At 42.0% G+C, this 288,358-nt stretch overlaps 1 protein-coding gene across 1 annotated transcript; it reads right to left on the bottom strand.

Moving 5' to 3' along the window:
• Positions 1–238,972: 238,972 nt before the first annotated feature.
• On the bottom strand, positions 238,973–245,136 carry LOC135330578 (transmembrane protein 18-like). Its single transcript, XM_064524490.1, has 7 exons — positions 245,129–245,136; positions 244,503–244,556; positions 244,020–244,167; positions 243,580–243,700; positions 241,014–241,068; positions 240,068–240,161; positions 238,973–239,945 (listed from the first exon to the last, which is right to left on the bottom strand). The coding sequence occupies exons 1-7, from the start codon at positions 245,134–245,136 to the stop codon at positions 239,859–239,861; spliced, it is 567 nt and encodes a 188-aa protein (XP_064380560.1). The 3' UTR covers positions 238,973–239,858.
• Between the last annotated feature and the right edge of the window lie 43,222 nt (positions 245,137–288,358).

Here is a 288,358-nt window from a genome sequence, read left to right as displayed (position 1 = left end):
GGCCTTTTTTTCATCTTGAAAGACTGCAGTTGCATGATTTTCTCCAATGTAGCCTGTTCAAAGACAGCATCATTGTGGCTGTGAAGTGACAATCTGGAGGCAGCCATCCTTCTCCAACATTTAAAATATCTCATCTCTTCCTCAGGTGTGGAAGAAGGATAACAAACATTAATTGTTAGGCATGTGTTTCACACATTAAATGTAAGAGATCATTTTTGCTGATATGTGACTTCTATGGGGAAAAGTACAAACACTTCAGATGCAGAAAAATTTCTGATGAAAAGAGTCTTCTTTTAATATTTCATATTATGTTGTTAGTTTCTACAGCTTTCTCTCACTCTACATTTATGTAGTTGGACAGCTACTGAATCTGGCCATACTGTCTTTAACTGGACATTGCATGAGTGTGAATAAGAATTTTAGAATGTTTGCTTTTCCTAAACTTTAGGGATTTGGGCCACACTACCCTTACATTTCTTTGTTATTATTTTCAGCCTTTTATCTGTAAATTTTTGTTTGTTTGTTTCTTGTAAGCATAACCACTCAGGAGCATGTGGCACTGTTTTCTATACTCAGTCTATTTATATCCCACTTTCATGGTGAAATGATGGAAGAATCTGCATGCTGCTCTGTTTTGGGGTTTGTTTACTGCATTAATTTCTTTTAATAAAATAACACTGTTTTAGTGAGAGTGGCAGTCAGAATAACAGATAGGCATCGACAGACTTAAATTCAATTCCTGACTTTGACACTTCTTGGTAATTAATAATAACTAATACTAATAAAACTTAAAATGGCCACTGTGAATTTTGCCATATAGAGCCACTAGCTATTAGAGAGGTGTTAAGCAAAAAGACTTTTATAAGAGAAAACACCTTCTCAGTGCCAACTGAAATGCAAAAAGCTAAATTTCTACTTTTTTAGAAGCTAAGGATTTCAGCAAAAGATACTTTAAGATTTTCAGTATCTGAATGTGGTATGTGAAACAGTCTGTCCTTTAGATTTATCTCAAAGTTATACGGTATTTCCTTAATAAAAGCCTAGATGGTTGTCTGACAGCAGCTGTTTTATCCAAAGTTTACTAACATGTTGTTACAGACAGATACACTTGATCAGCTTTATATCTTCCCAGGTCCTAACTCAGTCTTCCGCCCTGTTTCTACATATTTTGATGACTGCCTTCAAAGTTTCTTGTGTTTCTTACAGCATTTTCTAGTGGCTTATCTACATTACTCTATGGCTCTCTTGCTAGAATTTCTACTTCTATTTAGGCTTAAGTTTTATGGATTATGGGTGGATATGAATGAAAATTCCTAAGAAAGTACTCTCTGAATCTTTATCTCTTTGAAATTTAAGAAATGAAGGGCTTTAGTACTGTAGCTTTTATATACCCTCATATTTTCAAATAATGATCAAGTTGCTCATACAATTGGGTTATTAGCAGAAACTGTGGAGCTAAAAATAAATGAAGCTATTAAGCATAAACCTGGATTGCATTTTGTGTTTGTTTTAGCTGAACATTTTGCTTCCCATGCTGTCACTTTGCTTTATTTTGTATTAAACTTGGAGTAGTAGAGTAAGATAACTGAAGTGACATAGAAATGATGCTTCTAGAGAAATTTTCTTACTAATTTGCCAGCAGAAGCAACTCCCAGCTGTATCCATCAGGTTTGTAATAATACATGCAGAGAAAAAGGAGAGGGGGGAGGTGGGATGGTTTTAGTATTGATCCGGTCTCTTTCTTACTCTGTTCTTCATGAAGTCATACAAATAGTTACACTGGCACTATGAAGAGGACAGAATAGGGTAAAACAAGCAGCTGAAGGAGAAACAAGAGAGTGGAATGCAGGTATGAGATAATTTAATTGGCTTTGCTGCAGGGAGAAAAGTCTGTGGAATTACAGTCTGTCACACTCAGCATGCTTTATTTGTATGGAAGTAACAGATCAAAGAAAGAGGTGGAGGAGTTTTGCTGGAAAACAGGAGCAGCTTGAATTACTGAAAGCTATATGCAATATCACTGTACTACTGTCGTCTCTTGAGTGCAGCATGTCTAGTAGGGCTGGTCACTGTGGTAGGCTGGAGAACAGGGTGTATGTGTACTTGTGAGCAAGTGTTTTATAATTTCAGTGTAATTGTGGTAAGGCATAATTCAAGTGAGATGCATTTCACCCAATTTAGCCATGTTAAATTCTATCGCCTAAGTATATGGATGAGAGGCAACAAACAGAAGTTAGAATGTGGTAAATTACAATCAGATATTAGAATTTTTATTTTTTTTATTTTTATTTTTTTTGCCATGGGGGCAATCAAATACTGACACAGGTGCCAGGATCAAAAACTGCCACAGTGCGCCTGTGGACTCTTCATCCTGGGAAGTGTCCAAGACTTGACAGCACAAGATGTCTGAGCAACATGATCCCATTAGACCTGCAGTGAGCAGGGAGTTGGACTAGATGACCGCCAGGGCCCCTCCAAGCTAAATTATTCTATGATTCGATAAGCAAGGCATGCTAAACTCAGGAACAACTTTGTTTTATCATAAGTAAATGCACAAGATAGGTGAGGTGAATCACTCTCTGGAGATATTTATTTCTCTCCGTTGACTCCAACATGAGTCCAGGGATTAAGCACATTTGCAGATGAGCAACTATTAGATGTTGCAGTCAGATGAGATCAATCTCACTTATTAAGTCCCAATCCCATAAAGATTTTAAGCATGTGAATAGTTCCACAGAACAGTTGGAATGTTGGTTTGCCTTACATTATCGACATGCAGAGCATAATCACATTAACTCAACTTAAAAAAATACAAGAAAATATTACTAAATATGAATTGAAAATGACAAAGAAAAAAGCAGACAAGATTGATTTCATTCATCTTATTGAATGAACTGGCAAAGTAAATACAAGCAAAGGTAAGAAAAAAAGGAACCCTTCAGCTGTATTTTTAAGAAGTCTTAATGCAAGTATTTATATTTTCTTTTAGTCACTTGGATGATACAGAGGCATGTTATTTTCTAATTGGTCTTTCAGCACAATGGGAGTGTGTAGGAGATGTGAAAATTTTAAATAATAAGCCATCCTACTGCATTCCTTGTAGGAAGACTAGATTTATCTTAATGATGCCTTTACAGATGACTTGACAGGACAATAGCTTCAATCTCTTATATATAACATATAGGTGTCTCTAGTTATTTCCTGACACACAAGATGGCTAACAAAATCTACATATAGATAACAATTATTGGACTGCCTTGCCATTGTAATGCTCGTTCATGTTCAGGTTCAATTTCCTCTCAGGCCCTGTAAGCCTTTCAGTAAGAGGACAGTCTACAGCCCACAACAACTGAATTGTATTCATCAGTGTCATGAATACAGAGAATATCAGGTACATTTTGTTTAAATTATACGCAAATGATTACTTCTTCAAGATTTTCAGCTCTCCACATGATTTAAATATATAGTTTATACGGCATATGAAATTCAGATGTGTTTGGGAGGGAAGAACAGATGTTCATGTGCATGACACACTTAGCAATGTTTCTTTGAAGTCTGCAAACCGTCTGGTTTCAGAAGGAAGACCAATATAGCTTGCTCTTATATTTTTATTATTATTATTATTATTATTAATAAGCTAACATAGTGCAAATCAGACTTTTTCCATAACACACCTCTGAAAACAGTCATTTCTTGAACAAATAGGTATTTTAAAAAACAAAAGCAATAAAGCTCAGTAATGAGCACTACGACTACTCACTTCAACATACTCAGCTCACTTGACTTATTTCTTTCCTACTTTGATGCCCAAGTTAGTGGAAAGCAAGCAGGTCTGCCACTGAAACCCAAGGCTATTTATCCAGAGGCATTTATTGAAGACATCTGGGGGCAGAGTCTTGCTGAAATAATCCTAGTGGATTAGAATTTAGTATGTTGTCAGCAAGCAGAAGAAAAGGCAAAATAAGTCTCACCACCTCCAGAAAGAAAAAGAAGTAATAATTCTTTGAGCTCAGTGGTAATATTAATATGAACACTCTTCTGACAGTATTAATCTCTTTATTTTGGGGGGTGGGGATAGGAAGATTTCTTTTGCCTTTTCTTCTGCTTCCTAACAATTTGCCTTTCTGTGATCTAGGATTCTGTACTCTAAGGGATGCTATTTAGTAGAAGAAGCACAAATGAAGAGATGTGCAACATGTAACCATTGGGGATGAGGGGAAGTTCTTCCTGAATACATGGATTCTGAAAAGAATGAGGATGCTTCATTTTTGCTTGTGGCACACTTAATTGCAGTATAGATTTTAAAGCTAGAATTCAGCTAACCATTGTGAGGGTGAAGATTCAAAAAATAAGCCAGTTTACTTCTCTTGCTATGCTGCCGAACAAATTAAAGGCATGTATATGAGCTGTAAAGAGCATGTAAATACACTGCTCTACACTGCAAAGAAACAGCAATTTCCTTAATTTTCATGTCATTGATTTTTTGATACATTTTTAGACTACAAATATCTGGCATCCTAAAGGATGTCTAACTTTTGGCTTAGACATTCTACTTCACTTGCTGCATAAGGAACAGGTACTAAAATGCTGAGAATCAGTACTCAGCGCTGATCTCTAATTCTGTGTGGCACAGTTCCTGTCTAGCTTTTCTTTCCTGCCTATATCTTGATTTTTCCCTGAGTTAGCAGCTCATTTTAGTCAAGGGTATGTCTGTCTCTCACTGTGGAGAGATCTGCAGAATGCCTAGCCACTTCTTGGATATCTCTTTGTTTCTATTCTGCTGAGCAGACTTTATTCTGTAGCCTGCATTTACTTGATTCCTGACAATTGATTTCCAAAATATCTTGCTGCTTGAACAGAACTGTGACAAACTTTAATCTTCCTGAAGGATCAAACTGCCCTGTTACAACATTTACAATCCCTGATGTCATCTCCCTGCACTTTGTACTGTTAGGCTGCATCCCATTTCCATTAGTTCCATCTTTTTATAAGAATATAGTGCTCCTTTTCTGTACCGATGATGCTGATTCTGTGTCACCAGTGAGCTTGATTAGTGTAGTTCTATGTTCTGCATGAACAGCAGCCAAGTTAGTTCTTAAGGCACTCTATTAATAGTATCTCTCCAAATCAATAGTTTCTTTTTCACTACAAATTACTCTCATCTTTTCCGTTTACCAGATGTTACTGTCTGCCATAGTTTCCTGCCCTACTGCCCCCTTTTCTTGAATTAGATTCCAGTTTGGCTGTGGTATTTTTCATTTACATACTCACTCTTTGCTCAATTCCTTCACCTTCCTTATCTCAAAATGGTTTGCTTAATTTCTTACTGTCCTATTTATTTACCTAATTAAAGGCATTTTGTTAACCCACTGAAGTGTTAAAATGGGAAACAGAAGACTTAAGAAAAATTATCTATCTTAAAAACCCAGTGAGCCAATTCTAAAAACAAAACAAAACAAAAAACACAATACACTGCAATAATTATAATGACCAGCATATCAAGAAATAGAAAATAACACCAAAACCTAATTAAGCTGTTTTTGTAATTGGGATCATAGCTACACAGACTCATAGCCACTGTGCCTACGTTACTTCCAGTCCACACATTTCTTGAATTTAGCTTCCATCTGCTTCCAAATGAGTTTGGTTTTTTTTTCTTCAGACTCTAAACTCATAATGTTTGAGAGGTTATAGATACACAATATTCACTTCTTAAGGCTCTGGTCAATGCAGCAAATAAAGGTGACTATGTAGTACTGTCCGTATCTGCTAAAAATACTAAAAATACTTATCTACACATTTTTCTAAATAAGGTTTTAGACATTCTCTAAGAAAACTGAAAGGCTATAGATTAATAGAACTATTTTCTCCCTCTTTTATATAATTACAAATTTGTGAACTGCATACTTTGGGTAAGAAAGACATTGATCTCAGTATTTCACTGCCAAACTTCTATTACAATTAGTGACCAACTCGATCCCTAATGTTTCCATCAACAAGTAGCAATTAACAGTATTCGCAAGAACAGAATTTTCACAGTACATATTACTGTAAAATTTACACAGAAAACAGGACATTTAAGACACTTATGGGTTGATGAGAACTTTAGGATGATAAAAGCAGTGGTGCCTTATTATAAAAACAAGCAAATAAAAAAGTTATTGATTTAGTAAGTTACCAAAAGGAGTACACCAATCTACATGCATTCAGATAAACTTCAATCATATCAACAATCCGAAATATACTAATTAGGGGTGACTTGGGTAGTTACTATTTCTTGCCCATACTCACACTCTCTGAAGACATAGCTGGAAAAATCCTGCACCGAGAAGAGAAGAGATCTACTACATTTCTTACCTCTTCTTTAGGTATCCTGGGACTGTTTTTCTTCTGTTTTTGTTTTGTAATGGGGCAAACACACTTCATGGACTTGCCCTTTGCAGTATTTCTGATTATTCCTCTTTGAGTATAAAAAAGGAAAAAAGTCCTTCCTATTCTCTCTGGTTTCTGTTAATACCTATGGTGCTAACAAAATCTAATATATGTGAAAAAAGGTACTCTTTGGCACTAAGTAAAAAGACTTAAGACTTCATGAGAAAAATCAAACGAAAAATCAAGTGAAATGAAAAGTCAAAGGTAAGTCCTTTTCCTTATAGTGAAGAATAGAATAACAATCAAACATACAGGTTTTCCTGGCCATCTGATGACATAAGAGCTAAAAGTATGCATTTTCGTGCCAAAGTTACTGGAAAGCTCAGAGGAAGTACCAAGCTATTTAAAATGTGTAGTTTAACCACAAAGGAAATGATATAACCTAATCTGATTAGCTTAGATTAGAACTGATCTAATATCACACTAAAGTTATATTATAGTCTAACAGACAACTCTAGCTTATAAAATGTTTCTAATCCAAAAAAGGGTCAAAGACATTCAGCAAGATGCTTACATGCTATATGCTGACATACTCAGTGGTTTTTAAAGGCAACAAAAAGATACCCTTCAGTAACATATCAGACTCTGTTTGACCTTATGACAAGCAATCTCTTTTTTGTTCATAAGGTTGTCTGAAGGCTGGAGATTATTTACAACACTGGAGAAGGAAAGCTGAAAATTATGATGGCCAAGGAAAGAAAAGTGAATGAGGTCATCCAAACTGGCTGGCAGCAGCTTTCCACCTCAGAACAACAAGAATAGTTGGGCTTACACTGTACAAAACCATGTATTAAAACAAGCCACAGCAATTAAGCAATTGATTTTAATAACAAAAGAATGCTAAGTCTGCTGTGGCTATCTGCAAGAATCTCAGAGGTGAAAAAGACGGTTTTCCATTTGGGAAAGAAGGACTGAAGAATGCAGTGTGTGTTACATGGCTGAGTGGACAGACAGCAAGATACTCATACAGGCTTTAATAACCTTTCCCAAACCATAACATTTTGCACAGTTGCAAGTAAATTCCTAAAGCAAGCAGTACATAGACCATTCTGATACAGAGAATGATGCAGATCACTCTTTCTAAGTTTAATTGATGTAAAGAGCAGGGAAAAAGGCCCTTCACACAGGTCACCCAGTAGAAGAGAAAGCACACAGCTGCGTATGTGATACTACAGAAAACAGTTCCAATAGTTCTCAATGATATGGACTTAAAAACAAGAGTGGCTGTTCCAGTGCCAGTGCACCTTCTTAAGATCAACTGAGATAATCCTATATATTATCCCAAGGATAATATATAAAGTAGTATATAAAAAGAAATATATAAAGAAGCATTACAGCAAAACAAAGCCATGACAGAGAACAGGAGGGATTCAGAAAGTAGCAAGGATGACATATAGATTCATAAACTCATTTAATACTGAAAAAGTAGGCATGCTGTTTACCTAATGTATGCAGACAGACTCTAAATAAATATTCAGAGAATGGCAAAAAAAGCAAATTGGTCAGCTAGACCCATGATACATTCAAGGAAATTGGCACAGACTCATTCAAATGAATTTAGATTGATGGCTGAAATGTGAAAGGGAGTCAAGATATGCAGATATGGTTGAAAGAAGGGATTTTATCCAGACTGATGTTACCATTTATACTTATAGTTGTTTATAGGTTTCATTTCATGCAAGGCAGACATTTGATTATATAAAGTAAGTACTGAAGACAAATGCTGGAATTTATGCTTACACAAACATGGAGAAATGTAAAAGAAAGTAATATGTGGGATAATAGTAAGAATATAAGCATGTATTTCAGAGGAGGAGAGAATAGGTAAGAGCAGTCTGGTACCCCTCATATAAGAATACAACATTGGTAAGAACATGGGACTGGCCTCATCAGCAATTACTCCCAAGGTGGTATTCCTTTAATGCTCACATGGATATTCCTGCAGGATTACCAAAAATAAAAAGCAGCAGGGTGCATATCAGTAGAAGTATCATGTGATAGTGATAGGCTCTAAGGAATGATTCCAACTTCCTGTATTGTTTAAAAGAAAAGGCAAAAGAACAGTAATAGTGGAATGCTGTGTACAGAAAGTATATATTGGAGTCAGATGCATCACAAGAGACTGTATCTATCTGAGGCTGAGGCTGAAAGCACTAGAATTCTAATTCCTTACATGAAAAATACTTAGAAGGTGTTTTATTTCAAGGCAATCTCAAAATGCATATATTGCTGACATTTTCTGAATTGGAATCCATTCGGATTGCTCCAATTAATGGACAGAGTGCACAGAATAGGAGTGAAACTGCTTCTAACTAGCAGGGTAGTAACTGAACTCAGTCGTTTAAATGTTTTGATTTCTTTCCACTTATCCTTTAAGTGCAATAACATTGATCATTAGAGTTGATGCCTAAATATGCATGCAGAGATTTGTTCATTTAACCCACAGGAGAACTTCTAAGCCTTGTTGTGATATATTTATTTTGGAATGTATAGAGGCCTGTTATGGATTTGGAAGAATGACCATGTGAACTTCACAGCTGAAGGAGGGAGAAAGAAAGCGGTGGAGGAAGTGATGAGAGACTTAGCAAAGAATAGAATTAAGAGCTAACACAAAGACTGGGGAAGAACCTAAAACTCTCCAGGACAGATTACTATTATTTGATTTGTGATGCTTTAACGCAAAGTCTGGGAGAGGAGCTGCCACCTGATTCAGGTGACAGTATACACTTTTGCTTTCACATCTTTTTGTTAGTCCAGCAAAATCAGCTCTTCTATCCTATTCCACAGATGCTTTATAAACCATTGCTTAGGTCTCTGAGATGCAAGATTTTATGATTGAAAATACTACTTTTTGTACCCTGTACTTTATAAAACTCTGTTACAGTCAATATGAGTTTCTATATGACAATGGTATGTAGCATAGTCACAAGGACAGATTACTATTATTTGATTTGTGATGCTTTAACGCAAAGTCTGGGAGAGGAGCTGCCACCTGATTCAGGTGACAGTATACACTTTTGCTTTCACATCTTTTTGTTAGTCCAGCAAAATCAGCTCTTCTATCCTATTCCACAGATGCTTTATAAACCATTGCTTAGGTCTCTGAGATGCAAGATTTTATGATTGAAAATACTACTTTTTGTACCCTGTACTTTATAAAACTCTGTTACAGTCAATATGAGTTTCTATATGACAATGGTATGTAGCATAGTCACAAGAATTGTGAGATATCTCATTATTTTTTTAAAAAAGGTGTTAACTGACAATATCAAAACTTGGGAATATGGAATATAGGAGTATTCTCTTATAGAGCTATGGAGTGAAATGTAATACCTTAAAAACTAATTCAAGTAAAGCCAAGCTTAACCTCTGAACTATCTGCTGATGGTAACCGAACTCCCAAGATAAAATGGATTATGGAAACATATTTTATGGAGCTATGTTTACTATACTTTTTACTTTGTCATTGGTAATCACCAAGCATGCCATTAACCTCAAGGGAAGATGACCGGCATATATATATATCTTTTATGATAAAAACTAAAGATTTTCATAACGCAAAGAATTCTTGCACAGCCAATGCTCCAGAGCAAAATATTAGGTCCAGCTAACTAACCCAGTGCTTCCCTTTTTAGATTACAAACCTTAATTTATCTGTTCCAGCTTTGTACCTCGAGATGTGAGCCATCGACAGAGGAACTGATAAGGTGTCTAGCCAGCGCTTCTTGTATTTTGGTTCATTAGCTATGGGTGAAGAAGGTGATGATGGAGCCTGTACAAAACAAATGAGAATCAGTAAGCACAGTCTATCAGACAATATAGTGCATAAAGCAAGAATATGCATTTCTGGCTGTGCTTGTGTTGGAAGTGAATAATATACAGCAATAGAACTATTCAAGAAACTCAGGATCTAGTAGAAAAATGTTAAAAAGTATTTGTGTAAAAAAGAACACTGGACATCTTCATACTATACTTGTGATTTGATTTCAGTATTTCAGTAATTTTAATTTTAGTATATATATGTAAAGACTACAGTAGTCATGCAGAATACTGGTTTCTTATTTACGCATTGTGACTTTTATCCATAGCATTATTTAATAACAGATTGCAAATCCTGAGTTTCATATGATCACTAACCATCTACGGACTGATGAATTTAAAAATTTTATCTTTGAAGTTTTCCTCCAAGTATTTCTTCTAGTAAAGATTGCTGGCATTATTTAAGCAGTAAAAGATGTCCAGATCTCAGAACAGTGAAAATAAATATGTACCTGTATGACCTACTTAGTTCATGTTATGAGAACAAACAAAATAATATAACATTAAATTAAATGTGTGCAAATGCCATTGCAAATGAAGTTAGGGGAATTAGACTGGACATACTGTCATTGATAAAAGGGTCTAGCCAAACCTAAAGTAGAGATTATATGGAGATTGTTCAGCCTCCTAATATATATTGCCTCTTATGTATCACACCTAATTATTTAATTAGTTCCTGAAGGCACCACAGAATGAAACATGATTAAAAGAAAGTATTTTTTAGATTGTTAAAGGTGTAACAGAACCACTAACACTAATATATATATGCAGTGGTATATATATGTATATATATGTAGTTTGTTCTTTATGACATAATGTCCAGAGGTTTATACCATTTGTAAAAACAGAGGTTTACACCAGTGAAAGTACAGAAATATGCCCAAATTTAGAAGGAAATGGTGGCAATTGGTTTTGGTTGCAATTCAATTGATTTGAAAATTGTGTTTACAGGCAAAAATCAATTAAATTAGAAACAGCTGAGTAACTGCTGGAGTTCATTGTTCAGAATACCACTCAGGATTTATGATCATGATTATGTACTGCAAAATGGGAATTATTAAATGGGAACAATAGAACAGCAAGGAGCTTCTTACAGAGTGCATAAAAATGATAACTTGGAAAGTTTTCACTGGTACTTTTATCTCCTCACTATCATGACATCTGAGCATTGCACTCTTTTATAAAGATAGGAATACTATTTACAGAGAAGCAGCTGAGACAGATTCACAGACACAGCTATTAAGGTCAAAACTAGGCATTTATGTTCTCTAACTCTGAACCAAAATTACTTATCCCAGGTTGTAAAGAGAATTTTCTAGTACAGAATGTAGTTGAAAGCTGGCTATTTTAAAAAAAGGTCACAAATATGCACTGAGTAGTACGTACAAAAGCAGATAAACTACAGGATGACCTGGCTTCAGCTCTGTTAAGCCCTGGTGTTCAAAGGCCATAAAACTTAACTCAAAATAAAGCATATTCTGAGAATTGTTTTATTTCTAGTTCTTTTTCTTGCTCATAAGGTTTTAGGGTTAACATTTTTTCCTAAAGCTCTTATAGTCAGCAAGGGCTGATCTTTCTATTTATTTCTTTAAATAAATCAGAATAGTGAGTTTCATATTCTAACAGGACCACTGAGAATTAGTGACTGAAGAACGCATTCTAGTAAATGAAAAATTCGTAATGAAATTGCCAGAATTGGTAATACTAAAATATATCTTAGGCTTCAAACTGTTTGGGGAAAAGAATTTCATTTAGAGTATTTGCAAAGTACCTAGGAAAATCCAGCTTTCATCTGATTGAGATCTCCTGGTGTTGTTGCAGTATGAATATTTAATAATAAAGTTCATAGACTAATTCTAGTCCGTACAATTAGCCTCAAAAGGCTAAGGTGTCTCCAGAGCTTTGTATAAATTTTATAAGATCATAGTGAAGAATCTGTTGCATATTTTTGAATTCTGTACAAATGATTTTGTGACATAACCTCATGCAATCCGAAGTTGAAAATGATCAACATAATTTAGAGTGCCTATCTGGAAACTGAAATGTCTAAGCATAAACCTGAAGGTAGTTTATTACAGTCAAACATAAATGCTTGAATACAATCACTGAATTTATATCCAGGAATCAGAAAGTAAAGAAGTACCACAATTTCTGAAGCATCCTCACCTATTTTTCCATTCCCCTCCACTCTCTAGATATGGATCAGATCTAGATAATCTAAACTTAAAAGCCTGTCTGTAATGACAAGGAATAGGGAAAGGATACAAAGGGGTCAAGCTGGTGACATTCTCAAATGTCTACTTCGTACTAAAACATATTCTACTACCCAGTTTATGTTGGAGCACAGAGTAGAGCCTGACCCCTCCTTCTTAAGAGAAAAAGAGAGCATACACATGGCCATAGGCCACCATGCAAAAAGTAAACTCTGTCATAGGACCAACACTTCATTTTGTTCAGCTTGTCCTGTAACCTATTACACTTCAATTTGACACTCATCCTTTGATTTTATCCCTTCAAAATTAGTGAACACATAGATAAACATAACAAACTGGGGAAGAATCAAGTCAACACAACTTTTGCAAACAGAGGTCACGTCTCACAAATCTTTCAGAGTTGTCCAAAGCAGTCAACTAATATGAGAGAACCACTTGGTAAGGCACACTTGGATTTCCAAAAATCATTTGTCCCACACAAAGATTCTTAGCTAATTTGCTATGAAATAAGGCAAGATAAATACAGATAAATAATTACCTAAAATATAGCAAAATATAGCAATCAAAACACAGCAATTAATAACCATTTTTCACTGTGGAGGGGCATTTTCAGGCTCCCACAGACAACTGTGGCCCAACCTATGCATATTGATGAATGAACTGGACAAGGTGGTGAATGCTGGACTGACCAAGTTTACTAAGCATACCAAGTAATGAAGAACAATAAAAAGAAAATCAAAATGAAAATAAAGAATCTCATGATATTTAATATTTCTCCAGTCAAGAGATAAAATGACAGACAAAATTATTGTAAACAAATACTTGAGAAAAGACAACATTAACTTTCCATATGCTGTGGTAGGATATGAACAGGTGATTACTGCTCAGCAAAAAGATCTTGCTCTTGTGGGAAAAACAAATGTTGAAAGGTATGGAATGGCTTCCATGAAAATGAGTAAGTAAACAAAGATTCATTAGACTAGAAAAGAAACTGCTGAGGGGGGTGTATGGCAAAGATTTATAAAGCCACAAAAAATGCAAAGAAAGTGACTAGGAAACAATAGTTCACTGAGTCTTTTAATATAAGAAGCAGAGATATCAAATAGAGGTAAAATGCAACAGGGTAAAAACAAAAAAAGGATGTATGTCTCCACATAACATAGAGTGAGGCTGTGAAACTTTCATCCACAAAGTTGTAGGTGCTAAAAGTTTATATGTGATCAAGAAATACAAATATATGGAATCAAAATCCAAATAGGGCTGCTAAATGCAAAGATACAAACTCCGGCTCAGGAAGTCCCTATGCCAGAAATCACTGGAGGTGTAGAGAATATACCATAGAAATAACGCTATATATTTCCTCTGGTCTTGTATTTTGTCAAGAGCATGTTTTGAGGACAAAGTCCAGTGTGCCGAGCTGGCTGCCCTTCAAGCCTTCTGTCTACTAAACAGCTGCTGCTCATGTTGCAACTCTCCACATCACCCTTCCAAAGCACTAAAAAAAATAGCTGTTTAGGGATCACCTCTGCAATCACATCTTTTATCCTCTGGTCCATTTCACACCTTTGACTTTCTGCTGAGACCACCAACAATGTTGCCAATTAATGCCATTTTGTTTGTAACACCTGTCCATTAGGAAATGGATTGAGCAGAAAAATCTCATTTTTGACAGAACACTGAACAAGAATCAGTTTGTAATGACACATAATCACTACCCACCTGGGACAGATGTGAGCTGCTGACCTGGAGGAGGGAACGATTCTGTATCCCATTAGCAATCACTGACCTATGAAGGACAATTTAGATGAGAGCTTTGTTGGTTTTTTAAACATATTCTATAACAACTCATTATGGGTCAACCAAGAAGTCTTTCCATAAATAGAATAAAACATCCTCTGTTAAGTGGGAGCCTTAATTAGATATGTCTCTATAATCAACCTTCCACTATCAGAACATAGGAAGGGAGAAAACAGGATTGCAGCTGGCTGTGGCTGTCAACTTTTCATCTTGTTGTGATATACGATTTGCAGAGAGTGGGCAATCAGTTGTTTTACCTTGCTTTTTTTAAACTGCCACTGATTCTAAATCTCTACAGGGGAAATATCACGTTATTCGAGGAAAGTATTTCTGAATCTTCCCTAGTAATTTAATTTGCAATTTCTCTTACGGCTGCCCCTTGAAACGGTGATTTTCTAGGTTGACACAGCTCTTTCTTTAAACACAGGCTTCAGACAGGTTGAAGCTGAGTTAAGCCAGTTTTGGGAGCAGAAAATACTCAGGGTCATGCTACTCAGCGTGCTTAAGCTTGCACTTAAATATGCTCTTTACTTCATACTGCAAATATAATCTGTTTTGCAGGAAGGCAGGTCTTGCAAAGTCTTTATAGTGGATGAAGATGAAGGAATACACCTGGAATAGCAAGGTATCTATTGCAAGCATTGTCATAGCACAACTGGGCAAAAAAACAGAGGCAACAATTATTGGTAGGGTTTATTCTTAGAAGACTAAACTGACTAGCATCAAGTATTTGTTCCCTTTAAAGAAGCTATCTTTCTTTCTTTACTACCATGATGCCTTGCTCTGCTGTCACCACCTTTAAGAAAGAAAGTGAGGGCAGAACCTTTTTTTTAGCAATATCTGAGCTTTCAATGGTCTCTTGCAGTGTATGACAGTAAAGATGATAGGACAAGTCAAGGATTCAAGGCTTTCTCATTCCAAGCAATGCAATCTTACTTTTGGTGGCAAATTTTAATTGAAAAAAGGTTCTAGGAACCTCACTTCCACTTTCTGGAATGCTTCCATTTCCAGATATTCCTGATAACTGAATGCCCATCAACCTCCTGTTTTGATAGGCTCTGGCAAACTGGAGATATTTGAAGCAATTTCTGCTGCTGTTGCAGAATCCTACTGGAAGGATGTGGGCAAGAAATAGCTAGGAAGATGTGATTCTTTTGGGGGTGCTCTGAGTTCCTTATCACTTCTTCTCAACCTGCTAATGTGTTTGGCTGGTACTGGTTTGTTCCTCCTATCAATGATGTTTCTCCACTGAGGATGGTAAAGGCATAAACCGATTTCCCAAAATGTGCCTTTTGGATATACCCAGCATTTACTACTCAGTAAATATTTGAATGGAATACAAAACAAAACATTAGCAATGAAAGCAATGTTCAAAAATAAAATTACAGGTTTAAAAATTTAATAAGTTGGGTTTAAAAAAATCATGTGTAAGAAGATTTGTTTTACATAATGTGGCCAGTTATTAATGTAACCGGTGGAAATGATTTCACAAAAGGCTTGTGTTCTGTAAGATTTCAATCTTCTATCAAAATCCCTTGATTTTTGCAATTACTTGCTAACTTGCATGTTTGCAGGTTTCAAAAGACTGGCAAGATATACACTTACAACTTTCAAGGAAACTTGGATCAAATACATATGGGCAGCTAAATTCTTATATTGAAACTTAACTTTCAATGAAGTTATTGTTTTGGTGAAGACTGACAGGTAAAACTATCTACAAGAAAATGATTAAGAATCAAGTGGGATACCCACTAGGAAAAATTACAGCCTAATTTTTGTGACTTCCTCTTGCCTTCTGTAAGATCTTTATCGATAATTCAGAATTCATCCATTTTTTGTTTTAGAGAATTTATCTTTCAAAGCATATTATTAAACTCTTGAACTTGTTCTGTAAAAGTGTTTTTTCTATCAAGAACATGCATATGGAAGAGCATGACTAATACCAGATTACTGCCTGCTGTTGACACTGGATAAAATAAGAGGTTATGAGGATGATATTATTTATCTTCTAAGGCATTTTTTTGCTATTTACTGTTTAGTAAGCATTATTGAAAAGTTCTGAGCAGAAAAACAAATCTTTCTCTATAAAATATGTATATGAAAATGTTAGCGACATTAATACAACATTTGATAATACAACATTTGAAATTTATAAACTGAAACTATACTGAAACTATAAACTTAACCCTGAGGCTGAAGTGCCGAAAAGTGCCCTTATGTTCAATACTTTCATTTTCTAAAGCTATAACTGAAAACATTGGACAATCACTTTTGATGGATTTAGTAAAACTTTGAGTGTAGTAAATTTAACTTTCTTGCATCTTTACATCTCTACAAACCTCCATTACCAGATATATTACAGCATACTCAAAAGAAAGCTTTCAATGTAACAAGCTTTTCAAAGTAGGATGATTTGTCTTACAGTTAATCTGGAGGAGGGGCTTTAGCATTTTATAATTTCCAATGAGATTGTACAAGTCTTCGAATATGCTCAAATACATTAGTTCTGATTAGTAAAACTGTGTTCAGGGGGTTGTTCAATGTAGACCGATAACTAAAATTGGAAGTGGAGTGGCAGAACTTGAGAAGTTGGAAAGCTCATCCTGTGTAGTCTAAAAGCCTCAGATCCAGCCAACACCCTGTGAAGCTGCACCACTCTAAATGAGGCTATAATTTCATGTAATTTTCACTTTCTAAGGCCTGCATATTCTAGCATCATTGCCAAAACAATGCAGCACTTCCACCCTCTGCACAAACACCATTTGTACAATTACGTGAAGAAGTTCTTGCCAGCTCAGTTTTAACCTAGATCAATTCCCCAATCTAGTTCACTGCAGAAGCATGAAAAGGTACACAGGAGGCATAGATGAGAATTACTAGTTTAGGGGAAGGTAGAATTTCTTTCACTACTATTGCTGGCTAATGCAAACTTAAACGTACACAAAGCTATGGCCTTAGCATGCAGTGTCATGATCAGCTTAAGCTGATATAAAATCATGCTGGTGCTGATGGCAGTTATTCTAACCTTCTGGTCTTTGTCTCAGGCATGTTTCCTTGTTACATTTCTTGCAACAGCACCAGAAACCACACAACTCACAATGAATTGAATGAACTCTCTCTCTTCAGCTGTCAGTCAGGTCAGTGACTGAAATACGTGTATATACATATATATGTATATATGTATACCCATATATATAGGTAGGATTAGTTTCCAGTGGAACAGTGAACTGATCTGATCAATGTATGGCTGAACATTACTGATTCTTGGGAGAGAGAGGAAGCAGAGGCTGGGGACAAGTCGGAGAAGAAATTAAGACTGTTCCATCTAGCAGTAGCGGAGTCTTACATTAGCTTACATTAATCATGGAACAGCAAAATTACAAATGTTCAACGAGGAGCAGGGACATGACTTGAAACTCTTGTGATGCCCAGCTAATGAAACACACTTTTGAGATAGCTGCTGTAAACAGGAGTCAATCAGAGTGTTAGACTAGTCTCAAAATTCATTTAATGATGATATCAAAATACCTATGCATTCCTTTGATGCAGCATCAATTCAGCAGAGGGTTGGTGTTTATTTATTTTTAATGGAATGCTTAGATGCAAGTGCACAATTCTGTGGTAAAGCATGCATCACCAAATCATTTAGTAGATAGAGGCTTCTATACAGGAAACAAGGTCTTCCAGATGAAATAACAATTTGGAAAAGTAATTTGAGGTCTTTAAAATTCAGTGAAAGCAGCAACTTTTAATTACACAGCTCTATTCTACATTATTTTAATCGGCAGACACTGTTTAATTAAATTGGAAGAATGTGAAACAGCATGTGAAACAAGATATTGCCCCCTCTCTTTCTGTCACAGAAAAAAACATTTTGATTTGATTCTAAGGCTATCTCACCTGTATGCGTTTGAAATTTAATGGCTGCTCTCACAGACTTTTAATGTTTTTTTAATTTAATGGTTGCTCTTGCAGACACTGAACACCTATATGCGGTGTTTACATGAGTCTGTATATCAGTATGTGTTAGTGGCTTACGCTGCCCTGTTCACTGCAGTAGCTATGCATTTAAATCAGTTGGATTAGTAATTCTGCTACTAGTGAGGCACAAACTAAAAACCTTTCAATTATATGAATTTCTCCAGAAGTGATTTACAATGGAAATATTAATGAATATTTCATTATATTTGTGCTGCCAGGTACTATTACATTATTTTTTTTAATGACTCAGTAAAGTAAAAGCCTAAGATATTTTTTGAGAATAGACTATTTGACAGAATCTTGCACCTTTTTCTTTAGTTTCCCTCAGGCTAGTATCTAATTGGTTCCTGACTAACCTCAATGACCTTGCCTGGAATGCCTTTCTAGATATATTCTTTGGGGGGGGGGGAGGGGGAGGAAGGGGGGAGATAGGGACGGTCATGGGGAGACAGAGTAATTTATATTTAATTTCAGCACAAAAAGCAGAAAGTAATTGTGCCGCTCCTCAAATTATAACTGCACTCAGAAATCAAAACATTATGTTGTAGGTATATAAGGAATAGAACAGTAAAGAAAAAAATGTTGAGATTAATATGAAATTATACTATAAATGTGAGTATATCCAAACTTCAGCTATTGCAGACAATTTTGCAGACAATACAAGGGTAAAGAAAATAAGCCGAGTGATATGAGAAAGGATAAAAAAACCCTAAGTAATAAACTAAGCTTTATTTATCTTCTAAGCCATTTCCTTTGTGCTACTGATGAAAAATAAAATGAAATAAAATTGTAAGAAATATGAAAACAACTTATTCACAACAAGAAAGAGCTGTTTATGGGAAAAATTTGTAGAAATAATAAATGAAACCAGAATAGCTACAAAATGCAACTCAAGTTATTGTTTTCCGCTTGGCATTTTAGTTCCGTAGTTTCACTGCTGCACTTTTTTGTTATGCTTATGGCTAGAAGTCTCAACAAAGACTACACAAAGCCAGAACCTTTCATCTGACCTTTCTTGGTCTGATTTCTTTTCCAATGGGAACAGAAGAAGACCAGTCCTACTTAAAAAATGTAAACCTTCCTCTTGGACAGTATGTGAACATTGGATCAATTTTCAGAGTTTTAACTGAATTTTTTCTACTAGTATTAGATATCATAAAATAATAAATATTGCTCAGTGTTTACTTATTTAGCAGCTAATAAGACCTTTGCAATTCCGTATTTCCATTCACCAGACGTTGCTAAGGCTCTAAGTTTAAAAAAAAATCATAAAATATATTTGAATTAAACTTCAATGGTAAATTAAAAAGTGTTTAATTTCTGTGCAGAAGAAATGACAAACAACCATCAGTTTCAACACCAGAAGAAATATGTCTGGTGAAAGAATTAACAGAATTGACTATGGGGATCAATGCAACTAAAAGATAAGACTTTTAAAGATACAATTTACTCATTTCAATAATGTCAGAGTGAAAGTCCCAATCAACTCTAATCCGAATTAGAGACATACAGTGTTTTGAACAACTAAATCTAAACTAAACAATTTTCTTACTCAATATCAAAATAATTTCATATACAATTCTATATTAGTAGAGTAAGAAGGCATTAATTAATTGTCATTTTCCAGCCTATTTTTCTACTGCTACTATTCCTGAAAGGTGTAATCAGAACAGAAAATTCAAGATTATTTTTCCCTGTATGCAGAAAAGAGACAGCCATTTCAAATTTATTCATGAAGTAAAAGGAGTGCACTTATTTGCAGTGTATTTATCTCATTTCATATAGGCCCACAGCCCAGCAGCAGTCCAAAATATTTAAGTGTACCTAGCTATGCTCATCTATTGTAACACTTTTCTTTTCTGTTCAGCAGATATTGATGACTACTTTCATGACAGGAACCAGCACTGTCCTTCTAAGTAAGGGGACTATTCTTTGTATTTGTTACATTTTATACACATACATTACTAAATGATGCAGTGTAAATTGAAAGTCAATTTAAAGCTTCAAGATCTATACCTATAATGCTTTCATTCTCAGTGAGAAAATCATGGACTTTCAGATCAAGGAATGGCTGAGTCTACTGGCATCACATGCTAAACCATTCTAATAGAAAAAGTATTGATCTGAAATCTTGAAACTTCTCCAAAGTGAGCTACAGGATGGTAAAAATGGAGAATAAAATAAAACTTCAGAATGATAAATAGTGTGTTTATACTGAATTGGAAGATGCCATATAAGCAATCAAAAAATAAAACCATTGAAGCTTTTAGATGTAGGGCAGCAACTGGATCTCAACTCAATAGCCCGATCACTTACTAAAAGTATCCGTCAGCATAGCTTTTACTCTCTGCATGGGGGTGTCCATCCCCTTTCTTGGAGCCTTTTCCTTTTTTGCCTTTTACGGGCTTGACTGAGCCATACCTTTATCTCTCTCTGAAAACAGGATCTTGCATAGCAAATTAAACATTTAGCATCTTACAGGTCCCATCAGCTGGGTATTTGTATTTTTAATTTTTTATAAGCTGTAGCAGGTGATGAAGTAGACAATGTCTTTCTTAATGCAAAACATTTTAATTTAATAGATGAAACAAAGTAACTAAGGAAAAAAGATTTTAAAGCAATTTAGAAAATCCTAAATGCTTATTTAGTTTCATCTAACCAACCAAAGTCATCATACACTTTATAAAAATGTAATTAGCATTCTTAAATTACATGAACACACAGAAAATCATGGTCTACTTTGGTCTCAGTTCACTTATCAGAATACCACTTTTAGACCATTTACCTTATCTCGAGGAAGCTGGATTTTCAAACAAATGAAAAATGACCACATTCTCCCCATGTGCCTGGCAACTATCCTACTGAATAATAATAATTCAATGGTATTTTTATTGTACCTTCATTGTATGTCTTTATTAAAAGTTATTTCAGACTTTTTCTTTCTCTTGAGTGGGCCGGCCTGGAAATCTAGGGCATCTGGACAGCAAGAAAAATATCCATATTGTATTTTCCCCATTGTTTTGTAGTTAGAATCATGGAGGTACATGACCTGTAATCACCGGCCTTGAGGCCAGCTCCTCCTTTAGCACTAAGGACTAGGTGCTTCTAGATGCTAGAGCTGATGGTAGCACAAGCTACCCCTTCCTCTATCCACAGTAGTTGGCTAGATAAAATATAGACTGTTTTGCTTTATTTCACTTCTAGGCCATAGTGTCTGGTGCTTAGGCATAGCTTCCCATGTGAGTTTATGTCAAACTTCAGAAAAAGAGAGTAAGTTCTGTATAAAAACAAATTCGTTCCTAAGTATTCTCCTTTCTTTGCTTTCTGTTTTTCTGCCTGTATTTCAAGCTTACTCAGTCTTTTGTGTGCTACCTTGTAAACTGCAACTCTAAATTAATCTTTTACAAATTTAAGTATCTCCAGCCACTTATTTATACTTTTATAATGTGTAGAATTCAAAATGTGTAATTCCCAAAGTACAGTCATAATGATTTTTGTAAGTTATTATGGAACACTCATGTTGGTACTTAAAAGGCATTAATTTACTAAAACATGCTAATGCAATCACATGCAATCCTCTGACCATAGCCCTCTTCTTATAACATATGCTCTTTGCAAAATGGATTGCTTGCAGAGCACCTGGTACACAGGCATTCTTCAGGCACTGCAGAGTGATGGACCCTGATGACTGACTGGGGTTCCTTGGTAAGACAATAACACAACCGAAAGGAAATAATTAACTGCAAACAAATAAGCATGAAACTTTCTGAACCTAGACTCAGTTTGGACCCTGGGCCCTAAGTTACAGGTATCACAGCATAGATGAATCTCAGAATTTCGATCAGACGAAAACCAGCCTTAAGGACTAGTTTAGAGAGACAATGCTCAGAAAAGTGCAAAGTTGTGGGAGAAGTCTACGGCAGGGAACAGACACTGATACCTTTTGCTGAGTCAAAAAAAAAAAAAAAAAAAAAAAAAGGAAAAATAGAAGCAGCAGCCTGCAGTCCATTCTCTGGATATACTTTCTGTAAAATGGGCACCCAGTCAACAAGAGAAAATTAACTGTCCTACTTTCCCATATCTTCTTAATTTTATTAAGGAGAAAAAAACCCAACCCTCTTCCCACAAGAATCAAGGTCTTCTTGTCCTAATTTATACTAGTAGATGCCATGGCTACATCCCTACAAACCAAATATTGTGGATCCAGGGAGGGGTAGATTGTGCTACCATCAGCCCTAGCATCTAGAAGCACCTAGTCCTGTTCCCTTCACTCCTCCCCCAAGGCTGGAGCCATATGGAAGAGCATTTGGGGTCTCAGACCAAAGACTTACTGATTCAGCTACTGCTTTATCTTCTGTGAATCATTTCACAGGCTGGACTAGCTCTTCCTGATGGTTTCTGCTGGAGTAGGTCCAGCTGCTACCGCTGTTCCCCCTGAAGATAGCACTGTTAGCACCCTCGCACCTTCCAGTCCTACAAAATTATGCTGGGGCATGATAGATGAGGGATCTTTCCTCATCTATCTGTGCTCGAGGAACATGATCTCAATAGCATAAGCAGTCTGCTGTTGGAGGATTCACGGTGAGAGTTTGGAGGCAACCCATGAGAAGGTGAGGCAGCTGTTTCTGTAGAGGCAAAGACAGCAAATTCATCAATCTCTACTTCTGTTTAGAGGTACACAATATATTGGTAGCCAGACCCAATCTGCCAAACACCCAGTGCTACTTACAGCACAAAGTTTGCAACTTTTTATGTGGATGCATAAAGTGAATTCAGCGGGCACAGCTAAACTAGTAAGGAAAATAGTGTCAGTGCCTGTTCTTTGGCACTGAAACCAACTAGCATTGTCTGGCCATATGTATTTCTCTTAACCTCCAAAACAGGGTGGCTGGCCCATGTTAACTTCTGATCCAGGCCTGGTAGTTGTTTCAGAAAGAAATATTTGGTTTGGGCCAAGCTATGCCAAGTATCCTCTGATATTTTAACAATATTGCTGATCAAATTCCTGTGCCAAAGAATATTTGCTGACACCATGCTATTATGGACAATCAGAACACTCTAGTATGGTCCAGAAGTTCCAGGCAGCTGTGAAAGAGACAGAGATCTCTACCAATACTGGCATATCACCACTGGGTAGGACCTACCCCAAATGAAGAAACAAGCAGTCCTTGTCTCATTCTTAAGTGCCAATTAGTCAATACCCTTGCCTAAGCCCATGCCAAATCCTATATTATTGTTCATTACCCATGAAATGGGGAAGCAACCAGACAAAAGTGTTGAGAACTGTAGGCAGGTATTTCCCTGTTGTGACATCTTGTGCCTTTGCTAGCCCACTGCATGAGGTAGTGTAGGGAAGGAAGAACTCTGAAAAATAATCAGGGGAGGCAAATGTTATTCATGAGGATGTACTTACAAGAAATATTACAGTAATAACACCGGTTAATGGGAAGAGACAATATGATTGCATTCAAAAGGAAAACACCACAGTACTAAAACTGCCAATGCAGCAGCTAGTCTGATTGAATGCTTGGAGGTAGGGGACTATATGCCTGAGTCTTCTGGGATGCCAGGAAAGGCCAAGATACTTCAGTTATGCATGTATACACTTCAATCTTGCAAGCAGTGTGAGTTGGGATGTACTTTATTACTTAGTATAATTGTTAATTAGCCTGTTATACGTGTCACTGATGCTTCATGACTGGAATTCCCCTTTGTGCACAGGCTTCTGAAATTTCTTCCCAACATTGGGTGCTTTGTCCCACTTCTGCTCATCTCTATAATGTCAGTGTGTACCCCTAAAGCAATCTATTTTCCATGAGACTTTAGTTTCTTCCCAATCACCACTAAAATGAGTACTTGTATCAAGTCCAAAGATCATCTTGTTCATTCTAAATACCACTTTTTAGTGCTACAATAAAAAGATTTTAAAAAAGCCAAACCAAAAAACTAAAAGCAGAGACTGTGTTCTTGAACCTGCCCCTTAATACCTTATCACTGTGGCAGGCACCAGTGAAAGAATCCAGTGTCTCTACCTTTACCACCAGCGTCCTTGTAGTAGTCCTTTGGATCACACACTACAATTCATAATCTTGATTTAGCTGTTTACAAATGACATCTTCATCTCCCAGGACGTGAACAGGAAGAAGTATGTTCAAACTATGCTGGAGGATGACTTTTCAGAAGCCTCCTCTTGAAGCAGATCACTGAATATGATCATGGTGCCAAAGGAAATAAAGCAAGCCAGAAGAATGACTCAGTAATCCTGCGGCAGGCATTCTCCCACTCATTAACTATTTCGTATGACATTAACAATGCTAAGCATAAAATACAACCCAACATGAACTGAGACTACCCAAACCTCATTGCTGAGCGCCTTTTGAACAGAATTGATGGAGTACCTCTCACCCGACTTACGCACATAGAAAATAGGGAACTCTTTATGGAGATAGAAGATGCAGGTGTGATTCCCTAAAGGTTAGATAGCTCCTCAAAACCTAACTTCCTGCCTTTTGGATTAGATAAGTACTCTTAATCACTAGGCTATTGTATTAATAGCTTCAGAAGCTACTGTATTGTATACAAAACCCAAACCTGTTAGTTTATGAGTTCTCTGAACCCTAAACAGATCTTAGGAGTGAGGTTTCCTCTTTCAAATAAATGAAAAATCTTACATAGGAAAGAAGCACTGAAAAAACAAGTATCAACGCAGCTCTGGATGTATGCAGTACCAGAAATTTAAACTTATCTACATTCATCAGAAAAAAAAGAAAAAAGAAAAAAGAAACCCACAGACTCTAAAGAACTTCAGTTCAAGGCTTTTTATTTTTTATTTTTAATTAAATAGATCACTCGCACATATTCCTAAATTCTATATGAATTTTACTTTAGCTGTTTATGTCGTATGTTTGTGTGCATGCATGTGCACTCAGGCACTGTGTAATTCAATGAACATGAGATAAGAAATATTAACCTCCTCATAGGCAGCAGATAAAGGCATCATTGACGTATTCCATCTACAAATAGTGGCTACTGACAAACAAGGGATTCCTACAGCTGCAAGCTTAGGAACATTAACAGACTTCTTTCTGAAGCATTTCTTCTCAACTACAAAGTCACATACCATATTCAAATAAGGAAATCTTTATTCTGGGTGAGAAAACTCAACTGTTATTTCAGGGAAATGCAACTTAGATAAAAATAAGAAATAAAACATCCTCCATTCTTTCAGGAGCTTTGGCAGTAGCCTACCTAATCTGATACCATATAGAATCAGTCCCTTCCTAAACTACTTGACCCATTTATCAAACCTCACTCTGATTTTGATAGCAGGCTGTGGTTGTAGAAATGTCTCTTTGCAGATCTGTCTCCAGGTCCATTGAGATCTCTTTCCCTTCTGGAGCTTCTTTCAGCCATATGGCCTACAGTTGTTCCAAAATGTTTTGTTTAGTGATTCTCATTGAATTCCCATGCACAGTGCAAAGAGTAGCTTTACAAATTTTTCTATCATTCCTCACCACTGAGAATAGCTGAGTTACACTGACAGTTCTTGAGTGTTCCTTGGTACTGAAAAACAACCCTTAAGGGATGTAACTTACAGTTTTGTGAGGAATAGCTTTCAGAAGGTTTAGAGTTTTGTATGTGCAATAACAATACAAGCAGCAGGAGGGCAGTTCACCAATATAAAACAGATCTGACTCAGTGCTTTACTGAGATTCTGTCTGTTATTATTTTAGAGATTCAGCCTGACTATATTAATCAGCACTAAGAAATGGACTGCAAGATCATGTAGCTGCACTTTATCTTGACCTAGAGAGATCACCTCCAGGTAATAAAAACTAGTTTAGTTTCTTTGCCCATATAATTTCTGCCTTGCTGATAAGACTGTCAAAACCCATGTCATTTATGATTGCTACAGATGCTATTCTGAGATACACTTGTCAGTGAATCAACTGATACTGCCAATAAACACACAACAGGTGGTAAGAACTTTTACCTATACTGCCTTTTACTGCATGTCAGAAAAGCAGTGCACATGGGCAGAATATGAACTGGCTTTATTTTGGGTGAGAAAACCGAACCATTATTTCAAGAAAATGCAACATACATAAAAACAAGAAATAAAACATCCTCCATTCTCTTAGGAGCCAGTAGTCTACCTAATCTCATAGTGTGTAAAATCATTCCCTGCATACAGTCAATCTGATAAATGAACTAAACCAATTTAAAACTAAACAATGTTAAATGCAGGAGAAAACATTGTCATGGTTTGTGCTTCAAAACCACATGAAATAATCAGAACAATAAATGAAAAAAATAAACATAGTATTGACCCCCATTTTTCTTTAAATCAGTGAGAATGGTGTGTGTCCATTCCCTTTAAAAAACAAAATTCAAAAAATTCTTCATAATTATAGGATTAAGGTAGTAATCCCTGTCTAATGCCTTGCATCTAATGCCAGCACACGGAACAGATGCAATGAGAACATATTACTGCTAGGAGCCATTCAGATACTCTCAGACAAGAGCTGGTGATGTGTCAGTAGCATCCAAAATCCATAGGTTCTCTCTGCTCTGTGCACTGCCTACTCCCATCTCAGCCATCTCCTCTCCTCTGTGCATGCCAACACATTAGTCTGAGGATGTAAGTACAAGTGATTCTTAAACTATGGTAGAGTATGAATTGGAGGAGAAAGTATAAGAAATACTGTCAGAATCAATACTTTAGCCCAACCAGATTACATGTGTTGGTAAAAACATTCTGGAAATTCAGCTAGCAACTTCTGGCTTATCTCTTGCCTAGATTCCAATAGGTAATATGAAGTAGCAATTGATAAGTATTTTCTAATCTGGGGTACGGCTGCAAGCATCTAAGCACTGAAAACGCTATGGAAGGTATTATATACAAAATAACATGCTTCAGAAGAAGAAAGTAATTCCCTATTTTAATTTTTTTCGGCAAAACAGAACAACCCTACTGACCTCCCAACACAAACCTTTTCAATGAAGAGATAAGAGAGTTTGAGATGCTACCGTTTAATTAGGAGAAGAGAGACGCTCTTAACATCTTAATTCTATAAAGCAATATAGAAAACATTTTAATAATTTTTGTTTTAAGCAAACTGAATGCTCTGTGAAATTACTGGCCTTAGAAATATCAGATAATCTTCCCAATCTTTAGATCCTTTTTTACTGTACTATACCTCCTTAGAACTCACTTGAAGACCTTAGTCCCCTTCTTGAATATTATAATGACCGTGAATATGCCAGAAAGAGTCAGTATACGGTACTAGCACTAGTTATCTTAATTCCATTCTTTAACTTCAGGATTCCTCTAAACTTAACAAAAACTTACATACTGTTAACACTTCTCAAAAATCGACATGAGTGAGCCTCAGAAAAAAAAGGAGATACCTATCTATCACATTCATACTTTTACTTCATGAATAACAGTTTGGCTTCTCTTAAGGAACTTCACCGGATTCAAAAGCTATGCACAAGCTACAAGTGCATTCCATAGCATGCTGTACAATCCTGGACAATCTTTTCTAGAGAAGGGGACTTTTCATAGTGGTGCAGCTCCCCTGTAATCCGCACATACTGGTTTTCACATGAAAACCATGATACAGCAGTGTGTGCCTTATTCTCATCCCAGCCTGCAGCTGACATCTTTGTAGGTCAACTTTTTAACTTCGTATATCTTTGTATTTTTTTTTTTATTCCTCTCCTTTTTGCTTCAACATTTACATTTAGTCTTATTAGGTACAAAGATTTATATTAGGGTTATTTATTATCTCTATCCCTCTAACATCTAGCAGTATAAGCTTGGAGTTAGCATGTGTACAATATGTGCACTCAGACTTGAAGGTAGGAAGTGCATCTTGGTCCTACAGATACAATCTAAAAGAATCTTCAGAAAAGAAGAAAAATCTGCAACCAATGTTTAAGTACATTTCTTACATTTTAAGACACTATTCATCAGATTTGGGGGAAGTTTCTTTCTTTCAAAGAAAGTTTCTTTCTTTTAAACTTCCCCCAAATCTGATGAATACTGTCTTAAAATGACATACAGGATAAGCTGAAATTTGAATGGGGTTATCACCACTGCTTTCTCTGTTCCTCCCATTATTGCCCCAGCATTTAGACACAGTCTAAATATAATGATAAATCTTATTTTTATGTACTAGTGATATTTCTGTAACACTTGAGAACTCCTAACACAAAACAGGTACACTGTGCTAAGCAATACAGCCCACAGCAACAATAACTACATAACTATATATATACGCATGAATGTAGGTGTATATACATGTAGTGAGAACACCTGCTGAAGATCTGGTGAGGAATCAGTGACTGGCAGCGTACATAGTAGCAGGCCCATTGTGTGAAACTATGCACTGACCAAATTCCCATCAAGGTCAGGCATGCATATTCCATTTTGTCAACAACGTCTAGCTGCTTTCCAGACAGTAGCTACTCAGGTTAGCACAGCTGAGATGAGGAAACACTTCTAGTAGATTTAAGGGGTCCTTAGGAACAACAAGTTGACTCCCACCTGGGCGTCTGACCTGTGTGTCCTACCCGTGCCTCCAGCAGCCTCCCATTGGCAACCCCTCCTTGTGGTTCCTGGGGCTCCCCATGCAGTCTGTAGAGTAAGTCCTTTGTTAAACTTATCCTGCTTAACCCCTTATGAACCTTGAGTGTCTCTCTCCGCTGGTATGTGACCCTCTCTTGTCCACCTTGTGGTCACAATACACACATAAATTATATATAATATTATACATATATATATACATGGGTGCACATGTGCACATACACATACATATATATATGTGTGTGTATATATATACACGCACACATATAACCTGCAAAACTTGAGTCCTTTTTAATCGTACTGAAGGCAAAGGGTATCAAAGATTTTAAATACCTGAGCAGGAACATGACACTCACCTCACATAATCTAATTTTTCAATGTTGCTCTTACAATCAATTAAAATAGATTCTTTACTACAGTAATTCAATCCTTGTTCCTGCAATGCTAAAAAGCTGAGAATTTTTGTACTGTTTAGAAGTATTATCAAAGTACCTAAACCCTTTAGGACCACCTACAATACCAGTGGATCAGGGACTATAACGAAGTCATACTCCATAAAGATCATACCTTTGTGCATAAATAAATAAAGTTACAAATACACACACATGTACATGTACATACATACATATATAAATACATATATATATATATATAAGACTATTCAATGTATTTGCCTTCCCTGAGAGACTGTAATTGTGCACACCCACAGGACTGTTGAGTACCTGTGGTAGCATACCTAAGAAGGTGATGTATGTTTTTTATATGTTTAACATTAATTCTTAAATAGTGAAGCTCTTTTAATTTTTTATTTGCATTCTATTCAATTTTTATGGCAAGTAGCCCAGTGTACAGTTCACAGAAAGAAAAAATTCATCATATGTTCATTGGTGAAACTGATAAAGTTCGTATTCTGGGAAGAGCAGTTGGGCTCCACTGAAGAGAATGGACATAACCTACCAAGATTTGGCATTTTTGCCTTATTTTCTGCTTAAAAAAATTTTTTTTTCTAAGGAATGTAAAAACTATAGTAAATGATAAAGGAGACTGGACTCTGGAACAGTACGTTTGTGCCACAAGTGCATGTATCCTACTGTGAAGAACAGTCACAAAAAGGTACCTAAAAAGAAACTATAAATAATGTGAACAGCCAAAATAAAACTCTTAATGTTCACATGCCTGACAGACCTGGCTAAAGCACTGTGTCTTTACAGTGAAAAAATAAACTGCTATGGTACAAAGCTAGAGAAAAAACAGTATGGACACAATATTCTCCATGTTATCAAAAAATCAAAGTAGAAAGACTTACCACTTCTTCATGGGTAGCACTTTCTACATTAATACCATTAACCTAAAAGCAGATATGATAGAGAGAAAACGATTTGCAATGTGTAAGCTGGCTAAAGAAATAAACATAAAGCCAAGTATGAAACAAACGTGTCTGCAGAACAAGCAAATGTTTACTGACCTGTATTATTGCATCTCCTATGAATAACATTCCTGTTTGGTCAGCTGTGGGATTACAAAAAGAGTACATTTGAATTGAAAAAGGTAGTGAAAAATAATGCTATATTGCCTTTCAGCACTTGGTTTAGCGTACTGTTTATAACAGTCACCTGAAACTGCTTTGCTTGTGAAAAATACCAGTGGCAATCAGTTACCATCCTGTAAAGCTAATAGATTCCTTCCAATTTTAAGCAAATTAAGAGTTACTTTCCATGCACAAAGAACTTTTTTAATATGGAGCACAAGTGTAATTTCTCACTAATGAAGGATTTCATTAAATTATGTGGAAAGCGTATTTCACACTTTTCATTAGTCTTCTACAAAAGGAAAATAGGAATTTTGAAAACTGCTTAGCAGCTCCTTTCCCCCCAAACAAATTTACAGGGACTGCTATAATTAAAGAGGCTGTGCCTAGAATATAATACCACTCTTTAATATGAAGTTTGAGTTAGCTTTGTTCCTGAGAGTAACATAATACATTATTTCCGTGTGTGATTTGCATGTGTCCTGCCTTGCAGAATTAATGGGAACACTGTAATGAAACTGTAAGGAAAAATAATTCTGTATAGGTACAAACAATGACATTTCTGGAGGTGTACTCACTGATTTTTAAATTCCGTAATTTTTAGTGGAATTTGAGGACATTTACCTCTTGGAATTTAGTACTTAATTAAAAGCAAGGCTCTGATCCTACCAAGATTGATGTGGTTAACTTAAGTATATGAACAATCACATATACGATTGTGTAGGATAGGATAGTGAACAGGATTGAAATTCTAGCTGAGGTATGAGGATAAAGTCAAAGGGTGCAGGAGGCATGCCGTGCCCACTGTATGAGCTTGAGCAGTGAACAGAGAAATACTGTATGTGTTTGTATGAACAATAATGAAGCACAACAGAAATGGGTCAGCAGCTCAAGCAGCTGTTGTTGACACTCCTTATACCTATGCTATATGGGTTTCAGAAGTTTTGTTTCAGACTAGTTAGTCTGGTCTCCCAGACTGAATGGTCCCACAGCCCAGGTGAGGCAAAGCTGCCTAAGGAAAGCTATTGCACAAACCTTCACTTTCTGGGATGTTGGCCCCTAAGCAGCCCATCCAGAGACGCACCAGCATCCTGTTGTTTGTGCCACACAGTGACATACTCCTGATGCCAGTAGTAGCTACAATGGGCTACATCGGCAGAAGTAGGCCTTACTTACAAGTGATACAATGGTACCTGCTATTTGAACCTCCTTACAGTGAAGCAGAACTTCAACTTCAGTTGAACAAAGGTGTAATACCAACAGAGTAAGATTTCAACCTTCTCCAGGAGGACACCCTTAATGAAGCAGTCCTGGCCCTCTTGGATATTATTTGGTCTGTGTGGGGGTGATGGCAGGACCCACGCTCCAAATCACTGCAGCAAAGCAGCTGTAATCATACATACTTCAATGGCTGCCACTCAACTAACCTACAGGCCTCCAATATGATGAGGATGTCATGCAGCAGGCAGTGTTGTTTCCTTGAGGGCCTCTCTTCTTGGCTTGTCTGGGAGACCAAAGCAGCTGATGTCACCACTGGAAAGATTTTAACTGGAAATGGTGACACTTGACAAAAGAAGTACAATAAAAGAGAGGTGGGGGCACAAGGAGTTTGAAAAAAGTTCTGAAAACAACAGAACGGCCAGCAAGAAGGGAAAGCCTACTGAGCCAGGAGAGGTTTGGGTGGAAGATGAGTTGCTGCTGGAAGAGTGAATCATGAAGAGCCAGAGGCTGGTAGTTGTAACCGTCCTCCTAGTTGTTGACCTAGCCATGACCCACTACCTAATTCTGGTGCAGCACAGCCGTATAATCTTGACTCAGACTTCTGTGAAAACTGCTACATTTTGAGAAAGAGCTATAATAAAATATGCAGATAAGCATCATGCAGATAAGAAAGTCAAAATTGCAGACACAGGTAAGATTGTTCTGACGGGGCTAGTTTGCAGCTGAAGATGGAAGAGGAAAAACACTGACATGAAAAGGTAGAAAATCTCAAGAGAGAAAAGCAGGGAACTGGAAGATGGTAATTCAGCAACACTGAAGATCAAATCTCTTCCAGGGAACAATGGAGGCTGAACCTTCCCCACCTGGCTGATGACTTCCAGGCCAGCAAAGACTCACTAGGTGTCCCCCAGGGGTAATGAGTACTGCAATACCAATGTATCGTGTGTATTAGCCAATATATATTACAGCTTAAGAGCACAAAGCATTTATATTCTTGCAGAGTCTCTGCACAGTTGTGTGTGCCCAGACAAAGTAACTGAGAGAAGGTGGGTTACAGGATTGATACCAAATGTTCTGTGATCTGAAACAAAACATTGAAAATAAGGACAATCAGGAGATTTGCTCCAAAAATGCAATATTGCTCCAAACCAAAACAATAATGTAGAAACCTCCATGGTTGCTGTAATGGCACTAGCTGTCATCATGGCCAGTGATGGTAGTCTGGCAAACCATCTTTGAAAGTCTCTTATTTTGATATCAGCCAATGGTCTATAATTTAAAATCAAAGATGGCTTCTAACAAAAGTATTTTGCCCAAATCAAATTGCAAAGACGTGCGAAAAGATGCAGAACTCATATTATAGGTTACAAGTATATTACAAATTGATGTTATCGGAAAGACTAAACAGATACTACCCCTTTAAAACAAATAATTTTGCGACCTAGGTGAATGCCAGCTCTAAGGGAATTACTCAGTTTCTCGCAAAAATGTATAAATCTACAAAAAAAACTGACAAGAAGCTGTGGTTCAGGGAATTAACCTAGTTGCTACTAAAATAAGAGAGAAAAAGAGAGAAAAAGACAGTTCTGTTTCTCTAGGACATATTTTAAATATTGAAGACAAGTGGATATATCATTTAAAACTTCACTGGTGTTTTCACTGGAATTATATGCTCTCTACACAACAAAAACATTTCTAACTTCAAGTAAAATGTTCCAATTTATGTGGAGTCAAGTTTCACTTGAAATAATATATAATTTTGGTACCAATACCAATAATTTCAGTGATCTTGAACTGAACATGGCCAAAAAAAAAAAAAAAACTTTCAAAAGAAAATAAGCACAAAGTAGTTACAAGCAGAAATGTACCAGGCTTTAAAAGAACATTAAATGTATGCTGCAGCAATTAGTGTTAAAACACTTTTAATCTTCATCTTAATTATCCTTTTTTTAAAAAAAAAGCTTTAAAAGTACACTGATAAAATTCACAAATGATACTGCAGTAGGAAGAAAGCATCTGGGAAGTCCAAAGGGAATGAAGTAGATGAAATGATATGAAATTAATCAAATAAAAATTTCTTACTTTTAAGAATGTATCAGACTTGAGACACTTTCCTGAAAGCAAGTTGCCCATCATTGAAGTCACTCAAAAATTCAGAAAGAGTCATGGACTATGTGAAATTATTTTGCACTTGATGAGAAGAAAAAGGAAGTAGAAGTAATTTTTTCTAGCTTTACCTTGTTTGTGTTTCATATTCATTAGGGCTGGAGGAGAGCTGTATTAAATTTTCTAAACTTTGTAAGGTTGTGAAGCTGTAAATTTTACAGAACAGATGCTAGGGAAATCCTGACTTACCACATGTTAATTCATGCACAAATCATAGTTCCTAATACAGATTCGATTCTTCAAATAGTTTATTGTGCATATTTTCCTACATTTATCAAAATAAATATTTCCATTTAATTTTTCAAAAATTGTTAAATTCCTGAATTACATAGGAAATATACAAAGCAGTAAGTTCTCTGACACTGTATTAGTTTTGCACAAAAACATGATCAGTTTTAAGTATATGATTAGCTTCATTGACTTTACGGACCTCTCAACTCATAGGCTTAACTTTAAATATAGACATAAGTATTCACTGCATGAGGAAAATGAAAATCATTAATTAAGAAACCAGATGAAATAAAACAAAGACTGGAGAAACTGGTAACCAGAGTACAAGAGACTCCTTAAAGCTGTACAGATGTGTTTTTCCCTCCTCTCCCATGAACTAGTCGAAGTGTCCATCATGACTGTAAAGAGACACTTGGTGCCATTTGTTTTATTACTATATTTTAAGGACAAACAATTTGACATTTCTAATCAATATTTGAAAGTGGAACTCTCTTACTTCAGACATTGAAAAATACCTTGTTGGAAAAGCTTTTTAAGTGCACACATTCTTTACAGTACTATGTTAAATTCCATTTCTTTGTTTAAAGCAAAAAAAAGGTCCAAATTTCTATTCTTGAATATGAGGTTCCCTCAGCTTAGTCTTCCTCCTTTTCATATGTGTCCAGTTTATCATATAAAGAAAAGCTTTTAACTCACTCAATAACAAAATGTGTTTCAAAACACCATGTCATTATTCTAAAGCACGAGGTTGCCCACACTGTAGTAAGTAAACTACTGGTAGTACATGGGAAATTTTAGGACTTGTTTCCTCACTTCTCTCAGTGCCTGTGGAGCAGGCAGAAAAAGATGGCTTCATGTTATTGAAGTACTGTGTCTGCCTACACACCCACTTAGGAATTCACTTGTAGACCCTACATGTACACAAGCCTGAAGTCTGACACACTGCAGAAATCAACTCAATGTGAGACATGCACAGGAGAAGTGAGGTGAGACAAGTACTGGACACAGGAGCAGGTCAAGTCAGGATGTAGCACGGAGACCTTTGGAGACACCTTTGGAGAGACGATAATAGGTCCTACGTGAATGAAGGAGTGGGATATTCAGCAGTGATACAGAAAATGCCACTACCCTCCTCAACATCCCTGAATGCCTTAGTGGCAGAATGAATCTCCTGCTGACTCACAGCAGATTAGTGATTAGTTACTTTATGTGAGTAGGTTGACGAACTGTTAAAAAGCTAATGCCATCTTGCCAAACAATATTTTAGCTGGTACTCTTATAGCTGCATATGCTCTTGCTTCTACAAAGTTAATTCCAGATAAAACTGTTTTGGCCTGGAAGACCAGAAGTATTTTGAACTTGGACTATGTAAAAAACAGCATGAACTATAACAGTGTGCAGATAACATAATGACACCTACCCACCATCCAAGTATCTGTGCAAGAGCTGATCACTCTTAGATGGAGTCCTCCTCGCAATTTGGCATAGGTCACAGTCACATGCATGCAACTGACACCAGGAATTGTCTACAACACCTTTGTCATAGATACGTGCTAGCAATTGTAAACTTCAGATTTTCTTCAATAAAAGAAATACTAATAAAGTGAGTCTTTTTCTGTTCTACTCATTGGGCAGGCAGGGTCTGCACATAATAGAAGGCGGTGTTTTTCTTGTAACACTAGGAAAGTTGGTAAAGTCAGGTCATGGGAGTGGGATCATAGTTGTCTAGAAACTAAATATATGTGCATGGGTCAACATTCAACTACTAATGTTGCTGCTTTTAGCAGTAGTAATCTGGGAAATTTTAGGAAACCATGATTTATACCAAAAAAATTGGCACTTCTTTGTTTGCAAGTGAAAGGTATTATTTTGTTAGTAATTAAACATGTGCAATTATTACGACAGAAGAATCTGTGGGAGCATACCAAAAATGTTAAATCATTTGAAGAAATTAATGCAATTAATTAAGTGTGATTTAGTGTCACTCCGTGGTGATCAGAAAGCCAAGAGCACAGATGTAGGCTTTGTAGTCTAACTATGGATTGCTTGATTTTACTTTCTGTTTCCCTCCTCCTCTCCGCTGGCACATAATTCAAAATAGAGTTGTATAGCTCTTATTTACTCTCTCAAGATTACTGCAGAGCTAAGAAGCTACACAAACAGAAGGTAAACATACAAAGGCAACTAGAGGGCAAATATAGGAATCTGTAAAAGCATGAGAAAGACTTACTTGACATAATGTTGCCAAGAAAAAGGGGAGAATACTATATCTAAACACAGCAAGTTCTGACTTCACATTACTATAAAATAAATCTGGGTAGTAAGCCTTTTGCCTTATCACAATAGCCCGTAATTGCATCAGATTCCAAAAGCTAAGCAGGATTAGGCTGGCTGAATACTTGGATGAGAATCCCATAAAATAACTGCTGCTGCAAAAGATGATGCTTTTTGAGTCAGTAAGTTTTGCTCAAGCCATGAATTCATTGTTAAACTAATGCCTTACCATGAGGGTAAGAGAAAGTACACTTCCAGAAGAAACTATGCTATTTGATATAAGACTATTGAACACTGGAGTTTATTTGCTCCCAATAGATTATGTGGAATTTGAGATGATTTATCTCTTTTTACACTGATAGAAATATTTGTCTCAATATTCTACCCAAATTCCATGCTAGCTAGTGACCTTAATTTCTGCCTTTATTTCACTGAGAATACCAATATTGTGATTTTCTCCATTTCTTGTAAACTACTGCTAAATAAGTTGATATTTTTTACTGAAAAGGAAACAGCTGTTGCTCTAAGAGAGATATTTACCTCAGAAGAATTACACTTATTTCTTGAGTACTGCTGTTACTATCAAAGGAACATTTGCAAAGGTGCATACAGGAATATATGTAGTATTCTAATAATGAGCATATTTGTTCAAACACAACTAATTTAACATGGCATTAACATATTAAGGAAGTATTTGTTGTAAATAAAGATATCCTGGATGAAAACAGGATTTAGTATAAACTATAGTTTGATTTCCAGACGTTGATTCTTCTCAGAATTATTCTTCATACTTTATGCTACCCATATCATTTTCTGGATCTTTTTTGCTGTGAGAAACCTAAGCACTGTTTTTCTAATTCCCGGTTCCTAGAATGCAATGGGAGCTACAGTGAGATGGGAACTATATTCACAAAAAAAAAAAAAAGACCTCATGAGGAGCAAAGAGAATCTCACATTGAGAGCAGACAGATTTTCATAGCAGTTTTTGAAGACTTACACAGCAATTAAGAATAATAATCCTCCCAAATCAAACATGGATATCTCATCCAGAAAAATGTAACTGAGTCAGGTTCCACTGGGGGTGGGGATGTGAAGAAATGGTGGACACTTCTAACCATATATACTTCAGATTGTTAGTGTCATATTTACTATGGTCCTGTAACAAAAATGATTTTCTCTGTTCCAGTATTATTACCATTTTTCTTCCCTATTCTGCTTTATTCATTTCTAGCTCTGTTTATCTCTGTGATTTTCCATCTCTTTTTCTACTCATTTTCAGTGTGAGAATCCCTCACAGGCTGTTCTCTCATCCCATTCTCCACTCCATTCCCTGGAATGATCAGCAAGCTTGTAGTCAGTTCTGATACTTAAGACCATCTAAACTATTTTATGAGATCTTTTACAGAAATAGGCAGCTTAAGGGGAGATTTTACAGTTAGCTCATGATTTCAAAGCCTGCTTTATTGCTGTGAATTGCTAGAAATTTCTTTTTTCAAATGAAAAGTTGTTTTAATTCTAAAAAAATCAGAAAACGTCACACAGGCAAACGTAACAGGGATGAATCTGTTTTGCAGATGGCTTTGCTTTTGACACTGGCTTTGCTTCTTCACTATTTCCCTTCAGATATTACAAGCAAAAAAGCAAGTTTTCAGAATAAATTGTTTATTAGAACATTCTACTAATAAAAGTGCTTTCCCCTATATGGCTGGCACTGAGTCCAACTTGAAAGGAAAACTACTGCAACAACAAATTCATAATATTTTTCACTGCAGACTATATCAATGGAACAAATGTTGTTTTCTTATAAACAAATATTGTTTTACATTTTATATAAGCCAAAAAATAAACGGAGGCAAATGGGTAAGTGCAATTAGCAACCGCAAAAGCATAGCAACTGGCATCAAGGAAAAGCATAAACAGGAGAAAATTCTTTCCTTAACTTTTAAAAAAATTAAAAACCCAAACCTTTTCCTGCCCTGCTGTGACTTTTAGAAGGCAGATGATATTATAACTGTCCTCTGCATCTCTTGCCAATTTCAAAAAATACCATTTTGATACTAATTGCCTAATAACTCTGAGAGCCTATATTACTGCCAGAATTTGCCATTTTTTTTCTGATCTGGTGGGGGCAATAAGCTCTATGCATTTCAAAACATAGAAGACATGTGGAAAAGTCCTGGGGATGACTCCTTTTTTTTTCATTAAATGTGCTTTGTATATCAAAAGATATAACAGGAAAAGCTTTACAGTTCAGTTAAATTTCTGCCCGTCTATCTTTTAGCACTGACTAAAAGAAAAATTAGTGAAGGCTTTTGTATGACTTTCTCATTGCAAGCAGGTTTGTGACATCAGCTGCATTGACAGTTTATCAGATGATCTGTGTGAAGTGTCAACACACACTGTGATAAAATAGACTAACTTTCGACCTACTTTAGGAAATTAGGAGAAAAATGCAAATAACTTGAATTTCCTGCAGAAGTCCAGGTATTTGTATGTCTCGTTATCATAATCTTAAGCCAAACTGCTAAAAATGTGATTCTTTCAGTGATTTCCAAGCAAATAATATTCAGTGTGAAGTCAATTAAGAAAAACTGAGACACATGAAGTTACCTTTTTAGTTAAGGGAAGGGGTTTAACGTAGCACAGATTATCTTGTATTTGTTGCCAGCAAAGAGAGCCCGTATGAATGTTATCATGGGTCAGCTGATGAACAGTAAATTCTCATCTCATTGTAATTCATGTGCCTCACCCAATAGTGTTGAGTGGTATAACTTGTGAATGTGTGATTATGTGAATAAATTTGTACTAGAGGAAAACATTTTCAGTTTTATGCACACTTAGTAAATCAGTTCTTCCTCATCTGACTTTGTCTTTATAGAAAAATATCTATACTAGAAGTTAAGACACATAAAATTGGAACTTTAGTCATGGAAGTACTTAAAACTTCACTTTTTCAAGGAAACACATGGCACCTAAGATGGTGTAATGAGAAACACAGCATCTTTTTTTTTAATATATCTTTAGAAAATTTGAAAATGCTACATTACTACTGTTATTTATTATTTGAGATACATTCCTAACTATAGCCAATAAGTTCATTACTTTTGAAAATAAAAGTAAAAATACTCATCTATTGTATAAGGACAGAAGTAAGTAGCAATAAGTAAGTAGCAAAAGCAACAGTTACAGTTGTGAGCAAGCTATGTTTATTGTTAAACAATATAAAAAAGTTCTACCAGGCAAGAATAATTAGGACCCCATTAAAAGTCAGTGCAAACTTAGTTAAATTGATAAAAATGCAGCATTTCTAGGATACGGTTAATAGTATCAGAAAGTCTTTACATGTTACTCAATATAAACCTGATAATATTTTAAGAATGAGTACAGTATTTTTCAGTTGAAAATAGTTGCACACATTTTAAAATTAATTAATCACTTGGTGAATAAATTGAGGAATGCAGTAAAATGTAAAGGAAGATGAATCTGCTCACATAATTGCAATATTCTAAGGTGTAAGGTTAGCTCTAATAGACGTATGATTAATATCACAGGTAAAAAGCCTACTGAGCTGAATAGCATAATATAAAGTCAGACAAGTTATGAATATGTAACATTTTATATAGAAATAAATTAAACGCAAATCTGGTATCTTCAATCTTTTCTTCCAAAATAGGTAACTCAGTTTCCATTACATACCATTATAGAATGCAAAAAACGTTGTAACAGCTGTAGATATGAAAATTGGAATACTTACTTGACAAACTGAGGTGATGCCAGAAATAGCAGAAGTATATACATTAAATGAGTTATAAGGAAAGAAGAGATATATTTCCTAAAATAGCCTAAAAAGTCTTTAATTCATAAATCAGTACAAAGAAGATAAGAACAGTGAAAAGATCAAAAATAGAACTCTTCTGAAATTGCCAAAGGATGTTATTAAATTTCTCATATTATTCCATATGACACTATCTCCCAGCAGAAGGATCACTACATTTGCTCTTTCCATCAAATATACTGTATGATTCTTGGTTGTGCTTCTGCCCCAAAATATCTGCATGAATTTTCTTCTGAATTTAATCGGTATCTTTCAGTGCACTGTGAGTCTGTATTACAGACCAGAGGATGCTTTCTGTCCAGCTGCTTGCTTCTTCAGCTTCCACACTAAAGCACCATGGTAAAAGCAAGCTCCAAACCCAAAGTCCAAAACACCATCCATCTTCAGAAAGATTTCAGGTGGTTCTCTCCTGAACAAATGATCTGAGTGAACACGTATGGTCTAGGTCTCTAATTTGCCTGCATGGAATAATTATAATTTTTTTCTTCTACCTGGACTGTAATGGTAATAAATTCAAATAGTATCTTCTATTTAATTAGATTTCTGAAATTCATGAAGGAACTACGTTCAACCAGAGGTAGGTAGAAGAAAGAATAGGAATTGTTCATATCAGTGGTATCCTAAGGCAGTAGTATATTCACTGAAATGTTACATGGAAGAGATGATAATTAAAACAGTATACTGTATTTTGATACCTTTCTCTATTAAGATTAAAGTATGTGAATGATAACTGTAATACTACAAGTTCACTGAAATTACAGATTATGGTTTTCAGATTTAATATCGATCTTTTGTTTCATAAACTGCAAAATGCACCTTCCAAAGTGAATATTGATCATGAAATACATACAGAACTAAAGTACAGTATCCAGAAACATCTTTACAGAATCACAGAATGGTTCAGGTTGGAAGGGACCTCTGGAGATCATCCTGCTCACGCAAGATCACCTGGAGCACATTGCCCAGGATCCTGTCCAGATGGCTTCTGTATGTCTCCAAGGATAGAAACTCCACAACCTCTCTGAGCAACCTGTGCCAGTGCTCTGTCACCCTCACAGTAAAAAAGGTTTCCTCCTATTCAGATGGAACTGCCTGTGTTTCAGTTGTCTTTCATCCTGTCACTGGGCACCACTGAAAACAGTCTGGCCCCATCCTCTTGACACTCTTCCTTCAGATATTTATACACATTGATAAGATCCCCCCTCAGCCTTCTCTTTCCCAGGCTGAACAGTCCCAGTATATGAGAGATGCTCCAGTCCCCTCATCAGGGGATTTAGTAAGCCTTTGCTGGACTCACTCCAGTAACTCCATGTCTCTCTTGTACTGGGGAGCCTAGCACTGGACACAGTACTCCAGGTGTGGCCTCCCCAGGGCTGAGTAGAGGGGGAAGATCACTTCCCTTGACCTGCTGGCAATGCTCTTCCTAATGCAACCCAGGATACCATTTGCCTTGGCCACAAGGGCACATTGCTGCCTCATGGTTAACTTCTTCTCCACCAAGACTCCCAGGTCCTTCTCCGCAGAGCTGCTTTCCAGCAGGTCAGTCCCCAACCTGTACTGATGCATGGGGTTATTCCTCCCTAGGTGCAGGACCCTGCACTTCCCTTTATTGAACTTCAGGAGATTCCCTCTACCCATCACTCCAGCCTGTCCAGGTCCCTCTGAATGGCAGCACAGCCCTCAGGTGTCATTCACACACACACACACGTATATAAATATACACATATATAAAGCCTCATTTCAGGAAAGTAAGTAAGTAAGTGACTGTGCAAGTCTGGAACTGGGCAGCTAGTTCACTCTTTCTGTTTTTTTAGCCAAATCAAATAAATGAAAAAAATTTTTATATCAGCCTAAAATGTGAATACTTTGGTTTTCTCTCTAAAAATGTGTTTTGAATTCATCAAGCTCTTAAATCCTATAAAAAGAAAATTAAAGCAAGTTCCACAACAAAACATAATTTTCAAGTGAAACATACAAATATTTCATTCCAATTTTTCTTTTCCTGCGGAATCATTTATAAATAATTTTAAAGCATACAAATATTTCCAATATCTTCTTAAAAACATTTCTCAGATCTGATTTTAAGTAGATGCCTGTTCACTTAAGCAAACAACTAAAAATTAAGCTTGTGCATCCTTCTACTCAAAGAATTCTTTAGTTACCTCAGTAAGTCCCTTGTTTCAGCATTTAACCCTCAAAACAAATCCAATTATCATATATTACTCTAAAGCCTCAACTGTAGAATTAATTTATCCATACACTTTTCACTAAACATATAGTGACTCCATATCATTGCAACTTCAGTATGTGCTTAATTATTATTTTGAATAAAAATATATTCTTCAATCAGAGATCAAACTACTTGCCTCTTCTTGTTGATTGCTATAAAACTGTTCATAGAGATGTTCTTTCTATCAACAGGTAATGAGGCCCCTGTTGGTGCCTGACTAGTCTCAAAGATGCAATACTGAAAAAGAAAAAAATCCTAAATGCTAAGAATGTTCTACTCGGTCCTGTCAAACCAAACGTAGTGCTGGAGGCGTGGATCTAAGAGCGAGAACACTGAGTAGATGTTATCTTCAGATACCTTTAGCTTTCCAGTAATAAAGAAAAATAACATGGGCAAAATAATTAAAAATAAATAGAAGAGAATAAGAATAATCCTGCAAAAATATTAAGTCAAATATGTGACACTAGGAAACAGTGTACAGATATTAAATAGCGTGCAAGTTCTAATGTCTTATGTTCAAGTAAGGCCTTTCTTCTGTTCAATGAAGGACTCATGTTCAACCTCCACCTTCATCAGTGCAAGGTGTAACACAAGCTTTTGATCCACTCTGACTTCCTTATGCACACAAGCACCTCCATCTGGGCTTAACTCGTCCTTAAACTTGACCTTGTTGGCCCACTGGAGTCAAGCTCCTGGCTTCTGGCCACCGACCCATTCAGACTAGCCTTGGTTACCTCAGCTGTACTACCTTTGTGAATGACTGGGGTCAACTCTGAAAAAATACTTAGGGAGGAAGTAGCACATGTGCTTCCATATTAAACCATCTTTGTTTGGCATCTATGTGTAAACAAACTAGTCACCATGTCCATGTCCACCAGACACAAAAATATGACTTTGTTTTTGATCAACTAAAACCTTTATTTCACCTTGCAAGGTGCTGCCTATCTTTGTGTAGTTCATTATTCCCACCTACGTGCAGTGGTTCCACTGAACTGACCCTTTCTTTTTCACAGTTCTACAATTTTTCAAGATCGTTCCAAATTCTAACAATACCCTGCAAAGGAGGTTTCTTTTGCAAATACTTGTCAATGTAATAATTAACTGGGTTGGATTATACTGATTTATATCTGGTGTTATCACAATAAAAATCAACATTACAAATCACTCTCTGTTTGCTACTAGGCACAATAAGTCATACCATATGGCAATGAATTACTGTGTCAGGAAAAATATGCTCGGTTCATATTATTTTATCCTCTGGGTTATTAAAGTTAAGTGTATCAGTAGATTTCCTATAACATAGTTGTGTTTTTATGATTAATGTTAAATGCTATGTTTATGACACAGTTGTGTTTCTGCTGTAAAAAGTGTATTTTCTAAAGCTAATATTGACCAGTAAAATTTCAAGTACAGGTCTTAAAGACTTGAAAAGATTATAGATTTTAAATTAAGCACAAAGACATATGGAGCACTTGGACATTTATAGAAAGGCTTAAAGAAAGTGTGATGCTGAAGGAATGATCCATAAATGTATTTTAATTCTGTGTTCAAAGAACCTTTAATTTTCTCAAGAAAAAACAATGTATACTATAGTACTATATATATGAAAATATGATATCTGAACAAGCATATAAAATGTCTTTGATTTTTTTTTTTTTAATTTTTAAAAGTTATTTCTCAAAGGTACCCTAGAATCTGGGTGATCAAGTTCAGTTCTGAGGTATGATTCAAGACTGACTTCACAGGCACTCATTTAATTCCCTTACCATAAAGGTCTTTAACACTGAGAGCAGAACACTTTTATATTGTGAATTCTGCACACAGATTTTTAATGTTTTTTTTTTTCTATTACTGAAGCACTATTCTTCCTAGATGGAAATTTTTACATCCTTTTGCTTTGACAAATGTTTTTGTGAGAAAACTATATGAAGAGATTTGAGATGCAAATTTTTACAGCTGAATTATTTTCTCTAGCTGATCATTTTTCAATTGCAAATACCAATGTTTTCTAATCCATATCTTCAGGCCTATGTGAATTTTCTTGCAGGATATGCTTCTCATGATTATTTTCTTGCATTTTCTGATGAAGTGCATAAAGAAGATAAACATTTATCAGTATTTTTCTATAGTAACCTATCATATGTTTAATACTATATTGAATTTGACATTTCATTCATGTGTACCTCTCAGTGCCTGACACCATAATAATGGAACATGTATCTTTACTTCATCTGTTGACAGTAATTAATAGTTGAGCAGGACTTTTTTTAGCAACATGCTGAACAATACTGCATATAATGTCGATTCTCAGCACCTACAACAGTAACTACTGAACATTTAAGGTAAAATATTTTTCTTTTTATTCTGTATATCAGAATCTCATATGAGATTACTCTTACATGTAAATTTCTGATTGGGCATTTTATGATTTCACTAATTCAGATAAATGTGAATTTTGATGTTCAACAGTTAAGCCCATACCCAACACGTTATTTATTTTTTCTAACACTCAACTTAGCAGACTTGTGACAATATTGACTTGGGGGAAAGGGCAACAGTAAGTCATACATTTCAGTTTGACTTTAAGAGGGTAAAAACTAAAGCATATAGTTAAAACTTAAGAATACTTCCTTGCATTTTTAAAGTTTATTTTTTCTGTTCCCATGAATATTATACTACTCCAGTCTGTGCTAAAATGGAAAAGTATTCTATCATGACATATGATAACTGATTTAATCAAAGGTGTGTATGATTCAATCTCAGACTATATAATTCAGCTTTAGTGAAGTATGTGCTGTTTCAGATTATTTCATTGATTCTTCATTTTGAATTGAATCAAAACTTTTAATCAAAATAATCATGTGTACTGAGAAAGCTCGGATCCAATCTGATTGAGAATACATGGATATCTACGTTTAAAATCATTGACTCATTCCCAAGAGCCATTTTTCTATGACATAAATCCTACTCGCTTATTTAATTTTTTTTCTTTCCCTGCACCTATACTTATCCCCTCTAAAAAAATTATCCCAATATAACTCATTGTACAGAAATGATGAAATAAATTATTTCAGAGTTTAGATTACTTGAGCATTATTTGGCAAGAAATGTACATATGCTGCAAGGACAGCTTTGCCTTTTTATAATAAAAAAACAAGCAAGATATTGTCTATTGGCATTTTCTCCATTCAACTATAACTAATACACATATTTTATACAGTTGACAGACAAATTTCAACTGATAATACCGATTATTCAGTTCAGAGCCCTACAAAGCACTCTACTCGCATAATAGTTTGTTATAATTTTGATATTTATATTTTCAGAGCTTATAGCATAGGTCATTATGTAGCTCCAAATACTCCTATTAAAACATACTTTGACATAAGTTATTACACATGTATCTTTTTTTTTTTTTTCCTAGTAACAGCCTTTTAAATTAGAGCTACATTTAAAAAATGCAAAGGAACCCTCTACATGTAAAGATGTTCAAATTGCTAAGTCAAATACCAAAAGCTGGACAGTGTCATTATCAAGATCTTTTAAACAAACTCATCTCAACTGTATGCATAAATCTGTCTTATGAAACAGTATTGCTATTACGTAATCATATATCGTTCGCTATGATCATGACTAATGGTCATACAAGACCAAATCCTACCTCTGATTTTCACTGAAAGATTTTTGTTAGTGATTTTCAATTTTCCAAAAACTGAAGAGTGTATAATAGCAGAAGAATAGAAGAAAGCTAAAATTGGGTCAATATTTAAAACATTTATAAATTCATTATATCACAGGGGCTTAAAGGTCAGATGATCATAATCTGTCAACCAACCACCTGTTCCATTATAGAATAGCAATCAACCCAGCTCATAAAAATTTAAAGGAGAATAATTTTATGGAAAACAGAGCTTTTCAAATTAAATTAATATTTGTTATGCAGTTTCCAGTCTTAGTGACAGGTACCAGTGCTGTAATAACCCACATAAGGCACCAATCTGACACCACAAAAATATTTAATGAAAAAAATAAAACTACGCAAAATAATATGGCATATTTTAAATGCATTTAAACTGGCTAACTAAAAGATTCCAAATCAAAATTTAATTAAGATAAAGCCATCATTAAGTGGGTATGCTTCTGGTAGGGTAGTGACAGTCCCTGGATTATTAAAAAAGTTCAAAAAATTAGTGATCTGAAAGAAAATCTAAATTAATTGCAATAATGTTTGTAGGTGACACAAAGTGAGAAGTAATGATCACCAGGACAGATTCTGAGTACATAGTTATTTTGATGATTTGTTAAATTGGAAGTAAGTTACAATACATATTTTAATACAAGCAAATAAAAGATAAATTCTTCTTGTAACAAGGAAAACAAATTCCATAAATAAATAGAGCAGAGCACTCTATCTGGAAAAAGGTGATTTTCCAAAAAAAGTGAGTTCTACTGAGTATGAGAAAAATCTGTGTTCCTAAATAAAACCACAGCCAAAAGCACTAGTGTAATCCTACGTCATTAGGTGACTATTAAGCAGGAATATGGACACTTAAATTATTTCTGTATCTGGCAGTGGTGCAAACACTTGAACAAATACAGCAAGTTCTGATAAGCTCATTTTGAAAATGATAACACACAAACTGGAGAGGCAGCAAAGAAGAGCCACAAGAATGCCAAACAGCTTGAGAGGTTTGTCTTGTAGTGAAATAGATACCAGGACTTGAACCTATTTAGCTTTTTTAAGCATATTTCAGGGATGATCAAGCACAGTTTTAAGCAACTTCCTTGGCAGAAGAGTGAATCTTACAGACAAATATAGTGCAAATTTCAGTGACATGAAGTTGAAAATAGACACATTCAGACTACAGACACAACATTTTAAACCTTGCTACCAGGGTAAACCATAATTGGAATTTAAAAGAGTGAACATTTTTTAACAATAATATGGCCTTTAGACCTTAAAATGAAATGATATTTCTTTTTTTATCTTTCTTTAAACCATGATCTATCATGTTATTTCATGAACACAGATTTAATTCAGTTCTAAATGCAGAATTATTACAATCCTCATGGGCTTTTTATGGTACTATCCGCTACAATATCTGGGTTCACCCATAGAAATAAAATTAGTTAAATCTATCACAAGTAGCCTCATCCTACAGAGTAAGAAGGGAGGCACCTAAAGATTAAAGTACAATTTATTCTGTATTACTAATGCAAAATGCCTAAATATATTTTTTTCTAAGTATTTAATATTTGTATGAACTTTATCTGTTTAAAGAAGATATGAAGGCAGAATTCATGCAAGATGATGAGAGTTATGCAATTTACCATGTTAGTATCATATGTCTGAGTTCCTTCCGCACGGGAAAGACAGCATATATACATGGTTCATTACAGAGACTTTCGGGAACATCATATAGCAGGATCCCCAAGTCTAGTCTCATGACAGGATGCACAGGTTAGTGATGCAGGATGTAACTCCACTGGTAGTTCTCCCAGTGGAGGATGGTCATGTATTTTCTTGCTGTGAGAATCTTTCTTAAAACTGAGATCCTAGATAGTTGAAACAGTGGTAAATGACCATCAGGCAAATAGACAGGTTTTTGACACCAGGGAGAAGACTCCAGAAAGTCTAGTCAGTCAAGTGCAAGGTGATACATCTCACAGGAATCTTGCTCAGCCCAGAAAAAAACAGGAAGGAGTCTGCAGGTTTGATATACATGAGTACCAACAACATAAGGAAATTCAGGAAATAAGCTCTAGAGATAAAAACTAGATTGCAAGGAAGTAAGTTGGAGACCTGCACTTCTATAGTAAGATTCCCCAAAATGCTTCCAATACTCCCCACAGGACTGAGGAGACAGACAAAGCTCTAATATCTGCCTGAAAAGATAACTCAAGAAATATGGATTCAGATTCATCAGAAACTGAAGGAATTTTTGAAATAAAGGGAGCCTGTTCAGGAGGCACACACTTCATCTGGCCTGTAAATAAGCCAAAGCTGCTGGTACTTAAAATTCAGGAAGGCTGTAAGTGAAATTTTAAACTGTAGGGCTGGGAAAGAAGTACAGATGAACATTATTGTGGACTATGCTTGTATTATGGATATAAGCAGAGAAATGCTGTATGCTCAAGTGAAGGGTTTTTGGAGAGGTAGAAGACGACTGTAATGCCAGGATGAAAACTATACATGATTATACATACATATAGTAAAGGTAAAATAGTCTGCATGAACAGCAGAGTAGAGGGTCTGTGAGAAAAAAGAGCTTAGACTCAAAGAAAACTAATAAACCAACTACCTCATCAAATAAAACAGAATCTCTGTGGATTCCAAGCTAAATACAAGCAAGACTGTATATTACAACGATACGAGTCAACTAGGTTGACAACAGTAACCGAGATATGCAAAGAGGTGATGAAAATGAGAAATATAACACTGATGACAGATTTAAATTAACCTCATGTAGATCAGACAAATATCACACCAGAATATAACACAGTCAATAAAATGTAGGTGTCTATCAGTGACTGCTTCATGGAGCAGCTGCTTATGGAGCTCAAAGATTAGATGCAACACTTGCTCCTGTCTTGAATACCACAAAGGATCTACTCTGTAGCAGCAACCACTGTGTACTTCAGATTCAACATCTGCAAGAGCAGCAAGTTCAAAAATTCCACTGCAATTTTGATCCCAAAAGAGGAATTATGCAAAAGTAAGGAAGTTTGGTAAAAAGGAATATAAAGTTGAATATTAAATCTTCATAGGCGGTGTGAAGACTACTTAAGGTTACCACGCTGGAAATGCAGAGCCACTGAATGTGGCTTAACAAAGCTTAACAAAGACAAAATGAAAGCAGCATGGCTAAATAGCAGGATAAGAGAGGTTATCAGATGTAAGGAGTGGATATCATATTGAAATGAAGACAAGAGAAAGGAACATAAGCAAATGAAATATAAAAACAGAATTAGACATTGGAAGTAAAGAGAGTTCAAAAAAAAACTGACAAAAAGAAACAAAGAATCAAAGAATCAAAGAATCAAAAACAATCAAAAATAATAATAAATATTCAAATATATCAGGAGCAGGAGGTCTGCCAAAGAAACTGCAGGGCCAATTTATGATGAAGATATAAAGGAGTACTAAGAGAAAATAAAGCTGTTAGAGGGAAGATAAATGAACACTTTTCATTAGGGCTTACTGTGAAAGAAAATAGAAATGTTCCTCCAATACTCCTTGTAGCACAAATGATATATGGATCTGTATGATTCTGAAATAACTTTAGGAGCAAATTGACTAAATAACATAGCAAATCACCAGGGTCAGATAGTGAGATTATCTTCACTGCTTATACCTGAGACAAGAAGGATGAGTGGACTTGGAATATCTGCAGAAGGATCTCATGAAATAGTAATTATAAAATAGCAGATAAAAGACAATAGTAGATAAGTGTTAACGAGAGAGACTTTTTTTCCCCCACATATATTACTTTTATATAAAGTTAGGATTATTTCTAAATCAGTTATTTCTATAATGGAGTCAAACCTCGGGGTTAAAATAGATAGTTCCACAACAACATCAGTTCAGTCTTCAGCAGTGGTCAAAAACACAGATCAAATTTTAGGAAGTCTAAGCAAAAGAATAGAGATAAAATATATAAATAAATATATGTGTGAGTGTGTGTGTGTATACAGGTATGTATATATACAGGTATACATATATGTAAATTATACCACTGTAAAATTCCAAAGTTCACCTATCCTTGAATTATGTATACCAATTTGGTCCCCTCATATGTAAAACTTCTGGAAAAGGTTTAGAGAAGGCCAATAAGGATGATGGAAGGACGAAAGAGCTTCTGTACAAAGAATAACAGAATAGCCTGTAACTCCTCAGCCAGGAAGAGAGATGGACTGGGGATCAGGAGAGTCTTAAAAAAACACAAGTGGCATGGAAGACAGTGAATAGGAACCAGTCTTTATCATCTTCTGCAATACATGAATTAGGAGGCATCAAATGATACTGTTAGGAGCTAGGCTCAGATTGAGCAAAAACGGGTGATTCTTTGTGCAATGAGTAGCAGATCTATAGCGTCTGATGAGAAAAAAATTTTGGATGCTGAAAATCTAGACTGGACATGGAAAATAATTCTGTTAAGAGCTAATACAAACTACATTTTGCTTCGGAAAACCCTGAATAACTTCAGGCAGGGAAAGTGTTAAGAAAAGCATCATATATTCCTGCCCTATCCTTATCCTTTCCTAGGGATACATTAATGGCTCCTTTTGAAAAAAGGATACTAGACTCAGTAGATCTTAGGTCTGAATCAGTACTTATGCAGACAAAATTTCACAGCAATGAAACTTGGACAGAAAATTATACTAGTTTTGTATGCAGTTATGAAACAAAATTCTAATACAAGAACTTCATGCCAAAACCAAACTCTAATATTTGTAAAAAACCAAATCTTCTGAAGACATAAATGATAACTTTATGCATGATGAAAACCTAATGTTTTTGTATAATTCAAATATAGAGACAGCTTATTTTACCTCTTAGTTGCCTGTATGTTATGTATAATTTTTCTATTCAGATTAATTTATTTATGGTTTGAGGCTAAAGTGAGGCAGACATCTGTAGCTGTCTTAAGAAACAACCACAAAAATATAGCGCTACAGTTGACTGTATGATAACTATGTAATATTATTTCTGTATAGGCAAGGAAAACTCTTTAGAAAGTGTTACAAATTATCAATCTGAATCTGAACAGAAAATCTGAAATTAATACTATTTTGTTTTTAACTAGTGTTTTGTTTTACTAATTATATCCTTTAATAATTTTTTATTCATTAAAGCCATTCATTCTGAAGGTTTCCAAAGTACTCGATGTGTACACTATAAAGATCACTTACTCAAATTGTGCTACAAAGCAGAAGTAATTCTGTACCTCTTACAGCAGATAGCATAACAGGCTTTTGGGTCTCTTGTTTCTAGGAGATTAGAGGAAGAATAAGTGGACTGCATGGAACTTCAAGGTGCATTTGAGTAGACAGAATGTAATTATTAAAACTGTAATTGTTCAGGATACCAATATGAAACATTCCTACCTTTGTGGGACCTTTTATTGTTGCAAGTAGACAAGGATTCAATTGTCCATTTTTCCAAGTGATACTGGCTGTGTAATACCTATCATTAAGAATTGGGTTAACATTTTGGGAATGATATTAGCTAGCTTCTAAGCTTTAAGAAACAGATTAAATTGACCAGTATCAAAAGTACCAACATAGAAAGAGAAAACAGATTTACCTAAGTGCATGGTGGGCAGAAGCAGTTTTGTGACTGTATAGCCTAGCTGTTTCATTTTGACTTAGTTTACTGTGGAGAAATGTATATTTTGGAAACAGGCTTTTTCTTTGAAAAGTTAATTTTAAAAAAGAGTAGGCCAGTAACATTCTCATTGTTATAAAGTTTTAGCATTGTATGGTCAATACTTCGTCACAAAATTTTATAAAATTAGATGTTCAGTTTTTCCCCTAAATTTACAATCAAGGAATCTTTTAGAGGGAAGCGCAGAAATACACACTCACTGCCAAAGCCCAAATAGGACTATAATTTTCTTAATATTACAGAATAATGGAATTTGCAAGATTAAGATTACTTCTAACACTTTTTACAAAGCCCTATAATAATAACAAGAGGTTTCAAGGACCAACATATCTATCATTTCATAAAAAAGTACTGCTACACAGAACTGGAAATTTAAGATGACAGGCAAAAGCCTGTAACAGATGGGTAAGACAAACAAATGGAGAAGTTGAAACAAAGCCTAACTCTGGGCGTAAATCCCACTGCAAAATGATGGGTTCCAATCTTGATATCTCTACTAAATCTGCTATCTGTTTCTGGAAAAACTGAAATCATTGAAAGGTCATAAAATGAAAAGTTAGAAAATGTAGGTGCATAAGATGAATTCTTCCTGTGAATTCTATTTAAGGTTTGAATAGAAATAAAATTCCTAAACACTGTCTCTTTGGTCCAAGAAACCAAAGTCGACTCACAAGAATTAGCATACAGGGATTGTGTGCAGATATGAATGTTGTCTGTGAGTTCATTTCAATTTTTGCGCTTTTGTTCTTGCTGCCAATTAGATATCCAGTGTTAAAATGCTATTTCCTGGAATTTTATAGGTGCATGGTAGAGAGAACTATAGGATGGACAGGACCCTCTGTGAAAATGAGTCCAGCCACCTGTTAGGGCAGACAGTCAGAGCACAGAACACAACCAAAAGGGTAAATAAAAAAAGCATCTTATTGGTAAAGCCAGTATTTAATTAAAAAAAAAAAGTCCTTTAAATGCCTTTAAATGAAAATGTAGCTTATGGGGGGGGGGGGAGGGAGGGGGAAGGAGTAATCCAGAAATCCAGTTGTACATGCCTGAATAAAACCTTTGTCTTGTTCCAAAGCATGGAAACACTGGAGTTCATGGTTGTTGACCATGAACAGGCTTAGATATGTTCAAAGACAATGCAACTGCATTTAAGGAAGCACTTTGCTTTTCATGAAAGACTAACATCAGCAGTCATCACGACAGAAGCAAAAGCAATTTCTAGGCAAAAAAAACCCTTGTAGCTGCAAAAGTGGAAGGGTGGAGTTAAACTAAATTTTGTGGTTAGAAGTAATATTTAGAAGTGATCAACTTGTTTGTTCCTCAGTCACTATCATGCTCATGGAACAACATTTGTTCTGAAGGGAGGCCAGAGCACAACCAGTGGGTTTATATCTTGTCACAGTATGTAGCTCAGAGACAAGGGCTTTATTTCAGAACAAGATCTTGTTCTGTGCACAAGGGCAAACAATTGCAATGCATAAAAAAGCTGTTCACGATGTGAATAAGCAGAAAGGATTTTGCCCTAACCTAAGATGCTGACAGGCACAGACCACAGATGAAATCAGACTTGGGCAGGATGCAGTTCAGTACTTATGTCGCTTTCAACAACCTGTAGCTCTCCAAAGCTTTAAGCATGAAAGCAGTACCAAAAATATAGTTGTTAATTAAGCCTGCATATTTTTGCTTAGATGTAGTCCCAAAAGGTTTTAGAAGCCCTGGGAGAGAGAATTTCAGGGAGAGACAATTTCAGGAGAGCTCTACATTGAAATAGCACATATAACTAAACAGATTGGGGAGCTTAAAAGATCTCAGTCATCAATATTGAAACAGACAGCAGCAAGGCAAAAACTTTAAAGAACTCCAAGAATGGTGCGAGAATATGTTGAAAAACAAATGCAATGCAAGCTTGAAAACATAGACACCAAATAGAAGAGCAAGAGATCAGTAACTAGAGAAGAGACTAGTTGGTAACTGGAGGCATAAAGTGGAGGTTGTAACAGTTTCCACTGCTACTGAAACTATCCTTTAATACTATATATTTTTCAAAAAGTTTTTAATCCACTTCTGAAATCTTTCTGTCAGGAAAAACATGAATTACCCTCCTCATTTTAAGTGTATTTCCCTACAAATAAATCATAAACTCTGGCTCACAGACCTAACTCCTGAGAATGATATAGCTGAAAACAACCAACAGCTTTAATAAAGTTTCTCAAAGAACATCGAGACCTGCCTTATGATACTTTTTAAATGTAATTTGGAGAACTATGTGGTCAAACACCTGTCTTTTAGTTATGAGAAAGCTCTTGACATAGGTGACCTATTATGTTCTTTTAAAACACAATGGTTTGATAGAAAAGTTTATCTCTGCATGTGGATGGATACAAATATATAAAAGACTTTTCTAGAGATGTGAATGGAGCTTAAGGGCCAATGTCAGAAGCCGATTATAGTTCTAATTTTTGGTGCTGCTTGCTGTCTGTCACTGAACAATCACAGAATTCAGTTTAGTGTTTTGTAGCAGGATTTTACATCCACCCATCAATGTCTACCCATTTTGTCATCATTACCACATTGTCAACATCCAGCACTGGCAGTCGAGGAAGGGGATCCTTCATTATGAAGAGTATTCTATTTCTGCGTTAATGAACAAGGGGAGAGATTTCATGAGGAGGCACTTTAAGCTTTCCACACAATTTGATATAAAGGGATATATCTGGGAGAAGATTCAGTATGTATATATATATATATACTGTGTATATATATAGTACATATATATATATACTGTGTGTGTGTATATATATATATATTCAGCATATATATATGTAATGATCCTAGGTGGCTATAAAAGTAATATACACAAACATAAACACTTGGAAATTTGAGTTCTTTCTAAAAAAGTACGCTCATACAGCAAAGAAAGGCCTTCTAGAAAAGGAGAAATAATTATTTAAACAATTGCTCATCATGCATTGTGGAAAAAATAATAGGCATTTTACTATCTATTTTGTATCCAAGATAAATCATAACAAGGCTAGGAGATGCTAGCCGGCAGTCATGACTATTTGGCAGTTGGCACCGGTTGTACTATAGTTAGAAAGAAGCAGACAAGAATAAGGGAGTAATTTTAGGGTAAACAACCTGGTAATCACACTGAAAGCTGTGAACATGCCATTGCCACAGCATGCAGAACCTTCCAGAGGGGCAGGCTGTGTGTGCCCCCTTCCCCAGCAACAGCCAATCGCCAGGTGACACAGGAATTTGAGCCAATCAGAACCAGGCATTTTCACCCATAGCCGAGAGAGGTTGCCGCGTGGACCCAGCAAAGCGCCCATGGAGGTTGCCGGAGTGCCCAAGGGCACTGGCCCCCCGTGTCCTCCAGGGCCACCTGGTCTGCACCGCCAGGGCACAGGCAGGTCATAGGAGAAATGTCAACATCTGGCCTGCCCAAACTCTTCCTGCCACCTCCTCCATTGTAAGGCTGCTGTGTCACTTGTCCATATATCTGTGATTAAACGTGCTTTGGTACCTGAGACCATCTAGCCTCCACATTGCCAGCTCCATCTCAAACCATAACACACTATTAACTTAAGCAAGGTAAGTGGCTAAACAGCAAGCTAGGAAAATGCAAGCAAGGAAATCATTCACTGCTGCATTGTTCATAGTAGTTCAAAGTCTTTGTTGTTTTTATTAGATAAAGAAACTTTATTCCCAGTTCTGTGGCTGTAATCTCCTCTACTGGAAAGAATAACCTCAAAAGGCCATCTTAGATGTTGGAAATAAGGCACCAAATTTTCTCCAAGTGACATGGCAGGGTGACGATACAAAACAAAAGCCAGCCTTAAACAATAATGCAGAATTTACCAGCCAATCCCTTGGGAAATATTCAGGGGAAAGGAAGAAGTGGAACAAAAAGGTACAATAAGAAGAGCTAAAACAAGTCTGTAACCTGTCCCACATGGGTGCAAGGAAAGAAATAGCATGATACAAAAAGGGATAAGAAGATGAAGATACTTAAGATATCAGCCAAATCTTATCTTTTCTTATTGCTGAAGCTGCCACAGGAAGTTATAAGATAAAAAATGATTGAAGAGACAGATGCTGTGAGAATGTAAAATGTAAACGTAAAATGTATCACCAAATGCAGACATCCAGGGCAGAACAAGAATATGTAAAATCCTTTGGTGGGGAGATCACTGCAGATAAGGATTTTCTCAGCTACACCCCTCCACCTGTTCAATCCCAGAGCTTCCTCAGCATATTGCTCTGCATATATTTAATATTCTGCCATATATTGAGATTTCCACCTACACTCACATAACCCTCACTGCTCGCTGATGAGCAGCACACTTCCACTTCCTACTGGATGCAGTCTGCCCTTTGCCCAACACTCTTGCTAGAAATAAGGATTTTAAACTACAGAAGGGACTGCATTTGCCAAAATTCTATCAAGGTGGAAGTCAGAAGAAAAACTATGCCTGGGAGAAAGAGTGTACATGACAGCTGTAACTAGAGATGGTACTGGATTATGATTTATCACTGACTAGTATAGGCACCCATGATAAGGCTAGTAGACTTCACATATCATTCAGCATTTCAGAAGAACTGCAATGCCAATATCTAGGACTGGATTAGAGAGGTTCCTTGTTGCAGTACTTTGTAGTCTGGGATCAAAAAACAAATTATTAAATTTAATGAATTAATTAAATGCCAAGAAACACTGAATTTTGATTGCTTCCTTACTGACTCCTGTTACTACTTACATATGTCCCACAGCCTTTATGAAAGACCATGAGTATCACAAATCTTAAGAAAACAGTGAAGGTTTCACCTAAATTTCACAGCCACTTAAGACTGAATCTGCCATATTCATGTATTTCTAAGGGTTGTTAATACGGCTCTCTCGGGAACTGTAACCACCAGCACCTTACCCTTAACTAGGTAAACTGTTATATAATGCAATGAAAAATAATGTAAAGGCTCTTCCATGCATTGGAGGAGGGTGGAAATCAAAGACCGGTTTTACAACAGAATGTGTTATACTGTTGGTTGTAACATGTTTAGCCTTCAGCAGAAGCTTTTTGCTCAAAGGCTGTCTGTATAAATTTTAGCCCTAAATCCATGTGATTTTTAAAATACTGTTTTATAGTCTTAGAAATAGTTTTATAGTCTTAAAAAGACACTGTAACTTGTCAGGAAGTGGAATAAATTAAGCAGAAAATGGAAATACAGGTCAAGAAACCTCAATAGAGAGAAAAGCATGCAGTAATCCTCTATGGCAACATGTGATGCTTCATTCTCCAGTGCCATGAAAAGGAGGTAAGCTGTAATAAAAGACAGGTAAACAGAAAGCAAGAGAGTACTGTGAATATAAGAGATAGTTGGAACTTTTAACACAGGTTTTTTGTTTGTTTGTTTGTTTTTTTGTACAGGATGTCATCTTTACCCCAAAGCAACAGGAAAAAAAATGCAGCTATAAAAATTGACTGAGGCATGCCAGGACCAGTAGAGGTTTGTACAGAGGCAAAGCAGATCTTTTCACATGCAAGCTGAGATCTGGGACAGCTGTAGATGATCCTTGCTAAGTGTAATAAGGTGTTTTTATCAGTTTATGTTGTTATAACTATTTCCATTACTGCAGATCAAAGTCTTAGTTCATTTTTGATAGAGTAAAACGAAGTCACTCATTCTATTTTTAAAGCCTGCCAACCTAAAGGAAGATTATAAAGAAAACTGAACCAGACTGTTCTCAGAGGTGCACAATAAAAAGAGGAGAGGCAACAGTCACCACTGGCAGCAAAGGAAATTCCAGTTGAGTATAATGGGAAATAATTTCACAGTGAAAGTGGTTAAGTACTAGAACAGGCTGCCCTGGTGAGAGATGGTGGAATCTCCATCCTTGGAGATATTATAAACTTGAGTGGACAAGGCCCCAAGCAACCTGAACAAACTTGGAAGCTATCCTTGCTTCCAGTGGGAGGTTGCACTAGATGACTCCACCCCTATCTCAGTGGGAGGTTGAACTGGATGACTCCACAGATCCCTTTCAATCTAAATTATCTTGTGATCTATTCTAATAAGGATGAGTCTGAGAAACCACAGTGTAGTTCATTCTCCAGGGTGTGGTGATCATATTACAGATTTCTCAGTGACAATATTGGTATAAGTATTGGTAAAAGTTCACAAGAATCTCCAGGAACTCCCTCACTGAGTTGTAAGATTAATTTGGGACAGGAGCTATCTTTGGTGATAAGAGAAGATTTGAGACTTGGACTGATCCCAGACTGTGAGAGCAACAATATAGATAAAGGCTGTGCAGATCATCTACAAATCTGGATTTTCAGAGTTGCTAATTGTTATTACATATATGGCCCCAGTGGCAATATATAGTTATATTTCTTTCTTTTTCCATTAAGAATAAGCTGATTTCTTTCAAGTAAAAAGACATGCTATAACAAGAGTTACAGCTAAATCCTTCCAGAACACAGCTGTTCTTTAGCTGAATAATTTCAATGGCATTCGCTGTTACATGTTGGCAGGTGTGAAGGCAAAGACGAACAATAGAGGCTGTATCCACCGGTGTCCTGTTCTATCACTAAAGATGCTTATGTTTCCACACAGTCAGATATTCTGCATCTAGCTATCGAAGATTTTTAACTGTTGCACAATCTTTTGCAATATATACAGTAGCAATTTACCAATCCTGACAGTTTGTCATGGCCCCATGTACAATAACAGATTAATTTAAATTTTAATAAAGGATGCATATATCTGTCTGCCTGTTTGCCTGGTTAGCAACACAGAATTACTGATACTGTATTGCTCTCTTTTCTACCTTGTTGGTAAGGGCACTTAACCTCAGCTAGATTCTGACCATATCTCAGGGAGATTTTTTTTTCAGGGATATCTACAGTGTCCCTTTTATTATTCTCCTCTGTACATTTATTACTATTTTTGTCAATGCTAGTTACTTTTTTGCCTTTAATAATAAACCAAAGTTATTTTCTGTTTGTCATGCTGATGAATACTCATATTTATTATTTATTTTGTGATATAAACTTCTAACTGTTCTCAAAGTGACAGCAACAGGAGCTTATGATCTTTAATAATATATCCTAAAGCATTATTTGATATCTGTCTTCTAAATATCTAGGCCAGCTTCCCAGAGTATGGAAAATAAATAACAAAAGGCTAAATAATGTATTTCCTCCATACAAAAAAATCTAATTTTCAAAAAGAAAAGTCTTTCTTTAATCACCAGCTTGATATTTCCAGATAAATAGAAATGTTAGTTATTAGCTCTTATGGCAGAATGGGCACTGGGCAAACAGTAATATTAGTAGTTACCTAGACAGAAATGTACTTGGGGTATAAAGAAACTTTTAATGCAGACCTATTCTCTAGAGGTTTGCTAAAAGAACGTGCTTTTCTGTCCTTATTAGCATCTGAGTTATAAAGAAAAAAAGTCATAGCAGTCTCATCAGAGATTTAAACAGTACATTCAGATGCTTGTTTCTTTCTTTTTTTTTTTTTTTTTTTGGATCAACAAAACAACCAGTCTTGCTATTTTTTGTCCCTATTCACCTACCTTATCTCGATGTGGCAAACTCCAGCTAAGACAAGACCTGTGAAACTGGATTGTGTGCCCAGAATGTGAAGCTTTTGTTATTCTAATTATATTAGTCTCCCAAAAGCCTCTGAAGAGTCTTCTTCCAATTAACAAGCCAAGAGCCTGCATCAGAAACCTATTTGTTCCACCACTGATCAAGTCAGAGACAATTCAGCTCTGTGGGAGGGACTGATCAATAGTGATAAAAAGCTAAATGCATTTTTTTTTCTTACTTTGCAAGTGGACTTCGCAGGGAATAGACACAGAAAGGTAATAGAAAGGAAAAGAAAAAATGTTTATGAAAAGTGGAGAGGCATAAAACTGGGCTGACAGCAGGAGAAGTAAGATAGCACTTACTAGATAGTAAGATAGTGAGGCACTAGCAATATATGGGAAACTAATTTTAACAAGTGGACAAGCAAAAAATTACAGAAATATCACATCTTAGTAAAGCACATCATATTATGAAAGTATAGAAACAAATGCCGTCCTGTTTCTCCTTTAACTGATAATGGATTCTTTCCCTAGCTACCATACAACCAATTTGCTTCTGTGGGTATTGTTAAACTATTCATCCTGAAAAAAAAATTACCTGTTTTTCTGTCAGTATTTTCAAATTTTGCTTCTATGAATGATTCTCCCATACATTCTCCTTTTTCCTACCAATGAGAACCCTGTGAAGTAAGTCACAAAGACTTGTTTGGAGTGCTTGGACTTTCCAAGTCTGAATGACTGAAACATTTTGTTGGAAGGAACACATATTTAATAACATATATAGAGAGATAATCAAATAATATATAATCAAACACTGAGAACATATTATTTCCCACAGTGGTTCCACTTCTGGAAGGATTTTTTTACATATTTAAAAGCCATCTTTTCTGTTGTGTAGAATCTGGTATCGAAATGCAAAGACAACTCTTTCTTTACCTATTTCTTCTATACATACCTTGAATTCCACAAACCACATTCCTCTCCCTTATTATTTTACATCCAAGTCAAATGTCTAGTGAAATGGGCTAGTGAAATGGGATGAACTGCCATCAAATTACAGAAAACCAGCTCTACATTTTCTCATGAACAGGTGAACAGCTTTCTCAGTGTTTAAAAATGTATGGCAGAGACAAAATACGAAACAAGTAAAGGTCAAGATGATGCTAGTAGAAGTAATTTACTCTTAGTAGTAAGTAATTTACTCTTAGTAGTATTTTACAGTGAGAGGACCTGCCTTTTATCTGTACAATCAATGTGAGATGCTTATGGAGCAATCTGTGTTGCTGAAAGTCCAACCCACCCCAGTGGCTTGTGTAGTCCTCTGTATTGCACAAGCTCAATGAACTGGTCGGCCCCATGGAGGCTGGAAGTATATGAGAAAGAACTGATAGCGGAGCAGAACAGGTAACATGGAATGCTTTCCACAAAACTGGCTAGAGAATTAAGTACTGTCACAAGTAGATACAGAACTTTCAATATTTTCCCATTCACATATTCCACCTACGAAAAGCAACTCTAAAAGCAGAAGTTTTTTTCCTCCTACATATCTGAGATGATTACATAAAGAAAGCAAATGAGTTATTTCTATTTTTGTTATAAAGGAAATAGTGTGATGAATGGCTGTGTGCAAAATACAGATTAACTATGAATAATAAATAATAAAGGCAAAGTGTAGAAAGGAAGAGAATAAATCAGTAAGACAATGTGATTGTCTATAACTGCTATAGAAATGCCTTTCAGGTTACAATTTTCTATTAATATATTGAATTCTACATAGTCATATAGAGGACAAGCAAAATTATTTTCTTGAAACACTTAAAACATTTAGCTCTTCTGAATTTTTCTTCAAAATTTTAGAGTTAGCAAAGAGAGTGCTAGAGGACTTCCAGCTATTTCACCCTGATTTCAAATTCTGCCTTTGAGTTCCTACATACTGGTAATTTATATTCTGTAAAAACTAAAATGCTCATCTTTACATTACACTCAATTGGCATTTATTTTAAAAACTAATGCTCCAAAAGTTTCTATTTGGTCCAAAGTAAACCAAAGCAAATATTGCCACGAAGCCTTGATTTAATCCATTTTTCTCATTTGAGTTTGACAACAGAAACTCATGCAGATTGAAGATAACACTTTCAAGAAGGGACAACTTGAGGAGATCTTGAAAGGCCCATAGAAAAGCAACAGGTAAGAGCTTTGTAATTTACATTTTAGAGTCTTCAGCAACAAAACCTACAAAAAACTTGAGGAAAACTTAAGGATAACTTAGGATTAATGTAAACAATCAATAAATATTGTAATAGTAATAATATTGTAATATTGTAATAAAATCATAAACAAATGATAAAGATTAAGATTTTCAAAACAATTCAGTTTTTCAATTTATAATTTCTATTATATAAATTCAATGCATTTGTTTAAAAAAAACCCCCACCAATTATAGCAATATGGAGAAAAATAGTGAGGAAAATATTCTCCTGTCCATTAAAGGAAACAAGGAAAAAGTTCAGCCGTAACATCAAAATAACATGTGAAGACGAGAATTAAATGAATTTAGAAAAGTACAAAGCTATAGGCTCTACCACAGTATAGGCAACTGGACAGGTTGAGGAAGACCCAGTTGTTTGTGTACGATCACCTGATGTTTCAGTGTTTTCCTGGAAAGGTCAGCTTGGCAGAATTACCATGTTGCCTACAAACAGTGCAATGAGGAAGAATTCCTTCTTAATGAACTTCGTATCTAGAGCCACATAGTACTTTGCAACTCAAACCTAGATTGCCATCTGAACTGTATATGAAACTCCCTCACTTCTACACATTAATGCTACTTCTACATACTGGAAAAGCTGTTTACTTTCTGACGTAGTCCCAGGCTATGCCCTTATCTCTAGGCTTACCTACTTTTAATTGTTACTCGTCATGAAATACAACCTAGGATCTTCAGCTCATTTCGTACACAGTGGCTACATGTCAGAGCTCTGGTACTCTACATTGACTCTTACTTTCCAGAACTTTTTTCAAAATCCTACTTCTTATCTTAAAATTCCAAGTATTATCAGAGCCTGTTTTCCTGTCCTGTCTTCTTCCAAGAAATGCTACTTAGGGGACACATAAAATGTAGCAGTAAAGTGCATCAGGCTTGCTTTTTTGCTCAATGAGAGATGATCAATACAGATACAGATTTGATACTTTTTTTTTTTCTCAGATGCAACTAGCCTGTGTTAATTCAGTCAAGAACTATCTCAGAATTAAATAGGATGAATTTCTGTTTTTTCAATGAAAGAAAATTTATACAAAAGGCATCTAGATGCCACCAAGACCAGAGCCATCATGTAGGCTTATATGTACAGACACCATGAATTGCAGCCATAAAACATTTTACTATGACTTTTGTAACCACAGTTTGCATACAACTTCTCAGTGCTACCAATAATGTCTGTAGTTAAAGTCTGCACCTTTTCATGTTTCTCAGTGAAGTGGAAAGTATACACAAGCTGACGATTTTTGGCTCAGGCTTATATTTATTTCAGCAAACCAACCGGAATGTGACACGCCTTTCACTTCACTAAGTGTTCTTCCACTAGCTGCCCACTGATGCAGTCTTTTTGCACATTTTTAAAAGCAAGTCATGTTCCATTGAATTACACAGACAAGGTTTGAAACCAGTATATAGTTTCTAACTTCTAAAAGCTGTTTGTTTTTGTGTGATATTAAACAAAAAATACAGATATTTACTGTAGCAGAAATTTATGTATGTGTTACATAAGCAGGCTCTCACTCTCGCTCTCATATGCACACACATGTATACGTGCGTGCGTGTGTGTATGCATATACAGATACCCCTATATACTTTTTGGCTCTTAATCCTCAACAGGATATCATAAACTTACATGATAACTCCTAGTGCTAGATTTTATGTTCAGATGAAATGTGCCATATAACAAATAGACAAAAGACTCCCTTTTTGCCCTCTCTCTGAGGAGGCTGCCATGCATTGTTCTAGCGAATACCAGCATGGTTCATGAAATTTATTTTACTCAGTAAATTTGGGATATCTACACTTAGATTTAAGAGGAACACTTTCATATGAGGAAATAAAAGATGCTATTTGAAGATGTCCAAAACACAGATGCCATTGTTGTACTCATTATGCAAAATGTCTCTAGATTTTCTAGCAACAATATTAAATGGTGATACAGAAGACTTTTCTATAGCTTACGGACACCACATGCTTATCATACTAGTAGACATTAAAATGAATACCTACTTCACACCATCTAACTTTCAGTGTGATCTAAGATGACAAACAGCAATACCATATTTGCTTTCAGAATCAATAAAATAAATCTAGATTTCTCTCAGCCTTTCAATTATGCCTTTTTAGATCATTATAAATGGCTGTGAATTAGAATTCAGAACATTCACCTGTTCCTTCTTTGTATTAAAGAGGTGTTACAAGTAACTCCACATTCATTAGGCAAATTCCAGTATGGACAAAGTGCTTCTTCAAACAAGACTATTTTAATGGCAATTTAGTTTTTGCATGTACTTGTATATACAACATTTAATCTATGCTGGATTTGTCTTGATTTCTTTTTTAAAAAGTTTCTTTATAAAGTAACTGTTCCAGTAACTGGTATCAGAAAGTGAGATTTGAAGAGTAGAAGCATCTCCTAAAAATGACATAGTAATGTTAGAGACCATACACCAAATTTGTATGTGCTTTGTAATAAAAGAATGCACAAAGTGCCTAGAGAGTTGCATCTCAATAGGACTTAGGTGCTTATAGTGAGAAGTAAAGGAATATGTGTTTAAATTCATTTGGGCAGATAAGGAAATTAAATGTTGGTTGCCGTACCAATACATACCGTACTGATAAGTTTTCTAGACATTGGCCTCAGGAAAAGAAAAGGGGTACGTGTATGTATGTGTGTGCAGAGAGAGGAAAAGAAAACAGAGCACAGTAGCATACACATCACATTAGTCGCGACATTTAAGAAAGCTTAGTCACTATTCTGTCTTTGAAAGAAGAAACACTGAGGCTTACTTTCTTGAGCAAGCTCAAAAACTGTCAATACCACACAGAAGAAAACAGCACTTTCTAGATGGAGCTAGAACTGTAGATACATCCTTTTATCAAACTTCTATTGTTCACTACTCAGGGCAGGTCCTTTCTGTCAGTGTACTTGCTTTAGAGTGCTCCCTGTTCAGTGTAGTATTTTGGGACCCTACTCAAACTATCATAATTCTTTCAGTGCACTGTATCTGCAGCCTAAACGTCACAGCTTTGAATTCTGTTTCAGAGTAGATATCTATGGGCCAAACTTTGGTCTTAATGGCATAAGCATTTGTCTTCAGTACTTTAATGTTGAAAAAGCTTGCAAAAAATAAGGCAGACATAAATGTAAGAGTGTTATTGAGGTGTATTCCGTCTTCTTTTACAGAAACTGTTTACTTGTTTACATATAATTGTTTTTCAAATGTAATACTGAATTAGAGCAATAGTTTTCAGGCTTTTTATGCTAGTGAATATTTGACATAAAAAAAAAAGTTTAAAACTCTTTTACAGAGATTTAGATTGCAGAAGTTCTCAGTAACTCAAAACTTCTCTCTCTTCCTTCCCTCTGCCTAAATGGCTTTTATCATTTGTCGTCACTATTTTGGCCAACTGAATAGAGGCGTCAGTGTCTTTAGACCTGCATGAAAATTTATTCTAAGGAGTTTCCCTTGCTGTATCTAAAAAATACTCTGCTCTAGTCCACTGAGTCACACTGATCCTCCAGCAGAAATTACCATTTGCTAGTTCTTAGGCTTAATAAATATATTTACAGCTTCAATAGCACAGCAGTTTAATTTTCAACTGCTAAAAATACATTTCTAAATAAGCTTTCCTCATTTGTAAAAAAAATTCTTTTAGCATCATACTTGAACTTAAATTTAACTTTTTAAAGTGAAATAAATAAAAATATTTTATCAATAATCCTTATATCTCAGAAACAGTGATTAAATTCTTTAATCCAATTATGAAGGTTTTCCTGAAAACTTAACTCTGTTGAAATTTCATATCTGGGGTTTACTGATGTTTGGGAGGACATGTGAGAAGTGAGGTCACTAATTTTTATCCTATGTCACTTTAAATTAAGCAGAAATAGAACTTTAGGTTCGCTGTCTGCCCCACAGTGCTCTCACCACTAAGTTAAGGAAGACTTAAATTTACTCTCTCATAACTGTTCTGATATATTTTATACACAACTTCCACTATTGCGATCAAAAGACAAAGGAAGGCATTTTCTTGGAACAGGAGAGAATTCAAATTTGAAATGACCTTGACTAATACAAAAGAGATTTAAAAAAATGGGATGAAGCACCACAGAAGAAAGTGGAAGGTACTACACTCTAGGAATAATAATCAATTGCATGTAATTGGGAAAACTTGTACCACTCCTTCAAGAAAGGAAACAGGCAATATTAGTGTACTATCTTGTTGCAATAAAGGCAAACACAGATCATTTCTGTGGCTCTACTTTTGGTTCTCTCCAACTGATTTGCTTCCCTCCCCGCAACAAAAAACAGTGCCCAAAAGTGAACATAGCACTCTGGCTTTGTAGTACAAAATGTTCCCTCACAGTGCTGAATACAAGGGAAGATTATTTCATGTCCGTGAAGTAATCCATTACCACAGGTTGCACTTAATGCATCCCAGTAAATTTTCTTTTTATACATTATGACAGTGCTGATTCATGGCCGCACTAGAGAAAAGAGATAATGAACTGAAAAGAGTCAAGAACAAAAAATTAAAAATTACCAGAGATCTGTAATTCTGCATGAATTAGGGTTGTTTACCTTAAAGACAGAACAGCAGGGGAGATGATGACAGTTTTAAAGTCATATTACAAAGACAAACGGAACAATCCAATAAGGAAAAAAAAAACCTCCTCTCTTTAGCATACTCCTACTGCAAATAAACTGAAGTCCTCAGATTGCTGGGACAGATTATGGATTTTCATCTCTGAGGGATTCTGAGAAAAAACTGAACATCTGTCTGAATTGTAGAGGTACTAATCCTCTTACATGGCAAAAATCCTGGACAGAATGATTTCTTTCAGATCTGTTTGTCTATGAAACTAATGTTTAGAGTTATGACTTCTTGCATATGACTGGAATCGTGCATTCTTGAAGAATTCTGACTGGCTTTAAAAGGGTATCTACATTGAAAAACTTGTTGCTGTTACAGGAGAGACATGAAAAATAACTAGAAGACCTAAAGGAGTTTTTCATTTAAGGACCTAAAAATGGATTTGTGGCATTCAAAATAGAATAGGTTAATATTAATAATTTTCACACCAATTAATCTGAAGGAAGACTGTACCCTAAAGAGAACTGTAACTTTGTCTTTCATGACTAGAAGATAATTCCAGGTTTAAGAGGCTTTGAGTGAGAACATAAATACAGGCTTTTTGATGGACCAACATGGAATAAAAGGATAAGGACAGCAGATATGTAGGGATTATAATGATAATGAAGTCCCTAAACAGATTGTTTGGATAGATTATGGTTCCCTAATACTAGGGGTTTCTGAGAACAAGTTACAAAACCATCTGTAAAAATGCTAACCACTGGATGCCCAAACAGTATGGATTTTTCCCATATCTCAAAGAGTAACTCAAAACTGCTGTAGATCAGGAGGTAAAATGCTGTTTTACAATCACAGAATCATTCAGGTTGAAAGGGAACTTGGGAGGTTTGAAGCTCAATCTCCTGTTCAGATCAGAGTCAGCTCTGAGATCAGACCAGGCTGAAAACTTCTCTAAGGATGGAAACTACACAACCTCTCTGGGCAACCCACTCCACTGCTTGGCTGTCCTCCTGGGGAAAAAGCTTCCCCTTGTATCAGGTCTGAACCTCTCTTTTCAATTTTTGCGTGTTGTCTCTCATACTCCCATCATGCACAACTGTGAAGAGCCTGGCTCTGTCTTCTTGATACTCTCTCATAGGTACAGGGGGGGCTGCTATTAGCTGCCTTGAAGCCATCTCTTCTACAGTCTGAACCAGACATGAGATTAAAATTCAAAGTTGTTCCAAAACACGGGTGCTCTGTCAGAGAGTACCAGTGGGTTCTGATGGAGGTCTTCTTCTGAGCTCCTATCCCCTCCCAGTCAACGACTTAATCAGGCTGTGCTTTTAACAGGAAATACTGAAGACGGGGAAAACAGGAGGGAGCTCAAATTTCCAGACACCGTTCTGCTCTAAATTCCTATTGCTCACCATCACCAGTGCCACAACTGTCCAGTTTCCATGTACAGAGGAGCACAGCAGTGCCTTTACATGCTAGGCCCAAGGATATCACCAGGGGCCCTTACTGCTTACCCAACCGCAGAGTCCAAAGGCCAGGGCTGTGCTGGACACTCTTACACACTCTACCTTGTGCTTTGGTCTGAGGACCATGCCCAGGGCCTCTCCCCGCACACACACATAGCTCACTGCCAGCTGCTTCTGCTTCCGCTCTAAGTGAGCACAGCAACTGCAGTGGTGACCGCAGCACCAGCGTCTTGCGCTACCCCTTGCACAAGAGGTGGCTGCCTGCCCCAGCAGTTCAGTCCTTTGGCCTTCGCCTGTGGCTGAGGCAAGACTACTCCCTTCCCCTAGAGCTGCTCTCAGTTTGAATCTATGTACCCCTTCCACCCTCCATGCAGAAGCTGCCCCTTTTCCCAGCCAGCCCCCTTTACTTTGCCTTTACATCCATGAAGAACAGCAAGGTAGCACTGAAAGCCCATGGGTTTACAGCCTGCTGCATAGACAGAGGAAGAGCACCGTCAATGCAACTTCCAGAAGAGGGTACACCGAAAGTGAGTTGTAACAGGCAGCCGTGATGTAAGAACTTATTTGACTGAATAAGGTGGAACTGCCCACAGCACAGCCTTGCCCCAAAACTGCAACCTATATAGAAATGCAAACTCCCATGTAGCTCAATGATACAGTGTGTGGGTGTGCACTGTGAGCTATAGCTTAGAAACTGCACCCATTAGGATAATAAATATTCTGAAAAGTAGAATGACATTCTACTGGAATAAATCCTGAGAGAAAAATACAGCAATATGGTGTTTGAAAGAACAACACAGATTTGTAATAGAAAATGTATTTTCCTCTATGTGATGATGCAAAACTCAGAACTATAACTGTTTTGCACAGATAAAAGCATTTAATAGCATAAAAAAGATGAGGAATTTAAAATGCTAATTCTGTCAATGACTTTTACAAGAGCACCACATTTATGTAAACTTCAGCATAACTGAGTTCTGCATATGTTGAAATGTTTTGTTAGAACAAGGGTGATGTGAGCACTAAGCACCTACTTGCCTGAGCCACAGAAAATGTTGAGTCCCTGATAATCATCTAGGAAAATAAGTAACAAATGCATCATTCGTATGTCATTCATATGACACATGTGGCCAGCCACAGAGCATACAGCGTTTATTAATACATTAATCTGGCAAATATTGTCACTGATAAGCTTTCATCACTAAACTAGGCAATGCTGCACAGGAATTCAGGAGAGGCTTTGCTTCACTTAATCATTGATTTTAATTTTACCTTTTAAGTACAGTGTTCTTCACACACACACGCAGTTGTGAAACTGAATTTAATTATTAAAATGGGTAATGAGAAGGTTTGGTTAAACATTACTTGCACTGTAAACGCAAGCAGAACAAACACTATAAATAATATTTGCAATATAAGTATTCTTGCTTTCTTCAATTAGAAACTTTACTTAAACTTAGCAGAACATATCAAACGTAGCAGCTCTAAGTGCAAGCAAATAGAATGACAGAAAAAATAGTGTAGATGATGTTTTAAACACATTGCTTGTTTTTATTTTGCTTTACAATTTCCTAATAAAATTACTGGAAGAATAGATCTATACAACCTAGAAAGAAAATTAAATATTTTGAACTAGCCTTAAACTTGAACTGGAGAGGACTTTAGAATGCATCCTGTCAGCAAAAGCAAAAATCTGAAATCATATTTGTATTACCTAATTCTACTAATTCCCTCCTTCCCCCAAACTACAGTGAAGCAAGAGTCTACTTTGTCATTACCATGAAGTAGACTGAAGGGTAGTATTATTTTCATTTCTGAAAAACTAACCAACATAAAATAAACTGTGAATTTTATTCCAGTCTGAAAGCAACTGCCAATGTTAATCTTTGATAGCAGATTATTTTTATTATCACAAAGTCAACAGTAAGTTTTAATCTAGAATAATATACAACCAAACTGACTTAACAGCTGCCTTACTTCTATCTAAGATGTATTTGGAATGTATCTTCTTTCAGCCTCTATTTAAAACAAACAAAACCTCAAGCCAAACCCACCAAAAATTAATCAAAAGGAGAAAAACGCTTGGTAGCCTAATCAGTAAGGAGCTAATAAGAGTATTTATTCTTCACTTATTTCCCTTTCTTAATCCTCTTGAGCAGTTAAAGTATGAGACTAGATTATGTATTTTGATTATAGACTGTTACGCCGTTTCATAGAGTTCACAATCACCACTGTCAGTCAGTGGCGAAGAACAGAAATTCCTGACAGCCTGTTTTTAAACGGGTGATTCATATTCATGCTAAAGCCAGTGGAATTTGTCTGATGGGCATTAATGATTCCAGGGTAAGTCAATTAAGACTAAAGGTACTCAGTCACAATATATTGTAAATTTTCAATGCAAGATATTTAATAGGTAGATATATGATTATTATAAGAATCAGAATTAGAAACAAAAATGTTCAAGAACAGATATTTAATAAAAAATTCATTGTTTTTCCCCCAAATACAGATTATAATATATGACTATATGAATTATAATATATGAAATATGCATCTTAAAAATTACTATTTTTCATAAAGATTTTTCTTATTTTTGCATATCTGCATTTATCAGTGCTTATTGTGGATTAACATTTCACTACATCCAGTTAAAACGCATATTAATGTTAAAAGTTTTTAGAATATTTTAATTGCAGCATTGTGATATTATTTTCCAGCACTTCAGGACACAAGATTTTTTCTAAATATTTAACTAGCACATAGAAATCTACAAAAAAGACTAAAAGCTCAAGCCAACAGCTGTTTGAAAAGATGCTCAAAAGCCGTAATTTTAAAATCTATTTTACTGCTTACATCACAGCCTGTCCACCAAAAGCTCTCCTCAAAATAGCCTTAGGGGTGGAAGTTGGGATTTTCTGTTAATGACATTAGTCCTGCAAGAGAAGTGATTAACAGCTGGCTTTCAATCTGTGTGATCTTAAACATTACAAAGTAAGCAGTAATGTCTTGTTTAATTATTGCAAGCACAGTGTGTCAGCAGCTAATTAGATATGATTGATTACTGTCATCCTCATGCACCTCTCAAAAGATCAGAAATATCTGAATCCTGTAATGCGTGTTTAGAAAGTGAACTTTCAGAACATCAATTTGGATAAAAATTGCCTGTTAAAAATACAAATTCTAATCAGTGCTAAATAATAATGCCACACAGTTGAATATATTAGAACACAGTCCCTATTCCAGAAAATAGTCAAGGCATAAACTTTTAGAAAAAACATGCCTACTTTTATTTTGATTTAAAAGATATCTTTAAGTAAATTGATTGTTTATTGCTATACCTCATTTTTTCAGGGAACTGATCAGTAGGACAGAACTAACTAGCCTAAGAATATAAAGACACTCCTACGCTTACAGCAGGCAGTTACCAGTTAAACAAGAAGGAAAAAATTTCACACTCGGAACTTGAAATACTTAGCAATAGACCAAAAGGTCCTCAAGAACTTTCTCTTTGGAGATTATTTAAGAAACAGCTAAGAGATTGCTTGAAAATTGATTTGATCATTTCTACTATTGGTACCGTTCAGCCTACCCTGATAGGTAGGCTGTTCCTTTTGATATATCAACATGTAAACAAAGAACATATTCCCTTAATATGTACAACTGGGAGTACAATTCATCCAGAGAGACTCGCTGTATTTTCTTAATTTGGAATAACCAAGTATGACTATACATAAAGGTATCATGTTTTTGTAATGAAATAGCTGGCCTTGTTTCATTTGTCAAATCTTCCCACTCCTGCTATCCTTCCCCTTTACTCTGATACAACTGTACCACATTCATTCTTTTTCTAGCCTTCCCATCAAGTTTTTTTCCATTCTTCTAAACTGTGTTGAGTTGTTCTGCCAGAACCAGCGAAGCAAAGCTATATCCAACTGCTTAATTTCTAAATAAGGTGCATGCAAATATTTCTGGCTTCTTTCTAAGTTTAAAATGACAAAATTAAATTCTATAGTTTCATCATCCTCCTGTGAATACTGCTATGGCAAAGATATTCATATCATTATTACAGTAAGAATTTCCCATACTATGTTGTCTTCTACTACTATTGGACTTTCACAGTAAGATTTAAGTAAAGATTAATAACACAAATACAATGGGAGTTAAAAAACAGCTCCTGAGCATTAAACCAAGTCCAGGAAAAAAACTTCTATTTTCATCTGTAGTTATTGTTTTTACAGGCCACTTCCTCAGCTAAATCCAGATGTTGGAAATTAAAATCCTTTTAAGCCATGCATTTGGCTACTAGCCTGGAAAGTAAGGAGACAGTCCAGCTACATGTTTCATCCAAAGGCTTAATGGCATATTTAAGCTGATCCTCTGTTACACTTTCTTCTTCTTCTTTTAGACTTGGTTGCAAATTTCAAATATAAGTGTGATGATCAGTAACTTTTTCATACTTTCTATATCTGACAGACAGAATACTAATTAAATGTGTCAAATGGGTTGAAATACTGAGAGTACTCCAGATAAATCTGGGAGGGGATGTATGAAGACTTATCAGTACGAAAGCAAACATTTTAAGTCCTGAAATTAAGAAAAAACAGGATTAGAGACATTAAAGAGGATAAAGGCATGAACTACTTAAAAAGAAAAGAAAGAAAAAAAACCCTCTATTTTGAAATTATGGGCCTCTCTAGGAAACACAGTGGAATTGGCAGTAAATGGCTAAGTAGGATAGGAGCCAGGAAAAAGCTGAGAAGTTTCTAAGAAGTTATACCTCTTAGCAATCTCATATTCAAGAGCAGAGATGACAGCAGTGCCTAGACAGCCAATATTAAATAGTGGAGAAGAGTAATTTAAAAACTGATCATGCTAGGTCATGCTAGGAAAAAGATAAGAGAAGCAGTTTGTTTATGCCTAAAATACATAGAAAAACAAAATTTCCTGTAACAAGAGTTTCATAGTTTCATTCTGTTCTTAAGAGAGTTTTCTTAGGAATAATGTAAATATAAAAAATTCCAAAATGTGTATTTGCATATAGAATTTGTAAACAGTTGATTACTATGTTGTAAGCTTCACAAAGAATGGCCTTTTTCAGAAATGTGTCGTTTGAACCGATGAGTTTCTGAACTTGCTGGGACTGCTACACAGTATTTAAGTATTAAATCATTGTATGAGTTAATGGTAAGCACAGATAAAGATGGACTAGTCCCAACTGAGTCTTTTGCAACAAAGAAGTCTTTAAACAAGCAACTATTGTAACTGATTTAACAGTGGTTTAATGTAAGTCATTTCCATATTCTTTAGCAATTAAGCTTGAACCAAAAAATAGCACTGAGAATAAGCTTTGTAAAAAAAAAGTGTGTTCAAAAAATGAAGAAGCTGGTAAAATATTTGAAAATATCAGAGATGGGAAAACAAAAATTCTCAGCGCAGACTAGAAAAAAAGAGTACTGGAGCTTACCTTTGGGGACAGAAATAAACAGAAAAATGAATAAATTACCATGTTCAAGTTAAACAAGCATCCTTCAGGAACTAGAAGCTTACCCAAATAAAATCAAACAAAACAAGTTGGAAATCTAAGGGAAACTAAAGGTTTTCTGGAATACCCGGGAATAGATAAAAAAATGCAGATAATGTGAGTTTTGAAAACTAAGTTATTTATTTGAATCATATTTCTTCAGAAAAGATGAAGAAAATCTGTTCTAAGTGACTTTTTACGGGCAACAAAAACGTAGTCAGAGGTGGCAAGTATATGCACTTTTAAAAGCAATAAATAATCTGGGGTGAATAAATATTTGTACAGAACTCGAAGGGACTTCTTATATTTTTAAAGCGTACACTGTCTCATTAGTATCAAGATGACTGAGCAAGAAGACTAATCCTAAAAAAATATTCCAGGAATGGTGCTAAGTCTGATTCTGGCAGTTGAATATAAAAATTATTTCACATCTCTTTCTCAACTTCAAGAACTGGCTGATCTATAGCCAGTCCAGTCAACTGATTCTGATACACAGCTAGTGTAACCATTTGGCTTATGCTTATTCAGACACATTTATACATATATACACATGTACCAACTGACAAAAATAAAACTGTTAGGAACCAATCAAATAAATCTGCAAGCAATATTAGATACAAAAGCATTTGAAGCTAAACTGTTTGACAAAAGATTTTGACCTTTCAAGGGTTTTGACAAAGCCCTTCCTAACAGATATGCTTCAGAGTATAATAAATTTACAGTGGAAGTTGCTTTTTATTCATAAATGTCCCTCCAATATCATCTTATACTTACAATTATTAGCCATAGGACACTGGACTAGCACAATTTTCCATTGATACATCATGGAAAACCTTCACTCCAGGATTCTGTGAGTAAGGGAGTATAGCTACATCACATACTGCAGTTCAACACATGTATCAGGGAAGAGAACAAATAACAACCCACGTTCAAACACAATTTTGTAAAAACATCTGCAAAAACTCACATAAGTTGATTCAGAATTGTGTTTAGAATTGTATTTATAAACAGACTTCTCTTCAAATGGCAGATCTAGCCTAAGCTGTATACCTTGTGGACAGGAATTCTGGGATTCAGTTTTGGGAGGGAAAAAAAGACACAAGAAAGGAAAATATTAAAGCTCTGAGAATATGATTTTTTTAAAATTTTTGTTACTCTTGAGCAAGTCAAACTATCTTTGTTATTTTGTCATATTTTTAAGAGTTGAATCGTATCAACTGCAGGAAGTGTTTTCAATCTTTAGGTGCCTTAAAAATCCTAGGGTAACTAAATGCATCAACACCTTTTTTTTCATTTTTCTCTTTTTTTTTTTTTTTTTTTTTTTTTAAACAAAGTCACCAGAAAGTGTCATGTTTACAAGAATACTTTTGGAAGATTATAGAAAAGTCAGGCTTCCAGTCAGTCCTAAGAAAGCTGGCAAAGCAAAAACATGATGGAGAAGATATTACAGCATGTCACTGCAAAAATACTCAGCATTATTCAGCATGAAGACAGTCCACCTATGTAGATGACAGATTTCATTGAAGAGTAGTGTGCATGTGCTATAAAAACCTCTGAGAATTAATTTCCAAAATGCACTTTCCTTAAGCATTCCCTGAATCAAGCTTATCATGTATGACTCTTGCCAATGGTGCACAGGCAAGAAAAGGGCCCACAGAATAAACTGAGGGTTTGTTGTTGGCCTTTGGGCCTTTTTTCCTCCTAACAACCTTGGCAGACCACTACAGACAACCAATGTTGCCTATATGTTCTACTTTCCACTGCCTCCCAAAACACAAAAAAACTTGGAATTGAACATTCATTTAGTCAGCAGTTTGCTTTAAGTTATCGCTCTTTTAAAGCACTATGCAGTTGGAAGTAACAGTTATTTCAGCTGTTTCCTGAACACAGTCATATCACAGTCACACTTAAGTTACTGAAAGTTTTCCCAGTTACCTTAATTAAAGTGTTTTACAGGGTTTTGATAACAGCATCAGCAGTACAATAAAATCATATGAGTACTGTAGCAGAACTACTGCAGAACTACTGCCAGATTCTCCTAATGACATTTCACAGTGGAGATGTCAAAGGTGATAATGTCTATGTATGTACAAATATTTTGATGATGGGGGCCTGAATACAAAAGCCTCTGTTGTGCATATATATTTGAAGCACATTTATGAAAGGCCTTTGCTGGAAAAAGCTATATACTCTTGATTAAAATATTGACAGTTTCATATATTTATGCAAGTATAAGAGTCAGATTTGCAGGGCAAAAGACAAGAGTGTGTTCTTCGTGAAGGAAATCGGGAGAGTAGAGGTATGGATGCGGAGAGAGGGCTATTTTCTTGGCATAACATAGCATTTTGAGAAGAGCAAAAAGAGGAGAATATAGACTTTAAAATAAGAACAGAAGAAATAACAAGAGGAATTAACAGTAACAGCAGTGAAAAAGATAAAAAAGCAAAGAAAAGGAATAGGGAGAGAAAAATGAAAAAAAGATAATTTAAAAAACATATGCTTAAAGAAAGAGTAGTTGCCCATCAACAAACATGTCCTTCTCTTGCAGCACAGAGATACTAACCATGAGAACTTGATGTAACAACTATGCACAGAGTTGATATAAAAATCTATGTGAAAAAATGGAAACTGAGAATTTACAAAAGTTGCACTTAGTGATAATACTATCCAAAACAATTGTAAGGATAGATAAAAAATAAGGCCACAAAACACACCTATTAAGCACACCGGATCCTGCCCAAGGTATATCATTGCTTCTTCCAGTGTCAGAAAGTTCATTTGGATGACCATTAATGTAAATCGTGCCACCACTTTCTACAACTTCCTTTTCAACATGTGCCGAGACACGCATGCACAAAAGCTATCCTAAGGATCACTGCTATAGTTTATCATTAATTATTTAACCCCATTTATCTCTGACATGATTACATTATTAAGTATGTGCTTTTTACACCCCTTTTACACACTAAGCCGTACTTTCAATTACCACTATTCTACACCATAGAAAAGTAATACTTTTCTATACACATATTAAGAATTGACACAGTGAGAATATTACTCCCTCAGCCTTTCCGTAAACATTTATTTCTGTTTTGACTTGTTAGTTGCAGATCTAAGTATTATTACACCTGAAAAATTTCTGTGCTTTTCTTTTTGCTGATTTTTGCCTTAGCACATAAGGCACTGAAGATTTTCTGATTAGGGAGGTCAGTGCAGGGCACCTCCCATGCTCCTGCTTAGATTTTCTGCATTTCATAAATGTCAAAGGCCTACTTTTGGCTTCATTATCTTCTTTTGCTTTTCATGCTCTAGGGACTTTTTTTTTTTTTTTTTCTAATTCAGACAATTCTTACTGATTTTAATGGGCCATTAAAAATCCCAGGAATAATCTTAAATAAACTCTCTCCTTTACTTGTACCTAAAACCAATCTATCATTTTCCTCTTACAAAAAAGAAATAGCATTCTGGCACAAATGAATGCATGTTCCACAAAATCCTAGGGATGTAATTTTATTCCCAATGAAGTCAACGAAAAATTCTCAGTCAAGTCAGGCTTTCATTGTAAAAATAATTAATTTAAATTGCATCACAAATGCCAGCTTTCAAATTGTCATATTTATAGCACAGTTATTGCAATAACTATAAAAATTCATGCAGAAGGACATCTTTCAGGATTATATCAATTTTCTTAACTGAAATCAATCTGAACCACTTACTCAACTGATATTAAGACTCTAACTTATGCTGGTTTTCATACTTCATTAACAATTCTTTCATGTTCCTGAACAAGTAATGGGTATATTACCAAACTATAAAGATGATTTCATCAAGTGGCTCAGAACATCTAGTATCAATTCCTGAATCCAAAGAAAGAAAAAGATAGATACTAATTTCTGGCTAGTTGAAGAGACATTATATACAGTAAATAGCAAAATTTTAACCTACATGAAACCTATGAATGAAAAAATGCAAGTGCAATCTCATCATTTAGAATTGAAAATAATAATATAAAGAATCCAAGTTGTATTATTTTAAATTTGACTATTTTCAAGTCAATCTCAGAATATCAAGGACCTAAAAATAAATATTAAGTACTTCAGGTTAGAAGTATTAAAACAATTGTTGAAAAAAGAACAAAGAAACAAGCAGAAAAAGCACCTGCTGTAACTGTGTAAAAAAGGTGAACTGTAAATATAAGACTGTATCAGACAGTACAGAAATATTTTTAAAAATAACATGATAAATGGAATAAATTTCAACTTCAATTTCAATTGAGATTCAATTGAGATGTTCAAAGCAAAGTTTTGACAGAGAAACAAGAAAGAAAAGACTTTAAACATACTGAATAATCTACTTTAAAATATGCAGACAATGTCGGTAACCCTCTTCATTATCTATTTTTCTAGTTCTGTTATTTTGGGGGAATGACCAATTAATAAAATGAATGCAATGCACTTTTTTGAGATCTGATTACAGGAAACATGGAATTGATAATCATGTTCACCTTCCTGCTATCACAAGCACCTATTTTTCTGAGACTGTTAACTTAATGGAAAACACTTACAGGAAACCTCTCACACAGAATCACAGAACTGTTGAGTTATTCACTGCTATGGCTGAAAGGTAAATCAAGTAAAATGACGCAGTCGAATTAATAAATCCAGAACGTGATGTATTAAATTGAAACAGCCACATGAAAGGCTGTGAAAAATGTATTTATTCTCTTAGATGTTTTCTGCTCTAGTTTAAACAATAATCTACAAAATAACATTGGTATAGATATCATGTAAATATACGGGCAACAAAGTGGGGAATAGAGTATAACGTTTTGAGGTCTGATCCTTTATTTAATGTGTAACTTAAAGATTAGCTATTGCAAGATGGTAAGCTACACAGGCTAGTTTACCCTGCTGATTTTTTTTCTTTTTTACCAAAAGCACCATGCTGCTACCATTACACTATATCAGTCACTTTAGTCCTTTGTGTATGGACAGCTGTCCAATTGTATTATGCAAGACAAGAATTCCCATGTTTGAAAACAGTCCTGCTATGCTTTAAATTTCAGTTTCCACATTCTTAATTTGAAGACAATACACGCTTTAGAGAAATGTTTTTAATTCTTTTGAAATTACTGCAAAACCCACCAGAAATAATACAGCTGTAAAGATGTTTTTGTTCTTATTTTATTTCTAAAAGTTACTTCTAAATTCATAAATTGACTGCCAGTCTGTAAGTGAAAGGCATTTTTCCTCCATGTTATACTACTAAACAACTGCACAGAAATCTTGCTTTCTTCCAAGAGTCATAAAATTGGCTTCCATCAGACAGAAGATAATGGATATGATGGATAATCGGCATGCTCTGATTGGCTCCATCTATTCTCCTCGGAGCTGAAGAATTAACCAACCTGCAAAACAGCTGCCTAAAGAGTCTTTTACAGTAAGTAATAGTTAAGATTGTCAGGTAAGATAATGGAAACAGCAGTTGACAACCAGATATTATTGAACTTCAGAGTAGATTGAACCCAGTAGTCCATCCCTGAAGATCCTGAGGACTCTGGGTCAGTTCTGAGCAGCCTAACTCCATTCCCCTACCCCATCAGCAGGAAAAGAATGCTCTAGACTACCTCCAGATTTTTCATAGAGTGTATGCAATTAACTGATTGAAAAACAATTTAAGGAGTCAGGTATGTAATAGAAATCTGTTCAAGTTAAAATTGAATAAAATTCTGGGGGGTGCAAAGAAAAACAGCCTATGTGGAAGATGAAGGGGACTCAGATTCCCAAGCAGTTCCTCTGACCCACATGACTGACAAACTAAGAATAGACATTTTGATTTTTGGTGCTGGGTCTCCCTGTGGAGAGTATTCTCTCACTCGCTAAAATTCAGGTTTTAGAAACTGGCTTGAGGGAGAACCTAGAACAGCTTATTTACAGTTAGGCAGCAGCTTCAAAACAGCTGACTAATAAAATTGTAGGTTCCAAGACTACAAAGAGAACCCAAGCTGCACCAAAATAGCATTCATAACGTCAGTGGCATTTACCTGGTGAACTATCTGCCCATCTAACAGAAATTTATTTACATTTTTTAAGAAGGTCTTTCAGCACCTATGAGTACATTTGACTGAAGGTGGGAACAATGATAAGAAAGAGCTAGAAATTATTTTAAAAAATCAGAGCACATTTTCATTAGTATATGTCCTATAAAATACAGCCCTTAGTTAAACAAAACATTATTGAAATTGTAATTACAAGATTAGTTTTTCATTTTCCATTAAATGCGTTCCACATATCTTAGAACTGGAATGATTAATGGTTTCTGAACAGCTTCAGTGCCCTTACAGTCAAAAGTAATACGAACAGAATCTTTCAAAGTCCAGCAAGTAAAAAAGGGATTAATAATCATCCTGCCAAGTGGATTTAGTTATTGTATGTTGCACCGTAATAACTGTAACCTTAATTATAGACCAAAAGCTCTTTATATTCTTTCTGTACAGAAGGCACAAAGACAACATAGACCAAATTCATCCCATCAAATTTTAGACACTTTGCTGAAACACCTCAGTTAAGGACATAGTTATAGTAAACTCCCTGAGATTTCAGTTCCAAAGGGGTCTTAGAGATTAATTACCCTCAGAAGGTGACTCTCATTCAGCTAAAGACAGAGCCCAAGCCAGTAATCCAACAGCAAAATGTTTTAATGGAAATGTTGGTGAAATACATTCCAAATATAAAGGGGTTGAATTTCAGGAAAGTTCATATTTCTATTAAGGTGACTTTATTTTTTCTTAACACGCCTGTTCAAATATAAAAACTTGAAAAATATAGCTTGAAAATATACTATTTGAGGTAAACAGAAGCTGATATGATCTGATGAAAGGCAAGAGCCAACCTCATTATGAAGGCAAGAGGAAACTGGCAAGACAGGAACAGGCACTGAACAGAGAGAAAAGTGGTCTGTGTTTGACATAATACAAAAAGGAAGAAACAGCAAAGATGGCAAAAAGAAAGAAGACAGCAACAAAATCTTGCAGCCTGTTCATCAGTCACAAGCCCCCTTAGCTCATCCAATAATATCATTTTGTCCTTTTCACTCTCATCCATCTAACTTGGCTCTGTCAAGGTTGAATATTTCTAATAGTCAAGATCAGGTAAATAAAGCAACAAATGCTTTTCACTTCCTTCTGATATTTTTAAATCACACCTTAATTTTGTTTAAGATCTCTTATGAGAAGGAATAATGAGGGCATCGAGAAGAGGACACTTAACAATGTGATATATACTATGTAGCCAAATCTTTATGGGTTAAAACAGGAGTTGCTGGCCCTATCAAAACTTCAGTTAAACCAATATAACTATGCTAGTTCTGCCAGCAGCACATTTTATTCAATCATATTTATTCAGTGATAACCCTCTCATTCAGGAAAATATCCCTGAACAACTTTAGCTGGAAGCTGGAATAGGTGAAATGCAAGTGAAGACTTGAAGATACAACCCTATCCCAGCTGTGACATCCATGCTATCACTAGAATGACAAACCTACATTCTTACCTCATACAGCATCCAAATTTTTAACTATAAAAGTTAATGATGAGATTATAAACATTCAGTAAGTTTCATATACATACCACTGTCTACTGGCTACCACATTATGTTGCTTAAATTTTTAGCAATAAAGGTTTATCTACACTTGAAATGTGGACATCTGTAGAGCTTCTCAAAACCTAGCTATGAATTAGTGAGTGCAGGTATCAGAGGTTGTCTAGTGTAGCACCTTTACACTTCTGTAGAAATATATACAACACATACTCTCTTCAAGCCACTCTTGTTCACATAACTCAGAATGTAGTTTCAATACTTACTTAAAAAAAATACTACTACTTATAAACTTGTATATCAGAATGCTCCTTTGAGAGCTAGATTAGGTTAGTAAACTGGGTGTTTAGTTCTGTGACACTCTGTCTTTGGTGGATAAACTTAATTCAGAAATTCTCGCTCATGGAAATTTTTGTTGGCCCTTCACCACACTTGCTTATAGAGTTTTTTTTTTCTTAATCTGATTAACATTAGAGAGAAACAATCAGAATAATCAAATACGCTTAGAAAAGAACTAGTTAATCTAAAAGCCTGACAATCAGATGTTAATTTATGAACTACAGCTTTACATACCTCTTGATGCTCTCAGCTCTACTGTTAGCACCTGTTTCTATTGTTTGAAAGAAACGAGATCTTTATAAAACACTATACAATACTAATTTTGGTACTGAATTTACTTATGTGACTTCCAACAAATTTAATAACATCCAAAGATGGAGAAATGATACAGGTAAATGGTATAAGCTGTTCGAAATAAAAATCGATATTCACTGAGAGAGAAATTTTTTCTTAGATGGAATTTGCTTTGATTCGATACTCAGAAAAGCAGCAAGTTTCTGGCTTGACAAACTCCCATAATTCATCCTTTCCTGCTTTCACTAACATCTCTTTACCAAAGCCTTTCTTTCCTTTGAAAAGAGGCTTCTGCACAGCTACTTGCATATTCTCCAACCTAAGTTACCTCAGTTTCTTTTTTTTAATCACAAAATATCACTGTGATATTATGTCGAGGGACTTTGCTTTTTAGACAATCTTCTTTGCACAGTGTCTATACAGCATGTTGTCTAAGAAAGGATATAGTTATTGGCCTTTCAACATTTCCATATCTATAACTTAGTCCACTTCATGTTAAACTAGAGATAACTCATATTTCAGAAGTGCAAAAAGTAAAGTTTTTTTATTAGGACATTAGTTTTGGAAATTGTGTCTTGTCTACACCTGAAAAACATGTAAAAATAAATGGAAAGAAATAAAAGTTTGACATTCTTCTGAATATTTACATCTGTGCATGAATAATTCCAAAATAAAAGCATTCTGATTATAGTTTAAATTGCTTCAGTTATTCATATAATTGGCACTGAATTCCAAAATTAGAGTGCCAAAGTAGAGTATAAGCAGACACACTCCTAATTTAAAAAAATATATATTCACTGTAATGCTGATTTTCTAGCACCATTTCCCCTGCAGTACTCATACCGCCTCAAGTTGGATACTTTCTTACTGCTTTTTTTTTTCTTTGTTTTTTCTGGGGGAGAGAATATTCTTTTGGGTTATTTTTTGATATCTGGATTCTTCCTTTTCCTTAGACCCTTTCTATAGTCTTGTTCTCATAAATTTTGAGATGGGGAGTAATCTGGCAAGGAATAAAGTAACCTGTGAGAGAGAGGGGGGGGAAAAAAAAAGAAAAAGACACCTAAGTCCCTACTAAAACAACACCACAGCCTACAACCAGTGCATACTCATTTCCTGACAGTCAAAGAGGTTGGAAGAAACAGTCTGTATGGGACTAACACCCCAATTTATTAATTTTTATTTCTGTTCTATGTAAAGATAGAAAATGTGCAAGTCTATCATAAGAAAAGTCCTTAAAAGTAACATGGGAGACATTTTCTTAGTACTTACAGCTAACATTTGCATTTGTCTAACTGTAGTTCAGTACAAGGTGGATAGAAAGAAAGTAATGGGCTAAAAATACTGATTCATACTGATGTGCATTAAACACCATTCGGGTATTAGCTAACACATTTTTATTCAAACACTGCATAAAGTGAACTGTGTGTACACACGTATTCCCAGTGGAGTTAACTGTACTTATTCTTACCCTATGCTTGTGTGTCGGAGCTCTGCTGGATTAGGGCACGCAGCTGCCCTCGCTCCAGAACTGACAACCTGTTCGGAAAGTATTAATGGTACAGCGATGGGGTGCCCACTCCGAGAAAGAGTAACTCATGCAAGTTGCCAAATCCACCCTCACAGCACAGAGAAGTACCGAGCCTATCTGCTTGGAATCAGTCATTTTAAGCTGATTTTATTTCAAAGACACTTGCATGAGAAAAAAAATAAATGATTGTAATGAGTAACATATACATAGACATGAATTGTATCCTCTTGAACTACATGATTTGGAATCTGCATTTCATTAGTGCCAAAACACGTCTTAAAGCTGACATTTGAAAGACTACAAATTTAGAAAACTGAAAAAATATATTCCTTGGTGTTCTATATTCTGCTTGCAGATTTTTAAAGAGGTTGTGAAAGACCAGCAGTAGCATTAGGCCTTTACATTTGTATTTTCTTCACATTTTCTGTTTTAGGATAACATTATTACTGCTTTCCAAAATGAGACATGAGTAACAGTATATTTGATGAAACAAATGGACAGGTTCATTACTGGACAGGTTAACTTCATTACTTGTCTGATGTATTATTATGCATGACACCTCCCTGCTATCTGGTAGAAAGGCCAACAACAGCTGAGACACACAACACTAATATCTGCAAGCAGTACAGTCAAAATTTATGACAGTGAAATTAACAAATCTCTGCTAATTTCATTAATCTTCTATTATATCTGTTCTGTCTGGATCCACTTGGCTAGTTACGCTAGTTTTATGTGTGTTTATGACAGAAACCCATAGCAGTAAAGAACCAACTATGAACTGTTATTCTGTAACAAACAACTGGCTCTTGTTTGTATAATAAAATGTAAATATTCATTATTTAACATTCATCTGTGTAACTTATAAGAAGTTTATCATTACACATATAATGAACACTTTTGTACCTTTGCTATAGTTGAAAGTCTGTAAACAAAACAAAAATTTAGGTCAGCAAACTGCCTGATTTTTCTAAAATGTGTCTGGTTACCAACTAAAAAGTCACTTTATTAATTCAAAATTATTGTAAAAATTAATTATTAATGAATAATTTAATATTACAGGCTCCGCAATTATATTTTGTTCCTTTCTGAAAACATCAGAATCCAATGTGGGATGCTAAACTATTTATGGAAAAAAAAGAGAAGTTATGACTTGTTCTTGTACAAAATACCAATTAGATATTAGTTTATTGAATTTCTCTTCTCAATGTTCCAAAACTACAGTACTTAAAAAAATCATTATCAGAATAATGTAAATGTGGTCAAAACTCCCCTGCATAGGCAAATCCTACCCACCTAGATAAAAGTGAGGTACCTTTCAAGTACTTCCTCTTTGTCTTCAGAAGCACAAAGTACTGATAGCACAGGTTTCATGGAGGCATATAACAACAATTAAAGAACAGAGAGATTATCCTATACGCAATTCCTTCTGTATGACCCAGAGAATAGACCACATGGATAGAAATACAGAAAATACAGCTCAAACTAAGGGTAGCTTCTAACATTTCAGTATATCCTTCGTTTTGGTGTCAACTTTGAGTGACATACAGGGCATTTAAATTATACTCCAATATGCAATTCCTCCATGTATGAAGGCATTTCTATATTTAGTCCCACTGTCTGTCAACACCGCTGTAACTACTTTTACACAGCACTCAAGTAGCCAAGAAGATAGCTAGTAGCAACAACCTAAAAATGAGTTGTTCACACACTGCAACTCTTTGTGGCAAAGCAGGGAAGACAAGATAGACTCTGCACATAAATTCACAAACAGAAATGAATGGTTGCAGAATGGAAGCAGAAAGCCACCTCAAATCACCAACATGATGTATCGCTCAAGAGCTATTTCATCCTCTGTCTCTGCCCCTATATAACCACTTCTCAGCAGCGTATCAGTGTAGTTGCTGTCCCATACATATGCTTCATTCCTCTGACAAAACTTTATAGGTTTTCATGAGGGACTGAACCAAAGCCCAGCTCTGATGTGCAAAAAGATAGTAAAGACTCTGTGTACGTGCTTCCTGGACACCTGACTATTTCACAGCAGTGTCATGGATTTATTTCAGTAGTGTTAACTATAACATAAGAGTGAGTCAGTGGAGTGGGTGAGACTGGAAGTCAGATTGAGAATGTGTTGACAGATGCTCTTTTAATCATTTTAGGGTTTTAATTTAAAAACAAAGTCAATGTTACAAACTTCATGTTACACTAACCTCAATAAGGTCGGGTTTCACGATCAAATACAAATCCTTCCAGATTCACCACACATAGGCAAATTTGTCAAATTCTAATCACAGTAATTATTTTGGACCTAATGAGACTCTGCAGATACATAATGAACAAAATGCAGAGCTGCCACTATCCTGAAAAATACAATTCAAATGTGTTTACAGTGGGTGGGAAAATAAGGCCTTATTTTTACAGAAAAATTAAAAGAGAAAAAAGTGACTTGTCAGCTACTCAAGCATGGATCAAGACTGGATTCAGAAAGTACTTCAGTGCACACCGGGATTTAACAAGAGTACCGCCGAAGCATAGCCCGACAGACATCATTGGACTACTCATCCGAAGCATAGCCCGACAGACATCATTGGACTACTCATCCATGTAGGCACTGCAACTTTCCAGGCAAGACGCGGCAGGAGCAGCGCGCGAGGCGCAATGCGGGCTGATGCCGCTGTGGGCTGCCCCGTGGCACGGCAGCCTCCGTGCGGTGCCCACTGGGGAGCACCCACAGAGGCCGCGGCAGGACCCGCACCATAGGGGCCGGTCGGCCAAGCAGTGCACAGGAGCCATGGGCACCGCAGAGCCGGGCGCCCACTGCTCCCACCGCAGGCACATGCGTGTGGCAGCACATCGCGGGTGTTTGGAAATCCGTAGGTATCTACTAACGTTTTGGTACGTGTCTACCAGCGTGGTTTATCTGTCATATTGCTGATATTGATCCTGAACAGACAGTTTACTCATTGCAAGTTAATTACATATTGCTAAAAATAAAAAACAGTTTCAATCCTGGTTTGATTTTAATGATGTGTGCAAGCAGTTTTTCTCTGCAACAACTCTCCTAGGAGTGGAAGAAATAAAGCTCAGTCTCTTCCAGCACAGACATGCTGATACTGAAAGGGTAAATTGGCCAAAAATGAGTTCCCCTTGTCTCTTTGCTCAAACACGCAGAAGCAAACTATGCCTAGGAATGAACAGGATTTATACTACACAACAAACCCTGTAAAAGCACATGAACAAGTTAATTGACAGCAAACTATGTCAGGGTGTTTAGAGCAAATGTTCCATAAATCTGCATGTAACTCCAGGGGTTGTCCATAAAGCTGCAATCTAACAGAGAAAAAAAAATAATTGAATAGGAGAGGGGAAAGACTGTGAAAGGATGACCAATGAGAAAATGTGGAAAAAATAGCAGATCGTTACCACAATAATGTTTCACTTCCTAACATTAGTTATTTGTTTTTACAGAAATACATCAATTTATCATTCTAGCTGCTTCTTATAATGCATATTTTACATTTAGACATTACTGTAACTGAGTTTATATGGTTTAACGGAAATTCAATTATACAAAGGAAAATTCTTACAACAGCAATATTCTCTAGGTAGATGATCACGTAAAAAAAAAGAAAAGGATTTCTGTTGACTACTATAAATTTTTTCTTAGTTGTTAGAAAATGCTTTCTTTTACATTTAATTGCTACTCAGCCAAGATTTTCTTTAACCCCAAAGAGAAGAGTATTTATGAAAATGAGAGGAGGGGCAATAGCACTGTTTCACTGGTGAATTAGGCATACTCAGGGGCTATGGCAGTATCACTAATGTCCGAAGCAAGCCTAAAGAACTGCCTTTACAAAACTTTATAATAAGTTCAGAAATGAATGAGGGCACAGGCAAGAGAGGTTGAGAGCACAAAAAAATGAAAAAGATGACTAACATAAGGAAGAACATAAGATTAAAGGCCATCTTGTCTGACTAAGTATTGAATATATAACAAAAAAAAGATTTCTAACAAATAGAAAAAGCTATACAGGAATTATCAGAAAACAGACTTTATTAAGTACCAAAATTTGATTAAAAATAAGAAACTATAATGAAGACAGGCTTTAAAAATTACGACAACACCCAGTCAGATAGCATTATAACATAAGGTAAGACACCTCAAGGCCACTGATGTCAACTTTTAACAAATCGTGCAATAGCAGGAAAATTCCAAAAGACTTTAAACAAAGCACATCATTGCCACCCTTAGAGAGGCAAGGGGGATACCCTAGGTAACTCTAAACTGATTAGCAAAATGTTATATACAGTTAAAATAATTATTGTAATCTGATACTAACACATTGGAAAAGAAAAAATGACAGTTGCCAAGGTTAAAGGAAAATAGACTTCTCGAAAGAACCCTGTCATTCTTAGAGGAATTACATATTAGCTTGAAAAAATAGTAGTCAATGGCATTTACTTACACTGCATATGACAGTTCACTTAAACTCTGTAGTGGCCTGATAAAATCAGTGATTCAAAGCACAGCAAAGCTGCCGCTGCTGGTTTTATAGAGACTTGCATCCAACAACCTCCTAAATAGTCCTTTTCTCACGTTCTCAGCTCACAGTTTTCTCCCTTCGCAGTAACTCCCGGCCCTCCTTACGTCCCACTCACACTACTAAATTTGGGCTGAAGAAGTGGCTGAACCCACCAGTCAATGCAACAGTGCATCTGCCAAAATAAGTACCAACCAGTCGGACCGTCAGGCTGAACATAAAGGCACTTTACTTCCCCTAGTAAGGCACTAATTTGGTTTCTCTCCTCTAACAAGTTAAATCTTCACATACTTTCTTAGAATTTATTACTTTGTAGAGCTCTCTTCTTTTGGCTGTAGTTGTTCAAAATTAACTATTAGATTAAAAAAATCATAAAGGAAAACCAAAGGGGAGAGGAAAGGAAGATGAATGGGCAGACTGTACTGAAAACTGGCAAGTTTACATACACCTCATACTTAGATTAAAAGTAAACACTGCCAAAAGAGCTTGTAAGAAATGGAGAACATAATTAGTTAAATGATTAATAAGTAAAAGTCATTATTGGGGAATTATAATTGAATGGTGTGATTTTTAAAGAGTTTTGAGGAGATACAGTTATATATCCAAGAAAACGTATTGTATAATGGAGAAAGTACTTTGGAAGAAGCAAATTACAATGCATATACAATATCCAATGCAACACTCCTAAAAGTAATCTTTGATATAATGAGCAACAGCAGTAAAGTATATAATATCCATGAGCAGCACTTGCAAAGCCTAAAATACTCCATTAATTTGTGGTATGAAAAAAGGATATTAAAAAAACTAGAAAAAGCAGGAAAAAGTCATACAAATGGCCTTCCTTCAAGAACTTAAGAATGGGAGAAACATTTTATGAGAGATTTCTGGAGTTTAATCGATTAATCAAAATAAGTTTAGAGATCTCTTAACTATTTTGCCTAAGTATCTTCAGGGGTGAGAGGAATAGCAAAAAAAATGGCTGGAAGTCAAAGGCAAGGAAGATAAAGAACATTTAACAACAACATAAGAGCTCAAACATGCAAACACCAAGTGAGTTTGTTTCAGTTCATTTAAGTTATTTATAAAATACTATTTTAATACACCAGCAAGGCTGTGGTTCAGACAGACAAGATGATAGATATATTGGTTATATAGATCATTCATGGGAGTACATGAACTAGATCACTATAATGTACTGCAATCCAGATTTATGATGGCTCCTCATAGGCAGAATTTAATGCAGACTATTTCACCTTGATACCATTATGGTATTCTAATAATATGCTTAAATAACATGCTATTTCTGCTTAAGTCACTACAGTGACTTTATTTAAAAGCCATACTCTCTCAAGTGTAACTCATCATCTTTCAGTTGTACTTCGTTCTAAAGCATCTTGCTGATTTCTTTATAGAGCGAAAACATCAGCAAAGTTGTGTTGCTCCAGGAACATTATTAATTCTTTGTAACCTCACACTGGTTATATGAAATATGTAAAACAGAAGCTCATGAGCTACCCTAATACGTATCTTAAATAAATACTCCAACACCATTCAACACTCAATAATTCGTTACCACTAAAAGCTTTGATTTAATATACTTGAGAGATGGTGTTCAGGCAAAGATTCAGCATATAGTTCTACTTTTTCTCTGACCTAATATGTAAAGGCTTTTATCTCTTGTAAAATTCCTGGGAGATCAAAGTTCCTGGAATTCCAGTTCAAAGTCCCAGTATAACATATTCATATTAAGAGGATGTGATAAATAGCCAGGACTTCTAAAATAGATGTCCCTTATTTTTTCTGTATTTCTGTTGGTCCTTCCTCCACTCCCAATGCTCACTTCAAAAATTACAAACTTCTGATTTGATGCCCAGAAATTTTCCAGAAACCTGCTAATTTGATTTTGTTACTGTTTTTACCTTTTACTTTGCAAAGCTCTGCAGATTTGCTCTCTTTATCTAGCTATTCAAAACTGACTCAAGGAATGAAAGGTGCAGCTAAAAAAGATGGTTTCATCAAGAAAGAAAAAATACAAAATTTCAGAAATCTGTGCATGATAAAGGTGATTTCACCATGAATGCAAAAAACACCACATTTATAAAGTGATCACTGAGTAAAAGTGAAAGCACCAGGCATAAACAGGAACAATAAACAGCAACAAAAGAATGTTAAAAAGAGGAAACTTAATTATGATTGACAATAAGCCTATGGATTGTAACATTGCATCAGCGAGCATATTATAAAAATCTTGTGCACAAGATTAAAAATACTAGGAAAGACTGAATGCTCTATGAGGTCCGCAGTATCCATTGCACGAAGATTCTGGTTGATACAGCATGGCTCATATTAAAAATATAGTCTAAGTAGTAGAAAAAAAATGCATGCTTTGAAATGAGTAATGAATAGACTTTATGGATTGTCCAAACAAGCATTTTGATGGTATGTCTAACTTCCCCAAGCTTAATTAATCCACCAGCTAGAATCAGAGAGGATTTTTTTCATATTGCCTCAAATTATCTCTTTCCAAAATAATACGGTAAGAGGAAAGGCTAGAAAAGACAAATTGTTTCTTAATTGGACCAAATATTTTCATCATGTTTTAAGATTCACTCTGATACAAAGTCTGAGAACATCATAAATCGAGTCAGTTAAGAAGTATACAGCTTCACTTCCTTGCTTAGCACTATTTAAAACTGTACAAAGATATCTAGCAAGGATTAACTCAGTTTGATTCCATGTGCTCAGCTCTACCTACACATAATACTGATAAAGCAGAACCATTATTTTGCTCTTGGGAGTCAAACCCAGTCTTATTTCAAAAGATTTGTCTGCTCTCACTTTGGGCTTGCATTTTGGCGACTGCAAACACAGGCTCTGAACTTTCAGAAACACCTGCTACTTTAACTGGATTAGAGACTTAAAATAGATACTCTTCTATAATGTAGGCATGTCCTATCTGATAAGCACTGGGAAAGTGACTGCCGTCTTTTAAGATCTAAACAACGGTGAACACTAGAAAGGAATAGAAGAAACCACCTCAAGTGAGATGAGGAAACAGTGGTCTCCCTTGGGAAATTTGAACTCTCTTCCTGTAACACAGGTGGTCTAATTGTTTTTTTAATGAAGACTTTATGCTTGCACTTTCTTTAGATGACTCTAGATATGCAATGATACAGATCTGGGATACTACGCTGTCTAATGCTATATGAAAAAGAACGCAGAGTTAAAAAAAATTGAAAGCTCAGGAATAGGATATTTATGCATTTATGACTGAAAAAGTGTTGTCTTAGACTGTCAATATTCCAGCAATATTTCAATAAATAACCCTACGGAGTGCTTTACCATTGCTACATTTTACATTTTGTGAATTGCTTACGCAAACATCAGATATATCGTTTTCAGCATAAATTCCACTTTTCCTTATTTTCTATCTGTTCCTTTTTCTTCAATATACCTATATTGTTTCTATAATAGTAATGAGAAAATAAGATAATATTTTTCAAACTATCTACTAACTTTTATTTATTCCTTTCTGTCCAGCTCTGTAATGAAGAATAAACTTGTGCGCAAGTTTTCAAACTGAATACATCTAGAATTTGAAGGAAAGTCCTCACCAGAGAATGTCAGTTATAATATATGTCAAACTTCGACAAGGTTGACAACTGTCATTTTCAATAAGGGGTATTTAAAATGTATATTACTTGTACCAGGTATTGAAAACGCAAGCTGCATTTTTAGAAACTAAAACGGAAATAAAGTTTGAATTTTTAAATGATAGCTAAAGTGCAGTACTGTGGCCAAAAATGCATATTCAGAGGATGAAGAAAAGTAGCAAGTGACAGACCGACACACACTTCCCAATTTGTCACTGAATTGAGCATTACTATGATTTTTATATATACACTTTTATAAAGTATAAAGAGGATATGCAAAAATATATATTCAGAATACTATGCTTCTACAGCACGACCAAAATATGCCACAAGTCCCCCCAGATCACATTAAATACTCCAATGTATTTATAGAAGTTACGTTTATCCTGACGGATGCATTATAGTGAATAGGGACTAAGGAAACTTGCATCTGGGCAGGACAACAAAAGACAAAAATATGAGTTACACCCTTGGAAAGCTAATGTCAAGCACAGTTCATTTTCAGATGTTCCTAGATCGCATCCATTGGCTTCATGGCACCTCAAACTCTGGAAATTTTTAGTTAAAAAAAAGGCTTTCTTCACTGACCAACTTCATGTGTAGTTAAGCATAATCTCAGATCTATCACTGCTCAGAAAAAAAGAGCTATGTAGTTTGGATGTTGTACTTTATTCAGTCTATTCTGTTATTACAGCTACGTAACTAGTAGTTGCTTTCACATGGTGTACGCTGGTTCAACCGACTACGATATTATGAACAACTTCAGAAGAGACAGGTCAGACAGAGTTACCTGTTACCAAAAGCAACATTAAGAGTTTGCGGCACTGAAGAAATTTAGTCTGGATGCTCCCATAATCCTTCATCTGGCCAGACCAAAGTTTGGAAACTACTACTGTAAGAATTAGGCTCGAAGCTTCCTCTTCTTTAGTACTGCATTACAGTGGGACTCGATTCTTCACAAGGGCATCCTGGCAGTGCTGAAACACAGGCCTTCATAACATTTTTAAAAGTAATTATCCACTGTACCAGTGTACAAAAAATTCAGCATACTGCCTTTTCATAGTACTGGATAGACGTGACTCAGTATGATGTGTGATAAGACTGAGCTCACACGATACTCAAGTGCATGAATAGATGGTATTATCTGTATGATTGTTTAAAAACAGACTTCTAGATTGAAAATGAATTATCCTTTTAAGTCACAAAAGTATACATATGGAAAAGCTTGCCTCTATTACTCTTGTACACTGATCTTGAGTATACCTCCATTACTAAACTATCAAATAGATTCAAAAGCATTAAAAAAATAATTTTCATAGAAATAAGGTATTTTATTAATAATATAAATAGGAAATATAATAAAAACTTAGATAAACACTGAAAGGAGAATAATGTACTTCTCTGTAAAGCGCACTAAATCTGGCCAAAACACCCTTACTCAAATATATCGCAAAGGATCTAAAAGACCATATTAAATATTTGATATAAGCCAATAATGAAAAAACTCTTCAATTTGCAATATAGATCTGTGTGTTTTTATGATGCTAGGAACAAAAAGACTGCAAACCTGGTACCAGCAGACTCTTTATATTATAAATTTTTCAGGAACTGATGAGACTAATGAGTTCTAAGGTCCAATATATTTTTTTAAGTGTAGGTAATGCTGCAAGCTTCAGAATAAGGTGAGAATCTTTAATTATATTAGATTGTACCGCAAGGTTTGCATTTGCAAAATGTAGTATCACCTAAACTTAAAACAAGCTATCATTAGCACTAATAATACACAAATGCAGTAATATAAGGCTGCACATACAGAAAAGTTGATCTAATGTGATCACTGTATACTCTACTGAAAAAAAGATTATTTTTATCCTCTGTGATTGTGTGTTTTACAGTAATGCCTGAAATTACAGTTCAAAATGTTACTGTGACAGAGTCCACATAAATGCATAGATAATTATTTCTGCCCTGGAAAACATGCTGCTGCAACAGCAGTAAAGCTGAAAGAAAACAAAACACAAACCAGGACTAATTAACAAATTATTAATTTTCTGTCAAAAGCTTCAAGTACATCTCTTAAATTATGCTACCTCTTCCAACCACATCTCCAATCTCACATTGGAACAAGGACATGAGAAGTCTTTAATTTATTCATCCATATAGCCAAATGAAAACCAGTCAGAATCTTCTGAGAAACAAGACTTCTGGACTGAAGTATTAAAAATTATAACTTGCAAATTATAAATTGTAAAGTCTCACTCTACCACTACGACATTAGATAACCCGTCTATCTCAACTGCTTCATACCTGAACAGAAAAAAAAAGAATTTCTTTTTATTACTTTACAATTCTTCCTTTCCAGTCATGATCTGAGAGCTGCTATTCTCAGAATGTGAAAACACACAAAAAGGCTAGATAAGACTCTACAGTTTAGCAGCTCCTCCATAGTAGTTTGCTCACTGATATACTATTATCCCCAAGTAAATATAATATATTTATACGTATAAATACAATATGTTATGAAAAGAGGCCCATTCATCTGTCCATTCATCATGATGTAAAAGGATGAAGAGGACGAGTTACTGTTGAATAATTCATCCCTTCTAAGAACAAATAGGGTTTGCACCTTCAAGATAAAAAAAGGCATATTCCATTGTAAACACCTGGTTGAATAACAGTTATTACTTCAGTAGGAAATAATATTGAAAACCGACAGCATTTCTCAGTTAACAGTTATTTAGTATGAGAATCACAGATGCTGATTTCACTTAATTTTATTTCAAGCTCTTATGATCCCAGCTGTAACTACTCTGTTGAAGTACCTACAGCAAAATTTAAAGATAACCGATGAACAAGACAGCTTTTTGCTTAGAATGTACATCTCTGCAAATGATAATTGAAAGACCTACTTTTGTCATACAGGTGTGAATGCAGGTGTACGCACTCTAAAGCCCCTCTCCTGAAGTGTATGTTCATATGGCCTCCAAAAGGGTACCTAGCCAAGGCAGGAGTGTGTTATTCCACACTGGCTGGATCTGCCAGCAAATTCCCTGGTTTGGACCTAATAATGCAGGGCTCTATCCCCCTAATTAGCACCAAGAGAGAAGCAGCAATGATCTGCCTGACGGACGAGACTGAGAGCAGCCAGGGAGCTCCCTAACAGGCAGGAAATCAGCACACGTCAGACTGGAGGTGAAAACAGGTAGAGGTTCTGCACCACCAATTTCTATAAAAACATTTATATAACTGTAAAGCTTTTATAAGAATTACTTCTAGTTGTACAATCCAACAATACAGAATGTGAGGTTTTTCTGAATACGCATGATAAATAACCCTATGCTCCCTATCCATAAGAAAGCTGCCCAAAAAATAGCTTTGACTTTTCTTTTGGTAACTGCCTATTGCAAACCTTCATTAAAAAAAAAATACAATATAAAAACAAAATTTCACTTTATAACTTTATCTTAAAATTTCTTTGCATTTCACTAAATACTTCTTACCAATCCTTAAAGCAAATAATGTGTAGAATTTTTTTGCCTGCACAGAGTGCGCTAAGGGTTCTGTATGCAGCAAGTCATTTGGCTGTTAAGAAATTACTATTTTTTTTTTTTTTAAACTCTGTTACCTTCCACTTTCAGTGTGAAATCCTAGCACTGCTATTGTCAATGGCAAAACTCTCATTAAGCTAGGAATTTTGCATTTAGTGCTTACTTTGTTGGCTTTTTCATTATTACTGTTCTTACGTGATATAGATTGTGTTGCTGCCTGTTTTTATAAGGATTCTGACAATCTGTGTGCACTTAACAGGTTTTCTTTTTTCCTATTACAATGAGGTTATAGTGTTAGGAAAGTCCCAAACCATTCTTAACATACAGTAAGAATCAAAATTAAAGATACTGGAAAAGTAAACTTATAAAGGCTTGCATATGCCTGGGTAATACTTAATTTAAAAAATATTTTTGTATTTTACTTATAGGTGGAATCCTTAGACATGATGGGTGTCTGTTTTGGCATTTCTAAAAGAACTAGTAAGGGCCGGATATTTTACAAGACTACCCAGAGTTAATACACATATCGATCTTTCTATTTACGTATTATTTATGTACATATTTATGTGTGTATGCATATACTTCCTCAATAGAATACCTTTTCTGAAGACATTGAAGTGAATTAGTGAAAAACTTTCCACTGGAGGGTGATCTTTCTACCTGTCTATCTGTAGCAGATGTCAGCCTTTTGAAGTTCAGAACTTCTTCAATTTTGAATAAAGATGCAACAGAGAAGTTAAATAGGAGTTGTGGTGGAATGTATATACAAAAAGAAATCTTGTGAAAGTTGTGAATAGTTGGTATGCCAAAAGCATTGAATCAAGAAGCTATTTCTCTTTCTCCTATTATCTTCTATTTCCTTCTCTGTTTTCCTGTCTTCCTTCATAATTGCCCTCTTTCAACTTTACATAGTCCTATTCTGTTCTCATTTTACACTTTTGTTTGCTTGCTGGTTTTGTCCCTGTCAGACACAATATGACTGACATACTTCTAGAGATGAATATCATCCATTCTATTTCATGCAATCTTTTTGTTTTTCTTGTCTTTCACTCCTAGTTTTCTGTATTTCTACTATTTCTCAGTTTTCATACTCTTATATTGTATGACCCCTACTTTCTCTCAGAATCTCTCTCAGATTCACAACCTTTTTTGGTCCAATATGTCATTTCTGCTATCTTTTGACTTGATCTTTTTTCTTGTTTGCTTTCGCTATTTCACACAAAATAACACATTCCGTTAAAATTACTAGTCATTAGCCTTATCTGCAAACTGCAGTCAATAAAATCCTGACTTTTCCTTTTTGTTAAGAAGTGTGGAACAGAAATCGGGGGGGGGGGGGGGAACTGTTGGAAGGGATTTTTGAGGAGAGTCATAGTAAAAGACCAAATCTGAAGAATATCTTTGAAAAAGTCCATGCCACAACCCTTCCTCATTTTCTTAGCTGAACATGACTTCGTTTCCAGTGCACTATTTATTTCTGCACTGACAACTGAATAAAAGAAAACTGCTTTGGTGTCAGTATATCTCCAAGTCTGTATTCTAGCACACCTGTCATTGTATTTATGATCTTATACCATTCTTGATCAGGCAAGAGGAAGAGTTATTAATCTCTTTCCCAGATAACTTAAAATATTTTTCATCTAATTGTATTTCTTTACTAAAGAAAAAATTCTGGTGTGTTTGAGAGGAAGAAACAAACAAAATTCAAGGGAGAAATACTGGAACTGCAGTACAGATGACACCTTCAAGGGACTGTATTAAGAGTATTAAGAGTCATCTGTACCTGGAGTTCTTTTGGAAAAGCTGTTCATGACTGGCCTCATTTATATACAGTATAGCTGCTCCTTCTAGACAGTAACATTTTTTTTTTTTTTTTTTTACAATGATGTCATTTGTCAATCATCACATTCTGTCCAACAGGGGAAAACCAACCATATAAAACAAACAAAAAGAAATTACCAAGTGAATAGGATAATATGAGGCTATCTAAAGTGAAACCATTAAAAACGAATTCAGCAAATGAAAATTAAAAAGTAGAACTTAAAACATAGAAAATAGCCGCTTTTTGAAATAGCAGCATCCTTTCCCAGTTCAGCACAGTATACACACAGTCACATGGCCAGTAATCTGTTACAAAGAAAATTCTGTCCTACTTTAGTCCATAATAATTTCTCTGTATAAAAAGATTATTAGGCCCAGATCTCTATTTCTGTCTTGGGACGTTTAACTTAGTGAAGCTAACTGAGATTTAGGTAGTAGCTGGAGAGTAAACAGCTAATGATTTCATTTGTACAATTACAGGCACTGCTAAGTGTTCACAAAGTGTTTATCTAAAGACTTGGCAAACAATACGAAATATGAAGGATTATATTTCTATATTCAGATACTCTCAGTAGAGAACATAGGAACTCTAAAAAAGCAGTGCTGCTTCTTAAAGGAGCAAGGATAAGGAGGTAATTAGGTAGGACACTATTTGGTTTTTAATTTAGAGGTAGGTGTTGGGTATCCCAGTGAACTCAGTAGATTATTGTTTCCTGAAGGAAATGTGGCTCTTAACAATAATATATATAGCTAGTACTTTCTACAAAATTGCACATTCACACACACACACACAAAAGCTGTCAGAAAATTCTCATTTAGAAGAGAGGAAAGAGCTGTTTTGACAGGGTTTTTCTGTAATGTCTGACTAATTTACACAGGAGAGAGTGGCACTAAGCAGTGATTCAAGTCGTGTTCCAAAGATCTGCAAGGAATTTCATCTTTTTTTAAATATACAGAACATATTTTTTCCCCAAATACTTTCTGTAACTGGTTTGTATTTTAAAATACCATTTAAAGAACAGACCGTCTTTTCCTTTGTGGAAATGACTTTGCACTTAATTGTATTGGAGGAGATCAGGTTCACACACAGGTTCAGCAGAGGCCACCAGCATGCCGAGGTTGGAAGAGTTGGGCTTGTGCACCCTGGAGGAGAGGTGGTTTTGGGCAGCCCTCCCACCCCCACCCAGTGCCTACAGGGGTGGTATCAAGAAAATGGACTTAGGCTCTTCGCAGTGTTGCATGGCAGGAGAACGAGAAAAAACAGGTAGAAATTGGAACAAGACTGGACATAAAGCAGAATTCTTTCTGCATGAGGACAACCAAGCAGTGGAGTAGGTTGCCCAGGGAGCTTGTGCAGTCTCCATGCTTGGAGGTTTTCAAGAACCAATGGGTAAAGTCCTGAGCCGCCTGGTCTGATCTATTAGCTGACCCTGCTTTGAGCAGGAGGTTAGACTAGAGACCTGCTGAGGTCTCTTCCAACCTGAATTATCCTATTAACCTATGAAAATTTTAAGAAAGCACTATTCCAGATTTGTGAACATGCAGAATTCCCAGAGCTGAAAGCACTAGTAAAGCAAAAGCACTGCTTCACTGTCCTCTGTCACACTGTGTGTAAGCAGCCCTTAATCCTGCTGTGAGCATCACTGGTAAGTCTTCCCCTTCCTGTTGCCTCTAAAGAGTGAGGTTCAAACCACAGGTTTCATTTTCTTCTTTAACTCAAGTGACAATGGCCTTACTGGATCTATGGCAGGCAACAGAAACAGGCAGCTGCCTAAGGACTGCATCTGCTAATAACTGTTTTCCTTTGTACTACAGCACTACAGAGAAGCACGGTTCACTTCGCAGACAAAAAGCTGGTCTACATCATTTTTCAGGGCCTTTACAAATACTGAATCAGTACACACACTTTTACAATTATTTTTCCCCTTTTGAAAGACATATTTCACTAAGTTCTAGCATGCAGTTTTCTGTAATTCCTGTAGGAAGCAAGCACAAGGCTCTATTCAGCAGTAATTACCCATCTACAACCCACTCTGCTTAAAACCAAACTACACAGATTCACCACTGGATGTGCTCACTCTAATATAGTGATATTATCAGCTCACCCCAGCTACTACAACAGCTTTTAGTTTCTGAAGAGCCATTATGTCCTCATTTTTTATCCAAGCCCAACATCTAATTATAGAGAACTATTACTTCCCACATCAAACCTTCTGCTGAGCAAAAAAGCCATAGTACTTAGCTGTCTCTCATGAGACAAGCTCTTCTTTACCATAAGAATTACAGTGGCTTATCCTGTACCTATTTTATTTTGAATTCTTCTTTCCAAAATATATGGTTAAAATAGCACAGTATTCCTGGTATGTAGTTTGTACAATGGCATTTATGCTCTCCAATCTCTACTGCACATAATTCATCTGATACAGTCAAAAGCTGTATTTGCCTTTTCCTGGACAAATTCTACTACTGTCTCTCAATCATCTTACAACTGTTAATGTAACTAAATCTTTCTCCACCCCTGCCTTTGCAATGTCTGAGTTCCAATCTTATAGCAGAAGAGTGTGTGTGTGCGTGTGTGCATGTGCGTGTATTCCATGACTTATCAAGGCTGTTTATGATATTCTTATCCTTGCGGGTATAGATTTATTACCATTTAACTGTCAATCATCAGTAACTTTGTTGATTTCATTGGCAGATTCCAAAGTTCTCCTCCCTAATTCATTAAGGAATGCAGTAGTTTCAAGATCAATATTAAAAATACACTGCATCAGCAGAGTACTTAACCTTTCAGCCCACTCATGTCTTCTGCACATCTAGTGTCTTAGCATTCTTACAATTCTTTTAAATTGCAAATCCAGTTACAAACTTTTCCACATTTTTTCATTTTTCCATATGGCATATTACCAAAAGTACTCTTTGAGGGCCAACACACAAGCTCCATAAGTCTATCAATACAAGTGCTTTGACAGAAAGTGGGTACCAATACATTAACCTACATAATCCAAACCTCTTATACATAAATCTGTAGCATGTATATGCAAACAGGCTTATTCTATTGTGTATGCTTCTAAACAAGAGCAGTTAATATAGTTATTCCTATGCCTATATTAATTCCTATACCTGAATAAAATGTACAGAAGCAATTGAACTGATCTCCCATTTGAGCAGATACCAGACTGGTGAGCCACAGTGCCTAAAGCCTACTTCTCTGGCAAGGCATTTGGCAGTATATATATGTGTGTGTGTATATATGTACATAGATGTACATACATACGTATATATTTTAAATGGGATTTGACATTTTATAATGAATTTTATAATATAAAATATTATAAATTTTATAATAAATTTACATTTCTATTTTTTAAAAATCCCTCTGAACTATTGTTTTCTGGGTAGGTCAGAAAAATACTGACAAGTACAAAAATACAGAATTAAAGTCTGAAAATTAAATTTATAGCAAGCTGAAAACACTCTTAAGCTGGAAAATAACTTTAACTTGCTACATTTAGCAAACAAAATGGGTGGCTTTAATGTAAATGCTTATTCAGAGCAAATGTACTGAAGCAAAACAGAATCCAAGCCCATCAAAATTTTGTAACTTCTCCTTTTAACCTCTTAACTCATCTTTGCCATTTAGATTGTTTTTCTTTCCTACATACATCTCTGAACTGCCTCAAGCTGAATTTTCAACCATTTGAAACTATCAGTTTTAAATTCATCACTTGCCTCTAATTAACCATTCCAGCTTTGGGGTCTTGGCCTCACAATTTATACAGCCACTGAAACAAAAGCCAAAGAAATTCTTTGGTGACTCTCTTTGTATTCCACTGACTGGGAATCCATTTATAACCGGACTTCTTCTGAGCCTGCTCTGACTGTGTGCACTGTCTTTGTCAGGCAGGTAACATACCAAACAAAGCTTTTAGACTAGAACAATCCACAAATTGTACATTTATACAGAAGAAGGGATATAATGTTGTTACAATGTTGTGAGGGATATCTCAGTCAGACTATAAGACTCAGAATCTAACTACTCAAAAGTTCCTTGGAAATAACGCTTGTGGAAAGGGTGATAAAAGCACATACTATAAAAGGGCCTGTGATGGATTATGAGGGGGTGGATTTCATTTTTATATATCTAAGTATATACATATATGAAGCCACTGACAATTTTGTAATGACAATCTGTCACTTCCTTAAATGTGTGCTATGTCTCACTTAAGTCTAATCTTCTTAGTCCATTGATATAAGCTATGGTAAAATAAGAACAAATCTTTCAGACTTACTATGATGAAACATGAAGAACTTAAAAAAAAAAAGATGAAGACAGTCAATTATTCTTTGCAAGGTCCATTACATTAGCAAACAATAAGATACTCAGTTTGTTGATACTGGAGTGTCTTATGATAAAAAGATTAATATGTTCAGCATTCCTAATACTGCTGTAGCTTTTTTTTATTTTTCCCAATAATCCTACATATATTGGCACTGACTGATAAAAAGTCAGTAATTGTATAGCGACATGTATTTTCTCATTGTCTCAAATAAGTTAGAATGTTTTTTGCTTTGAGCTCAGATATCCATACAATTTACCACTGTGCATTAGCCAAAACAGTTAAATAAAGCATGTTAATCAGCTAACATGGTTGAATCTGACAAAGTAACTTACTGATGTATCTGAGACTTTTATAAGGTGTCTATAATGCTGAATCAGTAGAACTACCCAAATGCACAGAACTTGCCAGATCAGAAGTTTATTTGCTAATTATGGACTAAAATGTACCTAACCACATTAACTTATGAACACTTATCATCACCAGGTCAAAAGCCATAAATTATCAGGATTTTGCTGTCCAGTTTCTGGTATTTCATTTTGTTCATCCAAGTGAAGACAAATGATTTTAGAGGTTTTCTCCCATTCTGAACATTTTTTTAGTTATACCTGCTTGGAAAGCTTTGTTCCAACACAAAAATTAATGGGCCAGTGAGAACTAAAATTCATGGAACAAAATGCTTATTATTCTTTTCTAATCCCAGTGCCTAACAGAGGAGAAAATCAACTGTATTTCACTAACAGGTGTCGTTATTTAAACAGTTATTTTATATATAATAATATTTTCTGTAACATTTTCAGAAACTTACAGCTGATTAACTTGTTTGGAGTCAATAGTTTCCACTTATTAAGAGAGAATAGCAGTGGAATAGAAAAGAAAAACCACTGTAATTAACACGTAAAATCACAGTATCACATAAGGGTTGAGGTTGCAAGGGACCTCTGGAGATCATCTGGTCCAACCCCCCCTGCTCGAGCAGGGTCACCTAGAGCACGTTGCAAAGGATCGCATCCAGCTGGGTTTTGCATATCTCCACAGAAGAAAACTCCACCACCTCTCTGGGCAACACAGAGCAAATCACTAAAAACTTAATTGTTACACTAGACACTTGTCGCAGCCCCAAGAGTGTCGATCAGGACGACCTCCCTCCCCTTGGGGCCAAACGACCAAGTTCGTGATGCCCTTGGACTGAACTAAGGTGAAACGACACCAACCAACCAGTTTTAAGATTTATTAAGGCAAAATGGAATCAACTAACTAGACACATCCCGCATCACACGTTTAGGAAAAAGAGAGGAAAGGGGGAAGACAGAGAGAAAGATAGATATCACCACCCGTGGATCCAGCGGCGTCCCGTTGGTCCTCTTCTCCTGGGAGTCTCGGTGGCGGGGGGGGGGGGGGGGGGGGGGCGGCAGCGGCAGGAAACACCCATCTGGTTCCGCTGACTCCGCTCGAGTTTCTCAGTCGTCGCAAACAATCACCCCCCCCAAGCAGTCTGCAGTTTTTATAGGTTCTTGCCCGGCCTCTGGGAGGTGCTTCCTCGCTTCCCATGCAGATTAACCGTCATGCGCAGTCTGCCCTCTCGGAACCTTCCAGAAACGGGCTGGGGCATCTGGGGGTCTCCTGCTCATGCGCAGATGGCAAATGAGTACGTGCGGTTCGTGCCCTAGAGACGCCCTTCTGCCCTTTTCGCACCCTTTTTACCCCGTGCAGGTGCACGAGGTTGTTTACTTCGCAGACGGCTCCCGGGGGCGCCAGCGCGGCATTGCCCGACACACCTTGGCAGCGGCAGCTTTGCAGCAGCAGCAGCAGCAGCAGCAGCAATGTCGAGACAAAACCGCATGTAGAGGACCGGTCCTCTACAACACTGAGAAACTATACTGAAAGATTCTGCTCTCTGATCACAAACTGAATGTGTCCGTTTCACTAAAGGGCTAATTTTAACACAAGTCACAGCCTAGTCCTGAGGTATGCACTGGTTTAGGAGTTTCTGGGAATAAAGGCATGCCTTTTTCCATGTGAAGCTGATTGGATGTAGATACCTCCACATATTCATATCTACACAAGATGTAAATACAACAACAGGGCATATAAACTGTTCCTTTTCCAAGGTTTGACCCTCTCCCTGAAGCTGATGTGCCACAGTTTACCCATCCTTGCAAAGCGGAACTATGTTGACTCTATATCCCCATTCATATCCCTTTTGAAAGAAAATGAGCAAGACCAATGTAAAGCAAGGTAATCCAATCTCTGGAAAATACAGATCAATTCAAAACACAGTTGAGTGTACTATGAATTTAGCAGGACATTTAAGAAGCCCAGTTCCATTTAATGTCTCTGTTTATGAAGTTTGCCTCTAATGCAGACAGTACAATAGGAACCATGACAACTGCTCAACTACAGCAAAACAGGTAAGAGCATGAATTTTAAATACTCAAATTGTATGCAGCTTATACTTTTACTTCCAAATATATAAATCATAAAATCATGTAACTTCACACAATATATGTTTTCCTGTAGTTTCCATTAATACTAAAGACTCAGGCAGTTTTCTACAGCTTTTGAGGCAGACACAAGAAACAAAGTGCCAATGAACTCATGAAAATCTTCACTGTGAGGTATGCTAAACAAGTTTTATAAATTAGGTTCTTCACTTTACCAATATCAGGCACTGCACAGCCAAGAACATCCCAGTCGACAATCGGCTAAGAAGCTGGTTTCCTTCCACCAGCAGAAGCCCGCAGTTCAGGCAGCAGACCATGCCCTGCCTTTCCTCTGCCCTGGTCACTTGCTTTAGAAGTTGAAATCAATAAGGGAGTCACAGCAGTCGCCACCTCCAGTGGGCTCTGGGACTGGGGAATCCCTCCTGCCCAGGCGCTGGAGCCCAGCCTGGTGTGCCCGGGACCTGGGGCGGGGGTCTCTCCGTCCCAGACCGATGGGTGCAGCAGGGCTCTCCCGTTTGCAGGTTCAACCAGTAGCGAGGCAAATAAAACACACAGATCTGAGGGATTTTCAGTGCCAGAGGTACCATCATCTTCAAATGAAACAGAAGAAGTTCTCACAACACTGAGAACTGTTTTTCAATAGATTATTTTCCTGTGTTGTTAGTGATCAGTTGTTTAAATGAATTTTATCTTGAATTCATCTTTAAACCTTTTGAGACTTAAAAATGAAGATTTTGTTCTTTTTTTATGTGGGAGAAGGACAAAAAGGCAACAGTTGTCTTTCCCTATTTTTAAAATTAAATTACTCAGTGTCAGAAACATTTCTAATGTTGATTATTTATCTCTGAATAGTGCTGCGTAAGTATATAATTGATACAAACAAAAAAATCCATGAGTTTTATAAAACTCATGGAAATAGTTTTTCAGCATAATGAAGGATTGGAAGCAATCCTCATGATTACATACTATCAGACATGAAACATTTCCTCACTAGATACACACTTGAAGCAGGAATGGTGTACTGTAAATAATTTATTTTAAAAGTACATGCACTCTACCCTAAAAGCTTTCAGCCTAAGTATACCAACACAGTAATGTAAGTAGACAAAAGGTACAACATAGTATACACACTGATTTAGCATTTAACTCTTGTCTAGCAATTATACATATAAATTTGTGCTATATACAAACACCTGTGGCTATAACTCAATACAAATCTATATCAAAACACACATACCTCTGAATATGCAAATTATACTTAAAAAGAGGAGAACCCACTTTTACAATCCCAAAATCAGTACAGAATCAAAGCCTATGTACTCTTAAAACACCATATGGATAGACCTGTACACAAATATACATTGAAGGAAGGAAGAATAATTCTTCACTAAATTCTTCGCTTAAGAGGCCTTAGGTATTTCAATGCTCAAAATGATTTTATTCAATACTTCTCAGTGAAGCTGAATTACAAATGACCAGTAAGAAATAGAAATGTATGACTACAACCTACCTCCTGAGTCTGCTTATGACCTTTGCTTTTTAATTTACAGTACTTTGAATACAAAATATCCTGAGTTATTCTATTTCTAAATACTCTTACCTATTTCCACTTTCCTCACTTAACATTTCTACTCCATCTGAAGGAGTGTCTTATGCAAGTTATCAAACTCAGTTTTCACTCACATTGTCATAAAAATCTACAGCATAATCTTTGAGTACAAGAATGTGCATCTGCCATCATTTCACCACTAAAAATTTCCATTATGCATCATCCATTATGTTACTAGGCAGAATTTGGAGGGTAAATCAATACATGACACACTACTAATAACACATCTATAGCACAAGAACTTTAATGGCTAGCAGTTAGGCAGAGTATCAGGTATATTTTTATACTTGCGAATGGAAATCAAACTTCTGTTAAAGGAAGTTGGTATTTCGTATTAAGTAGTCATTGCTTGTGCTTCTTTCTGAAGCAACATAAATGACTATTCTATTGCTAGTGATAAAAGAAATGGTCTTTATTAGCAGAACATCGTCATAATTTATGAGGTGTTTTCTGTTCCAGGCATAGTGTTTCCTCTAATTACACATAAGACAATTAGGATATTTTTACAAGTGCAAGTGTTAATTTTTCTGCTCATTTTCCAAGCTGGCTAGACAGCAGCCAACTCCAGTTCAGGTGACATTTGCCTGCTTTACTAAAGTGCTGTACTCACACAACCTTTCAGCAAACTGGAAACTATTCTTTGCTAATGAAGTGACTGCTTCCATACTGAAGATAGTCTGTCTCTTGCTGGCACAGACTGCAGATAATAGGAGCATACATCTATACCCATCTGCTAAATGTAGCTTCCTAACAAAGAAAATCATTGCCCTGTGTTCACAAAGCAAGTGGCTTGGAGAGCTTGGATTTTAACTTATGTGTCACCTTTCAATTTTATTTATTTTTCTTCTTAACACTGCATTCCCTCATGGAGACCAATATGCAAGTTTTCTCCTAGACTTTGTGTTTGATAACAATATTATGAAGGAAGGAGAAAAAAAGAATCAGCTATTGATCAGAAGGTAAACCAAACACATCTACGTTCTATACTGCAACCTGCTGAGCTAGCAAGACATACGCAACAACAACAAAAAAAATCACTGCAACAGCTTTTTCAGTTCTGTCCACTTACTCTCACAGTACCGATTCATCTGTTAAGACACCCAGAGCCAATAAGAACAACAAGTAAAATACACTTTATGGATAAATTTGATTGCTTTTATTCCAATGCTTCCTTTTGTGTACTCCTGTAAGGAAAAGCTTATTTCCTATAAAGTTGATGGAGTTCTCTGCATTCACGTGCTTCACCTTTCTGTCATTTATTCCAATGAGCCTATGAGCTCTAAAGATGAAGAACTGGGTAGCTGATAGAATAGTAGGGCAATTCTGATGTACAGGGTTTCTATTTCTGTTTAGGGGAGCAGAGTCTTGCTTTGTAAATTGTATCATGAACCTTTATGTATCCCTTTAATTTACTGAGGGAATAATTCTTGAGAATCCTCTTCTCCAGGGTGGTGGAGATACCACCCTCGGTGGGGGAAAGGAGGGAATTAATTTCAGATCATTTCTAACCCAAGTATAGATACAACATACATGTATACGGCAGTGTCAATAAGCAAAAGGGATGAGTTTTTCAACTACATTTTCTGAGTCAGGATAATGTAATGTAATCTAAATACCGTGTCAAGAAATCTATCTAGAATATCTGACTCTTATAGCTGTCTTCATCTATACTTATCCAAGGCTAGAAAACTCCTAATGAACACTATTTTGGATGTGCTAGCTTGCATTATTATGGGATTTTTTTAGTTATGATAAATGCAATTATGACTAACACATAGGTTACAATGATGTAATCCTATCAATAATCTTTTGCACTCTTTTTCCTTGTCCAGCTAGAGCTTAGATTTTGCAGGTGACCAAATAAGTTTATTTCCTTTATAAAGATTTGGAAAGAAAAATTTCATAATAAACAAAGTGACTATATTACAACTGGGAAGTACAGAGGAAATGATCTAGGCAAGGATGGCACCTTCTTCTGGCCCCACTGACAATGCATAGGTTCAGGACAATTTTTAAAGGCACTAATTAAAGGCCAGGGTAAACAGAAAATATGATAAAATACATTATAGCAAAAGTACCTTATACCAAGCTAACTTGATATCTACCATATCATTCTAGGTGAGAAGTATTTGGCATATCCAGTCTGCCTAGACATCAGTAAAACTATATATACATATATATATATGTATATATATATATAAAGTAGGAGACAAGCAAACAGAGAATATAATGACATACTGCACTGCATAGAGAAGGTATCAAACTAGAGGAAGGTTACTTGTAGAATTCCCCACAGGAGAGTTTTTTGGCCAAACCTATCTAACACTGAATTTATCATTTATAAATGTGGGAGTATTCATATAAAGATATAATAATATCTTTAAGTAAGAACTGATACAGCACAAAGGTGGGAGGTACTGCCAGTACAAGAAAGGCTTCAAATACAAACAGCAATGACTACATTTCCTTAAGAAAATAGTTAAAAATTGTTAATATATTCAAGACTACAAATGCCAAGACTAGAAACATTATGAATCAGGTTTTCTTAGCCGGAAAAGAAGGAATGCTGCACAGAGTTGCTCTGAGCCATCAGCATAACACAACCAGAGGATAGGCAAATGACAAGTTAGTTATTTTCCATAGAGGTAGAGTTGCATCAGTGATATGGAGCACACCAAGGGAATTTCAAACTGAAATACTACATACAGTTCCAGTCATTTGTGTTCTAGAAGAGTAAATTAAAGATATGAAGTTATAAGGAAAGAGAATATTTTTAGAGGCTAAAAAAACCAATTTGTTCAGCACAGCACAACAAGGGAGAGGAAGAGAATATGATTGCTGTCAAACACTTCTCAGGTTGAGGGAACATCCAAGAAGTTGGAAAGCTAGTCAAGTTGAAGGCAGCAATCTCAGCGGAACAAACAGATTATACAAAATAGCATAACTGTATTATAAAATATGATAATCAGAGAAGTGAAATTTAATAGCAGGGTTTTTTGGGGGGGGAATCACTGGGGGAAATAAAAAAAAATGCTTTTAAAATAGAGTTTGATATGTTTATTTAGAAGTTTATATAACATAAGTAGCAGCAATAGAAGAGGACTCAGTAATCAGGAAGTTTTTTTCTGTTCTATGTTCCTACCTATTAGAATGTAAATGTTTTTGTAATTATTGTCAACTTCCATTAAAAAAAGGCTTTATAAGCCCCAGTAGAGAATTGTTCTGCCTCTAGTGCACAGAAATATCTCACCAATTCCACTATCTGCCTGAGAGGACAGGAGTCAGCTGGGCAGAACAGCATAAGACTATGGACTTCAGTGGATTAGCTTCAGTATTTATCCTACCAAAACTTGTTTGCTGAGTTCTTCAGTTTCAGCATTATTTTCTCATATGAGTAGTGAGAATTGATTTCAGAGGGAAAATATAGGAATATATATTCCTACTTTCATCAGCTTTTCTGATGGAAATGCAATCACAATACAACATTCTTAAGAAATCACTATTTAACATAAAGAAAGAACATCTGTTAATAGACAGAAGTTTCATTTTTGACACAATTTTTTGATAATGAAATGTTAATGGAATATTATATAGAGGCAAAGATTAGGCATAACAGCAAGCAACACTAATTTTAAAAAGAATTAAAGATTTTATGGAATAGTTGAGAACTATTTACTAGAGATTTATAAACAAGTATAATTTATTAGCCTTTATTATGAACTTAAAATAAGAAAAATAGAGAAAAAGTTTGAAATCATATTTATAGAAGCTAGAACTGAAATAAAGCAAATATACTCCATGCTTCATTCATGGATATTTAAGGTATTTCCCAATCATCAATATTTAAATTTCTAATTAATAAAATATCACAAATTACTTTAAGTATTACTTCAATTATTTATTTTTTATATATTGTAGCACTTTAAAACATCTGATCTTATATACATACTTTTCAAAGGCTAGTCTTGGAGATAACATAGACCTTCTAAAGTGTACCATGCCTCTCTTGCTTGCTAATTGACTTGTATGTATGATCTTATATAGGACAGAGGCATCTTATCACTGATTCTTATTCATGCATACTACAAACAGCAAAATATTTCACGTCCACACTCAACCTAAAAAATTTAGAAAATTACAGTAAAGTCAAAGACATGAAAAACAAAACCCCACTTGACCTCAAGAGAACAAGGATTTTGTTCAAACTTTAGCAAGGCCTATAGAGCAACATCATTAAAATTTCTTAATTGATTTTTTCTATAATAAAAAAATATATATAAAAAGTGTATGAAAGTAATCCCATTAAATTAGATCTGGGCAACTGACAGATTCACTACTAGCAAATAGAAAGACTAAAGCTCTTTGTTCTACAAAAATTGTTTTACATTTCTCTTTTGCTTGGGGACATACTACTGAATTGATATGAAACTATAAAAAACAAAAAATAAAGTTATTTTTGATCAATTTTATTTTATTCTTATTGTGGTTCTCACAGTGGAGATAACAGGACTGAGAGCCTGAAACCACTGAGAATGCTAAAAAGCTAAAACGCTAAAATGCTCCGGTATGCTTCCTTTTTTTGTTTAAATTTTGTCAGGAGCTCTTTGTTTGTCCATGCAGGCATCCTGCTGCCTTTGCTTGACCCCCTGAATGTGAGAGTGGACACTTCTTGAGCTTGGAGGAGGTGATTCTTGAAAATCAACCATTTCTCCTGGACCCCTCTTCTCTCCAGAGCCATAATGCATGGGATTCTTTCAAGCACACGCCTAAAGAGGCCAAAGTCTGCTCCTTCTTCATTACCTTACATGTTCATTACCTTCTTATTGTAATCCCAGATCCTTCTTCAATACCTCATTATTTCTCTCCTTAACTTCATCATCTTCTGCCATTTCACTCAGGATAAGAGATGGTTTGGAAAAATGCATGTGGGTTGTTCTGCCAGGTGTTCTCAAGCAACATGAAAAAAATTCTCAAGCTCTTCCTGCCTTTCTAGCAGCAATTAACTTGATTCTCCCTCCTTTGGCAGTCACCAATCTTCACTTACCCGATGAGAACTTTACCCTCTTTCAGACCTCTACCTTCTTCAAATTTGTGTTTAACTGGACACTGATTTCCAGAAGCCTTTGGGCAGAGCAGGAAGAAGTGGCAGACAGTGGAAGAGCAGGTGGAGCGGAGTAAGGAGTAGGAGTAAGGAGTAGGAGAGACAGCATCACCACAAATCTGGCTTCCTTACTTGTAAACTATGCTTATTTTCTCCTTTATCATTTAAGGATTTGGGGCAATATTGGAAGCAATGCCTATAATCATATGCTAAATGAATGTCAGCAGAAGAGCTGACACAAACTACCTCCTCTGCCTCCAGAAAACAGGGCAAATGGGACCTATTTGCTTGTGTATTGGAGTTACTCCTTTTCTGTGTCAACAAAGTCAAAGCCATCATCTATGCAAAGAAAAAGATCTTTAATTTTCTGGATATCTACTGTTCTCAGAGTGGTATCATGACTGATATTTACAGATTGCCACAATAATTTTTATGCAAAAAGATTTGGAGTAGAAACTTCTGAGAAACTGTGGCAAAGAGTTGTCCAGAGAAATCAAAGAACAAAAATCATCTAAGAAAATTTCTTAGAGAGGAGAAATTTCCTATAGCATCAGAGTTTTACCTTGTTCAGAGACGGTAACAGACTTATTTTGCCTTTTTGAATTTAATTCTCATTTGAAATTTCATTTCGCAGTAATTCAAATATTTCAAATGTGAACTCCCATCTTTTTTTTCTGGTAAAGTCCATATTCATTCACTGATATGAATATATTATGATACTATCATGTTATCATATTATTATATTACTGATAATTGTTAATTTACAAGTCAAAATCTCCATTAACAAACTTTCTCTCTATTGAAAAGCTACAGAAAAGAACTATGAAATAAAAAGACATGTTGCATAACTTGAACATAAGAAATTTCTGTATCACTTCTGTCTGATAAAATATCCAATATAATATTAAAAGACATTTCAGGTGTAAAAATCTTGGCCAACTTGAAAGATAACTCATATTATTATTTAACAAGATGAAAGATGAGAGTAATTTGACAAGTACTTTGGTCAGATTGATTATCAAATATTTAGGTTATAAATAAATGTGTAATAACTTCTACAATTACTACAGCTACTTAACAGACTATCACTTCAATATGTGAAAAGAAGGATAAAATTTTCTTTCCCTGTTTAGCCATAGGTATATATATTTGTGCTCACATAAAGACATTTTAAATGCTCTCTGTTTATGACATATGAATATTCATATTCAAATGACAGGGATGCAGGTAGAGAAATGTGTAAAGAAATAGGAGGCTGAAAGATTATGGAAGGAGATCGTATATAGAGGTATAAATATACTGAAAGTGCTATGCTTCCATTAGCAAATGCTGTCTACTGAGCCTATAGTATTTATTTCTACAAGAGGAAAAAAGCTTCAGGTCCTGAAGTTAATAAACACAGATGCACACTGAACCATTAAAGCCTTCCCTTGATAAGTTCCTTTGAGGAGAAAAGGGGGAAATAGCCAGAAACTTAAAATCATGGCCTACATAAACTCGACTTAATTTCTTGTAAGGTACAGAAAAAAAAACCCTAAAAAGATAAAAGAACTCAAAGAATAAAAGATAGTAAAAACTAAAATATAGTAAATATAAACAAATTACAATAATTAAAGATGTATAATATATATAAAATACAGTATTTATAATATAAATGTTTTTGCCTGGCTATGAAACTAAACATAAAACAATTGGAAAAAAAATAATTATTCAGGTAAATTCAATTAATTCAATTAGTTAGACAATCCATAAAGTGCTTATATGACTTGCGTATGGTCCTCTTTCTCAAACATAATTTTTTTAGAAAACTTATTTAATTACACTTCACTCCAAAATACTTTAATTAAACCTGACATAGACACCAGCTCAAAATCTTTACCAGCTAATTCATAATTGAAACGATCATTTACTTTACAGTACAATAATCTCCCAACATTATACTGAAAAGGTGTTGGAGATGGTGCAAATTCAACTTTATGTTGATTTTCTCTGCCAAAAATATGGAAGTGATAAAGACACAACAATTAAACAAATGATTGCCTTATAAAAAGCCCCTGGATCCATTTTGAACAGAAATGAATAAAAGCAGTTTTGCCAAAAAGTGGCTGGTATTAGTTTCTATATTTGCTCTTTCTTGAGGTTATATATATATATTAAGCTGGAAAAGAACTGATGTGCCATATCCTCCAATTTTATGCTTATATTGAAATTAATGTATGTGAAATGTTTTTGACTGCATTATCTGAAGCGTTATATCACTTTCTCTTAACAATACCACTGGACGCAAAACTTCAGATCACTCTCTGGCCCCTATTTTCTGAGCATCTTCTATACCATAAGCCATATAAGATAAACCACACCGGCCTCATTTTGGAAGCTTTTTTGAACTTCTGATTATATATATGTGTGTGTGTGTGCGCGTGTGTGTGCACAAATATAGACATACATATATGTATGTATATATGTATACACATATATAATGTGTATACACACACACATACACATATATAAAAAAAACAGTGCATCCACATCTTCAGTCACATGTGTAATTCTAGCCTCCGAATCTCAGGGAAGGCACAGTGGCGTTAAAGAAGGTATAGAGCTAAAACAGCCTAGGGAATAGAGCAGCTGCCTTTCAAAACATATTGAAGAATTTGGAACTCTTGAAAAGCGGAAAGCTTGGGAGAATATGAGCAAGGTTTACAAGATCATGAAGGCAGTGAATACAAAACCTTCTTCCCCCCCAAAGGATTTTCACAAGGGTCATTCAACCAACTTTGTACACTTATGGGTAAAGTAAGAAGAAGTAGGAAACACTCTGTATGTGCAATCCCATTATCTATGGGATAGCTAGGCCACCTCACAGAGAAATCTACATATCGCATCCTGATCTCAGTATATTCTCCAGACTATCCTATCTGATTACCTTTTAGTCTCAGGGAAATATTCTGTCTAGGGCTTTATCCTAGGGCATTACTGAAACAGGAGACACAAGGAGAGTCTGCTTCTTGTCCAATCTCTGCAAAGAGGAAGGCTTGAGAAAGCTTATGTAGTCACTACATCTTGAATTGCTTCAAAATCTAATTTTACGACATTCAAAAGCTTCCTGACAGTGGAAAATAGCAAAGGTGGCAGTTTCTTTGCTGTGGGTTGAGAAAAATTCAAAGTTGATGGGATCAATATAACACATAAAAGGCAAAGAAAGCAAAATATTTGGAAGAAATGAAAAAGTTCTTCCTGTGCTCCAAAGTGTTTGGTAAGGGAAATAGCTCCATTAAAAACATGAGACTTCATATTGACGGTTTTTCTGGAAAAGCCAAGTAAAAATCTATGAGAGCTGACTAACCTAAAAACAATCCACAGATGCCATTGAAAATAAGCAACAATGCAAGACCAATATTATCATCAGTGGTGAAGAATATCATTTTTCAAGTCATCTTTACTATGTGAGATAAAATGTGTAAGGTATATAGTTTTCTGCAATAGTCACTTTGAGAAATAAATATCTCTCTAGACTGAAGATGACTTTAAACAGGAAAAAGATTGCTGAACTTTTTGCATGATACCGTTAGGAAAGAACAGATTCAGCAGTGAAGACGCTCATTAAAGACAGTTTATGCTAATGCATTATTATTTCAGCACCACTGCACGACAGAGACAATGAATAAAAAATTGCTATCTATCTGTGGTCCATTCCTTCCTTAAAATTCATTTTTACTGTTTGGGTTTGTGCTTAGGAGACACATTGTAATGACAAACTATCAATCATTTTTCAGCTTGAGGTAATATGATTACTTAGATTTTTATTCCTATTTGTAGTCTAGTTCAGAATGTCTCTACAGGAACTGCAGGTTGTGGTTATTATGTGATTAGTAATTAGTATGCAATCAAAATATTCTTCCTTTTCTAAAATCAAAGAGCAATTTAGATTTTTTTTAAATGTTCAAAGCACAAATTACTCTCTTCCTCCAGTGAATGTTCCAGCCCTGGAAGATATTGTTAACATCCCCAGATATTCCATTCAAAAGATAAAGATGTTAGGCAGTCATTATATTCTCCCTGAAGTTTCAACTGACAAGTTGCATACTATGTGTGCTGCATATTATGTATGTTACCCTCCTAAAAAAATATTTATGACATCATTAACTCAGAATAACACACATAATACTTCTTTTCTGATTACTGAAAAGCACACTATGTACAACATGTATAAAAGTAGCTATAAAATACATATGGTACAAGCAGTTTTTACTCACACTAGCATTCAACCTGTATTAGCAAGGAGTGATATTGTCTTCCCCCACTGAGCTAACTACTGTAGTAAAGGCCAGTAAGAATTAGGCACCGACTAAACCTAAAGATGAATCAGAGAAAGGTTAGCACAAAAGCGATTGCCAAGCTCCACTCTGTTATTATTAATGCAAAGCTGTAAGGGTAATAAAGAAGCTTCTCAGTATCCAGTAGCAGCACCCATCCTGGCCCAATATGAGAATTTCGTTATGAGCATACAGAAGAGCACACTGGGATGCCCATAAGGAAGATTACAGTGTATAATAAGCATTTTCACTACACTTGACTTCATTAAAGAGACACTAATCGTGCCACGCAGAAATTACCTGCAAGGATTTCCATCTCTCCTTGCAAGTGAACTATTAGCAAGCAAACCATTGCCACATGATCTATCTTCACTTGAATGTATGTGATCGTCTCTCCTTTCTAGTCCTTATGTTGCCACTTATAATCAACCAAAGAAATGAGGAAAATTACTAACAGATTACAAAAACCCTACGTCTTATTTATGGTGTCAAATATCCACAGTCACTAACATCCCAACAATAGTTGGGATAGTCTACTCTTCAATGCAGGCATTTATCGCCTTTATTGAATAGAAAGCTGTGATCCTACTAAGAGATATGACAAAACAAGGAAAGCACTTCGGGTTAAAATTTTGTGAGTATGACCTCTTTGTTAAACCAGCGGCTTTAGGTGAACTCTCCCACTCATTCTCTATCTCCTCCCCCTCTTTTTTTTTAAAAAAATCTGATTAGCATCTTCCCTCTTTTCTTGTTCAAATTCCCTCCCTCCTTACTATGTCTTCCATTTCCACTTCCACGTCCTGCCAAGTTCTTGTCCACTCCACTGCATGCTTTCTTACATCTTTGACTACCAGTTACATGTCGTCCCCCTGCAGAGTCCTCCTGGACAATCCAGTACGGATTCACCCCTCTATCTACTAGTTGTTTTAATACTACAGTCACTTGCTTTGTTCAGGCTCACCTGCAGAGCCCTTGGTTAGCTCTGAGGCAGCTTGCTCCAGAACTGAAACAGCTTGTTTCACCCCTGCAGACCGACCGCCCTGCCACGAGGGCAGAAGTCACAGAAAAGATCAGAGTTTGAACAACCCAGTACTATGTTCTGCTCCAGTGTCTGTTTTTCAGTGGAATTATCACAAATTATCATTATTTATACTATCTTTAGGTAGCAAGATAGAAAATACAGGCAAATTAAGACCACATCCATGTGTGTGCAAAAGGCAAAGACTCTGAAGCAGGTAAAGCTTTCGCATCAAGATTTTCCACATTTATGTGTCTATTCATTCTATGTTATTTTCATTAATTAACTGTATAGAGCCCAAAGCTTTGCAGAGCATACACCAGCCACAAAACTACAGTAAAAACAAGACACTCCAAACAAAACAAACAAACAAAAAGAATCCCCATTCAGATTTACAATGAATAGAAATAGAAATCAGGAAATGGAATTGTTACATATATCCAGTACAGTTTTCTTGACATGAAGAATTATTAATAGAAGTTGAACTTGCATATTTTCCTCCTGCTTTCCCCATTCTGATTACCTAAACTGAAAAGCAATCTAGCTTTTGCAAACATTCTTCTCTCCCTTCTCTCCCAAATCTTGAGAGACCTTGACGTATGGCTGCTGTGCCATCTAGATTTAACAGCTAATCTTCAGGGGCAGGTAACTAGTCCAATCACTCACAATCCACAAAAGAATAGACCAAATATCAAGCTACAGTTTCCTGAAGTAGCAAACAAGACAGTGTCTTAAAAACTTACTGTCCTACATAAATAGCAGTACAGTACAGAACATAATATCAGAGGGATCAATTCTGCATACTTGATTTTGAAGAAAAGGGGCACCTATGCCACTCGGCGTGGTTTGCTGCAGCCTTATATAAATGAATCTAGAGGCAACTGCACCTATGCTATTAGTCATGGAAAACTTTGATGATTCTTCACATTGTTAAATTACATGATCCCTGAACAAGGTTAATTGCCTTTCCAAAATAATTTTCCTTTTTTAAAAAAACAAGTGATAATATATCCATTATATCCAAGTTTTTTTTTTTCTTCAGATAACTTTTTCATCTTGAGAACCATGTATTTTATCACAGAATCTGCTCACCTGTGGACTATCCTCCAGGTTATATTCTTCTTCAAACACAGATACAGTCTTTTAAGACATGGTATCTTACTGATGCTTTTGGAAGTGTAGTTTAAAACAGCCTTAATACATCCTTGTTCACCCACACATTCTCACTTTAGATTTTTTTCACAGGCAAGACAGATTAAATGAAAACCCGCGGTGGATCTGTATAGTGGGGTTTCTTAACAAACAGTGAGATTAGAGCTTTTACCCTATGTGACTATTTCACACCCCCACGCTTGCTCCCCCACCCCAAGGCTGCGTTCACTAGTCCTCGACTTCCCTCCCTGGCAGGGATGTTGCTGCTGGCCTGGGAAGGTTGGCTGGAAAGTCGCAGTGGTTCCTGCCATGCCACTGCTTGCAATCCCCATCTCAGTGGCAATGGTAACTATATATAAACTGCTACATAAATGATTTAGAATTTGCTATTATATTGCACTTTTACAAGGAAAAACTAGGTAAATCATTTCTCCAAAACAACTAAAACATTTTCCCAACAAATTTCTTTCTTCATAAGTGCCTCCTCATTTGTTGAGCGGATTTCATTCCTCAGTCTTTGACTAAGATGCTCAAAGGAAGCTATAAAAAAGGGGACACTGGAGACACTATTATAGGAGATTTGTTAACAAAGCTTGCAATAAGCTTTAGCTAATAGGCAAAACATAATTACATTTTAGGACTAACTTACTGAAATTATGATTATGCCATTCATAAATTCATTAAATATTCTTAAGGTTACCACATGGATGCAGATGAAGGCAAAACAGGTAAATTATTAACAACAACAACAAAAAACTTGGAAAAACATGGTATTGTCATCTCTATGCAACTGCAAGATGGTGAAAAACTAAGAACATACTTCCTTTTAAAAGCTCATCTTTTCTAAGCAATTTTCTTTCAGATATTCCTAGGCAAACAGGACTTCAAGATTTAGCTGTAATTTGTTTGGTGGCAAAGGAAATTTAATAATCCAAACCAATTCTCCCATTCCCTGATTTGCATCAATACAAATCTTTATGGGGCCAGGCTATAAATTTGATTCATGAAAAGACCTGGTCAGCAAGAACGCCTAACTTTGGCCTTGTTGTCAAAGAAAACAGAATGAAAGACTATGCTCTCATGCTCAGTTTCTCCAGGTTTTATGGCTGGGCCTGTACCTACGCAGTCCAGCAGAAAGCAAGCCCAGACTGAGCCCACTCCACTCAAGTATCTCATCGTATAACCATGTTTCCTACTTTCTCTTTCTCCACAGGCAAAGAAAACCTTCCCTCTTCCCCTTCAGAACAACCAATTCTAATAAATGAAATAGTATATGATATAGTATATGATATGCAGGTGAGAAACCAGAATCCTCAGATTCCATGTAATCAGTTCTCAAGAGCAGCTGATCCGAGCATCACCAAATTCATTAGATTAGGTGAATTCTGTGGGACATGCAGAGCAATGTGGTAAATTATGTCACTTCCAAATTACAGCCTAAATTGCCTCCATTCTACACCAGTTTGTTGCACTGAAATCTGAGCAGTTTATATGGACCAAAGAAACATATTATGTATGCAAAGCCAAGAATTTGTTATCCAAATTAATATCTTAGCTAATTAAAAAAAAAGGCCAGATGAAATTATTACAGAAAAAGACAGAAAATAAACAATATCATTACAGAAGAAGTTTCATAATAAAAAAGTTAAAATCCTTATTCACACACTTCCTAGTAGCCTATCCTTTCTTGCTGCAGTGTTAGACCTGTCCTTGCACTGCTTCTCTGAGTTCAAAGCCAATGACTTTAGTCTGGGTGGTGGTGGAGAGTTACAGCAAGTTTTCAGACTCTTGAGTTCCTGCATGATGCTGATAGCGGAACTTTTTTCCTCCTCACTTTAGGATGCACTTAGCGTTATTTTTATCCATTTTCTAATAATGCTTTAAAACTTTTTTCCTTTGATCTGCAGTTCCACACACCATTTAAATCTGTTCTACACAGTAGGTTTTACTATGGTTTATATATGTTGAATGCTTGTTCTTTTTTCCCTTTGTGATCCTAAAACTGATTTTACTTTCTTCCAAAGGGTGCATTCCTTTAATGATCAATAATTGAACACTGGTGGATTGTTTATAGCCCTGGGGTCTGCGGTATCATCCTGTGTGCTCACCCTTTTAATTCCCCTATTGTCATTCCTCGCCTGTGCTCCTCCGTGCTACTTCTTTCTTCCAGGGTCATAGTTCATTTTACACAGAATAACAACTTGTTCTTACGGTGCTATTAATCACAGAAACATAACAAAATTTGATAAAAATTGGCTTCTTACTACACAATCCTACGAAAGTAAGCTAAAGCTTACACAGATTGGGTAATAATTACTTGGTCATTATACAGTTGCTATCACAGTTAAAAAAGGTGTAACAGACCTCCAGGCAAGCCCAAGACAATACATAAAAACTAAAGCACTCTTAGCAACTATCTCCAAATTGAATCTCCAATAGCAGCTTGAGTTAGGAATTACAGATCAGAAACACTCTTTGTGTTTATGTTTAAAAAAAGAATACTTCCACAATCAAAGGTCCTTTCTTACGTTATTTGTGCCACCTCTGCCTTCTGGATTCATTCACTTTTTGCATATATCTATTGGACTATGAACAAACTAACCACATCAAATGTGAAAAGATGGAGATAAAACAAGCGTCAAACAAGCAGAGACATCACATTTCCTAATTAATGGTACTAATTCATTCCATATTTTTACTGGAGAAGACTGACAATAGAAGAGACCTCTGGGGGGGAAAAAAAATCAGTTACAGGACATGCACATCTCCATTATTTCTCAGAAAGAAAATGATAAAGTAATGGAAGAACAGCTTTTTTGCCTTCAACCACTTACGTGGGGAAAGTTAAGAAATATATAATTCACAGCCAATGGTAGACAAGACGAATGACAAATCTCAAGTGAAGATGGACACCTACGCATTCCTCTAAATCCCAAAGTACCTAGAACTGAAAAAAAATCCCCCACACTGTCTCTGCTGAATACCAGTACTGTTTGCTGTGCAGTTTTGTTTTGTTTTTAATCATTCAGTTAAAGGACCAATGATTTTTTTAATGAGTTTTCATTTTAACTAGAGACAAGATTCAACAGAATCCTGGTTCTACACATAGCAAATGTCCAAAAATCTTATTAATTCACTGAGAAGTTGGAATGCAAGGAATGGAAAGTCATCTGCCTCAAAAGAGATTACAGTTCTGGATCATTTAAATACCCACACTCTTTCCATTTTTAAAGCAGCTACATTTTTTTTTGATCTTCAAAGAAAAGTACAAAACAAAGTCATGAACATATCTAACTCCACATACTTTTTAAAAACTATTCAAAAAAGTCAGCTAACACATTTATGAAAGTAAACATAAACTGCAAGTTTATAAACATGCATGAGTGATCAATTACTAAGTCGGTAATCACGCATGCGCAGCTGCTAAATGGATCATATTCCCATGTGAAAATACTGTTCAAGAAAATCATTTTTAAAGGCTGCTCTTAATACAGCAAGTTTTCAAAATGAGAATAAAGTGTTTAAGTAATTTGTTATCTGTTAAAACCACACAATTTGCGAAGGATTAAGTTCTTTCCTTGAGCATAAAATGTAATGTATTTCATTGAATGCCTGTAGCCTTGGTGCATCTCTTACATGACCTTCAACCAACTCTATTAAATGGCCTCTGCATATCTGTGTTTCTAATGCTGGTAACAAGTCTCAGTATCCAATCACAAAATGATAACTAAAACACTGAAAGTACTTTTTTTACTCTCCAGGATGCATCAGGCATAACCAGAGAAGGCAGTACACTTTTATATGTTCTTTCCTCCTTGCCAGAGAAGGCACGTATAGAAATGCGTATTTCCTCAAGAGGCACCAAAAAAACATTGGAAAGGCTACAACAGTACCACTACATAAATGAAAAGCAAATTAAATGTGCTCCAAACATTGAATTCTGCTTAGTTTTAAAATAGAGTTTAAATCACAAGACAACAATGGCCTGCAATAAGATCTTTTTTCTAATTTTTCATTTTTAATTGGTAAGAGTAGAATTTACTTTCCAGCAAGATTCAAAAGTCCCAGGACTTGGGCCATACTAAAAGCTAAATTCACATTGGTGCTAACTGATCAGTATTAGTATTGAAGCTAAGAACTAATTAGTATTGAAGCTAGTTCACTTTTTTCACTAGAAAGCAGCCTTCTCATTTTCAAAGTTTAGGGGTTTGTTTTGAGAGACCAGATTTTTTGTACATGAATTATACTAAAATAGTCACAGTGGCCCTGCTCCTGAATATCAGCTTTCTAAGATGTTTAGTCCAAATGGGTCAAGATAAAAGTGGGCATTTATTAACTACAGAAATATACTATTATTAGGTATTTTAATTTTAATGCATTTTTAGGAAACAAAATACTTTGAAATATGAATATTTCCTTAGAGATGGAACTTTATTTGTATGAAATCGATAATTTAAACAAACGTGTACATGGATTTTCAGACTTAAGATCTGGTGTAGGTGGGTACATTTTCACAGCAATACAAAAAGCATACTTCCAGTTCTGAACACAGAACAAGTACCCCTTTCAAATTTCAAGCCCATCCTTCAAAACACAGAAAACTAAGATTTTTGTTAATGAATTGGTTGCTACATTATTGTTCAAAAATAATGAAAAGCAAATGCCATTTCCTTAAAGATACTTGAGAAATGATTGGTCATTTAAAAATTATATGTCAGACCAGGGTAAATAAACCTGACCAGCATGGAAATTTCAGTTCAAATCATTATAATTTGCAAATTTTAAGAAAATAAGACAGACTTACAATGGAAAGCATCAAACTAGCTTGTCAAGAGGTAGTTCTATCAGTAACTAGGAGTGTATCCCTTAAAACCAGAGCTAGTTAGGGGCATACAGAATGATAGAAACATATTCTGTTGGATGTCTCTTTAGTAAAATTATGAAGCCAACCATCTAGGGCTTCACTTGTTCTTTGAGATTTGACAGACAATAGATTGAGGAACATGCATGAAAGTAATGTTAATCTATATTTGTTCCTTTCAAAGAAAGTGCCCCAAAAACTCATTACTGCCACTTTATCAAAAGTATCTCAAGTAATGAACATGATCTAATAGGTTTTATAATATGGAAGTAAGTATTTCTAAACTCCTGTTATATGGAACTAAGTATTTTTTTAACTCTTGTTAGAGTTACACTTTGTAAGCAAAGAATATAAATAAAAATGACACTGTAGTTTCTTGCTTACTGTCAGGTTGTACCACATTAATGTTGGGTTACTGGTAAAATGATTCTTTCTTACTACAAGCTCTGTGGACTTAGGGTTTGCATGTCAGACTCTGTTCTTTCAAGTTAATATCATTGCTTGTAATTCTGCACAGCAAATTCTTTCCTCCATTGCCCCTGACCAAATCAGTTTGGGCCTTATATCTTAGAATTTAGTTGAGTTTTAAAAGATAATGAAAATATATAGAATTCAAAAATTAATTCTAAAGAATTCTTGTAAAGGTTATAAAGCTCTATCCAAAAATTGATCTCTGTGGGAGCATTTTTAGTAGGTAGTGGATTATATGGATTATCTCAATTTTTTGCACTTCCCAATACTGTCAAAAGTAGCTTATCCAGTGTATGCTGATACCTGGCATCACCTGATTTGTGTTTTAAGAACTCTGAAGAAGCTGAGGCAATGACCATGCTCATTCCAAAGTCAGATGAACATATCTGTATGCCTTCATAAAATCTTCACATAACTCAAACATACTTTCAAAATGCGTGCTTCTGCAAAAGCAGATGTTGTAATCTGCTTTAGAAAACCCTAGATCATTTCTTTGAGGAGACAAATTTCTGGCAGTCATTTTTTTTAAAGATTTCAATGTTTATCGTAATGTTTTGGTACTCATACACATTCTTTTATGAAAAGAAGAAAACAACTTAAACCATCTTGGAAATAGAGGTAAACTTTTCTGACACACTGCATGTTTTCTAAACAGCTTTCCTCTAGATGGATACCAAATTTAAGAAATTTTTCACAGAGTAGTGAGTTTGGAAGGGACATCTGAAAATTGCCTAGTCCAGCCCCCTGCTCAAAGCAGAGTCAACTAGAGCAGGTTGCTCAAAACTGTGTCAAGTCAGGTTTTGAGGATCTCCAAAAATAGAGACTCTACCACCTCTCTGGGCAACCTGTTCCTGTGCTTGGGTTTAGTAGGAGCAATCCTGTGGGAGAACTGGAAAAGCAACTAAGCAGTGTGAAAAGATTGAATCTGTGTGACTAGGTTTGTTTCATTTCTTTCACTGAAGTCAAACACCAGTAATGAATGAGGTGATTTTCTATGCGATGTTTTTGCAGAGAATGGCACTTGCTTGTAGGCTGCTGGCTTGGAATAACACTTGGGACTTCTGTTGGCAAGGGGAGAGGTTTTTGCATGTAATGGGGAAAGTGAAAGTCTGGGAGAATTTCTGTTTAATTAAGACATAGCCCTAGACTCAGTATTTGCTTTGATCTTTTCCCAGCAAGCGTGTGATGCCAAAGTCTATTTCAGTTAGATTGTAACTGTGGAGAGAAAAAAAGCCTCTTAATATTTCCAAGTTTAAAAAAAAAAAAGAAAAAAAAAGAACCAAACAAGGAAAAATAGAAGTATATTTGCTTTTTAGTTTTGAATAAACTCATTTTCTAAGAGGAGCGATGTTTTGCTAATGATAGGTGGACATGCAAGGGGAAAAAAGATCTTGCACTAAGAGTTCAAAAGATAGACTGGTATCAATTTTTTTTTTTTTTTTTTTCTTCCAGATGAAGTAAAAGGTGAAGAGGACAGGAGAAGATGAAAGGAAGAGCAGTATTAGACAGGCCTGGCTTTTTTCCAAATTTGATTTATAAATTCTCAGCTGATGTTTTCTGTATCATGTGATTTCGTATAAGAATGCATGATTATTGACCTGTCTGTTCACATGTCCCTTTTTTAACTACATACCAGTATATTTTTGTGATTGCACTTGCTGAATTCAAGTGGGAACATAAACATAAGCATTAGAAAATTCATGTCTTTATTAATTTGCCCTCTTCTCTTCAGTTTTAATGCTTTGAAGTTTATTGAATCTGCCTTTACAAGGAGTCTGTCTTTTAATAAAGCGTTTATTGAGGGCCTTTAGGAAGATGTATTTCGTAAATGTAAGCAAATATTTAAATTCCAGTAACTTCTTATAGTTTGATATCTGATATGCTTTTTAAGGGGAAAAAAACACTGTAAATGAAATTAAAATCTCTATGGTTATTAAAACGTTATGGTTTTAAAGAGTTTTTAAGGTTTTAAAGTTTTTTTTAAAGAGCAGAACAAAAAAGAGAAAAGCAGAAAAAATATTCTGTGTTGGGGAAAGGCTAAAAATCCAAATTTCCTAGCTTTTTTATCTAAGAGAATTTTATCATAAATTTTACTTTGTGAAGAATTTTTGCAGAGAGGGAAAAATACTCATCAACCCTTATCTTTATTATTGTAGTAAGATCAATGTACAATTTTAGTAGGACATGTACAAACCAAACTTGGTTTATTTTGAAAATCCCCTCCATCAGGAGTTGCACATGGGATTATATGTTATAAAGGCATATGGATTGACAAACAGAAAGTAAACTAACACTGTAGTAAAGAAAAATAATGGCAACAATAAACACAAATAACTGTCAACCAAACTGCTTAAATACTGTGCAGATTCTCACAGCATGTAATTTTTTTTGCCTCATTGACTACATCTGTTGTAGTGAAGTAAACCAGCCTAGGCAATATTTCTGGTCAGTGAATTCAGCCGTCTGCTCTGTCAGTCTGTTAGAATGATCTCGGGCTTGGTTTTGGCATCGGCTCCTGGGCATGGGGATTTTCATATCTTTTTACTTTTTCTCAGAGATATCTTGTGATGTTAGTGAGCCAAATTTTCTTAATTCTGCAATTCCACTGAAGTCAGGAGAAATACATTCATATAAGAGATAAAAAATTGCCTTTACGATACCACTAAGTACATAGTAGATATCATGTAAGAATTTTGACATTTTTGTGATCATTGTCAACATTTAATAAGAATATTGGGAAGATATTAGAGGAATAGTTTTCTAATGCTGAAAACATTTGTTTCTTAAAAGAAGGTAATATTTTTTTTTACCCATGTTGCTATGTCCTTTATCTAACTTTTCTATAATGTAGACACTGAAATTGAATTTAGTATTCAAACATTGAGGAGTGGTCTAACTCATGTCACAGGCAGGAAAGGTACTGTTTCCTGTCCTCCTTGTTATCAGTTATTAAAGGACAGTTTCTTTTTCTCATCAATTTTTTGGAAGGTCGTGCATTGTGGATTATCTACTATCAATCCTAAAACCTTCTCAGAATCATGTCTTTCCAGAATACAATCTGCATCCCATAAATACAATCTACCTTATTATCTTTTGCTCTGTGACCTACCATTTGGCAGTGCATGTCGTGAGATGAGCCCATCTTTGAGGGGGAAGGTGGGAAGATACATATACCATTTATTTGGGTGTGTCTGTCTTTCGAGTCCACACCCTAGTTTTAGTTTTTCCTTTCCCCTTTTCCTTCCCCTTCCTTGATTTTTCCTCTCTTCCTTCCCCTTCTCCTTCCCTGTTTTTTCCTTCCCCTTTTCCTTCCCTGTTTTTTCTTCCATTTTCCTTCCCTGTTTGCTTTTTCTTCCCTTTTTCTTCCCCTCTTCTTTCCTTTTTCTTTCCTTGTTTCTTTTTCCTTCCTTGATTGTTCCTCTTTTCTTTCCTCTTTTCCTCCCCTTTTTCTTTCCTTTTTTTCCCCCTGTTTTGCCCAAATGGGGGGCAGGTTTAGCTGTTTAAAACAAGAATCCAGAATGTTTCCTTGCAGGTTTTATGTCATCTTGGCTCATACAAACAAGTCAGAAGCTCCTGAGTCTTTCACCTCAGCCTGTCCAGTTGTTCAGACTACAAGCACTACAAGCACAGAAGCAGGAAGAGGGAATGGCAGCAGATCCCAGGGGGCTTATGGAGGAGACATGGAAAGCAGGACAGGAGCTCTGCAGGGAGCGTCTGGAGGATGTTTGGAGTGGAGCACCATCGGATAATTGCATAGGCAAGATGGCAGGCTGTTCTCCCAGTGCCTCCTTCTCCAAGCTCACCTGTTCCTGCTCAAGAGCTGCACTTAGAATATCTTTGAAAAATGAAATATCATACCAATATCTGTTGTCCTTGTACCAAGCCAGCCATGTCCTACACTCTTTTCTTCTTTGCCTTTGATATTGTTCTGTCTCTGCAGGGTATGTTCCATTATGAACTGGAGTTTGCTTAGGAGTGATGGTGGTGGTGTGAGCTATCCAAGCTTTCCAAGCTGGGCGAAACAGAATTTATAATAGTCTCAGTTTAAAAAGGCAATTTCTTGGGGAAATGTTATTAGGAACTTTCTTGTTCTTAAACATCAATGAAAAATACACGGAATACAAAATAGAAATAGCTCATGACTTCCCTAATGTGACAAGATCAGTCCAACAACAGGCACGTCCTCTGATCATGAGTTGTTCACACATCAAGAAAGTCAGGTCACAGCTTGCGGTTATTCTGCTATTCTTGTCCTTAACATGCACATTGATTTATGGCTTTGCGTCTTTGAGGGTCTGCTTGGAGTTGGTGAGACTCAAGTTGTTACTTCATTCTTTGAAAGAAACCCTGAAGTTGGTCCCCAGGCATTTCCAACAACCTTTGAACATGGAACCATGATTTCTTAAGCATGTTGTTTTCAAGAGTACTGAGTGGCTGATTGCACCATATCAACGTGCATTGGCCCATTTTTGTTTGGCTTATTGCATTCTGACTGACTCACTCAGAAAGTGTGACCCCAGCCTTGCCAGACAAAGCAGTCTTCGGTGAATTAGGACCAGGTGAAGCCACCCAGTGCAGAAGTTCATCAACAACAATAACCTTGACAAAAAAGCAAAGTACATTACAGTTATAAAAAATGTTAGTAGGAGTTGGGTAGCAAAGTTTGTCTTCCTTTTTTGTCATTATTATTATTATCTACCTCAGACCAGATTAATCTCATCAGCTGGATCTTGACAGATGTAGTCAAGATCTTGTGCAGGTGGTGCTTCTGGCTTAGTTGCACTTAGTGACAGGGTTGGGTGCCCTTTTCTTGCTCTTGAGATGCTTCTGTTTGAAGTAGTAGGTGGCCTCCTTTACCAGGCAGGGCAGGTGAACTGCTGCTTCCTGTGGCTTCTCCCTACAGCAGTTGTGGAATGCTTGGGGAGGGGTTGGTTCTGAGGGCATGAGCTGAGTCTTCTTCAGCAGCATAAGGCAGGGGCTCCAGCATGGAGCAGACAGACCCCAGTGAAGATAATCTTGTTTCTCACGCTGAGAAGGAACTGGGGTACCAAAGGGATGGTGAGCGGGATAGCAGGGAGGAATGGGAGACTTAGACCCACTGTTGCCTTTTCTCCCAGGGGCTCTCCATGCTTTTCCCAAGGAGAGGGCAGGCTGCATTGCTGCTCCAAGGCCAGAGTGCCCCCACTGAGACCCTATCAGCTGTGGCCTCTGCAGTTTGGGCCAAGCCAGCTACCACTAATTTAAACCATCCCTGGACAAGGTTAATTGTTAGAGTGTGTCTGAGAAAGACATACTCAGTGGTGCGTCCTTTACGTGTTCCTGGAGGGTCAACCCCTCAGCAGTGGCACTGATCCTTAGATTTTAGGCCTTGTGATTTCCCCCTTGATTTCTCCAAGTCACTTTCACCTCCTTTTGTGCCTCCAATCTCCTTTCTCTTCTGCGGTCTCTTGATATAATCATGAACATGTCCAGGTGTCTGGCAATGCACTGGACCCTGCTCTCTGCCATGCTAAGCATGTGAGTAGAACTGAGACTCTCCAGGTGCATGTGGCAGGTAGCATGGGTGGCGGGGGGAATGGAAGGATTAATAGTGATCTTCTGTTTCTTCCTTAGGGAGGAAGAAAGCTGTCAAAAGACAGCAAGCTAGCAAGAGGGGCATCCCTCCACCAGAGTCTCAGTCAAGGCAGAGATGGGAGATGAGCATGTATGGCAGGAGGGACACGTATACCCAACTTCTTGGTATCCCCTGCTTTGCAGGGAGCCTGCTCCAGAGTTCTGCTCTGGAGAAAAGGGCTGTTCCTCTCTGCAACTGCTCCAAGGCCTGCTCTTCCTCCGAGTAGTCTGCTATACATGCATAGAAAGTAGTTAACAGTTTGATTAGTGGTTTTCCAATTTTTGAAAGTAGAGGGATAAAGTCTTGCAAAAAGTTCATTCCGAAATTGAATGCAAGTCAGCTTCTCCTGTGGGAATGGGGAGTCTTATAATTAGCTCTACCCATTGATGAGCTGAGCGCCATTCATCTTGACCCTTTTTAAGCATCAGATTTTACTAATGGGGCTTTATCATGATTAATTTAAAACCTGTGTTTTGCATAACGCTGATTACTTCTCCAGTGTACTGTTGTACTTCGACTTCAGTTTGTCCTTGTACCAAAGTGTCATTCATATATGGTATGGCCCCGAGAGTACCATAGGCCATTCTTGTCCAGACTAGCCTTATCTGGGACCTCTACCCACACACCCTATGCCCATGGGCCTGGAAGCTCCACCTAATCTCTAGACTTGGCCCCCAGTCCTGGTCCCAACCATATTATAGGTGGGCCTATGCCCAGCATGGTCCCCTGCTGGTCCTGAGTCATTGACTGGACTTCCCAGGATGACAACTCATCACCTTGCTTTGGTCTCAGGTTGCTGTCAGTCTGACCTACATTATTCTATAATTCTAATTTTGCAGTGATCCAGACTGGGACTGACTGGCTGCAGAGCAGCACTTGTGGACAGCCCCGGGGGCCTGGTCAACAAAGCGATCAATGTGCCCTGACAGCAAAGAATGCCAACAGTCTCCTGAACTGTATTAACAGAATACCCAGCAGGTTAAGGGGGGTGATTTTTCACCTTTATTCAGAAATCATGAGACCACATCTGGAATAGTGCATCCAGCTTCGGGTGCCTCCAATACAAGGAAGATAATAATAACCTAGAACATGTTCAGCAGAGGGCCACCAATGTGTTTAAGAGTTGAAACACTTGCCCTATGGGGAAAGGCTGAGGGAGCTGGGCTTGTTCAGCCTAGAGAATAAATGGCTTCAGAGGGAACTAACAGGAGACCCCCAATGCCTACATGGAGGTTACCAAGGAGATGAAGCCAGGCTCTTCACAGTGGTGCATGGTTGGAGGATGAGAGGTAATGGGCATAAATTGAATGAGAGGTTCAGGCTGGATAAAAGGAAAAGCTTGTTCACCATGAGGACACTCAGGCAGTAGAACAGGTTGCCCAGAGAGGTTGTGCAGCTTCCATCCTTGGAGGTTTTCAAGACTCAGTTGGATAAAGCCTAGAGCAACCTGGTCTGCCCTCACAACTGATGTTGCTTTGAGCAGGAGGTTAGAAATAACTCCTTACATCACTTCCAACCTGAATTATTTTGATTCCATGATTTCACAATAGAGGAAGATCAGCTTCTTAGTTGTGTGAAACAATATTGCATTAGTCTGAAAGTGAAATGAATGTATGGGTTTTTTTTTTTTTCCAGAATCTTATTTCCTTTACTCAGGTTTGTGATTGAACTCCTCTCTTTCATCCAGTTTCTGTCAGGGCATTTTCCTCAATGCAAAAGAGCTTCAGGCCTCTACAGGCCTTCACTATTCCCAGACCTTACAGACACTCTCAAATGCAAATGTCTTTTTGTTCCCTACCTACCAACATGCCTGCCTATTAAATTATTCCACTAAACCCACCAGATATCTCTTCAGCATTCTGTCAAAGCCCTGCTGTGTTCTGGCAAAACAACCATTTTCTACTTCTCTTGGGGTCCTTGTCCAGGTTGGAAGAGGCCAAATTTAGCTGAAAGCAAAGAGCAGCCTTGACCGTGTTAGGTCCTGCTCTTCACTGTTCACTGTAAATGTTTGATTTCCTCTGAAGTTTTCTTCTCTGAGAACTGCTGCATTGATTGCTTTTCATCTCAGAAGTGCCATCTTGTGTCATGACACAGGATGGTATGGAAATTGAGTATCTTTAAATTTCTTCAATGAGTGATTGCATTGTGCCTGGCACATACTTCACAGCTTTTAGGTTGCAACATAGCTGTAGTACTGCAAGGCAACCTTCATGGCTTGATCTCTTTTGGTCCCAGAACTTGATGTCTGCATTGTGTTTTCTGGTACTGTGAGGTACTGTGATGATATCTGCTGTTTCTTGTTCATCATCTTCCTGTAATGAATCAAGAATGAAGGATGGAAAAACAGGGGAGTAGTTCAGCTACAGAGAAGACAGCCAACAGCTAGAAAGCCAGCATCTCCACCTATTGATGATCCTCTAATTATGTGTGGCTGTCACTTTCCGGTGTTTGTCTATTGCATATCCCTAGCTGTCCAAAGCTGTGATAGTATAGCTTGAGTAAATGGCTCAGACCAACAGAGCAAGTTAGTTAAGGTTTGATCTCTAGATATAGAAAGCAATATAGACGCTCTTAAACTTGTGAATTACACATTCACATTTTAATTATCAATTACTACTACTATGTAGTTTAAATGACAACCAAATTCTAAGCACTTATGCAAGGTACATTCAGTTAATGTCAAAAATTGCAAAGCTGTAAACATTTTGGAAGTAAACATCTGTAAACATCTTTTGGAAGATTGGACTGATACTGGCTTTCTTTCAGGCCTCAGGCACCTCTCCTGATCACCATGACCTTTCCAAGAGGCTTGAGACTGACCTTGCAATGACATTGGTCAGCTTCCTCAGCACTCGTGGGTGCATGCAAGCAGGGCCCGTGGACTTGTGGATGTGCCGTTTGCTTCAGTAATCCCTAAGCCGTTCCTCCTGCACCAAGGGAAAGTCTTACTTTCTGCAGACTTTCCCTCTGGTCTCGGGGGCCTGGGACTGCTGAGGGATGATCTTACCAGTAAAATCCTGCTCACTGGGATGGACGGTCCTGGAGCTTGGTAGAGGGGATCCTTGAATATCAACCAGCTTTCTTGCATCCCTCTCCCCTTCTCAGGCCCTATGCCATGGCACGTTTCCTCATAGAGCAACACAGCCTCATGCACCAGCCAGGTGCGAGCTCTTGTTCTGCCACACACATCTCAGCCACTTGATTTAGGAGAGCAATTTGCAGCCAAAGCACTTTGGCATCCACTCAAGAGCCAAGCATCAGTGCAGGCTGAGAAAGACCATCCCGGCAGGTTTCACAAACTTTTGGACTGGCACTCAGATGCAGACTGCACATGTAGGAACTTACATTTCAGTACCTGTGTGCAAGCATTTTCATGAGCCTACCTAATCCTTCTGCATAGTCTTTTGAGTCTTTCTGCAGACTCCTGGGATGGACCTGAGTCAAGCTGGGATTCAGCTGCCTGGAAGTGGGTGTCTACAGGCATTAGGGTATCCCAGGGCACCGCAAGGAATTTTCGAAGGCATCACAAGTGGATGCTGGTGCTAGTGTTTAGGCAACTGAAATCCATTCTCAGACTGGGATTGTAGCTGAGATTCCCACTTCACATGTTGATGCCACCTGTAGACACCTGGAGTGGAGGGGGGGTCACTTAGGTGGGGCTGACCACTAGGCTGACTGCCTGCAGAGGAAGCGTGAAACTTGGGATTTGGGGCATCGTCTGAGCCCTGGTTCTCAAGCGTGCACAGGGCCTGCTGCTTGCCCCCTCCAGAGCTCGAGTCCTCCTGTGCTAGCAACAACAGGCGATGTTGCAGCTGTGTGGGGAGGCCTGTGCACTGGGGGCTTTTCACCAATACAGAGCCAGCTGCTGAAGCTGGGAGCTCCTCCAGCATGAAGCCTCTCTCCGCCCTTGTCCTAGGCACCATTTGCCTCCCTGCAGCCACCACCAGGACACACAAAGGCAGCTCATCTCTGAGCACGTCCCTTCGACCCTCTCCATGGCAGGAGCCAGCGTTGGGCATGTGGGGCTGAGACACGGAGAGCAAAGGGGGCATCATGGGAGCCAGCAGCAGTGTCACTGTGTCATAAGAGGTGCTGGGCGGCCGAGAAGACTGCCCTTTGTGCCCGCAGCCCCCAGCCCGCACCCGCAGCTCTGCCCCATGACCCGGTCGGCGCATCACAATGTGCGGCAGTGACACCCGGGTGGCCACGGTCACCAGCGCCCCGCCTTGCCCCAGTGCGGCGCCGTGCCGGCGCAGGGCAGCAGGGAGACGCAGGCTCCCAGCCCAGCGGCACTGCCAGCACAGGGACACTGCTCCCAGCCTTGCTCAGGCCCGGCCCGTGCCTGGCGCTGCTCGGCGTGGGGCACGGCCACACCATAGCCATCTGCCCAGCTGCAGCACCATGGGCCAGGCCAACTGCTGCGGCGCCTGGGGCACTCGCAGCCCCGCTCCTGGCACGCAGGCACAGCCCGGGGCCCCTGGCTACGTGGCTCCTGGTGCCAGCCTTGGGCTCATGGGCAGGGGAGCTTCCCGGCCCCCGGCGCCGCTTGGCGCCTTTGTGTCACGCAGGAGCCCCCAGCTCCTGCTCAGTGACCAGGCGCAGGTGACCCGGCACCACAGGACGAGGGACAGACACATCCTGCTCTTCCCCAACGCCATCGCCATCGCCAGATTCAAGTAAGATTAGCAACCGCAGCTATCCTTCCTCCTGCTACCACCTCTACCACCAGCCCCAGGGCACTGCTCCTCCCCGGAGCTGCTTCCGCGGGAGCAGAAAGTGCCTCCTGGGGGCTGCCTGCACAGCACCTGGCCATCAGTGGACACGGGCTGGCTCATTTTAACCTTGGCAGGCCCGCACAAGCAAAGCAGCACGTGCTTTCCCAGCAGCCTAAATGCCAACGGAGGTGCCCACAGCTGGGCAGGAGAAGGGATTTTGGCCAAACTCTTTGCATTTGTTCCTTACTGAACAGCATCTCTGCAACAAACAGCAATACTGCCAAATATTGCTGATCTGGATCCTCTAGGAGCCAAATCCCCACGGAGGCTGCCCAGAAGGAGGCCTTCTGCCTATTCTCACTGCGTATGCGATGTGTATTTGCTCCCGACAAGGACTTGTGTCCAAATGACCTGCAGTCTTCTGCATGGGTGTCCCTGCACTGCGGGTAGGAACACCCTTTCCCTGTAATTCAGGGAGGTGTAAGAGGAAAGGGGCAGGCTCCTGGTTTTGCTGTCCTGATTCGCAGCCCCTGATGAAGCGCCTGCTGGCACTGCTGACCAGCGGCGACTTTTTGGAAGTGCCTTCTGTGTGCGCTGGGCCTGAAACTCCTTTCTTCTGCCTGAGCCTTGGGGTGGCTGCCTCGAGGCTCTGCCCCTGGGAAATGGCTCTGCCCTGGAGGGCTGCTGGGGCTGCCCCCATGACACAATCTCCAAGTCAGACTCTGCTCTTGCCCCCGGCAGATGCGGCTCCACCTTCCTCCTGAAGCACCGAGTGCGTCTCGGCGAGCTCTGGGTGCTGTGTCGGAAGCATGAGGTGGCGTGCGAGTGGGAAGATGAGGAGGAGGTTTTTGGCCTGAAATGTGCCAATAGCCTCGTCCTCGTGTGGCCCGGTGACTTCTGCGTGGTCACTTTCCGGTGAGTCTTGGGGACACGTCCAGGACTGTTCTGGGGGGTAAAGAGCACTGTGCTGGCCTTCAGGTCTCTGTGGGCTTGCTGGGGCTCAGCTCAGGCTGTGGGGAGAGAAAGTAGGGGCCCCGCTTGGGTTTCAGATGCACCCACCAGCAGCTCCAGGTGTGCACAAGGCACCTGCCCCTGCCACGTCCCTGCAGCTCTGCTCACCTGGGGGACACCGAGCAGGGGACACCGAGTGGGGGCTTTGGTGTCTGGCCGTGTGGAGCAGGGCCAAGCGGGCAAGATGTGCCTGGGGGCCTCTGCCTCTGCAGAGGAGGGAGGAGGAGCAGCGGGCTCTGAGGCTGTTTCTCCTCTTTGCCGCAGATCGCAGGAGGCGAAGGAGCTGTGGCTCAGTGCCATCCTCAGGTGAGCCCTGCTGGGGAATTCAGCCTGCCAGCAGCTGGCGTCAAGGCTGCAGGCAGTGGAGAGCTCCCAGGGGAGCTGCCCCCAGCAATGCAGCGGTGGAGGTGGGGGAACGGGACACCCTCTGCGCAGGGCAGCTCCTGGGCAGAGCGGCAGGAGGTGCTTCACCTTGTGAGGGCACGTGAACAGCAAGGCCGTGGAGCTGTCACCTCAGCTCCTTGCTTGCATGGATTGGGACCCCAAGCTGCCACTTCCCATTTCCATACGGAGGAGGCCCGGAGGCAGCAGACCCGGGGGTGTTGCAGAGCGGTGCTGCCAGCGAGCGCTGTGGGAAGGTCTGCTGTGTGAGGGTGGTGTGGAGGCGCTGGGCTGGTGTCAGGGGAGCGAGCAGCGAGGGCTGGCTATGACTGAGCTCTGCCTTTGTGCCTGCCCTGTGCCCAGGCAAAGCCAAGGAGCCCAGGAGACCCGCGTCACCCGCCTGGCCTCCCTTCGGCTCCTTGTGAAGGTCATTGGCTCCTACAACCTCGTAAGTGTCCCTGGGGTTTCTGCTCTGCGTAGAGCACCACGGGGCTTTTGGCAGCAGCCCCTGCTACCAGCTGCTCACGTTGGCTCTTTGCTCTCTTGCCTAGCCGGTGCCGCTGAGTGCCCGGACCATGGAGACGTTGATTCCGGCGGAGATCAGGGGCTCGCTCCGCCCCGGCCCTTGCCAGGTGCTGGCGGGAGGTGTCTGAGTTTCAGGAGGGAAGGTGGCGGGGACGGAAGCCCTCAAGACACCAGCTGCCTCACGGGGAGGTCTGGGAGGAGTTGCTTAGTGTGGGGGCAGCGCAGGAGGGCTGCGCCTTCTTGACATCCACCAGCACCCCAAAACTGCCTGGGGGCTGTGGTCTGCAGGGTCAAGTGGGGTGGCCGGCTGCAGCAGCAGCCTGTGCCCCCAGCACCTGTGTTGGGCAGAGAGGCAACGCCATTCCCACACCCAAGCGCCTCCTCCACAGGCGTCTGATGACCTCAGGATTGTCCCTGGAGCTGCTCACACGTTTCTGCGCTGCTGCAGCGACACGCTGGCGGCCCTTGCTGCTGCGGGGTGGCCCTGTAATCTGAACATGTTTCTTGCAGGCTGGCACCAAGCAATGCCCCGTCTTGGTCCCATCAGCTCCTGAGGAGGGACTTTGCCACTCGCCTGGTGAGTTGGAAAGAGAAGCTGAGCAGCTGCCTTCTCACATAGCGCTTGACAGCAGCTCCAAAGCAGGAGCCCCTCCTGCCCCTCTTGCCAGACCTTGGATGGGGCACGCTCAGACTGCGTAGCCAAAACTGCCGCCACTGCAAGCTGTCCAAGCGACGCATCTGCCTTACGATGGTCCCAGAAACCTCTGCCATGCCCAAAACCTCTGCACATGACAAACACCCCGCAGCTCTTTCTGTGCCCTGTGTGCTCCTGCTTTCTCAGAGGAAACAGTCACTAGAAGGTGAAAAAAGCAGGAAAGCTGGTGTGCTCAGAGGGGTGGTCACACTTTTACAGCTGTGGTGGTTCTTCCCTCAGGAAGCCCTTAGCTATCTCCCAGTTTCCCCCGCAGAGTCAGAGTCACTGTTTCAACACACGGCTCTGCTCTGCATTCGGCATCACACGGCACTGCACACAGACAATTTTCCTCTGGCTTTTTTCACCTGCCCTTTGCTTTCCTCTTGCTTGCAGCGGATGGGACTAAGAAAAGGAAGAGGTTGATCCTGTGGCCGTTTGCTCAAAGACGAACCTCGGCCAATGGGGACTGCCCAGGGCAGCCAGACTCTGGCCTCAAGAGCCCCCTCTTTGGGCAGCCTCTGGCAAGTCTTTGTGGGGAAGAGGAGACCCTGCCCCAGCCAGTCCAGGTAAGCCAGCCTGGCTATGCAGTTACCCTGCTCCCGGCTGTGTCACGGCAGCATCGCCAGCACTTGGGCTGTGGCTCTCTGGAGACAAGGGATTTGGGGGGCTGCCCTCCATGCTCACTTCTCACTGGCAAGGCCTGAAGGTCAGGTCTGATTGTGCAAGTCAAAGGGGTCAAGTCTGCGGGTTTGTGCGGCCCACGCAGCTGCTGCGGGAAGTAACTTTGGAGTGGAGACAACCCCAGAGCAGGAAGAGGAGAAGCAGGTCTGCTCCCTAAGGGGCATGTTGGTGGCCTTGCAGAAGTCATTGAAAGGAAGCTCTCAGCAGCATAAACAGATGGCGATTTCTGGGTTTCCCTGAAGAAGGTGCTCAAGAGGGTGGCTTGGGGTTACTTGGCCAAGTTTCTGCCAGTGTAACCTACCGGCAGTGAGAACTAGATGCAAACCCAAGCAAAGCAGAGTGCGCCTCCCAGGCAAAAACTTGCTTCTGTCTCCAGCAAATGCTCCCCTAAGGCTAAAGGGCCTTTCTTCACCCAAGGAACTCTTCTGCCACCCCTATCTGCTTTCTCCTGCAGGATCTCCTGGCCATACTGTACAGAGAAGGGCCTGCCACTGAGGGGATATTTCACAAAGCTGCCAGTGAGACAGAGCGCAGGGACTTGAAGGAGGCCCTCGACAAAGGGGACACCGTTGGCTTGGACAGCAAACCTGTGCACCTCTTGGCGGTAGTCTTGAAGGTGAATTCTTCTGCCTTGCAGCTCTGAGAGGACACTGCGAACCTGCAGGGGCCCACTCAAGTGCCTGGATGGTCCCAGGGGGGACTCAAAGCTGATACCCTAGTGAAGCCAAACGGCATGTTTTTGGACTTGGGAAAGTTTGGCATTTGTGTTTTCCATCTGGTTTTCAGTCCCCCTTGTTCTGCCACTGATTTCCTGCCTGCCCACGGGAAACTCCCTTCCTCCTCCTCCTCCTCCTCCGCCTCCTCCTCCCCAGCACCCTCCTCAGGGAGGAAGACTGAGATTTCTGGGTGGACTCCAGGCTGATAGGCACCAGGGCCTCTTACTGCACTCAAATAGGCATGTTCAAGCAGGGCAGGGACCCGTGCAGCCCACTGCTCTGCCAGTGGCCGTGAGCACCTTTGAGAGCAGGTAGCTCAAAGCAAGCTGCCTCCTTGGGTGCCCAAGTGCTGGGGGTGCTCCCTGTGGGCTCAGGCGTGGTGTCCAAAGCCTCATCTCCATATCCTGGCCTTGCAGGACTTCCTCTGCAATATCCCCTCCCAACTCCTGTCAGCGGCCCTGTACGAGAAGTGGATGCTGGCTCTGGAGAAGCCAAGCAGGGAAGAAAAGATTGAAGAACTGAAAGAGTGAGTGTTGTAGCCAGTCATAGTGTTCTGGAGGGGCTGAGAGAGGCCGGGGCCTTCTCCAAAAATGGGGAGTCGCATGGAAAAACCTGCCATTTCTATCAGCTTGCTAGTACTGATACTTCACAACACAGGCACAGGCTTTCATGGGCCTTTGCAAGGCTTCCTGTGATGTTTCCTGACAACCTTACCTTCATTCACGCTGCCCATCTACTGAAAAGCAGGCACTGTGCTCAAACGCTCGCCTTGCAGTCAAGATCTGGTCATTCCAGATCTTGCACTTAACCACATACCCAGCTACCGCTGGGGGTTTCTTGACAGGACTTGTGTAAAGTAGTGAAAGTAAGCACAGGCGTTGCTCTCTTTGGAGAAGGCACCGTTTGTGGGAGTTTACTTGAGACTTGCTCACGGCAAGAAGCAGTGGCCACTGCCCCCTCAAGTCATGGCTTGTTGTGCTTGTGTTCACACAGGGTGGCTGACCAGCTGCCCCGGCCAAATCGTCTCTTGCTCAAGCCCGTGCTGGCTGTGCTCCATCACATTAGCCAGAACGCAGAGACCAGCAGGATGAACTCCCACAACCTTGCCGTCTGCTTTGGGCCCAACATGCTGAGCCCAGGCACGGACAGCACACTCCCACTGCAAGTCCAGAAAGAGATGAATGACAAGGTATGTTGAACTCACCAGCTAGCTCCCCCCACTGGGGCACAGCTGAGCCATCCCCACAGATCCCATGGCTATTGCAACAGCTAAATGCAGCAGCAGCACCTGGGAGCATGGGGGATGCCCCTCAGCTGGGCTATCTGCAATATGTGACAGGCAGATCTCCTAATGGAGCTGCAGCCACAGAGCTACAGCTTTCACTGGAGAAATGTCAGTCAGGAGCAGCAAGACTCTTGAGCACATTTTCTGCCTCTTGCACTGACACCCATGGTTTTCCGTGTGCAGGTGCTGGTGCTGGTGGAGTTCCTCACTGACAACTGCACAGCAATATTTGGGCGGGACATGGCCTTGGCTTGCAGCCCCTCTGCTGAGGAGTGTCCCGAGCACACCGGCAGCTCCGCAGGTAGGAGGCTGCACTGGGGATTGGCACTGCCCAGGGCTGCTGGTTGCAGGTCTTGAGCTGGCTGTGGGAAGATGTCTGTGGCAATGCAGAGAGGTGTGGAGGGTTCAACACCTTCCAGCAGTGCCTTCCCCCTGCAACACTTTTCCGGAAGTTCAGAATGACCTTCCTCACACCACAAACTGCATCCCAGCTGTTAAACATCTGTAGAGCTCTGCTCTGCAAAGCCTTGCTCACTATGGGCTAGAACTCTCCCCCTGTGCAGGATATTGCCCCCAGGGGTATTTGTGTCTCCTGAACTGCCCCTCACATCCATAGGTGTTAAGGCCGCAGCTTGCCATCTGCCCGGGCTGCGTGGTGCCACTGCAAAAGTCCCCTTTTCTCTTCAGAGGGCCAGTACAAACTAGCTAACTGGCTCTTTGTGCCTACAGGACACCCAGGTGCTGCTCAGGAGGATGCTTCTGCCCACAACAATCCAGAGCCTGAAGCTGGATGCAGCTCCCCAAGCTCTGAGACGCAGCAGCCCAGAGGCAGAAGCCCCAGCGGGAGCAGGACATATGCAACATGTGTCTCTGCCCCTCCACTGCCTCTTTTGAAAACTGACATTAATATAATGCAAAGGAGCATCTCAGAGCCATCCCTGTCCTTCCAGCACCCCTCGGAGGGCAGCAGAAGGCACCAGAAACAGAGCAGAAGTGCAGATAATGTTGCTGTTGAGCAGCAACAGGTGAGCTTGGAGAAGGAGGCACTGGGAGAACAGCCTGCCATCTTGCCTATGCAATTATCCGATGGCGCTCCACTCCAAACATCCTCCAGACGCTCCCTGCAGAGCTCCTGTCCTGCTTTCCATGTCTCCTCCATAAGCCCCCTGGGATCTGCTGCCATTCCCTCTTCCTGCTTCTGTGCTTGTAGTGCTTGTAGTCTGAACAACTGGACAGGCTGAGGTGAAAGACTCAGGAGCTTCTGACTTGTTTGTATGAGCCAAGATGACATAAAACCTGCAAGGAAACATTCTGGATTCTTGTTTTAAACAGCTAAACCTGCCCCCCATTTGGGCAAAACAGGGGGAAAAAAAGGAAAGAAAAAGGGGAGGAAAAGAGGAAAGAAAAGAGGAACAATCAAGGAAGGAAAAAGAAACAAGGAAAGAAAAAGGAAAGAAGAGGGGAAGAAAAAGGGAAGAAAAAGCAAACAGGGAAGGAAAATGGAAGAAAAAACAGGGAAGGAAAAGGGGAAGGAAAAAACAGGGAAGGAGAAGGGGAAGGAAGAGAGGAAAAATCAAGGAAGGGGAAGGAAAAGGGGAAAGGAAAAAGTAAAAATAGGGAAAACGAGCAAAATATAGACAGAAAAAGGAAAGGAAAAAAGGAAAGTAAAAAAGGAAAGAAGCAGGAGACTAAAAAGGAAAGGAAAAAGGAAAGGAAGGCAAGAAAGAAGGAAAGAAAAAAGGGAAAAAAGAAAAAATGGGAAAAGGGAAAAAGGAATGAAAAGAAAGAAAAAAGGAAAAAAGCAAACAGGGAAAGAAAATAAATGAAAGAAAAAGGCAAGGACAAAAGTAAAAAAGGAAAGGAATTAAAAAGCTAGGAAAGAAGAACACAGACATAAAGAAGGAAAAAAAGGAAAATGAAAACAAAAAAGAAAGGAAAAAATAAAAAATGGAGAAAAGGAAAGGAAAGAGAAAACTGAAAGAAATGAAAGAAAAAGATGAAGAAAAAGAAAGAAAGACAGAAAGAAGCAAAAAAGGGAAGCAAAAAAAGAGGAAAACAAGGCAAGAGACCACAAAAGATAAGGGAAAAAATGAAAGCATATAAGGAAAAAAAAGGAAAGAAAAAGAGGAAGGAAGGAAGGAAGGAAGAACAGGAAAAAATGGAAAAATTGAAAAAGAAATGAAAAGAGGAAAGAAGGGAAAAATAAGAGAGTAAAAAGCAGATAAAGGGAAGCAAAGAGGCAAACAAAAAGAAATAAAAGAATTAAAAGCTAGGAAAGACGAACACAAAATAAAGAAGGAAAAAAGGAAAGGAAAGAAAACTAAAGAAAAAATGAAAGGAAACGAAATAAAAATGGAAAAACAAAGAAAATTGAAAAGAAAAATGAAAGAAAAAAGGAAAGGAAAGGAAAAAAGGGAAGGAAAAAGAGGCAAGAAAGGAAAAGGGGAAGCAAAAAGGAAAGCAAAAAAGGAGGGAAACAAGAAACACCCTTAAAAATAAGAGAAAAAAATAAAAGCATATAAAGAAAGAAAAAAATGACAATGAAGGAAAGAAAAAAGGAAAGCACAGAAACAAGGAAAGACAAAAGGAGGAAAGAATAGGGGAAGAATAAGAAAAGAATAAAAGGATGGGAAAAAAGCAAGGAAAGAAAAGTAAGGAGAGAAGAAAGAAAAGAGAAAAATGAGAGAAAGGAAGGCAAATGGGAAGAATACAGGGAAAGAATAGGGAAAGAATAAAGGGATGAAAAAAGCAAATAAAAAGGGGAAAAGGAAAGAAAAACAAAGAAGAAAGAGAGAAAAACAAGGAGAGATAGGAAAACAAGGAAAAGAAAAAGGGGAAGAAAATGGGGAAGAGAAAAAGAGAAAGAGAAAATAGGGAAAACCAGGAAGGAAAAAAACAAGGGAAGAAAAAGGAAAAGAAAAAAGGAAAGAACAAAGGAGAAAGAAAAAGAGAAGAATGAAAACAAAAAAGGAAATAAAAATGAATGAAAAAAGACAACATGAAAAAGAAGGAAAGAAGAAAAAAGGGGAAGGAAAAAGGGGGAAGGAGAAAGTGGGAAGGAAAGGAAAGAAAAGAAAGAAGAAAAAGGAAAGAAGAACTAAAAACAGGAAGGAAAAAGGAAAAAACAATAGGGAAAGAAAGAGGGAAAGAAAAAGAAAAAAGATAAAAAAGAAAAAGAAAAAAGCAACAAAGGAAATACAAATAGAAAAAAAGAAAAATGAAAGAAAAAATAAGAAAAAAAGGAAAGAAAAAAGGAAAGGAAGAAGAAAAAAGAAAAGGAAAAGACAAATAAGGAAAAAGAGGAAAGTAAAATGGGGAAGAAAACAAGGGAAAGGAAAAAAACAGGAAGGGAAAGAGGGAAGAAAAAGGAAAAAGAAACAAGGAAAGAAAACAGAAAAAGGAGAAAGAGAAAAAGGAAAATAAAATACTTTTCTGCAGGACTATTTGACTGCTCCTTGTCTCTCCTTGAAAAACACATGGGCACTACAGGTATTACAGCTCCTTTTATACAATTCTGCAGGCACGGCAGGTCTCTTTGGATGGCCTGGCATAGCTGCATAGCAGGAGGGGAAGTGCCTGAGGAGCGGGACCACTGCTCTTGCTGTTGCCAGAGACTGCAAGCAAGATTTGGGGAAGAAATGCCTCTCTGCCTGGGAATCCAGGGCCACCCCCAGAGAACAGCAGGTACCAGTCAGGTGGGAGAGAAGTTACCAAGAGGTAAGGCTGCTGCAGAAGCAGCTTTCGAGACAGGGAGCACCCAGGCATGGCAGGTGGGATATTTTCCGACTGCAGTTGTTCCCAGGACACCTAGGATTCAAGTGGTTCAGGTTCAAGAAACACCACGACTAAACAAGACCTGAATGTCAACAGGCCTCATAAGAGATTTACCCCTCATCCACAGAGAACTTCTGTCTTCTGCCATCTCTTTCCTTGAAGACTTGCCCTGTCAGTCTGCTTTCTTTTCATGGCGTGAAAAGCCTCTCTGGGCAACCTGTGCCAGTGCTCAGTCACCCCCACAATAAAGAAGTTTTTCCTTGATGGATGGAATTGCCTGTGTTTCAGTTTGTACCCATTGCCCCTCATCCTATCATCGGACACCACTGAAAAGACTCTGGCCCCATCCGCTTTACACTCTCCCTTCAGATATTTATACGCACTGATAAGATCCTTCCAAGCCTTCTCTTCCCCAGGCTGAACAGTCCCAGCTCTCTCAGCCTTTCCTCATACGAGAGATGCTCCCATCCCTTCATCATCTTAGTAGCCCTTCACTGGGCTCATTACAGGAGCTCCACATCTCTCTTGTATTGGGGAGTCCAGGACTGGACCCAGCACTCCAGCTGTGGCCTCCCCTGGGCTGAGGGCAAGGATCACCTGCACGATGTCAGTGCTCCTCCTAATGCAGCCCACAATACCATTGGCCTTTTTTGCCACAAGGGCACCTTGCAGGCTACCAGGACTCCCAGGTCCTTCTCTGCAGAGCTGCTTTCCAGCAGGTTGGCCCCCAGCCTGTGGTGCTACATGGGGCTATTCCTGCCCAGGGGCAGGACTCTGCACTTCCCTTTATTGAACTTCATGAAGTTCCTCTCTGCCCATTTCTCCAGCCTGTCAAGGTCCCTCTGAATGGCAGCACAGCCCTCTGGTGCGTCAGACACTCCTCTCAGTTTTGTATCATCAGCAAACTTGCTGAGGTGCACTCTGTCCCTTCATCCAGGTCATTGATGAACAAGTGGAACAGGATTGGAGCCAGCTTTCAGCCCTGGGGTTCACCACTAGCTACAGGCCTCCACCTAGACTTTGTGCCACTGATCATAAGCCTCAGAGCTCTGCCATTCAGCCACTTGTCAGTCCAGCTCACCATCTGCTCATGCAGCCCCTACTTGCTCAGCTTGCCTGTGAGGATGTCATGAGAGACAGCGTGGAAAGCCTTCCTGAAGTCAAGGGAGACAACAGCCACTGCTCCCCTCCTCCACCCAGCCAGTCATGCTATCGGGGAAAACTATCAGGTTGGTTAAGCATGATTTCCGCTTTGTGAAGCCATGCTGACTGCCCCTGATCACCTTCTTCCCCCTAATGTGCTTAGAAATGGTATCAAGCAGCAGCTGCTCCATCACTGTGCCAGGCATTGAGAGGAGGCTGACCAGGCCTGGAGTTTGCTTCAGTAATCCCTAAGCCGATCCTCCTGCACCAAGGGAAAGCCTTTCTGCAGACTTTCCTCCTGGTCTCTGGGGCCTGGGACTGCTGAGGGCCACTCTTACCAGCAAAGACTGAGGCAAAGAAGGCGTGTAGTACCTCAGCCTTTTCTGTGCCCTTTGGCACCAGAGCCCCTGTCCCTTTTGGCAGCACAACCACATTTCCCCTAGTCTTCCTTTGGTTACAGATGTCTTCAGAGAAGCCCTTCTTGTTGTCCTTCACATCCCTTGCCAGATTCAACCCCAGGTGACCTTCCCAGCCCTAGCCCTGAATGCTCCAACAATGTCCCTATCTTCCTCCCAGGTGACTTGTGCCTCCTTCCACCCTCTGAACACATCCTTCCTGGGCTGCAGTTTGGCCAGGAGCTCCTTGTTCATCCAGGCAGGTCTCCTGCTCCCTTTGCTCAACTTCCTGCTCACTGGGATGGATACTCACTTCTGGAGCTTGGCAATATCAACCAATTGTCTTGCATCCGCCTCCCCTTCTCGGGCCCTATGCCATGGCACGTTTCCTCATGGAGCAACACAGCCTCGTGCACCAGCCAGGTGCGAGCTCTTGTTCTGCCACACACATCTCAGCCACTTGATTTAGGAGAGCAACTTGCAGCCAAAGCACTTTGGCATCCACTCAAGAGCCAAGCATCAGTGCAGGCTGAGAAAGACCATCCCGGCAGGTTTCACAAACTTTTGGACTGGCACTCAGATGCAGACTGCACATGTAGGAACTTACATTTCAGTACCTGTGTGCAAGCATTTTCATGAGCCTACCTAATCCTTCTGCATAGTCTTTTGAGTCTTTCTGCAGACTCCTGGGATGGACCTGAGTCAAGCTGGGATTCAGCTGCCTGGAAGTGGGTGTCTACAGGCATTAGGGTATCCCAGGGCACCGCAAGGAATTTTCGAAGGCTTCACAAGTGGATGCTGGTGCTAGTGTTTAGGCAACTGAAATCCATTCTCAGACTGGGATTGTAGCTGAGATTCCCACTTCACATGTTGATGCCACCTGTAGACACCTGGAGTGGAGGGGGGGTCACTTAGGTGGGGCTGACCACTAGGCTGACTGCCTGCAGAGGAAGCGTGAAACTTGGGATTTGGGGCATCGTCTGAGCCCTGGTTCTCAAGCGTGCACAGGGCCTGCTGCTTGCCCCCTCCAGAGCTCGAGTCCTCCTGTGCTAGCAACAACAGGCGATGTTGCAGCTGTGTGGGGAGGCCTGTGCACTGGGGGCTTTTCACCAATACAGAGCCAGCTGCTGAAGCTGGGAGCTCCTCCAGCATGAAGCCTCTCTCCGCCCTTGTCCTAGGCACCATTTGCCTCCCTGCAGCCACCACCAGGACACACAAAGGCAGCTCATCTCTGAGCACGTCCCTTCGACCCTCTCCATGGCAGGAGCCAGCGTTGGGCATGTGGGGCTGAGACACGGAGAGCAAAGGGGGCATCATGGGAGCCAGCAGCAGTGTCACTGTGTCATAAGAGGTGCTGGGCGGCCGAGAAGACTGCCCTTTGTGCCCGCAGCCCCCAGCCCGCACCCGCAGCTCTGCCCCATGACCCGGTCGGCGCATCACAATGTGCGGCAGTGACACCCGGGTGGCCACGGTCACCAGCGCCCCGCCTTGCCCCAGTGCGGCGCCGTGCCGGCGCAGGGCAGCAGGGAGACGCAGGCTCCCAGCCCAGCGGCACTGCCAGCACAGGGACACTGCTCCCAGCCTTGCTCAGGCCCGGCCCGTGCCTGGCGCTGCTCGGCGTGGGGCACGGCCACACCATAGCCATCTGCCCAGCTGCAGCACCATGGGCCAGGCCAACTGCTGCGGCGCCTGGGGCACTCGCAGCCCCGCTCCTGGCACGCAGGCACAGCCCGGGGCCCCTGGCTACGTGGCTCCTGGTGCCAGCCTTGGGCTCATGGGCAGGGGAGCTTCCCGGCCCCCGGCGCCGCTTGGCGCCTTTGTGTCACGCAGGAGCCCCCAGCTCCTGCTCAGTGACCAGGCGCAGGTGACCCGGCACCACAGGACGAGGGACAGACACATCCTGCTCTTCCCCAACGCCATCGCCATCGCCAGATTCAAGTAAGATTAGCAACCGCAGCTATCCTTCCTCCTGCTACCACCTCTACCACCAGCCCCAGGGCACTGCTCCTCCCCGGAGCTGCTTCCGCGGGAGCAGAAAGTGCCTCCTGGGGGCTGCCTGCACAGCACCTGGCCATCAGTGGACACGGGCTGGCTCATTTTAACCTTGGCAGGCCCGCACAAGCAAAGCAGCACGTGCTTTCCCAGCAGCCTAAATGCCAACGGAGGTGCCCACAGCTGGGCAGGAGAAGGGATTTTGGCCAAACTCTTTGCATTTGTTCCTTACTGAACAGCATCTCTGCAACAAACAGCAATACTGCCAAATATTGCTGATCTGGATCCTCTAGGAGCCAAATCCCCACGGAGGCTGCCCAGAAGGAGGCCTTCTGCCTATTCTCACTGCGTATGCGATGTGTATTTGCTCCCGACAAGGACTTGTGTCCAAATGACCTGCAGTCTTCTGCATGGGTGTCCCTGCACTGCGGGTAGGAACACCCTTTCCCTGTAATTCAGGGAGGTGTAAGAGGAAAGGGGCAGGCTCCTGGTTTTGCTGTCCTGATTCGCAGCCCCTGATGAAGCGCCTGCTGGCACTGCTGACCAGCGGCGACTTTTTGGAAGTGCCTTCTGTGTGCGCTGGGCCTGAAACTCCTTTCTTCTGCCTGAGCCTTGGGGTGGCTGCCTCGAGGCTCTGCCCCTGGGAAATGGCTCTGCCCTGGAGGGCTGCTGGGGCTGCCCCCATGACACAATCTCCAAGTCAGACTCTGCTCTTGCCCCCGGCAGATGCGGCTCCACCTTCCTCCTGAAGCACCGAGTGCGTCTCGGCGAGCTCTGGGTGCTGTGTCGGAAGCATGAGGTGGCGTGCGAGTGGGAAGATGAGGAGGAGGTTTTTGGCCTGAAATGTGCCAATAGCCTCGTCCTCGTGTGGCCCGGTGACTTCTGCGTGGTCACTTTCCGGTGAGTCTTGGGGACACGTCCAGGACTGTTCTGGGGGGTAAAGAGCACTGTGCTGGCCTTCAGGTCTCTGTGGGCTTGCTGGGGCTCAGCTCAGGCTGTGGGGAGAGAAAGTAGGGGCCCCGCTTGGGTTTCAGATGCACCCACCAGCAGCTCCAGGTGTGCACAAGGCACCTGCCCCTGCCACGTCCCTGCAGCTCTGCTCACCTGGGGGACACCGAGCAGGGGACACCGAGTGGGGGCTTTGGTGTCTGGCCGTGTGGAGCAGGGCCAAGCGGGCAAGATGTGCCTGGGGGCCTCTGCCTCTGCAGAGGAGGGAGGAGGAGCAGCGGGCTCTGAGGCTGTTTCTCCTCTTTGCCGCAGATCGCAGGAGGCGAAGGAGCTGTGGCTCAGTGCCATCCTCAGGTGAGCCCTGCTGGGGAATTCAGCCTGCCAGCAGCTGGCGTCAAGGCTGCAGGCAGTGGAGAGCTCCCAGGGGAGCTGCCCCCAGCAATGCAGCGGTGGAGGTGGGGGAACGGGACACCCTCTGCGCAGGGCAGCTCCTGGGCAGAGCGGCAGGAGGTGCTTCACCTTGTGAGGGCACGTGAACAGCAAGGCCGTGGAGCTGTCACCTCAGCTCCTTGCTTGCATGGATTGGGACCCCAAGCTGCCACTTCCCATTTCCATACGGAGGAGGCCCGGAGGCAGCAGACCCGGGGGTGTTGCAGAGCGGTGCTGCCAGCGAGCGCTGTGGGAAGGTCTGCTGTGTGAGGGTGGTGTGGAGGCGCTGGGCTGGTGTCAGGGGAGCGAGCAGCGAGGGCTGGCTATGACTGAGCTCTGCCTTTGTGCCTGCCCTGTGCCCAGGCAAAGCCAAGGAGCCCAGGAGACCCGCGTCACCCGCCTGGCCTCCCTTCGGCTCCTTGTGAAGGTCATTGGCTCCTACAACCTCGTAAGTGTCCCTGGGGTTTCTGCTCTGCGTAGAGCACCACGGGGCTTTTGGCAGCAGCCCCTGCTACCAGCTGCTCACGTTGGCTCTTTGCTCTCTTGCCTAGCCGGTGCCGCTGAGTGCCCGGACCGTGGAGACGTTGATTCCGGCGGAGATCAGGGGCTCGCTCCGCCCCGGCCCTTGCCAGGTGCTGGCGGGAGGTGTCTGAGTTTCAGGAGGGAAGGTGGCAGGGACGGAAGCCCTCAAGACACCAGCTGCCTCACGGGGAGGTCTGGGAGGAGTTGCCTAGTGTGGGGGCAGCGCAGGAGGGCTGCGCCTTCTTGACATCCACCAGCACCCCAAAACTGCCTGGGGGCTGTGGTCTGCAGGGTCAAGTGGGGTGGCCGGCTGCAGCAGCAGCCTGTGCCCCCAGCACCTGTGTTGGGCAGAGAGGCAACGCCATTCCCACACCCAAGCGCCTCCTCCACAGGCGTCTGATGACCTCAGGATTGTCCCTGGAGCTGCTCACACGTTTCTGCGCTGCTGCAGCGACACGCTGGCGGCCCTTGCTGCTGCGGGGTGGCCCTGTAATCTGAACATGTTTCTTGCAGGCTGGCACCAAGCAATGCCCCGTCTTGGTCCCATCAGCTCCTGAGGAGGGACTTTGCCACTCGCCTGGTGAGTTGGAAAGAGAAGCTGAGCAGCTGCCTTCTCACATAGCGCTTGACAGCAGCTCCAAAGCAGGAGCCCCTCCTGCCCCTCTTGCCAGACCTTGGATGGGGCACGCTCAGACTGCGTAGCCAAAACTGCCGCCACTGCAAGCTGTCCAAGCGACGCATCTGCCTTACGATGGTCCCAGAAACCTCTGCCATGCCCAAAACCTCTGCACATGACAAACACCCCGCAGCTCTTTCTGTGCCCTGTGTGCTCCTGCTTTCTCAGAGGAAACAGTCACTAGAAGGTGAAAAAAGCAGGAAAGCTGGTGTGCTCAGAGGGGTGGTCACACTTTTACAGCTGTGGTGGTTCTTCCCTCAGGAAGCCCTTAGCTATCTCCCAGTTTCCCCCGCAGAGTCAGAGTCACTGTTTCAACACACGGCTCTGCTCTGCATTCGGCATCACACGGCACTGCACACAGACAATTTTCCTCTGGCTTTTTTCACCTGCCCTTTGCTTTCCTCTTGCTTGCAGCGGATGGGACTAAGAAAAGGAAGAGGTTGATCCTGTGGCCGTTTGCTCAAAGACGAACCTCGGCCAATGGGGACTGCCCAGGGCAGCCAGACTCTGGCCTCAAGAGCCCCCTCTTTGGGCAGCCTCTGGCAAGTCTTTGTGGGGAAGAGGAGACCCTGCCCCAGCCAGTCCAGGTAAGCCAGCCTGGCTATGCAGTTACCCTGCTCCCGGCTGTGTCACGGCAGCATCGCCAGCACTTGGGCTGTGGCTCTCTGGAGACAAGGGATTTGGGGGGCTGCCCTCCATGCTCACTTCTCACTGGCAAGGCCTGAAGGTCAGGTCTGATTGTGCAAGTCAAAGGGGTCAAGTCTGCGGGTTTGTGCGGCCCACGCAGCTGCTGCGGGAAGTAACTTTGGAGTGGAGACAACCCCAGAGCAGGAAGAGGAGAAGCAGGTCTGCTCCCTAAGGGGCATGTTGGTGGCCTTGCAGAAGTCATTGAAAGGAAGCTCTCAGCAGCATAAACAGATGGCGATTTCTGGGTTTCCCTGAAGAAGGTGCTCAAGAGGGTGGCTTGGGGTTACTTGGCCAAGTTTCTGCCAGTGTAACCTACCGGCAGTGAGAACTAGATGCAAACCCAAGCAAAGCAGAGTGCGCCTCCCAGGCAAAAACTTGCTTCTGTCTCCAGCAAATGCTCCCCTAAGGCTAAAGGGCCTTTCTTCACCCAAGGAACTCTTCTGCCACCCCTATCTGCTTTCTCCTGCAGGATCTCCTGGCCATACTGTACAGAGAAGGGCCTGCCACTGAGGGGATATTTCACAAAGCTGCCAGTGAGACAGAGCGCAGGGACTTGAAGGAGGCCCTCGACAAAGGGGACACCGTTGGCTTGGACAGCAAACCTGTGCACCTCTTGGCGGTAGTCTTGAAGGTGAATTCTTCTGCCTTGCAGCTCTGAGAGGACACTGCGAACCTGCAGGGGCCCACTCAAGTGCCTGGATGGTCCCAGGGGGGACTCAAAGCTGATACCCTAGTGAAGCCAAACGGCATGTTTTTGGACTTGGGAAAGTTTGGCATTTGTGTTTTCCATCTGGTTTTCAGTCCCCCTTGTTCTGCCACTGATTTCCTGCCTGCCCACGGGAAACTCCCTTCCTCCTCCTCCTCCTCCTCCGCCTCCTCCTCCCCAGCACCCTCCTCAGGGAGGAAGACTGAGATTTCTGGGTGGACTCCAGGCTGATAGGCACCAGGGCCTCTTACTGCACTCAAATAGGCATGTTCAAGCAGGGCAGGGACCCGTGCAGCCCACTGCTCTGCCAGTGGCCGTGAGCACCTTTGAGAGCAGGTAGCTCAAAGCAAGCTGCCTCCTTGGGTGCCCAAGTGCTGGGGGTGCTCCCTGTGGGCTCAGGCGTGGTGTCCAAAGCCTCATCTCCATATCCTGGCCTTGCAGGACTTCCTCTGCAATATCCCCTCCCAACTCCTGTCAGCGGCCCTGTACGAGAAGTGGATGCTGGCTCTGGAGAAGCCAAGCAGGGAAGAAAAGATTGAAGAACTGAAAGAGTGAGTGTTGTAGCCAGTCATAGTGTTCTGGAGGGGCTGAGAGAGGCCGGGGCCTTCTCCAAAAATGGGGAGTCGCATGGAAAAACCTGCCATTTCTATCAGCTTGCTAGTACTGATACTTCACAACACAGGCACAGGCTTTCATGGGCCTTTGCAAGGCTTCCTGTGATGTTTCCTGACAACCTTACCTTCATTCACGCTGCCCATCTACTGAAAAGCAGGCACTGTGCTCAAACGCTCGCCTTGCAGTCAAGATCTGGTCATTCCAGATCTTGCACTTAACCACATACCCAGCTACCGCTGGGGGTTTCTTGACAGGACTTGTGTAAAGTAGTGAAAGTAAGCACAGGCGTTGCTCTCTTTGGAGAAGGCACCGTTTGTGGGAGTTTACTTGAGACTTGCTCACGGCAAGAAGCAGTGGCCACTGCCCCCTCAAGTCATGGCTTGTTGTGCTTGTGTTCACACAGGGTGGCTGACCAGCTGCCCCGGCCAAATCGTCTCTTGCTCAAGCCCGTGCTGGCTGTGCTCCATCACATTAGCCAGAACGCAGAGACCAGCAGGATGAACTCCCACAACCTTGCCGTCTGCTTTGGGCCCAACATGCTGAGCCCAGGCACGGACAGCACACTCCCACTGCAAGTCCAGAAAGAGATGAATGACAAGGTATGTTGAACTCACCAGCTAGCTCCCCCCACTGGGGCACAGCTGAGCCATCCCCACAGATCCCATGGCTATTGCAACAGCTAAATGCAGCAGCAGCACCTGGGAGCATGGGGGATGCCCCTCAGCTGGGCTATCTGCAATATGTGACAGGCAGATCTCCTAATGGAGCTGCAGCCACAGAGCTACAGCTTTCACTGGAGAAATGTCAGTCAGGAGCAGCAAGACTCTTGAGCACATTTTCTGCCTCTTGCACTGACACCCATGGTTTTCCGTGTGCAGGTGCTGGTGCTGGTGGAGTTCCTCACTGACAACTGCACAGCAATATTTGGGCGGGACATGGCCTTGGCTTGCAGCCCCTCTGCTGAGGAGTGTCCCGAGCACACCGGCAGCTCCGCAGGTAGGAGGCTGCACTGGGGATTGGCACTGCCCAGGGCTGCTGGTTGCAGGTCTTGAGCTGGCTGTGGGAAGATGTCTGTGGCAATGCAGAGAGGTGTGGAGGGTTCAACACCTTCCAGCAGTGCCTTCCCCCTGCAACACTTTTCCGGAAGTTCAGAATGACCTTCCTCACACCACAAACTGCATCCCAGCTGTTAAACATCTGTAGAGCTCTGCTCTGCAAAGCCTTGCTCACTATGGGCTAGAACTCTCCCCCTGTGCAGGATATTGCCCCCAGGGGTATTTGTGTCTCCTGAACTGCCCCTCACATCCATAGGTGTTAAGGCCGCAGCTTGCCATCTGCCCGGGCTGCGTGGTGCCACTGCAAAAGTCCCCTTTTCTCTTCAGAGGGCCAGTACAAACTAGCTAACTGGCTCTTTGTGCCTACAGGACACCCAGGTGCTGCTCAGGAGGATGCTTCTGCCCACAACAATCCAGAGCCTGAAGCTGGATGCAGCTCCCCAAGCTCTGAGACGCAGCAGCCCAGAGGCAGAAGCCCCAGCGGGAGCAGGACATATGCAACATGTGTCTCTGCCCCTCCACTGCCTCTTTTGAAAACTGACATTAATATAATGCAAAGGAGCATCTCAGAGCCATCCCTGTCCTTCCAGCACCCCTCGGAGGGCAGCAGAAGGCACCAGAAACAGAGCAGAAGTGCAGATAATGTTGCTGTTGAGCAGCAACAGGTGAGCTTGGAGAAGGAGGCACTGGGAGAACAGCCTGCCATCTTGCCTATGCAATTATCCGATGGCGCTCCACTCCAAACATCCTCCAGACGCTCCCTGCAGAGCTCCTGTCCTGCTTTGCATGTCTCCTCCATAAGCCCCCTGGGATCTGCTGCCATTCCCTCTTCCTGCTTCTGTGCTTGTAGTGCTTGTAGTCTGAACAACTGGACAGGCTGAGGTGAAAGACTCAGGAGCTTCTGACTTGTTTGTATGAGCCAAGATGACATAAAACCTGCAAGGAAACATTCTGGATTCTTGTTTTAAACAGCTAAACCTGCCCCCCATTTGGGCAAAACAGGGGGAAAAAAAGGAAAGAAAAAGGGGAGGAAAAGAGGAAAGAAAAGAGGAACAATCAAGGAAGGAAAAAGAAACAAGGAAAGAAAAAGGAAAGAAGAGGGGAAGAAAAAGGGAAGAAAAAGCAAACAGGGAAGGAAAATGGAAGAAAAAACAGGGAAGGAAAAGGGGAAGGAAAAAACAGGGAAGGAGAAGGGGAAGGAAGAGAGGAAAAATCAAGGAAGGGGAAGGAAAAGGGGAAAGGAAAAAGTAAAAATAGGGAAAACGAGCAAAATATAGACAGAAAAAGGAAAGGAAAAAAGGAAAGTAAAAAAGGAAAGAAGCAGGAGACTAAAAAGGAAAGGAAAAAGGAAAGGAAGGCAAGAAAGAAGGAAAGAAAAAAGGGAAAAAAGAAAAAATGGGAAAAGGGAAAAAGGAATGAAAAGAAAGAAAAAAGGAAAAAAGCAAACAGGGAAAGAAAATAAATGAAAGAAAAAGGCAAGGACAAAAGTAAAAAAGGAAAGGAATTAAAAAGCTAGGAAAGAAGAACACAGACATAAAGAAGGAAAAAAAGGAAAATGAAAACAAAAAAGAAAGGAAAAAATAAAAAATGGAGAAAAGGAAAGGAAAGAGAAAACTGAAAGAAATGAAAGAAAAAGATGAAGAAAAAGAAAGAAAGACAGAAAGAAGCAAAAAAGGGAAGCAAAAAAAGAGGAAAACAAGGCAAGAGACCACAAAAGATAAGGGAAAAAATGAAAGCATATAAGGAAAAAAAAGGAAAGAAAAAGAGGAAGGAAGGAAGGAAGGAAGAACAGGAAAAAATGGAAAAATTGAAAAAGAAATGAAAAGAGGAAAGAAGGGAAAAATAAGAGAGTAAAAAGCAGATAAAGGGAAGCAAAGAGGCAAACAAAAAGAAATAAAAGAATTAAAAGCTAGGAAAGACGAACACAAAATAAAGAAGGAAAAAAGGAAAGGAAAGAAAACTAAAGAAAAAATGAAAGGAAACGAAATAAAAATGGAAAAACAAAGAAAATTGAAAAGAAAAATGAAAGAAAAAAGGAAAGGAAAGGAAAAAAGGGAAGGAAAAAGAGGCAAGAAAGGAAAAGGGGAAGCAAAAAGGAAAGCAAAAAAGGAGGGAAACAAGAAACACCCTTAAAAATAAGAGAAAAAAATAAAAGCATATAAAGAAAGAAAAAAATGACAATGAAGGAAAGAAAAAAGGAAAGCACAGAAACAAGGAAAGACAAAAGGAGGAAAGAATAGGGGAAGAATAAGAAAAGAATAAAAGGATGGGAAAAAAGCAAGGAAAGAAAAGTAAGGAGAGAAGAAAGAAAAGAGAAAAATGAGAGAAAGGAAGGCAAATGGGAAGAATACAGGGAAAGAATAGGGAAAGAATAAAGGGATGAAAAAAGCAAATAAAAAGGGGAAAAGGAAAGAAAAACAAAGAAGAAAGAGAGAAAAACAAGGAGAGATAGGAAAACAAGGAAAAGAAAAAGGGGAAGAAAATGGGGAAGAGAAAAAGAGAAAGAGAAAATAGGGAAAACCAGGAAGGAAAAAAACAAGGGAAGAAAAAGGAAAAGAAAAAAGGAAAGAACAAAGGAGAAAGAAAAAGAGAAGAATGAAAACAAAAAAGGAAATAAAAATGAATGAAAAAAGACAACATGAAAAAGAAGGAAAGAAGAAAAAAGGGGAAGGAAAAAGGGGGAAGGAGAAAGTGGGAAGGAAAGGAAAGAAAAGAAAGAAGAAAAAGGAAAGAAGAACTAAAAACAGGAAGGAAAAAGGAAAAAACAATAGGGAAAGAAAGAGGGAAAGAAAAAGAAAAAAGATAAAAAAGAAAAAGAAAAAAGCAACAAAGGAAATACAAATAGAAAAAAGAAAAATGAAAGAAAAAATAAGAAAAAAAGGAAAGAAAAAAGGAAAGGAAGAAGAAAAAAGAAAAGGAAAAGACAAATAAGGAAAAAGAGGAAAGTAAAATGGGGAAGAAAACAAGGGAAAGGAAAAAACAGGAAGGGAAAGAGGGAAGAAAAAGGAAAAAGAAACAAGGAAAGAAAACAGAAAAAGGAGAAAGAGAAAAAGGAAAATAAAATACTTTTCTGCAGGACTATTTGACTGCTCCTTGTCTCTCCTTGAAAAACACATGGGCACTACAGGTATTACAGCTCCTTTTATACAATTCTGCAGGCACGGCAGGTCTCTTTGGATGGCCTGGCATAGCTGCATAGCAGGAGGGGAAGTGCCTGAGGAGCGGGACCACTGCTCTTGCTGTTGCCAGAGACTGCAAGCAAGATTTGGGGAAGAAATGCCTCTCTGCCTGGGAATCCAGGGCCACCCCCAGAGAACAGCAGGTACCAGTCAGGTGGGAGAGAAGTTACCAAGAGGTAAGGCTGCTGCAGAAGCAGCTTTCGAGACAGGGAGCACCCAGGCATGGCAGGTGGGATATTTTCCGACTGCAGTTGTTCCCAGGACACCTAGGATTCAAGTGGTTCAGGTTCAAGAAACACCACGACTAAACAAGACCTGAATGTCAACAGGCCTCATAAGAGATTTACCCCTCATCCACAGAGAACTTCTGTCTTCTGCCATCTCTTTCCTTGAAGACTTGCCCTGTCAGTCTGCTTTCTTTTCATGGCGTGAAAAGCCTCTCTGGGCAACCTGTGCCAGTGCTCAGTCACCCCCACAATAAAGAAGTTTTTCCTTGATGGATGGAATTGCCTGTGTTTCAGTTTGTACCCATTGCCCCTCATCCTATCATCGGACACCACTGAAAAGACTCTGGCCCCATCCGCTTTACACTCTCCCTTCAGATATTTATACGCACTGATAAGATCCTTCCAAGCCTTCTCTTCCCCAGGCTGAACAGTCCCAGCTCTCTCAGCCTTTCCTCATACGAGAGATGCTCCCATCCCTTCATCATCTTAGTAGCCCTTCACTGGGCTCATTACAGGAGCTCCACATCTCTCTTGTACTGGGGAGTCCAGGACTGGACCCAGCACTCCAGCTGTGGCCTCCCCTGGGCTGAGGGCAAGGATCACCTGCACAATGTCAGTGCTCCTCCTAATGCAGCCCACAATACCATTGGCCTTTTTTGCCACAAGGGCACCTTGCAGGCTACCAGGACTCCCAGGTCCTTCTCTGCAGAGCTGCTTTCCAGCAGGTTGGCCCCCAGCCTGTGGTGCTACATGGGGCTATTCCTGCCCAGGGGCAGGACTCTGCACTTCCCTTTATTGAACTTCATGAAGTTCCTCTCTGCCCATTTCTCCAGCCTGTCAAGGTCCCTCTGAATGGCAGCACAGCCCTCTGGTGCGTCAGACACTCCTCTCAGTTTTGTATCATCAGCAAACTTGCTGAGGTGCACTCTGTCCCTTCATCCAGGTCATTGATGAACAAGTGGAACAGGATTGGAGCCAGCTTTCAGCCCTGGGGTTCACCACTAGCTACAGGCCTCCACCTAGACTTTGTGCCACTGATCATAAGCCTCAGAGCTCTGCCATTCAGCCACTTGTCAGTCCAGCTCACCATCTGCTCATGCAGCCCCTACTTGCTCAGCTTGCCTGTGAGGATGTCATGAGAGACAGCGTGGAAAGCCTTCCTGAAGTCAAGGGAGACAACAGCCACTGCTCCCCTCCTCCACCCAGCCAGTCATGCTATCGGGGAAAACTATCAGGTTGGTTAAGCATGATTTCCGCTTTGTGAAGCCATGCTGACTGCCCCTGATCACCTTCTTCCCCCTAATGTGCTTAGAAATGGTATCAAGCAGCAGCTGCTCCATCACTGTGCCAGGCATTGAGAGGAGGCTGACCAGGCCTGGAGTTTGCTTCAGTAATCCCTAAGCCGATCCTCCTGCACCAAGGGAAAGCCTTTCTGCAGACTTTCCTCCTGGTCTCTGGGGCCTGGGACTGCTGAGGGCCACTCTTACCAGCAAAGACTGAGGCAAAGAAGGCGTGTAGTACCTCAGCCTTTTCTGTGCCCTTTGGCACCAGAGCCCCTGTCCCTTTTGGCAGCACAACCACATTTCCCCTAGTCTTCCTTTGGTTACAGATGTCTTCAGAGAAGCCCTTCTTGTTGTCCTTCACATCCCTTGCCAGATTCAACCCCAGGTGACCTTCCCAGCCCTAGCCCTGAATGCTCCAACAATGTCCCTATCTTCCTCCCAGGTGACTTGTGCCTCCTTCCACCCTCTGAACACATCCTTCCTGGGCTGCAGTTTGGCCAGGAGCTCCTTGTTCATCCAGGCAGGTCTCCTGCTCCCTTTGCTCAACTTCCTGCTCACTGGGATGGATACTCACTTCTGGAGCTTGGCAATATCAACCAATTGTCTTGCATCCGCCTCCCCTTCTCGGGCCCTATGCCATGGCACGTTTCCTCATGGAGCAACACAGCCTCGTGCACCAGCCAGGTGCGAGCTCTTGTTCTGCCACACACATCTCAGCCACTTGATTTAGGAGAGCAACTTGCAGCCAAAGCACTTTGGCATCCACTCAAGAGCCAAGCATCAGTGCAGGCTGAGAAAGACCATCCCGGCAGGTTTCACAAACTTTTGGACTGGCACTCAGATGCAGACTGCACATGTAGGAACTTACATTTCAGTACCTGTGTGCAAGCATTTTCATGAGCCTACCTAATCCTTCTGCATAGTCTTTTGAGTCTTTCTGCAGACTCCTGGGATGGACCTGAGTCAAGCTGGGATTCAGCTGCCTGGAAGTGGGTGTCTACAGGCATTAGGGTATCCCAGGGCACCGCAAGGAATTTTCGAAGGCATCACAAGTGGATGCTGGTGCTAGTGTTTAGGCAACTGAAATCCATTCTCAGACTGGGATTGTAGCTGAGATTCCCACTTCACATGTTGATGCCACCTGTAGACACCTGGAGTGGAGGGGGGGTCACTTAGGTGGGGCTGACCACTAGGCTGACTGCCTGCAGAGGAAGCGTGAAACTTGGGATTTGGGGCATCGTCTGAGCCCTGGTTCTCAAGCGTGCACAGGGCCTGCTGCTTGCCCCCTCCAGAGCTCGAGTCCTCCTGTGCTAGCAACAACAGGCGATGTTGCAGCTGTGTGGGGAGGCCTGTGCACTGGGGGCTTTTCACCAATACAGAGCCAGCTGCTGAAGCTGGGAGCTCCTCCAGCATGAAGCCTCTCTCCGCCCTTGTCCTAGGCACCATTTGCCTCCCTGCAGCCACCACCAGGACACACAAAGGCAGCTCATCTCTGAGCACGTCCCTTCGACCCTCTCCATGGCAGGAGCCAGCGTTGGGCATGTGGGGCTGAGACACGGAGAGCAAAGGGGGCATCATGGGAGCCAGCAGCAGTGTCACTGTGTCATAAGAGGTGCTGGGCGGCCGAGAAGACTGCCCTTTGTGCCCGCAGCCCCCAGCCCGCACCCGCAGCTCTGCCCCATGACCCGGTCGGCGCATCACAATGTGCGGCAGTGACACCCGGGTGGCCACGGTCACCAGCGCCCCGCCTTGCCCCAGTGCGGCGCCGTGCCGGCGCAGGGCAGCAGGGAGACGCAGGCTCCCAGCCCAGCGGCACTGCCAGCACAGGGACACTGCTCCCAGCCTTGCTCAGGCCCGGCCCGTGCCTGGCGCTGCTCGGCGTGGGGCACGGCCACACCATAGCCATCTGCCCAGCTGCAGCACCATGGGCCAGGCCAACTGCTGCGGCGCCTGGGGCACTCGCAGCCCCGCTCCTGGCACGCAGGCACAGCCCGGGGCCCCTGGCTACGTGGCTCCTGGTGCCAGCCTTGGGCTCATGGGCAGGGGAGCTTCCCGGCCCCCGGCGCCGCTTGGCGCCTTTGTGTCACGCAGGAGCCCCCAGCTCCTGCTCAGTGACCAGGCGCAGGTGACCCGGCACCACAGGACGAGGGACAGACACATCCTGCTCTTCCCCAACGCCATCGCCATCGCCAGATTCAAGTAAGATTAGCAACCGCAGCTATCCTTCCTCCTGCTACCACCTCTACCACCAGCCCCAGGGCACTGCTCCTCCCCGGAGCTGCTTCCGCGGGAGCAGAAAGTGCCTCCTGGGGGCTGCCTGCACAGCACCTGGCCATCAGTGGACACGGGCTGGCTCATTTTAACCTTGGCAGGCCCGCACAAGCAAAGCAGCACGTGCTTTCCCAGCAGCCTAAATGCCAACGGAGGTGCCCACAGCTGGGCAGGAGAAGGGATTTTGGCCAAACTCTTTGCATTTGTTCCTTACTGAACAGCATCTCTGCAACAAACAGCAATACTGCCAAATATTGCTGATCTGGATCCTCTAGGAGCCAAATCCCCACGGAGGCTGCCCAGAAGGAGGCCTTCTGCCTATTCTCACTGCGTATGCGATGTGTATTTGCTCCCGACAAGGACTTGTGTCCAAATGACCTGCAGTCTTCTGCATGGGTGTCCCTGCACTGCGGGTAGGAACACCCTTTCCCTGTAATTCAGGGAGGTGTAAGAGGAAAGGGGCAGGCTCCTGGTTTTGCTGTCCTGATTCGCAGCCCCTGATGAAGCGCCTGCTGGCACTGCTGACCAGCGGCGACTTTTTGGAAGTGCCTTCTGTGTGCGCTGGGCCTGAAACTCCTTTCTTCTGCCTGAGCCTTGGGGTGGCTGCCTCGAGGCTCTGCCCCTGGGAAATGGCTCTGCCCTGGAGGGCTGCTGGGGCTGCCCCCATGACACAATCTCCAAGTCAGACTCTGCTCTTGCCCCCGGCAGATGCGGCTCCACCTTCCTCCTGAAGCACCGAGTGCGTCTCGGCGAGCTCTGGGTGCTGTGTCGGAAGCATGAGGTGGCGTGCGAGTGGGAAGATGAGGAGGAGGTTTTTGGCCTGAAATGTGCCAATAGCCTCGTCCTCGTGTGGCCCGGTGACTTCTGCGTGGTCACTTTCCGGTGAGTCTTGGGGACACGTCCAGGACTGTTCTGGGGGGTAAAGAGCACTGTGCTGGCCTTCAGGTCTCTGTGGGCTTGCTGGGGCTCAGCTCAGGCTGTGGGGAGAGAAAGTAGGGGCCCCGCTTGGGTTTCAGATGCACCCACCAGCAGCTCCAGGTGTGCACAAGGCACCTGCCCCTGCCACGTCCCTGCAGCTCTGCTCACCTGGGGGACACCGAGCAGGGGACACCGAGTGGGGGCTTTGGTGTCTGGCCGTGTGGAGCAGGGCCAAGCGGGCAAGATGTGCCTGGGGGCCTCTGCCTCTGCAGAGGAGGGAGGAGGAGCAGCGGGCTCTGAGGCTGTTTCTCCTCTTTGCCGCAGATCGCAGGAGGCGAAGGAGCTGTGGCTCAGTGCCATCCTCAGGTGAGCCCTGCTGGGGAATTCAGCCTGCCAGCAGCTGGCGTCAAGGCTGCAGGCAGTGGAGAGCTCCCAGGGGAGCTGCCCCCAGCAATGCAGCGGTGGAGGTGGGGGAACGGGACACCCTCTGCGCAGGGCAGCTCCTGGGCAGAGCGGCAGGAGGTGCTTCACCTTGTGAGGGCACGTGAACAGCAAGGCCGTGGAGCTGTCACCTCAGCTCCTTGCTTGCATGGATTGGGACCCCAAGCTGCCACTTCCCATTTCCATACGGAGGAGGCCCGGAGGCAGCAGACCCGGGGGTGTTGCAGAGCGGTGCTGCCAGCGAGCGCTGTGGGAAGGTCTGCTGTGTGAGGGTGGTGTGGAGGCGCTGGGCTGGTGTCAGGGGAGCGAGCAGCGAGGGCTGGCTATGACTGAGCTCTGCCTTTGTGCCTGCCCTGTGCCCAGGCAAAGCCAAGGAGCCCAGGAGACCCGCGTCACCCGCCTGGCCTCCCTTCGGCTCCTTGTGAAGGTCATTGGCTCCTACAACCTCGTAAGTGTCCCTGGGGTTTCTGCTCTGCGTAGAGCACCACGGGGCTTTTGGCAGCAGCCCCTGCTACCAGCTGCTCACGTTGGCTCTTTGCTCTCTTGCCTAGCCGGTGCCGCTGAGTGCCCGGACCGTGGAGACGTTGATTCCGGCGGAGATCAGGGGCTCGCTCCGCCCCGGCCCTTGCCAGGTGCTGGCGGGAGGTGTCTGAGTTTCAGGAGGGAAGGTGGCGGGGACGGAAGCCCTCAAGACACCAGCTGCCTCACGGGGAGGTCTGGGAGGAGTTGCTTAGTGTGGGGGCAGCGCAGGAGGGCTGCGCCTTCTTGACATCCACCAGCACCCCAAAACTGCCTGGGGGCTGTGGTCTGCAGGGTCAAGTGGGGTGGCCGGCTGCAGCAGCAGCCTGTGCCCCCAGCACCTGTGTTGGGCAGAGAGGCAACGCCATTCCCACACCCAAGCGCCTCCTCCACAGGCGTCTGATGACCTCAGGATTGTCCCTGGAGCTGCTCACACGTTTCTGCGCTGCTGCAGCGACACGCTGGCGGCCCTTGCTGCTGCGGGGTGGCCCTGTAATCTGAACATGTTTCTTGCAGGCTGGCACCAAGCAATGCCCCGTCTTGGTCCCATCAGCTCCTGAGGAGGGACTTTGCCACTCGCCTGGTGAGTTGGAAAGAGAAGCTGAGCAGCTGCCTTCTCACATAGCGCTTGACAGCAGCTCCAAAGCAGGAGCCCCTCCTGCCCCTCTTGCCAGACCTTGGATGGGGCACGCTCAGACTGCGTAGCCAAAACTGCCGCCACTGCAAGCTGTCCAAGCGACGCATCTGCCTTACGATGGTCCCAGAAACCTCTGCCATGCCCAAAACCTCTGCACATGACAAACACCCCGCAGCTCTTTCTGTGCCCTGTGTGCTCCTGCTTTCTCAGAGGAAACAGTCACTAGAAGGTGAAAAAAGCAGGAAAGCTGGTGTGCTCAGAGGGGTGGTCACACTTTTACAGCTGTGGTGGTTCTTCCCTCAGGAAGCCCTTAGCTATCTCCCAGTTTCCCCCGCAGAGTCAGAGTCACTGTTTCAACACACGGCTCTGCTCTGCATTCGGCATCACACGGCACTGCACACAGACAATTTTCCTCTGGCTTTTTTCACCTGCCCTTTGCTTTCCTCTTGCTTGCAGCGGATGGGACTAAGAAAAGGAAGAGGTTGATCCTGTGGCCGTTTGCTCAAAGACGAACCTCGGCCAATGGGGACTGCCCAGGGCAGCCAGACTCTGGCCTCAAGAGCCCCCTCTTTGGGCAGCCTCTGGCAAGTCTTTGTGGGGAAGAGGAGACCCTGCCCCAGCCAGTCCAGGTAAGCCAGCCTGGCTATGCAGTTACCCTGCTCCCGGCTGTGTCACGGCAGCATCGCCAGCACTTGGGCTGTGGCTCTCTGGAGACAAGGGATTTGGGGGGCTGCCCTCCATGCTCACTTCTCACTGGCAAGGCCTGAAGGTCAGGTCTGATTGTGCAAGTCAAAGGGGTCAAGTCTGCGGGTTTGTGCGGCCCACGCAGCTGCTGCGGGAAGTAACTTTGGAGTGGAGACAACCCCAGAGCAGGAAGAGGAGAAGCAGGTCTGCTCCCTAAGGGGCATGTTGGTGGCCTTGCAGAAGTCATTGAAAGGAAGCTCTCAGCAGCATAAACAGATGGCGATTTCTGGGTTTCCCTGAAGAAGGTGCTCAAGAGGGTGGCTTGGGGTTACTTGGCCAAGTTTCTGCCAGTGTAACCTACCGGCAGTGAGAACTAGATGCAAACCCAAGCAAAGCAGAGTGCGCCTCCCAGGCAAAAACTTGCTTCTGTCTCCAGCAAATGCTCCCCTGAGGCTAAAGGGCCTTTCTTCACCCAAGGAACTCTTCTGCCACCCCTATCTGCTTTCTCCTGCAGGATCTCCTGGCCATACTGTACAGAGAAGGGCCTGCCACTGAGGGGATATTTCACAAAGCTGCCAGTGAGACAGAGCGCAGGGACTTGAAGGAGGCCCTCGACAAAGGGGACACCGTTGGCTTGGACAGCAAACCTGTGCACCTCTTGGCGGTAGTCTTGAAGGTGAATTCTTCTGCCTTGCAGCTCTGAGAGGACACTGCGAACCTGCAGGGGCCCACTCAAGTGCCTGGATGGTCCCAGGGGGGACTCAAAGCTGATACCCTAGTGAAGCCAAACGGCATGTTTTTGGACTTGGGAAAGTTTGGCATTTGTGTTTTCCATCTGGTTTTCAGTCCCCCTTGTTCTGCCACTGATTTCCTGCCTGCCCACGGGAAACTCCCTTCCTCCTCCTCCTCCTCCTCCGCCTCCTCCTCCCCAGCACCCTCCTCAGGGAGGAAGACTGAGATTTCTGGGTGGACTCCAGGCTGATAGGCACCAGGGCCTCTTACTGCACTCAAATAGGCATGTTCAAGCAGGGCAGGGACCCGTGCAGCCCACTGCTCTGCCAGTGGCCGTGAGCACCTTTGAGAGCAGGTAGCTCAAAGCAAGCTGCCTCCTTGGGTGCCCAAGTGCTGGGGGTGCTCCCTGTGGGCTCAGGCGTGGTGTCCAAAGCCTCATCTCCATATCCTGGCCTTGCAGGACTTCCTCTGCAATATCCCCTCCCAACTCCTGTCAGCGGCCCTGTACGAGAAGTGGATGCTGGCTCTGGAGAAGCCAAGCAGGGAAGAAAAGATTGAAGAACTGAAAGAGTGAGTGTTGTAGCCAGTCATAGTGTTCTGGAGGGGCTGAGAGAGGCCGGGGCCTTCTCCAAAAATGGGGAGTCGCATGGAAAAACCTGCCATTTCTATCAGCTTGCTAGTACTGATACTTCACAACACAGGCACAGGCTTTCATGGGCCTTTGCAAGGCTTCCTGTGATGTTTCCTGACAACCTTACCTTCATTCACGCTGCCCATCTACTGAAAAGCAGGCACTGTGCTCAAACGCTCGCCTTGCAGTCAAGATCTGGTCATTCCAGATCTTGCACTTAACCACATACCCAGCTACCGCTGGGGGTTTCTTGACAGGACTTGTGTAAAGTAGTGAAAGTAAGCACAGGCGTTGCTCTCTTTGGAGAAGGCACCGTTTGTGGGAGTTTACTTGAGACTTGCTCACGGCAAGAAGCAGTGGCCACTGCCCCCTCAAGTCATGGCTTGTTGTGCTTGTGTTCACACAGGGTGGCTGACCAGCTGCCCCGGCCAAATCGTCTCTTGCTCAAGCCCGTGCTGGCTGTGCTCCATCACATTAGCCAGAACGCAGAGACCAGCAGGATGAACTCCCACAACCTTGCCGTCTGCTTTGGGCCCAACATGCTGAGCCCAGGCACGGACAGCACACTCCCACTGCAAGTCCAGAAAGAGATGAATGACAAGGTATGTTGAACTCACCAGCTAGCTCCCCCCACTGGGGCACAGCTGAGCCATCCCCACAGATCCCATGGCTATTGCAACAGCTAAATGCAGCAGCAGCACCTGGGAGCATGGGGGATGCCCCTCAGCTGGGCTATCTGCAATATGTGACAGGCAGATCTCCTAATGGAGCTGCAGCCACAGAGCTACAGCTTTCACTGGAGAAATGTCAGTCAGGAGCAGCAAGACTCTTGAGCACATTTTCTGCCTCTTGCACTGACACCCATGGTTTTCCGTGTGCAGGTGCTGGTGGAGTTCCTCATTGACAACTGCACAGCAATATTTGGGCGGGACATGGCTTTGGCTTGCAGCCCCTCTGCTGAGGAGTGTCCCGAGCACACCGGCAGCTCCGCAGGTAGGAGGCTGCACTGGGGATTGGCACTGCCCAGGGCTGCTGGTTGCAGGTCTTGAGCTGGCTGTGGGAAGATGTCTGTGGCAATGCAGAGAGGTGTGGAGGGTTCAACACCTTCCAGCAGTGCCTTCCCCCTGCAACACTTTTCCGGAAGTTCAGAATGACCTTCCTCACACCACAAACTGCATCCCAGCTGTTAAACATCTGTAGAGCTCTGCTCTGCAAAGCCTTGCTCACTATGGGCTAGAACTCTCCCCCTGTGCAGGATATTGCCCCCAGGGGTATTTGTGTCTCCTGAACTGCCCCTCACATCCATAGGTGTTAAGGCCGCAGCTTGCCATCTGCCCGGGCTGCGTGGTGCCACTGCAAAAGTCCCCTTTTCTCTTCAGAGGGCCAGTACAAACTAGCTAACTGGCTCTTTGTGCCTACAGGTCACCCAGGTGCTGCTCAGGAGGATGCTTCTGCCCACAACAATCCAGAGCCTGAAGCTGGATGCAGCTCCCCAAGCTCTGAGACGCAGCAGCCCAGAGGCAGAAGCCCCAGCGGGAGCAGGACATATGCAACATGTGTCTCTGCCCCTCCACTGCCTCTTTTGAAAACTGACATTAATATAATGCAAAGGAGCATCTCAGAGCCATCCCTGTCCTTCCAGCACCCCTCGGAGGGCAGCAGAAGGCACCAGAAACGGAGCAGAAGTGCAGATAATGTTGCTGTTGAGCAGCAACAGGTGAGCTTGGAGAAGGAGGCACTGGGAGAACAGCCTGCCATCTTGCCTATGCAATTATCCGATGGCGCTCCACTCCAAACATCCTCCAGACGCTCCCTGCAGAGCTCCTGTCCTGCTTTGCATGTCTCCTCCATAAGCCCCCTGGGATCTGCTGCCATTCCCTCTTCCTGCTTCTGTGCTTGTAGTGCTTGTAGTCTGAACAACTGGACAGGCTGAGGTGAAAGACTCAGGAGCTTCTGACTTGTTTGTATGAGCCAAGATGACATAAAACCTGCAAGGAAACATTCTGGATTCTTGTTTTAAACAGCTAAACCTGCCCCCCATTTGGGCAAAACAGGGGGAAAAAAAAGGAAAGAAAAAGGGGAGGAAAAGAGGAAAGAAAAGAGGAACAATCAAGGAAGGAAAAAGAAACAAGGAAAGAAAAAGGAAAGAAGAGGGGAAGAAAAAGGGAAGAAAAAGCAAACAGGGAAGGAAAATGGAAGAAAAAACAGGGAAGGAAAAGGGGAAGGAAAAAACAGGGAAGGAGAAGGGGAAGGAAGAGAGGAAAAATCAAGGAAGGGGAAGGAAAAGGGGAAAGGAAAAACTAAAAATAGGGAAAACGAGCAAAATATAGACAGAAAAAGGAAAGGAAAAAAGGAAAGTAAAAAAGGAAAGAAGCAGGAGACTAAAAAGGAAAGGAAAAAGGAAAGGAAGGCAAGAAAGAAGGAAAGAAAAAAGGGAAAAAAGAAAAAATGGGAAAAGGGAAAAAAGGAATGAAAAGAAAGAAAAAAGGAAAAAAGCAAACAGGGAAAGAAAATAAATGAAAGAAAAAGGCAAGGACAAAAGTAAAAAAGGAAAGGAATTAAAAAGCTAGGAAAGAAGAACACAGACATAAAGAAGGAAAAAAAGGAAAATGAAAACAAAAAAGAAAGGAAAAAATAAAAAATGGAGAAAAGGAAAGGAAAGAGAAAACTGAAAGAAATGAAAGAAAAAGATGAAGAAAAAGAAAGAAAGACAGAAAAGCAAAAAAGGGAAGCAAAAAAAAGAGGAAAACAAGGCAAGAGACCACAAAAAGTAAGGGAATAAATGAAAGCATATAAGGAAAAAAAGGAAAGAAAAAGAGGAAGGAAGGAAGGGAGGAAGAACAGGAAAAAATGGAAAAATTGAAAAAGAAATGAAAAGAGGAAAGAAGGGAAAAATAAGAGAGTAAAAAGCAGATAAAGGGAAGCAAAGAGGCAAACAAAAAGAAATAAAAGAATTAAAAGCTAGGAAAGACGAACACAAAATAAAGAAGGAAAAAAGGAAAGGAAAGAAAACTAAAGAAAAAATGAAAGGAAACGAAATAAAAATGGAAAAACAAAGAAAATTGAAAAGAAAAATGAAAGAAAAAAGGAAAGGAAAGGAAAAAAGGGAAGGAAAAAGAGGCAAGAAAGGAAAAGGGGAAGCAAAAAGGAAAGCAAAAAAGGAGGGAAACAAGAAACACCCTTAAAAATAAGAGAAAAAAATAAAAGCATATAAAGAAAGAAAAAAATGACAATGAAGGAAAGAAAAAAGGAAAGCACAGAAACAAGGAAAGACAAAAGGAGGAAAGAATAGGGGAAGAATAAGAAAAGAATAAAAGGATGGGAAAAAAGCAAGGAAAGAAAAGTAAGGAGAGAAGAAAGAAAAGAGAAAAATGAGAGAAAGGAAGGCAAATGGGAAGAATACAGGGAAAGAATAGGGAAAGAATAAAGGGATGAAAAAAGCAAATAAAAAGGGGAAAAGGAAAGAAAAACAAAGAAGAAAGAGAGAAAAACAAGGAGAGATAGGAAAACAAGGAAAAGAAAAAGGGGAAGAAAATGGGGAAGAGAAAAAGAGAAAGAGAAAATAGGGAAAACCAGGAAGGAAAAAAACAAGGGAAGAAAAAGGAAAAGAAAAAAGGAAAGAACAAAGGAGAAAGAAAAAGAGAAGAATGAAAACAAAAAAGGAAATAAAAATGAATGAAAAAAGACAACATGAAAAAGAAGGAAAGAAGAAAAAAGGGGAAGGAAAAAGGGGGAAGGAGAAAGTGGGAAGGAAAGGAAAGAAAAGAAAGAAGAAAAAGGAAAGAAGAACTAAAAACAGGAAGGAAAAAGGAAAAAACAATAGGGAAAGAAAGAGGGAAAGAAAAAGAAAAAAGATAAAAAAGAAAAAGAAAAAAGCAACAAAGGAAATACAAATAGAAAAAAGAAAAATGAAAGAAAAAATAAGAAAAAAAGGAAAGAAAAAAGGAAAGGAAGAAGAAAAAAGAAAAGGAAAAGACAAATAAGGAAAAAGAGGAAAGTAAAATGGGGAAGAAAACAAGGGAAAGGAAAAAACAGGAAGGGAAAGAGGGAAGAAAAAGGAAAAAGAAACAAGGAAAGAAAACAGAAAAAGGAGAAAGAGAAAAAGGAAAATAAAATACTTTTCTGCAGGACTATTTGACTGCTCCTTGTCTCTCCTTGAAAAACACATGGGCACTACAGGTATTACAGCTCCTTTTATACAATTCTGCAGGCACGGCAGGTCTCTTTGGATGGCCTGGCATAGCTGCATAGCAGGAGGGGAAGTGCCTGAGGAGCGGGACCACTGCTCTTGCTGTTGCCAGAGACTGCAAGCAAGATTTGGGGAAGAAATGCCTCTCTGCCTGGGAATCCAGGGCCACCCCCAGAGAACAGCAGGTACCAGTCAGGTGGGAGAGAAGTTACCAAGAGGTAAGGCTGCTGCAGAAGCAGCTTTCGAGACAGGGAGCACCCAGGCATGGCAGGTGGGATATTTTCCGACTGCAGTTGTTCCCAGGACACCTAGGATTCAAGTGGTTCAGGTTCAAGAAACACCACGACTAAACAAGACCTGAATGTCAACAGGCCTCATAAGAGATTTACCCCTCATCCACAGAGAACTTCTGTCTTCTGCCATCTCTTTCCTTGAAGACTTGCCCTGTCAGTCTGCTTTCTTTTCATGGCGTGAAAAGCCTCTCTGGGCAACCTGTGCCAGTGCTCAGTCACCCCCACAATAAAGAAGTTTTTCCTTGATGGATGGAATTGCCTGTGTTTCAGTTTGTACCCATTGCCCCTCATCCTATCATCGGACACCACTGAAAAGACTCTGGCCCCATCCGCTTTACACTCTCCCTTCAGATATTTATACGCACTGATAAGATCCTTCCAAGCCTTCTCTTCCCCAGGCTGAACAGTCCCAGCTCTCTCAGCCTTTCCTCATACGAGAGATGCTCCCATCCCTTCATCATCTTAGTAGCCCTTCACTGGGCTCATTACAGGAGCTCCACATCTCTCTTGTACTGGGGAGTCCAGGACTGGACCCAGCACTCCAGCTGTGGCCTCCCCTGGGCTGAGGGCAAGGATCACCTGCACGATGTCAGTGCTCCTCCTAATGCAGCCCACAATACCATTGGCCTTTTTTGCCACAAGGGCACCTTGCAGGCTACCAGGACTCCCAGGTCCTTCTCTGCAGAGCTGCTTTCCAGCAGGTTGGCCCCCAGCCTGTGGTGCTACATGGGGCTATTCCTGCCCAGGGGCAGGACTCTGCACTTCCCTTTATTGAACTTCATGAAGTTCCTCTCTGCCCATTTCTCCAGCCTGTCAAGGTCCCTCTGAATGGCAGCACAGCCCTCTGGTGCGTCAGACACTCCTCTCAGTTTTGTATCATCAGCAAACTTGCTGAGGTGCACTCTGTCCCTTCATCCAGGTCATTGATGAACAAGTGGAACAGGATTGGAGCCAGCTTTCAGCCCTGGGGTTCACCACTAGCTACAGGCCTCCACCTAGACTTTGTGCCACTGATCATAAGCCTCAGAGCTCTGCCATTCAGCCACTTGTCAGTCCAGCTCACCATCTGCTCATGCAGCCCCTACTTGCTCAGCTTGCCTGTGAGGATGTCATGAGAGACAGCGTGGAAAGCCTTCCTGAAGTCAAGGGAGACAACAGCCACTGCTCCCCTCCTCCACCCAGCCAGTCATGCTATCGGGGAAAACTATCAGGTTGGTTAAGCATGATTTCCGCTTTGTGAAGCCATGCTGACTGCCCCTGATCACCTTCTTCCCCCTAATGTGCTTAGAAATGGTATCAAGCAGCAGCTGCTCCATCACTGTGCCAGGCATTGAGAGGAGGCTGACCAGGCCTGGAGTTTGCTTCAGTAATCCCTAAGCCGATCCTCCTGCACCAAGGGAAAGCCTTTCTGCAGACTTTCCTCCTGGTCTCTGGGGCCTGGGACTGCTGAGGGCCACTCTTACCAGCAAAGACTGAGGCAAAGAAGGCGTGTAGTACCTCAGCCTTTTCTGTGCCCTTTGGCACCAGAGCCCCTGTCCCTTTTGGCAGCACAACCACATTTCCCCTAGTCTTCCTTTGGTTACAGATGTCTTCAGAGAAGCCCTTCTTGTTGTCCTTCACATCCCTTGCCAGATTCAACCCCAGGTGACCTTCCCAGCCCTAGCCCTGAATGCTCCAACAATGTCCCTATCTTCCTCCCAGGTGACTTGTGCCTCCTTCCACCCTCTGAACACATCCTTCCTGGGCTGCAGTTTGGCCAGGAGCTCCTTGTTCATCCAGGCAGGTCTCCTGCTCCCTTTGCTCAACTTCCTGCTCACTGGGATGGATACTCACTTCTGGAGCTTGGCAATATCAACCAATTGTCTTGCATCCGCCTCCCCTTCTCGGGCCCTATGCCATGGCACGTTTCCTCATGGAGCAACACAGCCTCGTGCACCAGCCAGGTGCGAGCTCTTGTTCTGCCACACACATCTCAGCCACTTGATTTAGGAGAGCAACTTGCAGCCAAAGCACTTTGGCATCCACTCAAGAGCCAAGCATCAGTGCAGGCTGAGAAAGACCATCCCGGCAGGTTTCACAAACTTTTGGACTGGCACTCAGATGCAGACTGCACATGTAGGAACTTACATTTCAGTACCTGTGTGCAAGCATTTTCATGAGCCTACCTAATCCTTCTGCATAGTCTTTTGAGTCTTTCTGCAGACTCCTGGGATGGACCTGAGTCAAGCTGGGATTCAGCTGCCTGGAAGTGGGTGTCTACAGGCATTAGGGTATCCCAGGGCACCGCAAGGAATTTTCGAAGGCTTCACAAGTGGATGCTGGTGCTAGTGTTTAGGCAACTGAAATCCATTCTCAGACTGGGATTGTAGCTGAGATTCCCACTTCACATGTTGATGCCACCTGTAGACACCTGGAGTGGAGGGGGGGTCACTTAGGTGGGGCTGACCACTAGGCTGACTGCCTGCAGAGGAAGCGTGAAACTTGGGATTTGGGGCATCGTCTGAGCCCTGGTTCTCAAGCGTGCACAGGGCCTGCTGCTTGCCCCCTCCAGAGCTCAAGTCCTCCTGTGCTAGCAACAACAGGCGATGTTGCAGCTGTGTGGGGAGGCCTGTGCACTGGGGGCTTTTCACCAATACAGAGCCAGCTGCTGAAGCTGGGAGCTCCTCCAGCATGAAGCCTCTCTCCGCCCTTGTCCTAGGCACCATTTGCCTCCCTGCAGCCCTCTGGTGTATCAGCCACTTCTCCCAGTTTTGTATCATCTGCAAACTTGCTGAGGGTGCACTCTGTCCCATCGTCCAGGACATTAATGAAGATGTTAAACACTATTGGCCCCATCATTGACTCTGGGGGTACACCACTAGTTGCTTGCCTCCAGCTGGACTTCGTGCTGCTGATCGCAGCTCTCTGAGCCCGGCAGTTCCACAAGTTTTCAGTGCAGCTCACTTATCTAGTCCATACTTCACATGATGTGATGGGAGACAGTGTCAAAAGCCATGCTGAAGTCAAGATAAACAATAACCACTGCTCTTCCCTTGCCCACTGAGCTAATCATTTCATCGTAGAAGGCTATTGAATTGGTCAAGCATGATTGCTCATTCGTATTTTCATGTTGTTTTCTCCCAATCACCTTCTTGTCCTTCATATGTTTGGTAGTGGTTTCAATGATTATTTGCTCTATCACCTTCCAAGGATTGAGGTGAGGCTGAGTGGCCTGTAATTCCCTGGGGCAGTCTGCCTTCTTCCCCTTCTTGAAGATAGGGATGGCATTAGTTTTCTTCCAGCCATCAGGAGCCTCTACTGATAGCTAAGACCTTTCAAAGAGAACTGAAAGTGCCCTTGCAGTGACATTGACCAGCTCCCTCAGCACTCATGGGTGCATTCTGTCAGGTCCCATGGACTTGTGTACATCCTGTTTGTTTAAATGCTCCCTAACCTGATCCTTCTCTACCAAGGGTCTTCCTTGCTCCAGGCTCTCCCACAGATGCCATGGTCTGGGACTCCTGAAGGCAAGTCCACCAATGAAGAATAAGGCGAATAAGGCATTGTACCTCAGCCTTCTATTTGTCCTTTTTACCAGGTCCCTTGCTCCGTTCAGCAGTGGGCCACGTTTTTCCCTAGTGCTGTTGGTACACCTATAGCAGCCCTTGTTGCCCTTCACATCCCTTGCTGGATTCAATGCCAAATGGGCTTTGGCTTTCTTAATCCTATCTGTGTGCACTCAGACAATGTCTCTATATTCCTTCTGGGTCACCTGTGCCTCCTTCCACTTCTTGTACGCTTCCTTTTTATGTTTGAGATTTTTCAGGATCTCTTTCTTTATCCGCACAGGCCTCCTGTCACCTTTGCCTGATTTCCTGCTTGTTGGGATGGACCATTTGTGAACATGGAGGACAAGATCCTGATTATCATCTAGCTATCTAGGTCCTTTCTACAAAGCAAATCCCTGAACAGGCTGAAGTCTGTTCTGAAGTCCAGGGTTGTGATCCTGTGACTTCCCTTGTTTCCTCCTGCTGAACTCCACCACACTCCATGGTCACTGTAGCCAAGTCTGCCCCCAGCCTTCACATCCCTGATTGGGGTGGAATCTATGTGTTGGAAAGTATCAGGTCCAGCAAAAGTTGACTACCTTGAATGTTTGCTGAAACTGAAGTTTACTTACATTCCCATGCCTCACTGGGTCATGCTCTGGCCTGCTATCAACTCATGTTCCATTGAAATAGAGAAATTCGGCAAGGAATATATCTTCCCAGTGAACTGTCTCCCACCCCTGCTTTCTGGAAAAGTACTCCTCAACTGGAGATCTACTCTTCCATCTCCCTCCTCCCATTTTACTTTCTGTGTCCAGTCCTTCCAGTCACCACTTGTACCATAAAAAGTACTGCCTGCAAGAAAGGTAGTAGCCATTTATGCTAAAAATTCTTTCTCTCCCCTGTGGTGCCTTTTGACTACATAATGGAAAACACAAAGTGAGCAAGGAGAAAACACAGCAGATCAAGGACAGTGACAAAACATGTTAACACCTGGGGCACTGCTGGAAATATATTCCAGAGCCTGTGTTATCAATTAAAGGCTAGTGCTGATCTGTGTGCTTGGCCCCATGCACAGCAGCATGCAGAACAGCACCTTCAACATTCACCCTTTTGCAGTCTTGTAGCATCCTTTTCTTGTTACTGCTGTTTTTTGCTGGAGTGGAATTAAATTTTACCTTGCTTAACAGCACTGTCTGTCTATGGTTTCAGAACAGACCCTCCTAATGTATTGCCAGATGATGCATTTATATGAGTATGGGTAACACAGTCACACAGGGGTAGGAAAAGAAACTGATTGACCGATGTCCTAATAGAAGCAAATTAACTGTATGATCCTAATAAACAGCTGCTGTACCTTCCTTTCCCCCTATCCATTAAGTCACTGCTGCAACTACATGGAAACATGGCTTTAGTATGTCATTAGCTGTTGCTAGGGGAAAGATGTAGGCAGAGATCTTTTGCTAAATGGTCTGGTCTAGGCTTTCACCACTAGCAATAGATAGGCAATCTTCCTGAAGTCATGAACCACAGGAATTACCATCTCCCACCCAGTGCCATCCTGTATCGAGTTGAAGTCAGAGCTCTAATATTACCAAATCACTTCTCTTTCAGCATTCGCATGTTGAGACTTCAGGGTATTAGGATGTTCTCATTTGGAATGTTGGTGAATCATCTCTCTCTCTCTTTTTTTTTCCCCAAAGCCTTTAAATGTCTCTCAACAGGGACCTCTGTTTTCCTCTGCTTTAGTGCCCAATGTAGTAAGGAGGTGAGAGTCTCTCAGGACCCTATTTCAGGACAGCTGCAGGTCCCAGAGACTGTATGTTGAATAGTGCAGTAGCCTTGTTTTCATTCTCCCAGACAAAATTCTCCTGCAGCTCATTGTAATAGGGATGGACTTCCCTGGCTGTACCAGAAACTTGATTTCTATCCCTGTTTTTCAAATTTGTTGCCTTCATTTATTCTTTTAACTCAATGCAGCATTGATCCTGTAGGAGGGAACTCTACAGAGATCAGCTTCCTTGTGATCTTTGCATACTAACATTGTATTGTTCAGCCTCCCAGTGAAATTCTTGGTCCTTGCTTGGGTTCACCAGAGGAGTAGTCTCTGATAGGGTCCAGGTGGTAACTGTCAGATAGCTGCTGTTGGTTTGGTTCTCCTGAACTGAGGATGTGATGGTGGTATGATATCACTTACATTGATACGGCAAATACTTCATGAAAGTTGTCCTCTTTGGAAGTAGAAAGGCCAAGAGTAAATTTGTATCTGTCAGCTAGTGGCTTGCAGTGATGAACCTGCCAAGATGCTGCTTTGGTTTATATTTTTTTGGAGGGCCCAGAAACCAGTGACTGATCTCTACCTTCTTGATCATTTGGGATTTCCTTGAAGGAAGAGAAGAGAACTATAGAATTTTCAAGAATTATTGCTTGCATGTAGCAGGAAGACTTCAGAGTTGCTGAATTCTTCCTCTGAAGGCTGAACTTTGTGACCCTACTTTGTGCCCCACTGGGCACTCTGGATCACAATCCAGTATAAAGCTTTCTGCTTATTTCAGGAGAGAAACCACTGTGCACACAAAGTGTGTTCCATGTAACTGTGAGTGTGGATACACAGCACATTCATACCTAAGAGAAATTATGCTGCTCACTAAACTGCTAATGTAGATGCACCTTGACTGTTCAAGTTAAACATGTTATCCTCAGTTGCTTAAAGTTATGTAAGGTCTCAGAAGTTGGTCATTACTGGAGATCATATGCTAGAAAATAAAATCCAAAAGACAGGCTGAGGAAGAAGGCCTAATGCAGAATTTTTGGTAATTGAGAAATGAGAATTTTTTTCTCAGGGAAACATTCAGAGCCATATTTATTTTCAGTTTGTTTTTGTTTAAGTTGATGTAATTAAATGCTTGCCCTATGTGAATCTGATTACCAGTAACTTCCTTTATTTAACATATGCTGAAAAAATCAAAATAGTGGATCCTAACATCTTTGAAATACTAATCATTGCTATTTCTTGCAGATATAAGAGACTTTTTGAGGACTTCACTCTATTTTTGCTTTTAGTGCTGATATCAGGCTAACGCTGTAGGAAAACATTCCTTCATGGACTACTACTGAACAGAACATTAGGATGTGCCCATCGATGTCCAGTAGCAGATTCCCAGTGAAAAATATAAGAACAGGACAATTGTATAGTGATAGTTTCCCAGTACATTCTCTCAGTATCTTGCATCTCTTCACTTTTTCATATTGAGAGCTGCAAGCAATTTGCTGTGACTAAGGCTCAAACTGAACTTGCTACAGGCTCAACACAAATGTTAGCCAGTTCCTGCTGAATGCCAGAAGGAGAGGTTTAAAGAGTGCTGTCAACAAAATACATATGCAATAAAAACAGTGTCATTCAGGTAATTGCAAGGATAAGCATAGTTTATTTCACAGTGAAATCTAAGGAAAAGAAACTAGCATTCAACAGTCTGCTGTTAAATAGGAACAGTAGATGGCACTGTTATTTTGTTTTTCCTCAGTATGTTACTTTTTCAGGAACATTGTCTCATTTGGAGCAATGTTCACAAAACAGGTTTTGAGATACTCAGATGAGGGAAGCTTTGTGCTATAGATCCTCATCCTAATAAAAAGCCCAGCATACCTTTTAAGTTTATGGAACAGTACCTGTGCTTCCCGTAGGTGTTACTAATTGCCCTTTTAGTCCCTACTGCTAAACATATTTTATGGCCCTGCAGACTTCAGTAGACCCTGCTTTTACATTAAAAAGCACTAAAATTTCACCACTAAGGCTTGTGGCTTAGAGAACTGCATTGGGCCTTCTGTGGAAATGCTGAAAAATGTTATTGTCTTTCTATCTGAGTACTGTCATAAGCCTACACCACTTCAATTATGTCTGCCCTATGCACACTGCACTGTCCCCTTTTCCAAGCAAGCCATGCATGAGGAACAATGTACATCTTGGTCGGGAGTTACACTGTGTCCTATAGCTATGCTGGTGAACAAGTGGGCAACAGCTAAAGCTATTCTGAGGTTCCCAGCCATGCTACGTATAAAGTGCCTGAGCACTGCATCTAGCTAGTGGTAACCTGGGATGTGACACGTTTTTACTAAGCAGGATTTCTTTCTGGCGTACTTGGTCACTGCTGCCTTCTAATCACATTTACCACTCTCATCTTAGGCTATTTTGAGATTCATGGGGACAAGGGAATTGTAACAGGCTACTAATGTCTAGGAGAGTCTGCCCCTGATGCAGCCTAAAACGTGCCCCCGCACTGGCTGTTTCCTTCACGGAGTCTGGTTCTGGAGCCCCAGCCAGCAACATGGAAGTGTAGGACCTCAATGTGATGATAGACAGCACCACCCTAAAATAAAAATTAATTTCTCAAAGAAGGGAACATCCAGCCTCCTTCCCAAGAAGGCTGATTGCATTCCCAGGCATGCAGTTTATCCTCTGTTAGTTTCTTAATTTTAAATGTGTAGTACTCAACTGTATGGCTAAAGCTGGTCTGGGCCGTCTCTCATGTAAAAGCAGTATACTGTGAAAAGATATTGTTGGACATGCATTCACAAGCATCCACATTCCCTGTCGGTCTCTCTCTAGACACACATGATGGTGGTGCAGGGAGAAACTGCCCTAAAAATAAAAGGAGTACTTTAAAGCCTTCCTGAAAATTAAGGTTTTGGTAGAGAATGGGGCACATGGGGCATTCTGGGGCACAATGGAAGAGTTTAGTGTGTGGAGGGACATGTGCCTCTCAGGCTTATTAAGATAGCTTTGAAAGATTATGGAAAATCTAGTATGAAACCAATCTTGTTGCATTCATATATATTTTGTTAGTAGGATTAGAACTCAAGTGCAGCCTGAACTTTCTCTATGCCCCTATTTCTCCATTTGGGGAATTTATTGGTATGCAGCCAAGCTGAGTCTGAGTATTTACCAAAATGCAGGCAGTATGCAATCAAGGAAAGAGGAGAATCCTAAAATTTGAGTGCAAAGTCAATGTACGATGGATGGATTCCAGTGAGTAGCCATATTAGAGATTAAGGGGGAAAAAAAGGGGGAAAAAAGTATCTGGAACTTGTATAGTATAAACCCAATTTTAGATTTTTCTGTGATAATTAACGTTGGTTTTGAAAACCTCAGAACAGACCGTTTGATTGCCCAAGATCAGTCTCTGAAAATACTGCTGTTAATGACTCCCTGTTTGAAGAGTCCTCTGTCATGATCAGTGAAGATCTTTGTTAGTTACAAGCACCGAAGAAATAAGGAAAATGCCTGGTTATAGGTATCAAAAATGTGCATCTTTAGGAGTACTAATTAACACTTCTGTCAAAAAAAATAGAGAAATAGAAAAACTCAGTAGAACGTACGTGAATGTTTTTCATTGAATAATGAGATAATGAAAGAACAATTGAGTTTTCATCTCACCACATTTTCCTTGGAAGCTGTAAAGTCTTTTGCAGTGATGTGTATAAAAATTATAGTAAAATGAAAAAAAAAAGAAAGAATAGTAGCAAGATTGACTGCAGTTTCATTACATTAGTGTCAGCTGTAAGCAATCTTAGTGATAACTTGTATATTGTAATTAGTAGATTTGGACTGTAAGACAATGTTTAATGTACTACTTACTAATGGCAGATGGAAAGCTGAAACAATTTTATTTTTTCAAATATATAATATTCCTTCTGAAATTGTAGTAATCAAAATGTTTGAAAATGGTTGAAGTTAAATTATTCCTAAGATATCATTTTTTGTAACTATTGTTAAAGGAAAACTCCATATAGAAGGAAAATATTAGAAATGGGAACTTGAATTGCAATGTCAGAAAATAAGAACTATTGACTTGCAGTATTGATTCTTTTAAAAATGTGTATGTGCCTGAAAATCTCTGCACTTGGTGTTCTCTGCTAACAAAAAGTTTGAGAAAAGTGTTAATTACAGAAAAATCTGTTTTTTCTGAAGAGGTTTGCTAGAAGTAAGAAATCATATTTTAGTCTATATTAATACGAGGGTTTGACTATAGCTGGTAAAGGAGGCAAGAGTCATGAAACCCTTGAAGGAGGTTAAGTTTTATGGGAAATGTGCACAAGAGCTAGCTGGCACTCCAATTTCCCCTTTTCTCTCTGACTGCACTCTTTAACAAGCCAAAGTTGCATCAAAAACCTGAGGAGGAAGACTCCTAGGGTATTGTCTAGGGTATTGTCTAAACAAATTCTCTCCTCCACCTTTTCAAGGCAGATCAATCAATAAGTGGCATTCCAAACCATCATCCCTAGCCAGTAAGGCTGTTAGGGATTTGCCGTTTTCCAGAGTACTCAATGTACGTGCAAGGCAAAAAAATGGTAGTACCTTGTGTTAGTGTCTCATCTTCAGCCATGTATTTGTAAATAGTACAGAAGTACCAGTTTAAAGTAATGATGAGCCTTCTTGGACAGTTCAATCTGTTCTCTCACATAAAGATTCAGAAACTTTTTTTGCAGATCAATGCTATCATCGAAGGATTGTGGATTCTTCATCTCTGGAGATGTTGAAAATTTGAGTGGACAAGGCTCTGAGCACCTTGATCTAACCTTGATATTAACCCTGCTTGGAGCAGGAGGTTTGACTAGATGACCCCCGCGGGTCCCTTCTATCCTAAATTTTTCTATGATTTTGATGCCTCAATTTCAACTATTAAAATACCCCTTTTATAAAGGACAAGGTAAGTCAGTTTTATTCTGATACAAACTTTTCAGTATAAGGCATATGTAACAGAAATTATTTTTTTCATAAGCCAATATAAGAATTTTGCTTCATAAAATAGTTTTGACTTTTTTATGAGGAGAATCCTTTCTGCATACTTTGATCATTTCATTCAACTTCATAATGAATAGTCGTGTTTTTGATAAGTAAGATTATTTTTAAAGAAAACAGGCTTTTAAAACTATATCAATCCCTATGAGTCTGCCTTTGCTGGTCGGTGAAATATTCTATTAGCTTTCCCCACATTTCTTGCGGGTTTTGATATTAGAGGATGTTTCTTCTTGTACAGCAGAGTAAAGTTGAAAGTTGAATTTTTGCTTTTGTAACAATAAATTTGGCAAAGCTAAAATTTCAATCCATGATGCAGTCTCTGAAGTAGCCATGTGAGGGCTAGATTGTCTGAGAAGGGGTGGGAACCAGGAATTTGGATAGGAAGCCATGCAGCTTGAAGCCCTTCCAGGATCAAATACCAGAGCAGGAAGAGCTAGCATGGTGATAGACATAAACCAGCTTCTTCGGCCACACCAAGGAGACTTTAAACAGGTGTGTATGCTCAGCTTTGAGAACATATGGTTTCTGATAATCCTGTTGAAAAATGCCACAGCACTTATGAGCGTCAGGGTGCACATCCTGGCCATAGGCTCATTTAAGCAGTTGATCAGAGAAAAGGTGCTAGTGGAGTGACAGCCCAGCATGTATCAGTTGATCAGAGTGCCAGTAGAATTGGCAATTGTTCTGTAAAGTTCTCAAGAGCCCTAGACTCAGGTCAAGATAAAAATGGTCTTTCAGACTCTAGTCCGATTGCTGAGGATATTTGGTATCGTTGATATGACCTTTGCAAATATCTACAAACCATGCAGTTGTGCCTTGGCCTGTGAGATGAACATGATGGTAGTTTGCAACACACAAAGTTGTGTCACCAGTGTGTGACAAATATTTGAGCCTTTCTATCTTCTAGATGTTATTTCAAGATCCCTCTGTAGGCTGACAACCTATCAACCTAAGCTTATCAAGCTGAGCAGTGTAAGTTAGCACCTGCATCTCAGATCAATGATAGAGAAGAGCTTTTGGGTTGCAGTTTTTGTGATTCATGAGCAACAACATTTATGGTGTGAGTTTCTTTATCACTGGGCCCTGACAGAGCTCTGATTAGCAGTGTTTGTGACTATTAGCATGGTTCAAAGTCGTTGTGATTCATGGCACATCAAGTTCATGATAAAGGTGACTCCTTCATTTGGATAGAAAGACAAAGAATTGGTTCAATTTATATGTGATTGGGAGTAACATCTTGGAGAAACATATGTGGGGATTCTTCAGTGCTCTGCAGAGAAACGTGCAGTTTAAAGAGCGGGAGACGAAGGAAATAGATACTTTGCAAGATTCCAAAACTCTTCAGATGTCTTTTGCTGATTAACATGTCATTAACAGATAAACTGACCATGCTAAAATGCTCCCTTCTGTGCTGTGGCACATTTTATCTCAGATTATCAAATGTATTTTAGTCATTACGAGCACCATCTCAGTCTCCTAAGGTCTTCTATATAGAGAGAACTGCAAGTAACTTCTCAGTAGTCAGATGACCGCTGCAATACCTGCTACCTGTTCAGCATTCAGAGGGCTCTTTGGAAACCAAGTTGTAGTTGACTGGGATACTTTCTGGGTGCTCCTTAAGTATGGTTGCTTGTTTGATACCACCTTGGCTTTGGCAGTCTGCCTGAAGCAACGTGTTTCGTAGGCTCCCTTGTAGGAGACGTGTAAATATAGATGTGAAAATAGTAATCAGTAAAATTATTTTGACAATACAAAGTCATTTTAAACTTACAACACCTCTACTGAAACTGAGAGAAATGATTTTTGACACATGATATATGAAGAATATAGGAAAAGAGTTACATTTTGGGTTGCTTATATTATTAAGACTAAGTAAGTCTAGTTAAGTTCAGACTAGTTAGGGAAGTTTAGGATGTTTCTGCTTTCTGTCATCCAGGGACAAGTTTCAGATGTCAAGAAGTATAATAACATCTTCAGATAGTAAAACACCATCATTTTTATACAGATTCTGGAATTCAAGGTTCTTTAATTTCTTTTTTTGCTTCATTTTCTTATTTGGTTCTTATACTGAGTATATATGAGAGAGAATGTATTATCGTGGTTTCTCTTTTGAGTCTAATTGCATGCTATTTTTAGTATAAATTATATTTTATTGAAAAAAGATATTTTGGTTGATAGGCCAAAAAAAAAAAAAAAAAAAAAAGCCTTGGAGTTAAAAAGAGCATAGATGCTATTTCAAATGGAGAAACTTGGTGAGGTGTTTTTATTTAAGACTGTTAAAATAACACAAAGTCTATGTCTGTGCAAAGAATGTGGTATTGCTAGTAGCACTCAGAGAGATGGCATTTTCTGATATCTAAGCCTTCTCACCAGACCTCTTCACTGAACCTTTACAAGTGAACCTTTCCTTAAAAATTAAGGAAAATGCTGACAGATAACTGCCACAGAAGTTGTTGGCTGCTTTTGACTCACATTTCTTAAGTGGTGCAAGTCTTTACAAACCCTTAAATGTTTCAGGATTTTCAGCAAGCATTTGTTCGCAACTTGTTAACAGTGTGAATGTAGAGTGGAGCAGGCAGTTTTAAGCAGAGAATGTATCAGCTGGAAAATGAATTATCTGTCAATGCTTAAGCAACATCTTTACCAAAGTCAAATGTTGCCACTCATAAAACCAATAACAAAGCCTTTTAGGACAGCTGTTTAAGATTAGTCTTAAAAACTACATTTTAAAAGGCTATTTTGAGAACTGAGAAACATATATATATATATATAAAAGGAGGTATTAAAGCAGAAGGGATAGCTCAGAAAGTAGGCTAATAAAAGCTGTTCAGATTATTCTGTGCCATCAAGATAAAGTCAATCTGACTGTCAAGTTCAGGGAAAGTTACAAATTAGAGCATATTTTGCAGCAGTTCACCTGTGGTACTGCTAACAGGAGAAGCCAAACAATGGGATAATGACATTATAATTACTAATATTTCAGTCTGAACAAACCCACATATTCTCATCTTTCCTTGAAATTAGAAGAGAGGGTAGTTATGAATTTTCTCAGTGGGGAGAAAGCATCCAAGAGCTTTCTGTTTTCATCTTTAACAGTGCTCAGCTTGTTACAGAGGCAAACTAGCAGAAACAGATAACTGTGAAAAAGAACAGAGAACCAGAGATTAACACAATGCAAAGAACTAGCAGCTATCCAGTTCTTCACTGTTTCTATTATTCATTATCACCCCTATTGCTCTGGTTGCTTCATCGTGGGTAAGTTGAAGTCACAATGCATTGCCAAGCAATTGAATTTTTTTCTGTTATAATTTTAAGGAGGTACTGGAGTGCTGTTGCAGTTTAAGGTTACAGCTTATCAAATTAAATGAAGTGTAGTGAGCTATTCACTCTTGCAGAGGAGACATGAATTAATGTTAGCCATCAGAGAAAGTTTTTCCACATCTGGCACTAGATAAGAAAGTACCATTACCAAGGGAATTCAGAAAAAAAAGAAGATACTAACCCATCTGTGGCAAGGTGAAGGAGGAGGTGGCAGAAGCCAGTGTGATGTGGAGCAGACAGAGAAGAGCAAGCTGATACAAAACAATAAGACTAGGAAGAATGGCCTGGAAAAAAAAGGCCTGAAGCCTCAGTAGATGAGGAGTAGTTGTTTCACAGGTGATTTTCACATCTATACAGATGTATATTTCCAGAGCTGCTGAGTACCAAAGAGAAGGAAAGTCTGGAAGCAGAAAGAATATGGGTAGCTAGCAGTGTGGCCTTATCCAGCATCTCCAGCACACTGTGCTGTTCCAGGGTTTTTCCTTTGTCAGTGTAAAAAAATCTCTCTGCATTTGCACAAATTTTCCTTTTGCTTCATCTACTTACTCTTCCATGGGCAAGTTACTTGGCATCATGACATCTCCCCCCATTTCCTCCAATAACTGTAGCAGACAGAGAGTATATATCCTGTCATGACATGCTGGGGCATGCCTGTTTGAAAAATATTAGTGTTTATAAGTTTCCCATTGGCCTAGATCTGAAGAATAGTGCTGGAATTTCCTTCCCTCCTCCCTTCCCTCCCAAACAGGGACAGAAATGATTGATGGAGTCATCGTGCCTATCTGCACTTTTCTTGTGCCACAGTGTGATGGAGCATTCCTTTGGTAGGCTTTCTGCAAGGCAGAGATGCCTGTGGGATTTCTAAGTGCCAATGTTTCAAACACTCTGTGAATAACTGGAGTATGCTGTGCCCTTCATTGGCTAAGTGAGGATGCAGGAGAAAGATTTTACCCTGGCTAGACTACAGTTTCTGCTACAGCTTTACTCTCAGCCTACTGCAACTGCAGGAAACATAGTACATGAGAGGATCTCAGAATTTGAAATGCTATTTGCAGACTTAATAGTGATAGTGGTGATAACTCTGCCTGTAATTAAAAAAATCTATTGAATGATTGTTAGTGAAGTGCCATTCTAGGAAAAAAATACTATAGTCCTGTAAATGCATGCTGGTTTTCAAAGACAGTACTGTGATTTCTGAGTTCAATTTGCTTTCTGTGTTCTATCTGGCTTTTGGACAGTCAGAATCTATTTAAGGATTGGTATTGAGGTGAGTAGGTATAAAATAAGAAATTCACTATTTTAGAGAAATATAGATACCTCTTTCATAATTGCTCTAGTTTGTTCTGAAGGCAAACTAAGGATATACTCTAACAAAAAACCACACCAATGACAGCTGAAACTGCATAACCTTTGCCAGTAATAGTATATGCCTCCATAGGAGAGTGAGAGGAAAGGAATTCTAGCTCTGGTCTTTTAAATGTGGTCGTATGGGAGTCTTTGGAACACCTTCTTGCTAATGTGGTCTGGGTAACAACAGCTGATACGATAGGAATATGAGTGTGAACAGAATACCCAAAACTGTTCTGAAAGGGTGTTTGTCCAAAACCAGATAGATAGTGCTAGAAAGAAAGTAAAAATGACTAAGTTTGCTTTAGATGACCTTCATCCCAGTTAAATAGTAACCTGGGGATTACAAGAGAATGTTAAGAATAGAAGGAGTCAGCTTGAAAAGTACAAAATAAGCATGAAAACTTGTGATTGCGGGGAGAGACCTTGGAGCAAGTGTGACAGAACAGCAGTCAGATCAGGTGCCATTAGTAGACTGGATCCAGCTACTGTGTGAGTGCAACATGTAGAGACCCACATCTCAGGTGTACAAACTAGTGGGGTGTTTTCTCATCACTGTGTGGCTTGGTGGGTTGCAGGGAGCAGTAGAGACACCCATGAAGCTAGAGCACCCAAGTCTCCAACAGGAAATGTGGGTAAATAGGAGAATTTGCAGGCCTGAAAGGGCATGCTTCTAACCCATACTGCCTATGAGAGGGGATGTGTGTGCATGTAACTGTATGAGTGTGTATTTGGGAGGGAATTAGAACCTTGGGGGTTAGTTAAGAGGTTAGTTACAAAAATTTGTAGGTGCTCATTAACATTTTGTAATTGTTGAGCATTTTAGTTTATCCATTGTATTGCTGATATTGATTCTGAATGTCGGTTAATTATGTGTCATTAAGAAATCAATAAACCACTTTGATCCTGACTGGATTTAACCCAGGTGAGCTGAGCAGTTTTCCCCTGTAACAACAGTGTTCAATTGCTTTACTTAGGTATTATAGTGGGAAGGGTGTTGACATCCTGTTGGTCTGTTTTAAAACCCATAAAATTGCAGGCCCTAGTAGCAGCCCTCTACCATTTCCTAAATGAAGAACCAAGAACAGGAAATTTTCAGAGAACTGTTGATCTCCAGCACCTAATTGTTTGACAAATCCCTATGCCTCTCAGGCTTGAAAGCCAAGTTAAAGCATGGGGTGGAGGTCTTTGATCTGCACAAGTAGGTGAAGAAGGAGCTCTCCACTTCTCTTATGTAAGAACTGTTGATCTCCAGCACCTAATTGTTTGACAAATCCCTATGCCTCTCAGGCTTGAAAGCCAAGTTAAAGCATGGGGTGGAGGTCTTTGATCTGCACAAGTAGGTGAAGAAGGAGCTCTCCACTTCTCTTATGTAATTACTTTGGAAAGTTACTTTAGGTGCCTGTGAATGTTTGTGCTGCTAATGGACCTCTGATACTGGAAATTAACTCAAGATTGTAGGCAGTCAAAAGTAAACGTGAGCTGTGTGCTCATTTTATTGGTGACAAGATTTTACATTACAATTTTATAATTGAAAGATTGAGCTACCACAGTTCAAAAACAACTTTGTCAATGAACATGTAAGGATGGGTGTTTCAGATGGGAAAATATGGTTAGACAAGGGGCATGGCTAAGCAACCTGTATTTGTGAATCTTGTTCTGCCAGAATAAAAACTCCACCTTTCTTTTGAGCCAGGGAACCATATCATACAGGCACTGAAAAATTGACAGAACCACCACTCACAAGATGGCCCTACTCATCACTGTTTTTTATGAGGTAAAGCATACCTACCATACCTAGTTATGCATATACATCAAGCTAGTATGGATACAGAGAGAGTACTAGTGCTTGGAGAGCAGGAGATCTTCTTCCTTTGGTGAACCGAGAAGCAACAATAAGCCAGCAAGAAACCAATATCAACATTTGAAATCAAGGGAAAAAAATCAAGTGTAAGTCACATTCCTTAAACAGCTGAGCATATATATCAGGTCTGCTGAGGAGCAGGAAAGGGTTGAGGTAAGAGAAAAGCTTTTTGGATCATTATACTAAAGAGCAGTCATTAGAGACTTGTTGGATGTATGAAAGGAAAGTAACCGGCTGCAGAAAAGCTACTATCAAGGCAGCAGACTGGAAAGTCAGTTATTCGGCACATGGTGTGGGGGTGTGGGAGGGAGTGTGTCTGCATGTTGTTAAAAGAGTAGCTCCAGAGGAGTGGTGAATGAGAGGTAAGGACGAAAACACACCTGCAGAGTTCACTGTGTAAAAGGATGTGGTGTTTATGGGGGGAGGAATGGGTCTTCTATTAAAAGCAGAAAAGCACAAAGAGTTCCTGTTTCAATGGTAAAAAGAGGAGGGGGGAGAGGAATTATGTGTGGGGGATAGATCAGCAAAAAAGACAGCAAACTGGTACATAGGTAGCATCAGAGAAGAAATGGGGAAGGTGGAGAAACCGAGCAAACCTAACATAGTGTTTGGTACAAAGTACAATACTGGAACATGATGGTCCACAGAGGGAGGAAAAGCTGTGGAGCACTTGACAACTGCAAGCCAAAAATGAAACATGCTTAAGGGGGGCTTTTGTGAAAACTGGCAAAACAAACATTTCTTCAAAGGTGACTGTGGAACTGGTTCTTGCAAACATAAGAAAGCTTAATAGAAGAGGGCTGTGTGCTGCAGAAAGAAGCTGCTTCCCATTCAGATGAGCATTATTGTAAAGTCTGTAAGCAAAGAGACAGGGAGAGGTGAGGGGATTTCTTCCAGCAGTGACTGGCTGTTTTCCTGGAGGCTCAGCAAGCCTGGGCAGTGGGAGGCGAGGTGAGGGCCTGCCAGTGCTCCGCACTGAGGAAGCTAGAAGCTGCTCGCAGAAGGTGAGCTTGCTTGCAGCTGCTGAGATAAACTGTTCATGTCTGCTTCTGTCTTTGTTTTTTTTTCTTCTAGCAGCACAGATTTTAGCAGCAAGAAAAAAAGAGAAGTTACTCTAAAGAAACAAGAGTAAAACATCATTCTTACTGGAACCATTCACAGCTGCTTGAGTGACCAAAAGTCTGCTAAAGGAGGTTTTCTCAATTCCTTTTTTTCAGGAAAGATGGGTAGAGGTATGCATTTGACAGCATCCCGAAGCAGAGTATTGCCCACCTGTACTCACCTCTTTATGTCAATAATCTGTACATTTATATGTCTTAGAAAGGAAAAGCTGTCCTGACCTGAATATTCTTGTCCCTTTGTTTGCCAAAGTTGAAGTGAGTGCTGGAAATGCCTCCCTGCAACAGCAACTCACTATGTAAACACCTCTCCCATATCAGCTACATAGCAAGAAGGGCAATGGAGGGTAGCCCCTGAGAACAGGAACCTCCCAGTACAGTGCTCATGTTCTAAACAAGACAAAGGCTTAGATTAGCACAGTAATACCTGAGGTAAATTACAGCCTATTAGAGATTAAACATGAGATTTTTTTGTAGTGGAGTTGCTCCAGCTACCTCTATTATCTCATCTGGGGATACTGGTGGAATGAGCTATGGCTTTAAATAAAAACATTACTTTCATCTTTAGACTTCCTTCATCCCTGAGGCCAATTAGCAGTTGCCACCTAATACAGTTTCTATCAACCTCCAGACTCCCTCCTTAGTGTGTTACAGAAAAATGTTACTTTTGTTATCCAGCTCCTACCAGATTAATCTAGTCACCTGGAGCTGGGCAGATGTAGTCAGCTTTCCTTTGTCTGGGCAGTGCTTCCAAGTAGACCACAGTCAATAGCCGGCCAGTTTATGGGTAAGCAGCAGCAGTCAATTGTCTAGGTATCTCCATGTGTTGCATCTGGGTAATATGACTTCTGAGAAAGGTTTTGACCCTTCCCCTACGCCATTTACAGGGAGTCCCACGGGAACCTCTTGCTTGGTGGTCTGTGGCTGATTTACCATTGCTGGAGGTCATATGGGAAACGCCTGTTCAATAACAATTTAGTACTGAGCGGTATAATTGAGGTAAAAGCCTACCTATAAGTTTATGCCTTGGAAGTTCAGCTGTATAACTAAGTCTCCTGAGTGGCTGAAATAGATCCTGTCATCCTGCCTCCATGCAAAGCTTAGGAAACAGTGCTGAATTCCAGTAATCTTCCTCACCTTTTAAAGCTGTTTTAACATGAGAGGGAGGGGCATGGTCTGTAGATGTTTCCACTGTTGTATTTCTACACAGTAGTTGCTGAGATGATGCAAAGGGACCTTGGTATTGGTGCCTTTCCACCTTCCTTGTGGTATCTTGTGTTCTCAGTACAAAAGGGGCACTGTAGGTAGGCCCCATCATGCAACTTTCTGCTTAGTTTCACCAGGAGAGCAACTTTTCTTATGTGTACCAATGTTGCCTGTTAGTGCAATGAGCTATAGACACATGGAAAAGTCACTCCTATTAAGAATCTGTGTTGTGCACTAAATGGCTGATGTAGATGCCCTTGAAGTGCTTCAGATGGCACTAAACACCTTGTCTGTCTGAACCATTGTATCATGCCCCATTCAATTTCTTCTGCTTCCCAAGACTAGAAGACTAGAGTCTGTAGAAAAGCAGTCTTATTTCTGTACTATTGCTGAAGATATATTTGTTGAAAGGAACAAATCATGTTTCTTTAAAAGACACTACACTCTGCCATTGTATCCTTACATAATGTTGTGGCAGGCAGAAAGAATGTCCTTGCGTTTTCAGAGTCACCAAACACAGGAATTCTCTCCTGTTGTTTCTGAGCAGGGTGGAGGAAGGAGAGGAGATGAAGACGGACCAAGGGAATACCTAGCATTTCCAAAATTGCAGCTGGTGGCTGCGAAAAGAGCTCGTAAAAGACTATATTTAACTAGGCAGAGAAAATCTCTTGAAATTTGGGTTTGAGGTTTCTATCTTAAATTGGGGCTTTAAAGAAGTGCAAAACTTTTTGTGCTGTCCACTGACTATGGACCTGCTGATAAAAGAAGGCTGGGCATGATGGCTGAAAAGGGAGAACTAGAAGTGTAGGGAGAAAAAAGGAAGAACTAGCAGGTACCTAATTCTGAGGGATGCTGAAATGCACTTTGGACACCTAATTTGGCCATGGGGGCACAACTATATCATAAAATCAACTGCAACAGAACTGTGTGATGAACAAATATGAGTTGATATGACAAGTTGTTTCTGAAGCATCACAGACTGTTCTTTGCTTTCTCCAGCACTTTTTTAATCCCTGCAGAAAGCGAGCACAGACTTTCCATGTTGCTGCAGTTAAAAAAAAAAAAAAACTAAATGTACGCAAATGCTTTCCTGTCTTTCACAAGCATTTTGTGCATAATCTGCCCCAGCAGAAAAAGCTAGCTATGCACTACTTCTGTGCTGCTCTGTTAAGGTGGCTCATGTGGTAGTTAAAAGCAGAAATGTGATAGTATATCCATTGTTTACTGGAGTAAGAACCTGCAGCTAAGCACTATATAGTGCAGCTGCTGAGCTGCAGAATAGGTGGATGATAGCTTGAAAGTGCAGAGCCTCTGAGAAGCTTGTTTTACAAAGTCCCTTACACAGTGCATCAGTGTCTGTCTGTGATTTGGAATGCACTGAACAGGACGGTAACTTGCTTCTGGTAATGTTAGATTAGATGAACTGTCCTCAATGCTCCCTGCGTGCATCATGCCAGGAGTAAATGCTATTATTACTTTCCTTTTCCAGTATTCAGCTATAAGTGTTTGGGGCAAAAAAGGAAGATTTTTTTAGATCATAAATACAGAGTTTTGCAAGACCCTTTCTTCAAAGAACTGCAGCTTATGTATGTATTAAATAGAAAGTTGTAAAGCTTAAGAACATTCTGCTTGAAATTATCTGAGCTGGTAACTTTAGTATTGAAATGTCAGTGCTATGATATCAATATTTCTGACAAACTGAAATGTTTTATAAATGAGTATTTTCTTTTCTGGAAGAAGTGCTTATGTCCATCTCTTTTACATATATAATGAATTGTGTGGATTTGTACATTTTGTCAGGAGTTAGGCTTTTGTATACATTGAAAGAAAATGAGTACAAGGTCTCAATTCCCTGGCAATACTTAAGCTCACAATACCTGGGAAGCAAACTACAACAAAAGTTATATAGAAGTGCCACCAGATAAGTCATGCATTGATTACAGGAATTTTTTTTTTTTTTTTTTGGTTGCTTTTCCATACTTGTAAAGTTTTTTCTTGTTCCCATTCTAACTTCCAAGTACAGCACTACTTTCATTCCTACTGATACCCAGACCAGCCCTTTCTGAGTCCTAGGGTGTGGCTGACTTTCAGGAACTGAAGTTATAGTTTAAATCGTTCTCTTTAATTTGCCAGTCAGAAAAATCTCTTGTTTTTTTTCTGACTAGCTAGAGGCATGAGGTTTCCTAGGAACTGTCATAATAGTGGGCAACGTGAAGGATTCTTAATTTCAAATCAAGGATTCTTGATTAAAAAAACAACAACTTTCAGCTGGCAACAGATGCATTTGGAATGAAAACAGAAGAGGTATAAGGAAACCCTCAACCTTGAGTAGTATTGTGTGGGCTGAGGTTGTAGCTCAAGATGGAGGTGGATAATGCGGTTAGAAATACCTGTTTGTGTTACTGCATGTGTCTCTATCAGAGACCTGCTGCTGTTGTGTCCAGCCAGCAGGCTGGGCAGCAGGCCCATTACCAGACCTGGGCAAATCTACCTAAGTCAGAGATATTTTGACCAGCAATATTCCTCAAATCTTTCCTTACCAGATCTCTTAACTTCAGCCTCCACGTAGTATCAGTTATCGTAGACAGCAGCTACAGAATAACCTTCACAGACAGCAGATCAGGCAGAGGATGCAGTATACAGACAACCATTCTTTTTCCAAAGGCTAGAGAGAAGGAGCCATTGAAAATATGCAGATAGAGCAATAGAACAAGGGAGATTTTGACTGGAAAGAGAAAAACTGCAAATCATAAAACCCTGCTAAAAAAAAATCTTTCTCTATGAAATTAATTGTAACCATTACATCTTCCATTTAAGAAGTTGTAACTGTTCTAGTTCTGTGCTGATTATTCGTTGATAGTCAGCTGTGTTGCCACATTTTGATATGCATCTATTTTTCCACCTAATTGCTAATCTATCCAGAATAATACAACATGGCTTCTATCATGTCTCAGTGTAGAAATTTGAACTTTAAATGTGCTTTCAGTCAGTCAGGAAACTTGTTACAGTATAGTTGTCATAAGTAGTCATGTTTACTGACTATACTTATGAAAAATATATGCCGTGTGGAGCAAACACTTTAAAAATCAATACTTCTCCTTTTCTAGTCTTTCATCAAACCACCAACACACATTAACTCTTACAGAGCATTTCATGTTATTCTAAGGTCATGCAGTACATAACTGGAAAAAGTGCCTGAAAGTAATGACAAAAATGACTGTTAAGTAACTGGACTGTTTAAAAAACTGCTTAGATTAACTTATATTTTTATTGAAATCCTGATGGTTTTTGAGGTGCAAATGTGCTCTTATATTCAATTCATAACTTATCAGAGAAGCAATAAAATAGCATATAATATTTTTAAAAACTAGGGTTTTTTTTAATCAAAAAAGAATTTCAGAGAATCTAATAAGCCCTGGCAACTGCAATGAATTAATCTTATTCTTTACACTCTTAATGGGAACAAAACAACTGATTTTCTCAGCCATATTGGGGATTTATCTTCACATGCATATTACAAGTTTATAAGCTAAAGAACAAATGTACAGCATAGTACCTACACTGCAGTGATCTACGTTAATTTCTTTGAACTCCTGAAATCTAAAAGTCGGTTGTCTGAGCCTAGTGAGTTGCCTTGATGTCTTCATGGAGTCAAGGGAGAAAAATAGGTACCTCCAGAAAGGGCTTCATCTCACCTACATTTATACACCTACCTTAGGATGAAATTGGGAAAGATTTTATAAAAGCAACTGGTATCCTAAAAAAACCTTTACTGATGATCTGAGAGAGGTGTTTTGCACAAAAGCACTTTTAATGTTCATTGTGGGAGGCCTGCAGAAGGCTAGTTTGGAGTAGTTAATGTACTGTCCCGGAGTCCACTTCATAGTAGCTTCTCTGTATATACGAGTTCCAAGTTAAGAATTTAATTCAGCACCAAATTCTGGTCAAACTGACACATATGCTTAAAGTGAAGGACATTTAAAGTAAGCAAAATGTCATTACCCCAGCAGAATAGGTGCAAAGTAAAAAGACATGCTATACAATTTTAAAAGGCACCAAAAACTTGAAAAATGGCAGTCTCACAGTAATTATTTGTAAAGTCACATTTACTTGTGTTAAAACTGAAAGAAAAAAAAAAAAAAGGTTTCCATATTCATTCCACCCTCACCAGGCATTGAAAATAATTAGGTGTTGATTCGGTTGTGGGAAATGTTTCCAGTTCTATTTCAGAGAATATTATTAAAACTTCATGGGAGTTAATGGCAAGCACAGGTAGCAAGTTTTAATAATCCTGGAGACCCAACATAATCAAATGATAATAGTTGCTTCCAAAGGGATGTTTTTGTCTTGTCTATAGGGTTCAATTTTCTGTCATAGGCAGGAGTAGAGGCATTTTGAGCAACAGAAGGGAAAAATCAGCCTCCCAGGCATGACAGTTGTGTCTGCTCCTATCCTCAAGTGTTACTCCTTCTCCTGTTTCTGGTGACACATGTCAGATGAATTGATGACAAGTACTAGGTCGGCAATAACAAGGAAACCGACAAATTTTTTGAAGATCTCCATTTGCTGTAAAGGAGATACATGTGCTCAGTGTGACCCTGGCATGTAGTTGAGTGAAAATTTCATGCAAGGGATGAGTTCATATGAACACAGTAAACTTGCCCAGTAACCTGGAAACACTAACTGGTAGAAACAGCTTTCCAAGCACAAGATCTTGTGTCATATATAAATACAAAAGAAGTTAGACACTCTTAACTTCCTAAGTTACCCTCAGGGTTTGGACCACCTTTTGAGAAATCTATCAGTGCAAATATATGAGACTAAGAACAAGAAATTCCTTTATCAGACTGCATCTGAGAGACTTCTTATCTCTTAGTAAAACTGAATTTGCTTGATGCTTCCTGACGCCTATGTCCGTGTTTACATGAGGGCTTACTATCTCCTTGTAAAGAGGAGGTTACTTCTCTCAGTTTCAAAGTCTGGATGGTCACTGGTCAAAGATGAATTATGGGGTACCTCCCGAGAGTGTCCATATACAGGAATATTATTCTATAAGCCAGATGAAAAAAGGTCCTGGTTTTTCTTGAGATGGAATGTTTTTAGTATATTTTCACACTGTGAATTTACATAGATCAAAGTATTGGAAAAGATTCTGCCCCGTCCATACTTGTAAGAATGCACACCAGACCTGATCCTCTGTGCGTGGATACCCTGTATTCCTCAGTTTCTTCCAATTTCAAAGCCTTTGGAATTTGCTTTAATTCTGAGGGAGAAGGATAGGAAAGTAGAGAGTGACCATATCTAAAGACAACACACGGAGAACTCCAGTTAGTGGCACAAACTTTTCATTGAGTGCTCTGGGTAGTCTGGCCCTTGAGCTATGTGGCTTATGAGAGAATAGGAGAAAGGCTGATTTCATGATTTAAAGAAACTCAGACACAGCTCTAGGGGAACTTTGTCTCAGTTGTTAAAGTGATCTTAACAAGGGGGTGATGTCAGAGGGAATATTGCCTAGAGCCATGCCTGCATGCATAACATGTGGGAAGCTGCCCTGTGTATAACATAAATGATTGCCCATGCAGCTGAAGATAATTAGCTATAATTTTGCACAAGGGACAAATTATCTCAAGAGCTCTTTCTATGCTAAGACTGGAGTAGGTTTATGCAGAAAAGAGTCTAGACTGGTCTGAGGAACTGCAAGTTGAGTTAAGATAAATTGTAGAAACCACATTTGAGAGCCAAGCTGTGAGTTGGCATGCAGAAATGGGTAGATTGAGTCACATGTGAGACAATTTCCTTGCTGGACTGTTGTAATGTCACTTGCAATACTGTGTTCCTGAACTTGAACTTCTGAATAGAGTCGCTTGATTTTTCTAATATCAAAATGAGTTTTAAACTTCTATTATTTTGCATTTTTGTTAGGAAATTGCTCTTTCAGAATTCCCATTTCCAGAGATGGGAGGTAAGCCGCTCCACTTGCATGTTATGTTAACTTCTTTCTAAAAATAAATTCACTGAGAGAGGGGACTAGGTGCTTTGAAATGGACAGGAAGAGAGGATATGAATGTGGTAAAGTAGTATCAAGTAGTACCTTACATAGATTAATCCTGAGTTAGCAGTGTTCAGTAGCCACCTGTTGGATGTCACAATCTGCTGAGGTTGGTTAGGACCTGAATTCATGCTTCCTTAGCCCTCTCTCAGCTGAGGCAAGGAAAAATCCATGCCAAAAACCAGTCTGATAATAGTGTTCCTTCCTTTTATGCGTTGCACCTTCAGGTGTATCAGTGAAGTCTGGATAAACTAGGGATGTAAAGAAAAGCTGTAAAACTGGTGTGATAATCTCATTTTAAGAGCAGACTGAAAAACTGTTAATTATGGAGGTTGGTGCCACACTGCTTTTTAGTACAGAGGTCTTCACTGGTTTTACAATTAAAGACCATCCTTCCCTTTGAAGGGATGATTTTTTTTTTCAGCTTTATTCAGGTGACTAAAAATATAATGAAAAGTTTCTCCTTAGAATGACTGTGATACTGAATATTGTTAAGTCTTCTGCCATAAAGCTATCCTCTCATTTGCTACCGTCCTGACCAGAGGTGAAGGGAACTGAGGGCATTTCCTTGAGGGGGTTGGTATTTTCTGTGCATGGGAGTACATGCATGTGCTTCTCCATATGGAGTGTGGCTGACGTGGTTTGACCTGCCTGGTCCCTGCAGCAGGTGTGCTTGCTGAGGCAAGGAGGTATTATGCAAGGGATAGTGGATGTCCTTGCAGGTGCTTTGCTGGAGATAGAAGTCCCTGCCACTGGTTTGAGAAGTGTCTGATGGGGCAATTCACCTCCTGCTGAGCAGAGCAACCCTACAGGTCTGATAACCTCATGTTCTGCAGGCTTTGCTAGGAAGCAGAGAGCTGAGCTTCCCAGAATGGTGCTGCAGAAGGGAGCAGTGACAGCTGTGACAAGGGGCACACTGTATGCAAGGAAGCATGTCAGGGTGGGACAGGAGAAAGCGTGAGGGCGGGTGTGTGGGTGCCTATGCCTGGAGTGCCTGACAGATTGCCAGAGGCAAGGAGGTGTATGCCTTTTTTGGTGAGCTGAAACTCTCATTAAGAGAAGTGTCTACCTGCAGATGTGCAGGATGCCTCTGCATGGATGCCTGCCTGAATGCATAGTTCCACTGGACTTGGAGTATGTTTCTCTTGTGAGAATATGTGTTATATGAACGTAGACCACAGACATTTAGGTAGACAGATAGATGTACAAGCATAAATGCAGAAGATATAGAAAAAAAAAAGTGGTCTATGATTTTGATCCCTGGTCAAGTTTCTGTCTTGTTCTTATGCATCTGAGCCAATATCTAGGAGTAGATCTGAAGAGTGGAATTTCTTCATTAGCAGCTTCTGTTTTTCACTATGTGCCTTGAAACATACTTAAAGATATTCCTTTCCTCCTCAGATCTTAATTTAGAGTTGAGAAGATTTGTTTTCAACAGGTTTTGGAGGTTCAGTGCTGCATGCTGGAGGACTTCTTTTCTGAGTAACAAAATTGACTTTTGTATCTTCAGTCCAAATGCAGAATACTTAAAAAATCATGCACTTCAACTAATTATGGAGTGCTGAACAATTTGATAGCTGAACTATAATTGTTTACTCTAGAGAAGGTAAAATCTATCAGTGTCAGTGATGACATTCAAAAGGCAGGAGGCAACATTCTGTGGCAATGTCTTTTTCTGAAGCTTTTTAGGATGCTAAACAGCTTAGGGTGCTGTGGGGAAAGCAATACGGTTTAGAAAAAGATTCCCTTGATTCAGGAACTTATGCTGCTTTGTTCAGCAGTCTTCCATTCTCTGTCTTTTTTTTTTTTTTTTTTTTTTTTTTAAATAAACCACAGATATAGAGTAACTCTTACCTGCATTAATGCTTAATGCTTTTGTAACTTTCTAGTTGGTAAACACTTCATTATCAGCTCAGTAACATTGTGAGTCAGCAGGATGCATATCTACTGCTTAGTGGAAAGAGGAAAAGAGCTTTGAATAGAATCCTATTTAAATAGAAGCTACTTTTCTAATAATTTAACTGCATACAAGTTAAAGAGTCTTTCATCCAGTGCTTTTACTGGAAACATATCTGTTTTCCTTTCAATGCCATCAGGGACATGTTAGAAACGTGCTAGATTGTGCTAAACTTCATAACAGCATTTACCGTGGGCAGAAGGATGAGTTAAGGTCTATATGCTTGTGGGACAGCAATGAATATGTTTTGGAAGTGCTAACTGCTCTATGCTTTTACTTTCTTTTGCCCTGGTCTTATCTATTATTTTAACTTGCTAGTTAGATATAATATTCTTAAACCCTGAAGTTATCTCCCAAAGAGCTAGGATACTTATTCACATTGACCTATAAAACATTAATTTGGTTACAGATGTATATTAGCTGTTGTCTCATTAGGTGTCATTTTTCTGCTTGTGTATAGTATTGGCATTGCACAGTGCATGAAGTCGCCACATTTTTCCACCAGACTCTTGAAAGTCTATTACTGGGAAGCACAGCCTGACTCATTTTCCCATTAGACAGAGAATTCCTTTCGGGTATTTGACAAAGAGACAGTACACCGAGCCCCATTTCCACTGGGACGTGTAATGACTTGTAACTGTTTGTGGTGGTGATGGGTGGGGGAGTATTTGAAAATCAGTCCTTAAGCACAGAATACAAAGAACTCCATGTATGACCTAAGCCTGCATGCTCACAACATCTGCCATTGACGACAAGTAATGCATCTTATTTACAATTCTGATCTGAGTGATCATTGCCTACTCTTTACCAAAGCATCTTAGCCTTTGTAGAATTTCTGTTGTAATGTGCACAAAATAAGGAAATAATATTGCTGAGATCCTAAATCTGAAGCCCAGTTTCTCTTGGTTAGGTGTCTGGAGTGGTATCTCTGAACCTGTTGCAGAAAATTACAAAATGACTTCGAAAAACCCATTTCCACCATCCCTTTAAAACCTCTCCAAGAGACTCCAGGTAGCATTCAAAACATGTAAATTGTTTGTTTTTATGCAAAACACATTAAGGTAAAAAGAAGTTATTTAAAAATTTTGACTGTGCAAAAACAGTCTTCTAGTGTCATAAAGAGGATACTGCAATAGTGTCCTGCTGTGAGGCCTGGGCAACTGCAGCAAAGATTGTCAGGCAGATGGTAAGAAGTAGAAAGGACAGGACAGCCAGTGCTTTCTAATCTGGCAGTTCCTACCCCCAGTCTACTTAGCTGTGATATTTATTTTGCCAATGAGAAGTCATCCAGGCAAGTGCTCTACTTACATTATCTGCTGTCCCACCTCTTCTTTCTGAGGGAAATTCCACAATGAAATGACTCCAAATCACCACAAATCATGCCTTTAGTGGTGGCCATGTAAGCTCACAGCCAGTCTTCTACAGATACAGAAGGATATATGAGTACCAGCCAGAGAGATCCTCCACTCTGCTGAGAAGCTGGCAATTTAATTCAATCAGATAGAAAAGTTTAGTAAATGTCTATCATGGTGGCCTTTAGGCTCAGCCTATCATATCTGATGCTATGACACTCTACTTGTCTGGCAGCATGCTGGAATATAACTCTCACAAATTGAATGGGTTATTCTTTGTAGGCTTTGTTTAGCAAAAGTCACCTGGAAGTGGTCTGTGGTGTATTTCTACCTAGGGGATTGAAGATAGGAGAAACTGAGAAAGAGTTGAGAAGACCGAAGAGGAAGTACAGACCTCAGGGTGACGTGACAGGCTCAAACAGAAGTCACTGTATAGTTTTGCAGCCCTCTAAATACATTATTGCCACTGCTGATGGTAAAATACAGGTTTTGTATTAACCATGGAAGGCTTTGGTCTAGGACTTACAAACCTTACTCTGTCCGGACTTGTTTTGGCCTACATGGTGTTGTGTTTTAACGTCTTTAGCTATAACAACAATTGTCTAACAATCAGGCGACTATTATGCAACTTGTTAGTTTTAGCTAGCATTATGCAGTTGTGTAGTAGTATAATAATTTTGATGTACTTCTGCAAATAATAGGTAGCAATAACAAGCAGTTTTTCTGTGTAGAGTGATCTGTCTATGACACTAGAATGATGATGTAGTGTATTGGAGTACAATGGGTTGATAGCAGAGGCCTTGAAAATACAAGAACAGGATGATACCAGAGGCTCTAGAACTATGAATAAATCACCAGTGGTCACTAAAGTAAAGCAACCTTGGGAACTCAGTAAAACTATTTTAAAGTAACAGAACAAAACCCAAATATCCAGCATACATAAAACACAGCATATATAGTATATTTGGATGAAATCTTGAATTGTGGACCCTTAAAAAAAGAGCAAAGTGCAGTGCATGTTAGCATAAAAAGTAACACTCAAGCAGACTTTGAAGTGAGGAGAAGAGAAACACCATCATCAATATCAATGATGTCCTCCACCTGCTGATCCCCCACCCACCCTCCAACCTATTCCTGAGGAAATCTGGTACAGCAGAAGGGTTCGTTTTACACCAGAGAAAGATACAAGGTAGTAGGAGTGTCTGTGTGTCTGTGGCAATGTTATCTGTTTTATTATTGAGAGTTTTCAGTGGAATTTTCTTTTGTGTTCTTCCCTGTTTTTTCTGTAATGGTTAGATCTGGACTAATAATAATTATTTGGTTATAATGTTAAGATTTTAATTACACTAATAATAAATTATTGGTTCCACATATAAAATGTGTTTCTGTAGCTCACATAAACTTCATGTGTTGTACTGTAACAGGGAACAGTGTAGAATCACCTGTAACTATGTCCACAAAGGTGGTAGAAAATGGACTTGTAGGTGGATGCAATGACAGAACTCACACACCATAATGAACATCAATTATTTCTCATATGTGGAATGCTGTGATTGAGGAAAAGTCACAGAAAATAAAAGTGAATGTTGATGTAAAAAAGAAAACAGATTCCTATTGCATGTAGAGTTTTCTAATTGGCAATCTATCTTATTTGTATCTAAGAACAGATTCCATCCTCACTTGCATCCCCCCCAATATTATACTGTACATGAAGCTGCAGATCAACACAGTGGTACTTGTGCAATGAACACTTGCACTGAACATTTCTCATTTTATTAACTTTGATAAGCTTTTCAGCCACGTAAATGTAGCCATGTATATAGAGTTCCATAGTGCACTTCATTAAAAAATAATAATGTAATAGCAATGATTAAAAAATCCATCTCTTCAGTTGCGAATATGACTATGCTGTCCTTTGCATCATTGCTTCTTGTGGCAGATCTTGTCCATAATCATCCATCTGAAAATCTCCCCGACTGGTCTTTCTTTTAGTGAAGACTCTAAATATAATTTTAGTAGCTATTTCACCATGGCAGTTGCAGTTTTGTTCTATATTTTGGCTGTAGCAACAGAATGAACTACTAAAGCTGACAAAGACAGGGGGAATTACTAGTTTCTTCTGTTGTGCAAGAAGTTTAGTGATCATTCAGTTAGGATGTCTTGCCTACCTGTTCCCAGGTAGAAGCCAGACTAGGTTGGCCTAGGCTAAGAAATTTGGATTGAATATTCTGCAAGGGAGACAGATAACAGGCTTCCATTTGGCCTTCTTGCATCCTAACTTGAGCTGCAACTTTTGAGCTGAAGAAGCTCAAATATAACCAACAGATAACATAACCAACAGATTTTGGTAGGTGGGTGGGTTGCAGGGGTGCCCTGTGTTGGAAAAAGGCCAAGAGCTGCCCTGTGCCATTCACACCTGGTACCAGTTGGCTCTGAAACAGACGGAAACAACCCACTGCATGCCCAAAAGGGCCACAAAGATGACAGGACTGGAGCATCTGTCACAGGAGGAGAGGCTAAGAGAGCTGGGACTTTTTAGCCTAGAGAAGAGAAAGGGAGATCTTATCAATGTGTGTAAGTATCTGATGGGGCAGTAAGGAAGATGGAGCCAGACTTTTCTCCATGCTGCCCAGTGACAGGACAAGAGGAAGTGGACACAAACTGAAACACAGGAAATTTTTTCTGAACATAAGAAAGCACTTTTTTATTGTGAAGGTGGTTGAACACTGGAACAGGTTTTTCAGAGAGGCTGTGGTATCTTCATCTTTGGAGATACTCAAAACTTGACTGGACCTGGTTCTGGACAACCTGCTCTAGGTGACTCTGAACTGGAAGGCTGTTCTAGATGATCTCCAGAGGTGTCTTCCAACCTCCACTATGCTGTGATTCTGTGAAAACTTCAACCAATCAGAGGAGCATATGGTACCTCTGCTCAAATGTATTTAAGGGCAGTAGCCATTAAGGGCAGGAAACACAGGACCAGACAATGAGGATGCACAAAAGGAAAGATCCAAGGATAGAAGGAGGAGACACGTGAGGATGCACATGAGGAGACACAAAAGGAGACACAGAAGATGTGAGGACACTCAAAAGGAAAGACATGAGGAGGCACAAGAGAAGACACAGGAGGAGATATAAGAAGACATACAGAAGGAGATGGAGGAGGCACTCCAAGCCAGAGGAGTGACACCTCTGAGGAGACTGAGGCCTGTGGATAAGCCATGCCAGAACAGAGACACACTTGAAAGGACTTCAACCTATGGAGGACCCATGCTGAAGCAGGGACACCCCTGAAGGGATTGCAGCCCTTGGAGGAACCCATGTCAGAGCAAAGGATCAGTAAGAAGCAACGAGAAGTAGAGGAAAAGAGTAAGAAGCAAGGAGTGATAGAGAGAAACCAATAGGCACTGACCCCAAATTCCTGCATTGCCCATCACCTCACCGAAGGGACTGGAGGGCCTGATTGTAACCTGCAGTGACAACAAGGAGACTAGGAAGGGAGAGAAGAGGTGTTGGACTGAAGTTGATCCTGGGGAAGGGGGAGCAAAGTCACTTGATTGTTTGTCTTCTCATTTTTTCTCAATACCCAAATCAGTAATTAAAAGTTTATGTCAATTGGCAATAAATTAAATTAAGTGAAATTCTCTGAGTCAAGACTGTTTTGCCCATGACAAGTGATGGTGAACACTTATGAAGTTCTTTCATGGGATACCTTAGAGATTATAAGTGATTTACAGGAACATAGAATAATTTAGGATAATAAGTTCCAAGATTTATTCTGGGACACCTATCTCTCTCACAAGCAAAGTAAAATATCGGGAAGATGTCTATTTGTCAAGCTAGTGGAGGAAAGCATATCATTTTGTTTTTTCTGTGGAATCTTGAACCAAAGAGGAAAGGGAACTCTTCTGTATGAATGGCTTCCGTCACTGTAGGAGATGTTCTAATATTGTAGGGTGGGGCTAGGTAGAATTGTCAGGAGGGCATTAAAGAAATAGAGAAAAATGAAAAAAAAATGGAATGAACATTCATTTAGCATAAAAATCAAGATGCCAATAACAAAATCAAGATACCATGAGATAGAAGAAATTCTTTAATTGTTTATGTTAGAAGTTGTTAGGCATGTTAGTAGCATGAGGAATAAAAAGAGAGTTTGAACTGCTAGTTTATGAGCACAGATTTGATCTAGTTGGTATTACTGAGGTTAGAGGAGGGAGATGGAACGATTTCAGCAGCTGGAATGTAAAAGGATAAAGGGGACAGGAAGATGTCACAATGTCTGTGTGGCCAATGGAGTTGAATAAGCATTTTTAAATGTATAGTCAAACACAGTAAGTGTTATAGCAAGAAATGGAGCTCCAACTATTATTATCTATTCCATTCTATTCTATCATCTATTCTGTTATAGTATTATCTATACCTATTATCTATCTCCAGCTAGTATTATCTGTTACTAGGCGAGGTGGACAAATTGCCAGTATTAATGCTAAGAAGGTAGAAATGCTCAATGATATATCTTTTCTATGGTTGAAAAGAGGCTGGCTTGATTTATTTATACCATGATGATGAAAGAAATCCTATTCCAAGAATATTTCAGAAATATGTGAAAGGACCTAAAATTAAACATTTTAAAATTATCTAGCAAAGGTAATTTGCCTCCAGGAGTTTTGAAGGAGCAGATTGAATGGTTTTTCAAATAAATCTGTAAATTGTCAGGAAATTCACGAGACTTAGAAGCAAACTAGAATGCTAATATTTAAAAAGGTTGAACAAGAGGACGGAGGACTTTGTCATGTTGATACTGATCAAGGACAGAATGAGGTCCAAGACTTTACAAGTAGTTAATAAAATTAATGCCAATCAGCATGTGTCAAGCAGATGAAAGACTTTATCAAACTGATAGTTTGAAACAATAAGTTTGGATATGATAGAAATCATAGTGTTGATATATTTTTGTAAATGATTTAATTTTACACAGGCTTAATTAACGGAATATTAGAAGCTTGATCCCAATAGATTGACTTAGTCCTCCTGAAATAAATGCATGCAGTCTTAGTACAGCAGTAACACAATTTAAGCAACTCAGACAACACCTGGAGCTTCAGGGGCCTTCTGACATGGAAGTAGCTCAGCCAGCAGCTGAACAGGAGATATGAAAGAGATGTGTAACTTTAGACAAAAAAAACCTATGTCTCTGTATCAGTAAACTAAGCAGTACCAGCCTTGGGCTCTGGATTGTAATTGCCCATACTATTAAACTGCCACCAGGGAATAGAGACTACGATATAGCTACACACATTCCCCAACAGTGGAAGTGCATCATGTGACTGTCATTTCTAGAAACTATCCTGATGAATATACCTCTTAGCAGCTGCAACACCAGATTTACCTCAGGTAGAAGCACGTGTTGTCAAGATCTCAAAAGGGGGATTAAATAGTTACTCAAATTCATAATGCTGAGCAGTCTGAGGGCCTGAGAGGTTTGTTTAGCTCTGCTGTTCCTGCCTGTCTGCCAGCCACTGCTACTGTGACACAGCAAGGACAGCACACCAGCATAAAGTTATTAAGCAGAGTCTTCCATCTCTACAGCAGCTCCAAGCAGTGAAACAACTGGGGGTGGTGTCCCTTAGAGTTTTCTCAAAGTCCTTATTGTGCCAGCACGTATCTTTTGCCATGTTGTAGTCTAGCACTATTTTGTTTTTACCCTTCTCTCTGAACTGCTTACCACTTCCAGTTAAGCTAGGTAATCATGGTCAGGCATGAGAGACAGTATGAGCCCTTGTGTTGAAATCATACTCAGTAGCACACTCCTGTTATGAGTTTAGAAGTATACTCAAGTGCTTCTCTGGCCAAGTTGTTTCTCTCACATGAGGATCTTTCCTCATGCAGGTCATCGTTTCTGCCTTAAGCTGGTGACTACTGGGTGCTCTGTGTCGGCCATGTGTTTGTCATGCACAGCTGATAAGAGATAATAAGGCAAGGACACAGCTGGGAAAAACAAGACATTTTAATAAAGAGTTAATAGCCAGCACTTGCTTTCGTATCAATATATTACATTTGGGTCTTGATTTTGGCACTCAAGTCCAATTTCCCTCATTTATCAAAGACTTATGATGCAATAGAGAATTTTTTGAGTGAATGAAAAGGGTGTACAACAGAAGTTTGAAGACAATCAACCTGACCATACACAGTGCTTTTTGGTAGGAATCAATGACCTGATTCTGGAGCAAGACCTGGATGTCTGAATATATATACAGGAAGTTTCTCAACTAGATAATGGCCCAAGCCTACATAATTGATTGATGGATATAAAATGGTCTACTGAAGGCAATTCCTGTTCTGCAACCACATTAACTGTCAAAGATAGACTTTGCTATTATATGTGGATAAAGAAATCAGAATTATTATCTTCCTCTGGTAAATTATTTCTTCTGGTAAATTGTGTACCCTCATTCTGGCATAATCAGTTCTAATCAGTTCATAATCAGTTGTCGGGATAAACATTCAAGGGACAGTGTCCTCTACAAACTTGAAAACTTCTTTTTCGGCATCAGTCGGAGTCAGATGAGGTGCAGCTGACAAGGAGTCCAGGAGTGCCTTTGTTTCATTTGGATAGACTGGAATCTGCTTTGATCAGCTTGTTTTCCTAAAGATCACAGTCTGGCATCCAGACTGGTCTGTGATATAGATGGGAAGATGTTTGGTACTTATTACACCAGCAATGAAGACAATCTGCCATGGAAAGATCCTAAGCATTTGTTATTTTGTTGCTGCTGCTTTTGTCTCCTGTTGGCATTATTGCATGTAGACAATTATAGTGTCAGCAGTTTTGGTGTTATTCCTATCATCTACTGACTGTTGCACGACTGTGACTTGTTGTCGAAAAAGAAGTTGTAGAGTATCCTTCATGATGAGGTTGACAGTGGAATGAGCGTCACCTTTCATTGTCTACCTGTGCTCTTCACTTATCAAGCTGATAGGTCAGTGGCATCATGCAATGATATGAGCTAATTCTGGTACCAGAAGCTACATAGCCATGCTGCATGGAGCACTAATTTACTCTCAAGCAAAACTGTTCAGGATATATATTCCCTGGAGTATTTTCATGGTCACTGTATTCCAAACATCATCATCGTTTAGAAGGCACTTATGGTCCTAGATGCATTGTATTGCATTTGGCAGTATTAAAATTCACTTACCAAGCAGTCTTGATTGTACTGTACTGCTGAATTGCACACATTATTTTTACTTCTCCAGCAATTTTTGTATCATCTGCAAATTTTACTAGCAATTATTTTATATTTTATTCCAGATCCAGAATTATCACTAGAATATTAAAACAGAAGTGATTCAAGAAGAGATACCTATGAGATGCCCATTAGAAAGCAAAAATCCATTCAATGCTAGAATAAGCATAAATTCATATTCATGTGTATTTTGAGATCTGTTGTACCAGTTTTTAGTCTTTAAAATATTAGCCACATTCACTTTGTACAATGCCAACTTTTATTATTAACATATCATGTGGGACTAAATTAGTTGCATTACAGACAAATATTTTGGTAAGTTTTAAACCTGGAATACTGTTTGGTAGAAGACAGCCTTTTGGGCTAAGCAGGTATTTTAACTTTAACCAATTCATGAAGCCACTGTCTTCTGCAGAGAGTAGTACAACCTCAATGAAATAAGAGATAAAGGTTCTCTAATCTTGGTCAAGCCTAGCTCTCTTCTTTCAGACCTTCTTCGATGCTCCCACGGTCTTCTGGTTGTGCCATTATCCCCATCACGAGTAAAGTGGGAAATCCTTAGTACAGCGTCACTCGCACCTAGTAGCCTGACTCACCTCCTGGCACAGAAGTAAGTGACATAGAACAGTGCAGCCTTTTTTAAGGTTATGGGCAAAGGAACTTGAATATTTCATCCTACCTCTAAGGAGGCATACATACATTGTATGAGCCAAAGTGCTGGGGACTTGGAGTAGGGTAGAAACTGGGACCCTGTTGGCTATGCTGTGGTATTCTTCTCAGGGGATGGAAGGGTCCAGAAGGGCTGCTGCACCCTGATGTGTTTTTATCGAGGTAAATATATTAATGTCTCTAACTAGCTTTACTTTAAAAATCATCAGCTAGAGAAATGAAAGAAAATTAATATTCATTATTCAGCAAAAGTAAAAATAAGTTCAAGGTTGTAATCACTTTCCTCAAATTTCTTCTAATCTAAACATAGAAACATGCTTGTTAATACTTTGTTTTCAATGATCATATTTCTTCTATTTTGGAACTGCTATATAGATCAAATAGTTGAACTAGTGCAATATGTCTTAGAACAGAAAAAAGCTATTTTAAAATTGCTTCTATATCAAGTTATTTTAATATTGATAAACTTCTCATAAAAGGCATGCATGCCATGTAAAGTGTTTTCCCAGTATGGTTTAGTTACTTTATAAGGCAAACTTGTAATCACGTAAAAAGGCCGATTTGAAAACTGTTTTCCAAGAAAATGTGTTTTTTAGTCTTAATTACAATCATAATCAACCATCCTTGATTTGAGGATTGATGGTGCAATAAACCAAATTTCTACACAATTATTAATTTTGCTGCTTAATAAAGCCTGATTTCTGTCCATTGTTCTGTGACCTTTATCTGTTCTTTTCAATATTTTCCCCCTCCTTTTCTTCTATTTTAGCTTCATTTTCTTTTGCTGATACGATCCATGCCATATCAGTGTTCTGCAGTGTCTGTGGGTAGATTGTTGGGATTTTGCTGCCTATAGATTTTTCTCTTCTTTTATTTACACAAACACATTTTTAATTCTTCTAGTTTCTGACTATACCTTCTTCAGAGTTGACAGTTGCCGCATGTGTCACTATTATCCATTCAATTACCTTCCAAAGTCTGATCTTTGATTTCAGCCTGACCACTAATTTTCCAGGCTAATACTTTTGTTAGCTCTGTTATTGCTGTACTTCTTTTGCTTCTTCTAGGTTGGAGTCTTCTGACACTTTCAATGCTTTTTTTGATTTCTTTTCTTCTCTAATCTTCTCCAGAATGACTTTCAACAAGATCTGGCACAAATATGATACAAAAAAAATTATTTTGTATTTACATTTTCTTTCTGTGAGAAAGTATGTTGATTTTGACTAGTCATCAGATTACTGTGCGGTTTTCTGTATGCTTGTACATAGCAATCAGGGAAGTGATAGCAAATGAACACAAAATATGGTACGCATGGAAGGCATTAGATTTCTTTGCATTTTCCCAGTCATTTGATTCTTTTTCCCACTTACAGCAATGTAAAATTTCCTCTGCTACTGCACACTGCTAATACCTACTCTATTTCCCTGAGATCGGTTTTACTTGCTGTACATGTGGGGTTATGTTAGAAATCTGTTGTTTCACAAACCTTTCTGATGTTTTAATAGCATGTTTAGCACAAGTCACTCTCTCTCTTATGGCCATGGTGTTTAGCATGAATTTCTATGAATGTCACATATGCAAAGCTGTTCTTTCTTCTCCTGTCAGTCTGACCTCCAAACACTCCAGTTTTTCTAGAGAGGTTACAAGAATCTCCAGCCTTGCGTGTTTTTCTAACAGATACCATACTTCCTTGGCATCTGTCTTGAACTGTGCTGGCTCATTCAGTGGCAAGCATAAAATACCATTTTGATATGGAGAGACACTCCATACAATTTAATCAAAAGCAGATTCAAGCATCAAAATATACAGTGGATTGAAAAATGCAAGGCGTAAAAGAAAAAAAACTGTATAAAGACCCCCAAAAGCATCTTATACCCAGTTTTTATCCTTTTTTTGTGCAAGCTATCCCAAATGTAAAATTCTAATAAGGTAGCGAATAGAATTATATCCCACTCGTATTACTCCCTTTTATCATTTGTTAGCAGAGCAGTGTTGCCACATGATTGGCTTTTTTCTGTGTACTAGATTAAAGATACGTCTTTCATATCTGAAAACTATATTACCTACATACATTCTGTATGAAACTGAGTATTTATGAAATAATATTAGCTTAAGTGTCTGGTTTTGTGTAATTAGTGTCATCAAACATTCCAAATGAGCATGTTACTCCAGTGTAACTCTACTAATGAATCTGTATTATGAGTTTAAACTTTCACTATGAAAAAACAAACTTATTAAAGCAAGTGCAGCTTTTTCTTGGGGAAGAAAGAAGTGGAGTCTGATTTATTTCCTTAGCTGAACAGAAAGTAGTTTGGAAATTAATTGTATTGCATTATCAAGTTATTTCAGCTTTGAATCTTTGTTTTACATGAGAAATAAAGAAGGCAAAAAGACAGATAAAGATTTAGCAACAAACAGTTGTCAAAAACTGTCCCATCATTTTGAAAATAACTACTTTGTTTTGAAGTTTATGATCAATACTTTGTCATATATCTTGCAGTGGAAAAAATATTATCCCACAACAAACCTCTCTTCCATTGACATTATCTCTTAATTATATCAGAACAAGAAGGAAGGTGGATTAGCAGACACATTTGAAGTGACTGAGTTCTAGATAAATGAAAGCTATTAGTTTGTTTCAGAAATAATTGTGTGTCAAGGACAGAAGAATTTGTAGCAGTCTGTCATCAATCCTTTGTCTCAGAATCAATAAAAATATGGAGCTAGAACCTGTATAATGAACTGTTAGAGGCAGTCGTGAACTGAAGAGCCACAGTAACAGGAAGCAGGAATTGAATCTGAGATCTCTGGATCTAAAGCTTGAACTAAACATATCTGCATGGGCATGTGATTAAGATCTTGGTTTGAATGTTCCACCTTGGCATGCCAGGAAATGCTCCAGATATGTGCACATGGTAGTAATTTTGGTAGTACTTAGATCCCCTTTTAACCTCCTGACATGTACAAAATAAGTTGGAGGCATGCCAAGCACTGCTGTCACCACAGCAAGGCCTAAGCAAGGCTGGTGCAGTAAAGTTTACTATCTCAAATATCTTTCTCAGTTTATAAATTATTTTGTTTTAATATGAAGACTTTATATTGATGTTTAATGATCAGACTTCTTTTCTGACTATGTCCAGGAGATCCCAAACTATGAGAAGTGTCTGCTGGCCTCTGGGAGATATTTCATTATCCTTGGAACAGCTTCCAGAAGAGTCCTGCACCTGCTGGCCAGCATCTGGAAGCTGAAAGTTAGTTTAGAGATTATGAACAATGAACTACCGTGAGCTATTAGCTGCCTTCTCTTGAAGACCTGTAAAGAGAAGGTTTTTAGGTGGAGCAGAAGCCTGATTAACATTGTCATTTATGCACTAGCATATTGGCTAGCAATGGATCTACCATTTCTGAGTGCAGAAGAAGAGTGGCTATTCTCTAGACACTGCCAAACCCAACTGGAGGTTAATAAAGCATCACAGTTGCTTTATGATTGTTGTAGAAGTCTCCAGAGCTGTAACTGACTTACTATACCTTGTCTGTTCCTGTTTGTTATAATAGCAGAGTTCCAGACATTGAATTATCCAGTTGTACCAGAGCAGTTGATAGCAGCCATTTGCCAAGTAATTCTCTACTGAGCAGTTTTCCAGAACAGGCAAACAGGAGGTGATATTTTTCCCTGAGTTGCACCTGAGTATTTCCCAGCTGGCATGCTGAATTTCCTGCATGATTTGATCTGCTGCTCTCTTCTTTGCTCTCCTCTGCATGAACATTGGGTGTCTTGATATGCTGGGTAATTGGCTGTGGTGTTGTAAAGGAACAAACAAGAGTAAATAGGAAGTATCCACAGAGAATATTTTACCACTGAAGTGCTGCTGCTGTCCCAGCGTCTGGATCTGATGCAATGCAAGCTATTTTTCCCAAACTCTTCCCAGATATATTGGGCAATATTAACAGCTTTTAGTACCCAATCAGACACAAAAAAAAAAAAAAACCCTCCTCATGCTAGAGAGAGGTGTCTGTCTCTCTGCTAGTATCTGTTTCTCCCATTAGACATAAATATTTGAATAAGTACTGAAAGTTCTCTTTTGTGGAATCTGGTCTTCCCTGGAGTAGGAAGAAGCAAAAAGAAAGGTGGATTTCTTGTGAAAGAAGAGAGTCTGATATGAATAATTTCTTGCAGATAATCCAGTAGCCCAATCCAGCAGCAAATGAAATCACTTCCAGCAATCAAATTACACCAACCAGGTAGGAACCACTAAAAAGAGAGAAGTTAAAGTGTACCATGCTATATAGCAAACGAACATTTCTCACTGTGGAAAGTACTGGGCTGGATTTAAATTCATTCTTGAGAATTTAATACATCCGTGGGTGGAAACTTGAATGACTCTGGAAGGACCATTACCAAAAAATCAGTGTAAGTCATTGCTAATTGCAGGGTATTTCACACAGTGTAGCTATTAGGTCTCTCACATTTCCATCTGTTGTTTGTTTAATGTGGCCTGTTGTGTTTGTGCTAAGAGATTAGCAGGTTAACTAGAATGTTAATGTGAGTTGTAGCAGAGCCCAGAGAAAAAGGTGGAAGCTGAGTGTGTGAATGTTAGAAGGAAAATTTACAAAATGTATACAAAATTTACAAATGCTGAAGGAAGCATCCATTGCCTGTGGCTTGCAAAGCGCGCTGAGTAGGCAAGGAATACACAGGCATCCCTCATCCACAGAAAGGGGGCTGGGCAGCTAGCCATTTCATTTTCCATTGCCATCTACCTGCCAAACTCTCCTTCCCTGCCTTTTCAGAGAAAACATGCTGTGTGGAAACATCCTGCTGACATACAATAGCAATAGCCCAACACATCCTTCCCTGATTTTCTGTTTTGTCCTTTTGTAACTGTGTTTTTTTTTTAATCTGAGGACAAAGAGAAGCCCCAGAACAGACTAACCCCAAATATTATTTGTAGTTGGCAGCTGCAGTGGGCTCATGGAGAAGTGGAGAAAGGACATGGACTATTGATAGAACCACAGAAAAGAGTAATTGCTACTTAGCAATAGTGATTCATGTATATGCTGCCTTCTTTTTGAGTAAATCCTGTGAGATAAGTTTTTTATTTTTATTTTTATTTCTAACCTACCCATCCAAATTGCATTTTTTCACAGCTATGTGGTTCATTCCGGGGGCAGTGATATCTCAGCTGTGATTTATCAAGGCATATAAGTGCTTCAAAGCTGTAAACAGAATGTGAACTAATTGATGTAAATTTCCAGAAGAAAGTAAAGGAACTACAGGGAATGCATTTTGTGACAAGGTGGAATCACAATGCTGCTTTGATTTAGGTCTGTGACTTCACCAGAGTTGTCTTTGATTTTGGGGAATGTGGCCATATAAAATTCTAGTTTACCATTCCTTAGCTGTGATCATCTACTTTCTTTGATGAAAATTTTCAAACAGAAGAATGTAATTCCCCCTTTTTTAGTGCACTTTTAATCAAAACAGTAGCTTCTTCCTTTTCCTCGGTTATTTCTCTGCCTTCATCTGGAAAGAAGTATCAGATAGTATTGGCCAATAACTTATTTTGAAAGTGTTTTTCAGGGATGCAGTATGGGAAACTTTTCAGAGTACAAGCTAAGCATTGCATTTCTAGATACAGATTTTGTTTCTTTAGAAGAAAGGTAAAGAGTGAAGACATATATAAAGTCTGTAAGAGATGACAGAACAAGGTCAGGAGCGTAAAGAATTATGAGAACAATAAGAATCAATTGTTTGTGACTTTTACAGAATTACAGGATTATGAAAAGGTCTTGAGATCTATTTTATTGTCCTCAACTATGTTTGTTACTTTGTAAAGAAGTTTGTCCAATATATTTTAAAGACAGCAAAGGATGAAGACACCACCATATTCTCTCTTACATTAGAATATTTTTCTTAATGTTTGTCTTAACTCTGTCTGTCAGGTATCAGTCTCATTACAATTGTAGTTCCTTCTTTTATATTACATCCTCAGTGGTTCTGAGGAACAGTGTATTTGCTAGCTTGTTTTTGTTAGCTGTCTGTGAACTTGATGATTATCTACTCTCTCTTCTCTTCTTCTTTGTAACCAACCCTATTAAGTCCTCCTTTTGTCACAAGTCATGTTTTGTAGCTCCCAGACCTTTGCTTTTCATAGCAGAGGATTTCAGCTGAGGCCTTGCAGAGGCTGAGGAGAATGGAAGGTATATGGCCCACAGCCTGCAGGCTCTAGTGGTGTTTACACAGACACACACACAGAATTACTGAGGTTGGAAAGGACCTCTGGAAATCATCTAGTCCAACCCCCCTGCTCAATCAGGGTCACCTAGAGCACGTTGCCTCTTGTCCTATTGCTGGGCACCACTAAGAGTCTGGCTCCATCCTCCTTTCACCCTCCCTTCAGATACTTATACACACTGATAAATTCCCTGGCCTCCCAGGGCTGAGTAGAGGGATAGGATCACCTCCCTTGACTTGCTGGCAATGCTTTACTCCAAGGATACCTTGCAGGCTGACCAGGACTCCCAGGTCCTTATCCGTAGAGCTGCTTTCCAGCAGGTCAGCCCCCAGCCTGTCCTCGTGCATGGGGTTATTCCTCCATACGTGCAGGACCCTGCACTTCCCTGTACTGAACTTCAGGAGGTTCCTCTTCACCCATTTCTCCAGCCTGTTGAATGGCAGCACAGCCCTCTGGTGTATCAGCCACTCTTCCCAGTTCTGTATCATCAGCAAACTTGCTGGGGGTGCACTCTGCCCCTTCATCCAGGTCACTGATGAATAAGTTGAACAAGACTGGATGCAGCCTTGACCTCTGGGGGACATCACTAGCTAGAGGCCTCCAACTAGACTTCGTGCCACTGATCACAACCCTCGGAGCTCTGCCATTCAGACATTTCTCAATACACTTCACTGTCCACTCATCTAGCCAGCACTTCTTGAACTTGCCTGTGAGGATGTTATAGGAAACAGTGTCAAAAGCCTTACATGACCCTGCGTGGAGTCTGCGTTTTCCAAAGCAAACAGATGCTGTTTGATTCATGCTCAGCAAGTCCTACACTCTAATCCAGGAGAGATTTTCTTTCTAATTGTGCAGATAATCTTGATTATGCAAAATTATATTTATGTTATGCTTGTGATATTTGTGATAGAGATTCCTGTATATCTCATGTTCATTTGGGTTTCATTGGGTTGGGGATGGACTCGCACTTCTAGACTGCAACTCCTATCTTAGTCAGTACCCAAAGATGTGATTTATGAAGAAGTTTCTTATTCCTATAGCAGTAAGAGAAAATGTATCCTTACGCTTTTGGTTTGGTACCTATCATCATCCAATAAATACCCTTTTCCTTCTCCAGTCCTTTCCACGCCAAATACATGCTTCCCTGCAGGTCTAAAGCAGAACTTAAGTGGAATCATCCTCCTTAGGGGAATCTTTCTTATGGCTTCATGCAAATCTTCCATGCATGATGACTGCTGCTGCAACCACGCTGGGAATTACCCACTGCAGTGATGTCTGCAGGCTCTTCATTAGGCTTCATTCTTATATTCAGTGCTGTCAGGTTCACAGAAGTGGTAAAAATGGAAACCTGTTGTGCTCATGAGGGTAGCATTATCTCTGTAATCAGTTCTGCTTGCATGCAAAACTGAACGTTCCTGATTTAGATCTGCTATTTAATGAAGATGTGTTTCCAAGAAATGCAACAGTTAGTGATTCAATGGATAGTGAGGCAATTTTTTCCCATAAGAACTAATGTAAAAAGGGAGGATACATGTGGAGATTTGAGAAATACATGCATTTTAGGTACGTAGGAGCAGACTACAACCTGAGATTTTTGCCATTTATATCCTGAGAACACTGCCCCCAAAAATGAAATCTCAGCAGTGCAAATGCAGAAAAAAGGCAAAAGGGATACTGCTGCGTAGCCACACACAGGTGGTCTGCACAGTTGTGTCTTACACAGCACTTTACTGAAATATTAAAAATACTGTACTTTAGGCTACTATATCTGTATTCTTACATTTATTTTAACTTAGAGTCCACAAGTGATGGAAGGATGAAGGACATAAAAACAGAGTAATAATAGTGCTTAGCAGAGTAGGGTATTAAATGATCTACAGAGGATCTCTGTAACGAGAGATAGAGAAGAGATGGATAACCAGGTGTTACTGAAGTAGTCAAGCCCCATGTCTTGTTAAAACTTTCTCTTGGCATCATATCCTGCTTTCACTGCTGCCCAGTGGTTTAATTGGTTCTGAAATGGTATCAAAGATGTGTTGGCTTCTCTTAGCTGTACTGAAATCATGCTCAGTTCTATATTCTTTAAAAAAATGCATAAAGGACCATGGATTCTGTCTTTATGGAGATGTCTTTATTTCTCTCCTAATTATTGTAACATATTGGCTAGGAAAGTAAAGAGAGATGAAAGCTTAGATCTCCAAATTTATGTGGTGGTCATAGGCATAAAATGGGAATGATTTGGAAAAGCGTTATGGACAGCTAGAGAGTGGAGTGATGACTAAGACTGAGCAGATGTAGGGATTTTTTTTTTTTTCCCCTGCAGGCTGTACAGAATGATTGCAGGAGATCTGAATCTGCAATACAATTCTGGCCTGATCTGTCTGGGTGATATGGCAGATCATGCGCTGGATTCTCTAGTCCACGTCCTCTGCCTTGCTACAGTGTCCACACTAAAAATCAGATTCAACCACTAGCGATTTTGTGTGGACCCAAGATACCATAAAGCACATTCATGAACCCAGTATCACACTAAACTTCTTGTGCAGTTATGTCCAAGATAAACTCTGGTTTTACTGTGATTTAGACTTCAGAGAAATAGAGTCGTGTGTTCTGACTTTTAGAGGTCCATCCTGATTCAAATACTCATGTAGAGCACCAATGTAAGATTTTTGGCTGGCATACGTAGTTTAAATTCCCTCCCTCCTGTAACCCTGCTACAGTGGCTACAGGATTGTCTTGTCTTGCATTCCTGGATTGGATTTTTCTGTCTCTCAGTTCTGGATTTGAAGAAAATAGCTACTACTTTTAGAGGAATGCCATCAGCCTTGTGTTAAAAGTGATATCTATACATGAGAATAAACTATTTCCAACTTCTATTCCATATTTTATTTAAAAGCTGGCCCTCCTGATCATGAGGGTTCATATAGCGCCTTATGCATTAGGAATCTCTCTTTTTTGCCTTTTCTGGATTTGACCAATAATCTCTCTTCAATTCTTTCTAGATGCAAGAAAAGTCTAAATTTTGGATTCTGACAAATGGTGACTGACAATAGAGAAAAAAGGAGTAAAAAGGTTTTAAAAGAGAAGATACATATTGTGGGAAGAGAAGATACATATTGTGGGAAGTAAGTATAAAGTTCATTACATGTTTTGGGAGGGGAGTAGAACAAAATCTGTTCTACTTGTTAAGGATAAAAAATAATGGTTTTGTACAGTGCAGTTTTAGCTATGGTATTTGTATAAAATCATGATACATTCTTCATTCATTATTAGTTGTACAAGGCAGAAGTACAACTTCTTATTGAAATAGTGATGTGTTGGGAACGCTACATTCAAAAAAATTACCTGAGAGTCTGTAAGAGGGTGGAAGAAACTGCTTATTGAGCAAATAATTGATTTACTTATAAGGTAGTAAACAATAAAGTTGTGTTAACTAGTAAAGCTATGTATATACCTCTTTCACCCTTCTCTTTTTCAATATGAACCCTAATTGTATGATTACTGGGTATAGTTAAGTGCCCATACTGGCATGGGGATCCTAACACACTGTTGCAAAGCCTACAGTCCTTATGTGATTTTGTGGGTAATATAATGTGTATATTGGACTTGTTCCAGCTTTGGACTCAGTCCAAGATGCCAAGGTCCAGTCCCTGTGTCCAGAGGGGTTCAGTAGTCCATACTTCCAGACCAAATGTTTTATAATAAATAAGTCAATTTGGGAATGGGGAGACTGGTGGGAATGAGGAGAGGTGAGGGAAATTCCAGGATTGTTTCCCCTCCCCAAAGCAGTGTATTTTAGGTATATTTTCAAAAGGGTACACTACTGCAGTATGGATTTTTTTTTCTTTGATTGTTTTTAGTAATAGTAGTACAACAAAGCATAAACTGCTTCAGTTCGTCAGCTGCAGTTCATCTTAATGTGGAACTGGTGACTGGGAGATGGATGCAAAGAGGAAAAAACATGTTGGGGCTGGTCAGGCGCAAGAAGACATTATCCACTCTGTCAGTTTTTGTGGAGAGAGATAATAATAGATCACTTGGAGTTGTTACTGCAATTCACAAACCTATGCCCAACTTCCCCACAGACAGGAGGACATGATTCCTATATTTGTTATGTGGCTTAATACAGAAGCTTTCAAGCCATTCAGTGCAGAGTCTCTGTGAAATGAGACTACATAAAAAATGATCTATATACTAAGAACAAAACTCCAGCCTGTTCCTGATACAGAAATAGTATGTAGAAAGTATCTAGACTGGACATGCTCAGATGTGTTATTCTACTTAGTGGAGCCTTGAATAATTTCCCAAAATCTGTTTGTGAGAGACCGACTTCTTTCACTTCTTTACTTGTTGCTCCAGTAATAAATGAGATGGCTTCTGTCTCTGTGGGGTAGTTTGCACCCCATTCAACATCAGCCATCCCACAGTAATCAGAAGTTGAAAATGAATCAAACTTGGAGTCAATATATGTGCTCTTCCAGTGGCGTGGTGAAAGTCTACATGAGAAGGACTTATACCGCTATAATTTTTGGACTGATAACTGATATATTTCACATACTTGCTCTATTTTATACATTTCTTGTGTTACTTGGCTTTTCTTTAAATATGTACTTGAATAGTTCATAGAAAATTAATGGATTTTGCAATGTTGTTTCAGTGGAGTCCTGAAAAATCTGTTGTGCTCTGTCACACTCAAAGTCTTGTCTACAGGTGAAGAGGCAGCTCACCTTTTATATATATACAAATGTGAAGCCCTTCCCTTGCTCCTGTGGGTTCGAAGGTTGGTGGTTTCATTCTGAGGTTATGGTGAGTTGTCAGCATCCGGAGTCCTATGCCAGGAGGAATATAATGTTCGTGTTGACGGTTTTTTATTCTTCACTCTAGAATCCACTTGGCCTCATTTTTGTGTTTGCTAGCACACTTTCACACCTTTTCTCACTCTTCACTGGTCTGCAGCTCCGTGCTTCATCCACGTTTACTGTATATGGTGCCTTTTACGTATATTAGATACAGCTACTTTTTTCTCTTTGTTACCCATAAAAATCAGTTTTGCCCAGCTGCAGGTCTGCATTTTTTTTATCTGACCATGAACAAGTTGTTCATAGCCATGGGATCTCCAGTGCTAAGCCAGTGCCTCGTCTCTTATCATCCCACAGCTTTACTTCATTATGCGACATCCTGTGTCTCCAGTTCTCAAGGCCCCTGCTGTCATACCAGCCTGTATCTCTTTACACTACATCATTATGTTAGAGTCATAAATATCTCATTCTGCATAGAATAACTGCTTGTTACTGCTATCTAAAACTGTGATTGTACCATACAAAGATAAACAAAAGTAAAACAAATTGCCACAAACACCTGGTCAATTAGTGAAATTGCTGTCACAGCTAAACAAAGTGAAGTAAAGCTGCAGGCAGGTCAAGAAAAGTTCAGGCCGAGCAAGCCTGACCAGCCTCAGTCATGAGGCCTTGCAGACTCGGTACAAAGCTTATGGCCTGTTGCTAGCAATACCATATTACAGGGCTACACAGCTACAGCTCTGCAAGCTGGTTAGGAGCTGCTTGGTAGCTTGTCTTGTAAGTCATAAGGGAATGGTTGTCTTTGAGTCAGCTAGCCTATAGTCATCAAAAAGAGGGTTCAAATGGTACTGGAGTCATAGGGAAAAATATGGGTGTAGTTTCTGAGGAAAGCTGGTTTTCCTCTGCAAGAGAAGATAGAAGGAAAGATTCCTTTTTAAAAGCAGAAAGAAAAAGTTTGTGGGAAGTGACTCCCGAAAAGCGCTGAGAAGTTCTGATTGCACAATGGCAACAGTAAAGGTCATGGTTGCTTAGGAGGACTGCTCTTCTGTGGCTCTTAACTTTGGGATGTCTTCCAAGTATTTTCACAGGTAGCAGCAGTGCAAAGGATGAGAGGTTTGATGCTATAGGCAGTTGGTGAATTAGGGTTCAAGCTTGAGCAAAGCCGACACTCTCAGATACTCTTCACCTTCTCACTTCCCAACCTGAGAGGTCACCCATCAGCTCTCATTTAGACTCAAAACCAATCACATATGCAAGGTCAATAGTTCAGTTTAAACCCTCTCACAATAGCAAGAACTGTGCTCTTCATGGCAGGAGTATTATCTCCACCTAACAATAGCAGCAATCAATTTATATCTAAAAGGCTATTTCTGTTTCTAGTTCTATTTTTGTTTTCTACTTACTTCCTTTTATCTTTCTCGCAAGAATACTCTTCAGCTTTGTAGGGAAATCAAAAAAACACACAGTATTTCCATTCCTTAAATAGTCTATCTAGACTTACAATATTCTTTTCTCCTCTCTCTCTTCCCTAAACGCTCGTAATAGTCCCAGTGGCTGATCAGGAAGATAGAGGTGACACACTAGGCTTTCCAGCAGCACTACTGTCCTATTCAGGCAGGACCTGGCAAAGCAAGTCTTTTGTTCCTCGTATACTACTGGAATTCCTGTATCACTCAGAAAGTCAATTTTCTTCCTCTTCAGTACTTTGAGATCTTATATTAAAGCATTCCAGTTTAGGAAGTTACTGCAGTCTCAGAAATTTTGGAATAATTCTGTGCTGTTTTTATCAAAAACATACTGATCAAAACTATACATTTGTCAGAGTTGTTGCCCTCCTACATGTGAGAAATATCAAAGTAGAATGTGAAGCCATTGCTAAATGCTTTACCTAGACAAGGGTAAGGAACCTAAAGGTATTTCAGATTTAGAGATTCATTGTTTCATAACAGCTTGCTGCTGAGAACTGGGGAGGTGGGAACCACAGAAACGACAACATGCTTATTGAGCGACTTCAGTAAAGTGATTTTTTTTTTTTTTAATTCTACCACTGTTCTGTTGTTCACTGCAAGTATATTGAATACTTGAGAAAATTTACTTCCAAAATTCAAAATAGGAGGCAAAGGTCAATCTAAAACCATATCTTACTTAAAGGACTTGCTGTTTAAATAACAGCAAAATAGAAAATTCAGCAACAAAGCTACCAGGTTTCCAAGACGATGAATAGCGATCACAGTCTTTAAACACCATACCCTGCTGTGAAGTTCCACTCAATATTACTGGTATGGTGTCAGAACTGAACACAGTCAATAATGTGAATCTAAATGTACAAAACATGCATACTGAAGAAGAATTAACCTATAGTGGTATTGGCATACATGAACTTACAGCAAAATAGAAAATTCAGCAACAAAGCTACCAGGTTTCCAAGACGATGAATAGCGATCACAGTCTTTAAACACCATACCCTGCTGTGAAGTTCCACTCAATATTACTGGTATGGTGTCAGAACTGAACACAGTCAATAATGTGAATCTAAATGTACAAAACATGCATACTGAAGAAGAATTAACCTATAGTGGTATTGGCATACATGAACTTACACCATCTTTTTCCTTGTACCTTTCAAACTCCTACGTACCTGGAATGAAATTCTGAATTCTCTAACTGTAGGAAAGATGCATCTGTACATTTTTGTCATATTCTTATTAAGTTTAGAACCCCTTTCCCCTTGTTTCACAGACAATACACAAAACAAAGCAAATTCATTCAGAGGGCATTATGGACATTTTGCTTGATTCTGTCTCTTAAGGGTTTGTAATGAAATTATCTGTTTACCTTTCAGCTATTGGATATTACTTACTAAGACAAAGAAGTGAGTTTTAGGTCAGATTACATATATTCCCAAGGATTGTATTGCTAGAGAGAAAAGGTGCTATATCCTGTTTAGTCTGAAGGTGAGATAGAGGTATTTTTACTTAATATAGCCAAATGTCTAACTAATCAGTTGAAGAGAAGAGAAAATAGAGACTGGGACTATGACCAAGACCGTCCATGATTTAGACCATTCAACTTTACTGTAGTAACATGTGGCCAGAAAATTGATGGGACACCCGGCACATCATGTATGACTTTATAATTATATAGGGGCATTACTCATACTCATACCATGGTTCCTGTATGGCTGGAAAATAAGTTGGTTTGTGAAATAGAGTTTGCACATTAAAAACAAACAGCGAATCCCCCATCAGAAGAGGGACATTTCTCTGTTTTGCCAGTTTCTTATACTGTGTCCCGTTCAGAAATGACTTCAAGCAGCAAGAGGTTTAAATGCCTCAAGTCAACATAAACCTGTCTGAGGAAACCAGAATTTTCAGTTACTTCTCTTTGCTCAAAAAGAAGAGGAAAGGGAAAAACTAGAACTGAGGTTGAAAAGGCTGTTACAAGGAGATGTAATGTGTTCATTGTATCTGTGAAACTTTTAGAAATAATTTTTGACTAGCAGCTATGGCATAGATTGCTAAGGCACTGAACTAGATAGCTTTTAATTTCTTCTTGTCTTCGGTGTTGATTTTAGATCACCAAACACTGATTTGCAAGAAAAAAGATATAAGATAGTATTTTAAATATGATCTTTTGATTTCAGTTGTGAACTAAGAACCCAACTTCGGTTTATATATAGATAAGGTTCTTTTTATCTTAATGATATGCAGTGCAAAAAGTCCTGCAATATTTTAGACAACCAATCTAAAGCTTTGAAAATATCTTCATACACCACTGTGGCGGACAGATGAGTGAACTGTTGCCTTAAACATTTCTTGGTACATAAGGTGCAAGCAAACCATAACCCCGAACAAGCTATCTGTTCCCGGCAGAAACAGGACTGAGCTGCTGCGACCCCTGAAACGGTCTCCCTGCGACCACCTGGGACACATCGAGCCTGCGCCGAACCAGGGCACAATCGGGCAGAGACTTTGGGACCTGGACTGTAAATTATTGCCGCTTAGCACAACTTTTATAAAACTTGCTTAGCATGAGTAGCTAAATTTGCTGAAGCCTTAGGCAGTGAGAAAGGGCCCCAGAGCTGGTGCAGACTGGAAAGACAAGGGAGTTACAAGCAGTCTGCATTCCTATGCTTCACACTCCAGGAGGGAGGATGTGAAGGCTTTGAAGTGAGGCCTGCCTGGGCGCCAGGACCCTGGGAAACAAAGCCTCCCCTCACTGCTGAAACAGTGTTAATTGGGGGGGGGGGGGGGTCTGGATTATATCCTCTTCTTCAGGACCTTGGAAGATAACACCTACTGTCACTGCTGGGGCAGTGCTAATTGCTGGAACAACACCTCTTTGTGTTTGTGCCTTGAGAGATAAGGGTAGGACCCAAGGAATCAAAACACATCTGTCAGCAGAAACCGCAACAGTAAAGATAAGGGAGGAAAAACAGCCTGCCTAGGAACAACGAGGAGACCCAATAAGGAGCAGGAGACCCCAGACCTAAAAATTACTATTGGTCTGAACTACCGCGTGAGGGGTGGGAAACTTAATTTGAAAAAGCTATAATTGCCCAGGGGTTTCTTTGTTCGGGGTCCCTCTTCGGAGGCACCCAACTCGAGCTGTAACTACTGCACGCGTGTCCTTACAATTTATTTATTTAATTTGCCTTGATTTGGCTCCGAACTTTTCAGCGGGAACCTAGGGTCGGACCCTGCTCGAGTTCTAATTACTGCACGCGCATCGCTAAAATTTACACCCAGGGTGAAGAGGACCAACGGAACGTCGCTGGATCCACGGGTGGTGATATCTCTTTCTCTCTCTCTCTTTCTCTCTCTCCTCCCCTTTGCCTTTCCCCACCTTTTCTCCCCACTCCGTGGAAAATAAAGTTAAAAGGTTGTACGATATTTGACCGGTTTTAGCGTCTTAATCTCGTCCTTGGGATCGTAATGAACCCCCCCCCCCCCCCCGATATTGGATCGGGACAACCACCCATAACAGTTGTTTTATATTCTGAGAGGTAATTCCTTAAATAGGCCATTGTCTGTCCATATAGACCTACTCCATGTAGCGTTGAGCAGATATTCCTCTGCTAACCTGGTTATTATTAAACTTGTAAAATCTGAATATCCTAAACACTGTCATACAATGGATCATCACCTTTAACTTCCTCGTCTTTTGGGGGCCTACGAAGTGTAGGCTAAGATAGTTCAATGCTTATTTTTGTCACGTTAAAAGACCTCCCTCAGCTATTTTTTATATGGTCAGCAGAATGTTGGCTGTGTGACATATGTTGCTGGACTTAATTGGAGCAATGAAGAATTTCATCCTTTTTTCTTGCAGTTATTTGAATTGACAAAGGTCAAGGCATAATGTCTCTATCTATAACTTATTCTTGTACAAATTAGAGAACTTTGATCAGAGGTACATAGAAAGAGAAAGTTTCAGTGCTGTTGAGATGAAGGGTCTACTTGTTTCCTTTGGCAGAGGTTTTGGCATAAAAGATAAATTATTCTTTTGATTCCATTCTCTACTTTGTCCATGGTACAGAACACGTATTGTATGAATATCAATATGCAGAAAAAATGTTCTCTGCATACCAGAAGTTTATCCAAACGCTTGTTTAGAAATGCCAGTGGAAATGTAACAAGATAAGGCATTCTTCGGGAATGGATAATTCTTTGTTTCATTTTCACATCATTATATAAATATCTGAGAGAGATTTTGGAACTGTAATGTTCTAACACTATGAGGACACCCCCCACAGAGAAGGCTGATGGGAACCAGCTGTTCAGCACTACATGACCTATCAGCTTTAAAGTTGTTCAAAACCATAGCATTTCATATGTTCAAATATCTGGCAGGTTGTGGCAGTAGCACCTGTCCCATGCCGAAATTCCTTTTAACTCAGAGAGAAATGCTCAAAATTCACTTGAATTTCAGTAACATTGCCATAGGCTTTTGTCCTCAGGGTCCTGTGAGCAGTGCACATTAGCTTCTGCCTTCATCGTGCTTGGAATGGAGGTGTACTCCATACATTCAGTAATGTCACCACTCTTATTTAAAGACTCTATAATGACATCTGTTCCATGTAGAGTGAGCAAACCTTGGCAGTTGTCATCAGGGGCGTCCCCGCTGATGGGTGGGTTGTTGGGTCTGCAAGCTAGCTGATGGTGAGTTCGAGTCCACACACGTGGCTTACTTTCTTTTATCCTTCTGGGCTTAGTTCATTATCCAAAGTGTTGCTCTGGCTGTTCTGGCTTCTGGACCATTTAACTGGTTTCTTAAAGTAGCCAGTTCACCATCTTCATGATATTTATCCACTCCTAGAGAATATAAGAGAACACACTGACGACTTCATCACACTGTTCACAGAGATCAAATATCATTCATTTTCCCAGGTCTTCGGGAAAGTTATTGTTGACCATTCAGTGTATAAGTAAGATTTCCCCCCACCCCCAGGCACCTGTGTTTATGTCAGTGAGTGCATACTACCCCTTGAACATAATGGCAAGTGCAATGCAAATATGACTCTTGAGATCCTGCCATTCCTGGCTTAAGGTTGCTCACACTCCACTTTCAACAGGCTGGATTGCTTTTTTGCTTGTCTAAGACTCATCATACATTGTGTAGGACCTGAGTATGTTCCTTAACTGGATTAGATTGTCCTCTACCTTTTCTGCCTCCTTCTTCCCCACCATCAGCAAGTAGCTAAAATACAGATGCTGCAGCTAACCTCCCTGGATCAGGTTAAAATTGGTCTGATTTTGTATGTCATATGTCCTGTCAAGATAACACTTGAATATGTGAGAAAATATTCTGCTCCCCGACTTGGTGGTCCAGGCCTATCCAAGCCTTATATTTTGGCTCAGATTTAACGCTATGTAACTGGTCTTGAACAAAGCGTAAGGAAGCTAATGGAGGATATCCAAATCATGTTCTGAAGGTGCCAGTCTTTCTCTGTGGACAACAGAGGCAACTTAGGTGTTTCAGTTAAGTACCAATTGTTAGGTGGGAAGGAGTCAAGCTCTGGCGTCCTTTGAAACAAGTATCTATGAATGCATGTGGCTAGGAGAGAAGAAAATAAGGAGACTGAGTATGTATTTGCTTGAATGTTGTGATCTGACATTACATAAATTGCACAAATCCTTAGATAAAAGAGAATTGGGGGAAATTGCTGAAGTCACGCTCTAAGGAAACATCCTTTATTGTACTATTTTGCAGTCTCTCTGTACATTTTTGAGTCTACAAAATCCACAAACCCTGCAGGCTTTAAACCCCTTAATGTCACCGAATTAGGAATAATTTTGTTATCCATTATGGATGAACATGTATAATAGGAGATTTATAAAAATGAACAGTAAAAGCAAGATAAAGGCATAGAAACTACTAATTCATGACTCAAATGATGACCCAGAGAAGAGAAACTTTTAACAATACAGTCATCTGGTATACTCCCCATTAGATCGAAAGTAAATTCATGGCAGAGTGAAAGCATCAGTAAGGTAGTTGAAATCTCTCATTTCTTCTTACATAATGCTTACTGCTGCTGTTAAAATAAGGTTCTTTCTGTGCAGAGGAGAGAGACTTGCAGCAAAGCAAAACTCATTTTGTGTATGACCTTTAAAAGTCATCAGTTTCAGATGATCACATACAACGTAGTCCCCTTTTCAGGTAGTAATGAACTGTCTGCTCTAATACTTTCAGGTAAAGCGGCAGTCAAAGTTATAAATGTGGAGAAAATAAGCTCCCAGGCTTATCTTGTTGGCTTCATCTTTTAAACGCAATCAGACCTACACAACAAACCAACTTAATACAGCCCCAGAATAAAGTTATCAAGGTACCAGAAACAGAATGCCTAGCATTTTTCATTTAAATAAATGTTTGGCAAAACTTAACTTGTAAGTACATCAGAGAGTGATAAATTCTCTTTATACTTGGCACTGACTAGAGAAAAAATTTTAAATTTTAAAAGTGCTGTGCTATAGCCGGTTACTTTCTAAGAATATCAATATTAGAAAAGAATAAACTAATCCAGCATTTGTATGACTAAAGAAGAAAACTTGGTGTAAAATACAGTACAGCATGTTTTCAATTAAAGAAAACATCAGTTTTTAAACTCTTCCTGAAAATGCACAAAAAGGTATTTTGGTCTATGTCACTTTGAAGAAAACCTTGCTAATGTTGTTTGACTTGCTTTCAAAATACAGTGCACACACTAGTGTAGGGAAAACGTTTCTGCCAGTGCAGAATATTATAATGAAAAGAGTCAGTCAATAAAAGTACTGCAAGGGAAGAAAAATGATTTTAGAAAAATACGAGGTTGGGAACAAGTGCTTAAATTATTTACAGTGTTCCTGAGGGTTTAGAGAGATATATGTTTACCTATTTTCCTCCTATGTGTCTTTGCAGATAAACTGAAGTTGAATTGTTTCAGTATATCGTAATAGATTCAAGGAGCACTAAGACTAACCTATAGGATGCAAACAGGTGCACAGGATTGCAAACAATTGTTATAAACTGCTGTTACGTCTGACAGCCATAAAAGTGAGAAATCTCTAGCCAGCTCTGATTAAAGCCTTGTTAAAATAAATTTTAAAAAACTACTGTGTATTTTCTATAACCAATTATTTAATCTGCTTCATGCTATTTTATGAGGATGGTCATTTTAAGCTATTTTTTTTGTCTAAAGATGTAATTTAAAACATTACTTGCAGATCTAAACTGATAATGTGGTTCACTATACATTAAAATTTTCTGTTGCGTTAATTCATGATTTCTCATAGTTGTAAACACAAAATGATAACAGTTAATGAAACTGTTCAACATCTGTGTGTGGCCCAATACTTATCCTAACTTACTAATACTTAATATTGTCTGTGTTCAGTGTGTATGTTTAATGAAGTTGGGGTACCTAGAAAAACAGTTTCATTTCCTGTATAACCACAATTCATTAAATGATCAATAGCTAGACTGTGCATGAGGCAGGATTCCTCTGTGAAGAAAGCACAAGAGTATGTGAATAAAAAAAGCACTGAAAAGCTGGGCTGCACAGTGTTTCCTAACTATAACATTTTATGAATATTTATCCTTACACCAGGAAGAATATTAAGTCATTTTTTTTCTTTCCTTCCCTCTCACGCCTGCAAAATCTGATATCGTAGGATATTAAAAAAAAAAATGAGAGAGTGTTTGTAACAATTCATAGCTTTTTAGTTCAGTTCCTATAGCAGCAGCTGTAGATTTTATCCTCTTATAGCAGCAGTTGTAGATCTTATCCTCTTAATGGAACATTTAACTCATCTAAAAACTCATAGCACCTGACAAATGTTTACTGAAGATACCCAGGCACAGATGTGGCAGAATTCAGGTAGGAGACGATGTATTAGGGACTACTTTTGCTTAGTCTGGTAGGGCTCTCTTTGTAGCTTGAGTGAGAATTACATATGTAGCCTTTTGATTTTTTTCATTCCTAAAAGGAGGAATATATTGCTTGCTCCCCTCTTAGAATAAAAGAGAGTAATCTAAGTCTATAACAAAATTTTGTGTGAAGTTCTACTGTTATGCTTCAGTGGAAAAAGTGTGGATTTAAAATTCCTATTATTAAATTCAGTGAGTTTTCCCTGGCACCGTGTGGATGATAGATCAGAGATATCTTATCTTAATTTATCTGCTGGCACAAGGTTGAGATCCATGCAATGGTCTCCTGCAGCATTGTGTAGCCTTGGGAGAACAAGATATGTAATTAGAAACTCTGGAGGTTTTAGGTATTCTGTAAGAGTTCTAGTGTAAAAGGAATTTCTCTTACTCCAGTATTAGTCTCAGTATTATGTTTCAAGTCTCTGTTCAAGTCCTGTGCCGTTATTAGGACCACTGGCTAGGATCTGGCTAGGAGAAAAAGAAAACCCTTCACTGAAGACAGAACTCCCTACTCTTTTCTGGAGTTATTCTTACTTTTTTTCCCCCCCTTGTAAGTAAATGAATAATCTGAGGTAGAGATCAAGCATGCATTATATCAGCCTGAATGATTAGTTTGCCAGATTTAAATTAGTTGGAAGCAGGATGGTGTTTATAATGGAGTATGGTCACCATATGTACATTAAGAAAACAAAAAAATACAATATGATTACAGCATACTGCTCCATTTGAAGTGACTACTATAATCTTGGAGTTCATGTAGGAAAAAGAAGCACGAGGAACCTTCTAGATTGCTATACCAGATAACCACAGATTGTATTCCTTTTATTAAATTTCTTCATATTGACATTGTGAAGTTTATTTCTGCTGTATGAGACACAACTGTCTCCAGCAGAACCCTGTCCTGTCTCCTACCTTCCAAGCTGTTTAATTTTTTTCTTATTTTCAGCCTAAAATTATACACTGTTAATGCATACCCATTTATTCTGGTGCCTTATCCTTTATTTTAAATAGCTATTCTCACTTCCTGATATATATTCCTTGATATATTTATAGAGAGCAATCAGGTCTTCTGGAATTAGTACTTTTAAAATAGATATCACACTAATTGCTTTCTTTTTTCATGCAAATCTTATGGGTTTGAGGTCCTTCTCTAGCCTGGACTACTACTAGAGAATTTCTGTCTTTGTTTGCAGGGGTTTCACTGTTTTTCTGATCCTTTACCGTGTAGAATCAGATATTCAAGGGGATATAGGCAGAAAAAAGGGGGTATGGATATTCTGACCTGTGTAGCCTAAGGTTAGGTAGTTATCTACCTATTATTCCCATAATCTTGTGGTTTTATGATGGGTCCTTCATGAAAGCTTCCACTTTCTTTTGCCTCTATCTTTCTTTAGTATTTGAGGAAATAGTTTGTTTTTCCAAATGCTGAGCTAACTCTGAACACCTTTATTAAAACTAATTCTTTTTTTAAAAGGGAAGCAATAATGTAGGCTTCATTTCTTACAATTACAGTTTACAAAAGACATTAGATAAGTAAACAGAATCAGACAAAACACATCAAATTGTATTCCTATATATTTATTAGAATTCCTGTGTCTGCTGGATTTAATTGACTCACCCACCCTTAATTCCTTTCAAAGTCCATGATGCACTTTTCTCTGTTCCAAAAAGAAGCAGGGGACAGTTGGTACTTCGTATCACTGTTATAACTGGACAACAGCAATCCGATGACACTTTGCTAGCAGAGAGCAGAACTACACATATCAGACCTAAGGGGAATAGAAATGGAGAACAAGCTCTGGGCCAAACTGCCTCTACCACTTTGGAAACCACTTTGCAAGTGTAGCATAAAGGTCTGTCACGGCAGCTGAGGAAGGCTTGGGAGGGGGGCAGATGGTGAATGTTCCCTCTCCCCCCATGAAGTCAATAGACGCATGATGATTGTAGGTGTAACTGCTGTATATTGCCTGGATTCCTCAGCTGCATAAGGAAAGCATATCTGTCTCAATGTGGGAATGACGCTCAAAATAATATGAGAGCATCACTGCTAATAAGCAGCAACATTACAGAGGGTGTTGGAAATCAGCTCCTGCTGGAGCTCTCGGTTCAATTTACCCTCCTAATTCCTCAGGAGGATGTGTGAATAATCTCAGGTATCCAGAGAAAAAGTTCAGAAGGAAACCACAGAAGCACCAACTTGCAAGTGTCCTTTCCCCACATTATATAGGAACAGCTTAGGTAATGATGCCTGCTATTAAAAGAAAGGAGCATGAATTAACAAGACTGCTGTGATCGTATGGTTGGTAAAATTACATTTTATTAAAAACCTGTAACTAAATTGGCCACAGTTATTTCTTCTCTTTGTGAAAGCACTGTTGCCTGTACCCAGGACGATTTGTCTCCGTACTCTTTGTCAAATCTTTGCTTACTGTCTTTTGTTTTCTTTCATGTTTCTTCTAAGCCGAAGGTCAGCTGGGCATATTCGTGTTTAATGTTTCAAAGGATCAGGAGTGTGAAGAAAATTCTGAACTAACTATTGAAGTGAAAAGATGGGTCCATGACAGTACAACAAAGTCAGTAAAGGACTTTGAAAGTAAACAGCTTTCATTAATGCTTAGCATCATTGAACTGCTGACTCCTGGGCACCAAAGGATTAATCATTTTTGATTCTCACAGGAGAAACACAGATTAAGGTGTTGTTGTTGTTGTTGTTGTTTTTTAAGAGGCATTTGTGGTTTACTGCCAGCACTAGCAAAAATTGCACAAGTAGACAAATTGCACCAAGATGGTATGGATGAGTAGTATACTGGCAGTGGTGAGGTATTTTAGCACCCTTGTTGTATTCGGATTCCTCCAGGACTTGCTGCCCACCAGGCACCCATGTACCATGGACATGCAGCGCCTCTGCCCAGGTAGCAGCAGTGGCAGGAACCGTACGTATCTAATGGGACCTGCAGACCTTTTCTCCTATGCTGCACTTGCCTTAGAGGGCCACCAGGAGCCAGTGTCTGTCTTACCCTGCCCTTCCATGGTATTTCATCCTGTCACTATGGCTTTCTCTGTCATCTTATTTCAAGACATTTAACTCTCTGACTTTTCTCTCATTAAAGTCAAAGACTTCATAGGTGTTGCTAGCATGACTTAACTTGAAACCTCAGATAACTGCTTTCTTATCCTTTTCTTATCTGCTTCCTTTCAATTCAAAGAACAAACAAAACAAGACATTACTAGAGGTTTTTGTTAAGATGAAGTGAAAAGTTATCTGAATTTTATTTTCCAAATTTGGGGAGTGTGTGGGGTGGGGGGGGTGGGGGAGGGAAAGACATATATATAATGAAAGAAATAGATGGGGGAAGTCTTATGCTTCACTGAGGCTGGTGCTCACATCACACTGCCTAGGGAGTGTCCCTTGTGAGAATCATAGCTGAAGTCTGTGTCAGATTTTGCCCTCAAACTGTGAGAGAATTTTAGGCACAGCTTTGACCTAAAAGTTGTGAGTTGAACTGCTGTATTTTTGTATAATTAAAGGAAATGAGCACATTTAAAGTAATGCAGGCAAAGCTTCTCACATTAAAAAAGGGCATTCTACTGTCCATTTTCTAATTTTAAAAGTATTTTTGATGTATACTGTACAACTTTGTTCATTTGTGCCTTTGGAAAAAACATAGTTGTACAGTATACATCTGAGAAAGCAGCTCAGAATTTGTCAAAACTGTTAGATACTTATTCAGACCAGAATTCCAAACCTGTAAAGTTTACCCATTTTTCATAAGACCTGAACAGTCAAGGTCTTTGCCTGTATTTCTGGAAAAAATTATACAGTGGAACTGACACAAGTGAAACAATAACATAGCAATACCTACAACATTGATGGACATTAAGAATAGTCTATAAATTAAGTATTAATTTATCTTTCCATAGCAAAAGTTTCAGATATTATGACTTTTAAAACTGACCAGCAGCAGAATGTTTAATAGCGCAAAGTAAAGAAGGCATTGGGACATGGTGCTTATTGTTTTATACTCTGTGTATTTTAAGTCTGTAGTTTTCTCATATGTTAAAGTAATCAACTCCACTTGTAATACAAATGTCAAGTACCATATATTAAGGTTAATGTAAATTTTCCCTCTTGCAACATGAAAAATATATTCTGTAAACCTGGAGAAAAGCCACCATATAATACTAAAATGTTTTCAGCAGTTAAGCAGGAAAAAGCTGTCAACAACAACAAGAGTAATGATCATTTAAGCTGCTACAAAAAGATTAGCAACAGCCCTTCCTTGACATGTGCATGTGGTTAAGAGTTAATTTTACTGTACATACTGGCAGTCATTATCCTACAAATTCCCATGCACATGAGTACTTATAAGTGGGCAAATAAGATTATTTAAGAAAAGTATGCATATATATAGGGGTTTGCAGCACTATATTTCTTTGTTCCTAGAATGTTGCATTGCTAATCTTTTTTTTAAAAAAATAGCAGAGCTTAAACATTGAATAAGCTGGAATTGTTCCTACAGTACCTCTTGATTCCTTGTTTCAAAATTTTATTGTTATTAGTCCAAATGTGCTATATTCGAAACATTTAAACTAATTAATATTCCTATTTTTAAAGCATGTTTTGCAGTGTGATTTCTCTTTCCATTTCTTTAGTGATCCAGTGACAAAAAACCATTTCTTTAGTGATCCGATGACAAAATTATCCATACAGAATAACTTAAGATTTATTGAAGTATTCCTAAAAGCAGTTCTAAAATATATACCCTATGTTTACATTCATAATCAAGATAAAAACAAAAAACAAAAAGTAGAGAGGATCTCTCCAGCATATTTTGATGGCTAGACTGCTTGCCAAAGTTGAAGAAAATCAACAGGCATGTCAGCAACTGCACCTGGTCACACCAAGTTAGAATTTGAGCCACGTTTTCTTGTTGCCTAATAACTGAACTTTGAAGTCGCTCTCTTTCAGGCTAAAGTGGCTTTCTGACAGGAAATAACAAGAGGCTGCCCAGGAAGATCTAATAGGATATTGATAAGGGCACTCCACTAGGGTGAATCTCAAGCTTATGCCTAAATCTGATCAGGGGTATGCATCTGAGTTACACCCCTTTCTAAATGAGGGTCCTGTTCACTGAGTTGTCAGTTATTCTGAGGTTCCCTCCAGCTGTTTCTGTCTGATCAGCAATTCCAGCCTAGACTTGAGAAACCTCTCCCATCAGAAATGTTGCTGAAAACAGCTCATTCCTAAAATGTATACATCAGTTTCAGCAAATTACCAGAATACACTTGGTCAAAAAAGTCCCAATCACCTTCACTTAGGAGAACAAGAAAGCAGCAGACATGCCATTTGTCCACAGTGAATTTGTCAAACTGTAAGAAAGGTCAGAATAGCACTGTCAGAGTCCAATAGTCTTTGACCAGGTTCTTTTAGATATTCCACGCATGGCAGGTTTAATATTTAATACCAAATTTACTTACTTTAAGATATCTGACATTACACAGGATTTTGATTTAGCAGAATGATACAGCAATGTACTTAAATCACAATACAAATACAAATTGCACTTAGCAAAGTATAGCAATTGCAATATATAGTTGAATCAAAACACAGAAGTGATTCTCATTACTTGTCTCTCTAATATGCTCATTGTCATGATGCTTGGCATCCCCAGTCACCAGGAAGGTGATTTCAGTGAGGGCTGAACCAGCTCCAGCCCGCTGTTCTCTTCAAAGTTCTGTTGTTCAGTTTTTATACTCTGTGTTGGGCTGAGCCACATATACATCCCCTCCTGCACTAAATGCTGGTTTGATGGACTCAGGAGGACATTTACACTTTTTCATTAACTCAGAGACAAACATTGACACAACCAATTGATTCACTCAACTGATACAGTCAGCTGATCCACTCAACTGATAAAGCCAGTTGATCCATCCAACTGATACAGTTTTTTATTTAAAACAGAGGCAACTCTCTGGTCTCCACTGTGTTGAGCCAAGTTCAGTTTCCTTTGCAACAGCTGTGGTCAGTCACTCCCTGTACTCTTCCCTGAGCTTCACAAGTGCATCACCCTCGCCTATCTCCCCTGAGCCTTCTTTCACTGTAGGAGTTTATTGATAAGTCACAGGCATCCACTTGTCCTTTTAAGCAGGGACCATCTAGTCCAGCTATCTGAAACAGAGTATCATGTATAGTGTACAAGCTTACTTGTGTTCTCTCATTTTGCTTTAGGAGTTGGCTAGAAGTCATTAAAAGCTTGGAAAATGCTGAAAAACTTTATGCAAGTTAGTATTGAAGTTACTGAAAGTTTGAATGAGTTAAAAAAAAAAAAAAACCCCACCAACAATTGGACAAAATCTTGGGGGGGGGGGGGGGGGGAAGTGCATTAAGAGCTACTTTACACAAAGGTTCTGGCCTTTTCATATGTCCCAGTATGAAAATCACCAGATGTGGGGAGGGCCTGCTGGGGCCATGTGATTTTTTTGTTCTTATACACTTCATCTGCTATGCATCTGCTATGGGTCAGAGGCATGAGACTTGATTAGATTTGGTCTGATACAGCAAAGCCATTATTTCATTCATTTTTGCCATTAAACAGAGCTCTCAGGATGGTAATATCATATCGGTCTTTATAAATCATTAATTTTTACCTTTTGAAAAAATTAGGAAATATAACCTACACAATGTAAAGGCAGACAGTATTCTACATGCAGCTATAAGCAGTACTGTACACTCCAAACACTGTCCACTGCACGGTATGTATCAGATTTCAAACTGATGTGTAAATGAAATAAGTGGCCATAAACTGTAATGACTGGAAAAGCTGATCTTTCCAAGAGACTAGGGTGGCAAAGCATAACATTCTGAGAAGATCCCACCGTCAACATTGGAGGGCAATATGTGAGTTTCTCCGATTAACTCCTTTGCTTCAATGGGAAGGGTCATAAGTCCTCTATCTCAGCTCTTCAGTTTGCTAGCAGCTTAAGGGCAGAACCAGAGCTGTCGGTATGAGACCACCTACAGGCACGGTAAGTCACATCCACTTTCTTAACCTACAAACTGTGATTTAATGCAGTTTGAGGAAAAGCACAACATGTCTTACTGCAAAGCTGGATGGATTCTGCCTAGTGTAGATGCTTGCATATTTGATTTCACTAGTCTGGATGACCTGTCTGCCTTCAAAAAGGGTCAGAAAAGGAACTATTATTGGAATCCTTGGTATGGTCTCCTATTGTTCTTTGTGCTGAGATGTGTTTTAATGAGCTTTTCAAAGTGGAGTCAAAATAGGATCCAAAATAAGATAGCTTCATATAAACATTTACCCGAAGCACTGAAGTGTGAAGGAAACATCTGCTATAAGAAAGCAAAAGGTGGGTAAGTTTGAGTATACTAAAGGCAGAATCTGGTAAGCTTCATGTAGTAGACTTCATCGCCTAGATTTCAGCAGAGGAAACAAAACTTCTTTACCATGGAATTGTAAGTGATCCTAAAGGCTTGACTTAGTTGCTCATTTGGAAACAGAAAAATTCTTGAATACTTTAAGGGCTGAAAGTTCTGACAGGTCTGAAGTACTTTGATCTGAAGGGAATGACTATCTTTTTACATCTTTTAGCGTCAAATTAAAAATCCATTCAAGTGGAGAAAGTTGCCACTGAGAAGTTCAAGCTAGTGGACATTGCATAAATATTCCTGCCATTAATTTGCTCTGTGACTGCACAGAGGTGTGTGCATGCCAGCCACTCAGGGTTTATTCGAGAGGCCATTGTGGCTCCCCCGCTACCAGTAAACAGGTAGCTAATTTAAATCCAGCTCAGTATGACCACAGGAGTTGTAATTACTATGTGTGATATAGGGTTTATAGTTTCACTCTTCCAATTTCTGCTTCTTTAGGGGAATTATGCTACCTCTATTCTGCCCTTCATGTCATAAGAGCAAAGGCTGTATTTGTCTTATTTGTATTTGTCTGTGAGCCTTTTAATGGAAGATAGAAAGTTACATCCATAACCACATTCTATGATTGACTTGGTCTTATTTCTATACTTTGTGATTTAAATAAATAGTTTACAGTAAATGTTAGTGTAGAAAAATAGATTTAAGGCATGCCATGAGCCATACAAAAGCCAGGCACAATTGTAGATAAGGTACCTTTGAGACTGCAGTCTTAGGAAAAAAACATTGAATACTTCATCTTTTTAGCTGAGTGTAGAGGCAGGTACTATTTTAATAGCCATATTCTTTAAGAATGAAGATTCTAGTCTTTTCGTTGTATTGACAAAAGGAGTTTGAAGGATTTGTGAAGTAAAGTAGGTCAGATATAGTTACCAGTTTCTCATTTTTATCTGTAGTATTTCCCACACGATTTCATCCTACATCTTCTTCTCACTTCACCATTTGCACTTCTATTGTAGCTAGAGTATAACTGTCCACATACCCGGTTTGGGAACCTTATGTCTTTTATTCCCACACTACAGTTTGGGAATGGTAGCTAAAGTTCATACGTTGGATAAGGTGAGCAATATAAGTGATTACAGCAGTATCACAATATTTTTACATGTGTAAAATGATATTTTTAAATGTATAAAAGACATGGACTGTCTTGAACTCTTGCTGTAGGACAGAGTCTATCAGTATTTGCAAGTTGAAAATCTCATTTGAGAAGAAAATATTAAGTTCTTAGTAAAGTCAGAGAAAAGAAAATATCTCCATTGGCTCTCCACTAACTTCTGTTTCTTGTAAGTGTTCACTCTCTTTCTTGAAGACTTCATACCAAACTTTTGGCAATACCGAATTATTTCTGTATATGGTTAGGTTTTTACACGAGAATTGTAACATCATTCCAATACCTTCCTGCTAGTTCTGTGCAAACACTTTCATGGGTCAACTGAAATTCTGTCTGGGGAGGGGAATTGCTAGCATCAACTCAAGGTGGGAGAGCAATCACAAAAAAACCAAGGAGGAACTGAACTAATGAACTTGGGAGATCACATCAAGATAGATATAACCAAAACAAGGTTTCAAAGTGTTTTAAGAAAACACTGGTCTATACTGTCCGCTTAGGGCTCAAATCAATACTCCTTGATCATGCTTACATGCTGACTCTCACTCTGGTTCAATTCTGGAGTTAGCCCTTGGCTAACAGAGGAAGGAATCTGGGCTCAGTGAGAGATTGGCTTAAACTTGGACCTTTCTAGTAAAGAAACTTGAGCCATGTAGTGTAAGGAACTGACACAAGCTAGACCATGCCAGAAATACCTGCTACAGGAAGATAACAAGGGCTAAATTCAGTCAGGATGATTAAATTGGTCCACAAAGAAGCACTTTTGCAATTCTGGCTGCTTGCATTTGTTAGGGCATCATCATAACGTACCATCTGCTCTTTTATATGCTTCTTTATAGCTCTGACTTTCAGAGAGATGGTTGTGATTACCTCACATCTTTAATATATAAAAAGAACCGTTTGCTAGTTCAGTGTTCGGGGGGAAAAAAAAGTGTTTTGTCAGTTACTCATCAATTTGCTCATCTGTTTGTCCTGTGCAGCATGATGATTTCAGAGTCTGCTGACACTGTTACCCAAAGGAGTATGATTCATGCACTAATTTTCCTTCCTTCCTGCCTATTTCTTTTAAACTTGCTGGAACTTTAATATATCCCATACACATTTTTCACCTTAAACTATTCTGCCTTTCACTACCAGCACTACATTCATTTCACTTCTAGAATCTTATTTACTTCTTTAGATAGGCGACTTACTAATGATAGAAAAATACTCTAAATTAAGATGGCATAACATTGTGGTTTATTACTGTTAACACCCCATTCTTGGCAAGATATCTATTCTTTTAAAAAGATCTGTATCTTTTCTCTTGGAAAATGAACTCCTTTTGCAAGAATAAAGACTAATACTAATAACAGTACTGTTGTGTCTGTAGAGCCCATCTTTACCAAGGCTATCAAAGTATTTTAGGAAAATAGCTTGTTTCTCTTTTGTCAGTAGGGAGGTCATTTAGCATGCTCCAGGATACATAGTAAATCCGTGACCTTCAGAATGAATCTCCTGACACTGAATCTTGTAGCAACTAGAGCATGGTTTGTTGTAGGGAAACCAGGTCAAAGACTATTGGACTCTGACAGTGCTATTCTGACCTTTCTTACAGTTTGACAAATTCACTGTGGACAAATGGCATGTCTCTTTTTCAAAGAGAATTTATGTCTATTTCTTTTTCAAAGAGAATTACGTGAAAATCATTACCATGATAACAATTGTCATTCTTCACTCACATATAAATCTGGACAGCTAATTTGGCATATTAAGCTTGTTCGTTCTGTGACATGGCAGCAGATGCAAAAGTAGAAAACTTGGATACCACATGCTTTATTTGCTAATTAATTTGAAACTTTGATGGTATAAATCAATAAACCAATTTGCTAAAAAGAAATCACTCTTGTGTTCTTTTTATAAATTAGCTCATTTTCATCAGAGGGATGTTCTGTGTCCTGCTTTTTTATAACCATTGAAGAAGGATTAGCTTAATTTAGGATTTGGTGCAATTAAAAAAATACAGGAAGTTATATAAAATTAGATTGTTTCCTTCATTTCTGCTAACTCTGTGATTTCAAAAGAAAAATGGACATAGTGATTGATGATAGTGATTATTTAGAAAAAGTCTCACTATTAATTAACCTACAAAACCAACACCTTCAAGTAGAGCCATTAAACCTGTCTTTAATTCCATTTTTTACAACACTGCAGTGGATCGAATGTAAAAATCCCCAAACTGACAGTTCCCTGGATTCTGTTATAAAATATTTTGTCGTGAAGGGCTGGACACTTTTATACTTTATTTGGTACATCAGCTTCCTGATTTTTGTGATGCTTTTGATTGGTACAAATCTCATAAATCACTGTCTCTTCCAAGGTTGCTACAGGAAGCTGACTACTCTTGCTAATCCCTAAATCAAAGCATGGAGTATGGTATCAGAAGCATGAATGATAGAGTTATTGACCTAAAATGATTCATGTCTTGCAGGTCCTACCACACATGACTTCAGGAAAAAATATTACTGATGAGCTATTGGTAAATTGTCATTGCAGACTGCAAAGGAGTAATACATTTCTACTTTTGTTTGCATATTTATCCAGATTCCACAAAGCAATTTCTTGAATCATGTGAGGAATTTCTAAAAGCTCCTTGTTTCTACAATACTAAATCCCTTCCAAGGCTAGTGTTCTTCAAGACCAATGTGCATCTGTCCTAATTATATGAAAAACTTCACAACCCACCCTGCCAGTTGTAGTTACCTGGATGCATTTGATTTCACAATGCTAAGATTGAGGTATAAACACAATCCCAGTGAAGGGACTTAGCCTAGGCATCTCCTTGTCCAGCTGAACTTCATTTTGTGTGCCCTCAGGCCATTATGCAAACCCTTTTTCTCAGGTCTTTGCTGGAGCAGATGGGAGGAAGGGGATATTGGATAGTATTTCTTTGATTCAGGATTAACGTGTGTGTTATAAATGACACTAGGAACTTGTCCATTTTAAGAAATGTGTCTTGTTTCAATCAGTTCTGCTGAATGCCTTTCTGATTTTTATAATGTTTTCAGACCAGAGAGGCCACACATCTGATCCTGACGTTGGTTTCAGCTGGTTCTAACTCTGGACAGTGCCAAAGACAACAAGACCCAGTATCCATGGGACTATTTAAATGTTATACTGTTACAAACACTGACTATTATCGGTTACAGCTCTTTACCGGGCTTTATTATGTCTGAGAAACTGTATAAGAAAGGATCCTGCAAGTCATATTTAAATGAAATATTTAAATGTGTAAACACAGATACAAACATAGAGGTCTTCCTTTTGAGTCTTGAATTATTCCTATTTGGTACAACACTGTTCCAGTTTTGCAGTAAAACAATAGTATCAGCACAGCCACAAAGGGGAGGAACTGGTCAGAGGAAAGCAGGCTGCAAAACAGAGGTCTACATAGCCGATCAGTTTTGAGGTATGAGGCAGGTGTTTCACGAGCATGGCAGGTTAAATTGCCAAAGCTATTCGTAGTTGTTTTGTGTATGTGCGTGCATGCAAACTGCAGGAAGGGGAGTGAAAACAACTCAGAACTGCAAGTCTGTGTTCTCAAAGAGGGAGCAGAAAGAGAGCTCAGATGGATTCTGAGGATAAATAAGAAACAGAGCAGCAAGATTACAAGCTCAACACACGAGATACAAAGGGGAACGTCCAGTGGAGAACTCTGCACGTACAGCTTCTCAAAGGGAGTCAGAAAGCCTCTGAACTTTGCTGGGTATTGTTTTTCAGAATGCAGAGAAAGACCGAAGTGATTTCAGACACTCTGACAAGCTCACTGATGGCTATAAACAACTGATAGCTATATAACTTAATAAGGACAGCCTTGGTAATGATGCCTTATGTAAGGGTAAATCACAAAGAAATGGGAGATATGCATAAGTTTTGTTAGTTCATGAACAAGACCAGTTCAGTACACTTTCCTGCATATTGTTTGCAAAACATTGTAATTGTTTTCGTTTTAGTTGTTAATAATTGGTTGGAGACAGGCTCCTCCAGGTGAAATGCAGGTGTGAGTGAAGGGGGATATTTATTTCCTTGCCTAATTAAGAAGCTTTAAAATACAAACCAAAACACAATCCTGACTTCAAAACACTACATACGTGCTCATCTTCACTGCTACAAGAAGTGCTTTTGAATGAAAAGAGGAAGAATTTGAATAAACTTTTGCAAGTGACTGGAGATCTATCTTGCAGTTCAGATGACAATTTATGCTTTCGAAAGCTAAGGTCCAAGCATTCCTGGTCATCCTAAAACACTGCAGAAAGTATTTATGAATTTATGGTGAAAAGCATTGCAGAACTGGCTATGAAAGAAATATTTTGAGTCAGCTTTTGCATATGAAACAGTGACATCCAGTGGCTAGTATGGTTAACTATAATGATTTGATGCACAGAAAAACAGATACACTTGTATTTGGTTTGAAAAATTAGTTTTTTAAAAAAAAAGAGTAAATTACAGTGAATGTGTAAGAAGAGAGAATCCTAAATTCTAGTTCTTGGAAACTCATGTCTTCTCTGTAGGGAACTTTTCCACAGGGGATGATGCCAATTTCTGCCAGCTTGTCTTTTTACACAAATTTTCACGCAACAGAGCTTCTTCCTGCTAGGGTAAAGCTGCCAGGTTAATATTGCTTCTTCTCTTTTAATGTTTTTCCACAGTGGCTAACAGCACGTGTTGCGGTGGAAAGGAAGGCTCTTAAGGAAGGCTGAAGGTTGAGTCACTGCCTGCAAGATACACAGCAGCAGTAGCAAATCAGCTCTGTCTAGCCTTATTTACCAAAGGACCCAATTGTTTTTTTGTATGTTTACTCCAAACTGAAAGAATAAATAGGCTTTTCCACAAGCAACCTAAATTCACATCTCCCAATTAAATAGTATTGGCTAAGGTATTCCGCCTGGCTTAAACATTTGGCTCTCATTCACTTATACATATAAAATTCTAAATAGGCAAAACAACAGTCTCTAAATTCATGATGTAATTATTTTGATTTGACAGCAACTAGGCTCTTACTTTATGCTATTGTAGTATCACTTCATAAATCCAGTCACATAACAAATAAAAAAACCACGCTTTACTTAATTTTGAGGGTTTCTCTTATGGCTAGACACTGATGTCAAATATTTTGCAAACTTTAACTCTTGAACATAGTGGTTTCCTAGGCAAGGCTAGCTAGAGGACAAATCATCAACCCAGTTATAAGTTTAAGTCTTTCTCAAATGTAGAAAACAGGATGATTTTTCTGACAATCATATATATGAAAGCAACACTGTTTGTTTGTGATGAGTAAATTAAATAGTTATATAAGATAAATTATTAAAGTTTAAGTAGTCAGGAAAGCTTTAAAAATGCTTAAAATTTTGAAGTTTGAATTTTGAGATGTTCCTCATTCAAGAAAATATTATGTTTCGGAATTAGGTGCCGTCCATACTTTCACTCATCAATACTTCCAGAAAACAAGCTCACTCCTCTGCCACGTTGACTCTCTATAAACTAAGTAATAGCCACCTGCTAGCTACCACATTTTACTAGTGGCATCCAAAATTATCAGATACCATACAGGTAAAAGATTATTCTCACTTGATGATTAAAAATAAATAAATAACCCCCCTGCCTTTCAAATGTAAGGGTTCACTTTATTAAAAGACTGTGGTGTATTAAAACCTTGTATTAAATAGCAACATTCAGCTGTCAATGCAACACAAAACAAAATACTGCCTAAAAGGTCTATTACATGGAGGGGAAAAAGAAAGTGAACTTTGGCAAGCACAAGATTGGTTTTTTTTGATTTTGTTTGGGATCCTCAAAGATGTGGAGAATTGTTTCTGTTAATAAATCTAGGACCAAGCAACAGCAACCCACCTGGGCGATACAGAAAGACACTTATTATCTTGCCTATCTTACGAGAGTTCTGATTGTGGCATCTCTCCAGTTTCACATACACGGGAGGAATTTTCATTTTTCCAACCTCAGACACAAGGAAATGGGTTCAATACTGAAATAGGTAGGGAAAGGTTGCCTTGGATGTACTAAATATAGCAGATTTTTTTGATTGTGAGATATTTGCTGCTTAGGGAACATGCTGCTCTAAACTACCTTATTTACTGTGAATCAAATTCCTACACACAGTGTGCAACGATGCCAAAGGCTATTCTTAATAGGTGATCCCTCAGTACCAGGCAAGGATTTCAACTGAAAACATGTGTAATACTAAAATGATTATACCCTGATATTGTTCTGCTCATGACCTTTATCTTGTGAACTGTTGTGACAACATTTGTGTGGTCACATTTAGGTCCACAGAAGAAAAACTCTAGACCACAAATTCTGATCTTGCCCCATCTATAAAGACCAAAGCTGAACTTTTCCAAACCAGGCTGGGAGAATTATGTCTATATAAATAGAATAGGCCTATTCTTTGGTCCTGAAGACAAGTTGCACAGGCTATCCTGCAGCCATTTGGCTAAATTCTTTTCACACCTCCAAAACAGTGGCTTTTAGTATGCACCTAAAGGCACATACTATCCACCAGACTACTGCAGACATTTTCAAGAAGTGCCCAAAATTGCACTAGGAGTTGTAACAGAATGGAACACTACAAGTGTCCACACCTGCACATATTTATTTATATGCTAACATACATATATATATATATGGCCTACACAGCCTGCAGGTCTTGATAGAGGAATGAATGAGGAAAGCTGTGCTGAGTTAAGGAGTCTCATAACTCATGGGAAAGGTAAAGAAATGGATCCCAGCCTAGCACTTGCACTGCCCTTCCACAACGTTGTGAAGCCCTCCAGAAATAGTTTCACCCTGCCCCATGTGAGGCTCAAACTGTGTATGTGCATGCATTTGCTTATTTTCCTGAAGTATGTAATTCCACCAGTTCACAAATACATGCAAGCTTAGAACCTTAGTAGTGTTCTTTTGCAAGCTAACCTTTGTACTCTACTAAGTTTAATTTTGTAGATCATTTTTCCCATGTCTTAAATGATACATACTTTAGACGAAGCTCTAGGTCTCTGCACAAGGCTTTAACTGCTTCCGCATATAACTTCTACTAAAAAAAGTACATGGACTCTTTTACATTGTATTCATCTCCTTTGCCTCACCAAATTCCCTAAATCTAATATGATCTTTTCACCAGAGTCAATTTGTCATTTCCAGTTCTTTATTAAAAAGTCAAACATTTTATACATGTGTATATACATATGAACAGAATTTTGTAGAACACCTTAAAGCTTCTCCCCTTCCCTTCTGTTCCACAAACTAGCAAAAGACACTATAAAAATTTCATTCATATTTAAGAAAGGATATTTATCTAACTGCATTAAAGTGTAAAATATAAATTGAAACAATTTAGAGATGGTTTTGACTGACTTACACAAATTAAGTACAAGATTTTACCAAACCAGCAATTTGTATGAGAAAGAAAAGGAAAAAAAAAAAACAATTAAAAATATCAACTGCAATCCAACAATCTGTATTCAAGATACAATGGATAATTTTATTTATAAAATGGTCCTGTATCAGAATTGTTCACTGCCACACAATACATACATGAGATATGAAACTTGATCTACAAAGTAAAATGTTCTGTAGAAGCATGAGTTCTTGAAGTGTTCTGAATATTAGCCCTCATTTACTAGAATCCATAGCACAGCTTCAATTGGCGTAAGTAGAAGACTGGATACTTAATAAATACGTATTTAACACACAGTTAAAAAAAATACACAGGTGTATGAAAACTGACTGGAAGTTTGTACCGTTATCAGTGTTAATTGTCTTGGTCACGGTAAAAATAGCTTATACTAAAGCACAGAAAGACCTGTTAAGACCAGCCTGTCCTGATTTCATAGCAAAGTTGAGATGTATTGTGAACCCCTGCTTTCACCTCATTGTCCATGGCCAAAGGGTGCAAAGTCCTCTCAACATCAGACACAAAAAAACATTGCTGTTCTTGGATAAACATACAAGAAGGACTCATTACATGAAACAGTATTTTTACAAATAATAATAAAAATATTCAACACTTTCAATTCTTCTTTTTCTCTGCTTTAATTCTCTGCTGTAGTGTCTTCAGTTCAGTCATTACATTCAAAGTTCTGCAAACCCAGGTGACCTGAAAAGTATGAGTATTATTACATTCAACTCATTTTTAATATAATGTGTACACACACACATGCACACACACATTTACTTATCAGTTTCATGAAAGAAGTATCCATTTAAATAAACACATACCACAATTATGATAGTATTCACCAGAAGTGGTGCTGAAAAGACTAGTGAAATAAACATTCCTCTTGAATCAAAGTATTGGTATTTAGAAAATAGCCTGATAGAAAAGAAAAAAAAAAAAAAAGAACATTATTCACTGTATTCCACACAACTTTATATGTTCATAATAGCTGTTCTACATGGATATTGGCCAGATTATCCCACTTCTTGGGAGCCCCAAGCATGGGACAACATTCTACTGTATCAAGCCAGAAGAAAGGGGTCGTCAATATCTAATCAGTTATGAACATTCATTACAATACCAGCCTTTCTTTTTTTTGTAAGGCTTTATTGTTTGACAGAACCCCCCCACACACACACACACATAGTATCTTTCCAGAAAGACTATTAGTATTACTATAGTAATCTTTCCCTGTTACACTGGGGAAAGATTAGTTCAATGCTTACGGAAAAAAGTCATCAGTTTAATTCTGGTACACAGACTAAGTAAACCAGGCAGATTTTCATGATATTTATGCACATAATAAGCATATAAAATACTTAGCGATATTTTTGAGAAATGGTGCTTAACTTCACCTTATTAAACACAAACAGCTAATGAAAAAAAAAAAAAAAAGCCCATGTCCTCTTTCCCTTAACTGTACTACTCTGATTTTCTCTTAGAGTTAGTTTACAACAATCCATGCAAACAAAAAGTGTTTTTCTTCTTTTGATTTTTAGTCAGTAAACACATGTTAACTGTTAGAAAAATTACTCTTTCCTATAAGCTAAGTTGAAACTATATTGCATTGTATGGTTTTGTCCAAAAGGATTTTATCAATCAGTGCAACAGATCTTCCACCATCACATTCTCTTGATGAGACATGAGTGACTCTTTCAATTAATGTTTTTGGTGGAATGATACAAAAAAATAACTCATGCATTTAAATGTGAAAGGGAAAACAGTTACCTCCAATTCATAGCTGCTAATTCATTTATATATTCAGCACAGTAAACTAAACCTACTGTACAACAAAAGAAAAGTATTGTTAGATTCAATACTTCTTTAAAAATAAACAGCAAGTTATCAGTTCTAAGATGTATACGTACTCTACATTAAAATTCCATGATCCTCAGAAAATTGTCACACATTTAACTACATAAAGCCAGTTCTGAATGTTTGAAGTGTCCCATATAGATACTAACAAATATTAAGTGATCAGAAAACATACTTGCAATATTACAAAGAGACATAAAATCCTGCATATCTGAGCTTACAGGAAGAGCTCAGTATACACATGAGTATTTTTTTTTTAAATCAGTATTTTTTCCATCAATCTTGTTGATGATTGCTTCTAAGATAAATCTGTAAAATAAAGTCAGCACTCCCCCCAGACTGGTATAGAATTAAGATATCATTTTAGATGCTTTAGGTTTTATATCCACCATTACTATCTAAAGCTAGTGTACTAAACATTAAGAGTAAATTCACCAGAATTATAAACAAGCATTTATGCAGTTCCTTCCTACATTGCATTGCGTCCAAGTCTTAAAAAGGTAAATCCCTTCTATTTATAGTTTTAACATTTTTGGTCATTAAAATATCTAGGAGAAACACTGTATTTAAAACTGCTTCACAGAAGTGTTTTGAATTCACTTATGAGGACACAGCACAAGCTTTGTTTGTGGTAGGTATATAGCAGAGCAGTCCGCTGCAGTCCAGTGAAAACTAGTATATCCTTATTCAACAGTTATATGTAGCATAAATGCATCAAGACAGCAAGAAAATCCATTGAAATCATATGTTTAATAGAAAAGCAATGAGACTATATATTATCCAATTAAAAAATTTCCTTGTTTTGTTTTTTGTGGAAAATGATACAAGGAGAAACTTAAAACTGCTTCAGTCACTTTAAAGATGACATGCCCAAACCAGTTTAAAAAAAAAATTTGGTGATGTGAAGGGGAATGCCATAATAAACAATATTCTGTATTGTTTTGGCATCAGCTGGGTTATCTTTGTATGGTACTGCACAATATAGATCATACTTATCATGTCAAGGTAAACCAGTGTGATAATTTTGTAGTTTCTTTAGTCATTTTTTACTTTGTACAACATAAAATATTTTTTATTGTTGATGTATCACCAGTGGTTCAATTTTTCAGGGACGTACAAGGCTGTGACTTGATAAGGATTTTTTTAAGCACTCATCTCGCTTACAGGAAATTTACATCATACTTGCATTGAAAAGCCATCAAAGATCAGTTCCACTCCAATTTTCAATGCAATTAGTGCTTGGGTGTGCAAATCCATGCTGGTAACACTAAGAATACTTTAGATGAAGAATCTAAAGTAAACCGAGCCAGCATGTCATTAGAAATTCTACATGCCTAACATTAAATTTAAGAAAGAAAATCCTGACTTTTTAAAAGGAACACTTGGGCCTAATGTGTTGTACACGTGGCATCACTATTTCTTCCTCTGTACTCTGCAGTTAGAAATGGATTTACAGAAATTTACTAAGATTTCTATATTAATTTTGGGAGGTAATTTACATCACTGAAACCTTAGTTTTAGCTGAGTTACGTATTTGCAGTTTTGAGAAAACTGTGATTCCCCTTTCAACTTAACTAGTTGACTAAATGATATTTTAAAATGTCAACATAGTCTTCAAGTGGAATTTTTTGCCTGTGATTCTCTTTAACTTGCTCATCCTTCCTCCATTACTCTGTAAGCATGACAGAACTGAGGCAGTGTGTACAGCCATAACTAGAACCACGGTGCTGCTCGCAGCACATGCATATAATCAAATCCATGACATCTTCTAAAACAAATACCCTCCGCAAGGCTACTCTTAAGCCAGTCAGCCACAAAGACAGAGCTTTGGTTAGGCAAGGCCACAGAGGATCCTCAGGCTGACCTCTGACAAATCCTGAAACAGCAAACACTGGTACCGCAACGGTAAGAACCAGGTTTGCTCTTCCTCATGCCATTCGCACAGGTGTTAGTCAGGCAGTAGACCAGATCCAGAAATGAATCCAGCCAAAAGCTGGCCATATTTCCTGAAGGGCAGCATTAGAAGAAGGCAGAGAGTAACTGCCAGCTTGTGAGAGTCCTTGTCTGCTTCTCTAGAGTAACAGCAATCTTCTGTGAAGCTGTGATACATAATTAACTATGAAGAAACCTTATTTATCACAAATCCTCCCTAAGGCCAAAGTTTCAAGTCACTACTTCATATAGTCTTGGAAACAAAACAAATAGGCACATATGCTATAACAGCTTCTGTGACAATGAAATGCAAGTAAGTATTATTGTGTACAGGCACATGTATTAATAAAAGAGAAATACTGCTTTGCATGCCCTTTAACTATTGTAAAGCATATCACAAAACCCAGTATTACGCAGACATATACAGAAAATTGTAATTACTAACCTAGAAGAATATCTTTAACAGTATTAGTGGCATAAAGGATGCAGGTGCCGCCTGCCACCCGAAAGGCAAGTTCAGGGAAGCAGCACTGCACACACTACTCACCCACGCAAAGGAAGTGCCCTATTTGCACCCGATAGTGCTGCAGAGAGAAGCACGTCAGGAGGAAGCAGAGGACGTGGAAAACCGCCAGCCCCACCAGCCAGGGCTCAGACCAGTCCGTCGTCTAGGGACAAAATTAAGACAGACTCGGCGATCACGCAAGCTCCATCAGGCAGCTTTCCTTTCCACACCCCACACGGAAGAGGAAACCCCCTCTCGCCCACCGGCCCCGCTCGCAGCCACGGGGCGCCCCAGAACAACGCCGCCGGGAAGGTGCCCGCGGCCCGGCCGCCCGCCCAAACGCGCCCCCCCCGCGCAGGGGCCGAGCCCCACGGCACCCCCGAGGCCGGCGCCGTCCGCACCCCTCCCCTCGTCGGCCCCGCCGCCGCAGCGAGCCGCGAGCGCCGCGGGGAGCCCGGCTGCAGCGAGCGGGGGCGCCTCACCACCAGCACAGTGCCCAGCCCCGGGGGCGCGCCCCGCGGCGCCTCCACGGCGGCGGCGGCGGCGGCAGCGCCCCGCCCCTCCCCGCCGCCGAAGCCTCGCGAGAAGTCGCCCAACGGCTGCCGCCGCCCAGGCCCTGCTCCGCGACAGCTAGGGGCGGGGGGAGGCCGTTTGCGCGGTGTGGGTGGCGCTTCCAGGGCTTCCCGCCCCCCTTTGGGAGGGCAGAGGCGGCTCTCGGCAGCAGCGCGGGGAGCAGGGCTGCCCCGGTCTTCAGTAAGAATCGTCTTTCCTGCTTCTGGAACTGAAATTTTCTCAGTGGTGACTCGACCCTCTCAGAGAAACGGCAGAAACTCCTGTTAGGTTTTTAGTAGCTGACATACAAGAAGATTGGCAGAGAGTATTTTCTGTGGCAGTTTGTTGCATAGTGTCAGGCTGCTGTCAGGGCTTTCCGGGCCCTTCAGATCTGCAGCCCTGTGCCGTGTTGCCTCTTCGGTCTTCCCTCAGTAACAGTGCCTGGCTTCAGCTGCTTTAGGATGAAACTGCGGGAAAAAAAAAGGACAGTGTTAAGCCTGATTGGAAATTTCTGACTAGAAACCACTTGAACACTCCAGGCAGGAGCTTAAGTCTGGTGAAAAATGCTAATCTTGCAAAAGAAAAAAAATGGATTAGTGGGCAATGAAAAGGGGATAAGACATCTCATTCACACCTTTGTTTTTGCTAAATGCGTGTAGGTTTCGAGGAACCTACCAGTCTTAAAGACCTATCGCTCTTAAGTAGAAATTTCAAGTTCAGGTTCATCGGCTAAGACAGCAGGCTTCATGATCTTAACAGAATTATCTTTGTCTGAACCACAAGGCATACTGTTACGCAGTAGCTCTATGCTGTGGTTTTCATGACATTTCTATTGCTGTCATGAAATTATTTTTTCTGAAGGTTTGGCTTACCAGATCTGAAGCTTTGGCTTACATTTTTTGCCAGATCATTTTTATATGAAATTGGGTTTAAAATTTGATTCATGAAAGTTCATGAAGTGCTGCAGGAATGGGAACTCTGACAGCTTTTTTCAAAATGTTTGGAAGTGCAAGCAGAAGTAAACACTATAAACACTTACTCTACCATATAGACAAATACAGGCCTCAGTGTGAACTGTAATCTCTTTTTAGTGTCATACTTCTGCAATTTAGTGTGAGTTACCTAAAACTGAAGATGTTTTTTTCCATTTTGTTTTAGGATTTTGGTGGTCTTTTTCTCAGCAACAATAATATCTGGAGGTAAATGAATGGCTTTGCACCATCCTGCTTAATTTTACAATGCTTTAAGTAACAAAGGCTCTCATTTCTATTACTATTCTGATCTTAGTTTTAAGACTGGAAAAAAGAAAAAGATGTTTTCAGCCCACATTATAGATTGGGAAATAAGGCCAAGAGAAATTGACTTGTCATTTAAAAAATCTTACGATTAATGTACTAGATTAAATGATTTGGGATTTCTGTAAATGGGGAATCAGTTTCTTTTAAATTGCTCAGTAACTGACTAGAATAACTGTCTGCAACAGCTGAACAGGTTCAGTGAATGGAAGATATAGTAGATGCTTTATGAGCTGAATATGCTGGTCAGTGGTGAATCTATCATACAGGCAAGCTGGCTGGATAGAAAGTTAGTGGCTTATTATGACTACAACATACAGTATTGAAAATTTTATGTAGTTTTTACTGTCAGGCACTGTAGAGAGCAGTCAGTGCAAGCTTTATCACAAAATACAGGCTGCTTCTATGAGACTGGCTAGGATAAAGTCAATAATGGTGTTTGTCAGCAGGTGGTAGCAGATACATAAGTATTACCAACACTTTTGTGTGATATAGGTTAGCTTTCATTTTTCATGGAGAATGGAATGTGAAGCAGAACATACTTAAAAATAACAAATACACACATTGCTCTTTTATAGGGAAAAGCCTGTACATTTTTCCTGTTACAGCTTCTCTGCAGATCCAGCATGCTACATTCAGATCTTAATTTTAAAGATACTATAGAAACAAGAGGTATGCAATATCAATGATGATGTAGAAATATTTCTGTTCTTTTTACTAAGAGTAACTAGACAAATAGGTTTTTAAAACTGAATCTCATTTTTCTATTGTAAGATTCAGATTCCTATATAATTTCTGTCCAGGCTACAGTATAATCCATTTTGATTTTTACAGGAGAAAAAGGAAAATGTATCCCTTTTAACAAAAGAAAAACTTAATTGTGCATAGGTAGGTATCTAAAATTACACATTTATATAAGTTTAGGTTGCTGAAGACCGAGCTCAATGACAAAAAAGATCTGCTTATGGCAGAGAATCTCAAAACTGAGTGCTAAACTATATTTTAATCATAGCACTGGGAGCTGGCCAGCAAATCTGGGTTTGTGCTAGCCACTACTTGGAAGTGCCTTTTCTACTTACTGTGGAAGGACATGCAGGTTAGAATCTCCAAGTAAATAGGAAGGAACTTTTGTTTTTGAAATTCCCCACACATACTGAAGTGCTGCCTTTTTTTTTTTTTTTTTTTTTTTTTGCCTTTCTTTAACAAATCTGTGAATTAGCAGGTAGATAGTTCTCAGTGATCTTATTTCATTAAGATCCTAAGTGTAGGTTCGTTCTTGTGGTATTGTATTCCTAATTTTTACCTCAAGAAGCTAATGTCCCTTGTAATGCAAGAGCTGTATTTAGAATATCTTTGAAAAATGAAATATCATACCAATATCTGTTGTCCTTGTACCAAGCCAGCCACGTCCTACACTCTTTTCTTCTTTGCCTTTGATATTGTTCTGTCTCTGCAGGGTATGTTCCATTATGAACTGGAGTTTGCTTAGGAGTGATGGTGGTGGTGTGAGCTATCCAAGCTTTCCAAGCTGGGTGAAACAGAATTTATAATAGTCTCAGTTTAAAAAGGCAATTTCTTGGGGAAATGTTATTAGGAACTTTCTTGTTCTTAAACATCAATGAAAAATACACGGAATACAAAATAGAAATAGCTCATGACTTCCCTAATGTGACAAGATCAGTCCAACAACAGGCACGTCCTCTGATCATGAGTTGTTCACACATCAAGAAAGTCAGGTCACAGCTTGCGGTTATTCTGCTATTCTTGTCCTTAACATGCACATTGATTTATGGCTTTGCGTCTTTGAGGGTCTGCTTGGAGTTGGTGAGACTCAAGTTGTTACTTCATTCTTTGAAAGAAACCCTGAAGTTGGTCCCCAGGCATTTCCAACAACCTTTGAACATGGAACCATGATTTCTTAAACATGTTGTTTTCAAGAGTACTGAGTGGCTGATTGCACCATATCAACGTGCATTGGCCCATTTTTGTTTGGCTTATTGCATTCTGACTGACTCACTCAGAAAGTGTGACCCCAGCCTTGCCAGACAAAGCAGTCTTCGGTGAATTAGGACCAGGTGAAGCCACCCAGTGCAGAAGTTCATCAACAACAATAACCTTGACAAAAAAGCAAAGTACATTACAGTTATAAAAAATGTTAGTAGGAGTTGGGTAGCAAAGTTTGTCTTCCTTTTTTGTCATTATTATTATTATCTACCTCAGACCAGATTAATCTCATCAGCTGGATCTTGACAGATGTAGTCAAGATCTTGTGCAGGTGGTGCTTCTGGCTTAGTTGCACTTAGTGACAGGGTTGGGTGCCCTTTTCTTGCTCTTGAGATGCTTCTGTTTGAAGTAGTAGGTGGCCTCCTTTACCAGGCAGGGCAGGTGAACTGCTGCTTCCTGTGGCTTCTCCCTACAGCAGTTGTGGAATGCTTGGGGAGGGGTTGGTTCTGAGGGCATGAGCTGAGTCTTCTTCAGCAGCATAAGGCAGGGGCTCCAGCATGGAGCAGACAGACCCCAGTGAAGATAATCTTGTTTCTCACGCTGAGAAGGAACTGGGGTACCAAAGGGATGGTGAGCGGGATAGCAGGGAGGAATGGGAGACTTAGACCCACTGTTGCCTTTTCTCCCAGGGGCTCTCCATGCTTTTCCCAAGGAGAGGGCAGGCTGCATTGCTGCTCCAAGGCCAGAGTGCCCCCACTGAGACCCTATCAGCTGTGGCCTCTGCAGTTTGGGCCAAGCCAGCTACCACTAATTTAAACCATCCCTGGACAAGGTTAATTGTTAGAGTGTGTCTGAGAAAGACATACTCAGTGGTGCGCCCTTTACGTGTTCCTGGAGGGTCAACCCCTCAGCAGTGGCACTGATCCTTAGATTTTAGGCCTTGTGATTTCCCCCTTGATTTCTCCAAGTCACTTTCACCTCCTTTTGTGCCTCCAATCTCCTTTCTCTTCTGCAGTCTCTTGATATAATCATGAACATGTCCAGGTGTCTGGCAATGCACTGGACCCTGCTCTCTGCCATGCTAAGCATGTGAGTAGAACTGAGACTCTCCAGGTGCATGTGGCAGGTAGCATGGGTGGCGGGGGGAATGGAAGGATTAATAGTGATCTTCTGTTTCTTCCTTAGGGAGGAAGAAAGCTGTCAAAAGACAGCAAGCTAGCAAGAGGGGCATCCCTCCACCAGAGTCTCAGTCAAGGCAGAGATGGGAGATGAGCATGTATGGCAGGAGGCACACGTATACCCAACTTCTTGGTATCCCCTGCTTTGCAGGGAGCCTGCTCCAGAGTTCTGCTCTGGAGAAAAGGGCTGCTCCTCTCTGCAACTGCTCCAAGGCCTGCTCTTCCTCCGAGTAGTCTGCTATACATGCGTAGAAAGTAGTTAACAGTTTGATTAGTGGTTTTCCAATTTTTGAAAGTAGACGGATAAAGTCTTGCAAAAAGTTCATTCCGAAATTGAATGCAACTCAGCTTCTTCTGTGGGAATGGGGAGTCTTATAATTAGCTCTACCCATTGATGAGCTGAGCGCCATTCATCTTGACCCTTTTTAAGCATCAGATTTTACTAATGGGGCTTTATCATGATTAATTTAAAACCTGTGTTTTGCATAACGCTGATTACTTCTCCAGTGTACTGTTGTACTTCGACTTCAGTTTGTCCTTGTACCAAAGTGTCATCCATATATGGTATGGCCCCGAGAGTACCATAGGCCATTCTTGTCCAGACTAGCCTTATCTGGGACCTCTACCCACACACCCTATGCCCATGGGCCTGGAAGCTCCACCTAATCTCTAGACTTGGCCCCCAGTCCTGGTCCCAACCATATTATAGGTGGGCCTATGCCCAGCATGGTCCCCTGCTGGTCCTGAGTCATTGACTGGACTTCCCAGGATGACAACTCATCACCTTGCTTTGGTCTCAGGTTGCTGTCAGTCTGACCTACATTATTCTATAATTCTAATTTTGCAGTGATCCAGACTGGGACTGACTGGCTGCAGAGCAGCACTTGTGGACAGCCCCGGGGGGCCTGGTCAACATAACGATCAATGTGCCCTGACAGCAAAGAATGCCAACAGTCTCCTGAACTGTATTAACAGAATACCCAGCAGGTTAGGGGGGGTGATTTTTCACCTTTATTCAGAAATCATGAGACCACATCTGGAATAGTGCATCCAGCTTCAGGTGCCTCCAATACAAGGAAGATAATAATAACCTAGAACATGTTCAGCAGAGGGCCACCAATGTGTTTAAGAGTTGAAACACTTGCCCTATGGGGAAAGGCTGAGGGAGCTGGGCTTGTTCAGCCTAGAGAATAAATGGCTTCAGAGGGAACTAACAGGAGACCCCCAATGCCTACATGGAGGTTACCAAGGAGATGAAGCCAGGCTCTTCACAGTGGTGCATGGTTGGAGGATGAGAGGTAATGGGCATAAATTGAATGAGAGGTTCAGGCTGGATAAAAGGAAAAGCTTGTTCACCATGAGGACACTCAGGCAGTAGAACAGGTTGCCCAGAGAGGTTGTGCAGCTTCCATCCTTGGAGGTTTTCAAGACTCAGTTGGATAAAGCCTAGAGCAACCTGGTCTGCCCTCACAACTGATGTTGCTTTGAGCAGGAGGTTGGAAATAACTCCTTACATCACTTCCAACCTGAATTATTTTGATTCCATGATTTCACAATAGAGGAAGATCAGCTTCTTAGTTGTGTTAAACAATATTGCATTAGTCTGAAAGTGAAATGAATGTATGGGTTTTTTTTTTTTTTTTTTTCCCAGAATCTTATTTCCTTAACTCAGGTTTGTGATTAAATTCCTCTCTTTCATCCAGTTTCTGTCAGGGCATTTTCCTCAATGCAAAAGAGCTTCAGGCCTCTACAGGCCTTCACTATTCCCAGACCTTACAGGCACTCTCAAATGCAAATGTCTTTTTGTTCCCTACCTACCAACATGCCTGCCTATTAAATTATTCCACTAAACCCACCAGAGATCTCTTCAGCATTCTGTCAAAGCCCTGCTGTGTTCTGGCAAAACAACCATTTTCTACTTCTCTTGGGGTCCTTGTCCAGGTTGGAAGAGGCCAAATTTAGCTGAAAGCAAAGAGCAGCCTTGACCGTGTTAGGTCCTGCTCTTCACTGTTCACTGTAAATGTTTGATTTCCTCTGAAGTTTTCTTAGTGCACTTATCTACACTTCTGCTCCGTTTCTGGTGCCTTCTGCTGCCCTCCGAGGGGTGCTGGAAGGACAGGGATGGCTCTGAGATGCTCCTTTGCATTATGTTAATGTCAGTTTTCAAATGAGGCAGTGGAGGGGCAGAGACACATGTTGCATATGTCCTGCTCCCGCTGGGGCTTCTGCCTCTGGGCTGCTGCGTCTCAGAGCTTGGGGAGCTGCATCCAGCTTCAGGCTCTGGATTGTTGTGGGCAGAAGCATCCTCCTGAGCAGCACCTGGGTGTCCTGTAGGCACAAAGAGCCAGTTAGCTACTTTGTACTGGCCCTCTGAAGAGAAAAGGGGACTTTTGCAGTGGCACCACGCAGCCCGGGCAGATGGCAAGCTGCGGCCTTAACACCTATGGATGTGAGGGGCAGTTCAGGAGATACAAATACCCCTGGGGGCAATATCCTGCACAGGGGGAGAGTTCTGGCCCATAGTGAGCAAGGCTTTGCAGAGCAGAGCTCTACAGATGTTTAACAGCTGGGATGCAGTTTGTGGTGTGAGGAAGGTCATTCTGAACTTCCGGAAAAGTGTTGCAGGGGGAAGGCACTGCCGGAAGGTATTGAACCCTCCACACCTCTCTGCATTGCCACAGACATCTTCCCACAGCCAGCTCAAGACCTGCAACCAGCAGCCCTGGGCAGTGCCAATCCCCAGTGCAGCCTCCTACCTGCGGAGCTGCCGGTGTGCTCGGGACACTCCTCAGCAGAGGGGCTGCAAGCCAAAGCCATGTCCCGCCCAAATATTGCTGTGCAGTTGTCAATGAGGAACTCCACCAGCACCTGCACACGGAAAACCATGGGTGTCAGTGCAAGAGGCAGAAAATGTGCTCAAGAGTCTTGCTGCTCCTGACTGACATTTCTCCAGTGAAAGCTGTAGCTCTGTGGCTGCAGCTCCATTAGGAGATCTGCCTGTCACATATTGCAGATAGCCCAGCTGAGGGGCATCCCCCATGCTCCCAGGTGCTGCTGCTGCATTTAGCTGTTGCAATAGCCATGGGATCTGTGGGGATGGCTCAGCTGTGCCCCAGTGGGGGGAGCTAGCTGGTGAGTTCAACATACCTTGTCATTCATCTCTTTCTGGACTTGCAGTGGGAGTGTGCTGTCCGTGCCTGGGCTCAGCATGTTGGGCCCAAAGCAGATGGCAAAGGTTGTGGGAGTTCATCCTGCTGGTCTCTGCGTTCTGGCTAATGTGATGGAGCACAGCCAGCACGGGCTTGAGCAAGAGACGATTTGGCCGGGGCAGCTGGTCAGCCACCCTGTGTGAACACAAGCACAACAAGCCATGACTTGAGGGGGCAGTGGCCACTGCTTCTTGCCGTGAGCAAGTCTCAAGTAAACTCCCACAAACGGTGCCTTCTCCAAAGAGAGCAACGCCTGTGCTTACTTTCACTACTTTACACAAGTCCTGTCAAGAAACCCCCAGCGGTAGCTGGGTATGTGGTTAAGTGCAAGATCTGGAATGACCAGATCTTGACTGCAAGGCGAGCGTTTGAGCACAGTGCCTGCTTTTCAGTAGATGGACAGTGTGAATGAAGGTAAGGTTGTCAGGAAACATCACAGGAAGCCTTGCAAAGGCCCATGAAAGCCTGTGCCTGTGTTGTGAAGTATCAGTACTAGCAAGCTGATAGAAATGGCAGGTTTTTCCATGCGACTCCCCATTTTTGGAGAAGGCCCCGGCCTCTCTCAGCCCCTCCAGAACACTATGACTGGCTACAACACTCACTCTTTCAGTTCTTCAATCTTTTCTTCCCTGCTTGGCTTCTCCAGAGCCAGCATCCACTTCTCGTACAGGGCCGCTGACAGGAGTTGGGAGGGGATATTGCAGAGGAAGTCCTGCAAGGCCAGGATATGGAGATGAGGCTTTGGACACCACGCCTGAGCCCACAGGGAGCACCCCCAGCACTTGGGCACCCAAGGAGGCAGCTTGCTTTGAGCTACCTGCTCTCAAAGGTGCTCACGGCCACTGGCAGAGCAGTGGGCTGCACGGGTCCCTGCCCTGCTTGAACATGCCTATTTGAGTGCAGTAAGAGGCCCTGGTGCCTATCAGCCTGGAGTCCACCCAGAAATCTCAGTCTTCCTCCCTGAGGAGGGTGCTGGGGAGGAGGAGGCGGAGGAGGAGGAGGAGGAGGAAGGGAGTTTCCCGTGGGCAGGCAGGAAATCAGTGGCAGAACAAGGGGGACTGAAAACCAGATGGAAAACACAAATGCCAAACTTTCCCAAGTCCAAAAACATGCCGTTTGGCTTCACTAGGGTATCAGCTTTGAGTCCCCCCTGGGACCATCCAGGCACTTGAGTGGGCCCCTGCAGGTTCGCAGTGTCCTCTCAGAGCTGCAAGGCAGAAGAATTCACCTTCAAGACTACCGCCAAGAGGTGCACAGGTTTGCTGTCCAAGCCAACGGTGTCCCCTTTGTCGAGGGCCTCCTTCAAGTCCCTGCGCTCTGTCTCACTGGCAGCTTTGCAAAATATCCCCTCAGTGGCAGGCCCTTCTCTGTACAGTATGGCCAGGAGATCCTGCAGGAGAAAGCAGATAGGGGTGGCAGAAGAGTTCCTTGGGTGAAGAAAGGCCCTTTAGCCTTAGGGGAGCATTTGCTGGAGACAGAAGCAAGTTTTTGCCTGGGAGGCGCACTCTGCTTTGCTTGGGTTTGCATCTAGTTCTCACTGCCGGTAGGTTACACTGGCAGAAACTTGGCCAAGTAACCCCAAGCCACCCTCTTGAGCACCTTCTTCAGGGAAACCCAGAAATCGCCATCTGTTTATGCTGCTGAGAGCTTCCTTTCAATGACTTCTGCAAGGCCACCAACATGCCCCTTAGGGAGCAGACCTGCTTCTCCTCTTCCTGCTCTGGGGTTGTCTCCACTCCAAAGTTACTTCCCGCAGCAGCTGCGTGGGCCGCACAAACCCGCAGACTTGACCCCTTTGACTTGCACAATCAGACCTGACCTTCAGGCCTTGCCAGTGAGAAGTGAGCATGGAGGGCAGCCCCCCAAATCCCTTGTCTCCAGAGAGCCACAGCCCAAGTGCTGGCGATGCTGCCGTGACACAGCCGGGAGCAGGGTAACTGCATAGCCAGGCTGGCTTACCTGGACTGGCTGGGGCAGGGTCTCCTCTTCCCCACAAAGACTTGCCAGAGGCTGCCCAAAGAGGGGGCTCTTGAGGCCAGAGTCTGGCTGCCCTGGGCAGTCCCCATTGGCCGAGGTTCGTCTTTGAGCAAACGGCCACAGGATCAACCTCTTCCTTTTCTTAGTCCCATCCGCTGCAAGCAAGAGGAAAGCAAAGGGCAGGTGAAAAAAGCCAGAGGAAAATTGTCTGTGTGCAGTGCCGTGTGATGCCGAATGCAGAGCAGAGCCGTGTGTTGAAACAGTGACTCTGACTCTGCGGGGGAAACTGGGAGATAGCTAAGGGCTTCCTGAGGGAAGAACCACCACAGCTGTAAAAGTGTGACCACCCCTCTGAGCACACCAGCTTTCCTGCTTTTTTCACCTTCTAGTGACTGTTTCCTCTGAGAAAGCAGGAGCACACAGGGCACAGAAAGAGCTGCGGGGTGTTTGTCATGTGCAGAGGTTTTGGGCATGGCAGAGGTTTCTGGGACCATCGTAAGGCAGATGCGTCGCTTGGACAGCTTGCAGTGGCGGCAGTTTTGGCTACGCAGTCTGAGCGTGCCCCATCCAAGGTCTGGCAAGAGGGGCAGGAGGGGCTCCTGCTTTGGAGCTGCTGTCAAGCGCTATGTGAGAAGGCAGCTGCTCAGCTTCTCTTTCCAACTCACCAGGCGAGTGGCAAAGTCCCTCCTCAGGAGCTGATGGGACCAAGACAGGGCATTGCTTGGTGCCAGCCTGCAAGAAACATGTTCAGATTACAGGGCCACCCCGCAGCAGCAAGGGCCGCCAGCGTGTCGCTGCAGCAGCGCAGAAACGTGTGAGCAGCTCCAGGGACAATCCTGAGGTCATCAGACGCCTGTGGAGGAGGCGCTTGGGTGTGGGAATGGCGTTGCCTCTCTGCCCAACACAGGTGCTGGGGGCACAGGCTGCTGCTGCAGCCGGCCACCCCACTTGACCCTGCAGACCACAGCCCCCAGGCAGTTTTGGGGTGCTGGTGGATGTCAAGAAGGCGCAGCCCTCCTGCGCTGCCCCCACACTAAGCAACTCCTCCCAGACCTCCCCGTGAGGCAGCTGGTGTCTTGAGGGCTTCCGTCCCCGCCACCTTCCCTCCTGAAACTCAGACACCTCCCGCCAGCACCTGGCAAGGGCCGGGGCGGAGCGAGCCCCTGATCTCCGCCGGAATCAACGTCTCCACGGTCCGGGCACTCAGCGGCACCGGCTAGGCAAGAGAGCAAAGAGCCAACGTGAGCAGCTGGTAGCAGGGGCTGCTGCCAAAAGCCCCGTGGTGCTCTACGCAGAGCAGAAACCCCAGGGACACTTACGAGGTTGTAGGAGCCAATGACCTTCACAAGGAGCCGAAGGGAGGCCAGGCGGGTGACGCGGGTCTCCTGGGCTCCTTGGCTTTGCCTGGGCACAGGGCAGGCACAAAGGCAGAGCTCAGTCATAGCCAGCCCTCGCTGCTCGCTCCCCTGACACCAGCCCAGCGCCTCCACACCACCCTCACACAGCAGACCTTCCCACAGCGCTCGCTGGCAGCACCACTCTGCAACACCCCCGGGTCTGCTGCCTCCGGGCCTCCTCCGTATGGAAATGGGAAGTGGCAGCTTGGGGTCCCAATCCATGCAAGCAAGGAGCTGAGGTGACAGCTCCACGGCCTTGCTGTTCACGTGCCCTCACAAGGTGAAGCACCTCCTGCCGCTCTGCCCAGGAGCTGCCCTGCGCAGAGGGTGTCCCGTTCCCCCACCTCCACCGCTGCATTGCTGGGGGCAGCTCCCCTGGGAGCTCTCCACTGCCTGCAGCCTTGACGCCAGCTGCTGGCAGGCTGAATTCCCCAGCAGGGCTCACCTGAGGATGGCACTGAGCCACAGCTCCTTCACCTCCTGCGACCTGCGGCAAAGAGGAGAAACAGCCTCAGAGCCCGCTGCTCCTCCTCCCTCCTCTGCAGAGGCAGAGGCCCCCAGGCACATCTTGCCCGCTTGGCCCTGCTCCACACGGCCAGACACCAAAGCCCCCACTCGGTGTCCCCTGCTCGGTGTCCCCCAGGTGAGCAGAGCTGCAGGGACGTGGCAGGGGCAGGTGCCTTGTGCACACCTGGAGCTGCTGGTGGGTGCATCTGAAACCCAAGCGGGGCCTCTGCTTTCTCTCCCCACAGCCTGAGCTGAGCCCCAGCAAGCCCACAGAGACCTGAAGGCCAGCACAGTGCTCTTTACCCCCCAGAACAGTCCTGGACGTGTCCCCAAGACTCACCGGAAAGTGACCACGCAGAAGTCACCGGGCCACACGAGGACGAGGCTATTGGCACATTTCAGGCCAAAAACCTCCTCCTCATCTTCCCACTCGCACGCCACCTCATGCTTCCGACACAGCACCCAGAGCTCGCCGAGACGCACTCGGTGCTTCAGGAGGAAGGTGGAGCCGCATCTGCCAGGGGCAAGAGCAGAGTCTGACTTGGAGATTGTGTCATGGGGGCAGCCCCAGCAGCCCTCCAGGGCAGAGCCATTTCCCAGGGGCAGAGCCTTGAGGCAGCCACCCCAAGGCTCAGGCAGAAGAAAGGAGTTTCAGGCCCAGCGCACACAGAAGGCACTTCCAAAAAGTCGCCGCTGGTCAGCAGTGCCAGCAGGCGCTTCATCAGGGGCTGCGAATCAGGACAGCAAAACCAGGAGCCTGCCCCTTTCCTCTTACACCTCCCTGAATTACAGGGAAAGGGTGTTCCTACCCGCAGTGCAGGGACACCCATGCAGAGGACTGCAGGTCATTTGGACACAAGTCCTTGTCGGGAGCAAAGGGCATCCACACATCGCATACGCAGTGAGAATAGGCAGAAGGCCTCCTTCTGGGCAGCCTCCGTGGGGATTTGGCTCCTAGAGGATCCAGATCAGCAATATTTGGCAGTATTGCTGTTTGTTGCAGAGAGATGCTGTTCAGTAAGGAACAAATGCAAAGAGTTTGGCCAAAATCCCTTCTCCTGCCCAGCTGTGGGCACCTCCGTTGGCATTTAGGCTGCTGGGAAAGCACGTGCTGCTTTGCTTGTGCGGTCCTGCCAAGGTTAAAATGAGCCAGCCCGTGTCCACTGATGGCCAGGTGCTGTGCAGGCAGCCCCCAGGAGGCACTTTCTGCTCCCGCGGAAGCAGCTCCGGGGAGGAGCAGTGCCCTGGGGCTGGTGGTAGAGGTGGTAGCAGGAGGAAGGATAGCTGCGGTTGCTAATCTTACTTGAATCTGGTGATGGCGATGGCGTTGGGGAAGAGCAGGATGTGTCTGTCCCTCGTCCTGTGGTGCCGGGTCACCTGCGCCCGGTCACTGAGCAGGAGCTGGGGGCTCCTGCGTGACACAAAGGCGCCAAGCGGCGCCGGGGGCCGGGAAGCTCCCCTGCCCATGAGCCCAAGGCTGGCACCAGGAGCCACGTAGCCAGGGGCCCCGGGCTGTGCCTGCGTGCCAGGAGCGGGGCTGCGAGTGCCCCAGGCGCCGCAGCAGTTGGCCTGGCCCATGGTGCTGCAGCTGGGCAGACGGCTATGGTGTGGCCGTGCCCCACGCCGAGCAGCGCCAGGCACGGGCCGGGCCTGAGCAAGGCTGGGAGCAGTGTCCCTGTGCTGGCAGTGCCGCTGGGCTGGGAGCCTGCGTCTCCCTGCTGCCCTGCGCCGGCACGGCGCCGCACTGGGGCAAGGGGGGGTGCTGGTGACCGTGGCCACCCGGGTGTCACTGCCGCACATTGTGATGCGCCGGCCGGGTCATGGGGCAGAGCTGCGGGTGCGGGCTGGGGGCTGCGGGCACAAAGGGCAGTCTTCTCGGCCGCCCAGCACCTCTTATGACACAGTGACACTGCTGCTGGCTCCCATGATGCCCCCTTTGCTCTCCGCGTCTCAGCCCCACATGCCCAGCGCTGGCTCCTGCCATGGAGAGGGTCGAAGGGACGTGCTCAGAGATGAGCTGCCTTTGTGTGTCCTGGTGGTGGCTGCAGGGAGGCAAATGGTGCCTAGGACAAGGGCCGAGATAGGCTTCATGCTGGAGGAGCTCCCAGCTTCAGCAGCTGGCTCTGTATTGGTGAAAAGCCCCCAGTGCACAGGCCTCCCCACACAGCTGCAACATCGCCTGTTGTTGCTAGCACAGGAGGACTCGAGCTCTGGAGGGGGCAAGCAGCAGGCCCTGTGCACGCTTGAGAACCAGGGCTCAGACGATGCCCCAAATCCCAAGTTCCACGCTTCCTCTGCAGGCAGTCAGCCTAGTGGTCAGCCCCACATTAGTGACCTCCCTCCACTCCAGGTGTCTAAAGGTGGCATCAACATGTGAAGTGGGAATCTCAGCTACAATCCCAGTCTGAGAATGGATTTCAGTTGCCTAAACACTAGCACCAGCATCCACTTGTGATGCCTTCGAAAATTCCTTGCGGTGCCCTGGGATACCCTAATGCCTGTAGACACCCACTTCCAGGCAGCTGAATCCCAGCTTGACTCAGGTCCATCCCAGGAGTCTGCAGAAAGACTCAAAAGACTGTGCAGAAGGATTAGGTAGGCTCATGAAAATGCTTGCACACAGGTACTGAAATGTAAGTTCCTACATGTGCAGTCTGCATCTGAGTGCCAGGCCAAATGTTTGTGAAACCTGCCAGGATGGTCTTTCTCAGCCTGCACTGATGCTTGGCTCTTGAGTGGATGCCAAAGTGCTTTGGCTGCAAGTTGCTCTCCTAAATCAAGTGGCTGAGATGTGTGTGGCAGAACAAGAGCTCGCACCTGGCTGGTGCACGAGGCTGTGTTGCTCCATGAGGAAATGTGCCATGGCATAGGGCCCGAGAAGGGGAGGCGGATGCAAGACAATTGGTTGATATTGCCAAGCTCCAGGAGTATCCATCCCAGTGAGCAGGAAGTTGAGCAAAGGGAGCAGGAGACCTGCCTGGATGAACAAGGAGCTCCTGGCCAAACTGCAGCCCAGGAAGGATGTGTTCAGAGGGTGGAAGGAGGCACAAGTCACCTGGGAGGAAGATAGGGACATTGTTGGAGCATTCAGGGCTAGGGCTGGGAAGGTCATCTGGGGTTGAATCTGGCAAGGGATGTGAAGGAGAAGAAGAAGGGCTTCTCTGAAGACATCTGTAACCAAAGGAAGACTAGGGGAAATGTGGTTGTGCTGCCAAAAGGGACAGGGGCTCTGGTGCCAAAGGGCACAGAAAAGGCTGAGGTACTACACGCCTTCTTTGCCTCAGTCTTTGCTGGTAAGAGTGGCCCTCAGCAGTCCCAGGCCCCAGAGACCAGGAGGAAAGTCTGCAGAATGGCTTTCCCTTGATGCAGGAGGATCGGCTTAGGGATTACTGAAGCAAACTCCAGGCCTGGTCAGCCTCCTCTCAATGCCTGGCACGGTGATGGAGCAGCTGCTGCTTGATACCATTTCTAAGCACATTAGGGGGAAGAAGGTGATCGGGGCAGTCAGCATGGCTTCACAAAGCGGAAATCATGCTTAACCAACCTGATAGTTTTCCCCGATAGCATGACTGGCTGGGTGGAGGAGGGGAGCAGTGGCTGTTGTCTCCCTTGACTTCAGGAAGGCTTTCCACGCTGTCTCTCATGACATCCTCACAGGCAAGCTGAGCAAGTAGGGGCTGCATGAGCAGATGGTGAGCTGGATTGACAAGTGGCTGAATGGCAGAGCTCTGAGGCTTATGATCAGTGGCACAAAGTCTAGGTGGAGGCCTGTAGCTAGTGGTGAACCCCAGGGCTGAAAGCTGGCTCCAATCCTGTTCCACTTGTTCATCAATGACCTGGATGAAGGGACAGAGTGCACCTCAGCAAGTTTGCTGATGATACAAAACTGAGAGGAGTGTCTGACGCACCAGAGGGCTGTGCTGCCGTTCAGAGGGACCTTGACAGGCTGGAGAAATGGGCAGAGAGGAACTTCATGAAGTTCAATAAAGGGAAGTGCAGAGTCCTGCCCCTGGGCAGGAATAGCCCCATGTAGCACCACAGGCTGGGGGCCAACCTGCTGGAAAGCAGCTCTGCAGAGAAGGACCTGGGAGTCCTGGTAGCCTGCAAGGTGCCCTTGTGGCAAAAAAGGCCAATGGTATTGTGGGCTGCATTAGGAGGAGCACTGACATCGTGGAGGTGATCCTTGCCCTCAGCCCAGGGGAGGCCACAGCTGGAGTGCTGGGTCCAGTCCTGGACTCCCCAGTACAAGAGAGATGTGGAGCTCCTGTAATGAGCCCAGTGAAGGGCTACTAAGATGATGAAGGGATGGGAGCATCTCTCGTATGAGGAAAGGCTGAGAGAGCTGGGACTGTTCAGCCTGGGGAAGAGAAGGCTTGGAAGGATCTTATCAGTGCGTATAAATATCTGAAGGGAGAGTGTAAAGCGGATGGGGCCAGAGTCTTTTCAGTGGTGTCCGATGATAGGATGAGGGGCAATGGGTACAAACTGAAACACAGGCAATTCCATCCATCAAGGAAAAACTTCTTTATTGTGGGGGTGACTGAGCACTGGCACAGGTTGCCCAGAGAGGCTTTTCACGCCATGAAAAGAAAGCAGACTGACAGGGCAAGTCTTCAAGGAAAGAGATGGCAGAAGACAGAAGTTCTCTGTGGATGAGGGGTAAATCTCTTATGAGGCCTGTTGACATTCAGGTCTTGTTTAGTCGTGGTGTTTCTTGAACCTGAACCACTTGAATCCTAGGTGTCCTGGGAACAACTGCAGTCGGAAAATATCCCACCTGCCATGCCTGGGTGCTCCCTGTCTCGAAAGCTGCTTCTGCAGCAGCCTTACCTCTTGGTAACTTCTCTCCCACCTGACTGGTACCTGCTGTTCTCTGGGGGTGGCCCTGGATTCCCAGGCAGAGAGGCATTTCTTCCCCAAATCTTGCTTGCAGTCTCTGGCAACAGCAAGAGCAGTGGTCCCGCTCCTCAGGCACTTCCCCTCCTGCTATGCAGCTATGCCAGGCCATCCAAAGAGACCTGCCGTGCCTGCAGAATTGTATAAAAGGAGCTGTAATACCTGTAGTGCCCATGTGTTTTTCAAGGAGAGACAAGGAGCAGTCAAATAGTCCTGCAGAAAAGTATTTTATTTTCCTTTTTCTCTTTCTCCTTTTTCTGTTTTCTTTCCTTGTTTCTTTTTCCTTTTTCTTCCCTCTTTCCCTTCCTGTTTTTTTCCTTTCCCTTGTTTTCTTCCCCATTTTACTTTCCTCTTTTTCCTTATTTGTCTTTTCCTTTTCTTTTTTCTTCTTCCTTTCCTTTTTTCTTTCCTTTTTTTCTTATTTTTTCTTTCATTTTTCTTTTTTTCTATTTGTATTTCCTTTGTTGCTTTTTTCTTTTTCTTTTTTATCTTTTTTCTTTTTCTTTCCCTCTTTCTTTCCCTATTGTTTTTTCCTTTTTCCTTCCTGTTTTTAGTTCTTCTTTCCTTTTTCTTCTTTCTTTTCTTTCCTTTCCTTCCCACTTTCTCCTTCCCCCTTTTTCCTTCCCCTTTTTTCTTCTTTCCTTCTTTTTCATGTTGTCTTTTTTCATTCATTTTTATTTCCTTTTTTGTTTTCATTCTTCTCTTTTTCTTTCTCCTTTGTTCTTTCCTTTTCTCTTTTCCTTTTTCTTCCCTTGTTTTTTTCCTTCCTGGTTTTCCCTATTTTCTCTTTCTCTTTTTCTCTTCCCCATTTTCTTCCCCTTTTTCCTTTCCTTGTTTTCCTATCTCTCCTTGTTTTTCTCTCTCTCTTCTTTGTTTTTCTTTCCTTTTCCCCTTTTTATTTGCTTTTTTCATCCCTTTATTCTTTCCCTATTCTTTCCCTGTATTCTTCCCATTTGCCTTCCTTTCTCTCATTTTTCTCTTTTCTTTCTGCTCTCCTTACTTTTCTTTCCTTGCTTTTTTCCCATCCTTTTATTCTTTTCTTATTCTTCCCCTGTTCTTTCCTCCTTTTGTCTTTCCTTGTTTCTGTGCTTTCCTTTTTTCTTTCCTTCATTGTCATTTTTTTTCTTTATATGCTTTTATTTTTTTCTCTTATTTTTAAGGGTGTTTCTTGTTTCCCTCCTTTTTTGCTTTCCTTTTTGCTTCCCCTTTTCCTTTCTTGCCTCTTTTTCCTTCCCTTTTTTCCTTTCCTTTCCTTTTTTTTTTCATTTTTCTTTTCAATTTTCTTTATTTTTTCCATTTTTATTTCGTTTCCTTTCATTTTTTTCTTTAGTTTTCTTTCCTTTCCTTTTTTCCTTCTTTATTTTGTGTTCGTCTTTCCTAGCTTTTAATTCTTTTATTTCTTTTTGTTTGCCTTTTTGCTTCCCTTTATCTGCTTTTTACTCTCTTATTTCTCCCTTCTTTCCTCTTTTCATTTCTTTTTCAATTTTTCCATTTTTTCCTTTTCTTCCTCCCTTCCTTCCTTCCTTCCTCTTTTTCTTTCCTTTTTTTCCTTATATGCTTTCATTTTTTCCCTTACTTTTTGTGGTCTCTTGCCTTGTTTTCCTCTTTTTTTGCTTCCCTTTTTTGCTTTTCTTTCTTTCTTTCTTTTTCTTCATCTTCTTCTTCCATTTCTTTCAGTTTTCTCTTTCCTTTCCTTTTCTCCATTTTTTATTTTTTTCTTTCTTTTTTGTTTTCATTTTCCTTTTTTTCCTTCTTTAGGTCTGTGTTCTTCTTTCCTACCTTTTTAATTCCTTTCCTTTTTTACTTTTTTCCTTGCCTTTTTCTTTCATTTATTTTCCTTCCCTGTTTGCTTTTTTCCTTTCTTCTCTCTTTTCATTCCTTTTTTTCCCTTTTCCCATTTTTTCTTTTTTTCCTTTTTTCTTTCCTTCTTTCTTGCCTCCCTTTCCTTTTTTCTTTCCTTTTTAGTCTCCTGCTTCTTTCCTTTTTTACTTTCCTTTCTTCCTTTCCTTTTTCTTTCTATATTTTGCTCGTTTTCCCTATTTTTACTTTTTCCTTTCCCCTTTTCCTTCCCCTTCCTTGATTTTTCCTCTCTTCCTTCCCCTTCTCCTTCCCTGTTTTTCCCTTCCCCTTTTCCTTCCCTGTTTTTTCTTCCATTTTCCTTCCCTGTTTGCTTTTCCTTCCCTTTTTCTTCCCCTCTTCTTTCCTTTTTCTTTCCTTGTTTCTTTTTCCTTCCTTCATTGTTCCTCTTTTCTTTCCTCTTTTCCTCCCCTTTTTCTTTCCTTTTTTTTCCCCCTGTTTTGCCCAAATGAGGGGCAGGTTTAGCTGTTTAAAACAAGAATCCAGAATGTTTCCTTGCAGGTTTTATGTCATCTTGGCTCATACAAACAAGTCAGAAGCTCCTGAGTCTTTCACCTCAGCCTGTCCAGTTGTTCAGACTACAAGCACTACAAGCACAGAAGCAGGAAGAGGGAATGGCAGCAGATCCCAGGGGGCTTATGGAGGAGACATGCAAAGCAGGACAGGAGCTCTGCAGGGAGCGTCTGGAGGATGTTTGGAGTGGAGCGCCATCGGATAATTGCATAGGCAAGATGGCAGGCTGTTCTCCCAGTGCCTCCTTCTCCAAGCTCACCTGTTGCTGCTCAACAGCAACATTATCTGCACTTCTGCTCCATTTCTGGTGCCTTCTGCTGCCCTCCGAGGGGTGCTGGAAGGACAGGGATGGCTCTGAGATGCTCCTTTGCATTATATTAATGTCAGTTTTCAAAGGAGGCAGTGGAGGGGCAGAGACACATGTTGCATATGTCCTGCTCCCGCTGGGGCTTCTGCCTCTGGGCTGCTGCGTCTCAGAGCTTGGGGAGCTGCATCCAGCTTCAGGCTCTGGATTGTTGTGGGCAGAAGCATCCTCCTGAGCAGCACCTGGGTGTCCTGTAGGCACAAAGAGCCAGTTAGCTACTTTGTACTGGCCCTCTGAAGAGAAAAGGGGACTTTTGCAGTGGCACCACGCAGCCCGGGCAGATGGCAAGCTGCGGCCTTAACGCCTATGGATGTGAGGGGCAGTTCAGGAGACACAAATACCCCTGGGGGCAATATCCTGCACAGGGGGAGAGTTCTGGCCCATAGTGAGCAAGGCTTTGCAGAGCAGAGCTCTACAGATGTTTAACAGCTGGGATGCAGTTTGTGGTGTGAGGAAGGTCATTCTGAACTTCCGGAAAAGTGTTGCAGGGGGAAGGCACTGCCGGAAGGTATTGAACCCTCCACACCTCTCTGCATTGCCACAGACATCTTCCCACAGCCAGCTCAAGACCTGCAACCAGCAGCCCTGGGCAGTGCCAATCCCCAGTGCAGCCTCCTACCTGCGGAGCTGCCGGTGTGCTCGGGACACTCCTCAGCAGAGGGGCTGCAAGCCAAGGCCATGTCCCGCCCAAATATTGCTGTGCAGTTGTCAATGAGGAACTCCACCAGCACCAGCACCTGCACACGGAAAACCATGGGTGTCAGTGCAAGAGGCAGAAAATGTGCTCAAGAGTCTTGCTGCTCCTGACTGACATTTCTCCAGTGAAAGCTGTAGCTCTGTGGCTGCAGCTCCATTAGGAGATCTGCCTGTCACATATTGCAGATAGCCCAGCTGAGGGGCATCCCCCATGCTCCCAGGTGCTGCTGCTGCATTTAGCTGTTGCAATAGCCATGGGATCTGTGGGGGTGGCTCAGCTGTGCCCCAGTGGGGGGAGCTAGCTGGTGAGTTCAACATACCTTGTCATTCATCTCTTTCTGGACTTGCAGTGGGAGTGTGCTGTCCGTGCCTGGGCTCAGCATGCTGGGCCCAAAGCAGATGGCAAGGTTGTGGGAGTTCATCCTGCTGGTCTCTGCGTTCTGGCTAATGTGATGGAGCACAGCCAGCACGGGCTTGAGCAAGAGACGATTTGGCCGGGGCAGCTGGTCAGCCACCCTGTGTGAACACAAGCACAACAAGCCATGACTTGAGGGGGCAGTGGCCACTGCTTCTTGCCGTGAGCAAGTCTCAAGTAAACTCCCACAAACGGTGCCTTCTCCAAAGAGAGCAACGCCTGTGCTTACTTTCACTACTTTACACAAGTCCTGTCAAGAAACCCCCAGCGGTAGCTGGGTATGTGGTTAAGTGCAAGATCTGGAATGACCAGATCTTGACTGCAAGGCGAGCGTTTGAGCACAGTGCCTGCTTTTCAGTAGATGGACAGTGTGAATGAAGGTAAGGTTGTCAGGAAACATCACAGGAAGCCTTGCAAAGGCCCATGAAAGCCTGTGCCTGTGTTGTGAAGTATCAGTACTAGCAAGCTGATAGAAATGGCAGGTTTTTCCATGCGACTCCCCATTTTTGGAGAAGGCCCCGGCCTCTCTCAGCCCCTCCAGAACACTATGACTGGCTACAACACTCACTCTTTCAGTTCTTCAATCTTTTCTTCCCTGCTTGGCTTCTCCAGAGCCAGCATCCACTTCTCGTACAGGGCCGCTGACAGGAGTTGGGAGGGGATATTGCAGAGGAAGTCCTGCAAGGCCAGGATATGGAGATGAGGCTTTGGACACCACGCCTGAGCCCACAGGGAGCACCCCCAGCACTTGGGCACCCAAGGAGGCAGCTTGCTTTGAGCTACCTGCTCTCAAAGGTGCTCACGGCCACTGGCAGAGCAGTGGGCTGCACGGGTCCCTGATGAGGCTTTGGACACCACGCCTGAGCCCACAGGGAGCACCCCCAGCACTTGGGCACCCAAGGAGGCAGCTTGCTTTGAGCTACCTGCTCTCAAAGGTGCTCACGGCCACTGGCAGAGCAGTGGGCTGCACGGGTCCCTGCCCTGCTTGAACATGCCTATTTGAGTGCAGTAAGAGGCCCTGGTGCCTATCAGCCTGGAGTCCACCCAGAAATCTCAGTCTTCCTCCCTGAGGAGGGTGCTGGGGAGGAGGAGGCGGAGGAGGAGGAGGAGGAGGAAGGGAGTTTCCCGTGGGCAGGCAGGAAATCAGTGGCAGAACAAGGGGGACTGAAAACCAGATGGAAAACACAAATGCCAAACTTTCCCAAGTCCAAAAACATGCCGTTTGGCTTCACTAGGGTATCAGCTTTGAGTCCCCCCTGGGACCATCCAGGCACTTGAGTGGGCCCCTGCAGGTTCGCAGTGTCCTCTCAGAGCTGCAAGGCAGAAGAATTCACCTTCAAGACTACCGCCAAGAGGTGCACAGGTTTGCTGTCCAAGCCAACGGTGTCCCCTTTGTCGAGGGCCTCCTTCAAGTCCCTGCGCTCTGTCTCACTGGCAGCTTTGCAAAATATCCCCTCAGTGGCAGGCCCTTCTCTGTACAGTATGGCCAGGAGATCCTGCAGGAGAAAGCAGATAGGGGTGGCAGAAGAGTTCCTTGGGTGAAGAAAGGCCCTTTAGCCTTAGGGGAGCATTTGCTGGAGACAGAAGCAAGTTTTTGCCTGGGAGGCGCACTCTGCTTTGCTTGGGTTTGCATCTAGTTCTCACTGCCGGTAGGTTACACTGGCAGAAACTTGGCCAAGTAACCCCAAGCCACCCTCTTGAGCACCTTCTTCAGGGAAACCCAGAAATCGCCATCTGTTTATGCTGCTGAGAGCTTCCTTTCAATGACTTCTGCAAGGCCACCAACATGCCCCTTAGGGAGCAGACCTGCTTCTCCTCTTCCTGCTCTGGGGTTGTCTCCACTCCAAAGTTACTTCCCGCAGCAGCTGCGTGGGCCGCACAAACCCGCAGACTTGACCCCTTTGACTTGCACAATCAGACCTGACCTTCAGGCCTTGCCAGTGAGAAGTGAGCATGGAGGGCAGCCCCCCAAATCCCTTGTCTCCAGAGAGCCACAGCCCAAGTGCTGGCGATGCTGCCGTGACACAGCCGGGAGCAGGGTAACTGCATAGCCAGGCTGGCTTACCTGGACTGGCTGGGGCAGGGTCTCCTCTTCCCCACAAAGACTTGCCAGAGGCTGCCCAAAGAGGGGGCTCTTGAGGCCAGAGTCTGGCTGCCCTGGGCAGTCCCCATTGGCCGAGGTTCGTCTTTGAGCAAACGGCCACAGGATCAACCTCTTCCTTTTCTTAGTCCCATCCGCTGCAAGCAAGAGGAAAGCAAAGGGCAGGTGAAAAAAGCCAGAGGAAAATTGTCTGTGTGCAGTGCCGTGTGATGCCGAATGCAGAGCAGAGCCGTGTGTTGAAACAGTGACTCTGACTCTGCGGGGGAAACTGGGAGATAGCTAAGGGCTTCCTGAGGGAAGAACCACCACAGCTGTAAAAGTGTGACCACCCCTCTGAGCACACCAGCTTTCCTGCTTTTTTCACCTTCTAGTGACTGTTTCCTCTGAGAAAGCAGGAGCACACAGGGCACAGAAAGAGCTGCGGGGTGTTTGTCATGTGCAGAGGTTTTGGGCATGGCAGAGGTTTCTGGGACCATCGTAAGGCAGATGCGTCGCTTGGACAGCTTGCAGTGGCGGCAGTTTTGGCTACGCAGTCTGAGCGTGCCCCATCCAAGGTCTGGCAAGAGGGGCAGGAGGGGCTCCTGCTTTGGAGCTGCTGTCAAGCGCTATGTGAGAAGGCAGCTGCTCAGCTTCTCTTTCCAACTCACCAGGCGAGTGGCAAAGTCCCTCCTCAGGAGCTGATGGGACCAAGACAGGGCATTGCTTGGTGCCAGCCTGCAAGAAACATGTTCAGATTACAGGGCCACCCCGCAGCAGCAAGGGCCGCCAGCGTGTCGCTGCAGCAGCGCAGAAACGTGTGAGCAGCTCCAGGGACAATCCTGAGGTCATCAGACGCCTGTGGAGGAGGCGCTTGGGTGTGGGAATGGCGTTGCCTCTCTGCCCAACACAGGTGCTGGGGGCACAGGCTGCTGCTGCAGCCGGCCACCCCACTTGACCCTGCAGACCACAGCCCCCAGGCAGTTTTGGGGTGCTGGTGGATGTCAAGAAGGCGCAGCCCTCCTGCGCTGCCCCCACACTAAGCAACTCCTCCCAGACCTCCCCGTGAGGCAGCTGGTGTCTTGAGGGCTTCCGTCCCCGCCACCTTCCCTCCTGAAACTCAGACACCTCCCGCCAGCACCTGGCAAGGGCCGGGGCGGAGCGAGCCCCTGATCTCCGCCGGAATCAACGTCTCCACGGTCCGGGCACTCAGCGGCACCGGCTAGGCAAGAGAGCAAAGAGCCAACGTGAGCAGCTGGTAGCAGGGGCTGCTGCCAAAAGCCCCGTGGTGCTCTACGCAGAGCAGAAACCCCAGGGACACTTACGAGGTTGTAGGAGCCAATGACCTTCACAAGGAGCCGAAGGGAGGCCAGGCGGGTGACGCGGGTCTCCTGGGCTCCTTGGCTTTGCCTGGGCACAGGGCAGGCACAAAGGCAGAGCTCAGTCATAGCCAGCCCTCGCTGCTCGCTCCCCTGACACCAGCCCAGCGCCTCCACACCACCCTCACACAGCAGACCTTCCCACAGCGCTCGCTGGCAGCACCACTCTGCAACACCCCCGGGTCTGCTGCCTCCGGGCCTCCTCCGTATGGAAATGGGAAGTGGCAGCTTGGGGTCCCAATCCATGCAAGCAAGGAGCTGAGGTGACAGCTCCACGGCCTTGCTGTTCACGTGCCCTCACAAGGTGAAGCACCTCCTGCCGCTCTGCCCAGGAGCTGCCCTGCGCAGAGGGTGTCCCGTTCCCCCACCTCCACCGCTGCATTGCTGGGGGCAGCTCCCCTGGGAGCTCTCCACTGCCTGCAGCCTTGACGCCAGCTGCTGGCAGGCTGAATTCCCCAGCAGGGCTCACCTGAGGATGGCACTGAGCCACAGCTCCTTCACCTCCTGCGACCTGCGGCAAAGAGGAGAAACAGCCTCAGAGCCCGCTGCTCCTCCTCCCTCCTCTGCAGAGGCAGAGGCCCCCAGGCACATCTTGCCCGCTTGGCCCTGCTCCACACGGCCAGACACCAAAGCCCCCACTCGGTGTCCCCTGCTCGGTGTCCCCCAGGTGAGCAGAGCTGCAGGGACGTGGCAGGGGCAGGTGCCTTGTGCACACCTGGAGCTGCTGGTGGGTGCATCTGAAACCCAAGCGGGGCCTCTGCTTTCTCTCCCCACAGCCTGAGCTGAGCCCCAGCAAGCCCACAGAGACCTGAAGGCCAGCACAGTGCTCTTTACCCCCCAGAACAGTCCTGGACGTGTCCCCAAGACTCACCGGAAAGTGACCACGCAGAAGTCACCGGGCCACACGAGGACGAGGCTATTGGCACATTTCAGGCCAAAAACCTCCTCCTCATCTTCCCACTCGCACGCCACCTCATGCTTCCGACACAGCACCCAGAGCTCGCCGAGACGCACTCGGTGCTTCAGGAGGAAGGTGGAGCCGCATCTGCCAGGGGCAAGAGCAGAGTCTGACTTGGAGATTGTGTCATGGGGGCAGCCCCAGCAGCCCTCCAGGGCAGAGCCATTTCCCAGGGGCAGAGCCTTGAGGCAGCCACCCCAAGGCTCAGGCAGAAGAAAGGAGTTTCAGGCCCAGCGCACACAGAAGGCACTTCCAAAAAGTCGCCGCTGGTCAGCAGTGCCAGCAGGCGCTTCATCAGGGGCTGCGAATCAGGACAGCAAAACCAGGAGCCTGCCCCTTTCCTCTTACACCTCCCTGAATTACAGGGAAAGGGTGTTCCTACCCGCAGTGCAGGGACACCCATGCAGAGGACTGCAGGTCATTTGGACACAAGTCCTTGTCGGGAGCAAAGGGCATCCACACATCGCATACGCAGTGAGAATAGGCAGAAGGCCTCCTTCTGGGCAGCCTCCGTGGGGATTTGGCTCCTAGAGGATCCAGATCAGCAATATTTGGCAGTATTGCTGTTTGTTGCAGAGAGATGCTGTTCAGTAAGGAACAAATGCAAAGAGTTTGGCCAAAATCCCTTCTCCTGCCCAGCTGTGGGCACCTCCGTTGGCATTTAGGCTGCTGGGAAAGCACGTGCTGCTTTGCTTGTGCGGTCCTGCCAAGGTTAAAATGAGCCAGCCCGTGTCCACTGATGGCCAGGTGCTGTGCAGGCAGCCCCCAGGAGGCACTTTCTGCTCCCGCGGAAGCAGCTCCGGGGAGGAGCAGTGCCCTGGGGCTGGTGGTAGAGGTGGTAGCAGGAGGAAGGATAGCTGCGGTTGCTAATCTTACTTGAATCTGGTGATGGCGATGGCGTTGGGGAAGAGCAGGATGTGTCTGTCCCTCGTCCTGTGGTGCCGGGTCACCTGCGCCCGGTCACTGAGCAGGAGCTGGGGGCTCCTGCGTGACACAAAGGCGCCAAGCGGCGCCGGGGGCCGGGAAGCTCCCCTGCCCATGAGCCCAAGGCTGGCACCAGGAGCCACGTAGCCAGGGGCCCCGGGCTGTGCCTGCGTGCCAGGAGCGGGGCTGCGAGTGCCCCAGGCGCCGCAGCAGTTGGCCTGGCCCATGGTGCTGCAGCTGGGCAGACGGCTATGGTGTGGCCGTGCCCCACGCCGAGCAGCGCCAGGCACGGGCCGGGCCTGAGCAAGGCTGGGAGCAGTGTCCCTGTGCTGGCAGTGCCGCTGGGCTGGGAGCCTGCGTCTCCCTGCTGCCCTGCGCCGGCACGGCGCCGCACTGGGGCAAGGGGGGGTGCTGGTGACCGTGGCCACCCGGGTGTCACTGCCGCACATTGTGATGCGCCGGCCGGGTCATGGGGCAGAGCTGCGGGTGCGGGCTGGGGGCTGCGGGCACAAAGGGCAGTCTTCTCGGCCGCCCAGCACCTCTTATGACACAGTGACACTGCTGCTGGCTCCCATGATGCCCCCTTTGCTCTCCGCGTCTCAGCCCCACATGCCCAGCGCTGGCTCCTGTCATGCAGAGGGTCGAAGGGACGTGCTCAGAGATGAGCTGCCTTTGTGTGTCCTGGTGGTGGCTGCAGGGAGGCAAATGGTGCCTAGGACAAGGGCGGAGATAGGCTTCATGCTGGAGGAGCTCCCAGCTTCAGCAGCTGGCTCTGTATTGGTGAAAAGCCCCCAGTGCACAGGCCTCCCCACACAGCTGCAACATCGCCTGTTGTTGCTAGCACAGGAGGACTCGAGCTCTGGAGGGGGCAAGCAGCAGGCCCTGTGCACGCTTGAGAACCAGGGCTCAGACGATGCCCCAAATCCCAAGTTTCACGCTTCCTCTGCAGGCAGTCAGCCTAGTGGTCAGCCCCACATTAGTGACCCCCCTCCACTCCAGGTGTCTACAGGTGGCATCAACATGTGAAGTGGGAATCTCAGCTACAATCCCAGTCTGAGAATGGATTTCAGTTGCCTAAACACTAGCACCAGCATCCACTTGTGATGCCTTTGAAAATTCCTTGCGGTGAGGCTGCTGTGATCTCACAAGCACAGCCATCAGCCATGAGCCTGACACTGGCCTAGGAGGCACTCAGGCTGCTGTGACCTCACAAGCACAGCCAGCAGCCAGGAGCTTGCCTCTGGCCTCGGAAGCACTTAGGCTGCTGTGACCTCACAAGCACAGCCAGCAGCCAGGAGCCTGCCACTGGCCTAGGAGGCACGGAGGCTGCTGTGACCTCCCAGGCACAGCCTTCAGCCATGAGCCTGTCACTGGCCTAGGAGGCACTCAGGCTGTTGTGATGTCACAAGCACAGCCAGCAGGGGGTGCTGGACACTAACCTATGAGGCCCTGAGGTTGCTGTGACCTCAGAAGCGCAGCCAGCAGCCATGAGCCTGACACTGGCCTCAGAGGGACTCAGGCTGATGAGACCTCACAAGCACAGCCAGCAGCCAGGAGCCTGCCACTGGTCTAGGAGGCACTCAGGCTGCTGTGACCTCACAAGCACAGCCAGCAGCCATGAGCCTGCCACTGGCCTAGGAGGCACTGAGGCTGCTGTGACCTCACAAGCACAGCCAGCAGCCATTAGCCTGCTACTGACCTCGGAGGCACGGAGGCTACTGTGACCTCACAAACACAACCAGCAGCCAGGAGCCTTCCACTGGCCACAGATGCACTCAAGTTGCTTGGAGCTCAGAAGCACAGCCATCTGCCAGGAGCCTGCCACTGGCCTAGGAGGCACTGAGGCTGCTGTGACCTCACAAGCACAGCCACCAGGGGGTGCTGTAGAATAACCGATGAGGCACTGACGCTGCTGTGACCTCACAAGCACAGTCAGTAGAGGGCGCTGTAGAATAACCTATGAGGCACTGAGGCTGCTGTGACCTCACAAGCACAGCCATCAGCCATGAGCCTGCCACTGGCCTAGGAGGCACTCAGGCTGCTTTGACCTCACAAGCACAGCGAGCAGCCATGAGCCTGCTACTGACCTCGGAGGCACGGAGGCTGCTGTGACGTCACAAGCACAGCCTTCAGCCATGAGCCTGTCACTGGCCTTGGAGGCACTCAGGCTGCTGTGACCTCACAAGCACAGCCAGCAGCCATGAGCCTGACACTGGCCTTCGGTGCACTCAGGGTCCTGTGACATCACAATCACAGCCATCAGCCATGAGCCTGCCACTGGCCTGTCAGGCTCTGAGGCTGCTCTGACCTCACAAGCACACCAAGCAGCCATGAGTCTGACACTGGCCTAGCAGGCACTGAGGCTGCTGTCACCTCACAAGGACAGCAAGCAACTATGAGCCTGACACTGGCCTAGGAGGCACTTAGGCTGCTGTGACCTCACAAACACAGCCAGCAGGGGGCGCTAGACACTAGCCTGTGGGCACTGAGGCTGCTGTGACCTCACAAGCACAGCCAGCAGCCATGAGCCTGGTACTGCCCTTGGAGGCACTGAGGCTGCTGTGACCTCGCAAGCACAGCCAGCAGCCAGGAGCCTGCCACTGGCCTCAGAGGCACTGAGGCTGCTGTGACCTCACAAGCGCAGCAAGCAGCCAGGAGCCTGCCATTGGCCTCGGTGGCACTGAGGCTGCTGTGATGTCAGAAGCATAGCCAGCAGCCATGAGCCTGCCACTGCCCTAGGAGGCACTGAGGCTGCTGTGACCTCACAAGCACAGCCAGCAGCCAGGAGCCTGCCACTAACCTATGAGGCACTGAGCAAGCTGTAATGTCACAAGCACAGCCAGCAGCCAGGAGCCTGCCACTGGCCTCAGAGGCACTCACGCTGCTGTGACCTCACAAGCGCAGCAAGCAGCCAGGAGCCTGCCATTGGCCTCGGTGGCACTGAGGCTACTGTGATGTCAGAAGCATAGCCAGCAGCCATGAGCCTGCCACTGGCCTAGGAGGCACTGACGCTGCTGTGACCTCACAAGCACAGACAGCAGGGGGCGCTGGACAATAACCTATGCGGCACTGAGGCTGCTGTGACCTCACAAGCACAGCCAGCAGCCATGAGCCTGCCACTGGCCTCAGATGCACTGAGGCTGCTGTGACCTCACAAGCACAGCCAGCAGCCATTAGCCTGCCACAGGCCTAGGAGGCACTGAGGCTACTGTGACCTCACAAGCACAGCCAGCAGCAATGAGCCTGCCTTTGGCCTAGGAGGCACTCAGGCTTCTGTGACCTCACAAGAACAGCTAGCAGCCAGGAGCCTGCCACTAACCTATGAGGAACTGAGGCTGCTGTGTCCTGACAAGCACAGCTAGGAGCCATGAACCTGCCACTGGCCTAGGAGGCACTCAGGCTGCTGTAATGTCACAAGCACAGCAAGCAGCCAGGAGCCTGCCACTGGCCTCGGTGGCACTGAGGCTGCTGTGATGTCACAAGCACAGCCAGCAGCCAGGAGCCTGCCACTGCCCTAGGAGGCACTGACGCTGCTGTAACGTCACAAGCACAGCCAGCAGCCATGAGCCTGCCACTAGCCTAGGAGGCACTGAGGCTGCTGTGACCTCACAAGCACAGCCAGCAGCCAGGAGCCTGCCACTGGCCTAGGATGCACTGAGGCTGCTGTGACTTCACAAGCACAGCCAACAACCATTAGCCTGCCACTGGCCTAGGAGGCACTCAGACTACTGTGACCTCACAAGCACAACCAGCAGCCATGAGCCTGCCACTGGCCTCAGAGGCACTCAGGCTGCTGTGACCTCAGAAGCACAGCTAGTAGCCATGAACCTGCCACTAGCCTCGGTGGTAGTGAGGCTGCTGTGATGTCACAAGCACAGCCAGCAGCCATGAGCCTGCCACTGGCATAGGAGGCACTGAGGCTGCTGTGATGCCACAAACCCAGCCAGCAGGGGGCGCTGGACACTAACCTATGAGGCCCTAAGGCTGCTGTGACCTCAGAAGCGCAGCCAGCACCCATGAGCCTGACACTGGCCTGTCAGGCACTCAGGCTGATGTGACCTCACAAGCACAGCCAGCAGGGGCCCCTGTAGACTATGCTATCAGGCACTCAGGCTGCTGTGATGTCACAAGCACAGCCAGCAGTAATGAGCCTGCCACTAGCCTAGGAGGCACTCAGACTGCTGTGACCTCACAAGCACAGCCAGCAGCCAGCAGCCTGCCCCTGGCCTTTCAGGCACTCAGGCTGCTGTGACCTCACAAGCACAGCTAGCAGCAATGAACCTGCCACTGGCCTCAGATGCTCTAAGGCAGCTGTGACCTCACAAGCACAGCCTTCAGCCAGCAGCCTGCCACTGGCCTGTCAGGCACTCAGTCTGCTGTCACCTCAGAAGCACAGCCAGGAGGAGGCCATGTAGACTAACCTATGAGGCACTCAGGCTGCTGTGACATCACAAGCACAGCCAGCAGCCATGAGCCTGCCACAGGCCTAGGAGGCACTGAGGCTGCTGTGACCTCAGAAGCACAGCTAGCAGCCATGAACCTGCCACTGGCCTAGGAGGCACTGAGGTTGCTGTGACCTCACAAGCACAGCCAGCAACCATGAGCCTGCCACTGCCCTCAGATGCACTGAGGCTGCTGTGACCTCAGAAGCACAGCCTTCAGCCATAAGCCTGCCACAGGCCTCGGATGCACTGAGGCTGCTGTGACATCACAAGCACAGCCAGCAGCCATGAGCCTGCCACTAGCCTGTCAGGCCCTCAGGCTTCTGTGACCTCACAAGCACAGCTAGCAGCCAGGAGCCTGCCACTAACCAATGAGGAACTCAGGCTGCTGTGACCTCACAAGGACAGGCAGCAGCCAGGAGCCTGCCACTGGCCTTGGAGGATCTGAGGCTGCTGTGACCTCACAAGCACAGCCAGCAGCCAGGAGCCTGCCACTGGCCTAGGATGCATTGATGCTGCTGTGATGTCACAAGCACAGCCAGCAGCCATGAGCCTGCTACTGGCCTAGGAGGCACTCAGGCTGCAGTAACCTCACAAGCACAGCCAGCAGCCATGAGCCTGCCACTGGGCTGTCAGGCACTCAGGCTGCTGTGACCTCACAAGCACAGCTAGCAGCCAGGAGCCTGCCACTAACCAATGAGGAACTCAGGCTGCTGTGACCTCACAAGGACAGGCAGCAGCCATGAGCCTGCCACTGGCCTAGGAGGCACTAAGGCTGCTGTGACCTCACAATCACATCCTGCAGCCATCAGCCTACTACTGGCCTACGAGGCATGGACACTGCTGTGATGTCACAAGCACAGCCAGCAGCCAGGAGCCTGCCACTGGCCTCGGAGGCACTGAGGCTGCTGTGACCTCACAAGCACAGCCAGCAGCAATTAGCATGGCACTGGCCTCGGAGGCCCTGAGGCTGCTGTGACCTCACAAGCACAGCCAGCAGCCAGGAGCCTGCCACTGGCCTAGGAAGCACGGAGGCTGCTGTGATGTCACAAGCACAGCCAGCAGGGGGCGCTGGACACTAACCTAGGAGGCCCTGAGACTGCTGTGACCTCAGAAGCAGAGCCAGTAGCCATGAGCCTGCCACTGGCCTAGGAGGCACTGACGCTGCTGTGACCTCACAAGCACAGCCAGCAGGGGGTGCTGGACAATAACCTATGAGTCCCTGAGGCTGCTGTGACCTCACAAGCACAGCCAGCAGCCATGAACCTGCCACTGGCCTTAGGAGGCACTGAGGCTGCTGTGACCTCACAAGCACAGCCTACAACCATTAGCCTGCCACTGGCCTAGGAGGCACTGAGGCTGCTGTGACCTCACAAGCACAGCCAGCAGCCATGAGCCTGACACTGGCCTAGGAGGCACTGACGCTGCTGTGACGTCACAAGCACAGCCAGCAGCCATGAGCCTGCTACCGGCGTAGAAGGCACTCAGGCTGCTGTGACGTCGCAAACACAGCCAGCAGCCATTAGCCTGCCATTGGCCTAGCAGGCAATGTTACTGCTGTGACCTCACAAGCACAGCTAGCAGCCATGAACCTGCCACTGGCCTAGGAGGCACTGAGGCTGCTGTGACGTCACAAGCACAGCCAGCAGTCAGCAGCCTGCCACTGGCCTAGGAGGCACGTAGGCTGCTGTGACCTCAGAAGCACAGCTAGTAGCCATGAACCTGCCACTGGCCTAGGAGGCACTGAGGCTGCTGTGACCTCACATACACAGCCATCAGTCAGCAGCCTGCCACTGGCCTAGGAGGCACGTAGGCTGCTGTGACCTCAGAAGCACAACTAGTAGCCAGGAACCTGCCACTGGCCTCGGTGGCACTGAGGCTGCTGTGATATCACAAGCACAACCAGCAGCCAGGAGCCTGCCACTGGCCTGTCAGGCACTCAGGCTGCTGTGACTTCACAAGCACAGCCAGCAGGGGGCGCTGTAGACTAACCTATGAGGCACTGAGGCTCTCTGTGACCTCACAAGCACAGGTAGCAGGCAGGAGCCTGCCACTACCCTATGAGGAACTGAGGTTGCTGAGACCTCACAAGCACAGCCAGCAGCCATGAGCCTGCCACTGGCCTCGGAGGCACTCAGACTGCTGTGACCTCACAAGCACAGCCAGCAGCCATGAGCCTGCCACTGGCCTAGCAGGCACTGAGGCTGCTGTCACCTCAGAAGCACAGCCAGCAGCCATAAGCCTGCCACAGGCCATGGAGGCACTCAGGCTGCTGTGACGTCACAAGCACAGCTAGCAGCCATGAACCTGCCACTGGCCTAGGTGGCACTGAGGCTGCTGTGATGTCACAAGCACAGCCAGCAACCATGAGCCCGGTACTGGCCTAGGAGGCAATGACGCTGCTGTGACGTCACAAGCACAGCCAGCAGACAAGAGCCCGCTACTGCCCTAGGAGGCCCTGAGACTGCTGTGACCTCACAAGCACAGCCAGCAGCCAGCAGCCTGCTACTGGCCAGTCAGGCACTCAGGCTTCTGTGACGTCACAAGCACAGCCAGCAGGAGGCCATGAAGACTAACCTAGGAGGCACTGAGGCTGCTGTGACATCACAAGCACAGCCAACAGCCAGCAGCCTGACACTGGCCTCAGATGCACTAAGGCTGCTGTGACTTCACAAGCACAGCCAGCAGCCATTAGCCTGCCACAGGCCTAGGAGGCATGTAGCCTGCTGTGACCTCACAAGCACAGCCAGCAGCCATGAGCCTGCCACTGGCCTCGGAGGCACGGAGGCTGCTGTGAATTCACAATCACATCCTGCAGCCATCAGTCTGCTACTGGACTATGAGGCCCTGACGCTGCTGTGACGTCAGAAGCACAGCCAGCAGCCATGAGCCTGGTACTGCCCTTGGAGGCACTGAGGCTGCTGTGACCTCGCAAGCACAGCCAGCAGCCAGGAGCCTGCCACTGGCCTCAGAGGCACTGAGGCTGCTGTGACCTCACAAGCGCAGCAAGCAGCCAGGAGCCTGCCATTGGCCTCGGTGGCACTGAGGCTGCTGTGATGTCAGAAGCATAGCCAGCAGCCATGAGCCTGCCACTGCCCTAGGAGGCACTGAGGCTGCTGTGACCTCACAAGCACAGCCAGCAGCCAGGAGCCTGCCACTAACCTAGGAGGCACTGAGCAAGCTGTAATGTCACAAGCACAGCCAGCAGCCAGGAGCCTGCCACTGGCCTCGGAGGCACTGAGGCTGCTGTGACCTCACAAACACAGCCAGCAGGGGACGCTGGACACTAACCTAGGAGGCACTGAGGCTGCTGTGACCTCACAAGCACAGCCAGCAGCCAGCAGCCTGCCACTGGACGAGGAGGCACTGAGGCTGCTGTGACATCACAAGCACAGCAAGCAGGGGGCGATGGACACTAACCTATGAGGCCCTGAGGCTGCTGTGACCTCACAAGGACAGCCAGCAGCCAGGAGCCTGCCACTGGCCTCGGAGGCACTCAGGCTGCTGTGACAGCACAAGGACAGCCAGCAGCCATGAGCCTGCCACTGGCCTCAGAGGCACTGAGGTTGCTGTGACCTCTCAAGCACAGTCAGCAGCCTGCAGCCTGACACTGGCCTCAGATGCACTGAGTTTGCTGTGACCTCACAAGCACAGCTAGCAGCCATGAGCCTGCCACTGGCCTAGGATGCACTGAGGCTGCTGTGACATCACAAGCACAGCCAGCAGCCATGAGCCTGCTACTGGCCTAGGAGGCACTCAGGCTGCTGTGACCTCACAAGCACAGGCAGCAGCCAGGAGCCTGCCACTGGCCCAGGATGCACTGAGGCTGCTGTGACCTCACAAGCACAGCCAGCAGCCAGCAGCCTGCCACTAACTAATGAGGAACTCAGGCTGCTGTGACCTCACAAGCACAGCCAGCAGCCAGCAGCCTGCTACTGGCCTAGGAGGCACTGAGGCTGCTGTGACCTCACAAGCACAGGCAGCAGCCAGGAGCCTGCCACTGGCCCAGGATGCACTGAGGCTGCTGTGACCTCACAAGCACAGCCAGCAGCCAGCAGCCTGCCACTAACTAATGAGGAACTCAGGCTGCTGTGACATCACAAGCACAGCCAGCAGCCAGGAGCCTGCCACTGGCTTCGGAGGCACTGAGGCTGCTGTGACCTCACAAGCACAGCTAGAAGCCATGAACCTGCCACTGGCCTAGGAGGCTCTGAGGCTGCTGTAATGTCACAAGCACAGCCAGCAGCTATGGGCCTGCCACTGGCCTATAGGGATCAGAGGCTGCTGTGACCTCACAAGCACAGTCAGCAGCCATTGGCCTGCCACTGTCCAAACAGGCACTCAGGCTGCTTTGACCTCACCAGCACACCAAGCAGCCATTGGCCTCCCTCTGGCCTACAAGAAAAGGAGGCTGATGTGACCTCACAAGCACAGCGAGGAGCCAGGGGCCTGCCACTGCCCTATAAGGTACAGAGACAAATGTGACCTCAAAAGGCAGCCAGCAGCCAAGGGCCTGCCACTAGCCTATCAGGCACTAGGACTGCTGTGACCTCACAAGCACAGCCAGCAGCTATGGGCCTGCCACTGGCCTATAGGAAAAGGAGGCTGCTGTGACCTCACAAGCACACCAAGCAGCCATTGGCCTCCCACTGCCCGATGAGGCGCTGACGCTGCTGTCAACTCAGAAGCGCAGTAAAGAGTCAGGGGCCTGCCACTGCCCTCAAGAGCATGGAGGCTTCTCTGACCTCACAAGCCCACCCAGCAGTCATTGGCCTCAAACTGGCCTATCAGGCACTGAGGCTGCTGTGACCTCACGAGCCCAGGCAGCAGTGGGTGCTGTAGACTAACCTATGAGGCACTGAGGCTGCTGTGACCTCACAAGGACAGCCTTCAGCCATGAGCCTGCTACTGGCCTCGGAGGTACTCAGGCTGCTGTGACCTCACAAGCACAGTCAGCAGCTGTGAGCCTGCCACTGTCCTAGGAGGCACTGAGGCTTCTCTGACCTCACAAGCCCACCCAGCAGTCATTGGCCTCAAACTGGCCTATCAGGCACTGAGGCTTCTGTAACCTCACAAGCACAGGCAGCAGCAAGGGGCCTGCCACTGGCCTATGAAGCACTGAGGCTGCTGTGAACTCATGAGCCCAGGCAGCAGCTATGGGCCTGCCACTGGCCTATGAGGCACTGAGGCTGCTGTGACCTCACAGGCACAGTCAGCAGCCAGGGGCCTGCTGCTGGCCTATCAGGCTGTAGGAGTGTTGTCACCTGACAAGCACAGCCAGCAGCTATGGGCCTGCCACTGGCCTATAGGGAACAGAGGCTGCTGTGACCTCACAAGCACATCCAGCAGCTATGGGCCTGCCACTGGCCTATAGGAAAAGGAGGCTGCTGTGACCTCACAAGCACAGGCAGCGGCCATTAGCCTCCCACTGCCCGATGAGGCGCTGACGCTGCTGTCAACTCAGAAGCACAGTAAACAGTCAGGGGCCTGCCACTGCCCTCAAGAGCATGGAGGCTTCTCTGACCTCACAAGCCCACCCAGCAGTCATTGGCCTCAAACTGGCCTATCAGGCACTGAGGCTGCTGTGACCTCACGAGCCCAGGCAGCAGCTATGGGCCTGCCACTGGCCTATGAGGCACGGAGGCTGCTGTGACCTCACAAGCACAGTCAGCAGACAGGGGCCTGCTGCTGGCCTATCAGGCTCTAGGAGTGTTGTAACCTGACAATCACAGCCAGCAGCTCTGGGCCTGCCACTGGCCTATAGGGAACAGAGGCTGCTGTGACCTCACAAGCACAGGCAGCAGCCATTGGCCTGCCACTGTCCAAACAGGCACTCAGGCTGCTTTGACCTCACCAGCACACCAAGCAGCCATTGGCCTCCCTCTGTCCTGCAGGAAAAGGAGGCTGATGTGACCTCACAAGCACAACGAGTAGCCAGGGGGCCTCCCACTGCCCTATAAGGTATAGAGACAAATGTGACCTCAAAAGGCAGCCAGCAGACGGGGCCTGCCACGGGCCTATCAGGCAATAGGACTGCTGTGACCTCACAAGCACAGACAGCAGCCATTGGCCTGCCACTGGCCTATACAGCACGGAGGCTTCTCTGACCTCACAAGCCCACCCAGCAGTCATTGGCCTCAAACTGGCCTATCAGGCACTGAGGCTTCTGTAACCTCACAAGCACAGCCAGCAGCAAGGGGCCTGCCACTGGCCTGTGAAGCACTGAGGCTGCTGTGACCTCACAAGCCCAGGCAGCAGCTATGGGCCTGCCACTGGCCTATGAGGCACTGAGGCTGCTGTGACCTCACAAGCACAGTCAGCAGCCAGGGGCCTGCTGCTGGCCTATCAGGAAATAGGACTGCTGTGAACTGACAAGCACAGCCAGCAGCTACGGGCCTGCCACTGGCCAATGAGGCACGGAGGCTGCTGTGACCTCAAAAGCACAGTCAGCAGACAGGGGCCTGCTACTGGCCTATCAGGATCTAGGAGTGTTGTAACCTGACCAGCACAGCCAGCAGCTATGGGCCTGCCACTGGCCTATAGGGAACAGAGGCTGCTGTGACCTCACAAGCACAGGCAGCAGCCATTAGTGTCCCACTGCCCGATGAGGCGCTGACGCTGCTGTCAACTCAGAAGCACAGTAAACAGTCAGGGGCCTACCACTGTCCAAACAGGCACTCAGGCTGCTTTGACCTCACCAGCACACCAAGCAGCCATTGGCCTGCCGCTGCCCTATGAGGCACTGAGGCTGCTGTGACCTCACAAGCACAGCGAGGAGCCAGAGGCCTGCCATTGCCCTATAAGGTACAGAGACAATTGTGACCTCAAAAGGCAGCCAGCAGACAGATGCCTGCCACGGGCCTATCAGGAAATAGGACTACTGTGACCTTACAAGCACAGCCAGCAGCTACGGGCCTGCCACTGGCCTATGAGGCACACAGGCTGCTGTGACCTCAAAAGCACAGCCAGCAGCCATTGGCCTCCCACGGGCCTATCAGGCACTGAGGCTGCTGTGACCTCACAAGCACAGCCAGCAGCCAAGGGCCTGCCACAGGCCTATCAGGCAATAGGACTGCTGTGACCTCACAAGCACAGCCAGCAGCTATGGGCCTGCCACTGGCCTATAGGAAAAGGAGGCTGCTGTGACCTCACAAGCACACCAAGCAGCCATTGGCCTCCCACTGCCCGATGAGGCACTGACGCTGCTGTCAACTCAGAAGCACAGTAAACAGTCAGGGGCCTGCCACTGCCCTATAAGGTACAGAGACAATGGTGACCTCAAAAGGCAGCCAGCAGACAGAGGCCTGCCACGGGCCTCTCAGGAAAGAGGACTGCTGTGACCTTACAAGAACAAACAGCAGCTACGGGCCTCCACTGGCCTATGAGGCACGGAGGCTGCTGTGACCTCAAAAGCACACCAAGCAGCCATTGGCCTCCCACGGGCCAATCAGGCACTGTGGCTGCTGTGACCTTACAAGCACAGCCAGCAGCCAGGGGCCTGCCACTGGCCTATGAGGCACGGAGGCTGCTGTGACCTCACAAGCACAGCCAGCAGCTATGGGCCTGCCACTGGCCTATAGGAAAAGGAGGCTGCTGTGACCTCACAAGCACACCAAGCAGCCATTGGCCTCCCACTGCCCGATGAGGCGCTGACGCTGCTGTCAACTCAGAAGCGCAGTAAAGAGTCAGGGGCCTGCCACTGCCCTCAAGGGCATGGAGGCTGCTGTGACCTCAGAAGCCCAGCCAGCAGCTATGGGCCTGCCACTGCCCTATAGGGCACTGAGGCTTCTCTGACCTCACAAGCCCACCCAGCAGTCATTGGCCTCAAACTGGCCTATCAGGCACTGAGGCTTCTGTAACCTCACAAGCACAGGCAGCAGCAAGGGGCCTGCCACTGGCCTGTGAAGCACTGAGGCTGCTGTGACCTCACGAGCTCAGGCAGCAGCCAGGGGCCTTCTGCTGGCCTATCAGGCTCTAGGAGTGTTGTAACCTGACAAGCACAGCCAGCAGCTATGGGCCTGCCACTGGCCTATAGGGAACAGAGGCTGCTGTGACCTCACAAGCACAGCCAGCAGCCATTGGCCTTCCACTGTCCAAACAGGCACTCAGGCTGCTTTGACCTCACCAGCACGCCAAGCAGCCATTGGCCTGCCGCTGCCCTATGAGGCACTGAGGCTGCTGTGACCTCACAAGCACACCAAGCAGCCATTGGCCTCCCACGGGCCAATCAGGCACTGAGGCTGCTGTGACCTCACAAGCACAGCCAGCAGCCAAGGGCCTGCCACAGGCCTATCAGGCAATAGGACTGCTGTCACCTGACAAGCACAGCCAGCAGCCAAGGGCCTGCCACTGGCCTGTGAAGCACTGAGGCTGCTGTGACCTCACGAGCCCAGGCAGCAGCTATGGGCCTGCCACTGGCCTATGAGGCACTGAGGCTGCTGTGATCTCACAAGCACAGTCAGCAGCCAGGGGCCTGCTGCTGGCCTATCAGGCTGTAGGAGTGTTGTAACCTGACAAGCACAGGCAGCAGCTATGGGCCTGCCACTGGCCTATAGGGAACAGAGGCTGCTGTGACCTCACAAGCACAGTCAGCAGCCATTGGCCTGCCACTGTCCAAACAGGCACTGAGGCTGCTTTGACCTCACCAGCACACCAAGCAGCCATTGGCCTACCTCTGGCCTACAGGAAAAGGAGGCTGATGTGACCTCACAAGCACAGCGAGGAGCCAGCGGCCTCCCACTGCCCTATAAGGTACAGAGACAAATGTGACCTCAAAAGGCACCCAGCAGCAAGGGGCCTGCCACGGGCCTATCAGGCAATAGGACTGCTGTGACCTCACAAGCACAAACAGCAGCCATTGGCCTGCCACTGGCCTATACAGCATGGAGGTTGCTGTGACCTCACAAGCACACCAAGCAGCCATTGGCCTCCCACGGGCCTATCAGGCACTGAGGCTGCTGTGACCTCAGAAGCCCAGCCAGCAGCCAAGGGCCTGCCACTAGCCTATCAGGCAGTAGGACTGCTGTGACCTCACCAAGCACACCAAGCAGCTATGGGCCTGCCACTGGCCTATAGGGAACAGAGGCTGCTGTGACCTCACAAGCACAGGCAGCAGCCATTAGTGTCCCACTGCCCGATGAGGCGCTGACGCTGCTGTCAACTCAGAAGCACAGTAAACAGTCAGGGGCCTACCACTGTCCAAACAGGCACTCAGGCTGCTTTGACCTCACCAGCACACCAAGCAGCCATTGGCCTGCCGCTACCCTATGAGGCACTGAGGCTGCTGTGACCTCACAAGCACAGCGAGGAGCCAGAGGCCTGCCATTGCCCTATAAGGTACAGAGACAATTGTGACCTCAAAAGGCAGCCAGCAGACAGATGCCTGCCACGGGCCTATCAGGAAATAGGACTACTGTGACCTTACAAGCACAGCCAGCAGCTACGGGCCTGCCACTGGCCTATGAGGCACGCAGGCTGCTGTGACCTCAAAAGCACAGCCAGCAGCCATTGGCCTCCCACGGGCCTATCAGGCACTGAGGCTGCTGTGACCTCACAAGCACAGCCAGCAGCCAAGGGCCTGCCACAGGCCTATCAGGCAATAGGACTGCTGTGACCTCACAAGCACAGCCAGCAGCTATGGGCCTGCCACTGGCCTATAGGAAAAGGAGGCTGCTGTGACCTCACAAGCACATCAAGCAGCCATTGGCCTCCCACTGCCTGATGAGGCGCTGACGCTGCTGTCAACTCAGAAGCACAGTAAACAGTCAGGGGCCTGCCACTGCCCTATAAGGTACAGAGACAATGGTGACCTCAAAAGGCAGCCAGCAGACAGAGGCCTGCCACGGGCCTCTCAGGAAAGAGGACTGCTGTGACCTTACAAGAACAAACAGCAGCTACGGGCCTCCACTGGCCTATGAGGCACGGAGGCTGCTGTGACCTCAAAAGCACACCAAGCAGCCATTGGCCTCCCACGGGCCAATCAGGCACTGTGGCTGCTGTGACCTTACAAGCACAGCCAGCAGCCAGGGGCCTGCCACTGGCCTATGAGGCACGGAGGCTGCTGTGACCTCACAAGCACAGCCAGCAGCTATGGGCCTGCCACTGGCCTATAGGAAAAGGAGGCTGCTGTGACCTCACAAGCACAGGCAGCAGCTATTGGGCTGCCACTGACCTATGAGGCTCTAGGAGTGTTGTCACCTGACAAGCACAGCCAGCAGCCAGGAGCCTGCCACTGGCCTATAGGGAACAGAGGCTGCTGTGACCTCACAAGCACAGCCAGCAGCCATTGGCCTGCCACTGTCCAAACAGGCACGGAGGCTCCTCTGACCTCACCAGCACACCAAGCAGCCATTGGCCTCCCTCTGGCCTACAGGAAAAGGAGGCTGAAGCGACCTCAAAAGCACAGTGAGTAGCCAGGGGCCTCCCACTGCCCTATAAGGTACAGAGACAAATGTGACCTCAAAAGGCAGCCAGCAGACGGGGCCTGCCACGGGCCTATCAGGCAATAGGACTGCTGTGACCTCACAAGAACAGACAGCAGCCATTGGCCTGCCACTGGCCTATACAGCACTGAGGCTGCTGTGACCTCACAAGCACAGTGAGGAGCCAGAGGCCTGCCATTGCCCTATAAGGTACAGAGACAAATGTGACCTCAAAAGGCAGCCAGCAGACAGAGGCCTGCCACAGGCCTATCAGGAAATAGGACTGCTGTGACCTCATAAGCACAGCCAGCAGCCATTGGCCTCCCACGGGCCTATCAGGCACTGAGGCTGCTGTGACCTCACAAACACAGCCAGCAGACATTAGCCTCCCACTGCCTGATGAGGCGCTGACGCTGCTGTCAACTCAGAAGCACAGTAAAGAGTCAGGGGCCTGCCACTGCCCTCAAGGGCATGGAGGCTGCTGTGACCTCAGAAGCCCAGCCAGCAGCTATGGGCCTGCCACTGCCCTATAGGGCACTGAGGCTTCTCTGACCTCACAAGCCCACCCAGCAGTCATTGGCCTCAAACTGGCCTATCAGGCACTGAGGCTTCTGTAACCTCACAAGCACAGGCAGCAGCAAGGGGCCTGCCACTGGCCTGTGAAGCACTGAGGCTGCTGTGACCTCACAAGCACAGTCAGCAGCCAGGGGCCTGCTGCTGGCCTATCAGGCTCTAGGAGTGTTGTAACCTGACAAGCACAGGCAGCAGCTATGGGCCTGCCACTGGCCTATAGGGAACAGAGGCTGCTGTGACCTCACAAGCACACCAAGCAGCCATTGGCCTGCCGCTGCCCTATGAGGCACTGAGGCTGCTGTGACCTCACAAGCACAGCGAGGAGCCAGAGGCCTGCCATTGCCCTATAAGGTACAGAGACAAATGTGACCTCAAAAGGCAGCCAGCAGACAGATGCCTGCCACAGGCCTATCAGGAAATAGGACTACTGTGACCTTACAAGCACAGCCAGCAGCTACGGGCCTTCCACTGGCCTATCACGCACTGAGGCTGCTGTGACCTCACAAGCACACCAAGCAGACATTGGCCTCCCATGGGCCAATCAGGCACTGAGGCTGCTGTGACCTCAGAAGCCCAGCCAGCAGCTATGGGCCTGCCACTGCCCTATAGGGCACTGAGGCTTCTCTGACCTCACAAGCCCACCCAGCAGTCATTGGCCTCAAACTGGCCTATCAGGCACTGAGGCTTCTGTAACCTCACAATCACAGCCAGCAGCAATGGGTCTACCACTGGCCTGTGAAGCACTGAGGCTGCTGTGACCTCACGAGCCCAGGCAGCAGCCAGGGGCCTGCTGCTGGCCTATCAGGCAATAGGACTGCTGTGACCTGACAAGCACACCCAGCAGCCAAGGGCCTGCCACAGGCCTATCAGGCAATAGGACTGCTGTCACCTGGCAAGCACGCCCAGGAGCCAAGGGCCTGCCACTGGCTTATAGGGAACGGAGGCTACAGTTACCTCACAAGCACACCCAGCAGCTATGGGCCTGCCACTGGCCTATGAGGCACTGAGGCTACTGTGACCTCAGAAGCACAACAAGCAGCCATTGGCCTCCCACGGGCCTATCAGGCACTGAGGCTGCTGTGGCCTCACAAACACAGCCAGCAGCCATTAGCCTCCCACTGCCCGATGAGGCGCTGACGCTGCTGTCAACTCAGAAGCACAGTAAACAGTCAGGGGCCTGCCACTGCCCTCAAGGGCATGGAGGCTGCTGTGACCTCAGAAGCCCAGCCAGCAGCTATGGGCCTGCCACTGGCCTGTGAAGCACTGAGGCTGCTGTGACCTCACAAGCACAGGCAGCAGCTGTGGGCCTGCCACTGGCCTATGAGGCACTGAGGCTGCTGTGACCTCACAAGCACAGTCAGCAGCCAGGGGCCTGCTGCTGGCCTATCAGGCTCTAGGAGTGTTGTAACCTGACAAGCACAGGCAGCAGCTATGGGCCTGCCACTGGCCTATAGGGAACAGAGGCTGCTGTGACCTCAGAAGCACAGCCAGCAGCCAGGAGCCTGCCACTGGCCTGTCGGACACTTAGGGTGCTGAGACCTGACAAGTTAAGCCAGCAGTCATGAGCCTGACACTGGCCTAGGAGGCATGGAGGCTGCTGTGACCTCACAAGCACAGCCAGCAGCCAGGAGCCTGCCACTGGCCTACGAGGCACTGAGGCTGCTGTTACCTCACAAGCACAGCCAGTAGCCAGGATTCTGCCACTAACCTATGAGGCACTGAGGATGCTGTGACCTCACAAGCACAGCCAGCAGCCAGGAGCCTGCGACTGGCCTAGGAGGCACTGAGGCTGCTGTGACCTCACCAGCACAGCCAGCAGTCGGGGGCCTGCCACTGGCCTAGGAGGCACTGAGGCTGCTGTGACCTCACAAGCACAGCCAGCAGCCATGAGCCTGACACTGGCCTATGAGGCACGGACGCTGCTGTGACCTCACAAGCACAGCCAGCAGCCATGAGCCTGACGCTGGCCTATGAGGCACGGACGCTGCTGTGACCTCACAAGCACAGCCAGCAGCCAGGAGCCTGCTACTGGCCTAGGAGGCACTGAGGCTGCTGTGACCTCACAAGCACAGCCAGTAGCCAGGAGCCTGCCACTGGCCTCGGAGGCACTGAGGCTGATGTGACGTCCCAAGCACAGCCATCATCCAGGAGCCTGCCACTGGCCTGACAAACTCTTAGGGTGCTGTGACCTGAAAAGCTAAGCCAGCAGCCATGAGCCTGTCACTGGCCTATGAGGCAGTGAGGCTGCTGTGACGTCACAAGCACAACCATCAGCCATGAGCCTGCCACTGGCCTCAGAGGCACTGAGGCTGCTGTGACCTCACAAGCACAGCCAGCAGCCATGAGCCTGCTACTGGCCTAGGAGGCACGGATGCTGCTGTGACCTCACAAGCACAGCCAGCAGTCATGAGCATGCCACTGGCCTAGGAGGCACTGAGGCTGCTGTTGTTACAAGACAACCCTGAGAAGCTCAGAAAGAATGTTTGAAGCAGGTAGATTTGGTTAACTTCTATCTTAGATAGAATTTGCTTAGCATGATTAGCCGCACACTTGCTTAGCATGAGTAGCTAAATCTGGCAATTTGTGTGTATAAATGCTACTTGAAAAGTTGGGGGGTGTGTGCTTGATTTGTGGGAAACCACCGAGCACCCAGGCTTGCGCAACTCTGAAATAAATAAGCAAATGTCTCTCCTGAGTGTGTAATTATTGGCTTATTGCACACCGGGCAACGAATCCGCTTTTCGGACAACAGTTTTCTGGCGACCCAGGTGGGACTCTCGCTGTAAAGCCTTGCCCGGATCGTCTTGCCAGTTCCAGCGGGGAGACACTGCTCATCGGACTCCAGCGCGCACCGACCGTTTTGTTCGGGGACTCCGTGAGCACCCTCCCTGGTCGGAACAGGTAAGCGACTCAAAGGTGCAATGCAGTAATTATTAAGAGACATTGCATAAAGGGTATGATGTAAGGGTAATTGGTTGTGGTAACCAAAGGTAAGCTTTGTACACGTTTGGACAGTGACGACTGGAGTGTACGAAAGCGTAATTGGTAAGAACGTTCTCTTAAGGGTAATAATATGGGAACAGGACAATCTGTGGGGGTATCCCCCTGTTCTCCTTTAGGATGCATCCTGAAACATTGGAGTAAGTTTGGTGGGAATCCTTTAACAAGGAGAAAATTAAAGGAATACTGTACTCAGTGGTGGCCAATGTATAAACTGGAGGATGAGGAAAAATGGCCAGAAATTGGA

This window comes from Dromaius novaehollandiae, chromosome 22 (genome assembly GCF_036370855.1).
Source record: "Dromaius novaehollandiae isolate bDroNov1 chromosome 22, bDroNov1.hap1, whole genome shotgun sequence".
Taxonomy (NCBI): Eukaryota; Metazoa; Chordata; class Aves; order Casuariiformes; family Dromaiidae; genus Dromaius; species Dromaius novaehollandiae.
This window is presented reverse-complemented; position numbering and strand designations above follow the sequence as displayed.

Excerpts from the sequence above, each read along its gene's own strand:
- LOC135330578 (XM_064524490.1), bottom strand. Across the intron at positions 244,168-244,502 it reads ACTGAGGGAAGACCGAAGAG|CTGTCGCGGAGCAGGGCCTG; the intron begins GCAACACGGCAC and ends CCCCGCCCCTAG. Across the intron at positions 243,701-244,019 it reads GGCTGGGCACTGTGCTGGTG|ACGACGGACTGGTCTGAGCC; the intron begins GTGAGGCGCCCC and ends TTTTGTCCCTAG.